The sequence below is a fragment of the Gorilla gorilla genome, chromosome 12 (genome assembly GCF_029281585.2).
Source record: "Gorilla gorilla gorilla isolate KB3781 chromosome 12, NHGRI_mGorGor1-v2.1_pri, whole genome shotgun sequence".
Classification (NCBI taxonomy): Eukaryota; Metazoa; Chordata; class Mammalia; order Primates; family Hominidae; genus Gorilla; species Gorilla gorilla.
Genome location: NC_073236.2, coordinates 66,579,776 through 66,830,018, shown reverse-complemented (window position 1 = coordinate 66,830,018; position 250,243 = coordinate 66,579,776). Strand labels below are relative to the sequence as shown.

Here is a 250,243-nt window from a genome sequence, read left to right as displayed (position 1 = left end):
TCTGCCTAGAGACTCTGGTGGCTTCTCCAGTTGAGGAGAAACCAGAGGAAAGGGGAGGATTGGGGTCTGGGGGAGGGAACACCATTCACAAAGGCTGACGGTTCCAGTCCGAAGTCGTGGGCCCACCAGGATGCTCACCTGTCCTTGGAGAACCGCTGGGCAGGTTGAGACTGCAGAGACAGGGCTTAAGGCTGAGCCTGCAACCAGTCCCCAGTGACTCAGGGCCTCCTCAGCCCAAGAAAGAGCAACGTGCCAGGGCCCGCTGAGCTCTTGTGTTCACCTGCCCTTCTGTTTGTCCCACTTGTCAGGATGAAGGTTTCCTGACAAGCAAATCTGCATTCCTAAGTCTTTCCCTTACGACATCCAGACCCCTTTCTTTCTTCTTCACCTCCCATGTGCTCATGAAACCTCTGCTCTTTGGCCTCCATGCCACCATTCTGCTGGTGCTAATGACAGTCACCAACCACAGTCACTGGCCACCCCCTTGTGGCCAAACTCAACCACTTCCTGTTGGGTTCACCTGCTCCCTGATCTGTTGGCCATGCCCTCCTGGATTCTCCCACCCTGCTCTGCCTTCATTTCGGTAGCTCTGACTCCTCCTCCAGCCTGAGTTCATTCAGTGTGATCCATGCCTTGTCACCTCTGGCCACCCCCAGGTCAGTCCTTGCTCTCCCTGACTCATCATTATGCCCTTTGCCTTGTGGGGATCACATCCACTTCCAGGACTTCTCTTTGGCTCCCTGGTCTGTGTCTTTAGCTGACCTCTGCTGAGCTGCAGACCCATCAAGCCAGCTGCCTGCTCCACCCCCTGCCCCTCAGCACCTCAAAGCCCATACATCCACAGCCGGACTCACCTACCCATCTGTGCTTCTCCAGGATCACCCACCTCGACAAACAGCATTCGACATGTACACAGTTTCCCAAGCTACAGGAAACCTGGGAATCTTCCTCAAGCTTCCTCTCCTCTTCCCCAGCCCCATCCATTCCCATCTAGTGGGTTGAGTCTAGACTGGCTTCCCAACCACACCTCCCTAGTGCAGCACCCCCTACCCCCCTGCCCAGCTCCCTCTGCCACCGGCCTGGCCTGGGCCCTGCTCCTCTAGGGAGGTTTCTGTGAATGTCAAGGATGAGGTCCACTTCAAAGGAGGCCCTCCATGTTGCAGCTAGGTTTCTCTTCCTTGCACCCAAACAGGGCAGACTCACCCCCTTCTGAGCCCCTTTGCCCCATCTTCTTGCCTTGCTCCCGGTACCCTTTGCTTCAGCATCCCCATCCCTGTCCCTGAGTGAGCCACAGGTTTTCCCTGCGCTGTGCCTTCACTCATGCTGTTCTTCCCACCTGGGATGTCGGGTGCTTGATCAATGTGGAACTCACTGGAAAGATGTCAGAGACCCAGCCTTGCTGTCTGGGCCACATGCAGGGATCCAAGCACACAAGGTCCTTCTGCTGGGAGCACAGACCCAGGTCCCACTCGCACTCTCAGCGTCTCTCCCCCGCCTCTGCCCACCTCACTTGTGTCCAGTCAGTGCTAGAAACCAAAGGGCTTTGTCCCATCCCAACACCCCCTCTCCCTCCATCAGTCAGGAATGCATTCTGCACATCTTGAAAGTCCTAACATGGATAAGTCCAGATTAACCCACATGGCGACCCTCACTGCCAAGCAGGTGGGATCACTTCTGGGAGCACACATGCCCAGGTGTGGAAGGAAGGTGGGAGGAAGAGTCATCCTTTTGGCCCCAGTGGGGGACAGAGAAAGGGGTGAGCTGTTCCTCTCAAGATCCTGCCTCACTTGGTAGGGGGAGGGGGTCCAGGAAGATCACAGCAGAGCACCCCCTGTCATCCGAATAAAGGGCTGGAAGGGACCCAAGGAAACCTGCCAATCTCCCGAGGCCAGGCCTGCGGGGGGCGGGGCGGGGAGTCCCTGCCGCACTCCCATCCACCCCCCATGTTGTGCCTCTCCCTGCAGACGGTAAATATTGGTGTTGTGACTTCATTAATAAAGGCTTCTGTGAGCCTGAAAAACATGGAATCAGGATGAACTATTTTCTGAGCTGCGGGCTTGCCAGGTTTGCTAATTTGGGAGTTTTTGGGCCCTCTCCAGGGAACAAACCAAAGTCTCTCTTGAAGAGACACAGATGCAGCCGAGAAGGGAAGAAGACGAGGACTGCTGCTCCCTTCCCTCCCCCAACGGCTCCTCCCACCTGGAGAGCGGGTGCCCTGCAGAGGGTGAGGACCAGCAGACACTGGCCTGCTGGTGCCCTCGGCGTGCAGGTGCTGCATGGCCAGCCCTTCTCTGAGGGAGCCTAGGTCAGCCATTCCCTTCAGCTGGGCTGGCCTCCCAGGGCCTGCAGATCGCGTGGGCTGAGGTATCATGAGCACCTGTAGGAGCTCCAAATTGTACGCAGCTGAAGTAGAGGGAGCTCAGGGGACCTGTTCTGAACCCTGGTGGCCTAATCCACACGCCTCACCTTCAGGGACTGATCTTTGCACATCCTCTTGTCCGTGGAACTTTCCAGGACTCATCCCCATGGCCTTCGCAGCAGTATGGCTCACGCTCCTAGCATCTCTGCACTTGGTTTGCACCAACTCCTCCTCACACGTGCTGGGACCGCTTCCCAGGAGACATCAAGGTGCTCTGGCTAAGTGAACCCGGCTCTGCCCAGAGGGAGCCGGCCAGGGCCCACAGGCCTCTGCTGTGGCCCCGCTCCAGGGCATCCCTGCAGGCAAGGGGAGAGGAGGGGAGGGGCGGCCAGCAGGCTGAGCGGTGCAGGCCCAGCCAGCTTTCCTGTCAGACGGGCGCTGCCAAGGCGGAGCCAGACATCGGAACAGGTTTAACCAATTACCCGAGCGCCCCATCTGCTGTCTGGGGTGTGTGTGAGGGTGAGTGCATGTGAGGGTGTTTGGAGTGTCTGGGAGGGCTGTGGGCGTGCGTGTGAGTGTGACTGTGTGGGTGCCTGTGGGCGTTCGGCTGTGCATGTGTGCGGCTGTGCACGTGTGCCGTCTGTGGCTGCATGGCCCGGTCATGCCCCCTGATTTGTTAAAAACTGGCTACGGCTTACAGTCTTCCTGTCCCCCAGACCTTGGGGTCTGCATGGACAACCCACCTGGCATCCCAGCCTCTCATTCCCTCATCTTCCCCTCACCACTCTCTCTCAGGGATGATCAGAGCCCAGAATGGGGCCTTCTCTCAAATCACACATTCAGGTGTCTTTTCCCGTCGAACCCTGAGCTCTTCCCATTTACTGGCTCACTCCTTTCCCTCTGCAGCAGTGCGGGACCTTGCGGGGGCCCCCAGGCCACAACCTCCTCTGCTCTCTTTCCGACACATCCTTGTCCTACTATTCCTTGGTTGCACCTGCCTGGCAGAATTGAAACCCTGCTTGAACCTGCTTTTCCATCTGCCCGTGCAGTTGAGTCCATGAGGACAGCAGGCAGGTGTGCGGGATGGCGCCCCTCGATGTTTCGGGTCCCAGCCTCAGCTGAGGCCTCGCCCTATTGAGAAGTCCTCTGCCACCCTCCCCCCAAGCCTCTCTTCCCCCTGACTCAGCAGAGGGCCTTACTCCCACCTTCAGAGACAGCCCTGGAAGGGGACACCTTTGCATCAGTCAGATGGTACCTTCAGATAGAGCACTTGGAAGACAGTTTACTACAGGAACAATTAAATTTTGGGGAGCCCACAGGGATGGTGCAGTACCCCAGAGCTGGTAACAATGGGGAGCCCATATGGCCCTGAGGCCTGAAGAGGAAGGAGGCAGGGGCAGCTACTGGAACCTGGAGGAGACAGCTGGCTGGAGAGGGCCCCCAGGTAGGAGCTGTAACCTTCAGTACAGAGAGGCCCAGAGATGGCAGGAGGGACCAGGAGGAAAAAATCCCCCAGCGTCACTCCTCCAATCCCCCAGTTTCCTGCTGGGACTCCTGGTGGTGGAAGCCAGCCAGCCAGCCTTTAGTCAGCTTCCAGGGACAGAGCAGGTGGACAGATGCAGAGTGGATCTGGAGGGGTGGGGGCTCCTCACCCTCAACCCCATGCTGCCTGCAGCCAGCCCTTCCTCCCCACCTGCCTCCTGTTACCACCCACCACTTTCTCTCCTTCTGGCCCAGGAGAACCCCACCCCTAACCCCCACCTCCAACCTGGGCTTCAGAGTCTCCCCGCTTGGAGCGGCTCACTGCTAGGCTGTTCTTCCTCTTTCTGCGACACAGTCTCTTCTGATTCTTGCCTGAGGGGTCCACCTTCTAAGCGCCCCTTCAACTCCATCTCACAATGCCCCACTTCTGCCCATCAGCCAAATTTCTTGAAGGAATTAGCTATGCCGGCTGTCCGTGGTAGTCCTACTGACTTCTCGACCCATGAAGATCTGTCTTTTGCCCTGACCACATCCCACTGAGGCTCTTCTCTCTGGGTCCTCCATGGGGCCCGCCTTGGTCCATGTCTCCCTTCACCTCTCAGCCTCAGTGAAGCACATGGAAGCCCCTTCTACCTGAAGCACTCCCATCGCTGTCCTCTGGAATGCCATGCCCTCCCTGCCTTCCTCGCCTCTTGCCTTGGTGTGCTGGGCCGCCACAACAAAGCACCTCAGACTGAGTGGCTTCGACAACCAAAATTTATTTCTTCCCAGCATTGGAGGCTGCCAGCCCGAGATCAGGGGTTAGCAGGGTGGGTTTCTTCTGAAGCCTCTCTCCTTGGCCTGTGGACAGTGCCTTTGTCTTCACAGGAGCTTCTTCCTCTAGCATGCCTGCAGCCCAATCTCCTCTTCTTAAAAGGACATCAGTCATTTTGGATTCTCCTTTGGATGAGAGTCCACCTTAATAACCACATTTTAACTTAATTCCCTCTGTAAAGACCCTGTCTCCAAAGACAGTCACATTCTGAGGCACAGGGCATTGGGACTTCAACAGATGAGTTCTGGGAGGACGTGGTTCAGCCCTCACACCTCCCTTAAGGCTGAGCTTCCTTGTCTCTGCCCAGGCCTCAGAGGTGGGGCTCCTCAGAGCTCCTTCCACCTGGGTGGCCATCTCTGCTCCTCCAGCTCCAGATGCTCCCTAGACGTGGATAACAGACACATCCACATTTCCCATCCCTACCTGTCTCCTGAGCTCCAGACTTCCTCGTCTCTTGGTGTCCACTTGGTTATCTCCCAGGAACCTCCGATGCCTTGGAAATCAGAATGCATCCCCTTTCCTGTGGGTTTGTTCTTCCTTCTCTGTGCCTTAGCTCAGAAATGGCCCCTTCTCTGCTGCCTAAGCCAGGAACCTAGGGTCATCCCTTACTTCTCTCTGCCACCCTCACGGAGAGCTGAGCAGTCCTGAATCTTCACTTCTCTCCTTCCCCATCCCCATCCCCACCACATGGCCCAGGCCCCATCTTCCTCACCATGACTGCCACAGGGGCCCCTCACCCAGTCTCCCCAGCAGCCTTGCTGTGACCACTCCACCCTCCACTCTGCAGCCAGGTCACTCCACTTCTCTACTTAAAGCCTCAAGGGGCTCTCCACTGGCCTTGGCCCAGCAGCACCTGGTCACACCACCGCTCCTGGGTCTCCTCTCTATTCTCTAATGACATGGAGCTGCTTCAGGGCTCTGCTGTACTGTCCCTCCCTCTGTCACGCTAACCTATGAAGAGGAGGAGAACCAGCATCCATTGGCCTGGGACGGAGGGTGGGCCCCTTCCCTCAGTTCCCCATGGGTTTACATGGGGTCTTCCAGGAGACGGTCTGGTGGTCTGGGGCCTGTCTGTCCATTTGTCCATCTTTTCTTTCCTTTGTTCTCTTCTCCACCCCTCCGTAAGGCCCAGGGAACTGGGGTGGGCCCCAGATTCTTACTGTGGCTGAGGAGGTGTCCTCGTGGGGAAGGGAAGACTGGCCCTGGCCTTAGGCAAGGCTGCCAGCATCTGCCTCGGTGTGCAGGGTGGAGAGTGAACACTTTTCAGCCACTGCTCGGAGAGACTCTTGGTTCTGCAGGGAAGGGTGGGCGTGCAGGGGTGAGGCCTTGTTGGAAGTGGCTGAGGCATTCCTGTTTTGGGAGCTAATTGGTGGCAGAGGGATGGCCGAGATGGCAGAAGCTGCAGCAGCTTTAGGGGACTGAGGGAGCTATGAAAATGAGGCTAGGCCCCTGGGGCATCAGGAAGGGTCACTCATCGTGGCCTCCATCCCCTCACATTCTGACTCTCCTTCTAACCGTGGCCTGAGTGAGAGAAGGGAGGTCCGATGGGCCAGGCGGGAGGGGATGGGGGCAGGGGAGGCCACATTCCTGGAGTGTTAATGATCTCTGGGCTGGGCAGGAGCTGAGCCCCCAAACCAGCTAAAAACAACAAACAGCTCCCAGGAGGGATTTGTGTCTGTCCTGAGAGTCAAGGATTTCCGCCCGGATGGAGGCTGTGGCCTGTGGAGCTCTTAGCAAAGAAATTCCCCAGAGACCAGAAGCCTCCTGGCCCAGAGGCATCACTTTGCAAACAGCTCCCTCCCCTGTCCCTTTCTCTCCCCTCTCTCTAGTGGGGAAGGTCCCAGCACCCAGGAGAGGAGGCAGGCCCTCCCCCACACACCTGGGAGCGGGGAGAGGAGTCTGGGTGCATTCCTCCTCCAGCTTTCCATCCTTAAAACAGTCCAGCCAAGTGATGCTGTTCTTGGCATTTTATAGATAAGGTCACCAAGGCTCAGTTAGAGTAGGTGTCAATAAATGTCTGACCAAATTCATGGGTGAATAGAGGAAGCATCTGGCTAGAAGCCCCAGTCATGCTGGGCCAAGCTGCGGCTGGAACTGGGGTCTGTCTGACCCCAACCAGGATGGCTTTCCACCTCCCTGCCCGCTTCTCTGCAGGGCTGGACTTGGGAACTCTGGGGGCTGCCTGGAAGAGGAGGAACCATTGCTATCAGGAGATGCCCAAGTCCTAGCCCCAAGGGATAGTGGAGGAGTTAAGAAGAGGCAGAGATCTCAGGGCTGGTACCATGCACACTGTAGCCATGAAGCACCTTTCCACTTGGCTCAAACCTTCCCTCCCTAGGCGGCCTCTCCTGGCCCCAGGTGGTCCAGAAATGACCCCCTCCGGCCTCCCAGCCTCATGGATATAAACAGTATGGGAATCTACCAAAAGTCTTACTCACGTTCCTTGAGGGCGGGCTCCTTAGTGAGCGCTCAATAACAGCTCTGTAAGGGGAGTCCTGCAGAATTTCACTGCCCTGTGTCCTCACATGATCTCCATCCTTTCCTCTCCCCTTCCCTCTGGGCCTCCCAGCTGGCCAATCCAGCCTGGAACCTAGATCTGCACCTTCCCTGGAGGTATTCCCACAAAATCCTCAGGCAGTCCTTCCCTTTTCCCACTGGGTTCCATACGCCACTCCCCTTCCCACCCACAATTCACAAAACCACACCCTGATGCTTTAAATCCCGTATTTATTGCCCAAAGCTCATTAGTATTATGCAAATCACATAGATTGAGAAATTTTCTGAGGTTAAAAAGACACTGCAAAGGCCCCTGGGAGTGGCTGAGGCTTGCGTGCGGGGGCCTCACTCTCACTGGGCCAGGCTTGAAGACCACCCTGGGTCTGTCCACCTCTAGGCTCCTGCCCTTCTCCCAGGCCAGAGGCCAGAACACGAAAGAAGTCGGCTCATAACCAGGTGAAAGGGGTCCGTCGGCCAGCTTGACTCCACGGCCAGCTTGACATCTTGGTCCCTGCACCCTCACACTGCGGTCTGGAAATGGAAGAAGGGCATCCCCAAGCCTGAGGGAATGTTTGAAGTGACCAGAGGAGGGCCAGGCAGGGACACCAGGGATGCAGAACCATTGCAGGCGTGGGTTGTGTTCTGGCACAGCTGGCCAGCCCCGCCCTGACTGTGTGTCCAGGCTTAGCCTCCACCCCAGGCATGAACCAATCTGCCCCTCAGGCCTCCCTTCCTCTGGCCTCAGCAGAGTGGGGCATGGGTGGTGGGTGAAGGTTCCCTCTCACAGGTCTTTCCAAAGCCAGACCAGGGCCTAGTGGCATAGCCCACTGTCCCTCTGTCACCCTCACCCTAGGCTGTCTGGATCCTTTGCCACTGCACCGCCACAGGAGCAGACCCCTTGGCTCACCTGAAGCTGCATTTGGAAGCATGATGGAAGTCATCCGGGAGACAAAGCAAATGAGTTATGAGATGCTGAGGCCACAGGCTGGGCCAGGGCACCAGGCCTCTGGCAGGGGGAGGGCGGGAGGGGGTGGGTAGGCAGTTTTGGTCCCAAGATAAAGTGCACAAGAATAAGACCCTATGATAGGTAGGAGCAGGGTGAGCTTGAAGTGAGCTTTTCAAAAGAGGACCCAGACATGCCAGCACCTAGTTCAGGCCTAGAGACCAGCACAGCGCAGCAGTCACTGGCATATTCACATTATGGTGGGATTGGCTCAAAAAGGCCTGCCCCTCCAACACCATGGCACCCCCACACTCCCGCTGTTTTGTCCTCCAGGCTTGTCTAACCCTTCTCCCCCTCCTCACGGGCAGCAGGTGGGCTGCTCCTCAGGAGAGTGGCAGGCCCCTCAGGGCAATGTGCTGCAGAGCCAGCTGGTGGGCACCAGCGGCTGGCAGAGAGGCAACGGCCATGCCCATGGAAGACCCACCTCAGCACACTTCCCCTGCCCTAAGATGCCACCCTGCAGCGGCCTCTTCCTACACATGAATGTTCACCTCTGGCCTAAGTCTCCCCTGAGGTGGAGACCCCGGGGGACGGAGGCCTGGGGCTGCAGGTGGAAGCTTCCATTCTAGGTGGGGTCAGGAGGGGGCTGCACTGAGGCTGGTGCTTCCCCCTGGTTTGGGCCTTTCAGATGAGGGGTCACCCTGCTCACACCCACCCCAGGCTCTGCTTCCCTTTGTACAGCTTGCTCTTCCTTCCTGGTCTGCAAATGGGAGGGAGATGGGAGCCAGCGGCAAGGGGCCTCTGAGGCTGCCAGAGTGAGAGGCAACACATGGGTATGGCCCCACCATCAGGCCCAGGCATCTATGTTACCTCCTCCTCCAGAACTGTAAAGTGTTTGGCAAAGGTCAACTGCTCCTGGGATATGGAGTCACATACAGAAGGCAAGGCCTTCTGCTGAGGCCAACTGCAGGTCCAAAGGGGCCTGCCCCCTTCCCAGTCCAGAGTCCACACTGCGGACATGCCCAGGATGACCAGCATCTGAGCAGGACAGGCAAAGACGAGGTCTTGCTGGAGGAACCAGTGGGAACCCCTTGATCCAGTCTTCTGGTTTCAGACAGGGAGTGGAGGCTGAGAGAAGGGAATGAATTTGTCCGACATCTCACTGCCATTTAGTGCCAGAGCCAGGGCCCACTGCTCCTAGGTTGATGCTGCTTCTCTGATAGGCGTCTAAGGAGCTGGCCTAAGCATTCTCAGGCATGAGACCTTCCTGCTTAGAAAGGGATGGGATGGGGCAGGCAGCCTTGGTGGCTGGAGAAGCTCCGCAGAAGGCAGCCAGCCCAGTCTTGCCCCACTCTCAGCCCCAGAACCCAGCATCCAGACTGGGGCCTGGAAGGAGGATCTTCTCGAAGAGGCCAAGTGCAGGTCCATGGTTCCTGCCAAGCACCATTCCTTCTCGGGGTTTCCTGCCTGGAGCTGGGGTCACTTCAGGGGCCCTGAATCAGTTAGAGCTCCACGAAGGGGGACCCTAGCTCCAGGGTCACTGGGCTTCACTCAGAGGGACTGGTTCTGCAGCTCTGGAATGGATGTGGGCTGGCTACATTCAGAGCCAGCTGCCCACAGAATCTTGCAGAGGCCTCCAGTGCTCCCTGATTCCCTGGGCCACTTCCTGAGGGCCCTAGTCATGGTTAGTTCATCCTGTGGGGTGCAGACCACCTTCTCTCCCCTCCCCATGCCAGCCCAGGGAGCCATCTGGGCTGGCCATTGTAATATCCTAAATTTACCAGCCTGGCCACCAAACCAGCCCAACTCCAGGCCTAATCTGGCTCGCCTCCACCTGTCCTCCTGCCACTTCTGGTCAGCTGAAACTAAGGCTCAGATTTGATTCTGATAAAAAATAAAAATAAAAAAGGAACCAAAGTATAAAAGGATTCTACTTCTACCCCATGGGCACTCTACAATTTTTCAGCTTCACACATAATTGTGCTGAGTGGAGTTTTGACAACCCCACATAAGGCCCAGAAATGCACTTGATTATTTTTTTGTACGAAATGTGTTAGAACTCCTCTTGCCTATGTTAAAATGTGAATGGGTCAGTCTCCCTCCACTGTAGGTTGAGCACTCTCCCAGGGGGCCCAGGACTGCTGGGGTTGGCGTGCTGCTCCCTGCAGGTGCAGCCGTGAGTCTACGGCCCTGCCCCTCAGCTCCCCGGCTGCACAGTGCTCCGTCCCCAGGCCGCTGACCACACTCACAGCCCCTTGTTGTACACCACTGTCCGGCTGCTCGTGGCCTGGGCTATCTCCGGCTCTAATTGGGTTGTTTCAATCTGTGGAGAGAGAACAGAGAGGAAAAGTGGGGGAGTGGGAAGGGGCAAATAGTGGGGCTGGGAGCTGCAGTGAGGACCACCCTGGGCCCCAGAGCTCTGCCCCCTGCACCCCCGTGTCCACCCCAGCCAGGGCTCACATGCCCTACCTAGTGACACATCTTCCTTCTCCACCGCCCTCCCGCCACGGGGCTCACAGCATCCCTTCCAGCCCAGACCGGGTCTCTTTCTTCTGATGGTGTGTCCACGTGGGTGGACATCCTACACACTGGCCTCTGAGTTCTGCATCTCCCTCACCCCCAAGAACCATGTCCACCGCACTGCAGACCCACCACAGCCCTGCCCAGGGCCATTCCCTGGACCTGATGACCACCCAGGGCTGCTCCACCTCAACTCCTTCCATCCAAACCCCACCCTCCTGGGCTCCTCAGTCGCCTGTCCTTCCAGCACCCCACTCACTCCTGCTTCTCTGTTTCCAGTCCCCTAGACCTAAGCGCCCACACTCCACACTCCCACCACTCAGTCTTTACATCTTCCCCTGCAGTCCGGACTCCAGGGGCCATCCCTTCAGCTACTCCCTAGCCCAAGGGTCCCTCCCACGCTGCTGGCAGAAGCCCTGCTTCGGAGAACCCCGCCATGCACCTCACTCCTACTTGAACCTGACCATGTAATGGAGACCCTCAAAATTCCCTGTCCTTGACTTTGGCTGGACCCCCAACCACTGCAGACAACCACCCCACCCCTGCCCCCATAGCCAGGTCAGCTCCCTCGCCCACTCTCCAGAGGCCACTGGACACCTGCTCTGCTCTCCTCTCCTTGGCCACCCCACCCCCTGCTCCCACGCATCCTGGGCAGGTGAGACTTCCTCTTATTTAGGGAAAAAGCTGAAGGTGTCAGAGGCGAACCCCTCAGCTTCCCATCATCAAACCCGCTGCCTTCCGTGTCCATGCACGGCTTTCCACCTGCCCTCCTCCCACCCCACAGCTGCCATCCCTCCCCTCGCAGGACAGGACCCCACCTGGCTCCACCTCCCCTGCCCACTCCGGGGCCCCCTCCTGGGTCATCCTCCCTCTCTCCCACCTTTGCCCGTTAGTGTTCCACACACAGGAACCTTCTCTGATGACACCTCCCCTTCATCCCAAGGCAGGCCCAGCTACTACCTGGTCTCTCTCCTCCCCAGCAGCCACGTTTCTTTAAAAAACTTGGTCTACACTGGCTGTGTCCACCTCCTTCCCTCCCACTGACTTTTCAACCCACAGTAAATCTGGCTTCTGTTCTCACCACACTCCAGAAAAATCTTTCTCTCCAAGGTCACTGCCACCCCCCACTTCACGACACCCACTGCATGCTCCTCGGGGTCCTTGGGGCTTGGTCTGGCTGGGCCCTCTTCTCTGCACATGCCCTGGGTTACCCCCACACAAGATTTCTGCAGCCTTGTTTCTCCCTGGAGCCTCAGGTTCACAGCCACCTGCCTGCCGAACTTTGCTGTGGATGTCTCACAGGCGCCTGAACTCAACCCACCTGAAATGGAACTGAACCTGCCCTCTCCCCTGGCCCCACTCAGCTCCCCATCTCGGGAATGACGCCGCCATCCAGTGGTGCTCTGCCCAAAGACTCTGGAGCCTCTTTGCGTCCTCTCCCCGTCCCTCCCCCACAAGGTCTCATCCAGCCCAGTCCGTCCCCAACCACAGCCAGTGCCGGCCTTCTAAACTGCAAGTCTTCCCATGCCTCTCTTCACTGTGAAATGGCTCCATGGCACCCTGATCCTCAGGGATCAAGTCAGACTCCCGCGCCACCCTGCTCCTTGGACTGGAGACACAGGGCACATGGACTGATTTTGGTTCCTCGCACACCCTGCACTCTGTCCCCACTCCAGTCTTTGCCTGAGTTGTCCAGAGACACCCCGTCCTACTTCCATTCCTGCCCCTACTCTGCTCTCCCGTCTTCAGCTCATCATCTTTCGTGTCTCAGCTTTAGACACCTTCCCTCCCCCACGCTGGGCGTGGCCACCTCTGTGGCCCCCATAGCTCCCTGAACTTCTCATACCCCACCTCTCCACATTAGATCACAAGCTCCCTGAGGCAGCGGACGCGCGGATCTGGCTCGCCCCTGTGTCCTCAAAGCCTAGCACAATGCTGGTCCACAGTAGGTGCTCCCTCAGTGTGGAATACATGGGCAGAAAGAAAACAGCACTGGAATAGAATAGGCACTGGAAGATGGGGTTCCCCTGGAGACACCACATCAGCCCCGATGTCAGGCTTTATCTCCAGGGACTGAGCCCGTGGGGATGCCTGAGCCCCTAGCTAGAGGGGGGCAGGTGAGAAAGACACTACTGCAGTGAGAAGGTACCCGCCGGACATTTGCCCTGGACAGAGTCAAGGAGGCACCAGGCCTCTTGCAACTTAGGTTGGTTGAACTTGGTTCTAGACACCCGCCATATGTCAAGATGTGGCAACCCTGGGAAGTGGGCAGAAGGTGGTACAGGCCAGCCTGGCCTTTGGAGAGCTCTGTCATGTCCGGGCTGTGCACATTGGAGTCCCCATAAGAGGGAGTGTAGTGAGGACTAGAGCTGGTGGGCACAGTGGGAGAAGAGAGGACCCTTCCTCTGTAGTCGCTGGTACCCCATTACCCAAGTCTGGTCACCCGAGAGGGCCAAACAGAGGAGAGCCAGGCTGAGGGCCCAGGCCTCTTCGCCACCCCCTCTTCTCAAACCACCTTCTCCCACCCCACCCCTGCCACCCCCAGTCCCCTCCACCCTGCCGGCTCCCCTCGTCCCCACGCTGCCACTGACACAATGCACAGCGCCCACGCTTAAAAATCTAAATGCTTTTGAAAATGTTTAACCTAGTTAGACAAATTAGCAAAAATTTGTGCAAAACAATTTAGGTATTTAAAATATTCAATGTTTTTAAAAAACTGGAAAACTGTTCTTAGCTTTCAGCTGCAAAAACCAACAAAATATAACATCCCAGCAATCTTACCATGAGGTGTAACATAACCCTTCGGGAAAGCTGTTAAACAGCTACTGAGGCATCCTGGGAAATAGCACTTCATTTATTCAAATGCACATATGTCAGGCTTTTGCACCATATGTCATTCCAAGCTATTTACAGTAATAATTAAATCTTAATCAACGTTTAACCTCTGTAAAATGTTTGAAGAATCCTAATCACCCTTCAGACTGCACTAATGAAGGAGAAATATATAAACATAAAAGGAAAATGATGCATAGATATCACGCTGGAAAGAACAGTAATTGCAAAATTGTATTTCTTTTAAATATAATCAGTAAATGATGTAAAGTAAGCCAAGGAGTATTTTAAGTTAAGACATCTTGGATGTCAGAGGTGTGAGCAGCTAATTTTGTTCTGCTACCCATAACAGATGTAGCATATTTTATTTTAGTGCCATTATTAGCAACTTCCCATGCCGGCTTTCACTGAAGCACTGAGGCCCACATTAAAATCAGAGAGGCTGCTCAGCACCACCATGCAGGACCACAGCCCAGGGCCACGGCCCACTGTGCCCACTCCCTAGAGCATGCTGGCCCGGGGGAGACCGAGGCCTCCTCCTCCTGGCACCCCGTCTCCCATGGGCTCCCCGCCACACAGAGGGCAGCAGGTAGGAGCAGGGGGAGATGCAGGCAGTGGGAAAGGCTCCTGGGGGAGGTGGCTGAGGGATCAGGAGCAGGGGCCCCAGGACAGAGCTGACATCCTAGGCTTCCTCTCTCAAGTCAATCCACCCTCCTGTCAGCAGATGTTGATGGTCACCAACTCCAGACACCCAGGCTGGGCACACAGAGGGGGACAAGACCAACTCATGCCCTCTAGAAGCTTAAAGTCTAGAGAGGAGTTGGCTGGTGAATGCAGATGGAGTCCAGAGAGACAAGCAGAGTGCCATGGCAACTGGGGAGGGGTTGGGAGTTCCAATGTATTGATAAGGGAACAAGGAATGAAGACTTCTCAGAGGTGGTGAGCCAGGAAGAGAATGGAGGATTTTGATCAGAAAGGGCAGGCCAAGCTTGCTGGGTGAAGAAAAAAGTATTAGCTGGCTAGCACGGCCTGTTTCCGGGAGGCGGGGCAATGTTGGACTTGGAAATGTGGCAGGAAATGGAGGTGTGGCTGGGACAGGCAGAATCTTGTAGGCTACATGAAGGTGTCAGCATTTTACCTGAGGGCAATAGGGAGCCACAGAAGGACTTTGAGCAGGAGTGGACCATAACCCAGACTCTGTTTTTATTTTTTTCTTGGGATAGGATCTCGCTCTGTCACCCAGGCTGGAGTGCAGTAGTGTGACTGCAGCTCACTGCAGCCTCAAACTCTTGCCTCAGCCTCCTGAGTAGCTAGGACTACAGGCACATGCCACCATGCCTGGCTAATTTTTAAATTATTTAAAAAATTTTTACAGAGACAGGGTCTCGCTATGTTGTCCAGGCTGATCTTGAACTCTTGGCCTCAAGTGATCCTCCACCTTCCAAAGTGTTGGGATTACAGGCATGAGCCACCGTGCCTGGCCTTAGACTGTCTTAGAAAGGTCTCTCTTGGGATGGTGGGTGTGGAGGATGGACTGGAGGGGTAAGGAGGGGGTGGGGAGGCCTCCTGGGGAGTATCTGTGGGAATCAGAGAAGTGCCAGGTCCTGCCCTATGATGCTGCCAGTGGGGGCAGACAGGAGGAGCCTTCCTGAAGATGAAATCCACAGGAGTTGATGACCAATTCCACGTGGGGGTGAGAGGGAGGTGTTGAAGATGACTGTGCGTTGGATGACTCCTAATTCTAGCTCAGGAGCTGGGGTGGCTGGTGACGCCATTCTCGGAGGGAATATGGCAGGGGATGGGCCAGGATTGGGGGTGGTAGGCTCAGGGTGGCCACATTGAGTCTGGGGTGCCAGTGGGTTCCCCAAGTGGACAGGCCTGGGAAGCAGATGGGTCCAGGGCTCTGGAGCTCTGGGCAGGAGAAAGCGCCCGGGATGTGTGAGCATAGCCAGATCCTTCAGAGTGGAGGAGCTCGCCCAGGGAAGCAGATGGAGGGGTGGGTGCCAAGGCCTGGGGAACAGGCACATTTGAAGGGCAAGTGGAGGGAACAAGCCTGTGATGGTGGCCTTGGGGGACCAGCCCGAGGAGCGGACGTAATGACAGAGGGTGCCACAAACACTGAGCAGCTATGAGCGTCAGAGAGAGTTTTCTGAGAGTTGTCCCAGTGAGGGCTGAGAGGCTTTGGTCTTGGCAACTGGATTTCAGTGACTGCCTGGGGTCCACACTGTCCGACCCCCACCTCATGCTGATCCTGGTTCATAGCCTCTCACTCTATCCCAGGCCAACTTAACTGGTCATTTGTTAGGACCCCTCCAGCTCTCTGGCCATGGCCAGGTGTTGGGTCAGTGGCCACCATCTCTAGGTCTCATGGGTATTGGGACCACTGGGGTCCTCCCTGCTGGGCTTGGCTAGGGGAGGCTGGGGCAGGAACCCCTGCGTTGCCTGCTCACCTATACGTGATGTTTCCTCCCCTGTCCACCAAAAACTAAGCATCTCCCTTGAAGACCACCTCTCTGAGGTAAGTGTGGGGCCAAGTTTTCTCCAAGGGAACCACATCCAGGGCCTTGCCTGGCAGTGGCCTCTGGACCCATGGATAAGTGAAAGTGACTCAGGTCTGAGCAAAGGCAATAGAGCATCTCTTCCTGCTGCCCGACCAATTCCACCCCGCAGAAGGCCAGAGCCCCAGGGCAGTGGGTCGAGGGGCAGGGACTTGGCTGTGACCACAAACTGGCTCTGAGGGCCTTCTCTGGGGATAAGGGGATGAAGAGAGAGGACAAGGAGTGGCCATAGGGAGAAGGGGTGGACCAGGCCCAGGCAGCCAGCTCGGGGCGGGCTGGAATCCATGGGCCTGTCATCTCTTCCATCTGGTAGGCTCCTCCCCGGGCACCCAGGAGCCAGTCAACAGGGGCTCCCGAGGGAGGGGGTGTCTGGGATGGAAAGCCAAAGCCCTGGAGGGCAGGGGCTGCAGGGACCATGGAGCACTGGCTGATGGTCGCCCCCGCCACAGAAGTGGGCTGCCAGGATCACCCTGCCCTGCCATGAAGGAAGCAGTGCTGCCCTGCTAGTGCTCCCTGACTCCTAGGCAGAACCTGCACACCAGCTCCCAGCCAGCCTCCTCAGGATGTGCCCCTCTCCGTATCAGAGTGCCACCCCATCCTCCCAACCCCACTCAGACCTTGCTGCCCCTCCAGGAGATATCCCCAGACATGGAGCATCCTATCCAGCATCTCCCCAGCCTCCCGGGCACCCTAAGGCCCAGCTAGAACAGCCAAGCACCTTCCCTTGTGGCGTGGGAAGGGTTAACCTTGAGCTATTTGTCTCTGTCTCCTGCCTCACTGTGGGTGGGGGGCTAGAGTCAGGAATGCATTTGGTGGGGCCACCTCTGCCTCTACAGCCTGGGAGCACACACACACCTGCAGCCAGGCCAGCAGATAGTTTACATATTTGAACCTGGAGCTAAGGTGCGGAGACATAAACAGGAAACTGGATCCCCTGCCTGTGCCCCATTCTTGGGGGCTTTTACCTACTACAAAGAACTTCCTCCTGCTGGCCTTTCTTCTGATGGCTTTTCTGCCTCCTTTTCAAAGGCATGGGGCTGGGGGGGGGGGGGTGTTCGGTGTGACCCTGTGACATAGCTCAAAGCCATCACCTGCTCCTGGGCAGAGGTCTGGGCTTCTGAGGGTCTGCAGAAGGTGGCGACATTGACGCAGGGCCCAAAGCCCAAGCAGGCACCTGGCTGACCCTGTGTGCCTGAGGCCTCTGCCAGGCCTGGGACCGCTTTGTCCACTGGGCACAACATCCCATCCTTTCTCACCAGGGCTGGGCAGCCTCGTGTCCTGTTCCAACACACACATATCCAGGCCCCACCTTTGGGAGAGCTATCTTGAGTGTCTTTGGAGAGCAGAGGCATTAGGCTGGGGCTGGGGAGCAGTTGAGGCCTAAGCCTAGACCCCTGGACCCCTGAGTTAGGCCTCTGGTGCTGGCTCTGGGCTCCCACTACCTTCTCAGTGAAAGAACCCTCAGCTGGACACTCCAGGCCTTCTGGGACTTTTTCCAGCTTCTTCACCCATCAACTGCTGTCCATTTTCTGTACATTCTAAGTATACGCTTTGAGTCCTAAGTCCAGGCTATATCCTGACCCTCTAAGGCTGCCTCCTCCAGGAAGCCTCCCTTGATATTCTTAGACCAAATCCATTGCTGCTGCCTCTGTGTCCCCAGCACATGCTTTTATCTCCATCCCATCCCCAGGCACAGGCTCATTTGCACTCTAAACAGGGGTGACTACAGTAGTCCCCTGCCCCACCCCACTGTGAGCTGCTCCAGGCAGCTTGGTATCCCTGTGCCTTGTGCACAGTAGGTCCTCAGTAACAGCTGAGTTAAGTGACACTGAAGTGCCTCGTGGGCAAGAATCCTGTCTTAGACTTTTCCAGCTCCCCTGTGCTATGTGTTCCCAGCAAGTGCTCAGACCACACCCCGCCCCCTACCATTTTGGAGCTTTGCACCATTCCTGGGTGCCCTCTGGTGGACCAATCTCAGAATCATTCTCTGTCCTCTATCTTCTAAGCTTTGAGGCCTCAGTTTCCCCACATGTATGCTGCGAAGATTTTCTAAGATCTCCTGGTGCCAGGATGAGGATTATATCACAAAATGGATAGGATGGCCCTTTGGAGGCTTAGAAAACCTGCGTGATGCTGTGTAAAGAGGACAGGACCCAGGGTCCCCACACTCAGCCCCAGCCCCGCTCACTCAGCTCACAGGGCTGAGCCTTGCTGCAGGCCAGGCATGTTCCACTTTGCATGTATTAATGCCTTTAATGGAAGCTCTGCACAACCAAGCCTTCTCCCTCCCTATCCTGGATTCAGCTAGGTGTCCTGGAAGGTCCTGGAAAGAAGAACTGTGGGGGAAAGGCTGTCAGGCAGCCCTGCCGAGGCCTGCCACCCGGGCATGTGTACATGTTCTTGCGTGCACGTGTATGTGTGTGAGCCTGTGTGCACGCGCAGGTTTGGGGTGGGGGTGTGGGGAACAGGCAAAATGACAGGTGGCGTTGGCGTTCCTGGGCTCTGAGCGTCTTTGCCATTCCCATCCATCCCTCCTGGGGGGTCCTGTGGGCAAACTCCAAGAAAGCAGCGGGCGGGGAGGCAGCAGATTTCTGACGGCAAAAATAGCCCACTTTAGAGTTCAGTAGGGACTGATTAAACCAGTAAACGAGAAAAACCCCAAACAAACATCTCCAAGCAAAGTTGGAGATGGATTTGAGACTGGAGGGAAGGAGGCCCCTGCTCTGGGAGACACTGAATGCTGCTGTAGACTCAGGAGGGATGCAATGTACCCTAGACATTGTCTCTGGCCTCGCATCAACCCTGGAAGAGTGGGAGAAGCAGGGACCAACAAAGTTAAGGTGAACCCAGATGAGCCACGCTCTGTACTAGGTGTTGATAAAGGGCACCAGTTCTCAGCCACAGGGACACCTTGTGTCATGGAAGGGAGAAAGGTCTACTGTCCTAAGGGGGAAGATGGAACACAGAAAACACACCACCAGAGCCTACACAGGTGAGGTGAGACAGATGTTAGTGGGGAAGATCAGGGAGGACTTCCTGGAGGAGGAGCCATTTCTAGACCAGCTTGAATGTGGACTCACATTCCAGCTTATTCCCAGCTCTTCTCCATTCTTGGTTGGGGGTCCAAATACTTTCTCAAAGAAAGATAAGCTGGGGGGACTTTGCTTCTGGTGGCTCACAGCCGTTTAGCCAGGCTGATTCATCAAAACCACCATTTTCATCAGGGCTGGTAAGAGGGTAGAGATAGTGGAGGTTCTGGTACCCACTGAGGGTACCCACATTTTTGCCCATACAGGGAGGGTATGCCTCTCTGTTTCTTAACCCTGAAAGCTGTAAGTGGGGAGGCAGGAAGGAGTATGGGGTGGCTGAGGTTGGCCTTCCTGCCTCATCCACCACACGGGTGTGGCCTGTAAGAGCCACCCTCTGAGGCCAGGACGAGACAAGGCTAATAACTGGGGCTGAGGACATGGGGGGAAGGCTTTAGACTTCCTCAGAACATGGCTTCTAATCCCCAGAACCCTCTAGAGCTGAGGTGAGTAGGGGCTCAGCTGAGAGGGAGGGACATGGGGAGTTCCCAGGGCTGACATGGGAGGCTCAGAGCAGGAAGCCCTGGCCCTGGGAGACTCTTAGGCTGTCTTTTCTTCTAGTTGAGGTGCTTGGCAAAAGCTAGAAGGGGCAGGAACAGGTGGTGGGGGTACCGGGGGAGGTCAGTTCTCTGCTGAGGCTTCAGGGAAGGCAGAGGGCAGATGCCAACAAACCAACAAGACAGCCAGGAGGGAACAGGCCCACAGGAAACAAGCCTCCTGGCCAGTGAACCTCACTCCTGCCCCCAGGGGCCCCTGCAACAGCTGAGGCAGGGAAGAGACACACGCTCATAGCCGCCATCCCCTACAAGGGCGCCCCAGGGCCCTCTCCCCTGCCCGCAGCCCCAGCCAGAAAGCACACTGCCCAATCTCTCATCCCCACCCCAGCCCCCACAGCTGCAGGGAGGACAAAGGAGCCAGTGAGGGTCTAGGGGCCATAAGACACGTTCCCAGGAAGGCTAAGGCCCTGCCCACTTGCCATGCCCAGACCCAGAGGGTGGCTCCCAGAGGGCACACCCTTGCTGCAGGCCGGGCACCTGAGGAGCAGCATGTAATAACTCAAGTGGACTCACTCAGTCCACTGTCTCGCACCAGGGCCCTGTCTTGAGTTTTCACTTCCCTAATCTTACTGGGAGAAACTTGGTTCTTACAGGAAGAAACTTAGTTCCAACACCTCATCTTCCAGCTGGGGAAACTGAGGTCTTTGAGGTTAAGACCCAAGGTCATATGGAGAGCTGAGGTAGAGGGATGCCAGCCAGAGGGGCAGAGGGCAGGCCTTGGGGCCACGGGACGGCCCCTCCACCCCAACATCACCTAGGGATGGGTTCGAGCTCCCGGCTGCCCCCTGCTCCCCGTACCTCACTCATCCACAGACAAGCCCCACCTTCTGTGGACACATTTCAACCTCACCAAATCAGCTAATTATTGACAGTTGGTGAAGAGGAGATTTCACTTTTTCCTCCTGTTAAACTGCTCCTAATTAGTTCCCTGTCACCACGGCTGGCTCGCCCGCCCGCCGCCCGCCCGTTCACGCAGTAATCCCGCTGCACAGTGCCTCATTAACCTTTTGCTCCTCTCCTGCCGCCTGCCAACAAGATGAAGACAAAAACAGATTGTTGAACAATGGCTCCGGCTTGTACGCGCAGCCCCGTTCCCCAGCCCCCGAGCTCCCAGGGGAAGAGTGAGGAAAAGAGAGGGGACTGGGGTGGGGGAGAGCCTGAGAGGAATCAAGGAAGGGAGAAAGAGGCACAAAGAAAGATTGAAGCAGAAACAGAGGCAGGGATGTGGGGAGGGGCCTTGGCCAAGGTACTGCTTCTTGCTCCAGAGAGACATGAGGTTCATTAAACAGGATTGGAAGTGCTCCCAGGTAGGGAACACCGGCTGTCAGAGTTAGAGGGACATTTGCCACCACCCAATACAGCCTCTTGTGGTAGCCAAGCCCGTGTTCCTGGACACTGGACCCTGCACATCTCCCTCAGGGAACCTGAGGCCCCAGTGTATGTCTGTGTTGCGGTGGGGAGGACACAGAGGACCCCATTTGCCTGGAATCCAGAGCCCAAATCACCAAAGGGGGCAAGGCCAGAAAGGCCACCACAATCTGGCCCTACCACAAGGGAGGCACCCAGCACCAGCCCCACCTATAGCGGCCCCGGCAAGCTGCCGCACAGCCTCTGCTTTAGGTCCATCATGACCTGTGCTGTCACCTGACAGTTCTTGTTTATTGAGTTTTGTCTCCACCACCAGCAGGGAGATTCACTGAGACCACAGGGGTCCTACGTGGCCATCCTGGTAACAAGAAAAATGGGAAAGTGCCCAGGCTCCATGGGGCAGAGAGCAGATTCTGGGTGTGATGGGCCCATCCATGTTTGGGGACAGGCTGGTGGGGCAGGCCTACAGCAGTAACTTCCAGATCCACCAGATCCGCCAGGGCAGACCCTGTACTCCCTGCATGGGCAAGAGGACTGGGGTCCAGAAGGGAGCCCAGGACCTGTTCCCCAGTTCTCACAACAGGAGGTTCCCTGCCCTACTTGTTGGCCCTTTAGCCTCCCTCTAGCCCCTCCACTGCCCAGCCCCTTCCTCAGCTCTGGGTTGGAAAAGACATAAACACTGATTCCAAAAGGTCCCTGTGAAAACACAGATTTCCTGTGGAGGGGAGGAGGGCTGGGTGAGGGCACTGGGATGTTCCTGCTGATAAATTAGTAGCAAGCAATTTGGAGCCCAGAAGTGGGCCTCCTCTTTCTATAGTGAGGTGTGGGTGGGCTGGAGAGGGTCACAGAATTCTTCTGCCTGGGTACAAAGCCTGCGCCATCGTCAACAACTTTGGATCTTGGACAACGTACTTAACCTTAATGTGCCTCAGTTTCCTCATTGGTAAACAAGGAATATTGGTACCTACCTTGGAGAATTCTCAGGATCCAGGCCCCCATTTCTCCACCACAGCCAGGTAGCCCCCTCTACTCACTGGACCCAGGGACTCCATAGAGGCCATGCCTTCCCGCCTTGGGCTCTGGGCATTCCTTCCCCATCACTGCCCTCTCTCCAAGCCCCCCAACCTCCATCTCACAGTTTCTTTGCTATTCTCCCACAGTTCCCCGTCTTTGAGCTCAATCATCTGAACAAAGAAGAAAGTGAATTACCATGTTGCCTCCTAGACTGCCATGTCTAGCTATGCCACCTAAGTCTCCTCACTCCTAGTCCTCTCTGCACTCACCCACTCTGGAGACAGCCCCTCCTCTTTGAATTGCCCAAGTCCTCAGCTTCCATGAAGTTACTCCATCTGGGTTCTCCCTGTGCCCTTGGCTGCTTCTTCCCCTTCTTGATGGTTTTTCTTCCTCCTATAGTGGACCACATCCCCTTTCTCAGCTTCAACTCCCCCTCATACACTGAAGGTTCCGTATCTCCAGCCAAACTCTCTCCCTAGAGCCATCTGACTGTCTAGGAATCATCTCTTGATGTTCAATGTTTTAGACTTAAGGGGCATTAGGAAGACTTAATACAGTAAGGTACGCTGAGCTCCCAGCATGCTGCCTGGTCCAATAGATATCTGGCAAATGGTAGCCATTATTATTATTTGCAGTTTGACCCTCAGTACCATTTTAATAAGCAGAACTACTAATTTGAAAAGAGCAGATAAAACTCTCCCCCAGGAACTGAAGGATTGAAGTCCTTGCCTCAATCTCTGGGGTTAGTGAGTTGGAAACTCCACAACAATCACTGCAGGCCAGCCATTCTAGGAACTAGTTCCTAAATTCTACTTCCGAGTCCCCTGATTAGTTAATTGGTGTTCCAGTGATTACTTCTGTTGACAACCTTGGTGGCTTTTGGCAAGGCTGGGTCAGCCCAAGCAAGTCCAGACTTATTGTGGCAAATCCCACTGGCTTCTGGGACGTGAGACATGATCCCTGTATGGCAGAAGAAGCACCTTGTTAGGGAGAATTAATTGGGAGAGTGAATGTGGAAACAAGGCCCTCTCGGCAAGTTGGCTGAAGGCTTTGGTGCCACGGGTCCCAAACAGGGCTCAAAACACCCCATAATGCCCAGGCTAGCCTGCATCTTGTTGGGATCCACACAGCTGAGGAGGGAGCTCTGAAAATCATGCCTGTACCCTCCCTTCCCAGAGGACAAAGACTTAACATGCAATGACTATCTTCTTCCCAATCTAGAGAAAGAGGCTTGGATTGCAATAAGAGGGACTTTGGTTAAATATGCAGAAGAACTAACTCCCATGTCTATTTGAAGTAGGCATGTGTGGAGAGGGGAGCCTGGGCTTTGACCTGCAGCATCTGTGAGACCAGGGTGGCTCACTTTCCATCACTGCTTTGCAGCCAGAGCTGGAGGCCTGGGTGGGTGAATGGTAGCCATCTCCCCATTATATGCCCCAGAGGAACACCTGCCAAAGACCTACAGCTCTTCTAGACCGTTTCCTACCACCCACCACAGTGCAGCCCCCAGCTCCCTCTTCTCTTCGCTGTCCCAAGGTAGGTAAGGTGGTTGACTAGGGAGAGAAACTCAGCCACAGGAAACGATCAGGTATAGCACTTACTAGGGGCCTGGACTTGGAGTGTGGACCTCTGGTGTTTCCTCTCCTATCAGCACCTGACTTCTGCAACCTTGGGCTGGTCCCATGGCTTTTCTGGGCCACCATTTCCCCAGCAAAGTCAGTAGCAAGGTAAACTGGATGACCTTGAAAATCCTTCTAACTGGGAGGGTCTCTGATTCTGCATCAGTATTTTCTTTGCCCTGGGTCCCTTCTCTGTGCAGGCAGGTGGAGTTATGACAGCTACTAGAAGCACAGAGGTACCTATAAACACATGGGTGACTCTGGCCCTGGCCTAGGACCCTGGGCTCAGGCTGATTGCACAGACAGATGCAATGGCTTCAGGGAGTGCTGGGCTGGGACAGGGATGTCAGAGACCACTGAGAAATACCCGCCCTTCCCTCTTCAGGGCTCCTAGGCAACCCAGAGCCCATGGCTCCATCTGGAGTCCCAGGCTGCAGCTTTCCCAGGGTGAGAGGTGGGGGAAGGAGCATCCCAGCACCCATGACAAGGCTGGCCGCTGTGGGCATGAGATGAGGTCCTGCTGGCTTTAATCTTGGTGCGCGTTGAATGGTGTCCCCCAAGACAGGAGCCCCACTCCCACAGAGTCTCCTCCTCAAACTCTGGGGCTCTGGAAGGAAGCCACCCCACTTCTCACCTTCCAAGGCCTAAGGCGGGTCACCCCCTCCTCCTGCTCTAAGAGCCTGGGTCTCCAGCCCTCACAGCCCCAACAGCCCCGGCCTCTTGTTTTCACTTCCCCGACTTGTCTCCAGGAGCCCTCACCTCTCCCCCACCTCTCTTGGGGCCCTGCCTGAAGCAGGTCCGTGGTGAAATCACAGATTCAGAAGCGCCGCTTTCTGGCCACAGCCCCTGCCTTCTTGTGAGCTCAATGCAGACACCTCCTGGGCCCTCTTGGGTCTGCTCCTTCCCCTCAGCTTAGCTCCCACCTTCACTCCAACCCAGTGTGGATCCCGTGGTCCTCTGCTCCTCCGTGCTGTCACCCATCTCTCAGCCCCCCTCACCCCCAACCTGACAAAACCCCAGAAGAAAGGATCTGTGGCCCTCCCTGTACTGGCCCATAGCACCTCCTGGTGAACAGGCCCGGCTGCACCCCCAGACCACGTGCTGCTCAGCCTCCTCACCTCTCATTCTCCCCTGGATGTCTCACCCCTTCTCTGTGTCCTCAGACCTCTGACTTCCTGCGCCTTCCCCACCCTACTCTCTCCTGTCTGCTCAGTCACAAGAACACAGGAGCCATTGGAACAACTTCTTCAATTTTCCTACCCCTGAACCCTACCCCCAGCAGCATTTTCCTCCCACCCCACTCCTCTTCCACCTACTGAAGTGGGGAGGGGTCTCCCCGTGCCAAGGCTGATCCCCTCGTCTGTGCTCTGGTCCCCCCTCCTTTTCATGGACTTTCCCAAAATCGTCCTCTCAGCATCCTCAACATCTTTCCTGGTGCCTTCTCTACTGCATTTACGCAAGCCCCTGTCTCTCCCATTTAAAACAACGACAAATACATAAATAAAAGCCCCTCCTGATCCCACATCTTGTTGCGGCTGTGGACCTGTCTTTCTCATTTTTTCCCCTCACCTGTCACCTGGATCCCTTCTCTGGGGACAGGGTTTGGCTACGTTGCCTGAGACACTAATGGATACTCTGTAATCTCATGGAGTGTGACCTCTCAGGAGGGTCTGACCCTGTGGATGCCCCCCCAACCCTGATCACACATGGCCCGGATCTGCCCACACCACCCTGGCTGCTTGTCTTTGGACCCCGTCAGGGTGGAGGCCTCACCCACCACCCTCGATTCCAGCACTGTTGTCATGCTGGTAGGCTCTGCTTCTATCCCTCCAGCCCGGGCGTCTCTCCTCATTCCAGACCCAGAGCCAACATCCCACAGGCTCCTCAACCCCGCGTGTCCATCCAGCTGACCCACTGCCCTCCCTCGAACCTGCCCCCGCCTGGCTCCATCTCATTAAGCACCTACATCTGCCTGGTTGTTCAAAACCAGAAAGCCAGCGCACATCCTCTGGCTCCCGTTCCCTCCCACCACATAGAGCTCTTCATCGAATCCCGAGGAAGCTGCCTCCTGACTCCCTCTTTAGGGACCCACTTCTCTCCATGCCCACTGCCAACAGCCTGGTCCAAGCCGCCATCACCGCTCGCTGGATGCCCGCCACAGGCTCCTGATGGTTCCTTCTCTGGAGCTCTAACCCAGCCCCACGTGGCAGCACAGAGGCCGCTCAGAATCAGGCATCTGTGGTCTGCCTTGCACAGCCCTTAGGAGGACATTCACCCTCTCTGTTCTGGCTTCCAAGTTCCCAACACCACCCAGCCCAGCCCCTCATTCCCAGGCCACATCACCTTGCTGCACTCCCTGGTTGCGCCGCAGACTTTGGTCAGCTCTTGGACATGGCGTGTGCTGCCTCACCTCTCAGAACCTTCACACCAGGTGTCCGCGGACCTCACATCTCCCCCCGCCACCCCTTTTCATCTGGCCAACTCCAGCCACGCTCCCAGTCCCAGTGAAATGTCACTTCCCTCTAGGCTCAGTTTGGTCTGCTGTCTCCTTCCACACCCAATGGAGCTTCTCCCACCCTAACACTCCTGGCTCCTCATCTGCTGGCCTCTGTTTAATCACCCTGTTGACTGCATGACCCTCACTCTGAGGGCCAGAGCCTGGGCCAGCCTTATTCACGGTTCCAGCCCCAGCGCCTAGCATGGCGCTAAGGAGTCGGCACGGTATGAGTATTTGTTCAGAAATCACCAAACAGCACCCCCTGCCCTGCCCTTGAGCCCCTCCCCACTGACCTCTGACATTTGCGGGAAGAGGCTGATGGCCAGCGGCAGGGCCAGGCCGAAGGCTGCCAGGCACACGAGGCTTTGCACAGGGAGGAGCAGCCGGGGGCGTGCCTGCAGGAGAGCCGTCCTGTGAGGGAGAGAGGAGGGAGCCCCATGAGACCCGAAGGTAGGGTGGGCTGGCTGCCAGCCACCATGCTGGGTCCCACTCTGTCTCTGGGCCAAGGAAGCGTGGTTCCGGGGCAGTGCCAGTGTGCAGCTAAACAGATATAGCAGAGTTCTGTCTTTGGGACCTTCTCCCGAGAGGTACCCCTATCCCAGCGGGTATAGACCCCTATCCCAACGTCTTGAAGGATGTTGCTGGCTGAAACCTCAATTACTCAGGTCACGAATGAGTACTTTCGGGGCACCCACCCGCCATGCGTCCAGCCCCGTGCCAAGAAGGCCCTACGTGGGAGAGCCACTCGAAGAGGCTGTCGGCCCCTGTTCCTGGGGAGACACATAGGAACGTAAGATCGCTCTCGAGGGCAGCACGTAATTAAACAGCAAAGAAACCAGAGTAGGTGCCAAGTTCAGGGGAGATGACAAAGCACATACATATGGGCACACGCCAGCCAGGAGGGGGTAATCCTCCTCTATGTGTGAGGACAGAAGACATCCCACTGGCCACCTTGTCAATTTCAACCCAAGGGCAACAGAGGGTGCAATGACTCGTCCAAGGCCAAGTCTGCAGGAGGCTGGCAGAGCTGCTGCCTAGACCCCTGACTCCCCGAGGGTGCTGTCACCCCAGCTGGTCCCCTGTGCCAGCTTCATCACCAACACAACACAGCTGGCACCTTCTTCCCATGGCTGGCTTCGGAGCTGGTTTCCTGGGCAGGGGAGGGGGCATGATAAACCTCCCTCTGGGGCCCAGGCTCCCCAGACAGCGTGGGGACATACCAGCTGGCCAATGTGCCTGCACTGTGTTCATCGGAGCTTCCTGTTTTGCTCAATACAGCAGGCCCTTCAGCGAGGACCACAGCATTCCACCTGGGGAGGCCTGGGATGACTAGACTATTTGCCAGGGGGTGTTGGGCAGGCACTAAATCTGACCTCAGTAACTGTTAGCCTCCAAGTGACAGGCTCCTGGTGTGAAGGGGAAATAATCCAGGCTCTTATCTGCTGCCCCCAGCAGGGCTGACCATGCCACAGGCAGGTAAGGGGCCCTCCTAGGGGCGGAGCCCCAATGTAGGGGGCAGTAAACCTCATATACTGTCACCTCTTGAGACAAGAATCCCAACAGCAACTGGCCCTGAGAAGACAGCAAAATTGGGAGTAGTTTTCAAAAGTTAAAGTGCATCAGCTGGACTGGGCAACTGGTTAAAAATGCAAATGCCCAAGGGTTGCTTACAACCATGAAAGCCTGATTCAGTGGGCACTGGACCTGGAAATGTGCATTTTAACCCTCCATGAGTCTAAAATTGTGATCCCAGACCACACTTCTGATAAACCCTGGCCCTGCATGTTCCTGCTCAGGTATTAATAAAGATCCCATTACTTGCAAATCCTATGCAAGTAAAAGGGTGAGCCCTGGCCTGGCACACAGTAAGTGCTCAGAAACTATGTGTCATTATTGCTGTTGTTATTGCTCATGTTACCTGCGGGAAGGTAGGATCCTGGTAGCCCACCTGTCTTCCAGCCCTTCCCACAGGCCCAGACTGCAAGGTTTGTCCAGCTGCTAAATTTGGCCTGAATTAAGCTATTGGAAAGGGGAGTTTCCACAGGATTGAGCAGTAGGACCAAGGTGCCTAAATCAAGCTCAAACCCCTCTGATCCTCCAATCCCCATCCAGCACCCCCACCCTCTCTCTCTACTCCATGCTAGCCCATGCCCGCCTGGGCTTCCTTAGGGGTCATGGAGGGGCTGGGAATAAGGCTGAGAGGGCCCTGAGATGAACTTCTCAAGCAAGATAAGGAGGAGCGGGGGATACAAGGCTCATTCTCCAAGCTTCATACAGAGTCTGGAGCCCCTGCTTGGAGGAGGCTGTGGAAGGACGGGGCTGCCCTCCTGTTCCAGTGGCAGTGACTAGAGGGTGTGGAGTCCCTGGAAGCACAGCCCCGAGGGTCCCTGCCCACAGCCCTGAGAGCAGTGAAGGGTGAGAAAAAGAAAGAGAGACGCTACCCCCGGCAGGTGAAGAGCAGGCCATGGGCTCAGTCCTTGGGACCTGCTGGTGGGGATACTAGACAGACCCCCTTTCTGTGGGACTGTGACCAAGGCTCCTCTCTCAGGGTGGCTGGCTGAAGTACTCAGTGGGAAAGAGGTCCAAGAAGTCCGAGGCCTGGGCTCCCAGCTCAGGAAGGAGTCAGACCTGAGGCTGAAACAGGAGCCTCGGAAGCCCCAGCCCAGAGCAGGCCTGAGAGCGAACACAGTAGGACAGGGGGAAGGGAAGGGGGAGGAAAATGGCAAGGAGGGATGGGAAAGGCAGCTGGGGGAGTTAAAATATGCAGATGGAGAGATGTGCGAATGCCTGGGAGAAAGGAAAGACCTGGAGCCCAGGGAGTAAAGGAAGCTGGGGGAGCGGACTCAGGGCTGTGGCCTGGGCCCGGAGCCAACTCAGACCCAGCCTGGTGCCTCTGCTGGCCCTTCATTCCAGTGCCAGGGAGGCTGGGCTGGGGCTGAGCCAGCTAGAGCCCTCCTGATCCAGCACAGGAACCTGTGATCCAACCCCTGGGCCTAGCTTCCTCCTCAGCATGGCTGGTGCTGCAGGGAGGGTGTCAAGTGTGAACCCCTGGAGCACTCAGGGGAGCTGGAGGGTGGTGGAGAGGGAAGGATGGCACCCAGTGGACTGCACCCCCCAGAGGCAGCCCAGTGCTCTGGACTGGGGATGGACGCTCCTCTGCTTCTGACTTGAGATTCTTTTCCTTTCCGTCTCAGAGTCAAGGCCAACTGAGCACGCTGAGCTCCCACCTTTCTCTTCCCAGTAGGAAGCCCAGGGACCTTGGCTCTGAAAGTATCAACCAAGGCCAGAGGCGAAGCAAGGCAGGTCCCAGCCATGGCCGCCACACAACAGCTTGTCCCCCTCATTGCTGTGCATTCCTTCAGCACTTGGAGCGCAGTTTTAGTTTGCACTCCATTAATTTGCACATAGGCTGCTTTGTAAGTGTTCTTTTGTCTTTTTTCCTTGGCTGTCCTGACTCCCTCACCCAACAGGGGCTCCCCAAGGGTGGGGGCTGCCTTCCTTGTCAGCCTCCTCAGCGGAAGCCCTGCACTAGTGCCCCTGCACCCAAAGGCTATGGGGTGCGTGGCACGGACCCTGCAAAGAGCAAAAGAGCTGCTGAATGGTGCAAAATGCAAAGCCCCAACAAACAAGGTGATGAAGGGGCAGTGTCCTCATTTTCCAGGTGGGAAACTGAGGCTGAGGGAGGCTCCACAACCACATCAGACTGGCAGAAAGAGGTGGAGCAGGAACCTAGATTTTGTTTTCCTACCAGAGCCTCAGCTCACTCTGCTACACTGCCCTGCCTCCCTACCACACAGTCCTGCACTTCCAGAGTACATGTGAGATTAGCAAGCCTTCAAGGCACAAACTGGGTCTTATTCATCTTCATCTTTCTGGGGGAACCTGGGCCGAACTTTTCTTTTCCCCAGGGACCCTCCAAAGAACTTCAGGGAAGGACCAATGAAACATGAGGCTGCCAGGAGCACCAAACTCTGACCTCTCATCACCTTATCAGAGGGGCTCCTTTGGAGCCTGAGATGTGAGAGTATGTGGCACCCAGACACTAGGCAGGCCCCAGGCTGGACAGGTTCAGTCCCAGAATAATCAACCCACTTGCCATGGATATGGAAGGGGGGAAGGGAAGGGCACAGTCTCTGGCTAGGGCTCCACCCCCAGGCCTGTGCCCACGGACCTAAGTGAGGACAGGCATTTTTGTTTTCCTGCCCAAATTTTGCATTTCCCAAGACCACCCTGGCCTGCCACACCCCCTGATCCTGGACCTAAAAATCCCTGAGACCCTAGCAGGCGAACACACAGGCAGCTGGACATCCAGAGGAGCCCATCAGTGGAGGAACACACAAGCGGCTGGACAGCAAGAGGACGCTGAGGGGAGCACGTTGGCGGAAGGGCATATTGACAGACGCCGGCAGGCCACCCACTGGCAGAATGATGCGGAGTTTGGCTGGGGCAGTCGGAGAAGAGCCTGGGCCACCAAGCAGCCCGACTCCGGGGGAAAACCAATCTCCCTTCTGGCTCCCCTATCTGCTGAGAGCTACTTCCACTCAATGAAACCTTGCACTCATTCTCCAAGCCCACGTGTGATCCGATTCTTCCAGTACACCAAGGCAAGAACCCCGGGATACAGAAAGCCCTCTGTCCTCGCGATAAGGCAGGGGTCTAACTGAGCTGACTAATACAAGCCACCTATGGATGGCTAAACTAAAAAAGTACCCTGTAACATATGCCCACTGGGGCATCAGCTATAAACATTCACCCCTAGACACTGCCGTGGGGTCGGAGCCCCACAGCCTGCCCATCTGTATGCTCCCCTAGAGGTTTGAGCGGCAGGGCCCGGAAGAAGCAAGCCACATCCCCATCGCACTCCCTTTGAGGGGGAAAACGAAACTTTTCCTGTTTCACCATGACTCCCAAAGCTAAGTTTAAGCCCCCAAGTTAATGGGACACTAACCATCATTCCACTTTCTGCAAACATCTCTGCCAACTGGGAAGGCATCGCAGAGCATGTTTTTCCCCAGCGAATTCTTGCAGGACAGGTCCCTGGATGAGCATGGCTGACCCAGCTTCACACCCCGCCCCCCGCCTTCTTGTAGTTCTCAGGATAGCTGTAGGATGTGTTGGGAATGCAACATCTTGAGATAAGGAGGGCCTGTCTGAGACAGCCTGGGCTCATGTTCCTACCTCTTCTGGAACAGGATGTCCTGCAACACTTTAGCACAGCAAGCTGATGTCCCCCAGGGTGGAAACCCCAGGGTGGAGCGCTCCTAGGCTCCCTCAGTTGCAGTGTGATGTGGTACGTGGGCGGACGAGACTCCATCCTCCCTGGGCAGCTTTCTCGAGCCGTGGGGCACCAGCTTGCCTTGAGTGGTAGGCGTCCATTGTCCCCGAGGCCTATCTGTGAGTAATAAAGTTGCTTCGCTTGACTTGTGCAAGTGTTCTACCTCACTGGACTTGTGGTGCAAGTAACAGAGTAAGCACTGCTCACTGAACCAGCTTCAGAATTCCAAGGTTCAAGACTCAGCAATCTCAAGGACAGAAGAACCACCTTCCTCGCCTGCCCCGCTTGCTCCCTGTGTGTACTTGCAGTCACTGGTATTCAGGGACAACCTCAGTTCACGAAGGGGCTACGTATACGAGAGTCAGGGGCACAAAAGAGCCTGCCCTGTTTATTTTTGTCTGTTGCAAACTTCCATACCATACGAATTTTCTTAATCCCAGTGTTCACCATGCCATGCCCATGCTCAGGTACCCCCAGAGCCTCCGCCCTCTTCTAGGGTGAGAGAGGGCTCACCTCAGCTGGGCACACAGGACCCCTCATCAGCTGGCCCCATGAGCACACTTCACTTTGGCCAGGCTGGACACCTCAGTGTCTACACCACAGGCCTGCACCCTGCCCAGAAAGCCCGCCTTTCCACAAAAATTCTATCCTGCTCTCTGAGTCGGCCGCAGCCCCTCTCTGGGGACCAGCCCTTCTTGCTGCCAGGCCCACAGTGCTTCCTCTTCTCAAGGTCACCTTGGCCAAGTTCACACACTGCCTGCTCTCACCTGCAGCTGACCTGGGTACGGGTCTTGCCCACCACCCTTATAAACACACAGGCTTCCTGAGATCAGACCCCAAATCTACTCTTCCCATTTCCACACAGGGCAGGACTCAAACACAGGCTGATTGAGGGTTATGACCTGAATATGCAAGACGCAGCCAGTGTAGCTTGAAGAGACTAAGCTTTGCAGCCTCACTCCTGAGCCACCGCTGGCTCTGCTATTTCCTAGTACATGACCGTAAGTGGATGACATAGCCTGTCTTTGCCTTCCTCTCCTCAGCTGTAGAATGAGGATATTATACTTACCTTATTATGCTGTCCTGAAGGTGAAATGAGAGAATGCATTCACTCACTCATTCATCCTTTCAACAAACACTTACTGAGCATCTATTGTGTGGCAGGAACTGTGCTAGATGCTGGGCAGGGCAGTGAACAAAAGGATGGACATGCCTCATGGAGATGACATTCTAGTAGAGCAGACAGAAAATACACAACTAGAGGAACAATCTCAGATATGGATAAGGGCCGTAAGAAAAATAAAGGACTTCAAGGGAGAGGAAATAATGAGAAATGGTGAATTCTGATGGGGTGGTCAGGGAGGGCCTCTTTAAGGAGGTGGCATTGGGGCAGAGGCCTGAGAGAGGACTGGGATATACAAGTGCTTAATAAATGTCACTTGTTATTATAATTCATACTGTGGGAATAAGAAAGTCCCCAAACAGGGAAGAATCCTTTGCCCCAGAACCCCAGATGGAGTACCCCCATCCCCGTCCTTATACCACACGCCCCCAATTCCAGCTGCTGTCTTGAGGTGTCCCCATAGGGTAGGGTCTCCTCACTGTCAACTGACAAGCCAGGGGTCTGTACCTCCAGGCCCCCTCCACCTAGGGGACCCTCCCCTGCCCCCTGCCTTCTCCCAGGGCCCGCCCTCTCTGCGCAGCCTTTCCTTCCAGCGGAGTTTCAGTCCGCCCCTTCAGTTTCGCACTCATTCATTAATAGAATCGCTCCACTACTGTTACTATGCTCCCTCATTTCTTCACAGTCATGACAGATATGAGTGCTTAGAACATCCCTCTGAGGGAGGCAGGAGGTTATTACTATTTGTATTTTACAAGCAGAGAAACTGAGGCTCAGTAAGGTGGTGATTTGCCCCACAGCAGATGCCTACCCAAATCTAGTCTTCCTACCTGAATCCTCAGACTCTGCCTTCACAAATGGTCCTGTACATACTATTCACTGAGAGCATGTAAGCACACATGAAAACACACACACACACACACACACACACACACACACACACACACACACATACATACACACACACACACACACACACACACACACACACACACACACCCCAGAACTGCCAGCTCCTCAGGGGAGGGCCAGCGCTGTTATCCTGGTATCCCTCGTGACACCTAGCCCAGGGTCCTGCATAGTAAAAGTCCAAGAATTCTCACAGAGTGATTCTGTGGCACCACCTGGAAAGTCCAAGATGGAGCAAGACACCTTCCACCCTCTACACAAACTGGGGCAGGCTTCCTGCCACCCCCTCATCTCTTGCCTGGGCCAGCCAGTTCCCCCTCCCTCTCCCCCTCCTCCCCTACGGTGGCCTCTCCATCCTGGCTTCCCCAACTCACTTCTCCAGCATGGACATGACGATCGGGGGTAGCACCAGGATGGGCATAGGCAGGACCACTCGCGTCAGCGCCGTCTCCAGCAGGGCCTGAGGGGCAGGCAGAGGCTGTGTGAGAGGGGCCTGACAGCTGGTGACAGGACAGCATACCACCCAGAGCCCTAGGTGTGTGCCACCACAACGCATGTGTGTCTGAATGGCCTTATTCATGGGATTGCTCAGGAAGCTGCATTCCAAACAACAAAAAAAGCCACTGGTCTCCTTTTTCCTTCCTTCCTCCTTCCCTCCCTCCCTCTTTCTTTCCTTCCTTTCTTTTTTCTTTCCTCTCTCTCTCTTTCCTTTTTTTTGAGACAGAGTCTTGCTCTGTCCCCCAGGCTGGAGTGCAGTGGTGTGATCTCAGCTCACTTCAACCTCCGCCTCCCAGGTTCAAGTGATTCTCCTGTCTCAGCCTCCCGAGTAGTTGGGATTACAGGTACGCACCACCATACCTGGCTAATTTTTGTATTTTTAGTAGGGATGGGATGGGGTTTCGCCATTTTGGCCAGGCTGGTCTCGAACTCCTGACCTCAGGTGATCCGCCCGCCTCAGCATCCCAAAGTACTGGGATTACAGGTGTGAACCACCGCGCCCGGCTTCCAGTGTTCTTCTTACCACACACATTTGAGAAGAGCAGATTCCCATCACCTGCCACACATGGGGAACACTCAGGCAGCCCCAGGAAGGGGCAGTGCTCAGGGAGGTGGCTGAGTACCTCGGGGGTGGTGGGCACAACCTCCCATACTCAGTGTGCACAGGGGCTGGGGAGCAGCTCTAAAAGCAAGGCCGGCATAGTCAGCTAGGGCCTGTTGAGCCAGTGGGGCTCATGGAGCCAAAGGAGGACCGAGCTTCTGGAATTTACTTTTTTTTGTTGTTGGTGTTTTTTTTGTTTGTTTGTTTGCTTTTTAGATGGAGGTCTTGCTCTGTTGCCCAGGCTGCAGTGCAGTGGCGTGATCTCAGCTCACTGCAACCTCCACCTCCTGGGTTCAAGCAATTCTCCAGCCTCAGCCTCCCGAGTAGCTGGGATTACAGGCGTGCCCCACCACACCCAGCTAATTTTTGCATTTTTTAGTACAGATGGGGTTTTGCCATGTTGGCCAGGCTGGTCTCAAACTCCTGACCTCAGGTGATCCACCCCCCTCAGCCTCCAAAATGCTGGGATTACAGGTATGAGACACCGTGCCCGGCCTACTTTTTTTTTATTTTTATTTTTTTAATATCTCTTAAAGACAAAGATTTGCAAGATCTTGTGTCTCTTGGCTCTGGATGAGTCTTTCTCAGTGACAAGAGGTTGGTTCTGTAAGGGAGGCATGCTTCAGCTGGGCGTCTGCAGGGTTTCCCTCAGGGTCTGCTTGGGGCCTTGCTCCAGGGCCTCCCAAGGGATTCCTGGGGTGGGAGTGTCCTTGGCCAGAACACAGCTCAGTGGCAATTCTGAGCTCCGACAGCCATTGTGGTAAGTTCCTTTAGCCCCACGAGCTTCAGCCCTCAGAGCAGGCTCCAGGAGCAGCTCACAGCCCACAGATGCCTGGAGTGCTTCCCCGGACAGCAAAGACCTAAGCAAGCCAGGCTGAAGGAAGCCAGGGGCCACTTGGGTTTCCTTGCTGTGTGATGACACTGAGAGGAGTTATCATGGCATGGCTGTCCTCCCTCAGGGGGGTTGGGGAAAAGAACAGGGCTGGAATGGGAGGTTGGGGACAGGTAGGAAACTGAGACTAAATCCCCTCTCATGATGGGCTCAGGGCTGAACATTTCTCCCAGGAACCTGGGCTCTTCATGGTCAGCCTCAGGAAGGCCTGGGAGAGGCCCCTCCAGTCTCCGGAACAGGTATGGGAATGACAGGAGGGTCCAGTGCCAGTGCAGGGAGCAGAGGATGCAGTGTCGGCATGACACCCCCAGCCACTTGCCCTAAAAACCTTGGAGGGGCACTGACTTGGAGAGAGCTCTTCCCAGACTAAAGTCTGATTGAGAAGACCTCATGACTGGGGTAAGGCTTGGGGGCCCTGGTGGGAGCTGATAAGGACAGTGGCTGGAGCAGGGATGCATGCTCCACTACTTCACGGCTCCCCCCCAGCACCCATCCTACCCCATGCCCAGCACAGAGGCCAGAGCCCAGGGGGCAGCAAGACGAGCCATTAACCACCATCAGGACAAAGGCTGGGAAAGCAGAGGGAGACGTACACATGGACTCATGGACTGCGTTTTTTTTTTTGAGACGGAGTTTCGCTGTTTCACCCAGGCTGGAGTGCAGTGATGTGATCTCAGCTCACTGCAACTTCTACCCACCGGGTTCAAGCAATTCTCCTGCCTATGCCTCCTGAGTAGCTGGGATTTTAGGTGCCCGCCACCACGCCTGGCTAATTTTTGCATTTTTAGTAGAGACGGGGTTTTGCCATGTTGGCCAGGCTGGTCTCGAACTCCTGACCTCAGGCGATCCACCCACCTTGGCCTCCCAAAGTGCTAGAATTACAGGCGTGAGCTACTGTGACCAGCCTGTGTTTTCATTTTTTAAACTGCAATTGCTAGAGTGGCTGAGCCTATGAAACCAGGGGCAAAAGAAGGTCTTATAACAAAATATTCTCCAAACCTCTGCAAGCCTCAAATCCCTTGACCTCACGGCACTCACTCCCTGGTGAGCTCTCACCTGCAGAAGTGCCTATTAACCTAGAACCACAAACCACTGGCCTCCCAGGCTTCCTCGGCTTACCCAAGAGGATGTGAAGGCCTGGGAGGCAGGGCCCTGGGCAGAGGGAAGGGGAAGAGAGCTCTGAGGAAGTCTCCTCTGCCCTCACCAATTAACACCTCCTCTGGGTGAGACAAGCAACAAGCTGGGTCCTGAGGGGCTGCGACAAGAGACAGGGACTTTTCACAGCAGTGAGGCCATGTCCAGGGGAAGAGGCGGGAGGCCAGAGGCCCAGACTCATGCAGATTGGATGTGGGGGTGGGGTGAGGAGGAGACATCAAGATGCCAAAATAAGGGTACCCCGGATAGAAGCCTGTGGAAGACACACGCTAAAGGAAAACCACTCCCCTCCCTGTTGCTGGCCTCCCCAACCCTGCGAACCCCCAGACCCACGTGTCGGGCTGCGATCTTGGAGGAGCCCACGAGGTTGCCATCGCTGTCCAGGACATCAATCCCTTCCTCCAGCTCCCCGTACCGCATCAGGACCACATTGCAGATATTGGCACTGGCTGCAGAGAGAGGGGATGCAGAGAGCAGGATGAGGAGGAAGATGGCATTCCACCTGGAGGGAGGTCACTACACTCCTTCCTACTCAAGCCTTGGGGTTCTGTGTTCAAATGCATGGGCAAAGGTTAGGGAAGGGGTGGTTCTATTGTCCATCTGCCTATCAGCCTGGTGAGGGATCTGGGGGCCCTTGGGAACCTGGTAAGCGAAAGTGGAAAAGAACAGGTATTAGGGAGGACACCCGTTCTGGCCTCAGAGAGCGGCCACTTACCGAGGGGCTGCTTTCCTCTCCTCCAGGGCAAGCCCACTAGGCAGGCAAAGTGGGTGTCCATCTGGGAGGGCTCTCTGACCTGAAGTCGCATCCCCCCTGACCCCGAGGCCTGATGTTCCACCATCACTGGGGCCCTTGCGCTGCCCTATCCTCTTAAACTGTCTGTCCCACATCTAGCCCCTCCTGTCTCTGAGCAAATCAAGTTCCCAGAAATTTGTCTCCCTGACAGCAGGTGCCAGAGAGGCAGAAACCTCAGTGTTCACCCAGCACCACCCCCTCATCATATGGATGGAAGACTGAGGCTCAGAGAAGAGGAGTGACTTATCTGAGGTCACACAGCAGAGTGGGACAGAGCAGAAAGGCTACAGTGCCTCTGCCTCTGAATACTCAGGGGGCAAGAGGGTTGGGGCAGTAGCAGCGGGCTGAGTTAAAGGCAGACCTTCTCCATTCTTGCTTCCTATGGTTGAGTGCCTGCCTTTGGCTAGGCCCCTCTGCCATCTGAGATCTTGGGAACCTGGGCTAAGGGGAGGGTTCCCGGCTCCTTAGTGAAGCACTGGTTGTTGAAGTCTGGGGCCACCCATTAGCTGGCAACTAGCTCAGGGATCCTCTTTCTGCTCCCCCATCCTGGGACTCACATGACTGGGCCAGGCCCCGTGGCCCAGTGCAGTGTGGGTGTTGACCCCGCCTGAACTCTCCCAGCCCTGCTGCAGGATGGAAGTGGGGGGACCTGGGAGGGGTGGGCAGGTGGGGAGTGGGGGGTGACAAATGCGGAGTCTGCCTGCTTCACTCCTCCCCCCAAAGCGCCTTGCTGTGTTTAAAGTTTTAATTTTTGCTAATTAATGTCAATTAATTTTGTATAATGAGTGTTTAATTTTGGGGAGTGTGTGAGCCTGGGAGCGACTGCAGTTCTGGGCTGTGAACGCTGATTAGCATCAACACCTGCTGCTTCCCCCTCCTTCCAGTGGGGGGGGCCACCAGGGTTTAGGGAGCTGGAGGGTGGCGGGGCCTAGTGGGCAGGCAGAGTGGGAGGGAGACCACAGATGCTCCTGGGGCCTGAGCCAACGAGTGGTCCAGGGTGCTCACAGCTGGGGCACAGGGTTCTGTGGGTGAGGTGTGGCTTGAGACCCCTGGGGCCTCAGTCGCCTGTTTCATTAAAATGGGGAGGTGGAATAAACAGGGGAAGACCGAGAGACTCTGCAGTCTTTGGAGAAGAAAAGCAGGAGGCCAAATACAGTTCTAAAATGTATTTAGAGCACACACGCCATCTTTGAGCATCTCTCCTGCTTCCACCGACGCTCAGTGCAGTGGAAACCATGGGCAGTCCCTCTGTGTCCCGGGCTCTCCTGCCCCACAACAGGCATGCTCACCTGCCCTAAACAGCCGCTCTCTGCCAGGGGCGGTTCTGTGGGGCATGTGGCCATGTTTGAGGGCATTTTCAGTGATTGTGATCTAGGGGTCAGGGGTTGCTGCAGGCATCTGGTGGATAGAGGCCAGAGGTGCTGCTAAACATCTCGCAAGGCACAGGACAGTCCCCCCACCAAAGGATCATCTGGCCCCCAAATATGTCAACATTGCTGACACTGAGAAACCCTTGTTTTCACCACAGTCAGTGACAGACAGAATTAGGAAGCTGAATCCAAGGTAAAGGAGATCCGGTTAGCAGGGCATGACCAGGAGGAGATGGGAGCCTGGGTTTGGGGCCATCGGGCTTGGGTTCCAATTCTGGCTCCATATCTCTCCTGCCTCAGCCCCAGGCACCCAGGGCTCAGGGCCCAGAAGGGTCCCCCAGGGTAGCCTTGGGAAGCAGCCACCTGGCCTCTGTGTTAGTGACATGCCCTCTAGTGGCCTTAGGGAGGCTATGCATCCCCCAGGCCCTTGGGGCTGCCAGGCTTTTGGTTCCCAGGAGACCTAAGAAAACCGTTGAGAGGATAGTGGGGTTTTCTGCCCTGAAAGGCATCAATCCTAGCCCTCCGATGATGCTGTCCACCATACCACCACCACCGCCACTCCCAGAAAGGCAAAGTTACAGGAATGTGGTCCAGGAGACGAGCATCCTGCTAAAGTCAGGAGCTACCAGCTCACTCTGGGGACTTGAGCCTTTGCCACCCCAACCCCACCTTGGCTTCTCCGGGCATAAAAGGAGGGGCAGAATGTAGGGTCTCCATGGGATTTCTGGGTGCTGGCTGAGCTCACACAAAATGTCAGCCTCTGCACCTGTGCCCATGCCAAGTCAGGGGAAACTGGGGACAGCTGAAATGTCCCCAGCCCCCATTTTGTGTGTGTATGCATAGGGGAGACAAAGAGAAGAGAGAGTGTGGATCTGGAGGTGGTAGTGGACCAGCCCTGACTCACGGTGGCATCTCACTCCCTCCCTGTAATCTCCAAACATTAAACATGGGGCGAGCAGGACAGCTTTGGTTCAAACACAAAACCACTGAGATGAAAGATGAAGCATGAAAGGAAGTGAAAACCCAGCCTCCTTCCCCTCATCCAGCCCCTCCAGGACAATTCTGAAGCTGCCTGAATGGAAAAAAAACAGAGAAAACCCTAAAAGTCATCTCAGAATGATGGTACCCGCCCCCGCCCCCAGGCTCCTCCCTTGAAACTGGCAATTCTTACAGCCTACACAGACGGCACATGACCTGCAATCTCTTCTGTTGACTGTGTACATTGGTTGGCCTTTATTGAGCACCTGCCGTATGCAGAGGCTACCAGCCATCCATGCCCTTGGGCAGTGGGAATGCCAGCCTGTTACAGTGATTTCATTTCCATGAGCTCATCCCAAACTTTCAATTCTGCCATATCCTTTTCAAACTGTCCCTGATCCTTCCCATCCCACTCCTGGCAAGTCCGGCTCCTGTGACAGGGACACTGAGAGCCTAAGCAAATGATACAGAGAGAGAGAGAAAAAAACAGAGACAGAGAGAACAGGAACATGCACAACCCTGGGGCACAGGTCTCCTCTCCAACACACCAGCAAGATCTATTATTGATGGTATCAGCAGGTTAATTAAGCAGCCTGTTAGTGATGATGTTAAGAAAGCTGGCACATTTTCAACTCAGATTGACACCATTCAAGACTCAGGCATAACTGATGTTTGAGCAGCAATGTGGGAGATGTCAAGGAATGAGAGAGAGAAAGAGAAGGAGAGAGAAAGACTTTGCTTCTTGATGATGGCAAGCTCAGTGTTAAGTCCTGAAGAGAATTTGCTCTTGCCTGCTGCAGATGTTCTCACATCCGACCCATTGCGATGCAAAATCATGCAGATTGTGAAAAGCTAATGAAGCACCCGGTGTAAAAGGGGCAGTGTGGGGAGGAAGAAAGAGCAGTAGACAGAAAGACAAATGTGCAAGAAAGTTCTCCAAAAGAAGATCATGGGGGAGCCTGCCCCCTGAACTAGGGCAGGAATAGACAAGCAGATCAATGCAGTACACTAGTCCTGCAACTCACCCATCTGTCAGGGAAATTAATTGGTAGTAAAGCAGTTCTATCAACTCACAGGGAAAGGACCATTTAAACATGGACATGCAGCAATGGGCTACTGATTTGGGGAAAATAAACTACCATAACTCTTCAATTCTACGATGCACCTTCCCATATTTTAATGTTTTAAAAATCATAATGTGCCTTACAATGAAAGTCGTCAGAGAAGGGAATCTTACCTGCTACTCAACACAATTGCCTGTACATGTGTGAATGCAGCCATGTGTACAGGTATCCGTTCATTCAAGTGTCACCTCAGCTGACCACAGCAATCCATACAGAATTTGAACTTAAACTTAGATTCCTAATTGTTGCCTAAAACATCTTTCTAAAACTTACACTATAATGGAGCACGGACATGAAAAGTTATTGTACATGCAGAAGATCGTCTGCCAGATACCAGGCAATGCAATTAAAGACAGTAGAAATTGCCAAACCATAGATAGCTACCCTAAAGAAATGCTTGCCCATATGCACAAAGAGACATTTACAAGGATGTTAATTATAGCACTGTTTGTAAGAGCAAATAATTAGAAACAACCTAAATGTCCACCATTAGGGAACTCACATGGGAAGATCTCCAAAACAAACTGTTATGTGGAAAAAGCTACTGAGTATTTACATGATGATTTACTGTATGTAAAACCCTGTAATTGGCATATGCACATATATGTGTGCATAAATCCACAGGTAATGTTTTAGAAGGTTCACAGCTCACAGAGTGGTCTGCTTGGGGAAAGGAATTCAATTTGAGAATTAGGGGTTGTTGAAAGACTTCCACTTTTTTACACCAGAATTTTCTATAATATTTAAATTTTTACAGTGAGAATATAATCATGTTTCATTTACCCAAAAAGTAAAAAAAAAACTGACAAACTTCTTGAAGAAGATCACACACATTTTAAAGCCAGCAGGGATTGACGTAACCTAGTCATGGGTCCCACACTTAGGTACCTACAACATGTTGGCTTCCTAAAGAAGCTGATTAATTTCAGGAATATTTTTTTTCTTCAAGTAAAGAACAAATATGAGACCTAAGTATAACCAAATCAGAAATGCAAACAAAAAATTCCCAATATTCTTTTATATGCTTTGAAATTATATCATTCATCTTAAACAGGCTAAAGGAGTCGAGATTAGAAGCAGGACTACAAAAAGCAGTGGTGGCCACGATGCTGTGTTTAACAACCAATGCCCAAAAAAGAACAAGAAAATGTGAAGGAGGCTTAGACTCCAACTCTGTGGTACTAAAGAAAGTGACTGGTATTGAATGTGTAAGTGAATACTTGCTTATTCCTTCCAATGGACACTAATTATAGTTCTCTTCTAAAAGGCTATTATGTTAATACCTCTTATAACTCAGGCATCTTAGAAACACAGCATTCAAGATCGATTTAGAAACCATACTATAAGAAATGGGGACCTGGAAAGTGAAATTTATTACATATGATAAACAAAGGGCTACTAATCTTAAGTTATGGAGGGTCATGGTGACTGACTCCTAAGAGCTATTCTACCCCCCCGAGATTAATCCAAACTAATAGTAATAATCCTCCCACGGGCAGTGACTGGTCTAGGAAGAGGCATGTGACCCGATTCCAGACAACCAGGAATGTCTGCTGGGGACTTCTGGGGAAGGTCTCCTCCCATCTAAGAAGGGTTGAGAGGCAGGCAGAGCCTCTTGTCCTCTGGACACTGGGTCCAGATGTGATGCTTGGAGCTGTTGCCGCCATCTTCCACAAGCCTGAGATGAAGCCCACCGGGAGGCCAGCAGATCAACACTGCGGGAAGCACCCTGGATGCCCCGCCTGACACTCGCCCTTTGTAAAGTAATAGACTCCCTTATTATTTAAACCCTCAACAGTTTGTGTTGAGGGTTTCTGCTAATTTCAGCCAAAAAATCCATACGACGTATAAGAGCTTTAACAATTATTAAGAAAAAGATATGGTGATCAAAATCATAGAAAAACATATGAGTAGGCAATTCATAAAAGGCTGAAAAACTAATAAACATGAACTCAATCTCACTAATAATCAGGGTTAGGTTTCTAGATCTGAGGGAAAAAAAAATCTGCAGGAGTTCTTTATAGGTTTTGGAGGCTAAACCTCATTGGTTAAAGGGTTTACAAACAGCTATTCCCAGCCTGTGACTTGTTTTTCTCACAACATGGTGCCTTCTGTCATATAGTTTAATATATAGTCAGATAAAGAATCCTTCCTGGTATATACATTTTGTGTTGTTAAGAAACTCTAGGCAGGGTGTGGTGCCTCACTCCTGTAATCCCAGCACTTTGGGAGGCCGATGTGAGTGGATCACTTGAGGTCAGGAGTTCGAGATCAACCTGCCCAACATGAAGAAACCCCATCTCTACTAAAATACAAAAATTAGTCGTGCATGGTGGCACACGCCTGTAGTCCTAGCTACTCAGGAGGCTGAGGCAAGAGAATCGCTTGAACCAGGAGGCGGAGACTGCAGTGAGCCAAGATTGCACCACTGCACTCCAGCCTGGGCAACAGAGAGAGACTCTGCCTCAAAAAAAAAAAAAAAAGAAAGAAAGAAAGAAAAAGAAAAAAAAAAAAAGAAACTCTAACCCTACTCCAGTGTTCATCTATATTTTCTTCCAAAGGTTTTAATTTTTTACTTATCACATTTAGGCCTTCAATCTATCTTGAATTTTTTTTTGTGGATGGTATGAAATAAGGATATCCTCTTGCTCTCTCTTCTGTTTGGAAACCCAAATGTCCAATAAAGTTAAGAAAAGGTTCCCAACTATACTGGGAATTGGAAAAATGCAAATTAAAATGAGAAACCAGTTCAGATGAACACATTTTTCTTTTTCTTTTTTTTTTTTTTTGAGATGGAGTCTCACTCTGACACCCAGGCTGGAGTGCAGTGGCACAATCTCGGCTCACTGCAACCTCTGCCTCCCGGGTTCAAGCGATTCTCCTGCCTCAGCCTCCCAAGTAGCTGCAATTACAGGCGCCCACCACCATGCCCAGCTAATTTTTGTATTTTTAGTAGAGATGGGTTTTCACCATGTTGGCTAAGCTGGTCTTGAACTCCTGACCTCAGCTGATCCACTCGCCTCAGCTTCTCAAAGTGCTGGGATTACAGGTGTGAGCCACCACACCCGGCCCAGATGAACAAAAATTTTAAGAGATTGATAATATCAAATATTGAAGAGGATGTAGGGAAACAAAAATTCATACCCTGCAGGTTGGGTAAACGCCCGTATGCCCACCTGGCAATATTTAATAAAGCTAGAAACGTGTGTACCCTCTAATGTGTCCATTCCATGTCTGGGTACACATGCTAGCCTGACGATTCCCAGCACAAGTGAAACCAAAGCTGAGGTAGGGCCCAGATCTGTTTTTTTTTAAATTCCCCAGGTGATTATAATACAGATGAAGGTTTGAAAACTTTTGCCCAGGAGAAACTCTTACTCATGTGCACATGAGCTGTTAAGAGCACAAGGTTGTTTAGAGCAGGACTGTATAATAATGAGAGACTGAAAACAACCTAAATGTCCCCAATTAATCACCTGTGGATAGCCACACAGTATGAATGCCTATGGCAGCTGAAATGAATGTATATGTATTAACATAAATAAATTTCAAAACCACAATGAAAGGCAAGTTTCAAAAGGATATGTACAGTATGGTACAGTTAATATAAATTTTGAAAAATTCATGAACAATACAATTGATGGCTTATGGTACATGCACATATGCTAAAATATAAAACCTAAATGGTAAGCATACACTAACTCCAGGTCGGTGCCTTCTGTGGGGAGAGAAAGAAACCAGAATCAAGAAGGCGGAGGGCTTTGAGTGTATCTAACGTTCTCTTTCTCTATTTCTTCAATTTTCTATGTTAATAGAAAAATTTCATAATTAAAAAAACAGGCCGAGTACAGTGGCTCATGCCTGTAATCCCAGCACTTTGAGAGGCCGAGGCGGGTGGATCACCTGAGGTCAGGAGTTCAAGACCAGCCTGGTCAACACGGCGAAACCCCGTCTCTACTAAAAACACAAAAATTAGCCAGGCGTGGTGGCATGCACCTGTAATCCCAGCTACTCGGGAGGCCAAGACAGAAGAATCGCTTGAACCCAGGAGGCGGAGGTTGCAGTGAGCCGAGATCATGCCCCTGCACTCCAGCCTGGGTGACAGAGCAAGACTCCGTCTATAAATAAATAAATAAATAAATAAATAAATAAATAAATCATTTAAAAATAGCCATGGAACAAACTACTGTGGCTATTAAGGAGAAGTTACAATTTTATGACTGCCATGGAAAGACATCTAAAATTGACTGTGAGGTTAAAAAGCAGTTTACAGAATAGTATATATATATATATATGAACCCATTTGTATTAAGTTACATTTATATAGACATATTTACACTACTTATAGATATAATAGGCAGAGATTCATATACTTTTAGATGTTAACTTGAATTTGGAGGAATATATACTAAATGACTCTGGAGAGAGAAGTAGGATTGCTTATTCTATTATGTATTATCAGAAAGAAATAGAGCCATTTTCATTAAAACGAACAAACAAGCACTCTAGTAGCAAGCATGAGACTTCAGCTGCTATTCTGGCTCAAGACTGATGTTAGACTAAGTACTTCCATATTCCACTTCCTCTTCTGCAAGAAGTGGGAGGTAATGCTGGCCTCCCCTCCCCTCTTCTCTCTTCTCTCCTCCCTCCCTCTCTTCCTTCCTTCCACCGTTGTGGGCAACACAGTCAATGATTCAAATGGTGTAAAAGGGGAAATAATAAAAAGTAAGTCTCCTTCCCAACCCTAAACTTTACCCCCTCCCCAGAGGCAACCACTATAGCCAGGTTCTCATGTCCCTGCCCGGGGAGGTCTATGTATATACATGTAGGCATATTACCACCTTTACACACTCACACATACTCTCTCTCTCACACTCGAATCACAGCAGAATACAACCCCTCTGCCTTTAAGACAGTGATGATTATCAAATAAGGATGCATGCCCTCATATTTGCTTGATTTCACAAAAATCCCCATTATTCCACCTGAGAGGCAGTGCTAAGTAAGCAGCACAAATTTTCTCTTAAGTAGCTTGAGAATTTGGGGAGAGTTTCACAACCCATATTGAAGTGTCACCGACTCAGGACCGGGAATTTCTGGATTGAAAAATCAGCCTGTAAGTCTAGGTGTAGGCTGACTCGGAAGTTTGGAATCTCTTAATATGATTCCTGCTAACACATCCATCTTTTTAAAAAGCCCTTTTTATCACAGCTGCCTCTTAGCTTGAGATTCTTCAATGGTTCCTCATCAACCAAAGATAAAGCTCAAACCCCAAGCTAACACTCAGCGCCAACATGCCCTCCTCTGTTCCCCAGCAGGCCAGCCCAGTCCAGCCAGGCCCCCTGCCCCCTCCTGCATTCCCCTCCTGCATAGCCCCTCCCTCCCTCTGCATTACACCTCCCCACTTTCTCTGCCTCTGGGCTTCTCTACCTTCTGGATTTCAGGAATTATAAAACCCCAGAACTGGAAGGCCATTTACGCAACAAGCACTTATGGAGCACCTACGGTATGCCAGATCCTGAGCAAGCTGCTTGGAAACAGGTGCCTTGGTCGCGTGCGAGTGCCCCTCACAGCTTCTGGGGCCTGTCTACTAATCAGACATTTCCCTCAAATCCAGGAGTCAGGCAGCTCATTCCAATAACAGGCTCTCATTTTTTTCAGAAGATCATGTCACTCTTGTGGCGTTACCACTTATCAGAGCTACTCTTGACGTGTACAGCCAGAATTAAACAGACTCCTTTGTTCTTGGTGTTCTATCTTTAGTAATGCAGCTGAAATCTGAGTGAGCATCATCAGAGGCACACACCACACCAGGGACCCATTCTGAGCACACGGCACACGAGACCCCCGGGTCTCTGTCTTGAGAACTTCAGCCAAGTCAGGTCTTGACACCCTCACACTTGTGCACCTACATTTTTTGAACAGCAAGGCTTACATCAAACCTTGTGAGATCTCATCGGCCCACCTCGATGGATCTTTTTAGATCCTGGTGCTCTTGCCCATGAATTCACAATCCCTGCCAGGTTGGTGTCCCTGTTTTTTGAATATGAGCCACAGGCCTCCTCCATCCAAGGCATCAAAATAACTGAAGGGAATGAAACTGAAGACAGAGCCCTGGGACACTAGACACTTTCCTCTGGCTGCCTTGGACCCACTGCCTGTGTCCTCTTGGGGCCTGACACACAGCAGGGGCCCATGCCAGTTCTGAGGCTGCCACCAATTCTGGCACCCAGCCCAGCCCAACCTTCCATGGCTCCTCAAAATCCACACCACCACGCCCACATATTCCTTTGATAACATGATCTAATTATCCCGGCCCTTTTCTCAACAAACACCATTTCCGTACATGATTCAGTTCACATTAGATTCCTAAAATCGTAGAGGTGATGGAAGGTGATTTAGAGAGATTATCGAATGGGTTTCATCCTCTATAAAACTTTATTGCCCTTATCACTGGAACTATTTTGTGTGTGTGTGTGTGTGTGTGCGTGCCATTTTGAACATCTAACCACCTCTTACCCCCAAAGAACAAGTTCCCTGATGGCAGGAATGTGCCACCCCTGATTGGGGCAGGAGGAACAGAGTGGAGCTGGAAGAGGATCAACATTTAGTAGGTGCTCATGCTACGCTGGGAAACTGACATGTTCAATCCCCATGAAAACTTTGCTTAGAGATACTAGTATCCCATTTTATAGACGGGGCCATCATGGCCTGGAAGGGTTGGATAATGTGCCCAGGATGATCTGGAAAGGGGTGGGCCCATTGGTCATCCACCCTAGGCCTGCTGACTAAGAGTGGACCACAGTGATGGTAAAAATGTATACAAGAAAACAGAGCACTCCAAAACAACTTTAAAAAGTGGAAAAGGTCCAGAATAAATGTCCAGGTAGCTACAGAATCTGGCCACCACTGTCATCAGGGTGAGGTTCTGCCACGAGTGCCTCATCTCAAACCTTTTGTGCCAAAGCACTCATTTGATCATTGAATAAACCCACATTGAGCACTGACTGTGTGCCAGGCACGGAGGGGGCTGAGTGTGGTGGTAGATGAGATCCAGTCCCTGCCTTGGGGCACTCAATGTCTAATGGGGGAGGGCAGGCTTGGAAACAACACGGGCAGTCCCCAGATAGACATCGGCACACACAGGTAGCTGCCATCTAACCCTGGCTGGGACTCCCAGCGAGGGCTTCCAAGAGGAGATGGTGTTTGAGCCGAGTCACAAAGGCCTGGTAGTCGAGGGAGGGCAGAGGGTGCTTGAGGTAGTGGGAAGAGCAGGTATCCAGACATCAGGGCCACATGCAAAGGCCTGGGGCCCAGCAAGAGGGAGGAGAGGAGGACGGCAGCATTCTCCAGGGCTGCAGTGGGGCACAGGAGAGGCAAGAGCAGGGCAGGTCAAAGAAGGGACTCATGGCATCCAGAAGTGCCTGAAGGGCATGGATGCCACGTGAAGCACCACTGACCTTGATGGATGGACCTTGATGTCACAGGGCCCAGGACAAGCTGCCACAGGTGCACACTGCTGCCTCCTGCTCACAGGGGATGAGGCCTGGGGAGCTGTGCTCTGACCTGGGGGTAGGCCCTCCAGACTTGGGCAGCACTGCCATGGCCACTCCTAGACGGAGGAAGCAGGGTGGACTGAGCACAAAGGGGGAGCAGTGGAGCAAAGAGGGGTTCAATGACATGAAGACCCGTGTGGCCTTGGGGAGAAGGAGGCATGGACGTCAGGGAACAGGTTTGCCACACCTGTGAATGAACAGAAGACCTTCTCCCAAACAGTGCCAGGACACCCTGGGCAACGGACTCATTGGTTAACACCGAGATCTTTTCATGGCAATAAAATAAATCCTGACATTTAACATAGGAGACTGCTGGGGACGGCACAGGAAGAAGTCATTTCTCAGCAAGGAGCCGCTGAGGCTGGCATTTCCGGTGCCTGCAGGAACCTTATTCTCCTTGGAAGGAGCAGCTGGCTGATGCCGAAGCTCAAGCCTCCCTCATGAGGAACTCAGGGCCTAGCTGGGGGTCTTGATGAGCACATGACACTCACTGCCTGTTCCCTGCTCTGAGTGGATGCAGCCAGGCAGCCTGGGGTGACCTTCAGGGCTTCCTGCCCTCCCCATGCACACACCTACCCGGAGTCTAGAGGGCCAGCTTTATAGATGTGCTTCCTGAGACAACATCTCTGTCTCCACCTCCCTAAGGCCCCTGCCCCACCCATTACTGTCAACGAGATGTCTATTCCCCTGGCCACTGCTGCCTCTGGGACCCAGGACTTGGCCCTCCTTCCTGCTGGTAACTGCTCCTGGTACCCCTCCTCCAAGGCCCCTTGAGAAGCCTGTGGGGCCGGCAACCCCTGGAACGGACTCTGCTCACAGAGACTGGTGGCTGGACCTGGGGGTGTGTATTTTTCCAATGCCTCCTCTACTGACCTTTAATTACACTGTTTGCCCAGCTTCCCAAACCATTAACTTCACCTCGCAGCAACCATACGTCAATTAACGGAGGGCCCGCTCCGAGCTTGAGCTCCTGAACACAATTAGGCGTGACAGTCCACAAATAAGAAAGAACTGGAGAATTAATTAAGGTCTAAGCAAATTAATTACCAGTCCCCAATCGATTCCGATGCCAGCACACATGCTCCTGGGCTCACTGTCTTTCCTAACATCTCCATGTATAAATAGAAACTGAGATCTCCCACACGATTGCTGTTCTCGACCAGGGACACAGCATGGCCCTGAAACCACCTCTCTCCAAGGGGAGAGAAATGGCTGCAGTGAGCATCCCAGGGCTTCCCACATACTCAGCACATGTGCCTGCACATGCATCAGTCATGTGACACAGGCGTGTGCACACACACACTCTGAAAAACTAGGGGGGAACTTGGAGGCAGAACAGGGAGGACACCGCGTAGCCTTGGCTGCCTCCAGGCCACACTGCTCAGTTTCTCAGCTATAGGGGTGAGGGGTTATCTCACAGGGCTTGAAATAGCCCTGGGCTGGGCCTGGGAGGCCTGGGCTCTGGCCAGCTCAGTATCACTTTTAGCAAGTCTGACTTTGTTCATTCTTCTGTAAGAGGGTGATGGCCTGCTCTGCCTTCGGACCCTCCCAGCACAGAATGAGGAGAACCGAGGGAGGAGAGAGGCTTGCTAGGGAATATGAGGGGAGCCATGCAGCCCCCAAGAGCTCTGCAAACCTCAAGGAGGTCTGCAGTCACAGAGGTCCTGGTGGGAAGGGGCTGAAGGAGGGTCTCGTCAGAGGCCTCGTTTCCAGATGAGGAGACAGCGGGTAGAATGGGGTGGGAATGGTGGAGTTTGGTGTGGTGTCCAGGTGCGTGTGTCTCAGGCCACTCTTAGGCAGCGTGTAGCCCACCTCCCAGGCTTCAGGCTGGAGCCTGCAGAGGAGCTGGCAGAGCCTTGGGAAGAAGAAACTGACTCTTGGGGCTTCCTTGTTCCCCAGAGCTTGAGTTCCCAACCTGCTCAGAAGTGTGAGAGCCTGGATGCGGCCTCTGACCACAGGGCACAAGCCTCTTCAGGACCCCCATCACCCTGAAGACCCCCTTCCACTCCACTCACATCCCCATAACAGGGCTTAAATATGATCACTGCCACTTTCCCCAACCTCCTTCCCATGTGCAGTCACTGCTCAGTGAGTCCTGTCTCTGCAAGCAGCCTAAAGGGACAGGGGACCCTCCACAAGGTCAAGCACAGCCTGAGCCAGCTTCTTGGTCACCTTTAACGGTGGCCCAGCCAGGTCTGGCCTAGCCTACCTCGGAGACCTGCAGTGAACCCCAGGCAGGACCTAGGCCCTGCCAGCACCTGGTGCAGCTTAGGGATACTCTGTCTGGCCAGGGGTACCTGGGGATAAGGTGAAGAGAGGCCAAGTACAGGGACTGGATGGTGGCCTGAGAGGACCAGGGGGCTTTTGAGTCCCTGGTGGGAAAGGGCCATACCTAATCATCTCAAAACTGTGTCAGCATGGACTAGGGCAGTCCGCAAGTGTCCACTTGCAGATGAGAGCGATGGACATAGGGACTAGAGAGATGGAAGCCTGTTGGGGCGGGGAGGGGAGACTGGGGCTGGGGCAGAAGGCAGGCAGGTACCCAGCCAGGACTCAGCAGCCAGGCCAGAGGAAGAAGCCACAAAGGGCCTGCCTCTCCCTGGATCCCGGTGAGCAAGGACTGTCGGGGCTTAAACCACATTATGCAACCCGTGAGGGATGTTCAGGATCTCAAGACAACAGTGGCTGCACCTGCGTGAGCAGCTGAAGCCTCATTCCCAAAAAGAAGAGGGGAGGGGAATTACACTGGAGTCTGAAGAGGGGCAGGCCAGAAAGTCTCAGACCCAAAGCAGGGACTCTCCTCCTGAAAGAGTCCCAGAGAGGTTAAGACCACCTCAAGGTGACACAGCAAGATGGCCAGTAGGGCTGGAATGGGCCCCCGGCAAAGTTCTTATCTAAAGCTTGGCTAAGGACAGATTACATCTTGGCCGAATCCCAGATCCAGCCCAGTGCAGCAGAGCGCTGCCCCTTCTCAGGCTGCATCTGACCCTGCAGCTGAATGGCCGGGAACACCAGTTGGGCAGCCGTGTTTGCTTTATTAGGCCCCTTAACGAAGTCAGATCTAAAGGGTTATTCCATTAATGGCCCACGACAGAAATAGCTGAAAGTTCATTAAAAGTGTGGAGTTGCTATAGCAATTATCTGGGCTGGCTGAGGCTGAGCCAGGTGGCTGGTTCTGGGAATTCATTAGTCTCTGGGTCATCCAGAGGTGGGGCTGCCCAGCAATGACCTCTCACCCTCTCACAGGGCTTTGCAGGTGCTTCAAAGCACCTTCCTCTCAGTGGAAACTGGTTTGTGGCCTCACTTGCTCCTCCCAGAGCTCTGGGCTGTAGGAAGGTGGGTACTGGTACCCACCTTTTACAGATGGAGAAGCAGGGCCCTGGAGATGACGATTAGGGTCAGGACCATGAGCCTGGGTCTGACTCCAGCTCTTCAGATGGTGCCTTGGTACCACAGAGGTCATGAGTCCTCATGCCCTCTGCTGGCCTGTCCCCACTGTTGTCCTTTGGCACAGATGGGGAGCTCTGCTGTTATGGTTCAAGGACTGGTTTATCCTTCTCTTTTGACAGCTATGCACTGCCTTACACTGCTCTCAATACTGTTTATTTCTTTTTAGTTTTAAAAACTCCTTCCACTATTTTGCCCTTCTCCCCAAACAAGGTGTAGGCTTCTTAAGGGCCAAGCAGTTTTGTGGCATCTCCAGGGCCCCAGCCTAGGGCATCTATGGTGAACTCATAGACTTCAAGTTCAGCAAAGACACAGCTGAAGGCAGGAGAAATCCCCTCCACATATACCTGTGCGCCGACAATCACCTGCGTAGAGCCAAGGCCTCTGAAACCTAGAGGCTCACAATACCCAAAGGCTTGAAACCTAGACTAGCAGAAGCTTCCAGGCTTCTTTTGTACCACGAACCACTCTGGCAGTCTAGTGAGGCCTATGGACCCCTCTCAGAATAATGTTTCTAAATGCATAAAACAAAACACATAGGATCACAAAGGGATCATCCTGAAAGAAATTACCAAAATATTGTGATATAGTAATAGACGTTTTTTGGGGATTTTTTTGTTTTGTTTTGTTTTTGAGACGGAGTCTCACTCTGTCACCAGGCTGGAGTGCAGTGGCGTGATCTTGGCTCACTGCAACCTCCAACTCCCTGGTTCAAGCCATTCTCCTGCCTCGGCCCGAGTAGCTGGGATTACAGGCACGCACCACCACACCCAGCTAATTTTTCTATGTTTAGTAGAGATGGGGTTTCACCATGTTGGCAAGGATGGTCTTGATCTCCTGACCTCATGATCCGCCTACCTTGGCCTCCCAAAGTGCTGGGATTACAGGCGTGAGCTACCACACCCAGCCTAGATGTGCTTTTTAACTAATGAATTAAAAACAAGATCTATCAGTTGATGTATTAAATATGAATTAGTGACTGGGCATGGTGGCTCACATCTGTAATCCCAGCACTTTGGGAGGGCGAGGCAGGTGGATCATGAGGTTAGGAGTTCGAGACCAGCCTGGCCAACATGGTGAAACCCCATCTCTACTAAAAATGCAAAATTAGATGGGCATGGTGGCACATGCCTGTAATCCCAGCTACTTGGGAGCCTGAGGCAGGAGAATTGCTTGAAGCTGGGAGGTGGAGGTTGCAGTGAGCCGAGATTGCACCACCATACTCCAGCCTGAGTGACAAGAGTGAAACTCTGACTCAAAAAAAAAAAGAAAAAGAAAAAAGAAAGAAAATATGAATTAGTGTTGAGCATAAATAATATTTTAAGACCTCTGTAACAACTGTAATGTGCCATGAAAACATCTGTGATTTCTACTGGTGACAAAATCACAGGTCCTGCTTCTGACTGTGGTTTGCTGCCTGCACTTGTAATGGAAGGAAATGTTAAAATGCAGTTAGAGGTTAATGTAAATCTTTTCCCTGACCAAGCTCACAGGATCCGCTGCATTCTGTCTACTGACCCCTTGGGGGTCTGGGACCGCAGCCTAAGAACCCCTATGCTGAAAGCAGAATCTCAGCACAGAGCTGGTCACTGGGACCCCATGGTCTTGTCTTTTAGCTAAACATATTGCATCAATTCTCCCAGCTGGGTGCCCCCTGGGCATCAGGAGAGGTGTGGAAGGGTCATCTGTCTCCCTGGGAGCCCAGCGGTCCCCCACACCCACCCACAGCACACATCTATGTGGTGTGCAGGTCTTACCTACAGCAGGGAACGGCACAAACCTCTGGATGAGAAGGCGGGTGGCTGGGGTGAACTTGTTGGCTTTCTGAACCAGGACATTAAGGCCCACCTTTGAAAGAAAAAAATAAAAACACAGAAAAAGTACATGATGCTGCAGTGGCTTGTGGGAGGTGGGGGCAGAACTGGAGGAACACCAGAGAGTGGGGGATGTCATCTTTCCCCACAACTGCACCTCACACCCCTAATCCTCAGCGTCACCTGAGGTTGCAGAGCTCCAGTGTCGCTGCTTAAAGTACCACTGCCCAGTCATCCCAGGTAACTGGCCCATGAGAAAGAGGGAGAGAGGTAAAGCATCAGACACACACACACACACACACATATTTACACACTCATACACACACACTGCAGAGGAGAAAAGGGATAGGATGCTGTGGCAGTTGCTGGTAGAATACATACTCCATGAATAAATGAAGTGTAGGAAGGCCTCATTCCCACCCCAGCCCTAAGCACAATCTTTCTGAAACCCCATGGTACACGCAGGTGTGGGCCCAGCCAGACCACAAGGGCTCAGGACGGGGAGACCCCCACACCTGCTCACAGGCTGCAGGACTAAGCAGCGTAGCTCAGGGCAGGATGGAGGGTGAGGCGGATGTCCTGGACTCACTGTCATCGCCTTCATACCTGTCACCTGGCCCAGGATGCCAGGCACCCCACCCCAGCCCCTGCCTGGGGTCTTTGTCACTCCAGTCCATCTCCTAGGCTCTTTCATCTTTCGAGAGCACAGGCTTTCTCATGTGTGCCACACCAGCATCTCTCTATGACCAATCTGTCTGAGAAAGTGTCATCTCCTTCCCACAGCAGCCTTGGCCTCCATAACCTCACTTCCCCACTCCCCCAACACCCCACGTTCAACCCCAAGAGTCCAGTTTGCTGCCCATCAGATCCTCCGTGAGCCTTCCAGCCATGGGGCCTTTGCAGTGCTGGTCCCTGTGCCTGGGATGCCTCCCTCCTCCGCTCAGTCCACACCTGTTCTTTCAGGCCCACCCATGAGTTCCGCCTCCAGTGTCACTTACTAGCAGTGGGACCTTAGGCATGTAAGTCATTTCATCGTTCTCTGCCTCAGTTTACCTATCTGTAAAAAGGGATAGTAATACCTACAACATCCCAGGGCTGGTATAAGAATGTATGTAAGTGGTGGGTGGGAGCTTAGCATATAAGAGACCTCAATAAATGAAGCTATATAATCATGATGTCACTGGACCGGATGGGGTGACTGCACCTTTTTCATCTTTGTATGTCCACCACTTAGGGCTACACTCACTGGCACATAGTACACGTTCAATAAACTGGTGACTGAGGAATAAATGCAGGAACCAACAAACATACGACGGCATGGAAAAGGCAAAGGCTGGGAGTGGGGCTTTGCGGAGGAGAGAAAGATGGGGTTGGGCTAGGCAGAGGAAAAGGACTTTCTGGTGGAGAAATGCATACAAGTGCAGGCCTGGAGAGAGAAAAGACAAGATGCATGAAACCAGAAAAGGAGTTGGGTTGCAGAGGCCTCTGCTTCCCCAGACAGAGGCCAAAGCCAGCCCCTGTGCTGTCTTTTCTGGGAAGCGTGGGAGGAGCCGTGGCAGGACTCCTGGCCTGACGGGCCGGGGCAGCCTGCTCTGAGGTCTGGCACGCCTGGCGGCTCAGCAGCCCACCCTGTGCCCTCAGGCCTGGCTCTGGCCTTAATGTTGTGGGTGGCTGGGGAGGACGCAGAGCCTTGGGAAGGCCTCCAGGGCTGCCAGGCGCCTGCCGCTGTTGGGGCAGGGTGCAGCAAGGCAGAAACAGCCCAGCCCAGGCTGCGACTGTGAGACCCAGGAAGACAAGGAAGTGCTGGTCCGCCAGCCCCGGGGCAGCGCAGCATTCCATGGAGCCAGAGTGCTTCCTGGCATGCCCACCCTGGGCTCTCGGGAACACAGCCTCCATCTTAAGTCTCAGGCTGATCCTCAGAGTCCAATCCTTGTCCTCCCAGCTCGCTCGAGGGAAGGCTGGGAGGCAGCCAGGGGCATCACGGCGTGGACACACTTCAGTGGTACAGTGGGCAGGGCTGGGGAGCTGCCGGCTCATACTGGGCCCTGCTGCCCCCGCCACATGAATAGAATTCATCAAGTCCAGGAGCGAGTGACTCAGAAATGGCCTCCCTCACCCCCAAAAAAGTGCATTGAGAGAAAGCGTGGGAGGAAGCTGGAGGACACGCAGACGGGCAGTAGCGATGAAGAGGAGGGGGGCTAGGGAGAACTCAGTGAGCACCTCCTACGTGAGGCCACTCAGCACATATTCACATGAAATATCTTAATGAGATCCCCACAACAAGGCTTTTAGATAGACCATGTTGGCCCTTTTTACAGATAGAGACAGGTCCAGAGAGGTTAAACAATTTTGCTCAAGGATAGACATCTATTATGAGGCAAGTAAAGCTAGCATTTGAACGCAAGGCCTGCTAATTCCAAAGCCTTGCTCCTAACCAGGGTGCTATGACTTTCCCTTTGTCTTCCACCTGAGGGAGGGATGCTTTAATATCTCCACGCCTTTGAACGGCACATCTGCATAGCAAGCACCTACCTCCCTGACAATGGCCACCTTGGGGCTGGGGTCCAAATGAGTGGAAAACAGAAGACAGCTCCTGCAGGGAAGATAGGGCCCTTGAACCATCTCTGCCCCCAGCAGCCAGAAGTCAGAAGATCTGGGTTCAAAATCCTGCTTGACAATTTAAGAAGATATAGGAAGTGCTGGAAGAGGCGGGGAACAGGAGCCATTCAAGGAAGTGAGCAGAGAGGCTGGGACCCTTCCCCATGACAGCCTCTTGGGGGTAGGCAGGGCTGGAGAGCAGCGGGAGGGAAAGGAGGAAAGGTGGCCATCACATTTCCCTCCCCCTCTCCAAAGCCTCCCCCTCCCTGGTCGGCCATTCTTCCCACTGGCTAGGCCTGGCACAGCCCAGAGTGTAGGGAGGAAGAACGAAGAGAGAAAACAATGTCCTCGTCCCAGGTTTCTTCTGGCCTCTCCTTCCCTGAAAGTCACCAGGGTCTCCCAGCATGGATGGGGTGACATATAGTGCGGTACACATATGTTTCTGAGAGCATGGCCAACGTGCCTGCGCCCAAGAAAGGGGCTGGGGACCAGCAAAGTAGGGAGGAGACCTGGGCATGTGTGTAGCTGTGAGCTCATGAGGAGTCAGTGAGGTCACAGTGCCCACTTGCCAGTGATGGGCCCAGTGGCAGGGAGGGCGTGGACACGGAAGAGGCAAATGGCCACTTACCCTCACCCCTTCCCAGGCCCCAGCCCAGGTCTTACCACCCCAGCACCTAGGACAGCCACAGCCTGAGAAGGAACCCAAGATGGCTGCAGACCAGGGGTTAGGAGCCCATCTGTTCTGGTTCCTCAGGGCCCTTTGGCCTTGAACATTTGGTAGAGCCCGTTAAAATTAAAAAGCCAAGAGGCTGGTGGCTCTGAATGCCAGCTCGTTTTTCCCTGGCACGGCGGGTCCTGTTTAAGGGAACCAGCTGGTATTAATGGCACACAGCTCATCACAAACAGCAGCTAGCGATCAGAAAAATCAGAGCTAATAATCGGGTTCAGGAAAGATAATGAGATGTGGAACAATTACTGCTGAGGGTCCTCCAGGATCTGTTTTAACAGCATCCAAATAAGCCACAAAATAGAAATTAACCAAACAGGAGCTCCATTTTGGTAGATGGGGAAAACAAACAGGGTGTGGATTTTGCACAAGAATTTCTTGTATGGCCAGCAGACAGGGCTTCTTGGAAAACCAGGGCTCAGGCCCCACAGGACATCAGCAACATCCTGAAGGAGGGAATAGGCCTTCTTGACCACCTATCTCCAAGGTCTGGCTACTGGGCCAGTGAATTTGCCATAAGCAGCTGACAGGAGACCAGGGGAAAAGGAGGGAAGGCCAGCTTCCTGATAGTCCCCACGGAGATGGGAACAGGGCTGACCAGCACCAGGAGCTGTGGGTGGGGTGGGAGCTTCATGACACCAAATCTTTAGTGTCATGAGCTACACAGCTGGTGGCTGTAGCCTTAAGTACCAAGGGCTTTCCGGGCCAACAACAGGCCAGCAAGGAGACACTGGATGAGGCTGGAAGGATGCCTGCATCCCTCTCCCCGCATCTGCGCCCCCACTGCAGCCTGAATATCCATTGCCTGCAGGATGCCTCTGTGTCCAAGGGCTCTAGGCACTCCAGCTTCTCGCACCCCAAATGAAGGTTGTCTCGCTCTTCCTCACCCACACCCCAGCCTCCTCGCCCATTTCCAGCTCTGCTTCTCATGCCAGAGACCTCACAGCGTTCTGGGCAGGAGCCTCCCGGGGCCCACGTATAACCATGGCTCCCTGGTGCATCTCCCAGATGTCATGAATGCAGCTGTTTGCTCTCCCTGCTCCCAACACTCAGCACGCAGCCTCTGTCCCTGGATGACGGTGCACCTCCTAACCAGGCCCCCTGCTTCCACTCTTGCCCCCATCCATCTGCTCTCTACAGCAGTCAGAGTGAAGTCTGAAAACACGGCGACTTGCTTAAAGCCTTCAGTGACACTGGAGGAGCCGCACGGCCCTGCGGGACCGCCTGGCTTGCTTGCAAGGCTCTGGCTACCTGTATGAGGAGGTGCCGTGAGGGAGTGGGCCCAAGGGTCATGAAGGCTCCTGAGGAAGGGGATGCCTGCCTGAGCCCTGAATAGGAGGCTAGGAAGGGAGCAGGGCTCAGCCGAGGATCAGAAGCATGAAATACCAGGTTGTCTGCGGGGTACTCAGACAACAGTCTACAAACTCTATTGCATCAGTCATTATGGGGGTCCAAATAGCCCTGAAGAACAATGGAGTAAGGGGCATGCCTAAAAGGAGGGCTCCTCTTGGGTGGTAGATAATAATGTAACCAAGGTTAGAGGTTTGTGAGGGCACTGGGGGCAAGGGTGGGGGAAGGTCAAGGAAATGCTGAAGTACCAAAAATATCCACCAGAGGGCACACTTAGTAGCACACATTGGTAGTCAAGTGGACCCAAGACCCTCCATGGAGGTCAATTGTTCCCCAACCCCAGCCAGCCTGCCGCTTGACAATGGGGTCAGCAGCAAAGTAGCCAAGTAGCTGGGACAGAGCTCTGCACAGGCTGAAACATCAGTTGCTCCAGCTGTGACCAAGTGGCTTGTTTGCTGGCAACAGTGACCAACCCTGACCCCTGAACCATGCCCCACAAGGGCCAGGGGGCTGCCTGCTGGGAAATCAATTACATCAGACCCCTTCTACATGGGAGGGGGCAACAACTTGTCCTACCTAGAAAAGACACAGAGCTGCTTTCTGTATCTGACTCACACTGCCAGCATCACCATCTGCAGGCTTCTGAACACTGCAGATTCTCTACAGGGTCCATGAGATGGACCCTCCAAACCCAAAGCCACCCCCTGAACACAGCAAGACAATAGTCTGGTCCAGGATTCCCAGGTGCTGTCGTCCCCCTACCTCTCTCCAGCCTGGAGAAGAACAGAAGGGCCTGAGGTACACCCTCCACCACAGAGCCAGCCAGGCCCTGTCTTATAGGCAGCAGGGCATGCTCTGGGCCAGGGACAAATATATGCCGCTGACTTGACTATAGCCATAAAACACAGGCCCAGGAACTAAGTATGAATGTGAGCAGAGGGTTGAACTCTGTTATACCTAAAGAACCTCTCAAAAAATGTCTTCCAGTCCCCACTGCTCTCAGGGTACCTGGGGAAGGACTTGTCTGCCAGGAGGCGGCACGGTAATAGCTCCTCCAACCTAGAAGCTGAGAACACCACTCGGCTTCTCCCACCTCCTTATGCCACAGGGGGTGCAGCAGGAAAAAGGAAAAAGGGGTCTCTGTGTGTGATTAAGCCTGGGTAGGCCCTGTCACTTACTTCACCTCCGTGCCTCAGTATCCTCGTCTGTAAAATGAGGATGAACACCTAAACAATGCCTGGCGTGCTGTAGGCACTCCAGAAGTGCTAGCCATTATTACTAATCTCATGACTACTTTCCAGTCTGACTACCCAGGGACACAGAGTTGTCAGTAAGCAATGGGAACTGGAAGGTGTACGGGTTCAGCACAAGGATCCCCTGGAACCCCTTCTTCTATGCCAGTGTCTGGTAGTGAAGGTTAACAGCCACTGCATCCTACACAGAAGGGACCCCCCAGGGCCCAGAACCTTTGAGAATGGAGCTCAGCATTGCCCCAACAGGGAAAGACCTCAGCCAGCTAAGAGGTCTGGGGCCAGCTAAGGGTGTGAGGAATGGGCGTGAAGTGCCTCTCATCATGTGGCTCCCCCAGGCAGCTCCTGACTGGTCCCACAGCACTTCATCCCTGAGTCTTCCTCTCCAGCCCCACGTCCACCCTCATCCAGGCCCCTTGTCCATGAGGGTGGCCCCACCCCTTCTCCTCCAGCCCACTTCCACCTGCACCATCTGTGACACCCAGGTTCCCGAGCCCAGGCAGGGCTCCAGGCATGGCCTCCTTCCTCCTGAGCAAGGCACTCACGGCACCTCTTGACTGGCCCTGATCCTCCTCCACTCACGATCACCATCACTCCCTACCCGGTGGCCGCCCTCCTGTTCTGAGCCCGGAGTTGGTCATGCTCTCCTGTGCACCTCTGCTTGTACGGTGCCCTCTCTCTGGAACACCCACCCTGCCTGCCCCTGGCTCTCTCCATTCTGTCCTACGAGTCAGCCCTGTGTGAAGTAGGGGCCCCTCCCCTGCTCCCACCACACCCTGGGGTCACCTTCATCATAATTCTGATTATACCACAGAGCCTTCTAGCTTCCCCTCTCAGTGCCCTGAAAGATATACCAGTCCCTGAAGCCCCCAGCACCTGCAAAGTACCCGCACATCACAGTACCCCGATGGGAGTCAATGGCTCTTACTTCCTCTCACCCTCGTGTAGCCGGGGCCCAGGGAGGGCCGCCCACAGAAGTGCTTAATGCAAACTCTTGAACTAAAAAACAGTGAGGATTGAAAGAGGCTTCCTTTGTTAAAAGACAGCAAACTGTTAGATTTCAAAAATAACTTAAGACGGGATTTCTTTTTTATTCTCAAGCAAGCAGCCAGACATTGCCAAATCTATTTAGAAGGTTCACCAAGAGGCTGCTAATCCCACCCTGGTGGTCCTGCAACCAGCAGGAGTCTTCACTTGGGGGCATGCAAACTGGGGATCCCTGATTCCAGGGTTGCTGGCCAAGGTCAGGGCTCCTCTGAGTGGGGCAGGGAGGGGGCCCCCAGAGGAGGCTGGCCTCCACTCCAGTTTGCCCTCTGTCCCAAAGACCTGCTTGCAGCCTGTCGGCCCCCATCCATGCCGCCTGCTTGTAGGGACTCGTTTTAATTAATGCCAGAGCTGGGCCAACCACTGGGGCCGTGACACTTGTTTGCAGGTCATCTCCTCCTAACAGGCTTGCCCTAGGAGGGGATTTGTCACTAATTGAAGCAGAGATCAGTTAATGAGGCTGCAGGACCTGGGGTTCCAGAGAACAAGGGAAAGGAAAATAAAATAAAGCCTCTTTCTTCAGAGGTTTTGTGACTTACACACACAAAAGAAAAGCAAGCAAGCTGCCGATTTTCCAAGTCAGAAACTCCACTCCATCTGCCGGAGTTAGACGCTCACTGTGTGAAGACGTCAGGCGGAGGGACGCCGCCACCACTAGGACTCGCAGATCGGAGGGGCCTCAAGGCCAGCGATCAATCAGTGGCCTAATTAGTAAGTATTTATGGGGCAGTGCCCTGTGCTCCTCTCCATGGGGAAGAAGCCATGGTGCCCGTCCCTGGTTAACTTGTAATCCAGTGGGGATGAGGCTCAGACTGCAGAACACTAAGGGGACAGGGACAGAGTGCGACTGGGTGTGAGTGGGGAGGACAGGAGTTTCCAGCACTTGTGAGGAGGGAGAGTGCTATGGGCTGGAATGGTTGGGGAAAGCCTTTCGAGGGGTGCTGGAGCTCACAGGGAGGAGAAAGGAGGGAGTCCCCAGCACAGGCACAGCCCTGCGTGAGGCCCCAGCCCCTGCCCAGCAAGAGCTCAGCTCTGGGAACCCCAGAGGGCTCCAAGTCCCCCAGTAACTCTGTCTTCAGAACCCATACCCCACAAATCTGTGCTAGGTTTGCCCTGGCAAGTGGTTGGGACGGAGCGGCTGATGGTCCCTCAGGTGGGGCAGTGAGGACTGGACACACAGAGGGCTCGGAGCTCTCAGAAAAAGCGGAGTTGTTTTTTTTTTTTTTTTTTTTTGAGACAGGGTTTTGCTCTGTCGCCCAGTCTGGAGTGCAGTGGCACAATCGTGGCTCACTGCAGCCTCGACCTTCCAGGCTCAAATGATTCTCCCACCTCAGCCTCCCAGGTAGCTGGGACTACAGGTGTGCACCACCACACCTAATTTTTTTGTATTTTTTGTAGAGATGGGGTTTTGCTATGTTACTCAGGCTGAGAAGCTGATTCTTGTTCTCTGAGCCCCAGGCCTGCAGGGGAAGTCCACCAGGACAATGATCCCCTTCACTCAGGCCTTTCCATTCAAGGCCACTCAGCATCCTTCCCTATGTAGCCTCCTCCTCTCACCTCGCCCCTGAGTCTCAAAGAAGGGAAGGGGATTTTTGAGCTGCTGAGCTAAGCAGACCATCAGCTCCTCTCATCACAAGGAACAAGGAGGAGCTGACAAGAGTCTTTCTCCCACTCAGGGGAGCCTTTGGCCTTCACCCACCAAGTCCCCAGTATCAGGGACCCCCAATTTGTCTGACTCCCAAATGAAGTCTCCTGCTGGGCTGCAGGACAAGCTGGGTGGCAGGTCAGCAGTCTCTTGGTGAGCCACCTGAATGTCTCACTTCTTGCTTTTGTGAAGACATAAGGATTTGGGAAGGAGATCTTGGGCATGAAATGGGACATCCCACTTCACAGCTATTTGGAGATGACTTGGTCTATGTGGGAGTGAAATAAATGAGGCCATTTCAGGACAACCCCAAATCCCTCCTTTAGAAGAATGGTGAATTAAATTGTGGTGTATGGTACAATGGGTAATTATACAGCCGTGAACAGTTATTATACAGTATTTACTTAATGGCACTGAAAAGATCAAGAAAGTGGGTTTTACCAAAAGGTTATTGTATGTGAATTCTTCATTATATGTGAATGTTTTCTTTTTCATTAGAGATAAGATCTTGCTATGCTGCCCAACATGGCCATAAGCAATCCTCCCAACTCAGCCTCCTGAGTAGTTGGGATTACAGGGGCACAACAGCTTGCCCAGCTGAATGGTTTTGGGGTTTTTTAATTTCTTAATTTTTTTATTATTTATTTATTTATTTTTTTTTTTCTGGAGATGGAGTCTCACTCTGTCGCCCAGGCTGGAGTGCAGTGGCGTGATCTCGGCTCACTGCAACTTCTGCCTCCCAGGTTCAAGCGATTCTCCTGCCTCAGCCTCCCAAGGAGCTAGGATTACAGGTGCCCATCACCATGCAGACTAATTTTTGTATTTTTTTTAGTAGAGACAGGGGTTTCACCATGTTGGCCAGGCTGGTCTTGAACTCCTGATCTCAGGTGATCTGCCCGCCTTGGCCTTCCAAAGTGTTGGGATTACAGGCGTGAGCCACTGCACCCGGCCTTTTGTTTTTTTAAATGGGGTCTTGCTATGTTGTCCAGGTTGGAGTGCAGTGGCTGTTCACAGGTGCAATTATAGCACACTACAGACTCCAACACCTGGGCTCAACGATCCTCCTACCTCAGCCTCCTGAGTAGCTGGGACTACAGGTGTGCCCCACTGTGCTCAGCTATGTGAATGTTGTTTGGTTTTCATTTTCTAATTATTTTTTTCTTACCAGTTACATTAATGTATTGTGTAATGGATGAAATGACAGAGTTGTGAAGGGGCCCTTCGCCCTCTGGAGTCGGCTATAGAAGGCCATCCTAGTGGGGATCCAGAGAGAGCCAGACGTAGGCACAGGGGCGGGCTCAGGGGTGGGACAAGCATGCAGAAGGTCCTGGCAGCTTGAGCGTCCACTCTGGCTCTGGCCCACGGCCCTGACTGTGTCACTTGCCCCTGGCCTCCTCTGGGAAGCAGGGAGCCACACCTGCCGTACCCTCACACTCAGTCTCTGAACCTCCCCTACTGAGTAGCTGCTCTGGCCTCAAAGTACCTTGGAGACTCAGAGTGAGCCTAACGCCCCTGGCTTCGGGCACTGACAGGTCTTCAGGAGGAGCTGGACGTGTGACACCAGTAAGGCCATAGAGAGGGAAAAGCAGTGCCCCAGCAGCTGAGCAAGAGCTCAGGGGAGCAGGCACATGGGCAGGCCCTGCAGAGTCATTCAGAGGCAACCCCCCACCCCGCTCGCTCCAGCCACGTTACCGAGCATGAGGAGCAGCTCTTCCGAGCAGAGTGCTGGGCAACCGCAGCCCCACTCAAGACAGATGTCCTGCCTCGGTGCCCCTGGGCACAACCTCACCTCCCCACCTGCTCTCCATTACAGGGAGCACCAGGTTGTGCTCTGTCTACTGGAGCCTCTTCTCGGCTTGGAAAGCCTGTCCTGACTCCTCCACCCACAGAAACCTGTCTCCCAAATCCTTGCCTGGCCTGGCCCTCAGACAAGCATCCACCTGCAATGCTGAGCGGGGTGGCCCCAGAGCAGCAGAGCCAAGAAGGAGCAGGGGAGGGAGTACTCACAGCAATGGAGACGGCGCTGATGACAGCTCCCAGGTAGCCCTGGATGAACTTGGATGCAGGTGAAGGCTGGAAAACAGAGGCAGAATTTCAGGCCTGCTGGCTGCCCAAAGCTCCCATACTTCCCCTTGTAAGCTGTCCCAGCCAGCAAGAAGCATCCTGCCCACCAGCCTGGAAAGTGGGTGGAAGGAAGAGGCCCCTCAGGACCCAAAGGGATCAGGCCACCCTCAGCTCAGTTCCTAATGTAGAAATATAAATCACCAGTATCCAGGGAGATACTGAAGGGCCCACTTCACTCCTGCCCTGTTCTAGAAAGGTCACTGGCAGACAGTGCTGGCTGGAGGTGGAGAACAGCAAGGCTAACATGGACCATTGAAGGCTGGGGCAAGCAGTCTTCAGTTTAGAGGCTAAATGTTTCAAGGGGGCCATTTGGCACCTGGAGCGCTTTCTAGGTGGAAATGCCAGTGTCAAGGCTCTCACAGGCCTTGCCAGCCCATGGAACAGCTGGGCTCCCATGTCAACAGATGATAGCTGCCCAATATCTCTAGAGAATAATATACCCCAAGTTCCAACACAGACAATTAAGAAAAAGCTAAGGAACTTGCCCTGTGCTACAACTGCAGGTCTAGAAGTGTCTGGTTTAAGATAAAGGGAGTCATCCAAGCAGAGATGGCCATATGTGAAGCCTATGAGAGAGACTTGGGGTGGCGGTTTAGATGTCAGGGGGCAGCCACAGCGTATCAGGCCTCTCAATTCCTACGACCCAGGCCAGCTCCTATTCCCCTCCTCTCCCCCAAGGTGAGCAAATGTTAGGACTCTCCTCTATCCCAAACTGACAGGCCCCCAAAGGGGACTTAGATGCATCCTGCCTTCTTTGCCTTTGAACTGAAGTTGGGGAGACGTGGCCTTGCCAGCAAAGCAGGGGCCCAGCAGCCCTTCCTGGACAACAGAAGGGTGACTGGGCCTCCACCACAAGCTCTCCAAGGAGTGCAGGAGCTCTGGGGGGGAGTTACCAGCCCTGGACCCTCCCCACTCAGGAGCAGCCCTTCAGCTTGTGGCCAGCAGTTGGGACCTGGGAGCACTAAGGCAGCTTCCAGAAATTTTGGAGGAAGCTTTAGGGGAATTTTGCCCCCAAGTAGCTGATACCATCATGATCCAAAACCCAAATGTAAGAGCTACCCAAGAAGAATCTGAAAGCCAGCCGAACTCATCCCTTGCACTGCTCCCATTTAATGGGCCTTCTTCACTTCATGTTAACAGCCCCTCCCCAGAGGGCTCCTGGCTCAGAAACTGCAGCTGACCTCAGCTGAGTAATGTCTGAGTCGGCCACCCACCTGAAGGGCTGGCATTTTAAATAAGATATCTAGAGGAGGGCCATGCTTAACCAAGAGGCAGCCACTAATGGTGGCATGTCACGCTGTAGGGAGGATGACCGGGCCTCCCTAGCCTGAACCCCACCACTGGGGAGAGGGCAGTGATGCTCACCTTGGTCGCATTGCGGTTTGCATAGTTGACACAGGCATTGTGGCTCTGGTTCAGCCACTGAAAGGCAATGATGAGAGAAGTCAGGGAAGGAGTGGTCACCTCCCTGGAAGCCAGGCCTGGACCCCAGGAGGCCACACATCCCCAGAAAGGCACAGCATGCAGTCTCCAGCTCACATGGTGCCGCCCATGCTGCCGGTTAGCATGATTGACCGTCCTGGTTTGCCCAGGGCTGTGCTGGTGTTAGCACTGGAAGCCCTGCCTCTCGGGAAGTCTCTCGGTTCCTGAATGGGGTCCTGCGCACCCCAGTAGTCCACCTGATCCTGAGACAGTCACCTCTCTTGGAATGATGGCATTCACTGCCCCTGCAGACCCCACTGCCTTTGTCACACCATCTTTATTATATTACCTGCTGGACAAAAGTTGGCCTAGAATGACTGACAGCCCTACAATTCTTTCAAAAATCTCCCAGTCCAGTATCCTGCACCTCCAGTTCCCAGACACAGAGGCCAGCAGGAGTTTAGTTCAGGGAAGACTGACATTTTCTCCTAGAAGACAGACAGGTTTTCCTTCCTACCCGTCTTTCTCTGCACACACAAACACAGAGATATCCTCAGTTTTCATGGCGTCACAACCCAGACTGTCTCCAAGAGCAGGGACCAGGGTCTGTGATGCACTTCACAACCTCAGGTTAGGGGTGGATTTAGCTTCCTCAGTAGATGTGGGGGAGGCTGATGTCAAAATGAGGCTATGGGCCTCAGGGTCACTGGTCCTGGGATGAGCAGCCAAGGGGCAGAGTGGGGGCCACCCCACTGACAAGCCAGCATGTTCCAGGCAGGGGCACGCAGCCCTCATCACCTCTGTCCAAAGGTTAGAGTGACACATGGTGGATTGAGACATGCTGGGCTGCTGGAGACCTGCTCAGCAGGGCCAAAGTCCTGGTTTTCCTTCAGTGGCTTCTGGGCTAGGGGTGGTGTTGGGGTGGACTGACCCTACACGGGGTCTGGACGGGGCAGGAGACACCACGGCAGGGAGTTCTTAACCAGCACCTGTGTGGGCCCTTCCTTCAGGAGTCCTGCTTGCTGCGAGACTGTTACCTGCCAGAAGACAGTGGATGCCAGTGTCTGGTTGGGCAAGAGAAGACCGACTACCTATGAGCAAGAGAGAAGAAATGCTGAAAAAGGCAAAAGAAACATCCTATGCTTTTGCAAAGAAAAAATACACTACCACAAATGAGTGAGCTGGATCTGTACAAACTGATGTGGTATGCCGTGTACATACAAACTGAGGTTCATTGAGGGAGAGGCTGTGTGATGGGAAAAAACCAAGTTGCAGAATTATATTACAGCATAATCTTATTTATTTAAAGAAAAATCATTTTATATATAACGATATACACAAACACATGCACACACACATTATCTTCAAGCATGAAAAAACCTGTAGTGTGGATGTCTCTGGAGGTTGGGTTGCAGATTACTTTTGCACAATCTTAAATATTTCTGTATTCTTTTAAACAACAGACATGTATTATTTCCACAATTAGGGGGGCAATAAAAACAAGCAAACAAAAGGAATACCTTCGTTTCCACTCAGGTTACCTGACTCCTCACCCTAGCCTTCCCGTAGGATTTTTGCGAGGATTAAACAAAAATCATTTCAAAGGCCTTAAGTGCTTTGTAAATACAAGTTGGGGGAATTTGTATCTGTTATCTGTGAATTTCCATGAAGCAAAAACCTATACCAGGTTTAAGCAACTGAATGAAACATAGATTTCTAATATTTGTTGAATGAGTGAAGAAAGGAATGAATGAAGAAATGAACAAATATACACATATACACATATGGCTAGGTATGGGAACATGTAGATCCATTATTCCCAAAGCCCAAATATCACCTAAGACCTAGACTTGCTGACCGTGTCTTTGGTTTAAGTCAAGATGAATGGTCTGATTTTGACACTGGCCAAGCCTTGGCCTTCAGGGATCCATGTGCATCTCTCCAGTTTACCTTCTGAGTGTTTGTGTGCAAAGTAACATCTACCAAGTCCCACTGCATATGGGAAAAATGTGCACAACCATCCACATATTGACTTATTTATTATTCCTGTAGATAAAATGACTCTTTGGCAAGAATTTCTGTAAGGAACAAGTATAAACACTCAATAATATGCAGTAAATCAAATTCTAGACATCCCCAGCAGCATTAGTAAATCATGTTTTAAACATTAAAATGTTTTAAAACAGCGAACACACACACACACAATCTATATTTATTGGCTCATATCAGTTTGAATAAAATTATATAATATAAAGCTATTCCATAGCTCCAACGAGGAATTATGAGATTTTTCCCCCAGAATGAGATCCCAACTTGATTTTTTTTTCTTTGCAGTGGCAGCTTAGGGAATTAGAGTGAGAATCAGGGGAACCTGGGTCTTAGATTCAGCTCCATCCCCATGTGATCTCTGGCAGAAAATGATCCCCTTTGGGGCACTAACTTTCTTAACCTATGAAAGTGAAGAGGCTGACCTCAGTTTAAAATTCTACTTCCAAATTCGGGTAGTAGGTGTCAAGTCAACAGAGACAGTCTTGTCTGTAATGGGATCCCATCTGCTAAGGAGTATCCCAGGAAACTGAGGACCTCCTCCTAGTTGGGGCCCCCAGTCAGAAGCCAGACCAGAGGGAGGGAGCTGAGCCTAGCGGGGGTGGGGATGGGACGGGGGGGTGGGTGAAGAGTACATGTGCTCCTATGTGTACACGTATGCATGCCTGACTGCCTTCTACCACCGGAGGAAGTTAATAAGGCTGTTCACTGTTTGGAGCCCAGCACGTCATCCCCTGATCTGGAGTCTACTGAACACGGTGTCTTATGGACTACACTGTCTTCTCCTCTGAATCCCCACTTACCCCTCAAACTGTACTTGGACCACCAGGAACATCTTAAGATACAGCCCAATGGCACTCACTGCATTTACCAGACAACTGCTGTCCAGGACACTGCCCGTGACACCACAGGGTTCCCTTTATAATCCTCTTGGGGGAAATATTTTCCAGTCTCAGGGTCAGGAACTGTGCCTCTGAATAACTGGTGTGCATGTGCCTTGCAGACACGGAGCCATTCAACTGAGTCTCTTTGCACCGTCAGAAGCTCAGGCCAGCTCTCCACAGCCACATCTGCCAAGTGTACAGACCCACACTGCATGGATTCTGTGCCCAAACCTCACTTCTGGCTTCATTTTATCTTCCCTTCCCTAACCTTCCCTTTGTCTCATTTTCATCTTCACTTGATTTATCTTTAGTGGCAAGCATTTTTAAAAGTGACATCAAGTCTTTTCCAGAACAAACCAAACTAGTATTTGGGCTATGTACCACACACATACACACTGCCCATGGCTCTGTGACCAGCGAGCTTTTTACTTTGTTAGCCAATCCCCACTTCCCATCCCAACCTCCTACCCTCACATGGGTCTGGAGTCCATGCTGGCACCTCTGACTTCTATAAGTCTCCTCATTCTTTCTTAAAGAGATGGATTGACTGATTGATTTTGCCACGCATTTCACTTATCATAATCCTCATACTAACCCTGGGGATCAAAGCAGAGATTACTTTTGATATTTTGCAAACAGGACAACTGAGGCTTAGAGAAATTCAGTAATCTGTCCATAGCTTCATAGCAAGCTAGAGAATCAGGTATCCTGGTTCCTGGCTTGGGGGCCCTGACTCTGATTTTAGGGTGCTCCTTCTCCAGCTCATCCCCTTGAGCGCAGAGAGAGGGGAGATCCAGTCAGCATTCTGCATCCATTTATGAGGAGCTGCTTCTACGTACCAAGTTCCTTGCTGCTCCCAATGGAGAAAGCTAGAGGAGAGGAATGAGTGCATGCGTGCGTGCGTGCGCACACACACACACACACAAACACACACTCCTTAACCACAATAAAAACAAAAACCAGACAAGAAAATGGAGGATAACATCCTTTATAACACTGAGGCTTGAAAATGACAAGATGGTTTAATGAGGTATTTGGGTACGTGTAAAGTTGATAAATTTTAACATCCAAACAGGAGTTCAGGAAGGGACGGGTGAGTGTGTCCCGGCTATCTAACGAAGGCGGAGGTAGGAGTGAGCCGAGGGGGCGCAGACACAGGAGCAGGGACAGCCGAGACAGCAGAGAGACTGGTCTGACTGCAGAGGAGGTCTGGGAGACCAGAGGGAGTGTGGAGAGGGTGAGGTTAGAAGACAGGAACACCGAGCTGCACCGGCCAAACGGAGCCTTAGGGGGCCATGTGAGGCTGAGGCAGGGAAGCAGGGATCCTGCCCTCCAGGTCCTTACAGTCAGGCGGGGACCAAAAGCACGAGGATGCCAGCCCAATTCCCTATTAGGCAAAACGCAGCACCATCTGCACAATCCCAGGAGCAAGAGCAGATATTTTATAACTTCCTTTTTTCTTTTTAAGTCTAAATTAAAAATAAATGTTCCCTTCAGCTCTCAGATGTATATCTCTGGTGCAACCTGCCCACATTCCCTCCCGCTGCCCTTTCCAGAACATGGCAGGGGAAAGGAAGAAAGAGATGGATAGAGAGAGGGAGCCAGTCCACCCAGCTTCAATGCCAGTGGATTGCACCTCTTCCAAGAGGGAAACGATTCAGGCGTGGCCACGCAGACGGGTGGAGAGCGCCCAGAATGTGGCTGGTACCAAGGAAAGTGGAAGGAGAGGGAAACAGGAGCCAACAGCTATGATTTCTAGCCCAGCCTCCACCCTATCGCGCTGCAGGACCTTGGCCAAATCACACATCCTATCTCTGCTCCCATTTATAGTTCATAACATGGCTGAAGTCCCCTCTGCCGCTCCAGCCCCCTGGCAGCTGTGCTCTCTGCACATCCGTCTGTACCTTTGCTGCTCCCCTTCCTTTTGGGTGTCCTACCAGGGACCTAGTGATTAACGCTCAGGCTCTGGTCGTCAAATGCTGGTGCCAGCATTTACCAGCCATGTGACCACAGGCAAGTCACTGGAGCTCTTTGTGCCTTTGTTTCTTCACCTGTTAAGTGAAGGACAATCCCAGTACCTCTCAGGATGGTTATGAGAGGAAGTAAGGTGTGGAGGAAATTCGGCTCAGCATGCAGCCTGCAGCAAGCGCTCCCTGGATGCCGGTTGCCAGTGCCATTCTTCTCCCATGTAGTTCTTTCCTGGCCTTTGCTGGTTTCTTTCTCTGAGCTCCATAGTCAGCATTACACCACTGAACATCGTCTCATCTCCATCTTGGGAACGCAAGTCTTATCCCTCAGAGAACAGAGCTCTGGAAGGCAAAATTGGGGCTTTTCCCTCTTCTTCTGATGCCTTCCCATGGCATTCAGCACAAAGCTGGGCCCACACCCCAGGGTGGAAGAACACTCCTAATCATTAGATAATTATTGGCCAGGGAAAGATCTCTGCTGGACTGGGACAATGCACTCCTGACTCCTTTTATTAAGTCCTAATTGCAGGGGGTGGAGGTGGGAGATTGAGTCTTTGGTCCAGATTATTTCCCACTCCCTGCACCCACACCCTTGCCACGGCCTCATCACAGGAGGAATTTATTTCCTCACTTTTTGGCTCTGCTTGGTCATCTAACTTGCTCTGACTGACAGCACGTGGGAGGACGTGGCAGCGTGTCAGTTCTGAGCCCTGGCTCAGAGGCCTCATGCCTTCCTGCTTGCCCTGCTGAGCATCTGAGGTTGCCACAAGAAGACATCCCTGACAAATCCCCGGTCCAAGGAGGAGGACAGACAGGAGAGACAGGAGGGTACAGTCCATCCCAGGTCAGGTCACCCACAGTTGACCACAGTGAGATGCAGAACTGCCTCAGTCAAGCTTTGTCTAGACCAGGCAAACCCCAGCCAACCGCAGATCCCTAAGAATGAATGCTTACAGGCACAGTGGCTCACGCCTGCAATCCCAGCACTTTGTGAAGCCAAGGCAGGCAGATCACATGAGGTCAGGAGTTTGAGACCAGCCTGGCCAACGTGGTGAAACCCCATCTCTAGTAAAAATGCAAAAACTAGCTGAGGGTAGTGGCAGGTGACTGTAATCCCAGCTACTTGGGAGGCTGAGGCACACGAACTGCTTAAACCCAGGAGAAGGAGGTTGCAGTGAGCTGAGATCGCACCACTGCACTCCAGCCTGGGCGACAGAGCCCAAAGAGTGAGATTATCTCAAAAAAAAGAAAAAAAAAAATGCTCACGTATGCCACTGAAGTGTTGTGGATGTTTTCTACACAACACTATGGTAGCAATAGCTAGCTAATATACAGCTTATTACATATGCGGAGTGACTATGCTGTTCTTTCTAGTCCAAAATTCTGTACCATTATGAATATGCCTTGAATTAAGTCTTCACCAGGGATGTTGGCTCCTAAGCAGCCCTGCTTATCAAACCCACCCAATCCAGGGGCCATCAGCCCATCTCTAGGGCTGCCCTGACAGGCCCAGGAAGAGGGGCAGTTTGTGCTTGAGCCTAGTCTCAAGACAGAGTAAGGAATGGGGCCAATGGCACCCATATGGTAACTTGCTACAAGAAAAATCACATCTTCACTTTGGGCCTCCTCCTTCAGAGTATTCTAACTGCTGCAGAGAGATGAGGTCTCAATCTGGGAGAGAGGCACCCCCAAATATCTCAGTCTGCTTGGCCAGAAGTGGGACATGAACAGCTGAAGATAAAGGCAGGAGGGGTAAGGCCACTGCCACAGTTCTGTGTACCATGATATCAGGACTCAGAACTGAGCAAGCCCCCACCCCCTTGGCCACCTTCCATACAAAACTGACTCAAACTACAGGAGAAAGGTTTTTTTAAAAGCGTGGGAAACCAGGAGAGGAAATGGGGTATGCGTCAAAACAATTGGGTGGTAAAACTGAAGCCAGGGGAAGACTACGGCGAACTGTCTTGTTTGCCAAGATAATGGAAATAATCATCCCTCTCACCCTTCACCCCATTTCTGCTTGGCTAATCCCTCCCTCCTCATCCTTCAGGTTTCAGTTTAGGCGTCACTTCCTCCAGGATGTCTCCTCTGACCCTCACAGTGAGGTTAGGTCTGTCACGCACTCCCCGGCACCCTGCATGCCTTCTCTGTACCATTCACCTCAGCAGCAAAAAGCTGTGGAAAGTTTGTCTTCCTCAAGAGCTTCTATAAGCTTCAGAGAAATGAGGCCCCTCCACGCTGCCTCCCCACATACCCGGGAGCCTCCCAGGTAGAGCAAGTGTCTTTACATCTCATCCCCTTCCACCACACTGACTCGCTCAACTCCAAAATGTTCCTCTTTGTCATCCACCATGGGCCCCAGTACCCCAACACCCAACAATTGTCTTGTTTTTTCCTTCTACTGTGTCTCCATCTTCTGATCTATGTGGCTAATGATCTGAAAGTTACACTTCAGTGTATAAGGGGTGTTGCTACTTAAAGGATGTCAGCCAGTTAAAGAAAACCTCTGTCAAATGAATGTTTACCCCAGACTGGTCAATTCTAGCTTCACTGGAGCGACACCTCCTGTGTGGTGAGCTAGGTCAACATGGCTGGGGTCTGGTAATGCTGGAGGAAGGCCAGGGAGAACATTGGGATTGGGATTTAAATGTGCAAAAAAGCAGAGGAGGGATGAGGAGGCTTGGGAGATGTCAGGAGGGCCCTGGGAAACACCCCTGGAGATGAAGTGGCCGACACCAGCATCTTCTGATACTTAGAGTCTCTAAGCCCATGTGATCACCTGTGTGTTAAAATGAAGGAGTGCAAAGTACAGAGTCCAAGTTCTTAATGTCTCAAGACAGAAATCGGATTTAGATTTAACCTAAGGCCACCAGACCCAATAACTAGGTGTTCATGGTCTGCCTTCCTTAGCACTCTGGGCTGGAAATGAGGCATTTGGTCCCTGAGTTTTGAGAGTTCGACATGACACAGAGAGGGGAGAAGGAGAGGGGAGGCAAGCAGTGCTGTGGGGAGCTCAGGGCTGAGAGAGGCACAAATGCTCTCTGGGAGAGCCCCAGGCCCATGAGGGAAACCCAGGCCCTGGCATCCGAGGCATTCTGCAGCATCCAAGGGAAGAGGGTGCAGGAGCAGAGGAGAAATGGAGAGGGCGGGCAGGACGAGGGCTGGACCACCAGGGCCAAGCCGGGCCCTGCCTCTCCCGGGCCACGTGCATGGAAGCGGCAGTGCTGTGCTTAGGGGAAACCTGGGAAGGGAGAGGCCGTGTATAAGAAGCGACCACGCTGGCGGGTTTTTTCTGGAAAGATACCTGAAGAAAGGGAGTGACGAACCGCAGAGCCTCAGGGACAGCCTCAGTGCACCAGCATAGCCGCGGTGCTTATGTATAAATTGGGATCTCTTTGCCACACACCGAAGGGGGAAAAAGTTCCCATCTTCAAATGTTAAGCTTAAAATAAGACACTACATGGTTGCCAGTGGATCTGTGAAATCTGCTGACTAAACTGGCACCAGCCTCTGGGAGAAAACCAGCTCGTTTCTCCTGAGCTCTGGGGGGCGAGCAGGGTAGGGCGAGGTGACTCCCGGGCAAGGTGGGAACAGCGTAGGGGTCAAGCCGGGGATGTGCACCTGGGCAGAAGGCAGCTTGACTGTGGTTTCCAGAAGCTTCTCAGTTGAGGCACCTGCCAGCCTTACTCGCCCCTTCCCTTCATCACTCAGGGACCCAGTTCCTAGCACATTCGCTGGCACCCTCGTTTCTATTTTGGTAAGCATTTTTAGTGGCTTCTGCATGCGTATATTTTCTTACCCACTCCATCAGACCAGGGGCTTTCCTAAGGTGTGGACTGGAACCTTCACTCCCCTCAGACCAGGCATTTGCTTAAATGTTCAGTGCTACCAGGCGACAGCAGGGCCTTGGAGAAGCTGATGGAGCTGCAGGAAGCGCTGGAGCAGCCAGCATGCTCTTTCCACACAAGACGAGGCAGTGGCCCAGGGGTGAGGAGGAGTGGGGACGGACCATGTTGCTTGTCCATGTGAAAGTGCCAAGGTGGGAGGCCCAGGTTCTTCAAATCCAGTGGTTCCTCTGGAGACTCAGCCTCTGGCTTGACTGTTCTGAACCTCAGGATACAGATATTTGGGGCTAGGAAGTGGGGATAGGTGAGCATTGTCATTTCAGTTCTGGCTGCCTCGTAGAGCTGCTGGGAGGTATCCCAGGCCATGCTCCCCATTTCGCCTCCATCAAGTATTCACACAGGATCTTGGGGGCCAGGGCATCCTCTTCTTACACCACATGCGTTTATTCACAGAAGGATGCTTGCTCCAGGCTGGGAAAGGATCGGTCCTGTTAGGACATTCACAGCATCTGCTTCAGCAATGAACCCCTGAATGGCAGGGGAGTGGATCAGCATCCAAGTCTCCCACCTGCCTACAGGGCCATAGTGACCCTGCAATGATGGATTTGTCTAGGGTAGGGTAAGGAGAGAGTGGAAACGTATGGGGTGAGCCTCAGTAACTCCTTGTGAATGGAAGACAGTGCTGGCATCTGCTGGGTTGGCCAGTTCTTCCCACTTGATGGCAGCTGATAATTGTGTAAGGGTCCATTTGGCTTCTCAGGGAAAAATGAGCCCCACATTCAACTTTTGCCATTTCAAATACCCAGTTTAACAAAGTGATGATACCACCAAATTGTATATCTTTTAAAGTGTTGATGGAATATTTATAAAAGTTATTATGGCATTCTTGTTTGCCTACCTATCACCATTCTTCCCTTCTTTCTTACTAATAGAATCCTTATATAATTGGGGATCAACTATATACCCAGCTAAATTCTAAATGAAATGTATATACCCAGCTAAATTCTGAATGAAATATATGCAGAACATGGAATATTGCATGGAAATTCCCAAAAGGCTCCTTAAAGAGAGGCTGTATCTTAAAGATAAATGTATTTCGGTTGGGAGGTATAGCCTACTATTCTTCTTTTCTTTCTCCTCTCTGGAATGTGAATGTGATGGCTGGAACTCCAGCAGCCATCTCGAGCTATGGGGTGACTTTTTACAATAGAAGCCAGTACTGAAAATGGTGGTGTAGAAAAATGGAAGTCTGGGTTCCTGATGATACTGTGGGGGTCCTCCCTATCTCCAAACTTCTTTGACATAAGACAGAAATAAACTATTTTGTTTAAGCCACTGTTATTTTGGACTTTGTTACATGCAGATGACCCTGATCCTAACTGACATATTCAGATACCATGCTACAAAGAAAACCACAATAAATCCCAAATGGCAAAATTGTAGAGGTCACTTTCTCTGAAAATAAGATAAGCTAGAACATAACAAAAGAACACATTTTTTAAAACCCAACCACTTAGAATTTAAAATGTGTTCTTCTAATTGACTAAAGAGGATTTGAAATTATAATTCCAAGCTTATTTAGAAAATAACAACATGAGATCACTATATATGAAAACATATCAGATATAGCCATGTTTTAGATATATTCAGAGGCAAATTCACAGCACTAAACACTTTCATTAGAAGGAAAATAAATAAACTAAGCATTCAAGGCAAAAAGTAAGAAAACCAACCACAAACAAAGAAAGGAGGGAAAAAAGGATATTATAAAAACAAAAGCATGAAAGAATAATTAGAATACAGAATTGATAAATACATCCAAGAGCTGATTCCACGACATTGCTTTCACAAATCTAGTTATTTTATCTTCATTTAATTTATGTATTTATTTTGAGACAGGGTCTCATTCCACCACCCCAGCTGAAGTGCAGTGGCACAATCAAAACTCACTGAAGCCTCAAACTCCTCAGCTCAAGTAATCCTCCCACCTCAGCCTCCTGAGTAACTGGGACCACAGGCGCACGCCACCATGCCTGGCTAATTTTTAAACTTTTTTTGTAGAGATGGGATCTCCCTATGTTGCCCAGACTGGTCTCAAACTCCTGGGCTCAAGCAATCCTCCCACCTTGGCCTCCCAAAGTACTGGGATTACACGTGTGAGCCACCACTCCTGGCCTCAGTTATTTTAATAAAGGAGATGGAGGTGTGGAGTGGAAAAAGACTCAAATCAATCAAAAGAGAGATCATTATATTTAAAGACATCAATATTTAAAACTTTTCTATAACAAAGACACCAGAGAATAAGGGAGAAACAGCTGGAGAAGAGGCTTGCCATATATATAATCCAAAGGATTGATGTCCAAAATACATAAAGAGCTCTTACAAATCAACTAGAAAAATATGGCCCATGGAAGAATGGACAAAGAGTGTGAACAGGTAATTCAGAGAAGGGGGAATACAAATCACCAATAAACAGATTTAAAAAGCACCAACATCTTTTTGGTGTTTATGGAAACAAAAATTAAAAGTATAATGAGAATCTACCCCTTCTCCCATCAGATTGGCAAAAACGTTAAAAAGATGAATGAATACTAGTGTTACAAAAGCATGGGGAAATATAGTCTTTTTGAAAGGAAATTCAGCCATATCTGTTAAAGATGTAAATGTGTGTAGCTTTTTATGCAGCAAATTCACTTTCTGGAAGTGCCCTTGACAAACCCTTATCCTTGTGCAAAAATGGCTTTACAAAGATTTTTCACAGCACAATCGTTTCTAATAGCAAATAATCGGACATAACCTCAACCCATCACACTGGAGGAGAGGGTGCCATTCAGCAGAGAAAACAAACAAATAAATAAATGAAGCCAATTGTTATGGAGGCAAACTGCTAAGTGTCATAAGCTAACCATAGATAAATAAGTATGTTATTATATTTTTAATGGAAAACTCCACAAAACAAAAAAAAAACACTTTAAATGACTTAAATGTATGCAGATATCTAGAAAAAGCCTAGAGGCACACACCAAACTTCTTACAGGGGTTACTCTGGGCAGAGATTCGGGGTTGAGGAGCATCACAAGGACCTCTACTTTTGTTTGTATTGTTTAAATTCTGAGCTGAGAGAACATTCATGTATTACTTGTATAACTTTTAAAATATTCTTTATAAAACATTCTTGGTGGTATTTTTGAATCCCAAAGAACATATTCATGTATTACTTGTATAATTTTATAAAATATACAGAGAAGATTTTTTTTTAAATCCTAGGAGATATTTCTGAACTGCAAAGATAAAGAGAAAAAATATCAAACGATTCCAGGGGAAGGGGGAAGTTTACCTAGAAAGGAAAAGAAAATCAGGCCAACTATTGTTCATGTATGAAAGAGAAAAAAAGATCTCCAGATATGCAAAGATTCAGAAAGGCATATTACTCCTATATTCTGAACATTGTTCAAAAGGGTATTCTAGCCAAACAACACACACACACACACACACACACACACACACACACACACACACACACACAGCCTAAATAATTGTGAAGTATAATACAGGTGTTAAGAAAGGCTTTATAAATCTGATGAAATTCCAGATGATTTCCAAAAACTTGGCAGGTGTGTGGAGGGAGGTAAAATGATCAAGTAGAGAGTAGAGTGAAATTACATGCTACAGGTCTCCTCCTATGTGGGTAGCGTTAGGTAAGTCATATTTATTATTTGACTCTTGATTATAAAGTATATATAATGCAACCTCTCTGTACTATAAAATATGACAGATGAATGGTAAGTAGAGAAAATTAGGATGCTCCCCTTCCAAACTAAAGAAACTAAAGGACTTATCCTCTAGTATAAATCAGGAAAAGAAGTGGAAACAATAACAAAGCTTGATAAAAAGCTAACAGCAACAAGAAAACCCATTTGACAGCTGGGATATGCAGTCATAACCATCAGTGGCAGAATAAATACGAATGGGTTCCATTTCTCATTAAAATTAAAGGCAGTGTTTCTCAAACTGGGTTAAATGTAAGTAGCCTTTTTATGCAGCAAAAGTAGAATTCAGCTATATTTTGTCCAAAAGAGATGTGTAATACAAAATGGCACAGAAATTAAATGACTCTGACATAAAGGTACAGGCAATGATATATAATGCAAGTCAATTAAGCAAAACAGGAATAAAAAAATTAAGAGAAAATTCAAGGCAAGAATAATCAATGAAACAGGGATATTTCGTGTGTGTGTGTGTGTGTGTTTGAGAGATAGAGATGATATCAAGAAGACAAAACTGTCTGAACACACCAAACACCATTGCATTGAAATCTATAAGACAACCACAAGAAATGCAAAGAAATGAAACACACACTTGCACATACACACAATTATGGTGGGAAATTTATAAACCTTTCTCAGAATATTTCAGAACAATGTAGTAGTTTCAGGGCAACGACATAAAAATAGAGATGTGAATAATACCTCTCTCGATATATTTATATATTTTTAAATATATGTATAAAATGAAATATTTCAAGGATACAGAAAAGTCTAGAGGATAACAAGCATCCATATATGTCCAATCTTATTTCGTCAATTTTTTTGTGAAGATGTTTTTAAAAGATGAAACACTATAAATACAAATGAAGCACCCCCTGTTCTCCTGCTAAATTTCATTGCTTTCTCTCCCCAGAGGTAAACAGTATCACGAAGCCGGTGCTTATTGTTCCCATGGATGTTTTTAAGGATGCATTAAAAATGTACTCATAAACTATATATAATATTGCTTTGCATATTTTTTAACATTATATAAATGACAGAGAGCATTACTACTCTGCTACTATTTTTTCATTCAACATTGTTTTTGAGATTTATCCATATTCATAAATGTCGCCCTTGCTCATTGTTTTCTTTCCTGTGTTAAGTATTCCACTGCGTGACTAAGCCATGACTGATTCATTTTCTTGTTGATGGAATTTCAGCGGTTTCCAATTTTTTGCTATCATAAACATTGCTGCAAATATTTTCTTTTCATATTTAAATGTCCTTTTGCGTATAAGGTGATGTAGAGATCTGACTTTCTTTCTTTTCCACATAGGTAGCCAGCTGTCCCAGCACCACATAATACTATTAGATGGTTTGTCCTTTTTCTCCACTGATTTGTAATGCCACCTTAGTCAAATCTTAAATTTCCACATGGGCATGTCTCCAGGTTCTCTGTTCTGTTCCACTGACATATTTGCTTATCACTGTACCAAAACCAAGTTGTCTTATAATATTTGGTAGGGTGAGTCCTCTCCCACCACCTTATTCTTGAAAATTGTCTTCACTATTCTTATCCCCTAGCTTGTATTCATGTAACTTTTCATAGCAACCTGTCAAGTTCCATAACAAATCCTGCTGAGATTATGACTGAAATTACATTGAATATAGATTTTAATTTGAAGAAAACAAAATGATACAGCTCTCCACTTATTTAGATCTCCAATGTCCTTCAAGAAAGTTGTATACGTTTCTCTATTAAGGTCTTGAATATTGTTTCTTGAATTTATTTTTATATCCCTTATTGTCTAAAATACTATTGTAAATGACATCTTTTACAAAAATCATATTCTAGATGTTTGTTTTAGGTTTACAGGCATACAAAATTTTTTTTTATACTTGTCTTACATCCAGAAATCTTTTAAAATAGTTCCAATAGTGTGTCTATTCTCATAAATGTTTTTCTTTCTTTCTTTCCAACTCTAATACCATTGTTTATTTTTTCATGTCTTACTGCACTTGCTAGTCTTCCAGGAAAATGTTAGATAGAAGCAACATTATCAGTCATTCTTACCCTGCCCAACACATTAAGAATTTACCTTTGTTTCATCTTTAAGACAGGTGCTTGCTACGGTTGGTTTAAATCATTTTTTATAGACACTATCAAGTAAAGTAAGTTCCTTCTAGACCTAATCTGTTGTTTTTATCATAATAATTATTACCATAAATTGAGTTATGTTTTATTTTATCAAATACTTTTTCTGTATTTACTGGGAAAATCATGTTTCTCCTTCAGTTTCTTAGTGTGATGAACTAATATTAATACATACTCTAATGTTATCATATTTGGTAAAAAGCATTTCGTTATGATGTACTTTGATGCATTGCTGGAATCAGATTGCTATTATTTTATTTCATAATTTTTACATGTAATTTCATAAGTGATATTGGCTTATACTTTTTCTTTCTTATACTTACTTTGGTATTGGTCTCAAAGTGCCTCATAAATGAACTGGGAAGATTTCCTTTTTTTCCTCTCTCTTTTTTGTTTTTTTTCAATAGAGACAAGGTCTTGCTATGTTGCCCAGGCTGGTCTCAAACTCCTTGGCTCAAGCGATTCCCCTGCCTTGGCCTCTCAAAGTGCTGGGATAAGAGGCATGAACCACTACGTCTGGCACTTTTTTTGCTTTTGAAAGCTTTATAAAATTGAGTTCAGCTCTTCCTTTGGGTACAGTCACCTGGAAGATCAGAGCCCAGTGATAATTTTTGGTTTGTTTGTTCTTTGGTGCAAATATTTTAAACTGCAAATTAAATTTCCTTTTATTTATAGGTCTATTCAGATTTTAAGGCCAGGTGTGATGGCTCATGCCTGTAATCCCAACACTTTGAGAGGCTGAGGCAGGAGGGATCACTTGATCCCAGGAATTTGAGGCTGCAGTGGGCCATGATCGCATCACTGCACTCCAGCCTGGGAGACAGAGTGATATCTTGTCTCCAAAAAAGAAAAAAAAAAAAAAAAGACTCTATATTTCGTCTTTCTAGGCAGTTTTGGTAAGCTGTATTTTCCCAGAAATGTATTCATTTCTTCTAAGTCTTTAAATGTATTGCCTTGAGTTGTTCAATGCATTCTGATCTTTTATTCTGCTACTGCATCTATAATTATTGTACTTCTTATTGCTAATGCTGTTTATTTGTATCTTCTCTCTTTTGTCTTGATCAATCTTTCTAGAAATGTCTATTTAATTAGTCCTTCTATAGAACCTAGGAATTTACCCTCAAGATATATTCCAACAATATCACAAGATTACCATTTTGGCATTATTCATGATGGCAAAGTATTACAAATAATCTAATGTAAGAAATTATCTAAATAAATCATGGTACTTCCACTTAGTAGAATACTATACAGCTGTAAAAAAGTAATAATGAGGAAGATCTCTATAAATCGATATACAGTGATTTTCAAGATATATCAAGTGGAAGAGCTGGGGCAGTGGCTCACGCCTGTAACCCCAACACTTTGGGAGGCTGAGGCGAGTGGATCACTTGAGGCCAGGAGTTCAAGACTAGCCTGGCCAACATGGCGAAACCCCATCTCTACTAAAAACACAAAAATTAGCCAGGTGTGGAGGTGCATGCCTGTAATCCCAGCTATTCAGAAGGCTGAGGCAGGAGAATCGCTTGAACCTGGCATCAGAGGCTGCAGTGAGCAGAGATCATGCCACTGCGCTCCAGCCTGGGAGACAGAGTGAGACTCTGTCTAAAACAAACAAACAAACAAACAATGAAACCACAAAAAACAGATATACTGAGCGAAAAAAACATTGTGCAAAAGGGTGTACGGATGCTTCTCAACTTATGATGTGGTTACGCCTGATAAACCCATCATAAATTGAACATATCATAAGTTGAAAATGGGCATTTTGTTGACATGATGGGATGCGGAACATAGAATGCAATATTCAAAAAAACACTGGCAACAGAGTACATTGTAGTATGGGTTGTTTACCCCCATGATCACATGGCTGACTGGGAGCTGCACTGCCCAGCATGGTGAAAGTATCATATCACATTTCTCTAGCCTAGGAAAGGATCAAAATTCAAAACTGCAAGTATTGTTTTCAGTGAATGTATACTGCTGTCACATATGATAAAGTCAAATAATTGTAAATTGAACCATCGTAAGTCAGACACATCGGTATATAGTATACTACACTTTATATAAGAAAAAAGGGGGAAAGCAGATATTTGTATCTGTTTATTCTTACAAAAAAAATAAGAAGGAGAAGTTGTTTACCTCAGAGGATGGGTGAGAAGGAGGTAGCAGGGATAGGAAGGGGAGTGGAACTTTTATGAGTGTATCTTTTTAAATAGCTTTGACTTTTAAACTATTCCTGTCTCCTAAATATCAAAAAAAGTGAATTAATAAGAATGGAGAAACAACTAAAATGGAATACCAACAGAAATCAGTTAAACCTAACTGTATCAAGTAGATAACATAAACACATAAGAAAAAAATTAATTCAATAAACTTTTGAACATGGTTCTCTGACGGTGTACTCTCAATAGGATACTTTCTAAGGACAAAAAGAACTTCAAAGAAATCCTGGGCTTTAGTTAATACGTATTTTGAGAGTGGTATTGATGTAGCAATTCTGAAAACTCTTATTTGTATGTATAAGATTTAGCAAGTGAGTACATATACTGTTGGAGTCTCATTCAGGGAGAAGGGACATTCAAATATGAAACGGGAGAACAAATGAACATTGAGATTTTTGATGGGAATTACATGTATCAGTATAAACTCATGAATTTTTACAAGTTGTATCTCCTAGCTCTGTCCCCCAAGAGTACCTAGAAGCAATGCCACTCCAGTAACCATGAGTACACCCAGCATCAAGATCTTGGTTTCTAAGTATCATTTCCCTCTAAAAGGAAATAGGGCTCCTTGGAGAAATCAATTATTCTAGGATGGGGGTGAAGAAAGTACTGTACAGACAAATCTACTGTAATCTCAGCACTTTAGGAGGCTGAGGTGGGAAGATTGCTTTCAGTTAGGAGTTCAAGACAAGCCTGGGCAACATAATGAGACTCTATCTCTATAAAAAAATTTTTGAGAAGTTAGCTGGGCATTGTGGCACATGTCTGTAGTCCTAGCTACTCGGGAGGCTGAGGCAAGAGGATCACTTGAGCCCAGGAGTTTGAGGCTCCAGTGAGCCATGATCCTGCCACTGCACTCCAGCCTGGGTGACAGTGAGACAAAATAAAAGAAAAAAGAAAGAAAAAGGAAGTAAGGAAGGAAAACAGAAAAGGAAGGAAAGGAAAGGAGAAAGGAAAAGAAAAAAAAAAGAGAAAGAGAAAAGATGAACCTAGAATATCCTGTTGTGTCAGAGAGTACTGAAGCTCTCAAAGACTAGCGGGGCATGTCAAATAGAGAAACTGCTTTAAGGCTGGGTCAAAAGTGGCCCCATTTGCATATCAAAATAAATAATGACAAGAGTACATTTTTACCCACTGAATAAAAAAAACCACAAAGACTGTATTAACAGTATCTAAATACTGATAGTTTTAAGAAAACATTAAAGGAAGAGGCAGAAGGGAAACTCGAGAGGTTGCCAACTAATTAACATAGAAGGAATAATATCTATGATATCCATAGGAAAATTTGAGACTATGCAAATATTCTGTTCTCAATTAGTTTTTTACCCAATAGTTTTAACATCTGTTGGTCATTCTTGTCTGCTTCCAGTTTTAGACTAATGTGAAAAATGCTACTATAAACATTCACATACAGATCTTTGTGTAAACAAACATATTCATTTATCTTGGATAAATACCTAAAAGTAGTGTTATGTGGTCATATAGTAAGTGCATCTTCAGCTTTATAAGAAACTGCAATACAGTTTACACACCACCTGCTGCAACCCAGGATCCATTCTCGGATCACACGTTGCATTTATTATAGTTGTTACCTGCTTTAATTTAGCTTCCTAGGTCTATACCCAAGAGGAATGAGGGCATATATCCACTAAAAGACTTGTACAAGTATGTTCAAAACAGCATTATTTGTTGTAAACCCAAAACTAGAAAAACCCAAATGTTCACCAACAGTAGTATGAATAAAGAAATTCTGATAATTTATGACAATGGAATATTATACAGCAAAGAGAAAAGAACAAACGAATGTTACAGATAACAATATGAACAAATCTCACAATGTGGAGTAAAAGAAGCCAGACACAAAAAAGCACATGTTGATGATTACATTTATATCAAGTTCAATAACAAGCAAAACTAAAATATAAAAGTCATAAAAGTGATTTTCTGTGGGGGTGGTGATTGGGAAGGACACATGTGAGGTTTCTGAGATGCTAATGATGCTCTGAATCTTTATCTAAGTGAGCTGGCCGAAGTAGCTCAGTTGGGAGGGTGTTAGACTGATTCCTTACCTAAGTGATGTTTACTGGATATGCTTGCTTTCCTTTTTTTTTTTTTCTTTTTTTTTTTTTTTGAGATGGAGTCTCGATCTGTCGCCCAGCCTGGAGTGCACTGGCGCGATCTCGGCTCACTGAAAGCTCCGCCTCCCGGGTTCACGTCATTCTCCTGCCTCAGCCTTCCAAGTAGCTGGGACTACAGATGCCCGCCACCACTCTCGGCTAATTTTTTGTATTTTTAGTAGAGACGGGGTTTCACTGTGTTAGCCAGGATGGTCTCGATCTTCTGACCTCATGATCTGCCTGCCTTGGCCTCCCAAAGTGCTGGGATTACAGGCGTGAGCCACCACGCCCAGCCCTGGATATGCTTGCTTTTTGAAAATTTACCAAGCTGTGCATTTATGATGAATGCACCTTTCTGTATGTTTTATTCCAATAAAAATAGAGTAAACATAATCCTGATTCTAAAACTGAACAAAAAGAATGCTGAAAATTCTTTCTGAATTAATTTTAAACTTTGATTTTTCAGAAGGCATGCTTCCACTCCTACTTCCCAAGTTCTTTGAGAAAACTTCCCTATGACTAGCAGGTGCTAATGACAACAGTGGGGACAGAAAACGTGCAGGGAAGAAGGCAATTTTCAACTCCACGCTGGATTTAAGTCATCAGGCTTTTTATGAGAAGAGGTTTGCCAATCAGCATCAAGAGATGTGGTAAGAAATACATATCATTTTATTTGGTAATTTCCCTCCAGGAATTGACTTATCCTAAATCAAAAACTCAGTCAAATACCCGTGAGCAATAACATAAAGTTAGACATTTAAAATAATTTTTTAGAAAAGGAAATCCTTTGAAGGTAACACTTACAATTGGCGTCCCAAAAGGAATATAACCTGTGAACGAGAAGAAAAGAGTCAGGCCTTATAATCCACTCACATCTCACCTGAGATACCCAGGAGCCTCCGGGTTAGGTCTTAGGCTGTCAGTCGCCCTGACGAAGGGGCTCAGGTCAGTTAGGCGGGAGGCATCTCCGATCTCATAGACCCTTTCCCAGTTCAGCCCTCACCGGGGCTGTGTCCCCAGCCTCCTCTTCTCTGCTCCCCTTTGGCCAGGCAGCTTTCACTCTCCCCTGGAACCCAGAGCCCTGTTCCTGCAGGCAGTGCTGCCTGTGACCTGGGGCACCACCACTCCACACTTGGTGATCCTCCTACGATTTCCTGCGAGGCACGACACACCCTGCCCACGCTCACTACATGAGGCTGAACATCCTCCAAGGACCCCAGAATGTCTTCCTTCTTGCCTCAGCTTGTCTTTCTAACACAGGCCCTTACTTCCCCGGCATCATGGCCATTTCTGGAAAGAAAATTCCCTCCCAAACTGAGCCATGCACCTCTAAGTGCCAGAGCTTCTTAAATCCGTGGCATCCCCAGTGGCGCAGTAGGGAGCTGGGGTGAAGCGCGGCCAGGCCGTGGGTACAGCCTCCTCGCTGCTCTCAGCCCCCAGGCGAGGCTCTCTCCACAGCCCCAACTGCTGTCAGTGGACAGCCTCCTGTCCCCAACCTCTAACCGTGGCAGCCAGTGAGCAGTGGCTGGACAGCGGGATCGGGCTTATCTGACTTGCATCTAAAGTGAAGCTTTGCTCCTGAGTGCACATAATCACACACACACGTGAGCCATGGTTCTCCTACCCACTTCTCTCTGGGGAGAGAACCAGAGTTTGATCAGGGCCTCAGAGGAATGCATGACTCAAAAAGGTCAAGAATTACAAGAGAAGCCAGGCTCAGGGTGAGAGCCTGCTGTGCCAGGTGCAGGGACTGGGAAGCATCTACAACCACAACTGTAAGATGCTCAGAGCCCTTCCCAGCACTTTGGGAGGCCAAAGCAGGTGGATCACTTGAGGTCAGGAGTTCAAGATCAGCCTGGCCAACATGATGAAACCCCATCTCTACTAAAAAATACAAAAATTAGCCAGGCGTGGTAGTGTGTGCCTGCAGTCCCAGCTACTCGGGAGGCTGAGGCAGGAGAATCGCTTGAATCTGGGAGGTGGTTGCAATGAGCAGAGATCATGCCACTGCACTCCAGCCTGGGCAAAAGAGGGAGACTCTGTCTCAAATAAAAAGAAAGAAAAATGCTCAGAGCCTTAAAGTTCTTCATGGCAAAGCAAGGGGGTCACAGGGCACTCACTGCCCCAGTTTACACAATGACATCACATGTCCATCAACTCCCTGGTTGTTTATTTTCTTGCCCCCAATGAGGCCAGGCTCTCTGGGGGTGGCGACCCTGAGGGACCCATTTGACTGAGACCGCCTTTCTCCAGCCACCCGAGGCCTTCCCAAGGCGGCAGCAGCAGTGCCCTCCCATTCCACCCTCATAATTCAAGGTGGGTGCGCCCCATTGCACTGAGAAATGGCAAGAAGGAGGCGTCAGCACACCCATGAGCGTGACTCTGCAGAGTCTCTCAGAACTGCTGGGGGGATAAGCATGCCAGCCTAGCTCGTGTACATGCCAGTGCTTTCTAAGCCCTAAAGCCCACATAGGCACAGCTGCCCCTTCAGTGACCAATGGGATTTCCTGGGGCAGGGATCTTGTATCACCCTCTGCCTCCTGGTCTCCACAGAACAGGAATCCCACCTTCTGTATGTGCACAGCAGTGCAATAACAGTGCATCCATTCTGAAGGGAGGGCTAATGGCAGGATCAGAGAACAGAGAATTAAGCTGGAGACTGACTGCCTAAAAGGGGCAGGGCAGGGAGCAGGACTTGGAAGGAAACAGCAGGTCACACACCGGTGAGAGGGGGAATGACTTGTAGAAGCCAGGGCTTGCTTACAGCAGGCATCATTGAGGCTGTCCTAGTGAGCGCTGAGTGATGTGGAGTGGGTGGTGGTGGGGGCTACCAGATTCACCTGTGGAAGCCCTGGTTCCACCCCAACTGCTCAGGCAGAAAAGGCAGGTAAGCTCCATAGAGTATTCTGAGGCCTGGCCAGCGCCTTGTACAGTTGAGCTGAGGTGAATGTAGAGGTGCAAATATGGCCATGATTGTAACAGGCTCTGTCCCCTCCTTAGGCCAGCACATCTGGATGCTCCTGGAACTGTGACTGGAGTAAGCACCCCAGGCTGACCAGAACCAGAAGGGCCCCAGGAGCTTACCTGACATTCTAAATGGCATGAAGATCTTCTCATTGGTGTCCGGATGTAGAATAGCCTGGCAAAAGCAGGAACAGAGAATGGGGTGGGGACGGGGGTGTAGGGAGGGGGAAGGGGAAAGGGGGAGGGAGGAGGGAGAAAAGCAGAGGCATTAGGGGAGGAAGAAGGGAAGAAGACAACTTCTCTGGGAAGATTCAGACACCAGTGGCTGTATGTTGCCTTGTGGCCAGTTAGGCCTTTCCACCACTCAAGGCAAAAGAATACCAAACCATGGGCCATAAACAGATAGCACCCCTCCTCCTGACTTACCCTAAAAGCTGAATGCAGTAGAGAGCAAAAGTCCATGGGGAATGGGATCGTGTCTACCTTGCAGGCCCTCTACCCCCATTCCTGGCACGTGGTAGGTACATAATAAGGATTTTGTGGACAGAGCCCTGTCTCTTCCGGGAGCTCAGAGAACCCAGGGAAAGGCCAGCCTGGCCTGAGCTCCAGACTTCAGAGACTCTGGCCCTTGAGTGTCAGGGCAGAAGGAAGGGGTGAGGGGGCCAAGGGCAAATGTGAGAGCCGAAGAGCCACCGGAGGGGGGCTTCCACTAGATCCCTGGGACAGGGCAGGGTGGAGTCCAGGACAACATGGAGAAGGAAATAGAGAATCCAAAACTGGATTACCTGCTTGATTTTCTGTGCACTCCAGAGCTGGAAGAGAGATAAAGGAAAAGAAAATAAAGAATAAAAATTAAAAGCATATATCGGTTTAAGGTTTCCAACCCATGTTTTCTAACCAAGGGATCCAGCTCCGAAAGCATAAGAAGCTCGGGCTATCCTTGCCAGCCCAGGCTGGGCAGCTGTCCTATCCTGGGAAGGGTGACATCAGAGAGTAAGGGCCAGAGAGGTCCCAGAATGGCAGAGCTAGGGGACCTTGCGCATCAATTAAGCCAGGAATTCTCGACTCTGTCTGCACTTTAGAATTCCTTGGAGAATTTTTTCAGCATTTTCCTAAAGCTCCCTAGTTGACTCTAAGTCATAAGCAGGTAGAAACCTCTAATTTAAATGAAGATACTTCAATTGTCTCCCAGAATCACTAGTGACAGCATAATATAATTTTTTCAGAGATAGCCTGGATTCCCTGCTGTGCCACTTCTACCTCTGAGCCTCAGTTTCCTCATCTGTGGAATGGGCATGATAGCCATGCCTCTAACACAGAGTCGTTTAAGGGGTGAATGGGAAGCTCTCAGAGCAGTGTCAGCACAATAGCATGTGCTTATAAGTGCTTACTGTTGCTGACATTATGCCTGTTGTTATTATAAGAAGGCTGTAGGGAGAAAAAGTTCCTTTCAAATGCTGATGAGGCTGTCTCTTTCCAGCACAGAGACAGGCTGGAGAAACGGAATAACTTGTCAATCCCTTCAAATGACCTAAATACTGTATTGCATTGAATCTAAGACACCACTAATCCTAAGATATACTATCATGTGCCGCATACGAAAGAAAACTATGACTGTAATACCAAGACCCCCATCAATTAAAAGACTCATTTCATTTTACAGATGTGATAAAGTAGGCCTTTTTTTTTTTCACTGCAACCTCTGTCTCCTGGGTTCAAGCGATTCTCCCGCCTCAGCCTCCTGAGTAGCTGGGATTACAGGCGCGCACCACCATGCCCAGCTAATTTTTGTATTTTTAGTAGAGACGGGGTTTCACCATGTTGGTAAGGCTGGTCTTGAACTCCTGACCTCGTGATCTGCCCACCTCGGCCTCCCAAGGTGCTGAGATTACAGGTGTGAGCCACCATGCCCAGCCCAGGCCTTTTCAAATCAAGGAAACATGGCAAATAAAAATTTACACTGTCGGGGGGCCAGGCACAGTGGCTCACGCCTGTAGTCCCAACACTTTAGGAGGCCAAAGCAGGAGGATTGCTGAGCCCAGGATCAGTCCACCCTGGGCAACAAAGGGAGACCCCATCTCTACAAAAAATCTTAAAAATTAGCAGGGCATGGTGGAATGTGCCTGCAGACCCAGCTATTCAGTAGGCTGAGGTGGGAGGAACACTTGTGCCCAGGAGGTAGAGGCTGCAGTGAACCATGATTGTGCCACAGCACTCCAGCCTGGATGACAGCGTGAGAATGTGTCTCCAAAAAAGAAAAAAAAAGTACACCATGGGCAAACCAAAGGCCAGTATATTTTTTTAATGGAGAAAGAAGGCTATGCAGCTAGAAGGAAGATACAGCCAGCAGCTGATGTTAAAGTTTTATAATAGAATGGCTGTTATGCTTCATGTATATGGCAATGTTGGTCATCTGGAACATAAATTAAGCTGCAGAAGTTAAGAAGGCTACTGGGTAGTAAAAATAGAAGTTATAAAATTGATACATTAAAGTTTATGCATTTTTCTCACAGCTGAGTCCCTCAAACCTTACTTCACAGCCTAATTAACTCTTATTTTAGACACATTTCCAACACACTTGATTGTCTGCTATTCCAGACCCAGGCAGATTAGAAGCAATGTTTAAAAAATAATAATTGGGGAACAGAGGGGACTGATGAGTGAAAAGCCAAAAGCAGAATCACTGCTAGCACAAAGGTTAAGTGAGGGCCTTAACAGCAAAGAGGTTATTTAAAAAAAAAACAAACAAAAAAAAACATAAAAGGCTGATCCTCCCCTCTTTGCTCAGTAAGCACCTTCCTGAAGTGCACCCTCAAGTCTGGGCTGTGTCCCTGGTGCGACCCCAGGCCCTGTACACAGACTCCTGACACCCCACACCCTCCACCCCAGTCGTAACCTTCTGCATCCTCCCCCCTCTGGATTCACAGTCAGGCCACTCACAGGCAGGAACTGGCTTTTCAGCACTATCTCCTAGCACATTCCATCCCCCCAGGGCCTGGAACACAGTAGGTGCTCAATACGTGCTTAATGAAGGAATATCGTCTTCTAAAACAGAAGTATACCTAGACTTAAGTTGACTTCTGGTAAGGCACGGTGAAGCCAATGCACAGTGTCATCTCCTTTTCTTCCCAAATCCTCGAGAAAAGAACAGCAAAGGAATAAACCAGCTGAAAACCCTCTCGGGGAGGAAGGGGACGTGACAGCAGGCAGAAGATGTCACACATCTTTGAAAGGTGGTGAGCTGACAAAGAGATGAGCGGTTGGCAATGCTGCAGAGGGTGGAAGGACACCCCACATGCTCAGTGGGAGTGAGTGGGCTCGGCCCAACTAGAGCTCCAGACACCAGGAAGGTGCAGGCGGCATGGCCAGAGAGCAGGGAGAGACGTTGAAAATGTCCCTGTGCATAAAGCAGGGAGGCCCAAAGTCCCCGTCCAGGTGATGGAGGTTTATTCTCCAGAGAAGCTAAATCACAACAGCCCAGACATGGTCACAGGCACAGGGGGACCAGGCAAGGGTCTGAGTACTGAGGCTCTAAAGGAGCCCGTCTGCATCCAGCTCTGAGGACACCACAGGCAGGAGGATGGAGACACCTTCTCCAGGGAAACAGAAAGCCTCCCAGAGAAATGACCCACAAGAGGGTTGGATTTGTGGACAGGCCATCAGTGCAATGCTGAGAAGGAGGTTCCATTCCAGTTGTCTAATGCTGTGTGGCTGCTTTTTTTTTTTTTTTTTTTTTTTTGAGACAGTCTTGCTCTGTCGCCCAGGCTGGAGTGCAGTGGTGTGATCTTGGCCCACTGCAAACTCCACCTCCCAGGTTCAAGTGATTCTTGTGCCTCAGCCTCCCCAGTAGCTGGGATTACAGGCATGCGCCACCACGCCTGGCTAATTTTTTTTTTTTTTTTTTTAGTAGAGGCGGGGTTTCGCCATGTTGGCCAGGCTGGTCTTGAACTCCTGGCCTCAAGTGATCCACTTGCCTCGGCCTCCCAAACTGCTGGGATTACACCTCACCCAACATGGTTGCTGCCTTGACTTTAATACAGGCATTGCCACCTAAGGACATTTTGGTCAATGACAAACCACATATACAATAGTGGTTCCATAAGATTACAAGAGAGGTGAAAAATTCCTATGGCCTAGTGACCTTGTGGCTGTCCTAAAGTAATAGTACAATGCATTACTCACATTTGTGGTAATACTGGTGTAAACCAACCTACTGCATTGCCATTCATATAAAAGCCTAGCACAACACCTGACAATAATAAACGTTACTCGTTTATATGTTTAGTATGCCGTACTTCTTATTATTTTATTTATTTATTATTACTATTTTTGAGATGGAGTTTCACTCTTGTTGCCCAGGCTGGAGTGCAATGGCATGGTCTTGGCTCACTGCAACCTCCACCTCCCAGGTTCAAGCGATTCTTCTGCCTCAGCCTCCCGAGTAGCTGGGATTACAGGCGCCCACCACCACGTCCAGCTAATTTTTGTATTTTTAGTAGAGATGGAGTTTCACCATGTTGGCCAGGCTGGTCTCAAACTCCTGATCTCAGGTGATCCGCCTGCCTCAGCCTCCCAAAATGCTGGGATTACAGGCGTGAGCCACCGTGCCCAGCCACTTCTTATTAGAGTGTATACCTTCTATTTATATTAAAAAAAAAAAAAAAGTTAACTGTAAAACAGCCTCAGGCAGGCCCTTCAGGGGGTATTCCAGAAAGAGGCATACTTATCATAGGAGATGACAGCCCCGGCGTGTTACTGTCCCTGAAGACTTTCCAGTGGGACAAGATGTAAAAGACAGTGATATTGATGATCCTGACTCCATGTAGGCCTAGAATGATATGGGTGTTTGTGTCTTACTTTTTAACAAAAACGTTTAGAAAGTTTTTTAAAAAAGTAAAAATGTCTAAAAATAGGAAAGAGCTTATAGACAAGATTTTTTTTGTACAGTTGTACAGTGTGTTTGTGTTTTAAGCTAAGTGTTATTACAAAATAGTCAAAAAGTTTTTAAAATGTACAAGTTTATGAAGTAGAGCTACAGTAAGCTAAGGTTAATTTATTTTGAAGAGAGAGCATTTTTTAAATAAATTTAGTGCAGCCTAAGGATATGTGTTTATAAAGCCTACAGTAGTGCACAGTCATGTCCTGGGCCTTCACATTCACTGACCACTCACTCACTCACTCAGAGCAACTTCCAGTCCTGCAAGCTCCATTCATGGTAAGTGTTCTATGAAGGTGTATCATTTTTTATCTTTTTTTAATCTTTTTTTAGACAGGGCTTGCTCTGTCGCCCAGGCTGGAGTGCAGTGGTATCATCACGGCTCACTACAGCCTCCACCTCTCCGGCTCAAGCAATCCTCCCACCTCAGCCTCCTGAGTAGCTGGGACTACAGGCGTGTGCCACCACACTTGGCTAATTTTTTGTGTGCTTTTGTAGAAACGTGGTCTCCCTATGTTGCCCAGGCTGGTCTCCAACTCCTGGGCTCAAGCAATCCTCCCACTTCCACCTCCCAAAGTGTCAGGGTTACAAGCATGAGCCACCGTGCCTGGCCCCATCTTTTTAATCTTTTATGCCATATTTTTACTGTACCTTGTCTATGTTTAGATACACAAATACCATGTGTTCCAATTGCCTACAGTATTCAGTAGAGTATCATGCTGTACAGGTTTGTAGCCTAGGAGCAATAGGCTACACCATACAGCCTAGGTGTGGAGTAGACTCTACCATCTAGGTTTGTGTAAGTGCACTCTATGATGTTCCCGTAATGACAAAATCACCTAATGTCGTATTTCTCGGACATATCCCTGATGTTAAGTGAGGCATGACTGTATCTTTATCTTTGAATTTGAGTTTTATAAGTTAAGCCCAATGGGAGAATGGAGCACATGCTGGCGGCCCGGACCCTCAGCTCACACGTGGTCCTGCCTCCCACTGCCTCAGCCACCGCCATGAAATGAGTTCTTGGCCACCCAGTGACTGCTGCAACCCTCCACTCCTGCCAGAGGCCTGGGCGCAGGGAGGGCCATGCAGTCCCCATGCATCAAGTTGTGAGGCAGGACTCCGGGTGCCTGTGAGGGTCTGCACTTGTCCCATGAGTGTCCCCTGTGGCTAAGGAAGAGAAACATTAAATAGCAAATAAAAAACATTTTTCCAGGACGAGAGAAGAATGAGGGGAGAGAGAAAACTCAGAAAGGAAGGAAAAGCTTCTTTCTGTTTTTTGAACAAGGGTCTTGCATTTCTATTTTGTATTGAGTCTCACAAATGATACGGTCAGCTCTGCCTAGAAATACTGATATTTGGAGGACCCCAATGAAACAGATCATTGCTCAGTGAGCCTACACATGCATACATAGGAAAGAAATTCTGAGGAAAGGAGACAATGCAGGAACTAAAGAACATTTTAAAAACACTCTAGCATCTTCAGAGCAGAAAGACATGAAAGAGGAACAGGATACAATGAAAAAGAGGGAGGGGACAAACCCTGGCTCTGTCGCTTACTCCATGTGTGGCCCCGGGGAAATCACTTTGCCTCTGTGCCTGGTTCTCCATCAGTAACATGAGTCGTTGTAAGGGAGGGTTCCCTGGCAGTCTGCATTTATGGGCACACAGCTAAGCCTATGATTCCCAGCCTCCCCCGCAGTCAAGTGGCCTCCTGGGACCGGGTGCTGGCTAATGGATTGTGGGTGGAAGTGACGTGCGCCAGTTCCAGGCCTGTCCCCGAGCCTCCCACGGAGGATCCAGTGGAGGATAGTGAGGCCCTAAAGACATGAGTGAAAGGAGGCATCTTGGCATCATCTTTGGCCTCTGCCAGGTCCCTGAGTTGCAATGGAGTCAGATATGAATGAGAAATACAACCTGACTGTGTTCAGCCTCCGAAACCTGGGCGTTATTTGTACTAACATTTGGCTCAATCTGACTAACACCAAGCGTTAAATGACATATGCATATATAAAATATTTGACTCATAGAACGTGCTCAATAGTTTTGCCTAAAATAGAGGGAAGCAATTCAAATGAGCAGTTTTTTTTTTTAAAGGATTTAATCATCTTTCAAAGTAACTTCATCTCTATTGTTTTATCCCCCAAATGCCTGGGAGGTAGACAGATGCTCTTTAGACTAGGTAAGGCATCTCAGAGAGACTAAGTGACTAAGCCAGGGCCCCAGGGGCTGGTGGCAAGATGGAGACAGGCACCCAGGCCTCCTCACCTAGGTCTCCCCCGCACTGGAGCATGTCAGTGTCTGAGGTTGGCCAGAATGACTTATTCACTTATTTAATTCCCTCAACAGCCCTAGGAGGTTGGGATTAATATATCTCCCATTTTTACAAATGTGGAAACTGAGGCTCAGAGAGATTAAGTGACTTGCCCAAAGTCCCACAGCAGGCTGGGTGTGGTGGCTCAGACCTGTGATCTCAGCACTCTGGGAGGCTGAGGCAGGCAAACTGCTTGAGCTCAGGAGTTTGAGAACAGCCTGGGCAACATGGTGAAATCCCATCTCTAGAAAAAATACAAAAATTAGCCAGGCGCAGTGGTGCACACCTGTAGTCCCAGCTACTTGGGAGGCTGAGGCAGGAGAATCGCCTGAGCCTAGGAAGCAGAGGCTGCAGTGAGCTGAGATCACGCCATTGCCCTCCACCTAGGCGACAGGAGTGAAACCCTGTTTCAAAATAAAACAAAACAAACAAAAAAACCCTAAAATCAAACAAACGAACAAAAAAAAACAAAAACAAAAACAAAAAAGTCTCACAGCACCGGGATGTGAACCCAAGCAGTCTGGCTCCAGAGTCCCTACCCTTAACTACCACTTGCGTCCATCTCTAAAGTCTAGCTCATCACTGCACTGTTCTGCCCCTTAGGCTTGTCATATATTTTGGAGATCTTTCCATATCAGTGCACAGAAAGCAGTCTTATTCTTCCAACCAAAACCCTTGAATGAATGAAAAATATATATGTATATATATACACATATATTTGTTGTTGTTGTTGTAGAAACAGGATCTTGCTATGTTGACCAGGCTGGTCATGAACTCCTGGCCTCAAGCAATCCTCCTACCTGGGCCTCCCAAAGGGCTGGGATTACAGGCATGAGCCACCGTGCCCAGCCTGAATATTTTATAAAATGTCTCCTATTGATAGACATTTAGCATTAAGTACATTCAAATCGTGGGCAGCCATCGCCATCATCCATCTCCAAAACACTGCCAGCTTCCCAACCTAAAACTCTCTACCCATTAAATGTGACCTCCCCATTCCTCCCTTCTCCAGCTCCTGGAAACCGCTGTCTGCTTTCTGTCTCCACGACATTCACTACACTAGGTATCTCATATAAGTGGAATCACATAGTATTTATTCTTTTATGACTGTCTTATCTTTCTGCTATTACAAATCATGTTCTGGTGAATTTCACTGGAGTTACTATATTGTAAGAATTTAAAGAAAAAGGATAAATTATACAGATATATCTGGCATAATACAGAGGAACCAACAATTAGGGAGGGAAAGTGGGCAACTGGGGGAGAGAAAAAGGGAGAGTTTTTTTAAAAATTCCTATTCTTTTTATACCTTTAGAATTCTGTATCTTGTTCATATATTACCTCCTCAAAAATATTTGTTTAAAAATTAAAGGTAACCACTAGAAAAAGATAATAGAAGATGCACAAATTCCAAGCCCTTTATTGACCCTTATGGCACAGACCACAAACTGTCCAATAAAATCCATGTCCTATTGTGTTGTCCATAGTCATAGAACAGAAGCTGGCAGGTGGCTGGCCTGCTACACATTTCCCAGCCTCCTCTGCAATGAGGCTTGTCCATGTAGCTGAGACCCACAGTGGCATCTGAGGGGAAGTGATGTGCCTTTTCCAGGCCAGTGGCTCCCCCTCCATGCTTTCTGTCCCCTTGTTGTGAGCCAGTGCAAGGATGTGGCTGCAGCCCAGCCTCAGCCATGAAGATAGCACGACGCCCAAAGAGATGGTAGAGAAACATGATGGAAGGAGCCTGGGTCCCTGAATAATCCTGTGGGGCAGAGCTAGCTGCCCACCTGGAACTTGAGCTGTTATACAGGACAGAAATAAACTGTCTCATTTAAGCTAGTACATTTGGGGATCGTTTTGTTACAGCAGCTAGTACCACTTTAACTAACATAACCCATTTGGGGTTATTGGAAACTGCTTCCAGTGATATCAGGGAAAGATTTCCAGGGAAGAAAGGAAGGAATGGAAGCTAAAGTGGTGCTTGAAGCTCTTCTTGAGGCATCTGAAAACACACCAGTCTCAGAGGTTTCGGGGTGAGGTGGGAGGAACATCTCCATTTTCCACAAAAATTCCTAGTCATGATCTGATCTTGTTTGGGCTGATCCCATCGCCAGGCTGCAGTGACAACAGTCAGGATCTTGGACTTTGGCCCTCTCTCAGTCACTAACTTACATAGCCTGCCTGTGCAAGTTACCTCACAGCTTAGACTTGTATTATTTTTAAAATTAGGCAGAAGCAGGGACAGGAGGTAGAAGCAAGTCTCTCCAGGGCCCCTTCCTGTCCTACAGTGTATGAGGCCACGCCCAGCTTAGAGGGAGAACAGGACAAGGACTCAGGTCTGACTCCTTGGGTCTAGGCTTTTCCCTAGGACCTGCTGGATTAAATGTTGACTTTAAGGGGTTAAATGTCAGATGCAAAAATGGCAGCAGGTAATGTACCACCCACAAGCCAAGAGCTGGTTGCTAGTTTGAAGTTTCACAAGCCAGTCCTGCAAACAGGTGATAGGGGAGGATCATCCTAGGGTGTCAAGAGTTCGACGGGACATCCTAGGATATCAAGAGTTCAACGTCTTCTCACTAGACCACTGAAGCATCTCCACTTTAAACTACAATTCCTGCTTAAGACCTCATCTTGTGTGGGCTCAGCCCATCTCCTCTGTGCCTTTGCTGAGCATAAAAATATGCAGCTTTGATCCCTTGGGACTTACTGGCTCCAACAACAAATCAGTGTGGATATGAGACTTTGAACCTTGCTCGATTTCTCAACTTGGTAAATAAGAACATGGAGCAGGTGTGGAGAAGCAATCCGGGTGAGAGGTGGCTGGAAGATCCCAGAAGTTGGCTAATTTCAAAAACAGCCAGCATCTCAGCTGAACTGCCATCTGAACCTACCTGAAGTTCGGTGTAGAGTCCAAGGGAGGGGCAGAGGACACTCACCAACTGGCCTTCTCGAGCAGAGCGGGGCACACCCCCAACACCCAGGGGGAGGAGGAACGGCCCAGCCCCACCCCCAATCTGGCTCGCTCCCCTTCCCCTCTGCCTCCTTCCAAGCTGCTTCTCCAAACCTCCCAAGGCAGCAAAGACAGAGCCTATTTAAAACAACCTCCAGAAGGTAATTAAACAGAGCCTGAAGGGGATCCTTCTGTAAGGCAAAGAATGCCTCCATAAAACAAACAAAAAAAACTTCCTAATTTATCAGTTGGGCCAATCGCATTATACCTCACCATTAATTTTGTTGCCATAGTTACTCCCAGGTAATATGTACCTATTGCAAGTCTATGTCAGGTGAGGGTACCCCCAATTCTACAGACTCACGAAAGAAGAGAGACTCTTCGCCTAGTTCTGCAGCATAGCACACAGCAGCAGTTGCAACTTCCCTATACACGCAGTTTGTTTCTATCCAGACCTAGGTTTAAATTCTAGATCTCCCGCTTGCTGGCTGTGTGATTTAGGGCAATACACTTAATCTTTCTGAGCCTCCTCTTCCTCATTTGTAATATGAGGATGTGAATATTTTTAAGGTTATTGTGAAAATTAATAATTAATTTATTTAACAAATTTACTTATTTAACAAATATTTATTGAGCATCTATGTGCTGAACACTGCTCTAGGTGCTAAGGACACATCAGTGACAAAAACAGGCCAAAATCTCTGCTTTTGTTTAGAGGGTTGCACAGACAGACAAACAATAAGCAACACAAACAATAAATAAGCACATTTTCTGATATGTTAGAAGGAAAAGTGCTTCAGGAAACTAGGGAAAATAGAACAGGGCAAGAGGATAGCAAGTGTGAGCAGGTGGCAGAGATGGAGATTACAGACATAAGTAAGATAGTCAGGGTGGGTCTCACTGAGGTGATATTGGAGGAAACACTTGAAGGAGAGAATGAGTCATGCAGCTATCTAGTGGGAGATTGCTCTGGTAGACAGAACAGCCAGTGCAAAGGCCCTGAGGCAGAAGTGAGCCTGTCTGGTATGTTTAAGAGACAGCAAGGAGACCAGTGTGACTGCAGTGGACCAAATAGGGGAGAGCAGCAGGAGACAAGATCAGAGAGGACTGGGGGCTTTGCAGGCCAGGTTAAGGACTATGGCTTTTACTCTAAGTGCAAAAGAGGAACACTATAGTTTCTATTAGAGCAGTCGTTCTCAACTAGGAGGTGGATTTTGCACCCAGGGGACATTTGGCAACATCAGAAAACATTTTTGATTGTCATGACTGGGGAGGGGAAGCTAATGGCATCTACTGGGTCACAGCCAGGCAGGTTACTAAACACCCTCAGTACACTGGACAGCCCTCGCAAAAAAGAATAATCTGGCTCCAAATGCCAATTGTGCCAAGTCTGAGAAACCCTGGAGCAGAGGAACAAACAATGTCCTGTATAATTTCACAGATCACTCTGTGTGCTGTATCAGCAATGGACAGAGGAGCCCAGGTAGTATAGGGAGATCATCCAGGAGGCCACTGCAGGGACCCAGCCCACAAATGTATCTACAGCACTCAGTACGACACCTAGCACATCATACAAATGACTCACCTCCTACTGATCACTTGCCTGTTCTGTGCTACCAGTTAGGGCCATGCTGGGCCTGGCCCAGAGGGGCAGGGTGCTGACCAGGATCCCCAGAGCTTGATGCTAGGAGTCAGGGTAAGACTAGTGGGTCAGCCAAGCCTTCCCTTCGGCATCTGACAAACCTGCCGACGCCCACAGAAGACTTGGGGCACAAGTATTTTTAAGCCTGCCTCTGGTGTTTGCTCTGTTATTTTCAGCAAAGCCCAAACACAGCTGACCCCATTTCCTTCCTGCCAGAGAAGACTTGCAGGATCTCTTGCATCCCAGCAGCTCTTTCTCCTAGGCAGGTCGCAGACAGAAATCCATCCTGCATGGGGGCTCTGAGCAATCCATACATTCATTACCCTGGGTGCAGGGTAGGAAAGGTTGGCTGGTTCCCAGCCTCTGGGGAATGTGGAATGATGGACAAGCCCAGCCACTCAGGAGCTACAGTGGTTCCCAGTAACCTGCTCACCACACTCCCCATCACTCCAGTTGCTTCCGAGCTGGTTTCCGTAATAGCACTTATTCCTCCCCAGTGCACTCTGGCACTGCCACTGACTGATCCTACCACAATACCACTGTCGTGCTACTCCCTTGCTCAATAGCTTTCAGTAGCTTCCTCTTACCCCACACAATGCATCCAGCATCTCTGCCTGGTTTTCAAAGACTTTCTCAATCTGGCCTGTAACCTCCAACTTCCTTCCCAGCTTTCTCTTTCTTGTCTCTTTTCTCTCTGTCTCTGTCACTTACAGAAGATGTCTCTCCCATTAGATCTAAGAGGCCCAGTGTCAGATCCCTGCCCCACCACATACTAGCTATGTGACCTTAGGAAACTAATGCAACCTCTCTGAGTCTCACTGGAAAATTGGGTTGATACAGGTACCTACTGCCAAGTTTATGTGAAGATTAGCTGAGATAATATGTGGAAAGCGCTAGTACTTATGGTACAATACCTGCCACTTCGTAAGCATGCAGCGAGCGGTGGCTCGCCATGGGGAGGGGTCTTCCATATTTAGCCCCACCCACCTCCTCCATCCACACCAAACCATTCTGGCAAAGCCCCAGCACATACAAGTGTACAGATCAGAGTCAACATTCAGAAACTTAATGGCTGTGTCTATGCTTACATTTTTGTATACTATGGTTTTGTTTTTTTAACTGATAGCTACAGTCCTTATTATGGTTACTAGCTCTTCAAATTTTCACCTGCTAAACCCAAAAGTTAAATTATACTCATTTTTATTTTGTCCTCGGAACCAGTGATTCATTGGTATCGCAATCTTTTTTTTTTTTTTTTTTTTTTTGAGACCGAGTCTCACTCTGTCACCCAGGCTGGAGTGCAGTGCTGTGATCTCGGCTCACTGCAACCTCCGCCTCCTGGGTTCAAGCGATTCTCCTGTCTCAGCCTCCTGAGTAGCTGGGACTACAGGTGCATGCCACCATGCCTGGCTAATTTTTGTATTTTTGGTAGAGATGGGGTTTCACCATATTGGTCAGGCTGGTCTCGAACTCCTGACTTTAGGTGATCCACCTGTCTCGGCCTCCCAAAGTGCTGGGATTACAGGTGTGAGACACCACGCTTGGCTGGTATAGCAACCTTTAAACAAGGTAACGGTCCCTGGAGGAGAGAGCAGCCACCCACAACAGAAGACCAAACCAAGGCCATCAGGAGCAAACAAACTATCAATACATTTGTGCGTACCCACTGGTGAGGTGTTGTACCTGGAAGTCAGGTTAGATGACAAACTGGGTAAAAAAAGAGAGTGTCATAAGTTAACCAGCACTGCCCACAACACCAGGACAGGCCTGCAGGCCTCAGGACCCAGTTGCAGGCTTCTGGCCCACACACCTGCAAAGGCATGAGAGCAGGCGCAGAGCCCAGGTGCAGGTGAGGCCACTGTCCAGACTGAGAACAAGAACCACCCGGGCCGCTTCAGATGAGCAGGGCCAGCCTGGGCCAGGAACAGTGGCTGTTAATTATGGATTGCCAAGCCCCACAAGCCCTGAGCTGCCATGTCACCACTTATCCCCTCTGCTCCTGTGTCTGCAGAGGTCAGAGGAAGGTGTAGATTGGCTGACTGAAGCCCAGGGAGGGAAGCATTTGTGAGAGCTGGTGCTGGGGGAGCCAGGAGGCTGGGGGAAGGGAGGGAGAGGGAGGATCTGCCTCTAGGGGGCCATAGTGGCAGGCTCACACCTACAGCACTGTGCTACCCAGCCACCAGATGGACACTGCAGGCATCACCAACATGAGCCAGAATCGGGAAGCACAGTTAGTGCCAAGCTGCCCCTCCACCCAGTTCCCCTCCTCCTCAGCTCCCTTGAGGCACATGGGGGCTTTCAGGACAGAAAACAAAGGAGGCCCGGGAAACAGGACAGGCAGCTTCAAGCTACTGAAGGGAGCAAAGAGGAGGAAATGTGGCTTCATTCCCCAAACTCTGGGAGCTGGAAGAGGTCCCAAGAGGCCAACCTCAGCAAGAAAGGGGCAGAGCGGAGCTTGGGCCAGGAGGAAACACATGGTCAGAAGGCCACAGAGGCAGGACCCAACTCTCACAGGTCTCAGAAGAACACGAAAGAGGCTGGGGACTGCTTCGGCCTGAGTAGGGTGGGGTACCAGGTCACACCATCCAGGCTCTTAGGTGCTCATGGCCAGAGAGAAGTCCCATTGCTCAGGGAAGAGGAGATCGCAGCCTGCCCTCCCGGCTGACGGCTGCCCATGACTCAGCACGCAGTGCACACGCCTTCAGATGGGCCCCATGTAAGCAGGCACTGCGGGTCTGTCACTCTCCTAGGGCCCTGCACAGGGGCATCTGGCCAAGGTGCTGCTTCCGCTCATGCATTTGCCCTCTATTCCCATCACCATGCTCCAGTCTAGCACATTCGCCCATTCCCTCCTTCTGTAGGGTCTTGCTCCCTCGATCTCCAGCACAGTGTGCACCTCCTTGCCTGGACCACCCCCACCTGCTCTTCACCAGCCCTGTCAGCCCTCATATGTCAGGGGAGAAATCTCTTCCAGATGCCCTCAGTCTGGGAGGGTCACCCCTTCCACGGCTCTCCCATGGTATCATGTGCTTCCACTGTCACTGCCTGGTTTCTGGTGGTGTAGACAGGAACCTCACCCAGCTTCCTACCTGCTCTATCCCCCAGGCCCTACCCTCGCTTCTGGCCCATAGAGATGGATAGAAGAGAAAAAAGGTGAGAAAACCTACGTGTCAGCCTACGATGGCTAATACTTGACTAACAGAAGTTCCAGAATGAGAAAAAGTGATGAAAGCAATTAAAAATTTTGCCAGAGCTGAAGACAGGAGTCTTCAGATTGAAAGGGGTAATGAAGAATCCAAAATGATAAATTTTAAAAGAAACAGCATTGTGGAATTTCAGAAACAAATTTCACAGATAAAGAGAAGATCCTAAATATTTCCAAAGAAAGAAAACAGACCGCAAAGAATCAGGAATGAAACGGCATCAGGTTTTTCAACAGCTATATTGGAACCCAGAAGAAAATAGCGCAATGGTCTTCAAAAATCTGAAGGAAAATGATTGTCAACCTAGAATTTTCTCCTCAGCCAAACTGTCAATTAAGGCTGAGTGCAGAATTATAATTTTTCAGACATAAAAAGACTCAAAACTTTCTTCTCATTTACCCTTTTTCAGGAAGCTACGAGAAGAGGTGTTCCACCAAAATGATGAAATATACCAAGAAAAAGGAAGACCTGGAACTCGGAGGTAGGCCCCAGAAAGGAAAATTTCAGGAAAACAAAAAGAAACTCAAAGACAGAAATCTTCAGATTGCAAGGAGCACTGAAAATACAGTCATGCGTCACTTAACAACAGGGATATGTTCTCAGAAATGCATCATTAGGTGATTTCATCATTGTGCAAACAGCATAGAGCATCCTTACACAAACCTAGATGGGCAAGCCTGCAACACACCTAGGCTACCTGGTAGGTAGAGCCTACTGCTCCCTGGCTACAAGCCTGGGTAGTATGTTACTGTACTGAATATATAGGCAACTATAACACAATGGTAGATATTTGTGTATGTAAACGGTTTGTGTATATTTGTGCATAGAAACGGTTCAGTAAAAATATGGCATAAAAGATAAACAATGGTCACCTGCATAGGGCACTTACCATGAATGGAGCTTGCAGGACTGGCAGTTGCTGTGGTGAGTCACTGAGTGTGTAGTGGGTGAATGTGAAGGCCTAGGTCATTACCATACAGTACTATAGACTTTATAAACACCACACATTTAAGCACACTAAATTTATTTTTAAAAAAAATTAGCCAGGTGTGGTGGTGTGTTACTCAGGAGGCTGAGGTGGGAGGAACGCTTAAGCCTGAGAGTTTCAGGTTATAGTGAGCTACATTGCCCCACTGCACTCCAGGCCTGGGTGACAGAGCAAGACCTTGCCTCTTAAAAAAAATTTCTTCAATAAAATGAACCTTAGCTTACTGTATATTTTTTACTTCATAAAATTTTAAATTTCAGATTTTTGACTCTTTTGTAATACTTAGCTTGAAACACAAACACATTGTACAAAATATTTTTCTTTATATCCTTATTCTATAAGTTTTCTATTTTAAAACTTTCAACTTTTTTTTTAACTATTTAAACTCTTAAAACTAACTAAAAACTAAGACACAAACAAACAGACTAGGCCTGCACAGGGTCAGGATCATCAAGACATCTCCAGGCAACAGGAATTTTTCAGTTCCATTATCATCTTTTTTTTTTGAGACACAGTCTCACTCTGTCGCCCAGGCTGGAGTGCAGTGGCGTGATCTCGACTCACTGCAACCTCCACCTCCTAGGTTCAAGTGATTCCCCCCTCCTCAGCCTCCCAAGTAGCTGGGATTGCAAACATGTACCACTATGCCCGGCTAATTTTTGTATTTTTAGTGGAGACAGGTTTCTTCAGGTTGGCCAGGATGGTCTCAAACTCCTGACCTCAAGTGATCCGCCCGCCTTGGCCTCCCAAAGTGCTGGGATTACAGGCATGAGCCACCACGCCTGGCCCCCATTATCATCTTATGGAACCACTGTCATATATGTGATCCCTTGTTGACCAAAATGTCTTTATGTGGTGCATGACTGTATTGAAAGGCCGCGGGAGGGTACAGTGAGAGTGAGAGATGGTACAAAGGAAAGTATGCCAATGAAAAATCTGAGGTGGTTATTAACTCCAGATAAAACAAATTTGAAAAAGAGACATAATCATGATACAACCAGTCTGACTATGCAGTAAATGTTATTTCTATAATTGTAACAACATGAAGACTGAATATGTATAGGCCCCAAAACCATGATAACTATTTCAAGAGTGAGTATGGATGGCGGAAAGAAGTGTGTTTAGAGGGGTGGATGATAAGAGAGCTCAATCCTCAACTACCATAATAGATAACCCAAAAGAACTAATTGAGAAATAGCAGTGTAGATAAGCATATTTGTCTGAAAGATAGAATATAAATTTCTATCTGCAGAACAGCAAAAAGTAGTTGCTCCTGGGGAACAGGCATGGGAACTGGGGAGGGATAGGGAACATATACTATTTTTGCTTACAAGCACTATTTTATTTTATTTTATTTTATTTTTATTAATTTTTGAGACAGAGTTTCGCTGTGTTGCCCAGGCTGGAGTGCAGTGGCGCAGTCTCGGCTCACTGCAACCTCCATTTCCCAGGTTCAAGCGATTCTCCTGCCTCAACCTCATGAGTAGCTGGGATTACAGGCTTCCACCACCATGCCCGGCTGATTTTTTGTCTTTCAGTAAAGACACGGTTTCACCATGTTGCCCAGGCTGGTCTTGAACTCCTGAGCTCAGGCAATCTGCCTGCCTCGGCCTCCCAAAGTGCTAGGATTACAGGGGCGAGCCACCGTGCCCAGCCCCTTACAAGCACTTTAGTACTATTTAACTTCTTGAATTATGCACACATGACTTTGAAAATGTTTAAATTAATGTTTGAAAAAGTTTCTGAAATAAAGTTTATGAACAAAAAGACAGACTTTGGCACATGAACCATCAGTCTCTGTAATCATTAACTACTACCTTCCCTTACCCCTCCCCAAAACAAAACACCACCTTCAACATTTCAGGTATCTCTAATTTGAGTTCCTACACGATATTAAAAAAGAATAAAACAACAGTATCCTAATCCTAATCCTCAACATCCTCCCCCATCCTTCCCACCCTTAACCTGAATTTTTGAACAGTGGCATGCTGGTAAACGTTTAATAACCTGTTCTCTGGAGAAAAAGTCCTGATTTGTAGCATTTGCCAACTTCTATGGTATAAATACTCCCATCATGGCTGATTTCCCACTGTGTTATCCCTGATCGTGGAATTGGAAAGAGATGCCCACAATCAGCTCTCGCAAGCCAGTGCGGGCCAGCTTCACCAAGCCTTTGGCCTTTGGGCCACCCTAGCCTTATCAGCCTCCATGCTTCCCACTGGACCTAGAGCACAGGAGAGATCTGAGCATCTCCAAAGAGCTTTTAGTCCACAGGGGTATGTACCAGCAGAAGTATATGCTGGACAAAAGAAGTGGTTCTGGCTGCAGGGAAGGGTTTGTGGATTTCTCACTTTCCTTCCCTTCCCCACTGGCCATGCTCCCACCTCCCACAGAGTTACCTGTTCATTGGTGACCCCCGGGCGCAGGGTCCCATGCTTATAGTCCTCCAGCAGCTGCACAGCCTCTCTGAGACGTCTCTGCAGAAGAAAGAAAAGAGACATTGAGGGGCACAGATCTAGGGCTCCTGCAAATTTTTCTTTTGTGGGATTACATCAGTATCAAATACTGCCAGCGCAAGGCTTTCGGCCTGCCCTCAGTTCATGGGACACACACAAAATCATATAGAAATACCACCTAAATGTTCTTACTCGGCAGTTTAAAAAATGAAGTAGAGCTACGTGTGCTTCCATGGTCATCTCCCCAAGACATTTTGTTGAGTGAAAAAGCAAATGGCCAAGCAATATGATGCTGTTTGTTGTACCAAATAAACAACACACACAAATCAAATAATATTTCCTATGTGAATATTTATATATGTCAAAGTATCAGAAAAGCCCTAGAAGGAGAACAACCAAACTGGTGGCTGGGGTTACCTCAGGATAGGAGGAAAGGGCCAAGACTTGGCAAGGGGTGTCACAAGGAACTTTAATCTTAATGTAATGTTGAAAGCTTTTAGGCCAGGCGCAGTGGGTCACACCTGTAATCCCAGCACTTTTGGAGGCTGAGGCGGGCAGATCATGAGGTCAGGAGTTTGAGACCAGCCTGACCAACATGGTGAAACCCTGTCTCTACTAAAAATACAAACATTAGCTGGGCATGGTGGTGCATGCCTGTAATCCCAGCTACTCAGGAGGCTGAGGCAGGAGAATCACCTGAACCCAGGAGGCAGGGGTTGCAGTGAGCCTGGGGGACAGTGCAAGACTCCATCTAAAAAAGAAAAAAATAGAAAGCCTTTATAAGGAGGATTTTTCCTTTCTCTTTTTCCTGAGACAACGTCTTATTTTGTCACCCAGGCTGGAGTGCAGTGGCACGATCTCAACACACTGCAGCCTCAACATCCCAGGCTCAAGTGATCCTCCCACCTCAGCTTCCCAAGTAGCTGGGATTATAGACACGCGCCACTGCATCTGGCTAATTTATTTTTTGTAGAGATGGGGTTTTGCATTGTTGCTCAGGCTGGTCTCAAACTCCTGGGCTCAAGCGATCTGCCTGCCTCAGCTTCCCAAAGTGCTGAGACTACAGGTGTGAGCCACGGTGCCCGGCCAGGAGAACATATTTAAGTAGCACTTATATATTTTCAACATTTTAAAAACACTGGCAGAGATTTACCTACTAAAGTACATAAGGCCACAGTAACTGATGGGGAGAAAGAGAAAAAAAGGATAAAACCGTATGATTTTTTAAGTCTAAAAGCTAAAGAGACAGCAACAGTAACAGAAGGTAGCCTTTGTCCCCACCAAAAGACTTGTATAAGAATGTTCATAGCAGCAGCATTTATATAGCCCCAAACTGCAAATAATTCACTGTAGAATGGATAAGTAAACAGCAATATATGCACACTATAACTATTATACAGTAATTAAAAAGTAAACTATGGGCCGGACACGATGGCTCATGCCTGTAATCCCAGCACTTTGGGAGGCCGAGGGTGGATCCCGAGGTCAGGAGTTCAAGACCAGCCTGACCAACATGATGAAACCCCGTCTCTACTAAAAATACAAAAATTAGCAGGGCATGGTGGTGCGCACCTGTAATCCCAGCTACTCAGGAGGCTGAGGCAGGAAAATCGCTTCATCCTGGGAGGTAGAGGTTGTAGTGAGCTGAGATCACGCCACTGCACTCCAGCCTGCAAGACAGAGCAAGACTCCATCTTAAAAAATAAAAAAATAAAAAATAAAAAAAATTAGCCAGGCATGGTGCCGAGTGCCTGTAGTCCCAGCTACTAAGGAGGCTGAGAAGGGAGGACTGATTGAGCCTGGGAGGTTGAGGCTACAGTGAGCCGTGTTTGCACCACCACACTCCAGCATGGGTGACAGAATGAGACCTTATCTCAAAAAACAACAGGCCAGGTACAGTGGCCCACACCTGTAATCCCAGGACTTTGGGAGGCCAAGCAGGTGGATCACTTGAAGCCAGGAGTTTGAGACAAAACCCCATCTCTACTAAAAATACAAAAAAATTAGCCAGGTGTGGTGGTGGGTGCCTGTAGTCCCAGCTACTCAGGAAGCTAAGACACGAGGGCCATTTGAACCTGGGGGGCAAAGGTTGCAGTGAGCTGAGATCGCACCACTGCACTCCAGCCTGGGCGACAGAGTGAGCCTGTCTCCAATAAATAAATAAATAAATAAATAAATAAACAAACAGCAGCAAAAAACAATAAACAGACAACAGTGATAGAAGGAAGCTCGTGTCAAGGTCCAGATGAGGGACCCAGACACCAAGGAAGCCCAGCATGGGGGAAGAAACCCAGTGAAGCTGCTGTGTTCCCCTTTTGATGGAGAGATAAGACTGGCTAGGCATGAGAGTGCAGAGACCTCAACATAAGCCCCTTAGTCTAAAAGAAGGATGTAGCCTCAGGAAAGGCCCTCAGTAGGGCACACAGGGTTTTCTGAGCTGGCTGCCAGAGTGGGAAGTGAACAGCCACCTCCTGTACTATGGCAGCAGGAATAACTGCCAACACAGGCAAACCAGAGAGGCCACCCTCGACCCCTCAGGCCTGCATGTGAAGCACCGTGGTGGCCAGCACTGGTCTAAGCCAGGCCTGGCCCGAGACAGAACCGTAGGCAGTCAGGGGGCCAGGAACACTTTTCTTACTTGGAATGGCCTGAAGGCTGAAAAGCACTGTCCCTCCCCTTCCAAATATGGAAGGGTCTAGCAGCTCCTAGATTCTAAAGAGCCCCTTCCCGGATACTGTTCATTTCCAAAGTGGAGATAGCTTTGTGGTTGTTTTTATTTTTTCCCCATTGTACAAGTTAATTCATGCTGTTTAAAGAAAATATCAGAACAAAAAATGGAAAAGTACAAAAAGTAATCTTAAATCTGTAAACATACCCCTAAGATAACAACTCCAAAAGTGAGGATGATTTTCCTTCTAGACATAATACGCTTATCTACAAAATTGGATTGTGTTATTTGTTTTAACTTGCTTAAGGTCACACAAATAAGTGGGTGATTTAGTATTTGAACCAAGTTTAGTCAGACCCTCACTCTGCACAACCCACCACACACCCCCTCAATGCCACCAAAGCCTCCTAGTGATGCAGCGAGGCCCCCTTAAGCCTGCCCCTCCGGACCTGGACAATGAATGCTCTACTTTCCAACGCTGAATGGTGAATGGCCCCATGTTCTCATTATTTTTCCCACTCCAGGGATTCTCCTGAGTTCCTATAACAACCTGGCCAGATTCCATCTCACTTGACACAGTCATCAAAGGGAGCCCTCCTACCAAAAGAATAAATTCCAAAGAGCCCTCATCTTGGCAAAGGGCATGGGTTGAGGGAGAACAAGATCCAAGGTTCCTGCAGACAAATCTGAGGGCCCAGGACTGAAGGAAGCTGGAACCTGCTTTTCTGCCTCTGAGAGCTACAGGCTGGCCTTGGACCTTACGAAACCTCTGTCAAAGGCCAAGGGGCTGAGGCTCCAGGCCTGTAGGACAGGCAAGGCCCCAGGCCAGCTGTCTGGACAGGGCCCTGAGGCCTGGCTGTTCTAGTGGCTGGTGTCCCCACTTCAGAGAAAGGGCCTATATCACAGACACTTGGGAAATGGGAGGAGAGTCTCCCTGTTTAAACTCTTCACACGCCCCTGGACTGTGAGGCTCAGCAGAAGGGCCCCGGTACTTGAGAGGTGGGGAAAGCTGGGAGGTTGGTGGCAGGGTGAACTCTGCAGGAAGTCTTTTCAACCAGAAACAAACAGGCACCAGCCCCTGAGCACAAAGGCTGTGAGGGGCCCGGCTGGGGTTAGTGGGAGGACACAGCCCAGGCTGCTGCTTACCAAACGCTACTCCATCGCCAGCCTGCCAGCAAGTGTCACCATGAGAGTCCCTCCATGTATTTGAGAGGGGCATGGTCTCCAGAAGATCCCTCTGGAAGGGCCTGCACCCAGGAGGTCTGCTCCAGCAGCACAGAATTTGAACAGAGGAGAATCCTGGCCCCACTGGTCCTGCCTCAAGGCCCCACCTGAGGGGAAAGGGTGGGAAGAGGGCAGGATACCCCGATAGAGGGGAATGGGGACAGAGGGACAAGGAAGAAAAAGAGGCACAAAAAGTAAAGCTGAGGAAGAGTCATCGGAAGCAAAACTCATCTCTTCTTGGAGAGACCAGGCCCTGTTCACAGGAGATATGGATAAGATTACCCCTCTGCATGTACACATACTAGAAACATGGGGGCCATCCCCTCTCTGAGAAAACTGGGGCCAAGAGGGAAAGGTACTTCCTTGCCCAAGGTCACAGAGGTGGTGAGTGACACCTAGAAATCCCAGGAAACCTCAACTCTAGTTCCAAGCCATTTCCATGAGACATCCACACAGAAGAACCTGCTGTACTCACGCCAGCAACCATCTCCCAAAGAAACCTCAGCAATGCCCAAAGCCCCCTCAGAACTGATGGCCTCTGAGGCAGGGCACCCCAAGTAAAAAAATAAACAGCCTCTTTTACTCTCAAAGCTGAGTCCAGCCTAACACAGAAAAAACGAACACACTTAGAGGAAGTAGGTACAGCTGAAACATGGGCCATTTCAGGCAAAGTAGAGAGTTTGGGAGCCCCAATGGTTATAGAACTAAAAGACTGTGGTGGGGGGTGGGGGTGGGGGGATGAACTGGCAGTGGGGCGTGCAGGATGGCAGGGAGGTTATGTTCCACCATGTCTTGATGGTTCAGTAGCTGACTGTTCTCACTGGGCCAATCTTGCACCACTGAGGGCAGGGCCGTGCATCCTTACCACAGCTTGACCATTACTAGAGTCGCCTCCAAGCAGTGGGTCTTGGAGGCCCAAGGTAATGGTTATGTGCAGGCAAAGTCCCAAGCCTTTCTCTTGTCTTCCCTCAGCCATCCCCAACTCCATGTTCCCACCCAGCAGTCCTGGAACCCCCAGGGTTCTACCTGTCTGTGCTGCGATGGGTCCTTGGCTCCCATCAGCCAGAAGCCCACCCTATGAGAGGCCCAAAGAAGGGGAACCAGGGACACGTCGCTTTCCCTGCCCTGACCTCTAGTTACCTTAGGAGGCCAAGTGAGGTAAACTGATGCAGTTCCAGCAGCATGACAGGCAGCCTATCCGTTCAGGAAAGAAACCGATCCACTTATCCCAAGAACTTTAAAAACAACCATGGCTTCCAGCCTGGCTACCCTACTCTTGGAATTTACTCTAAAAAGTAAACTTAGCAAAAACTAAAAGCGATATGTTGGCCGGGTGCAGCAGCTCACGCCTGTAATCCCAGCACTTCGGGAAGTTGAGGCAGGCAGATTACTTGAGGTCAGGAGTTCGAGACCAGCCTGGCCAACATGGTGAAACCCCATCTCTACTGAAAATACAAAACTTAGCCGGGCATGGTGGCACACACCTGTAGTCCCAGCTACTCGGGAGGCTCAGGCAGGAGAGTCACTTTAACCCGGAAAGTGAAGGCCACAGTGAACCGAGATCACGCCACTGCACTCCAGCCTGGGCAATAGAGTGAGACTCCATCTCAAAAAAAAAAAAAAAAAAGTAATATGTCTAAGGCTATTTTGTCCAGGAAAGCAAAAGATAGGAAACAACCTATCTGTTAGACCAAAAAGTCTAATGGGATGGTTATTTATGCCACAAAGCTTGATTTTTAAAAATAATAAAGACTTGGTGTAGTCCCAGCTACTTGTGAGGCTGAGGTGGGAGGATCTCGAGCCTGGGAGGCTAAGGCTGCAGTGAACCATGATCACTGCCACTGCACCCCAAAAACTATTTTTAAAGTTATAAAGACTTGGAAATGAATAGAATAAAAAAAAAGTGTATGTTCAGTGTCATAATTGCCAAAATGTATGCAGATGGACAAGAACTTGAAGTATCTAAGGGTACTGACAATGGGGATGTTTTAAATTTAAAAATTCCATCAAAGATTTTGAAGTTACACTATCCAGTGCTGTCTAAAATACATTTTTTTCTTTTTGGTTATTTTTTCCTTTTTTTTTTCCTACAATACATTTAAATGGACATCTCACTTGCTGCTATTGGGAATATAAATATAAAATCTTGGGCCAGGTGCGGTGGCTCACACCTGTAATCCCAGCACTTTGGGAGGCCAAGGCAGGTGGATCATGAGGTCAGGAGTTCAAGACCAGCCTGGACAACATGGTGAAACTCCATCTCTACTTAAAATACAAAAATTAGCTGGACGTGGTGGCAGGCACCTGTAATCCCAGCTACTCAGGAGGCTGAGGCAGAGAATTGCTTGAACTTGGGAGGCTGCAGTAAGCCAAGATCGCACCACTGCACTCCAGCCTGGGTGACAGAGTGAGAGTCCATCTCGTAAAAAAAAAATATATATATATATATATTATATATATATGTGTGTGTGTGTATGTATATATATGTGTGTATATATATGTGTATATATGTGTATATATGTATATATGTGTGTATATATGTGTGTATATATGTATATATATGTGTATATATATGTATATGTGTGTGTGTGTGTATATACATATAAAATCTTGGTACAGGTTGGTATAATTTGCAGGACAATGATATGGTTTGGCTGTGTCTCCACCAAAATCTCACCCTAAATTATAATAATCCCCCCATGTCAAGGGCAGGGCCAGGTGGAGATAATTGAATCATGGGGTAATTTCCCCCATACTGTTCTCATAGTAGTAAATAAGTCTCATTAGATCTGATGGTTTTATAAATCAGAGTTCCCCTGCACTAGCTCTCTTGCCTGCCGCCATGTAAGATGTGACTTTGCTCCTCATTCACCTTCTACCATGACTGTGAGGCCTCCACAGCCATGTGGAACTATGAGTCCATTAAACCTCTTTCCTTTATAATTACCCAGTCTTGAGTATGTCCTTATTAGCAGCGTGAGAACAGACTAATACAGTAAATGTGAAATATTTATCTAAAGTCTTTCATCTGGATATTCCTCTTCTAGAAATTTATCCAACGGAATTAAAGGAAAAACAGTGAGATTTCTTTAAGAGGATATTTATTGCAATATTATTTATGAAAAAGAAACCACCCAAATGGTCAACAAGAGTAAATAATTTATAGAATAACCATGTGATGAATTATTATGCAGTTAAACACATTTTAAAACATTTCATGACATGAAAAAATGCTCATATACTCATAGGTAAAAGTATATACTTCAGGTTATCATGCATACCATGGATATCCATTGCTATATAACCATGTATGACATCTATGTATCATGTATATACACATATCATGCATATGTGCATATGATTCCTTATATATATTTATATAGAGATATAGATACGTACATATTGTATCAGTCATCCCAGTTTTTTTTTGTTTGTTTTTGAGACAGAGTCTCTGTCACCCAGGCTGGAGTGCAGTGATGTGATCTCGGCTCACTGCAACCTCCACCTCCCGGGTTCAAAATTCTTGTGCCTCAGCCTCCCGAGTAGCTGGGATTACAGGCCTGTGCCACCACACCCAGCTAATTTTTGTATTTTTAGTAGAGACGAGGTTTCACCATGTTGCCCAAGCTGATCTCAAACTCCTGACCTCAGGTGATCCACCTGTCTCAGCCTTCCAAAGTACTGGGATTATAGGCATGACCCACTGCGCCCGGCCAGTCATCCCAATATTGCACACATACATGGACCAAAATGTTAATGGTGATTATTTCTAGCAGGTTAGATGATGAGCAGTTTTTATTTTCTTTAGACTTTTATATGTCTTCCAGTATTTAGGAACTACTACCAGTATCACACCACATCAGGAAGCACACAATGTCAGTTTCTTTTCAATTGTTACGGATGCTAAGTTTGGTCATCTGGCTAAAAGGTGTCCACTATTATAAGTAACATTGCAATTAATATCCTTGTATATAAATCTCACTGCACTTCTCTTAATTCCTTTGGATAAATTTCTGGAAGCGAGATTTCTGAATGAAAGACATTTTAAGGTTCTCCATTATAAAGGTACCCTTTCTTCTCCTTTGTAATTGCTAAGTAATCTGCAGGGTGATACTTTGAGAGCGAATGAGTATTCAGTTTCCCAAAAACGTTTTACTCTTTGGAAATAGTATTTATTAATGATCCTGGACAGAATCAGTTACTTCACTGAGAGTTACCAAAGGTAAAAAGAAGAGCTTCCCCATTCACATTTTTAGTATTACTATGTTATCTTACACTATTGTGCTGCTATAACAGAATGCCACAGACTAGATAATTTATAAAGAACAGAAATTTATTTCTCACAGTTCTGGAAGCTGGAAGTCCAAGATCAAGAACCAGCATTTGGTATCTGGTGAGGGCATCTTTCTGAGGGAAGGAAGGCTGTGTACTCAACAGAACAGAATGGCAAGAGGGCCAAACCCTGTGTGAAACCTCTTTTATTTTTTGAGATAGTGTCTTGCTCTGTCACCCAGACTGGAGTGCAGTGGCGTGATCACAGTTCACTGCAACCTCGACCTCCCAGGCTCAACCGATTCGAGTAGCTGGGACTATAGGTGCATGCCACGACACCCAGCTAATTTTTGAAAAATTTTTTTAAGAGTTGGGGTCTGGCCATGTTGCCCAGGCTGGTCTCAAACTCCTGGGCTCAAGTGATTCTTGAGCCTTAGCCTCCCAAAGTGCTGGGATTACAGCCGTGAGCCACCATACCCGGCCAGGCCTCTTTTACAAGGGCCTTAATTCCATTCATGAGGGAGGGACCCTCATGGCCTAATTGCCTCTTAAAGATCCCACCTCTTAATACTATCACATTTGCCATTAAGTTTCAACACCTGAATTTTGTATGGGACACATTTCAGCCATAGCATCTCACCCTGGCCCCCCAAAATTTATGTCCTTCTCACAAATATTCATTCCATCTCAGTAGCCCCAAAAGTCAGTCATTCCAGCAGCAACTCAAAAGTCTGAAGTCAGAGTCTCATCCAGAATCCTCTAAATTAGGTATGGATGAGACCCAAAGGTGTGATTCATCCTGAGGCAAATTTTCCTCCAGCTGTGAGCCTGTAAAATCAAACAAGGTACAATGGTGGGACAGGCACAAGACGAATATTTATCTTCCAAAAGGGAGAAATACGAAAAAAAAAAAAAAAAAAAAGGAGTACCAGGTCCTCAGTAAATCTAAAATCCAACAGGGCAAACAACATTCGATCTTGAGAATCATCTTTGATTCCATGTCCTGCCTTCCAGACACACTGGGGAAGGAGTTAGGCCCCCAAGGCCTTGGACAGCCCCACCCCCATGGCTTTGCCAGACAGCCATGCTTCAGCTCTCACACATTGAGGCTGCATTCCTGCGGCTTTCCCAGGCTGGTGCTGCATGCTGGTGGCTCTATTGTTCTGGGGTTGCAGAGACAGCCCTATCCCCACAATGCCACTAAGCATTCCCCTGGTGGAAACTGCAGTGGTTCCACCCCTGCAGCAACTCTCTTCCTGGGCCCCAAGGCTGTCTGCAACATTCTTTGAAATCTTGGTGGAGGTAGCGCCGCAGCCACAGCTCACACACACACACCTGCAGAGTTAGCACTACATGGATGCTGCCAAGGCTTACGCTTGTGCCCTCTGGAGCAGTGGCCCAAGCTGCACCTGGGTCTGCCTGAGCCACAGCTGGGGTGGCTGAGAAGCAATGTGCCAGAATACAGTGGGCAGAGACAAGGGGCAGTGAGCCCTGAAGTCCCATAGACACTCTACACGCCACCCTTAGAAACTTCTGCCCCTAAGGCCTTGGCACTCTGGGTCTGTGATGGATGTGGCAACCTCAAAGATCTGAAATGCCTTCAGGGGTCATTCTCGCATTGTCTTAATGAATAGCACCTGGCTTCCTTCTAGCCATACTAATCTCCTTATCAAATGGTCACTTGGCCACACTGCTGGTTTCTCCTAAACACAATTTTTAATTCTTTACATGGCCAGGCTAAGAATTTTCCAAATATGTATGCTCTGCTTCCCTTTTCATTATAAATTCTATTTTTGAATTGTTTCGCTCTTCTTACGTTTTACTATAAGCAGTTAAGAGAAGCCATGAAGCATCCTGAATGCTTTGCTGCTTAGAGATTTCTGCCACATACCCTAGTTCATTGCTGTCAAGCCCTGCGTTCCACGAAGTCCTAGGACACAGGCATAATTTGGCCAAGTTCTTTGTCACTGTAATAAGAATGGCCTTTCCCCCATTTCCAATACCTTGTTCCTCATTTCTGTTTCACACCTTATCAGAAGGGTCTTCACTGTCACTATCCCATAAGTTACTTCTAAAAGGAAGGAGGCTTTCCCACAGCTCTTCTCTTCTGAGCCCTCAATCTGAATTGCCTTTATTGCTCTGTTCATGGCAATGAGACTTTTTCCAGCACTTTTTTTTTTTTTTTTTTTTTTTGAGATGTAGTCTCACTCTGTCACCCAGGCTGGAGTGCAGTGGTGCAATCTCAGCTCACTGCAACCTCTGCTTCCCGGGTTCAAGCAATTCTCTGCCTCAGCCTCCCGAGTAGCTGGGATTAAAGGTGCCCATCACCATGCCTGGCTAATTTTTGTATTTTTAGTAGAGACGGGGTTTCACCATCTTGGCCAGGCTGGTCTTGAACTCCTGACCTTGTGATCCACCTGCCTCGGCCTCCCAAAGTGCTGGGATTACAGGCGTGAGCCACCGCCCCCAGCCTTCCAGCACTCATTTCAAAACCATTCCAACCTCTACCCTTTACTAAGCTCCAGAGCTGCTTCCACATTTTTAGGTATTTGTTATAGCAACACCCCACTTCTGTGGTATCAATTTCTGTTGTAGTCCGTCTGTGCTGCTATAACAGAATACCACAGGCGGGTAATTTACAAAGAACAGAAATTTATTTCTCACAGTTCTGGAGGCTGGAAGTCCAAGATCAAGGAAACAGCATTCAGTGTCTGGTGAGGTCTGCATCCTTCAGAGGGGAGAAATATTGTTTTCTCACAGGGAAGAAGGCAGAAAGGCAAGAGACCCTAGCAGCTGTGGGAAGCCTTTTTTATAAAGGTTTTAATCCCAGTCACAGCCTAACCATCTCGTAAAGGCCCCACCTCTTAATACTATCACATTCACCATTATGTATGGAGTGGACACATTCAAACCACAGCTTATGAACTCACGGATTTTTTTTTTAATTTAATGTGTTACAATCCATTGCTGTTTTTCTTAATGCTCAAATTGTCCCAATGCAGCCAGTGGACTTCCTTTCAAGCCAGTTCCTTTGTCTCCATCATTCTTTGAGCACTTCCTCGCTTTCTGTAGCAACACTTGCAGCCTCAGACCTGGAATCCACCATTTATCCAGGAAGCCCTCGTTCCTTTTTGTGGGTAGCAGTATTTAGAAACCAAGATCTGGGTGCTACGTGTGTTCATAGTTACTGTGGTGTCAAAAGTTCTAGGCCCTTTCAGAAAACAGAGCCAGAAAATTAGAAAATGTAAGAGAGAGAGAGAGAGTGTGTGTGTGTGTGTATGCGTGTGTGTGTGTGTGTGATGAGTGCATATTGGTACCTCCAATTCAAATACAACATCACATAGTTCTTTGTCTTTTCCCCTACTCTGTATTTGTATCTCTCATCTCCCACAGTGAAAATGCTGGTTCTCCACATCAGTATAATTATTTATTCTATCCTATAATATACCCCAAATAGTTTCAGATTGTGACACGAGTTCTAGTATTGAATTGTTGTTATTAATACTATTTCAGTTAGTTTTCTATGCCCTTCATGATGATAATCTGTCAGCCATTCATTTCCTTAAGTAATTACTGAATTCAGGATAGCAAATGCCTTCCATCTTCGGTCCATAATTAAGAGTAATTCAGATGTCGTACAGCCTTGTCTTTAGAGATCTAGACCTAATTCCCTGGCCTACAGAGAAGGCCAAAGATTTCTCCCTTTTGCTTCTGCAAGCTCCTGGTAGTTTCCTTCATTGAAAATAATTCTGCACACACTGCACCCTGGCAAGGAGACTCATAGCCCTTCAAGATTCCCCCACATGGCCAGACACAGTGGCTCATGCCTGTAATCCCAGCACTCTGGGAGGCCAAGGCGGGCAGATCACTTGAGGTCAGGAGTTCAAGACCAGCCTGGCCAACATGGCAAAACCCCATCTCTACAAAAATACAAAAATTATCCGAGCATGGTGGCATGCACTTGTAGTCCCAGCTACTCAGGAGGCTGAAGCACGAGAATTGCTTGAGCCCAGGAGGCAGAGGCTGCAGTGAGCCAAGATGCCACCGCACTCCAGCCTGGGCAACAGAGTAAGACTCTGCCTCGAAAAAAAAAAAAGAAAAAAAAAATCCCCCAAATAATCTCTTGCAGAGATTTCACAAACCAGGCATATTTTGCTGACAACTTCCCAGGAATTATGGTAGAAGGAATAACAGCGCAAATTCACAGCTCTCACAAACACAGTCAGCATCACTGATCTCAAAAGAGCCCCCAGCCACACCTCACTGTGGCATTTCTTTATTGGTCTTTCAGCTCATCTCAGTATCATGCTCTCCTTCCCGCTGTTTTTTTCCTCCTCTTCCTTCCCTCTCCTTTCTCCATTTAGGATCAAAATGCACCATTCTTCTCCTCTGTCAAGCAGGGCAACCTCCTCCTCTGAAGCTTTGTTCAAGGCATTCTTAGAACAAAGACAGCCTTCTTCCTAAGAAAAATTACAGTGAATAAAATTTCCTCTGCCTTATTACACATACAAGGGTTGGGATCTTTTTAAAGTGAGGTCATTTATAAACTACAAAGAAGTACCTGCAAAATTCCCTCAAGAGGAGTTTCTCCATTGGTTCAGCTAATGTCCCTCAGAACCAGGTCACCAGATGGCTCAAGCTGCCTAGGATCTTTCTACTTCTGGACCCCCCAGCTTCCAGAGCCACCTCCTCAAGTCCTCACGACCTCTACTGTTCTCTCTTCATCGCAGACAAATGAGCTCATCCAAATTTCCTCCAGCTAAGCAGCAACCACCCCGTGCTCCCTCCCATGACACCAGCCAAGGGCCTTGGGAGGAAAACAGTATTTATGAGCCATGGTCTGTGGACTGACTCCAGCATTGAGGGGGAGCCTGGCCCTCCCAGTGCCCCACAGCTCATCGGGAGGGACTCAGAGGACTCTAATTTCCCATTGCATTGATGGAGATGACCTTGCTAAATAACCTGCCTAGACGAGAGCCAATGAGGAGTATGGCCACTATCTTGCTAGCCCAGAGGTCCCATTCATGGCCCTTCCAGAGTTTGTGGAGCCTAGAAGATCTTCTGTTGGCAGAAGCTTTCAAAAAGGCCAGCAGGTAGCCCTGGAAACAATCCCCAACTGGGGTACAGTGGGGAGGAGAAGTGCAGATCTTTCTACAAAGTCTATCTGAATCTCTGATGACAGAAAGGAACACTGAAATTTGAAAAATACTCTAAAATTGGAGTTGCCTTCATTATTTTCTAGTCAGTAAATATTTAAGTTGCCTTGATATTTAAATTAATAGTTTTTTTTAAGTATGAAATTTAGAAAATTTACTCATAGGAGAAATGGGCCAAAAATGTACAAGAATGTTGGGGTCTTTCAAAATGCAAGAGTTGAAGAATAAAATTGTGGTACAAGGAGGAGAGTAGTGAAATGAAATGATCCGAGAATGGGAGGAGGAGGGACTGGGAAAAGGGAGGGGGGACCCTCCTGGCACAGGCAGCATGCTACCCTGTAGCTACTCATCCATCACCAAAGCCCCTGCCTGTTCATGGTAATCTGGCAAGCAATGAAATACCTCCCTGCTTCCCACGTCTCCCTCTACCATGTCTCAATATGCCTTGAAGTCCACCATTAGCACCTCTATCCTTTAAGTCTCAGCTGACTCCTCCATCAAATAGGTGGCACTTATGTTGGGATTTTAGGACTGCAAATGTGTCTAGTTTTGCAGTTCTGGAACTTTCTAGAATCACACATTAGGTGGGCTAGATAAGTAGTTTCTCTAGTTTTGTGCTCTTGCAACTTTTTATGTAATTGCATTGATTATTCCTTGATTACTTCTTAGGAGAATCCAGACAGAACCCAGGTAAGCTACTAAAATACCTATGCCCTTTGTCCTTCTGAGATGCAGTAGGAAACCACCTGTCAGGGTAATTCCCACATTTCATGTTACTGGGCTGCTCCCCTGGACATGAGGGGGGATGGTTCTAGGCCCAGGTGCCCAGCAAGCCTTGTGCTCCTTTCTATCATGGCTTTTCTCTCCCAGAGCTGGTCAACTCCAGGGCTTAAAGCAAGTAAGCCAATGTCAGCACAGAGAAGATGTGCAGTGAAGTGCTGCCCACGTGACGGCCAGGGCCAAAGCTCAGGCCTTCTGCCGTGTAATCTTGGGCAAGTTCCCTAAACTCAAGTTATTTGAACAGGAATGCAAATGGGGTGAGAATAAGGGTCTGGAGACAAGGGTCCCCGGGTTCATACCCTGGCTCCATCACTTGCCAGCACCATATGCATGAGGCTTAACTTCCAGTCTGTCCTTTTCTTTGTCTGTAAAATGGAACTTATAATAGCATCCACATCTTAGGGCTGCTTTGAGTTAATCTGATAAGTTAATGCATGTAAAATGCTTACAAATTGCCTTGTTCATAGTACTTAGTAAATATTTGACATTTTAGGCCGGGCACGGTGACTCCCGCCTATAATCCCAGCAATTTGGTAGGCTGAGAAGGGTGGATTTCTTTTTTTTCTTTTTTTTTTTTTTTTTTTTGAGACACAGTCTCGCTCTGTTGCCCAGGCTGGAGCACAGTGGCACGATCTCAGCACAGTGGCACGATCTCGCCTCACTGCAAGCTCCACCTCCCAAGTTCACGCCATTCTCCTGCCTCAGCTTCCCGAGTAGCTGGGACTACAGACACCCACTACCACGCCTGGCTAATTTTTTTCTATTTTCAGTAGAGACCGGGTTTCACCATGTTAGCCAGGATGGTCTCAATCTCCTGACCTCGTTATCTGCCCGCCTTGGCCTCCCAAAGTGCCGGGATTACAGGCGTCAGCCACCGGGCCAGTGAATGTCTTGAGGCCAGGAGTTTGAGACAAGCTGGCCAACATGGTGAAACCCAGTCTCTGCTAAAATACAAAAATTAGCCACGTGTGATGATGCATGCCTGTAATACCAGCTACTCGGGAGGCTGAGTCACGAGAATCACTTGAACCTGGGAAGTGGAGGCTGCAATGAGCTGAGAATATGCCACTGTACTCCAGCCTGGGCAACAGAGCAAGACCCTATCTCAAAAAATAAATAAATAAAAATAAATAATATTTGACATTTTATATGTACATATATTCCTACATACATTTGTAAATACATATAAAAAGTCCGTCAAATTAGCCTGTTGTGGTGGCAGGTGCCTGTAATCCCAGCGAATTTGGAGGCTGAGGCAGAAGAATCACTTGAACCTGGGAGGCGGAGGTTGCAGTGAGCTGAGATCGTGCCATTACACTCCAGCCTGGGGGACAAGAGCGAGACTCTGTCTCAAAAAAAAAAAGTATGTCAAGGCCAGGCGCAGTGGCTTATGCCTGTAACCCCAGCATTTTGGGAGGCTGAGGTGGGTGGATCACCTGAGGTTGAGAGTTCAAGACCAGCCTGACCAACATGGAGAAACCCCATCTCTACTAAAAATACAAAATTAGCCGGGCATGGTGGCGCACACCTGTGATCCCAGCTACTTCGAAGGCTGAGGCAGGAGAATCGCTTGAACCTGGGAGGCAGAGGTTGCGGTGAGCTGGGATCACACCATTGCACTCCCATCTGGGCAACAAGAGCAAAACTCCGTCTCAAAAAAAAACAAAAAACAAAAAACAAAAAGTCTGTCAAGACATACTTCTTAGAATGGCTGAAATAAAAAAAGATTTTTAAATTTGACAATAGCAAGTGTTGGTGAGGAAGTGGAGCAACTGGAACTCTCATACACTGCTGATGGAAATGTAAAATGTACAACCCTTTGAACAACAGTTTGGCAGTTTCTGATAAAGTTAAACATATATTTATCACACTTATCATAGGATCCAGCAATCCCATTCTTATTCCTTCAAGAGAAATGAAAGCATACATCCACACAAAGAATGTTCATATAGTTTTATTCATAATAGCCAAAAAACTGGAAAGAATCCAGGTGTTTATCAACAAGTGAATGGATAAACAAATTCTGGAACATCCTTTCAATGGGACACTACTGAGCAGTAAGAAGGGATTAACTACTAATACATGCAATGACACAAATGAATCCCAAAAGCATTTTTTTTTTTAAAAGATAGGGTCTCACTCTGTTACTCAGGCTGGAGTGCAGTGGTACAATCATGGTTCACTGCAGCCTCAACTTCTCAGGCTCAAGCGATCCTCCCACCTGAGTCTCTCGAGTAGCTGGGACTACAAGCATGCACCACCACACTCGGATAATTTTTTAAAATTTTGTAGAGACAGGTCTCACTGTGTTGCCCAGGCAGGTCTCACTATGTTGCCCAGGAGGATAACTCCTGCCTCGGCCTCCCAAAGTGATGAGATTACAGGTGTGAGCCATTGCACCCAGCCTCAAAAGCATTGTGTTAAGGTAAAGAAGCCAGATACAGAAGCCTGCATACTGTAGGATTCCATTTATATGACATTCTGGAAACAGCAAAACAACAGAAACAGAAAGCAGATGATTGGTTGACAGGGGGTGAAGACAGGGAGGAATTGATTATAAAGAGGTATGAGAGAACATGTAGGGTTATGAAAATGCTTCACATCTTGATTGCCCATATGGTTTGCTTCTGGGTCCCCACCCAAACCTCATCTCAAATTGTAAACCCCATAATCCCCACATGTTGAGAGAGGACATGGTGGGAGGTGATTGAATGATGGGGATGGTTCCCCCATGCTGTTCTCATGATAGTGAGTTCCCATGAGATCTGATGGTTTTATAAGTGCTCAGAAGCTCCTCCTCCATTCCTCTCTCTCCTGCCACCTTGTGAAGAAGGTGCCTGCTTCCCCTTCCACCATATCATTTCCTAAGGCCTCCCCAGCCATGAGGAACTGTGAGACAATTAAACCACTTTTTTTATTAATTACCCAGTCTCGGGAATTTCTTTATAGCAGTATGAGACCAGCCTAATACAACTGTGATGGTGGATACACGACTGAATATGGCTGTCAAAACTTAAAGAACTGCACACATAAGAAAGGTAAATTATACCTTAATAACCTGATGTTAAAAGCCATTAACAGCTATTACCTATAAGAGGAGGGAACTAAGTAGGGAGGACGATTAAAGGATACTTTTTTCTACTTAAACATATTTGTACTGTTTGAACTTTTCTAATGAGCAAATAACTTATGTACTTGATAATAATTTCTTGAAAGTTTTAAAGAATAACAATAGTATCTATCTTAAAGGGGTGTTGTGAGATCCAAATGATATAATGTAAAAAGCATACAGCACAATGTATGAACTCAGATACAGACAGACACACAGATACATAAACAGACAGCTACAGGTAGAGAGAATTTGTTACCTTCCTCTCACCTCTCACCTCCCCTACTCTCTTCACTCCCCCATCCTCACCCTCCCTTAATGACCCACATATTCTGAAATGACAAGGTACAAAGGCCCAAGGGCCACTGAGGTGACAGCCATGACTTACCTCAGTGACAAAGAGTGTGCGAGGGTCGATGATATCCAAGAAGTGCCTGAAGCGGCCATAGAAGGACGTCTGAAGAAGAGGATGAGAGAGAAGAGTGAATGGATCAGCTGCTGCACACCCTTCTCCAGACACTGGAGAGCCCCACCCTTTATGATTGGGGTCCCCCGGTCCCCAAGACTCCTCGCGTGGGTGATAAATGCCAATGAGGCCTCAGAAATCTAAGGACAGCTTTCCTGGGGCTGAGAGTTTTCCAAAGTCAACTCAGAGAGACCACTGAGATACTCAAGGACAGGCCCATCTGCTCTTCCAGGTGACTTCCATTTTCCCCTCTCTCTCCCAATGCCCCGAGATCTATTCTGAGCCTATTAAAAGCTCCCAAGCATCCCTAGACATGTAGGCTGAAGGTGAGGCCTGGTCCCCAGCCCTCTCCCAGCCTCCCTCCCTGCCTTGCTCAGGACCTTGAGTGACAGAGCATCCTGCCTACCCCCCACAGGGTCCCTCCCCAAGGTCCAGCTCTGCCTCCAGGGGGGATCCCCAAGGGCAGCTCAAGCCTAAAAGCACTGAGCTCACAATCCTCAGGCCCTCCTTCACCCAGAGCCCTGTAGCTGCTGAGGTGCAGGACAAGGGGCAGCTCCCCCAACCTTGCCCCAGAGCAGGGGCCGTGGAAAAGGAGGGCTTTATGCTAAGCGCAGCCACAGGCATTGGAGCACAATGAAAGGAAACCAAGCAACCCGGCTGCTGGGCCTTCTGCCCTGGGGACTAAGCCAGCTGGGCAAAGCTGAGCTCAAGGGGAAGACAGAGAGTGCCAAGCTCGGGGATGAAGGGGAAGCTGCAATCGCTGGGGTTCATGCCTCACTACACTCCGGGCTCTGCCCCAAATTCCTCCCTGGAGCCCCACAACTCTCCAAGCACCATCCTTTGCACAGTGGAGGAAACAGAAGCCTCCACATTCCCTCCCCTTATTTAGTAGGACACCAGACCCTGCAGCCAATTCCTGTTCCTTTCCCTTCCCAATAAAGACCCTGCAATAGGCTCCAGGTCACCTCAAAGTCCCCCCACACACCAGTTCTCATCCCACCTCCATTTCTCTCCCACCATGGCACCCCTGCATGAAGCAACCTCTAACCCCTAATGCCACCGCTACCCAGGTGCTGTCTCTCACAAACCAGATCAAGCTTCAGTCCATTCCTAACAGAAACAGCTGCCTCTCTAACCTCTTATAATCCACACAGCCCAGACCATTTCCCCATTAAAGACATACATAAGGGAGGCTCACAATGCTGTCCTGGCAAAATTTCACCTCTAAGAATGTAGTCTAAGGAAACAATCCAAGATGTTCAAAGATCTGGTCAGGTGCACATACCAAGGATATTCACTGCTGCATTATTTACAAAGGTGGATGGTTAAATAAATGATGGTCCATTCATATGACTGAATACTATGCAGCCTTTAAAACTATGTTTTCAAACATTTATGACATGGAATAATGCTTAAAATTTTATGAAATGCATATAAGCAGTGTGATTCCAACTCAATAAACAAGGGGATAAACAGAGCTAGACAGATACTAAGTGAAAAGCAAAAAGACCAAATGACATCCAGATCCTGGTCCACTAACAGAGACCAGGGTTCCTTAGGAAAGGAGCGGATTCAAAGGCTGGGGTAGGGAGGGTACAAGATGAAACTGGTACATTTTGTTGCACCAGAAAGTAATGAAGTCTTACCCCCCAAAAATGATGGGGACATGTTAAAAGGATCAACAAAGGGCAGGTGGGACACTGTGTTCTTCCAAATGTGATTCCCCGAGAAGTCCACAGCATCACTCACATAATATTCCAAAGGGACTAAATAAATCTAATCACAAGAAAACAAAACAAACCCACACTGACGGACATTCCATAAATTAATTGGTTTTGATCATCAAATATGCCAATGTCATAAAGACAAAGAAAGAGTGGGAATGAGACTGTTCCACATTAAAGAAACTAAAGAGACAACTAGATGCACTGTGTAACTCGGGATTGGATCCTGGCGTAGAGGGGGGAATGCTCTCAAGAGCATTACTGAGGCAAGTGACAAAAGTGGAATATGGACCATAGGTTAATAAAAGTGTTGTATCCATGTTAAGTCTCCTGAATATAATTACTACACTGCGGTTATATAAGAGAATGTCCTTGTTCTTCTTTTTTTTTTTTTTTTTTTAAGACAGGGTCTAACTCTGTTGCCCAGGCTGGAGTGCAGTGGCACGATCTCAGCTCACTGCAACCTCTGCCTCCCGAGTTAGCAATTCTCCTGCCTCAGCCTCCCGAGTAGCTGTGACTACAGGCCAGTGACACCACGCCCGGCTTATTTTTTTTGTATTTTTAGTTGAGACGGGGTTTCACCATGTTAGCCAGGATGGTCTCGATCTCCTGACCTCATGATCTGCCCACCTCGGGCTCCCAAAGTGCTGGGATTACAGGCATGAGCCACCGCGCCTGGCCAAGAATGTCCTTGTTCTTAAAAGATATATGCTGGACCGGGCGTGGTGGCTCATGCCTGTAATCCCAGCACTCTGGGAGACCAAGGCAGGCAGATCACCTGAGGTCAGGGGTTCAAGACCAGCCTGGCCAACATGGTGAAACCCCGTCCATACTAAAAATATAAAAATTAGCCAGGTGTGGTAGTGCAATCCCAGCTACTTGGGAGGCTGAAGAAGGAGAATCGCTTGAACCTAGGAGGTGGAGGTTGCAGCGAGCAGAGATCGCGCCACTGCACTGCAGCCTAGGCGACAGAGCAAGACTCTGACTCAAAAAAAAAAAAAAAAAAAGTCACATACTCTGATGTATTAGGAGATGAATGAATACAACCTATTCGTAAATAGTTGAAGAAAAATAACATGTGTAAAAATACAGGGCAGCCATAAAACCTGGAAATGTAGATACTATAACTGAATGCAGATTGAAGATGTCCTAATGATACCATGTATATTTGCTATCTTTTCAGACTTTATGATTACCTGTAGACAAAGAGAATAATAAAGGAAATGTGATAAGATGTTAAAAATTGGTAGATCTAGGCAAATAGGGAAGTTTTCCTTATTCTTGCAACCTTTCTGTAAGACTAAAAGTGTTTCAAAATAAAAAGGTAAAAATTATATTTTCAAAAAAGCTAGATGAAAATATACTAAAATGCTAATAGAGATTGCCTCTGGGTAATAGGCATATGTATGATTTATATTTCCAGATCTTTAAATTGCTTTTGAAATTAAAAAAATCAATATTATACCTAATATACAGAAATGATATTACATTTAAAAATACATATTTAGAGTAAAATGCAAGCCAGTCACAGTGGCTTGCTCCTATAATCCCAGCTACTTGGGAGGCTGAAGTGATAGGATCACTTGAGCCCAGGAGTTTGAGATCAGCCTGGGCAACACAGTGAAACCCCATCTCTAAAAAAAATTTTAAAAATTAGCCAGGCATGGTGGTATACACCTGTAGTCCCAGCTACTTAGGAGGCTGAGGTAGGAGAACCACTTCAGCCCAGGAGTTCGAGGCTGCAGTGAGCTATGATCATGCCACTGCACTCCAGCCTGGGTGACAGAGTGAGAGCCTGTCTCCAAAAATAAAATAAAGTAAAACATGAACTGATATTTTAAGTATTATACTTGATTAAGAGCTCCTGAAGGACATGGGCTATTGAATGTTCCTTCCTTATCCTCCCTGGCTCGAAGTCTCCTTACATATCTGGAAGGAAGGGTCTTCTGCCACAGGAATCCATGAGTTGGGCTGATGAGCAGCCAATGGCCTCAAGGCTTCTGGGTGGGGTAGAGCCGGGCTGGGCTTTGAAGGGAGGGCAGGATTAGGAAAGGGTAACAGTATGGCAGCTAGTGGTCCAAGGAGGAAAGAGGATGAGCAGGGGAAGAGGAGAGAACCTGGAAGTAGAATGGCCTGAGTGAAGCAACTTCTTGAAGATGGTCCAGCAGAAACTTCAGCCTTCGACTTGTCCTATGGTCCAGCACTGTCTTCATCCTGTCCCAGCCCTGCCAGCCTTCTTGTGTCACTTTCGACCACAGCTACTGGGGGAGACTCCCAGATAAGGCATTTTGCTCCACAGACACCTACAAACTCCTAATGAGCTAGGCTCAGGGGACAGACACCAAATGAACAAGCCCTCAAAGAGCTCACAGCCCATCAAGACAGGCTAATAACTATAAACAAGTAACTACAAAACACTGATCAGAGTTTAAATGAAGCATCGCAAAGTATACTGGGGACACACAGAGGTCTTCCTATGTCTTCCTAGTTTAAGTCAAGGAGGTGTCCCAGAGGAGCTGGGACCAAGGGATGGATGAGTTTACCTAGCAGAGGAGGGTATATGCAAGAGGATGAAAGCATAAAGCTTAGGATCAGAAGCTGCACCAGACTCCGGTGGTCTCTTCATTCATTCATCATTCAACCCACTACCGAGGATCTACTGTGTGCCCAGCACTGTGCTAGGTCCTGGAGGTAGCAAGGCTGACCGAATGTGGGGAAATGAGGAAGAGCAGCCACAGATGATGCCTCACTTTCTAGTGAGACATGAATGTTTGTTAACCAGAATAGGGACAGCAAGAAGCATACTGATTAAGTGGAAAGAAGAAAAAAAACTCTGTATTGGTCATATCAGTCTGAGATATTTAAAGGGCCTTCCAGATATAATTTTTCAGCAAACATTTGGACTGAGATTCAAGAAAGAGACTCTGAATTGGAAATGTCAGGTACAGATTGCCCTAAGACCCCCACCCCACCCACTATAGAGACAAACCTATAGTCTGACCAAGTCAGATTTACTGACTCACTCAACAAAGAAAAGCACCACAGCAGAGGAATTATGGGGTGCCTTGCCAAACAAAGAAAAATATTTAGTATATAATTTAAGGAAGATAGAGTAAAATGTAAATGAAGCAGTGCTTCAATAGGCTCCAAGCAAAGCAAGACTGTGTGAAAAGGAGTCATCATAGGTCTGGACCAACCACTCAGGGTCTTGTTTCCTTAAAAACTATAAAGTTAAGATTAATGAGAAATGTTGTGACCAGAAACCCCTTATCTGCAGCTATGGGTTGATTCTCCGAGGCAAAGTGACTTAGACCTGCCAATCAAGAGGTAGATGGTTCATTCCTAATGATATGACTTAAACAGCAAAGTTCCTGGCAGTCTAGGACCTTATAGAGTGAGACATGAGTATGAAAGAGGTGGTTACTGGAAGAAGGTTGTTCGATACTTTATAGATCCTGTGGGTCCTCGTGAGAAACATTGTTTCTTTGCAGCTGGCTCTGTGTCTGTCCTCCCTGTCTGATGAATGGCAAGGAAGGTTTTACTTTCTCAGTCTCAGTTCATTTTTATTTTCTCAATAGTTCAAAATGTATAGCCTCCCTCCCAAATTCAGTTCCCATCTTTTACCCCCTCCCTCCCAAATTCAGCTCCCATCTTTACCCAATCGCACAATCGGTGGATGTTTTTCCTCCCCTTTTTCTTTACTGGAAGAATGAGTCAGCCAAGTGATTCCTTCTCTTTCCCTTCACAAGAAAGGTGAGTCAGCTAATTCTCAGCAGGAGCCAGGGCCTACAGCAGCAGCTGCCTTCCCACCTCCACCAGCCAGCTCTCTCCCATCTGCAAGCCCCCCAGGGAAGAGCAGGCCTTGGGAGCAGCAGCAGAGGGCAAAGATCCCAGAAGAAGCTGACACCGCCCCGCAACTACACACACCAGACCTCCAAATCACTGCTCTTCGATTAGGAATAATATACTCGCTGAACCTACAGCCCAAAGCAGAAAGGCTGGGCCAGCCCAGTAGTCCTGAATCAGCTGCACCCTGAACCACCTGGGTACTTCAAAAACCAGGCCATACACCCAGGGATTCTGATTCTATTGCTCTGGGGGTGGCCTCCAGGCATCAGTGTCTATTTTAAAACCTGCCCAGTGTGACTCTTGGAAATTATGACCCCTCTCCAGTGCACAAACCAGCCCAGGAGCAGCACTAGAAAAAACTCACTGTCTCGCCTATAGGAAGTAAATGATTAAAATACATAACCACCTGCAAGGTACTGTGATTTTAGAACTTTATTTCAAGCAAACTATGAGACATTTCCCCCCTGCCTCCCAACTCTCAGCCCACACAAATCTCCCAACCTTGAAGTGAAGAAAGCATTTGTCTGCCCAGCAAGCTCTCCATACCCCAGAGGGAGCCCTGTGCAACCAGCCTGCTCTGCCCCACTAGGCCTTGGTCCCCAGCACACTCATACCCCCAGTCATCTCAGCAGATAAGTGAGACTTCCAAAGGAGCAAGGAATTTTTGTTTTATTTTTGACACAGAGTCTCACTTTGTCACCCAGGCTGGAGTGCAGTGGCACGATCATAGCTCACTACAACCTCCACTTCCTGGACTCGGGTGATTCTCCCACCTCACCCTCTAGAGTGGCTGGGACTACAAGTATGTGTCACCACCCCTGGATAATTTTTATATTTTTTGTAGAGACGGGGTTTCACCTTGTTGCCTGGACTGGTCTCAAACTTCTGGGATCAAGCAATCTGCCCACCTTGGCCTCTCAAAGTGCTGGCATTACAAGCATGAGCCACCACACCTCGCCAGAAGTTGTTAAAAAACTTCTTTCCTTCTTTCTTTTTTGAGACAGGGTCTCTGTTGCCCAGCTGGAGTGCAGTTGTGTGATCACAGCTCACTGCAGCCTCAGACTTCTGGACTCAAGGGATCCTCCTGCCCCAGCCTCCCAAGTAGGTGGGACTACAGGTGCATGCTACCACGCCAAGCTAGTTTTTCAATTTTTTGTAGACATGGGGTCTCACTATGTTGTCCAGGCTGGCCTCAAGCTCCTGGCCTCAAGCAATCCTCCTGCCTTGGCCTCTCGAAGTGCTGGGATTATAGGCATGAGCCAACTGCACCTGGACAACAATTTTTTTTTTTTTTTTTGAGATAGAGTTTCGTTCTTGTTGCCCAGGCTGGAGTGCAATGGTGCAATCTCGGCTCACTGCAACCTCTGCCTCCCGGGTTCAAGCAATTCTCCTGCTTCAGCCTCCTGAGTAGCTGGGATTATAGGCGCCTGCCACCATGCTCAGATAATTTTTGTATTTTGTAGAGACAGGGTTCTGCCATGTTGGCCAGGCTGGTCTTGAACTCCTGACCTCAAGTGATCTGCCCGCCTTGGCCTCCCAGAGTGCTGGGATTACAGGCATGAGTCACTGTGCCTGGCCACGTGGGGGAATCTTGAAGGGCTACTTTTTGTATTTTTTAGTAGAGACAGGTTTCACCATGTTGGCCAGGCTGATCTCGAACTCCTGTCATCAAGTGATCTGCCCGCCTTAGCCTCCCAAAGTGCTGGGATTACAAGCATGAGCCACCGCGCCTGGTCCTGGACAACAATTTATTTACAGATGGACTGAAACACAAATGGGAGAAAGTATGTGTGTTTGTTTCCTGTCCTGGGGCCCCAACATGGCAAACATGGTGTCTGGGCCGGAAGGAAAAACAGTGAGTTCAGGAGAGGAAATGACCGGAAAAGGAAGAGGAAAGGAAGCAAAGCAGGTCTCAGAGGTTCCCTGGGTGCTGTGCTGTCATCTCCTCCCTTTCACTAGGCAGCTGGAGTAGTGGTTAAATGCATAGACTTTAAGTTTACAGGAGAAACAAGGGATAAAGGAACATGCTAACCACTACCACAGAGATGCCATCAGCAACATTGAGAAGGTGGGGAATTCTACAGGGACGAACAACTGTTTCTTCAATAGGAAGGGAAAAGAGGAAGATAGAACTAACAGATTAAAAGATACAAAAGAGGCCGGGTGTGGTAGCTCACGCCTGTAACCCCAGCACTTTGGGAGGCCGAGGCGGGTGGATCACCTGAGGTCAGGAGTTTGAGACCAGCCTGGCCAACATGGTGAAACCCCATCTCTACTAAAAATACAAAAATTAGCAAGGCATGGTGGCATGCGCCTGTAATCCCAGCTACTCAGGAGGCTAAGGCAGGAGAATCACTTGAACCCGGGAGGCGGAGGTTGCAGTGAGCTGACATCATGCCACTGCACTCCAGCCTGGGCGACAGAGAGACACTCTGTCTCCAAAAAAAAAAAAAAAAAAGATACAAAAGAGAAATACCCAAAGGTAATAATATGTGGGACTTATGGTATCCTGATTCAAACAAATCAACTACAAATAAATTAAGTGATGGTCAGGGAAATATGAATAGCGACTGGTTACTTGATGATATTAAGAATTAATGGGCCAGGCATGGTGGCTCATGCCTGTAAATCCCAGTACTTTGGGAGGGCAAGGCAGAAGAATCATTAGAGGCCAGGGGTTTGATACCAGCCTCGGCAAAATAGCAAGACACCTGTCTCTACAAAAAAAAAAGAAAAGAAAAGAAAAGAAAACACAGAAAGAAAACAAACAAAAAATACATATAGCCACGCATGGTGGCACACCCCTGTAGTTCCAGCTACTCTGGAGGTAGAGGCCAGAGGATTGCTTGAGCCCAGGCGCTCAAGGCTGCAGTGAGCCATTAATTACTGTTCTACTGTACTCTATTGTGGGTGACAGACAGAAACCCTGTCTCTAAAAAAAAGAAAAAACAAATAATGATTTTAGGTGTGTTAAGGACATGGTTATGTTAAACAAATCAAAAAACCCTCCAATATCATGTGATAAAGAGAGCACTTCACCTCTGTGATATTCTTACCTCAAAACCCATAACTCTGGTATACCCAAAAGAAAGACATTAGGCAACCCAAGTTGAGGGACACTCTATAAAATATCTTCCAAAATTGTCAAGGTCATCAAAAACAAGCAAAGTCTGAGAAACTATCCCAGGTACTATGACTGCCACAGACCAGAGGAGGCTAAAGAGACATGATGACTAAATGTAACATGTTCCTGGATGGGATCCTGGGACAGAAGGGAGACATTAGTGTAAAAAAAGTAGTAAAATTCAATGAAGTCTGGAGTGTAGTTAACGATAATGTACCAATGTTAGTTTCTTAGTTTTGAAAAATGTACTGTGGCAATGCAAGACGATAACAGAGGACAATGGGTGAGGGCTAGTCAGGAATTGTTTGTTGTCTTTTGACTTCTCTAAAATTATTCCAAAATAAAAAAATTTTTAAAAAGCTAACCAAAGAGTCCTTATTTTTTAGAGATACCTACTAGTGGGTTCAATGAAATGATGGGATGTTTGGGCTTTGCTTCAGAGTAATTCATTGATTGGGTTGTGGGGGGTGGGTGCATAGATGAAACAAGGCCGGCTTTAAGTTGGCAACTGTTGAAGCTGGATGATGGGTGCATAGGGGTTTACTGACAACTGTCTCCAGATTAGTATGTTTGTAAACTTCCATAATAAAAAGTTGACAACAAACAAACAAACAAACATGAACTCTGGAGACAGACTGCCTGGGAAGTTACTTAATCTGTTTGTGTGCTGTAGTTTTCTTACCCATAAATTGGAGATCATTGCACCTGCCTCACAGGGTTGTTGTGAAAATTCAGTAAGTCAATACACAAAAAGGCTGGAATGATGCTTGGCTATCGTCACCATCTTACAGGGAGAAAGATGGTCACAGACCACCAACACTCATCACCCTTTCTTTACACTCTGACCCTCCACACCCTCCACCCTCTTTCTGCCCGTCCTCTTGCACAGGGAGACCCTTGAGGGAATAAAGAGGAGTTCTAGAGCGACTCCAGGGAATAAGAAAAGACCTTGGTAACAAATCCTGCAGAAAGCAGTGAGATTAATTGGGGAATAAGGGTCATGTCCCTGGCATGGGTGCTGGGAATGAACCCTGGATTATCAACCACCTTGAAGCAGGCTTCTGTCAGGCCAGCACAAGGTACTATGAGCATATATATTACACAACTATTACATGCCAGGGCAGGACACAGAGATGTGGGCTGGGCCCTAAAGGAGCTCATCAACCCACTACATACGTAGCCAACCTTTGTGTCTTTAGACTCACCTCCTTAGAGACACCCCAACTCTGGGATGTCTCAGCACTGATGAACCTTACACTGTCAAACATGCCACCACTTGCAATTTTGTAAGATCCCTAAGGGACAATTTGGAGAAAAGTTGGTCCACCTCCCCAGTCACAACCTTACAAGTCAATTTAATTCAAGTCCGCAAAGCCCTACTGAATTGTCTCCAGGATATTCATGTATATAACAAATCTTCATTAAGCACCTCTTAACTGCCAGGCACTGTGCTGAGCCTTGGAGAGTCAACAGGGAGTAAAGGCAGGCACAGCCCCCACTTCTGCAAAGTCCATAGTCGAAAGAGAGACACAGATGGCAAAGAAATACTCATCACAAATCAATGTATACACCGAGATAGGTACTTTGCAGTAAGCGAACACTCAAAAATCCAACCTGGGAGTGGCAGGAGGCTTCTCCAAGAAAGTGATGCTTCATGGATACACCAGGGATGAGGAAGAATAGGAACAAGAGTTGGGGGTAGAGGAAGAGGTGATGTTCCAAGCAGATGGCCCAGTGGTGGCAGGGAACATGGTGGGTTCAGAGGCTGAAAAGCAGCCAGTGTGATGTGAAGGAGGGTGCGAAGTGTGGGTGGGTGGGTGGTGGGATTCAAGGAAGAAGTAGTCAGTGGGGTGGGCCATGCATACTTTGGGGGCCCCTTCAGAAGTGAGGTCTTTATCTCAGAAGCAGGGGAAGCCATTGGAGGGTATTTAAATGTACAAGGGCGTGGGGAGTCCCTTGATCAGATCTGCACTGTTGGGACTCTGACTTGCAGAAAGAGGAAGGACTGGAAGAGGGCCAGAGTGGAAGCAGGGAGACCTGTTGTGAGGCTACTGCAGTGACCCAGGAAATAGACGATGGGGGTTTGGTCTAGGATTCTGGCAGTAGAGATGGGTGGACTTGAGAGCTGTGTAAGAGGTAAGATCACTGGGCCTCTGGTTGCATTTAAAGGGTGAGGGAGAAGAAGGAAAGAACACAGGCGGCTCCCAGGTTTCTGGCTGCATTGATTGGGTGGCAAGTTGGGCTGCTTGCAGAGCCAGGGAGCCATGCGGGAGGAGCAGGTATGGAGGAAAGAGAAGATCCTTAACATGGATGAATCACATGCAACGTGCTTTAATGCAGGCCACTATGCTGGAGGAGGGGAGCTTCAAAAGTGCATACAACAAACACTTTTACTGCCTTCAAGAGCAGTGCCAAAAAGAAGTACCGCTATGGCTGCAGGAACAGGGTAGCCTAAAATGTTTATCTATGGCTCTAGAGCAGTGCTCACAGCACAGGGCTCAGTCATATAAGCCACTAAGACGTATTTGATAAATGTCTGTTAGGTCACTGAATGTCCCAAGTGCCACATACAGATAACAGACACCAGGACAAAAAGAAAAAGAAAAAAAAAAAGGAAACACAAATCTTTTACTCGGCACATTACTATATGCCTAACCCGTCTCCATCAGGGTAAGACAGAGGCAGAGAAGGGCAAGTTCAGCCCCTTCTCGCAAAAGGCCTACAGGGGGTTTGAGGAAACCAAGTCGTCACACAGCAAACATTTAGAAGACCACAGGGCAGACTGTATGGAGAGCTATGAGGATCTGACTCAGGTGGCCAAAGAGGTGTGCAGGAGGAAGCCTGCGATCTGATGGGACCAGAGAAGGGAGCAAGTGTTTGCCAGAGAGGCAGGTCCGACTGAGCCTTTAAGAATGAGCAGAATGGAGGTGGGAGCGGGGACAGGCAATGTAATAAGGTCACTCAAGTCCAGGCAGGGACACCCCGACACTCTCGCCCTAGATGGCCTCCTACACTGGAAGGAAGATGCCAGTCTCGCCTCGGATACCTACATGCTGAGATGGCCTACTTTTAAAAGGAATTAAAGTCCTGTTAAGAAACACTGGGGACATTTTTTTCAGACGGCTCAGGAGCCAAGTTCCCTAATTATCAGCAAAGCTCGGGGCACCCCCTTGCTGGAACCAGTCCCCCTTCCACCACAACAACAAAAAAAGAAAAAAAAAGCCACCGCACCGACCTTAGCACAATTTCCTTTCTTCCTTCAAAGTTCTTTTCTGGCCGCCTCGGCTGCCGCCCACCCCTGGCAAGCCCCGGTTCACTTCAGCGGTCTCTCTGCCTGTTTCCTAATAAATTCCGTCTCCTTGGTGCGGGAGGCGCGGGAGCCCGAGGGTCTGCGGCGCGGGAGCGGCCCCTCCCCGGCTCCGGTCTCCGGGCCCAACCAGGCGCCCGGGCTCCGCGTTCCACCCCCGCCTCCGCAGTCTAGGGCCGAGTCGGCGACGCCCCAGAGGGGGTCCCGGAGGGAAAGGACCCCTGTCGCCGTGCCCCGAAGAGCCTGAGCGGGTGTGCCCAGAGCCAGTACCCGGCGGCGCGGGGGCCCGGGCGCGGGAGACCCTCCGCGGAGAACACAGCGAGGAAGAGGCTGGGGGGGTTCCCGGGCGGCAGCCCCTCGGAGGGACGACGGCCCCAGGGGATGACACAGCGTTTCCCCCGCACGCCCTGGCTGCGTCCCCTCAGGGCATCGGCCGGCTTGCTGCGTCAGCGAATCCTCAGCCCGAGATGGAGAGCAGGGACGGGGGACGCCGGACCGCCGCTCGCCTCGGCACTCGCCCCCTCAACCTGCTGCGCGCGCCGGGCCCGGCTTGAGGACCAGGGCCGGGCAGTGACCGCGGGGCGCGACGCTGCCCGGCGGCACCGCCAGCAGCTCAAAAGGAACGTCAGTCCCCACCGGGGGAAAAAGTTAGAAGGCATCCCGGCCACGCCAACTTCCCATCCAGGGCCAGACTAGAACTTTGCGCCCGGGGCGGGCAGCTGCACAACCTGGAGCGACCCTGAGCAGCCGCTCGAAGCCGGGCGCTCGGGACCTTGACCGCAGCCGGCGGTGGCCAATCACAGGGCGCCGCGGGCGGGAAAGGCTAGAGGGCGCGGGCAGTCGGGGAGTGACGGCGCCAAGGGCCAATAGGAAGCCAAGATGGGAGTCCGCGCCCGCCCCGCTGACCAATGGGAAAAGGGTGGCTGTGACCGAGGTTCCCCCCCCGGCGCTAGCTGCAGGCTCCGCTGGCCGCGGGTGGGAGACCCTTGGGCGGAAAGGGACTTTGGAGGGGAGTTTGCTCGTCCTCTCTCTGCCACCCGCCGGCCCGCAGACCACAGCCCGGTCCTCACCTGCTGGAAGCGGGGTTTGCCCAGTTGGAAAGGAGGTGCATCGCTCGAGGCGCTAGCGGCACTAGCCGCCGCCGCCGATGCTGTAGTCGCTGTATCCGCCATGGCCACTGACGCCCGCAATCTCCGGCCCTTTTAAAATGTCCCTCCTCGGCCCCCGCCACAGCTGCCTCTCCCGATTGGCCCTAATCAACCGCAGCGAGCGGGAGGCGCAAGGCGTTGTGGGGAGTGTAGTTTTTCGCGTCGCGGCGCTTACAACAGTAAACTGCAGAGAGTTACGGCCGTCCGGAGAGGTCTCGGTGCCCGCTGTCCGCGTTGCAAGGTGCAAGGTCGGCAGTCCAGGAAAGGTGTTCCTGTACGACGACCACGGGCCACCCCTCGCTGCTTAGTTGCCCCCAGAAGTTAGAGTTGCTGCCGTGGGCGTCGCTCCTGGGGCCAGGCAGCGCAGAAGGGTCCCATTCAAGGGGGAACCTGGGACCAGATGGGCAAAGACTCCAGGCGGAGTAGGGTTAACCTCGGAAGGCTTTCTCCAAAGAGTTGCACTGCGGACCTTCTCGTACTTTCCTCTGTCGCCACCCTGCCCACTCGTCCTGTGCTCTCCGGCTGCCCTGACACTCAGTTCCTGGAGCATGCTGGGGCCTGCCCGCCTCCTGACCCCTGAACATTCTGTACCCAGAAGACTAAATCTTCGCCTGATGCTGGCTCTCTTTCTGGCTTTAGCCTAAATATTGCATTTCCCAGTCCATCACTCTGCTTCCACAAAATCCCACAGAGGCTCCGTGGCACCCAGCACTTCTCTTTTGCACTCACAACTACTTACTGTTCTGGACAGTCTTTTTTACTGTAAAGTTCACAGGGCAGGGGCTATGACTTTTTGATTCACTTCAGTTTTCAGAGCCAGACATAAGAGGGCTCACAGTAGAGACTCAAATAAGTGTTGGCTGTGAGTTCATCAGTGGGGGATTAAGAGCCCTGGCAGCTTTCACCTTGTCTGGCCAACCAAGGAAGATCCCTCCTGGGCCTAATTCCTGGGCAGGAGGAGAACTTGGGACTAGGGTGGGTGGGGAGGGTGTTAGGTAAGGGGGAGTATTACAGATTGTGGAGTAAGCATCAGCATGGATAATAAACACATACAGTTGTAGAACGGATTAGCTGAAGATTCCCAGCTGAATTACCTGGTCAGTGAGCCAGACTTCGGGAGCTGCCTGTTTTGCCCAAGATGACAGTAGAAATATTTGGTCTTCTAGGGAACCCCACTTTGGGTCTCATTAGTCTCATGGTGGAGTGCAGGGTTGGCTCATGTCTGCCAGTGTTTCTGGACACTACATGAGCTGTAGCAGTCAAGTTTTTCATCCTCTAGTAGTTGAACCACAAGAAACACTTTTCATAAAGCTAGGGGGAGATTCTAGCTAGCCACGAAGAACAATTTGTATCTTGGATTTGTATCTTATCTTAGAGATTCTATCTAGCCATGAAGAACTATTTGTATCTTAGATTTGTATCTTATCTTCCCCTGCTAGACCATGCAACTTGAGAATAGGAATCCATTTCTTACCGTCTGTATTACCAATAAATGGGCCCATCTTAGGTGCGCAATAAATGTGGGTATCCTGGGAGTCACAAAAGACTAAGTTCAGGCTGCTGGGCAACACTGTGCTGCTGCCCCCTTAGGGCAGGGACAGTGTCATCCAAGAATCCCATCACCTTGATTTAAGGTGCTTTCTCCCACAGCAGCCTCCTGTAACTGTTCATTCCAAAACAGGAACACAACAGAGCCACCTGCAGTACATGAATGTTTTATTCTTCATAAAGTGCTTAAAACATGAAGAACAAGCTCTTTATAAAGAGCCTTAACTAGGAAGACAAACAGCAAAGCAGAACCATGCCTGCTCCCTGCCCAACCCACCTGCAGCTTTCCTCCAAGTGTGGCTAGGAGAAGAAACATCAACAAGGACCCTGGGCTTCGATTCAAAAACTCCTCTGAAGCCATCCATGCCCTGGGCATTAGGGAGGCCCACAAAGGTCAGGGCCAAGGCTGGGAGTGAATAAAGCCCAGAGGAATCCCCAGTAGGGGGGGTGACTCCCCCTCTCTCAGAAAAGATACTTACTTCTCTAATACCCAATGACCCCCAAAAGCATGACTGAAACCCTGGGGACCAGTGGATACTTTTCTCAGCTTTGATGAGTGGAGTTTAAGGTAGGTAACGTTACAGGGGCTTTCCTCCATGTGTGGCGCTCCTCTGCTCCATCCTGGCAGCAGACAGACATCACCCAGAGGGCACGTGTCTGCCTGAGGCCTTCCAAAAGCAAGCCCACAGGCCCTCTCTTGAAGAAGTGGTGGTCCCAGAGGAGCTCTTGCCTCCTCACTAAGCTGTTAAGTATCCTTCTTCAGCACCTCATCACCCCCCATTTTTGCTAATTCAGGGTGCCCCAAGCTGCCAAAGTTCCCTGCAGATGCCTTGGGAAAGCCTACCATGTTTTCTACAAGCAAACCAGGGGCTGGGCCAAAGGACAGATACTTCATTTCAAAGTGCACTGCAGCCAAGCCAGGCAAGCCCCTGGGGCAGAAGGGACAGGCTGAGATAGCAGCTTAGTGGATGGATGGGAGGACAACAAAGGCTTTTTCCTAAGTATAGTGTCTCCCAAAGGCATAGTGCGACCTCCCTCTTCCAGGCAAGCTGACTGCTCTAGTATGGCTAAGTCCTGAGGCCAGACAATGAGAGTGAGCAGGGCAGCCCCAGGCCTGCCTGCCCGCCTGCCCAGCAGTGTTTATCCTGGGATCCTCCTATTGGGGTTGAGGGAGGGGAAGACAGCAGGAAGGTTGAGGGAGCAGCAACTTGGCCAGACCAAGAGATTAACTCTAGGGGAGGGGAACAGCCCACAGCAGGGCTGCCCATTGCCATTCCCAGGGCCCTGAGAGAGCCATCCCTATGTATTCAACAGGTGGGAGGGGGACGCCACACAGCGGGAGAGGTCGACATCCAGGGGCTCTTGACCCCGCCCACAAAAGGCACATTTTAATTGGTTTCCAAAAGTTCAAACCCTGCAGCAACACAGAGTTTTGGCATCTGGACAGGCAACAAGAATAGACACGGAGGCTTGATCCCCAAATCATAAGCAGTCCCAAGCCCCAGCCTGGAGGGACCTACACATTGGAGGTGGTCAAAAGCTCGAAAAGCAAAAAGGTGCTCTCTCTGCACCCGCCCCTGCGCCCCACACATTGACATGTGACACTCGTGGAAAGGTCAGAGGGGGCAGGGAGCAGCCTGAAGCACACACATCATCCACCTCTGTCCACACGGCACTCGCCCCACAAACAGCTCCAGACTGAAGCAGACTCAGGACATGGCAGAGACTGGCCCAGATCACACAGGCTTCTTGCTCTCAGGGGAATGGGCGTGAGGCTGAAGAGGCTGGTTGCCGGTAACTCACAGACAAACAGGCAGCGTGGTTGTTGTCCCAGTAATACTAGAAGCCCCTCCAGGGACTGGAGGGAAATGAAGGGGATGGGGCTTTGGCTGTGGGAAGAAATGGCTGACCATCCTTGGGGGATAATAAAGTATGTGCTAGCAACCAGTCTTGTCCCAGATTACTGCATCAAGCTACAGTTCACCCCTGCTCTGTTTTGGGGGAAGAGTTCCAATTCCCTGGGGCCCCCAAAGCTGAGGGGTATGAAAACAGGCAGGTGGGAAAGACCCAGGGCTCCCAAAGACACACAAGTTGTGCACAGAACCTGATGCCTCCAAAGGGAATCCAGAGGGCCCCCTTCCAGCAGCCCCAGTTGAGGCAGGAGGGAGAGGAACAAGGAGTGACAAGGCAAGACAGACGATGCCCCACTGCAGATGAGAGAGTTCAGGAGGAGAGAGGGCAGGCAGCAGTAGGTCCATGCCAACCCTCCTGGGGGTAGGGTGAGGAAGGCTATTTGGGGGGGCCCGGGGGGATCTGCAGCAGCGTGGGTGAGGTCTCCATGATCCGCACCAGCAGCCGGTCGATGTAGCTCTCCAGCTCCTGCACATGCTCGTCCCGCTGGCTCAGCTCCCGCTCCCGCTGCAGGAGCAGGCTGATGAGCTCATCATGGGTCAGGTGGTAGTACTTGGCCGACTGGTCCAGCACAGCTGAGTCCTGAGGCCGGACCGAAGACAGTGAGCAGGGCAGCCCTAGGCCTGCCTGCATGCCTGCCTGCCTGCCTGCTTGCCCGCCTGCCCGCCTGCCCACCAACACCTAAGTTTTACCACCACAGGGCCCCAGGCTGCCTGTCTCCAAAGTCAGAGCCTAACTGGCTTCAGGACTCTGATATGGGGGACCTGGCCTGCTCCCTGCCCCACCCTCACCAGGACCAAGCCCTGAGACTCCACCACACATTCTGTCAGATGGCCCCCACACCCTGCTAGGCCTTACCTTCAGCCTTTTAGTATCCACCATCTGGCCAGCCTGGGGGGCCTGGGTCACAGGCTGAATGCTCCCAGATGTGACTGTTTTGAGCTTCTCCAGCCCACTGCTCAGGGCTATGCTCAGACTGGAGCGGGACTGCTTCCTGTCGGGGCTGCCCTCCACAGGGGCGGCACTGAGGGGCTTCACGGGGTGGGGACTGCAAAGACATACAAGAGATGGGTTACACAGAGAGAAGGGTGGCACGGGTCAAAGGTGGGGCTGCCTTCCCTGTGGAGCCTCCAGGTCTGCTGGACAGAAAGCCCAGCACTGGGTGGTAGCTGCCCCTACAGAGTCAAGGTTTCAGGGCAGCGGACTCCAGTACTCCTCAGCAACCCCCTGGGCTGGCCTCAATCCCCACCCCACCACCTGCTCCCTCCCCATTTCACTCCCTCATTCACCAGGTGAACTGACCCTTTCACAGGGACAGCAAAGGCCATGCTACAGACTCCTGTGCACCTGCACCCAGCCTCTGTCAGGGACACCCTCCTCCAGCCATCTTCCCTCCTTTCTCTTCTATACTGTAACCTTTCTCTAGTGCGGTGACCAACCCTCCTAAGTTCCCAGTTTTCCCAGGACTGTGAGGATTCCCAGGACATGAGACTTTGAGTGCTAAAACCTGGGCAAACTGGGACACTTGGTCAACCAGCTCTCTCTAGGGGTTGCTTCCCATCAGCATTTACATAGCCCTGAAAAACCCTCCCTTGACCTTATATTTGCTCCAGCTATCATTCCTAGTCACCTTCCCCTTTCTTCTCACCCAAGCCTCTCCGCAGCAGCATGGAGACTACATTTGTATAATTTCTTACCTTTCATTGACTCCTTAACCCATTAGAACAGGACGTCGGTCTCTACCGGCCCACCACAAGTGGACTTGTTGAGGTCACCAAGCCCTGCTGGTTCTCACCTCACTGACCTCTGTGGAGCCGACACTTGAAGCACTCCTTCCTTTGGGCTGCTTGCCTCCTTTTCCCTTCAAGACCTCCATTTCGTCTTCTGACCCCACAGCCCCTTCTCAGTCTTAACAACTGCTAGTCTGCCCTTGGGTTCTCTCCTCTCCTCCTCCCTGCATCCTACCACTCTCCTAATCTCCATCTCTAACCCAGAGCTCACTGCCTGGACTCTAGACCTGCAGAGTCAGGTGCAGGCTGGCTTGCTGCTCCCTGGGTTCCCCCTCAGGTGCATCCCACTCCCCGCCACACCTCCTCTGTGCTGCCCTAGCAGTGAGGAGCACCTCTGGCCCCCACTGGCTCAGGTCAGAAAGTCAGAAGCTTGGGAGGTCCTCTGGCTCATCCTCTTCAGCCTCGGCCTTAACAATCAAGCACTGCCACCTTCCTACCTTCTCAAGCCACCCCATTCCTCTCCAGGCCAATGCTTAAACCTTCCTTCTAGTCACAGCCACTAAATCAGCTCCTCCATCTCAGTCTTTCCCACCTCCAACCATGCTGCTGCAGGATAATGATCTCAGCATTCTCAAAGCTTGAGAATCCTTTAATGGCTTCTATCAAGGTAAGAAAATACAATCTCTAATGCAATCTGGTCCCTGCCCTTTCTTCATGGTCCACTACTCCCAAAGCCACATTCTTACCAAGCTCTTACAAAAGCTATTCTTCTGTCTGGAACAACATTGCCCCTTCCTCCCATTGGCTCACTAATTCCTACTCATGTTTCACAGTTGTGCAAAGCCACCTTCTCCAGGAAGCCTTCCTGATTCCTCCACGCTAAGATGACCCTTCTCTGGGATCCTCTAGCACCCTGTGACAGGTACATAAACTATAACATAAACTGCATCAGGCTCCCACATTAACTATCCTGCCCAGGGGGACCTCTTACAAATCTATGCTTACTTCACAGAGGATTTAGACCATTCAGGAGTAGAAAGCAAAATGGCTTAGTCCAAGGCCCTGAACTCCACTGAAGGAAGGGTCACCCAGACCCAGAGACTCTCAGGCTAGATCCACGCATTCATTCTCACAAATCGGGAAGAGTGGCAGAGCACCCATGCTCTGGGCAGACAGTATGGAGAAAGAATGCATCTCAGTCCTTTCCTGCCACCTAGGAGCCTGTGCTAGGGATGGGGTATAAAAGCAGCTCTAATGCCACCTGCGGGCTGTGCCAGGGAAGGGGAGGATGACCAGTGTAGTATAAAAGTGCCTTGAATGAGGGTCCAGGAGGCCTTGGCTTGTTTGCCCCCTTACATCAGAGGGATCTGGGATCCTAAACCCTGCAGCTCTCATGGGCTCTATTTCTTCCTTTGAGGAATGAGACAGCTCTATTTGGCCCATCCACTTCATAACAGAAGGAACAAGCCCAGTACAGACATGAAGCCATGAAGTTTTTATAAAACTTATAAAAAGTGGCAAGTATTATTAGAGGTCATGCTGGCAGACAGCAGCACCAGCCGAGGACACTGCAACCACCAGCTCCCCCATGTCCTCTCCCTCACCTCAAGGGAGGAGAGTCACCACCACCACCAGGGAGGGACACTGGGGGCAGCCTGGACTCCCTCCTACCCACTTCCCATATGTAGTTCTGGCCCCTTGGGGTTTCTTCCCTTCTTGGGTCCACTTTATCTTCCCCAGTGGATTGGACATTCCTTGGGAATAGAGTGGAGACAGTGTCTTTCACCTGTTCAGCATCTGACACATAGTAGGTGCTCAGTGAATGTGGATGACCAAACATGAATGCCTGGTCGGGAGACCAGTGCTGGAGCCTGCCCTGCTGTCCCCTCCCTTCACTCGGTCCTCCTAGAGCGCTATCGTCCCAGAGGGACTTGCTGCCTTCTAAGTCACACCCCATCACCTCCCAGTGCCCTGAGTCTCCAGGCCTCTGCCCACATCACCCCTGACCAGCCACCTGGTGAGGTCACAGCTTCATAATTCTTCCAAACCTCCCAATGCCACAGTGAGTACAGTCACACAGGCATCTGCTGTCCACTCAGCGGTCCTAAGTGCATCAGAACCACCCCTTAAAAGGCACCAAACGCAAACCAATGAAGCAACTGCTGCGCGTGGGGAACCTTTCTTCTGAGAGTTACATATGTGGGAAGTGTTTGAGTTTTCCTTTTTCTTCTGAAGGTGTCTGCAGCTTTCTCTCTGACCTAAGTGCTGGTCCCTCCTCTGGCTCTCTGCCTTCCCCAGCCTGCACCCTCACTCTAGCAGAACAGGAAACTGCTCAAGGCTCCACTGCCAGCCTGCTCTGCCACGGTCTGCCCCAAGAACTACCCCCTGCTTGACAAGTTCCACCGCCCCCCACCCACAGCTCCCCTGCAGCTGAGTGCACACGCTCCAGAAGGGCCTACAGCACAGCTCTCCTTCCCTGCCAGCCCACATCGGCTCTCCCCACTTCATTCCTTATACCCTGCACCTCATCAGTGCTGTTCTCCAAACCCCTGGCTTGTGGGGGGCTGCCTTGATTATCCCAAGTCCCAAGAAGGCAGCTTCAGAGGTGGTATCATAGAAAGCTCCTGTCTTCAAAGCCTGTACCGTCTTGCCTCTGGGGTAAAAGAGACCCTCACCTGCCCCACAAAGGATGAGACTGGAGTGTGAACCCCTCAGTCCCTTGGGCTGTTCTGCCCCCTGTCCACCCCCTTCCTCCTGGACAGTGTTCTGGGGGTGGATGCTCACCTGGCACTGGGCTGTGGCTCCTCAGCTGGTCGTGTCTCCAAGGGCAGAAGCACAAGCGGGGAGGCTGGGGTGGCTGCAGCGAGGTCCTCCCTAAGTAGGGCAGGGGAGCCCCCAGGTGGGGAGGGCTCAAGGGGGCCAGGGAGTAAGGCTGGCTCCCCTGGTGGTGCAGAGGAGGTAGTCAGGGGCCAGGCTTCAGACAGGGGAGAGCATGGAGGGCTGGGCCCCCCACGGTGGTGGCTGGTCCAAGGCGGGAGAGGGGGCGGTGGAAAGTCAGGCTCTGGGGGAGTGGGCAGCTCTTCTGGACCAGAATGAATAGAAGATTCCCTCGACCCTGGCGGGGATGCAGATGAGAGGCTGGGAGGATCTCGGCTCCCCTGAAACAAGAAGGGGTTCAAGGCATCTTCCTTGGAGACCCACACATCAGCCTGCTGGGAGGTGGCTGACAAGGACCCAAGCCCCTCTCCTACTGGATCCTGGCCCTGGGCCTCAGGAGCCTCAGGGCCTTCTCCAACCTCTGGAGTCCCCCAGATGTGCTGACTCTGAAGAGCCAAGCTCTTTGAGTGACAGGGTATGGGGGCAGGACCCTCAGGGCAGCTGGCGGGTGCAGACAGGCAGGGCCCAGACACAGGGGGGCTGGCATCCTCCACTAGCTCTTCCAGGCCAGGCTGGCCCAGCAGGGTTGCAGAGGAGCAGCTGTCAGACTCCTCCGACTCACGCTTCTCTCCCTCCTCCTCGGTCTCCGGGGGACCGACAACCAGTGCACTTGGGGAGGCATCTTCTCCCTCTGTCTCTGGCCCCCTGTTACTCAGCCCCACTGCGGCCTTCTCCTCCTCCTCCTCCTCCTCCTGGGATCTTGAGGGTGTGAAGAGGCGCGGTGGCTTGGGAGGTGGGGTGCTGGGCTGCAGCCCCTTGTCAGACACCCACTCGGGTTTAGGCTCGGGCTCTGGTGGGGGAAGCCTCTCGCTCCCCTTGGGGCTCACAGTTTCTGGCGATTCAGGCTGCACCTGGGGAGCAGGCTCATCAGACTCTCCCCGCAAGACTAGTGAGGCTGTCTCAGCTGCAGGAGAAATGGTGACCACATCCCAAGGCCAGGCATCATCAGCTGTCTCGACGTCAGGGCAAAGCTGATTTTCGCCTCGGGAGGACTCATCGTCCTGGCCCTCAGCAGCACTCTCTGGGCCTGGCAGCCTCTCCCACACACTGATCACTTCTGGGGAGCTAAATAGAGATGTCCCACTGTCTGCCAGACTCTGCCCTGCTTCCCCTTCCGGGGCTGGCAGTTCCCTGTCTGGTTCTGAGCCTGAGGCTCTCAGCTGTAGCTGGGCTGACGAGGAGGGCAGGCCGGCCCCTACCGACCCAAGGAGCCCCGGGTCAGCCGCACTCGCGCTCTGGTGGTCCGGTCCCAAGTCCAGAGGAACCCTGGGCTCCAGCCACACGCTGCTCCCACCTCTTCCTCCTCCTCCTCCTCCTCCCCCAGGCTCTCCCTGGGGATCAGCTGCCTTCGCAGTCATGGCCCCAGGGCCTGGGTCTTGCAGCCCTGCCGCCTCCAGCCCCACTCCTGCAGGGGCCAGGATCTCGCTCCTGGCCTCTGGACGCAGCCTGCTGGCAGCAAAGACGTTGAAGGTGTTGTCCCACTCAGGCAGGGCTTTCCCAGGGGAGGCCAGGGGGGTGGGGCTGGCCCTCGAGGCACTGGGGAGAGAGGGAGCAGGTGAAGGAGAGTTTAGTGCTATGTCGGCTATGAGCTCCTCGAAGAAGGGGTTGCTCTGCAAAGAGGTGAGGAACGGGTTGGTAAGACCCAATAATCCAGGTAGGGTGGCTTCAGGGGCGGCGGTGGTGGCGGCGGCGGCAGCAGTGGCAGCAGCGGGGGAGGCGGCTGCAAAAAGGTTAGTGCTTAGCATGGGAGCAGCAGTGGGAGCAGGAGTGGGAGGGGCCGGAGCCCAGGGGGAGCAGGGGAGGTGGTGAGGAAGAGCAGCTGGGTCAGATTCTACCTGAGGAGACACGTCCAGGCTGTGGAGGGAGACAAAACCGTGAGCCTCCTGGTTAATGCCAAGACTGGAAAGGCCCCTGAGTCCCACGCCCCACCCCCTGCTTCGGGACCAGGAGCCACAACACACACATAGGCTGGATTTACCTACTTAGGCCAGGGTACAGAGGGAAGACCCCAACATGTAACATTATCAAGTGCCTCCCAAGGAGAAATATGCCAGGCAAAGCTATTTTAATCCTCACTCCAACCCCAGAGAGAAATCATCTCATCTGATAGGCAGGATCCGATCCAAACCTAACCAAGTGTTCTTTCCTCTATCCCATGCTGAAGCTTCTAAGGTTCTACTCAACAAGGAATTTACATCTGGGAAAACTAATCTGAAAGCGCCTTACATCCCTTTTTTTTTTTTTTTTGAGATAGAGTCTCTCGCCCAGGCTGGAGTGCAGTGGCGCGATCTTGGCTCACTGCAACTTCTGCCTCCCGGGCTCAAGCCATTCTTGTGCCTCAGCGTGTGCCACCACACCTGAATAATTTTTGTAATTTTAGGAGAGATGAGGTTTCACCATGTTGGCCAGGCTGGTCTCGAACTCCTGGCCTCGTGATCTGCCCACCTGGCCTCCCAAAGTTCTGGGATTACAAACATGAGCCACCAAGCCTGGCCCCTTTTAGGACTAAAAGCAAAGAAAACACCAGCTAGCATGGGGGGATAAAGAGACCAGAGAAAGGCCAGGCCTAGGTATCTGGCTGGACAAAACCAGAACTTATAGGACCTAGCAGGGCACCTAGAATTCTGACACTTGAAACAGCCTGGGTTCTGTTGATCCCTTGCAGAAGCAGAAGTAATGATGGGCTGTCATTGGGTGTGACAAGGTGTCTTGTTTCTTTGAGCTGCAGCCTAACTGGCTAAGGAATATAAGCCACCTGTGGAGAACGTCAACCAACAGGTGCCCTGATGGTCCAGCCTTTGTCTCCCAAGGCTGGCAGTGTGACAGCAGCAGCAACTCTGGATGTCACCAGGGGCTTCTCAGGGACTCTGGGGATGGGGACAGGGCAGGTGCTCTTAGGACACTGGAGAACAGGTTCTGGCCTTCATCTGTCCAGGGCAGGGTCCTTTCTGGGGGGAACGCCCCCTGCACTGGTGCTTATCCACAGAGTGAGGCCGACTCCAGAGATGCGGGCAGGGGCGTGCTCTCAAACTAGAGCTTCTCACTTCCCTAGGACCCAGACAGAAGGCCAGAAAAAATGGCTGCCTTGCCACTGAGCCACCGTCAGAGGCAGACCTCGGTGGCCTCACCCTCTGCCTTCTAAGCAGTCTCCCTCCTCACGGCTGGTCTCCCAGCCCTGGCTCTAAGCTTCCGGGACCCCCGTTCCTTGGCCCCTGCCTGTCCAGGTGGAAATATCCTGGGGAAACCCCTACACATCCGACTTTTCAAGCCAACCAGCTTCTTGCACAGGAAATGTAGGCAGTGAGTCCTGAAGGGGCAGAAGCCAGGCTTTGGCCAGCCAGCCCATAAGGAGTGTGGCTTGGGGTAGGAAGGGCACCTGTGGAAAGAGCATGAGCTGTCTGGAGCTTGCCCGGATTCTCCCGGGAACCCAGGGCCCAAAGAGGGCAGACCCACACAGAGGTGGACTGAGGCAGGTCAGCTTGGCAGCTACCACCAGGAGCGGACCACAGGAAGGAGTCCAACTAAACAGAGGCACAGGTGGCTCCAAAGATGGTTCTGGGAGCAGGGAGGTCAGCCTCACAGGTCCCAAACCCATGGATTTCTCGTAAGAATCAGTTTCCAGAGAGTCTCCTGACCCTATTTTTCCCCTTACAATAACTCCCCATCCAAGGGTAAATTCTCAGTCTCATCCCCTCCACCTAAAGATGGAGGGAGAGGGAGGTAAAAATTCCCACCTGTTCCCACCCCACCTGGGCTTCCACTACTACCCTGCTTCTATGGACATGGCGAAGATACCAAAAGAGGAAGAATCGTGGGCCCAGAGCCTCAACCCCAGCAGATGCCCTTTCTCCCTTCATTCCAGACAAGCCCCAGGCCAAGGCACACATGCCTGCTGTGGGGACCAAGGGGAGTGAGAAGCAACATACACCACCACCAGGTCAAGAGCCTGACCTCAGCCTACTTGCCATTAGTGCATCCATACCACACCCAGCCCAACCCTGTCTACAGGACCCGGGCCCCCAGGAACAGGGCTAGAGCACTCTGAGCTGCTTCTCTCCCCAGCCCCCTTTATGACAATAGGCCACAGTGGTCTGAAGGAAGAGAGTCCCATCAACATTAAAAGCACTACGCATAACTCTGCCCCCTCAGCCCTAACCTGGCCTGCACTCACCCTTGCAGTCTTTCAGCAACCTGGCTGGCAGTCAGAACTGCAGGGACAAGAGCGGCAGGGGAGTAGACTGGGAGCCTCAGGTTAGGCTCGGCAACCTCCCTCTCCCGGCCAGCTCCCCAGAGGTACACACAAACCTGTTTGTATAGAATCAGCAAAGGGCTCTCCCTGGAGGAAGGGACTCCAAGCACCAGGCCTGGCAGGCTTTACAGAGCCAGCAGTACTTCTGAGGGCAACTGTCCATCCTCCTATCCGGTAACACATCCCTCCTTCGTGCCTTCCTCTCCCTTGCTCCACACCAAGTGCACATTCTGAAGGTTCTCACTTCAAAACATCTCCCTCCACTCCACCTGGCCCAGGTCAGGGACATATTCCCACGTGTGCTTGTCTTTGCAGGTCGTGCTCTGAGAACAAATAAACACCTCTGCATCCTAGAACCTACTGTGCCGGCCTGGCACACTCTCCCCACCCCCAAGCGGTGGGGGCAGCAATATATGCTGATTTGTCTTCTCTTTTAGGATCAAATGCTGGGAAGGAAGTCAGAAGTCCAGATGTCTCTGCCCCTTCAACCTGAGGGAGTAAAACTTTACTGCCTGCAGGAAGCTCTGAACAATTGGTTGAACCTGCCACTCAACACAGGAACCACCTGTTCACCCTGACAGCCCCTCTTCTTAAACACTACACCACAGGGCTACCTCTGTAGCTGAAGGCCAGGTGTCACTAGCAGACAACTCTTCCTTGGGCTGAAAAGAGCTCTGTGTCCTTGTTATTTCCACACACTGGTCCCAGAGATGGCAAGTGAATCTGCACAAGCTCTCTACCAGGCAATCCCCCAAAGGCCGAAGCCAGCCTTGGAGGCACGTTCATCTCCAGCAACACTGCCCTTCAGCCTTCCCTCCTGAGGCACGACCTCCTGACCCTCCTGAGATGCGCCCAATGTGCAGGAAACATGTCCAAGAGACGGGTACATCCTCTCCCATCACCTGGGCACAATGAGGTGACAGGGGCCTTGTAAGCTGTAAGTAGGGAGAACGTATCATTTATCTTCCAAACCAGAACACTGTTAATACAGTAACCATGACAAGAGCATGGTTGTGAGGAGCACATGAGGAGAGCAGGACGTGAGGCTGCACTAACTCCAAGCCACTGGGAGCACATTATAGTTACTCATTTACACCACCAAGAATGCAGCCAAGCTCATTCCGCTGCCACAGCATATTCCAGGCCCACAGGGAGGGACCTTGTTGCCTACCACACCTGGTGCAGGGAGGCACTGCAGAGACTGCCAGAGGCCACCATCATGATACACTCATCTCTATGTTGTACCACACTTATTCCCAACTTTAAAAGTTTTTGTAATCAACATTTGATCCCCTTCTGTGCATAGAGTCCTATGGTTAGTGTGGGGGGCGGGGAACAAGGGAACACAAGGATGACCTGGGATAGACACAAAGACAATACACTTTGGCCCTGGCGGGTTTAAAATGCGTGGTCTTGCCTGTCCTCAAACACACGTGAAGTAGCCTGTGCTGCAGCTCAGTGTGAATGGCTCATAACAGGGCAGGGGAATGAGGCTAAGTCCTGTGGCCAAGACAAGCTTGGTCTCAACTACCTACTCCCTGCTCCAGCACACACTGGTAGGGGCCCAGTGTGACTGCCATGGCCCCCAGCAGACAAAGGCCACATCAGAGGAACAGCAGGACCCTCTTCTCAGCCCTGTATAGCCTCATTTTTTCCTTCCCCATGGCAGCAGCCTTTCTCTGGATACTACACTCAACACGTTCAGCCCCGGGCCTCTCTGTGGGGCATCAGTGCCACATGGGAGCACTAGAGGGCGCCGCTGTTCTTCCTAGAGAGGAACATCCCGCAATCTGCAATGGTAGCCCCAAGGCAGAGGCCCCCATTCTCTGGACCTGGGGACAGGCTCCCCAGGCCCCAGCTGGAGATCCTGCAGCTACATTCAGTCACTCCAGTTCTGGGTCTAACCCACAGCTTCCTGCCATGAGGCAGCCCACCTCTCCTTCTCTCCCCAGAAGCCCTAAGCAAGCCCTCTGGGGAAGCGCCAACAGTCCTTTCTTCCAGGCCAGCCTTCCCCTCCCTGCAAGGCACACAAGGCCAGGATGCTGCTGATTGAGCTCAAAGGCCAGGTGTCACATCTGTCCAGGCCAGGCCATCTTACCCAAAGCACAGCCCCTCCCACCCCATCTGCATGCACGGCCACAGAGCCTGGCCCTGCAGCCGCCACCTGCAAATAGGCCCCATCTTGGGAGGGATGCTGAGTGCCCTCCATCCTGCTAAAGACAAGGCTCGGAATTCAAGTGACAGCAGGACAGAAACCTCAGCTTCCTTACGGCCATCAGTGACCCAAATCCTCCAGATTCCAAGAGGCCATTAGGAGATATGGGGAAGCAGGAGAAAGAGGATGGAGACTGTAAGTGCCCCAGGCCAGTGACAACCCCACAGACTCACAGCCTGTGGGAGTCCAAGCCCAAAGCCTGGGCAGGACTCACCTACAAATGGCCCCAGCATTCACCCTGCCCCAGAAAAGGCCCAGAGACACCATACGGACAACCAAACTGAGCCTGTGGTCTGCGCCCCTTTCAATCCAGGCCCTCAGCTCCTCCCAGCAAATGCCCTGTCCAGATCTCCTGCCACCTCCCTCTACCCTACCACCTCCAAATACCTCTGGCTGGCTGTCACAGGGACACCAGGCTCAGCCTGGCATCTGGGAAAGGCCTGTCCCCTTCTTCCCAATCTTCCCCTACGCCGCAGATGGCCAGCAGCTCACCTGAGCTCTGGTGAGTAGGGGCAGGGCAGTAGGGACAGGAGCTGCCATACCAAGCAAGGGAGGCAAGGGGTGGCGTGCCCCTGAAACTGATCCACCCCCCCATACCCCTATCTATGAGGGTCTAACAGGGATTGTCAGCTGACCATGGCCCAAACCTAGAAAGGCCTGCATGTCTCTCTCCACTCCTCTCAACAGACTCAGAGTGCCACAGGGAAATAAAAAGCCAGGACTACAAGATTCCTCTCCCCTCTGGGCAACAGGTTTAGGGTCCTTCCTCTGCCCTATCTTTTGCCCCCTTGTTACTGTGCTTGTCCTCTAAACCTGTCCAAGCAGCCATGGAGCGGGAAGGGCAGGCTTGTTGAGAGAAACAGTGGCTCTCACCACACTGGCCAGGGCTGCCACAGATGCTGCCCATGAGGGCTGGCCCCAGGCCCTTGGGAAGGTGCAACATACACTTCTGTGACCTGTACCTGGAGCCCCTCTCTGGACCCTGCTATATAATTCTGCAGCCTCTCCTGGCTCAGAATTAGGAGGAAGCAAATGGTAGGCATCAGGGTCTCTGCCCAGGGCCTGAAATCGGGGACTCAGTATATTCAAAACAAAACAGCTGCCACCAGCACTTCCCACGGTGCCATACCTCAAGACCAAGAGACATCAGAGAGGGCCAGAGCTCCCAGGGTCTCCAAGGACAGAGATGGGTTACAGATTTCATGGGAGCTGCCCACAGCCTCTTGCCTGGGGAAACAACTGGCAGGTGAATGGACGGGGGAAGGAGTGGTGGCCTCAGTTATTTGACTGCCGTCTCCCAGAGGGAAGTGATCACAGAGACAGCTGGGGAGAAGTCCTCTAGCTCCAGAGAGGGGAAAGGAAGTCTGAGGGTGCGGTCTCCAGTCCTCATCTCTCTACCGAGGCTTCCTTACCTTGAGGCCAGAGGGCAAGAGGTGGAGGTCAGGAAGCAAAGAATTCACACAAATGGACTTTCCTGCTTCCCTCCAGCTCAGGGGGTGGGCATGCCAACACATGCAGCAAGGCCTAGGGCTGAGAAGTCGGACCCCTCAATCCACAGGACTCTCAGAGCACTATGCCCTCGTAACTCACCTGTGTCCGTGAGCACAGAACGAACCTTGGCTTAGGGAGACACCCCACTAAACCATGCAAAGCCAGAGCCCCAGCAGCCTGCCTGAGGTCCATATCTACTCCTTCCTCCCTGCCCCAGGGTCCAGGCAGCACACACCCCAGCATCCTCCCCAAGGAGCAAAGTTGGTCTTGCCAACGACTTACCTGGGTTTCTGAGTTGGGTCCTTGGCTTCTCTCAAGCCAAACCAGCTACTCTTGGCCTTTTCCTCCCCACTGGATGAGTGATGTGGGGAGGCCCCCAGGATGGGACCCCCCTTTTCCCCCAGAGAGCTTCGGCGCCCCAACTCGCTCCGACTTAGGCCTTGGTGGTGGTGGAAGAGACCCATCCGGGGCTTGCGTTCCTCCTTCCGGGCTCCCTCCTTCTCTGCCACAGCCTCAGAGGAGGCCACTATGGGTGTGGCAACCTGGACCGGCTTGCCCTCTGGTAGCCGGGCCCCCTCCTCCTCTCCAGGGTGGCTGGCCCCAGGGGCCAGGACTTTAGCCTGAGCACTAAGCTCCTCCTGTCCAAGCACTGCCTCTGAGCTGCTGTTGCTACGACTGCCTCTGGGCCACGTGTCATCTGTGGAACGAGGCCCCTCCTCGGAGAACCGGGAAGAGACAGCTTGCAAGGAGCCAGAGGATGGAAGTGAGCCCGAGATGGAGCTGCGGTGCCGCACAGGGCCCTGGGGCTCCTCATTGTAAATGTGGCTCCCATTGACACAGAGCGAAGAGCGGGAGGCAGCATCCAGGTGGCCCTGAAGGTCCAGAAGGGCCCGAGGAGGAGCCACTCGTATCTGGTTGGCCTCATCGCTATAGGTCCTCTTATGGGTGAACAGCTTGGGGGACTGTGCAGAGTCCCTACCTGCAGGGGAAACACACGGAGTTAGCTCGCAGGAAGAGAGGCCCCATTTCCTGGCCCCAGGCCTTCACCACCACCCAAGGGGAGAGCCAGTGCCCCCCTCCCCAGGGCGGCGGCCCTGTGCTTGCTCACCCCCTTCAGTGGACAGCCAGCTGCTACGGCTTGGTGAGCGGGTGAGGAGCTCGGCGCCAGGTCCCTGGTAGGCCAAGCTCCCGCTGGCTGAGGACAGGGTGCTGTCCGAGCCCAGCGAGGTGTTGGACTGGGTCAGGGACGACTTGCGCAGCTTGTTGCGGAGGAAGAAGCCTTTGGCTTTGCCCATCTTGCCCAGGCTGCCCAGGTCAGGATCCTCTATGGCGCTGCTTGGGAGGATGGCAGAGGCAGATTCCAGATCATACTTCTTCTTGCCCTTCATCTTGTCCCTGATCTTGCTGAAGGGGGACCTTGGCTTGTCCTTCATGGACAGGTCAAACATACTGGCGCTCAGGTTGTTGCGCGTGAACTGGATGGTGACTTCAATCTCGCCGCGTTCCTTCTCCTTCTTGCCTGGCTTGGAGTGCAGCTTGTACCACCTGTGAGAAGAGGAGAGCAGGCAGAACTCAGTCACGGGCCCAGGGAGCCTGGCTCCCGCCCAGTACCAGGCACTGCCCAGACCCCTCCTTGCTCTGAGAGCCACTGATAGCCTCTCCCCAAAGGCTCCTGCTCTGACCCATCGGCCTGGGCTTCCAGGCTTCAGATGCAGCTGAGAAACTATCCAAAACATTTCCATGATGGAGAAAACCACATCCTGAGTGGGGAAGCTCCTCAGGTGCCACCAGGTAGGGTGGCGGTTACCACACCATGCCCCCTCCCACCCCAGGACCTTCTCCTGGTGCTCAGAGACCTCTCCTCTGCCCCATCTCCCCTACATCTGAAACTCTGAGGCCCAGAGGGGTGAGGCTGGGCCTGGGAGGGCCCTCCCATCTCCAGGCCCCAGCACAGACAGACCTACCCACATTTCTCCCTGTTGACATCATCTCCTCTGGCCAGTCCCAGCCAAAGCTCTGCTCCCAGCCACCGTGAGCCCAGGAAAGAACAGCTCACCCAGAGGCCCAGGGCCAGGAACACAGGAATGCTAGTGCATACACTCATGTATGTACACACACACACACACACACACCTCACTCACACACTGACTCACCCCAAGCCCTGTCAGGAATACCTCTACAAGATGCAGGAACAGACAAGAACGGCAGAAAGAGACCCAGGAAAGACGAAGAGCACTCATATCTGTTGAGCATCTATGGTGCGTTATGACCAGCGTGAGGGTTCTTACCTCACTCCCGCACATACCTCCCAAAAAGCATATGAGGTAAGAGGTACTACCCCATTGTACAGATTAGGAGGGTGAGGCTCAGTGGTAAAGGAACCCATCCGTAGAGACTCAGAGCCAGGCGTCCAGCCCTCCAAAGCTTAAGTTCTTCCCGGTGCACACCCACTGTGCCCAGAGAGACACAGAGACAGCCCCCAACACACATGGCCACCACACAGGGTGGCTGGGGCCCGCCCTACTGGGGAGAGATGTTCTTATGCAGGGGTTGGCAGCTTCTTAGAGAACTAAGCAAACTCCGACCACACAAGGAGCAATCACACTTCTTGGTACTTAGCCTACTGAGGTAAAAACTTATGTCCAAAGAAACACCCTGCACACAAATGTTTATAGCAGCTCTGTTCATGATTGCCAAAACTTGGAAGCTGCCAAGGTGTCCTCCAGTAGGTGAACAGATAAGCAAACTGTGGTACATCCAGACAATGGAATACTACTTAATGATAAAAATAAATAGGCTATCAAGCCATGAACAGACACGGATGGATCTTACATACGTAAGTGAAAGAAGACAATCTGAAAAGGCTTCATGCTTGCACGACAAAACTATTTGACATTCTGCAAAAGGCAAAACTATGGAGACAGTGAAAAGATCAGTGGTTGCTGGGGGTTTGAAGAGAGGACAGAGCGATGAATAGGCAGAGCACAGGGACTTTTCAGGAGAGAAAAACTATCCTGCATGCTACCGTAATGGTGGACATGCATTGTTATACACCCACAGAATGCACAAAACAACAAGTGAACCCTAACATAATGTATAGACTCTAGTTAACAATGACGTGTTGATATTGGCTCTCAAATACAACAAACATGCCACACTAATGCAAGATGTTAACAGAGGAAATGGCGGTGGGGGCGTGGGTGGAGTAGATGGGAACTCTCTATACTTTTCACTCGTTTTTCTGTAAACTTAAAACTGCTCTGAAAAATAGACTTTATTAACTAAAAAAAAGAGAGCAGAGAACACAAAAAGGAAGAAACTATGAAGGAAATCATACAAGAATGTTTTTCTGAACTGAAGAACATGAATGCTAGAACAGTCCTACAAGCATGCAGTGCAATGAACTAAGACAGACACATGCCAACAGGTATGACTATGAGGCTTAGAACACCAGGCATGAAAGGATTCGAACAGCACTGGAGTCTTCCTTAGCAACACTGGGCACCACATGAAGGAATGTCTTCACATTTCTGAGGGAAAAGCCTTCCACTAGCCTGGAATTCCAGACTCAGCCAATCGAGCATGAAGGTGGAATAAAGCCTGGTGGTAGTGGTCAGGCTGGTCACTAAAGGGCTCAAAGTCCCTTGGTGACTGCACAGCACACACACACACACACACACGCACACACACACACATGCACACACACAGAGCTACCCAAGCCGCAGTCAGTGATGCAGGAGCCACCTCCCACCTGAGCTCTGCCCCCAACAGTGCCAGCTCCCTGAGCTTCTGGTGGACACAGAGTGGGGCGTGGGGAGCCTTTGTATGAAAAGTCCCTATACATCCAAAGATCCAGAATTAAGTCACAGCAAAAGGCTTGGTGGTAGTGGTGGTAGTATTTTGATTATTTTTTAATTTTGAAGTTTTTTTAAAAAGGCTTCCTGGGGCACCTCTGACTCTTCTACATCCCTATAGAAGAGCCCATCATGACGAAATCCTGGTGGGCTATGGCCCGTCCCCTCCGTGGAGACCCACTCCACGGCCTGAGCGGCCTGAGCCTAGACTTTGGTTTTCCCTCCCAAACCTGAGAGACAATCCCCTGAGAAGGCCGGGTAGGAACAGATGGTGCCACGGGCAGGGCGGGCAGAGAAAATGCCCGAGCAGGTGCCTCTCTCATAAGGCACGGGCAGGAAGTGAGGGGAGGAGAGGCTAAGTGAGACAGACAGACTGGAGGATGTATGTGAGGGTGTCTGTGGGGCAGGAGAGGAAGTTTGACAGAAAGACCAGCCAGCAGCATCAACAGCCTCACACCTCTACGTTCTCAGCCCAGTGACCACCCTGGGCCTGACCCTTTACCTATTTAGAGGCCAAGCCCTAGTCACTTTCCCTAAATCTGGGCTAGGCCCTATCTAGCACAGGAAAGTCCTGGGAGGTAGGGCAAAAGAGAAGGGTATGGACTCCAGCCCCAAACCGCCAAGCCCTGAGTAACTAGGATCAGCAAGCACAGCCAGCCTTTGCTGGGGCAGACAGGTCAGGGGCCCTAAGCCCCAGCTACTCACACTGCACACACCACAGCGGTAATGCAATTGCCTGAGGGGACGGGGCCCTGTGGTGAGATTGCAGGGAACTAGCACTTCCTACATTGTCTATTTTTGTCCTATTTGAATGTTTTATAAGGAGCATATATTACTGTGGTAATAGGAAAAAGAGACAAGGGAAAGCTCTTGCTCCTATCTCATCTCAGCTTCCTGAGCCACAAAATGGGCCGCGCTCCTCTGCCTCCCAGCCCTCAGAGGAAGGCGGGAGGCCGAGTTTCAGGTCCTCTGCCACAAGGACCTTTTGGGCCTCCCTCCCCTATAAGGTCACTTCCCCTTCTCCTGTTCTGCCCAGCCCTCCCCCACAGGGAATTTGGGTTTCTCCCTGGACTTGTTTTTCAAGGAAGCACGGAAGGAAAAAGAAAAAGCTTCCCTGAATATTTTTTAGGCTCTCCCATCCAGAGCACAGTGAAATGGAGAATGGCCAGGACCTACCTCTGGACCCCAGCTGCCATCACTCGTCCACCTCCCTTCCAGCCCCACCTCCCTCTGCAACCCAGTCAAGGGCAGGACTGAATGGGATACTGCCTGGCACCTTGGCCACCCTGGGCACCCCAGGGACTCAACCAGAGCAGACCTTCTCCCAGAAGTATGGCCTAAAAGAGCTGAGAAGGCCACATCCTCCCCCTCCCTAGAGGTGCTGCTTCCCTGTGCCTGGACCAGACAGCCCCACAGACCTGTCAGGCACCATGGAGGTCCACTGGAGAATGGAAAACTATAAACACTGTCGAGGGGGGCTGAGGAATCCGCGATGAAAACAAATGGAGGCTTTCTTTTCAGAGCCCCACACGCAGCAGAGCAAATGGGCTCTGAGCACCTCATCCCTAGAGACTGAAGCCCCCACGGGGAATATGACAGCAGGGTCCTATGACCTAGTTCAAGTCCCACCTCCTCGGGGAAGCTCCCTCAGCTGCCACCATCCTGCTGGCCTGGCCCAGTCCCTCCTCTTTCTGACCAGGCATACACACTCTGAACCAAACTCACTCTACAGCCAGATCTGGCAGCACCGTGCCCCAAGACCCCCTGGTGTTGTCATGTCCTGGGCACCCAAGGTCTCCCTCGCTGGACTGTGTTTCTTGTGGATATTGACTGAGTATCCCCTGGGGCACACAGCTCCAAAGTAAAGAAATCATGCATGCACAGTCTGGAGCTGTTACAACCCTGCAGGGCCCTCTCTCAGCTCTCATCTGGATGCGCCTGACAGCAGGGCATGGTGGTGAGTGCTGGGTCCCCCACTGACCAGGTCACCTCCCTCAGCCTCCGCTTCCTTGGCCCTCAGGTGGGGACAACCATCCTCTTGGCTGTTGGGAGGCTAAGGCACGCCAAGCCTGGTTGGCAAAACCCGCTTATCCTCTCATTCTCTCCCACAACCGTGAGCTCTTAGGACTCCTGCTCTTGAATCCCTGACGCCGATCGCTCTGCCTAGCCTTCAAGGGAACGTGCCAGATCCTTTAATAAATATTCAACCTCGGACATGCATGGTGGCTCATGCCTGCAATCCCGGCACTTTGGGAGGCCAAGGCGGGCAGATCACTTGAGGCCAGGAGTTTGAGACCGGCCTGGCCAACATGGCGAAACCCCGTCTCTACTAAAAATACAATAATTAGCTGGGTGTGGTGGCACACATTTGTAATCTGAGCTGCTCAGGAAGCTGAGGCATGAGAATCACTTGAACCTGGGAAGCGGAAGTTGCAGTGAGCAAAGATTACACCACTGCACTCCAGCCTGGGCAACAGAGTGAGACTTTGTCTCAAAAAAAAAAAAAAAAAAAAAAAAAAAATCCAAACTCAACTTCCCAAGTCTGGCTGTGCAAGAGATAGGCCCTGGTCTCCAGTTTTGGAGCTTCTGCTACTGCTCCTTCCTCCCTACCTGATCAAGGTTTTTTCTCCCTCTCTGTGCCCTTCACCAGGCCTAGCTGACTGGGGCACTGGGCTTAGGAACTCCAAAGCCCAAGCTGAGGCCTGACCTGTCACTTTCATCCAGGGCAGAGACATGGCCAAAATCAATCAGGGTGTGACCAAGGCCCCAACATTCATCTAGACAATGGCTCACAAGACAGCTCTCATTTTCACAGCTCCACAGCTGTAGCACCCAAACCTGCTATGCATCGGTGCAGGATTTATATACAGATATAAATCCACCCAAGACGCCACCCAGACTTACTGAACTAGAAGGTCCCGGCCTGGTTATCTATATTTCTCAGTGGGTTTGGGGGTGGGGCCCCACAGGTGAGTGAATTCACCCAGACACCATGTGGGAACCACAAGGATGGTCCCTAACGCTTTACATCACTTTAAGGTCAGCGGCCACCCGGGCTCTCCACCTGGGCTTGTCCTTAAGGACACTGAATCGGTACCCAGGAGAAACCTGTGTCTTTCCCCTGCCCAGTAAGGCTTGCCTTCCCAAGTCCCGAGGACACGCTGCTTCTGAGAGGACTGACCCTAGAAATACTCATCCCTCCCCCAGGAGGGGGTAAGTTACCAAAGGAACACACTGGGGAGGAGCAGGCAGCATTAAGCACTTTCTAGAAATTAAGAGTGTTAAGATGAATTAGGCCTCCTAGTTCAGAAACCACTGGAGAAACAACACTCTCACCAAACCAGGAGGAAGGACAGTGATTCTGCCCTCATACAATTCACCTGACACCCACCTGGTGCTCAAAGTCCGGGCTGCCTGCAGCACATATATCACTAACCGGCACATCCTTCACTGCAGGAACTAAGCTGCTCCACCTGCAAAGCACCCACCTTGACTTCATCTCTCTGTCAGGGGCACCATCTGGGGCACTTGAACTCTCCAAGGCCCAGGCAGCACATGCTCAGGACACAAGGGTTTTGATGAAGATGGTGATTATCTGGGACTTGTCCCAGGTGCCTCTGCAGCCAGGACATGATGGACACAGTAAGAAAAGGCACAGTAAGAGAAAATTCCTTGCACCTGAAGAGGCACACGCAGCTACTGATGCTGCTCTTCAGAAGACACACATCAGTGCTTCTCAAACTGCAAAGTGCAAAAAAAATCACTGGATCTTGTTAAAATGTGTATTCTGATACCCAAAGTGTAGGTGGACCTGAGAAAACTCCCAGCTACCCATGCTGCTGCTGGCCCAGAGGCCACACCTGAGCAGAGGGCTGCACATGAGGGGGCTAGAGAATGGCCAGAGCTGACCCTGCTGAGGGCTCACTGTGTGCCTGGCTCTGCAGCTCTTTTACTATCCATGCAACCAGCCCAGGAGATGGGAGGCCCATTTTACAGATGAGGAAACTAAGTTGTGGAGATGGTTTATAAGTTGCCCAGGGCCACACAGCTAGTAAGTAATGGAGCTGGAACTTGAACATGAAAATGCCAGCCTCCAAGCCCATGTCCTTAACCTTTAAGGTTTAGCAACTTTCAGAAAAGCAGAATGCATATACTCCTGCCCTGAGTACCCTGAGAAGACAGAGGCCAGAAAAGGCCTGGCTACACATCACAGACCCTGAAGACCAGACCGCCTTTCAAAAGGTTGGCACAATCCCAGAGCACAGAGCCCTGAGATGCCACTGAGGGGACCTCAGGGTTTTGTCCTGTCCTTAGCCCCTCAAAACCTTGTCCGAGAACAGCCCAGCCTCCCCCAGAAGCCATCAGGGTCCAGAATTCCTGAGAGGCTGGGACCACAAGGAAGCTCTTACAGGGCCCCCTGCTAAGCTAGAACACCTCTCCCAAGCTCTCTCTGCCTGACAAAGTTCACCAGGCCCCGTGTGGACTTGGGACTTGGCCCTCAGCCTCCCCCCACCCACCACCAAAGCAGAGGACAAAGTGGACGGAAGGGGTGGAGAGGAGCAAGTCTGTTCACCTGTCACCAAGATTACAGCCCTAGTTACTCCTGCTGGTGGGGTCCCCAGGCCCTCATAACCAGCTCTCCACCTAGTTCTCAGAAAATGAAGCTGGGCTAACCAATGCCATCCAGCATAACTGGGGAGGTCCTGCACTCAGGGGAGAGCTGAACTGGGGCAGCTGTCACACATACCCATGCAAGTGCCAGGGAACTCCAGTCAGAGACAGACAGGGGTGTGGGGGCTATGGGTAGCTGCAGCAGCAGGCCTGGACACATCTAACTCACCCCCAATTCTTATAAGTCTAAAATTCAGACCCAAATAACAATGCCCCTTTCTGAGCCCCCACCCATCATTTATCCCAGACTCCAAACAACCTAGAAACCAGATTTGTCTCTTTTTTTCCCTCACTCCCTACATCTAAACTTCAAACTCTGTGAACTCTACCTGCAATTATCTCCAGAACTCACTCTCTCACCACTGTCACCCCATAGTCCCATCCACCACCACCTCCCTGATGGACATTAGAATTCCCTGCTTACCTGACGTCCACATTCCACCCAGCAAAGACGTGAATTGGGAGCTCAGCACGCCCCGCTCTCCCTCGCTCAGCACCTTTTGGGGCTTGGCTCCTCTGCATCTCTCATTCCACTCGGGCCACAGTGATTCTCCTGGTGTCCCTGAACCCATCAGGTGTGTTCCCACCTCAAGGCCACTATACGTGCTGCTCTCTCTGCCTGAGACGCAGGCCAGACCTTCTGGCCATGGTTCACTCACTCACTCGAGTTAGGGCTCTGTTCATCCAAGCCTCCTCAGTCTTTCCCGAGTACCCCAACTGCAACCACCCCTCACTCTCTTTATGTTTTCATTTTATTTTATTTTATTTTATTTTATTTTGAGATGGGGTTTCACTCTTGTTGCCCAGGCTGGAGCGCAATGGCTCGATCTCAGCTCACTGCAACCTCCGCCCCCAGGTCCAAGCCTCAGCCACCTGAGTAGCTGGGATTACAGGCATGTGCCACCCCGCCCGGCTAATTTTGTATTTTTAGTAGAGACGGGGTTTTTCCATGTTGGTCACACTGGTCTCGAATTCCCAACCTCAGGTGATCCACCTGCCTTGGCCTCCCAAAGTGCTGAGATTACAGGCGTGAGCCACCACGCCCGGCCCCCCTCACCCTCTTTCATCATCATACTGATCACAAGCTGGCACTGGTGTGTGCACACGCATGTGTCCCCATGTGCACATCAACATGACAAAATGCTGCACATGTTCAAGGCTTGTTAGCATCTGTCTTCCCTTGCTCAACAGTCAAGTGCATTATTCTGTTCATCTCTGTACCCCCAACACTTAACAGTGGACACTCAAATATTTGCTCAATGAGCCAACAAATTATTCTGTGACTAACGTGGGCCCCCTTCACAACTGCTCTATGGTTTTCTACTGCTACAAACCCATGGGTCTTACTTGTGAGAGCTGGAGCTCCCAAAGAGCAAAGAGGATCCCCACCCCACCTGCCAAACAGGAGCCTTTGGAGGGCAGGAGCCAGAGATGTCAGGCTTAAAGGGAGGTTTCCAAAATGAGACCTTCTTTAATTGTGAGATACTTCCTCAGCCCCCAACTGAACTAAGAATCTCACTAACTTCCCTGGGAGAAGATGCCCAACCAGATGTGGGAAGCATCCAGCTTTGTGAACAGAGGAGTCACTGTTGACCCAACTCCAGCCCATCTCTTGGCCCACAAAGGCCACTGATCTTATCCCCATTACCAACTACAATCACTCAGCACCTACTGTGTGCTGGCACAATATTAAGCACTGAACACATGGAATTACATCTTAATCCTCTCAACACCTGTGAGGTTGATATGGGAGGCAGACTCCGGAAGTGGCTAAGAGCATGGACTTCGGTGCCAGGCTGCCTGGTTAAGCCCCAGCCCACCACGTGCTGGCTGTGTGACCTCATATCTATGCCTGTTTCCTCACCTATCTATAAAATGGTGGTAGCAGCCTACCCTCTCCTCACAAAACAACAGGCTGAGTTACCCAACCCAAAAATCTGAAATCTGAAATGCTCCAAAACTTTCTGAGCACCAATATGATGCTCAAAAGAAATGGTCACTGGAGCATTTTGGATTTTTATATCAGGGATGCTCAACTGGCCAGATAATACAAATATTCCAAAATCCAAACTCCAAAACACTTCCGTCCCAAGCATTTGGAATAAGGGATCTTCAACTTGCATGAGGATTCAATGGCCTATGCGTGGAGCGCCCAGAACAGGGCCCGGCACAAGGGAAACGCACACGAGCATCAGCTCTCACATTCGTCAGGTGTGAGCACTGAGGTACGGAGACGTGCACTGGGTCCAGTCACACAGTAAGCAGGAGAGCCAGAACTGGAACTCAGGCTCCCTGCCTCCAGAGCCCCCGACCTTGACCACTATACTATGCTGCCTCCCTCTGCAAGTACAACACACACTCACCCCCGCATCCAGGAACCCCCATGTCTCTGCCCAACCAAGGAATCCAAAGTAAAGTCACCCCCTATTTCTCTAGAGCAGGGGGTATGTGTTAGATGGGAGGAAAAATCACATCTTTATTTCCCCTAATCTCTAACAAAATTTAGCATGTCTTCCCACTATGAATTTTTGCAACAGTAGTATAGAAGCAGTACCTATACGCTTGTCACCAAGAGAAATCGGATTATTTTCCTATCACATTTTAGTTGTTACGGATGTCACAAATATTTATACTCATCACCACTTTGAATTGTAAAGTCATTAGACCTCCTGTAGATCTCATTATTTAATACAGTAATAAAGCACTTATGTTTCTTTAGTAAATGCTTTTTTTTTTCTTTTTTTTCTTTTTTTTTTTTGAGACAGAGTTTTGCTCTTGTTGTCCAGGCTGGAGTGCAATGGCACAGTCTCGGCTCACTGAAACCTCTGCCTCCTGAGTTCAAGCAATTCTCCTGTCTCAGCCTCCCAAGTAGCTGGGCTTACAGGCCCCTGCCGCCACGCCCAGCAATTTTTTGTATTTTTAGTAGAGACGTGGTTTCACCATGTTGGTCAGGCTGGTCTCAAACTCCTGACCTCAGGTGATCTGCCCACCTCAGCCTCCCAAAGTGCTGGCTTTTATATTGAGAACTATACTTCAACACCATTGGTGTACTTTGCAATGCTGTATATTTAAAGACATTCTGAGGAGTCCATGGCACCAAAAGGGCTGAGAAAACCTGCTTTAGAGTGGGGTGGGAGCAAACTCAGCAGAAGGCCAGGTCCTCCCCTCCCTGCCCGCTGCATGGCATCCAGGCTGAGAGCTCCAAGCAGAGGATGGGTGTTGCTCCCATTTCCCACCCAGCTAAGGGAACAGGGGGCCTGGTGAAGGGCAAGAAGCTGGCCGAAGGCCCTCAGATTCCCAGCGTCACGCCACAGTGCTCAGGCTGACCCTCAAACCCTTGCATGCTGATGAAAGGTGACTCCAGAGAAACAAAAACAGCCACATGCACCTACTAGCTGGGAGCAGGCTACTCTGGAGCTTGTTTTGATCATGCCCCCAACATCACAGTCCCCAATTTCCCTGGGCTGGTCCCCACCTGAGCCTCACCTGCTATGGTTGCAACCCAGCAGGTCTGTAGCTTCTTCCTTCTGGCTGCAGCCACTGCCCCAACCTCTTCCAAAGACAGGCCTTACCTCAGCTGGTGAACAGCTACTACCACCCTGTGGACAAGGAGCCTGCAAAGCTGACTGTTGTAGGAATCAAGCCCCATCCCCAAGGCAAATGAAGTCAAGATTAACTTAGTCAAGACAATTGAGCTGCCCCAAAATCCTGGGTGGGAGAGTCTTCTAAAAGGGAAAGTAGGGCACCAATGTGAAGAGGAAGAAATACTGATCCAGGCCTCCTTTCCCAGCCTCACTCCCCTCACCTAGCTTCCCTTAGACCTAGTACAAACGGGAGACTCTGGGGCTCCAGAGGAACCCTCTAGACAGGCATGCCACTCAAAAAGCAGGTGATAGGGAGGAAAACAAAACACTGACCATAATACTCCCTGCCCCGGATTTCTACCGCAGGACAGTGATATGCCGTTTCAAATGACACTGTATAGGTGAAATCATGTGCCCACAAAAGGCCTGCAGCCTTCAATGAGTGGTATCATGGACAGCACCATGGGCAGGGCATATATTTAATGTGAAAGTCATCACCAAACTGAAAAATAACGGGTTTTTTTGGTTGTGGTTTTTTTTTTTTTTTTTTTTTTTTTTTTGCGATGGAGTCTTGCTCTGTCATCTAGGCTGGAGTGCAGTGGTACAATCTCAGCTCACTGCAATCTCCGCTTTCCAGGTTCAAGCAATTCTTATGCCTCAGCCTCCTGAGTAGCTGGGATTAAAGGCATGTGCTACCACACCCAGCCAATTTTTGTATTTCCAGTAGAGATGGGGTTTCACCATGTTGGACAGGCTGGTCTTGAACTCCTGACCTCAAGTGATCCGTCTGCCTCGGCTTCCCAAAGTGCTGGGATTACAGGTCTGAGCCACCATGCCTGGCCCCAGACTGAAAAATAATGGCCAAGAATTGTCACTCCTGCCATTCCCAACAGGTTTTTTTGGTTGTGTTTTTTTGGTTTTTTTGTTTTTTTTGTTTTGAGACGGAGTCTCGTCCTGTTGCCCAGGCTGGAGTGCAGAGGCGCACTCAGCTCGCTGCAACATGTGCCAGCCTGCAATTCCTGCCCCCGTGACCAAACAGTGAGAGAGAAAGCTCGTCCTTATGCTGGGCTTCCTGCTGGTATAGAAGAAATTCAGACCTGGAGAGATAATCATCAATGGATACTAAAACCTCTGGGAGAAAGGTTGGTGGGGGGGTGGGGGGGATTTGGAACGGCTGGGGGGCTAACCACCCATCAGGGCTTCGCTGAGGGTGGACTGCAGGCAGGTGGGCCTCCCCAGGTGAGGCAAGGCTTGGCCAGCCCCAGGGAAGGACTCTTGCCAGGGAACCTAGTGTCCAGGGGTGGAGAATCAGGGTGCAGGCCATCACGAGGAACCAACTGGCCAGGGCTACAATGTGTGACAGTCTTGAGGACAAATGGCTTGGTTCCTCACCAGCTGATAGCATGAAACGGAGGGGCGGGAACTTCCAAAGGGGAGACATGTCGTGAAGAGACATAACAGCCAGGTGCCTATTTGGATCCTGACTCAACAAATCACCTATGAAGAGGCATTTTAGATATCCGGACAACTTGAATGTGGGCTGGATATTAGATGATTATTAAGGAATTGTTGATTTTGTGTGAGGATGGCATTAAGGTTATGTTTTTTCTAAAGGCACCCAAATCTGTTGGAGTGGGCTGGAGAGGCATACTGAAGCATTTAGGGTGTACTGACACTCTCCTGCTCCCACCTGGGACTGATGGTGGATTGACATTAGACTCCTGCGGAGGTCAGAGCGTGTCTTGGGCCAGGACACAGGCTTTCCCTCCTTGTCCTAAGACTGAGCCCCACCCCTGCTCTCCTCCCTCAGCCCCTGTGCTTACCAACACCCCTGTGAACACCTGTGAACTCATCAGCCCACCCGCTCACCACCGCACAGGGGCTGACAGCCCCGCATGGGATCCTGACATCCTGACAACCAGCCTGACACCCACCACCCCTTAAAGGCACAGAGCATGAGTCGGCGAGATCCCACCCAACCAGAGGAGGCCTCAGCCAGGCCTCTGCTCCAATGTTCCCCAAGTATTTGCCAGGAGCAAGAACGGAGGTGTCTTTGAAGAGCTTATGCCTTGGTGGAGAAGACAGCCACATAGCTAACGGAAGATGGTGACTGACACCACAAAAATGCACAAATGAAGCACACGGGAAGGCTCAAGGGGAGGGGTTTGATTTCAGGATGAGGGTGCGGGATGTGTTTATATTGGGCTCTGAACAATGGGTGGGAAAGAGGAGAGGAGGGGGTAGGGAAACATTCCAGTTGCAAGGGACAGGATATGCAGACTGCAGAAGTGCAGGCAGGAGAAGGAGACTACCCCTAATGTCACACTAAGGAGCCATAATTGTATTCTGGGCCCTGAAATACACGACAGGGTACAACACAAGGACAGGACTGACACTATGCTGCAGGAAGAGGGAGGGACAGCAGAGAGGTGAGGCAGGGGACCAGCAAGGGGCAGTCAAAGCCCAGGGTAGTTCCCATGGCCAGGCTGACCTGAGCAACTCATAATGCCTTAGCAGTTATTTCTCACCATTAATTAATAAACTGCCACTCTGGTTTATAAAAAGGCAGCAGCAGCTAAGGTAACAGCCCAGAGCAGAGGTTAAAAAAATTTTTTTTAAGCCTGAACTAGGACAGGAACAATGGGGAAGGTAGGAGAGCCAGGGGGGCCCCTGGGAGCACCCCTTTTTCGCCCCCTGCAGCAGCACTATGGCAGAGCCACTCTACTCTGATCTCTCACTACTGTTGACAGCAGGGACAGTTATTTACCTCTTATCCCTCACCACCTGAGAAGGGACCCGAGATGCAGAACATCTTCTAACACCTGCCGGGTAAATGACATGGAATTGTCAGGGCTCGGCTTTTGTCTCAGAAACAAGTTGGAAAAACAATGATTTTAAGGGCCTTGTGTGAGAACCCCAGTGGACTGGAAGATGGGAGACCTAGGTTCTAGTCCTGGCTCTGCCTTACTAAGTGGCTTGAAGCAGCCATTTCACCTCTGTAAAATGAGGGTGATAAAATCATGCAGTTAAAGACAAGGTAAAGTGAAACTAGAACTATTATATTCAGAGTTTGGTGACACAGTTGGAAAACCCTTTTCCCTAGAGCCTCCTCCACCCTAATGCCTCCTCTCCTCTCCAAGTGCCCACCACAGCAGCCTGCCTCACACACTGGCACACGGGAGCTGTGTGGGCCTCAAGCCAACCCCTGCTGTCTCCCCGCATCCACCGCCTACCCCATCTTTTGATTTGGTATTTACAGTAAAACTGCAAGCCAGACATAATTGCAGGACAGGATACAGCCTCTTATCAGGCCAGAAGATGATTCTTATCACCTCCTCTGGCACCATGCCTGGCACCAGCAACCTTTGGAGGGAGCCCAGGTCCTCATTCAGGAGTTCCCCCTGCCTCTGTAGGGACAGCTCACTCAGCCCTCCTCAGACCCCAGCCAGGTCCAGCCTCCCTCCCTCCTGGGCACAAGCACTTCTAATCCTCATCCTAGTGCTGTAGGCTCCAAAGGTCTGTCACTGTCAGCTCACCCAGCACAAGGAAAAGCTGCAAAAATGGCTGGAGACAAGTCAAACCACAGAGAGCAACAGAAAAGATGTAGGGTTGATAGCACAGTGTAGGGAGAAAAGCATCAGGCTTAGACATCAGAAATCTGGCTGCCACTAAAGAGTTGTGTGACCTTGGACAGGTCAATCCACCTCCTGAGACCCCAGTCTCCACATTCACAAAAATGGTGGTCCCCCTGTCTGCCCTCAGGGAAGAAAGAAATGAGGTGATACTGGGAAGGCACCCTTAAAAGTAGGCCAAACCACACAGAAAGATGTGGGTTTATTGTCTGTCAAAGGCCTTTTACAGGCCATCATCAGCCCCATATAAGTGAGGTGGCCCAGGACCAAAAAGCAACAACCCTGCCCAGGAGGAAGGAGAGAACCCGCAAGATGACCTCTCTCAGGGGATCTCTGGCAGGTGGAAAAATAAAGAAATTCCACTTAACCCATCCCCCTCCCCAGTGTGCTCCTAACCCCATATTCACCCTGAGCAGAAGACTCAGGTTGAGGAAGACAAAACCAAGTGGCGATGGTCCCCTCTGCCAAGGTCTCAGTTCAGACCCCACAACAGGGGGAAACAAACAATAACTTCCCTGCCAGGCTCATGGGAAGTACAGAACTGTGTGGTGAGAACGTTGCATTTGGGAAAAAGGAGGGAGGGAAGAAAAAACACAACGCATTTGCCTTTAAATGCAGAAAATACCTTTGGAAGGTTACACAAGAACTGGTAATGTTGGATGTCTCTGAAGAGAGGAGCTAGGTGACTTAAGGTGGGGCAAGGGAAATTTTTTTCATTATGTGCCCTTCTGTACCTTTAGAATTTGGACCAGGTGAACTACTCAAAAGTAAATAGGGGCCAGGTGTGGTGGCTCACACCTGTAATCCCAGCACTTTGGGAGGCTGAGGCAGGCAGATCACTTGAGGTCAGGAGTTCGAGACCAGCCTGGCCAACATGGTCTCTAGTAAAAATACAAAAATTAGCTGGGCGTGGTGGCACGCACCTGTAGTCCCAGCTGCTCGGTAGGCTGAGGCAGGAGAATCACTTGAACCTGGGAGGCGGAGGCTGCAGTGAGCCAAGATCACACCATTGCACTCCAGCCTGGGCAACACAGCAAGACTCTGTCTCAAAAAAAAAAAAAAAAAAACTAAATAGGAAGTAAAGAAAGTCCGGCTGTTTTGCTGAGAGTGGCACACAGGGAACTAAGCTTGGCTCCCCTCACTCCCTCTCCTGGCCCAGTCCCACCACACTCACAGTTTCCCTGCCTCCAACTCACCCTGCCTCTAATCAGGTCTCACCTGTTATTCAAGGCCTCACCTCTCCCAAGAAGCCCACCCTAATCACTCCAACTGGTGAGCTCCCTCTTCTCCTGACCCCCTCATTCTCTCACACTTTTTGTATGCTGCTTTGTAGAGGAATTGTCCTTGCTGCGTTAGGCTTATCTCAAACATATTTTAGCCCTTCTGGAGAAAGGGCTATCCACTTTATTTCCCTGGTTTCCCCCACAGCACTGACCTAGGCACAGTGGTTACAATGGTTGTCCAGTAATTGCTTCCTGGATGTTGTGAAACAGAAGGGAAAAAATAGCAAATGACTGTATTGCTGCAGGAGGAAGAACAGGATGGCTTGGAGTGTTCTGTCACAGTAAAACCAGCATGTGACGTCTTGGGAAGGATTACGGAGTCTGGTATGTGCTGATGCCCCCAAGCCCTGCTTGAAAGGAGCAAATCTCCCCAGGGTGGAAAGTGCCCTGGTGGAAAGTGAGGCTGACCTTCTCAGGCCTCACTCCACTCCTTTTTTTATTTTTATTTTTTGAGACAGGATCTTGCTCTGTCACCCAGGCTGGAGTGCAGTGGGGCAATCATTGCTAATCGCAGCCTTGAACTCCCGGGTTCAAGTGATCCTCCCACCTCAGCCTCCTGAGTAGCTGGGACTACTGGTGTGCACCACCATGCCCAGCTAATTTTTTGTATTTTTGTAGAAATGGAGTCTTGCTATGTTGCCTAGGTTGCTCTTGAACTCTTGGCCTCCAGTGATCCTCCTGACTCGGCCTCCCAAAGTGCTGGGATTACAGGCATGAGCCACCACACCCAGCCCTCACTCCACTCCCGAGAGGTATCTGGTGGCAGTGACTACCTCCCAAAGTATGAGACAACATCCCCCAGCCTCTGGGACAGACATAAGGCTAGAGCTGCAGACCAAATGTGCTTATCCCAATAAACCAAGGACTCACCCAAGAGAAGCAGGTCATGCCTACAGAGCACTAGATTAACCCCCGAGATCCATGTCAAGGAGAAGAGAGGAAGCCTTGGCAGGCAGCAGCTGAGCACCTGGCCCTGTGCAGAGCAGGGTCATGGGAGACATGGGGGAAGACTGAGGTGGGCATTGTGGTGTGGTGGCCAAGAGCATAGACTGGGAAGCCAGACTGCCTGGGTTCACATCCTGACTTTGTGCCATGTGCTGTGGTCAAGTCCAGTGACTCGTGCCTATAATCTCAGCACTTTGGGAAGCTGAGGCAAGAGGATCACTTGAGAGTTCATGGCTGCAGTGAGCTATGATGGCACCACTGCACTCCAGCCTGAGTGATGGAGCCAGACCCTGACCCCACCCCCCCAAAAAAAGAAAGAAAAAGCAAAGTCACTTTACCTCTCCGTGCCAAGGTTTCCTCAGCTGTTAAACAGCGCCTACACCTCAAGGGCTTGCTGTGGACAAATGGAAGTCCAGACCTTAAGACAGTGCCAGCACCCAGATAGGCCTTCATCAGCAATGCACTAGACCAACGAGGCAATGAAAATAACACATCAAAACAGGTGCCACATGCTCCAGATGCGGGGATTCAGAGAAGGCTGGGGAGGCAGATGGGTTCCATGATGGCCGACAGGTCTCTGGTGTATGTCCCCTCCTCACAGAGGAGGAGACCACAGCCGGCGCCAGTGGCTCTGTCTGCTCCGAACATCTCCAGGGCTCCCTGTCTAGGCCCCAAAACACAGCACTTGGCTATAGGGCTTCCTCCAAATGTAGGGAGATATCCAGGCTTCCCCTCCTCTGGAATCTCTCCCCCACCAGTGGCCCACTCTTGGCCTTTCAGGCCTCTAGAACTGCCTTTGGATTGGACTACCCTTCCAGGTCAGCAGAGAAGCCCAATGTCCCCGTCTCACTAAAACCTGGCAGGCACTTCCACAGAAACTCCGGGGTGCACACAGGGCTCCAAATGCCACCTCTTCTTTACCCCAAATCCTACAGCTCTGTGGGCTGCCCGGGTCTAATGGAAACCACACAGAGCACACCCTCCACTAAGTGCTGGGTAGTGAGTGTGCAGCTCTCCCTCTGCAAACCTCGGTTTCCTTGTCTGAGCTCTCTTCCAGCTCCCATGCTGGAGTCCCATGAGTAAGGGCTGTGCTCCCTTCCCCACTACCAGGTGAACCAAAGGTCACAGTGGCCTGTGATACCCCCTCCCCACCCTGCAGCTTCTCGGAGGTGCTGGCTGCCCCTGGGAGCCCCGTTTTGGGAGGTCCCACTTACTGCTCCTGAGAGGCCAGGGCCCAGCTCCATACAGAGGCCTCATGTGGCCAGCCAAGCCCCTCTCCTCTCTGGCCACCATTGTTCCCAAGGTAGAAATAACCTCAGGCCAGCTCAGTAAGGGCACTGTGATCAGACTCTTCCCTGAAGGGACTGCCAGGTGCACAGCAGACTCACATGTGGACTCATTTTTATTACTTGGCTGTGGGGAAGAACAAAACTGCTTCATGGCTACACTATTTTGCAAAGGAAAGAAAAAGAGGACTGCTTCCCCTGGAGCAGAGCCACAACAGCTTCTGTTCTTGTATTCATCATCTGTCCCTGCGCAGGGTGAGAAGGGCAGGAGAACATCTGGACAAGGCCAGGCCAGTGGTTTAGACAAGAGCGTCACAGCACTGAGGTGGCAGCAGTGACAAGTGGGGCGGGCAGCTCCCAGCAGAGAAGGACAGCCCTCAAGGTCACCAGGATGTGGCTCTGCTGAGCTGTGCCTTGCAGCCAGCTGCCTACAAGGAGAGGCAGGTGGGGCAGAGATGGGGCTGACCACAGGCCCCTTGAAACTCCCTGGTCCCAGCCAGGGCTCAGGGCCAGGGGCAGATGGGGAGGGCAGGGGAAGCTGCCAGGCCAGAGAGGAGGAGCTGCCCAGCCTGACTGAGGAGTCACACTTCCTACCCCGCCCCACACCCCAAGACGCTGCTGCTCAAGCAACCCCAAATAAAAACCACCCCATAACTAAGGGCCGTGGAGCCTTGGCATACCAACGACTGGCTTCTGAGTGCAGCCACACCCTTCCTCTGCAGCCAGAGCAGACCTCCCCAGCAGTGCCACAGGACTCCCATGCCAGCTCTGGGGCCGAGCAGGAGCCAAGGCCAGGGGCTCAAGTGACCACGGCTGTTTCCCGAGGGGCAGAGTCACACCCAGAAGCCAACAGAGAGAAGGCTGTGGGGTCATGCACCATCTGCCCACCAACTGTCTGCCCAGGCTGTCTGTGGGCTATGGGATAGATGGAAGCCCTCAAAGACCATCCCAGCCTTAGGCCAATGGGATGCATGTCCCCTCAGGTGCCTCCCAGTGCCCCCAAACCCACCCACCTAAGGAGGTCTCAGAACACCATGACCAGCCAGGCAGAAGGCTCTCATCTCAGACCTACATCTTTCACAGCCTCAGCTGTCCGAGCTCCCTTGCCAAGTGGCACATAGACTGCTTAGACAGCAGGGGCTGAATGGAGCCTCTTGCAGGCCACAATTCATGGTCACAACAGTTTTAGTCTTTGTGATGAAAAAAGACAAACTGATCCCAACCCAAGCTGAACCCACAGCCTTTGCTTTCCCAAGAGGCCAGCTTCTAACCATTGATCCAACAGGCCCAGGATGATGATCCTGTCTGCCACACTCCAGGCCTTACCGCAGGGACCATTTCACCCTTATCAGGATGAGGGAGAAGGTGGACAGGGGCTCCATATAACACAGTTGTGCTCTCTCCTCCTCTCCTAAAACACACAAAGACCAGCATTCCAGGGGGCAAAGACCAGGTCTCCCCAACCAAAATGGCCTTGTGGCAGATGCCCTGTCTTCTTACTCCAAAACCTTTGCTGCTGCTTCCTTCCTTCCCTCTTCTGATATACCCAGGTCCATTCCCTGGGGGTGTGATCCACACCAATCACATAAAGGCCAAAAAGGTCCAAATGACCCATCTGACCCCACAGGGAACAAGGAAAACTAACTAACCACCACATCCCATCCCTGTCTTGGGAGTCAGGGAGGCAAACACAGGATACCCACTGGGGAGTGCTAAGAAGGACGTTGGGCCGGGCGTGGTGGCTCATGCCTGTAATCCCAGCACTTTGGGAGGCCAAGACAGGTGGATCACCTGAGGTCAGGAGTTTGAGACCAGCCTGGCCAACATGGCAAAACCCGGTCTCTACTAAAAATACAAAAATTAGCTGGGTGTGGTGGCACATGCCTGTAATCCCAGCTACTCCGGGGACTGAGGCAGGAGAATCGCTTGAACCTGGGAGGGAGAGATTGCAAGTTAGCCGAGATTCTGCCACTGCACTCCAACTTGGGCAACAGAGTGAGACGCTATCTCAAAAAAGAAAAAAAAAAAAAGGATGTTGAAGGTAAAAACCAGAAAATAAATCGCAGAGAAGCATCCAGGATTTCCAGACCAACAGGAACATGACGATCCATGGACAGTTCTACTGAGGGTGGGGAGATCATTAGTTTCCTTGTGTACTACCATTACATTTTGTTTTGAGAATATCCTCTTCAATTATTTGCAAGCCTCTGGTGAAATTCCTCATTTCAAAGACTGCCCCACTCACACAAGACCTTCGGAGGCTGCTGAAGCACCTACAACCCCAGCCACCACCATCACACAAAATGGGGCCCCAGAGTCACCACCACGCTAATATTTTGAGAGCTTCTATGTATCCAGAACTACATTAAGGCTTTTACAGATGGTGTCTTATCTAATCTGTACAACTCTATGATTATTATCATGACCTTTTTCAAAGTGAGGAAGTGGGATAAGTAACCTGTCTGCTGGTAAGTCACAGAACGGGGAGTGAAATCCCAGTCTCCAGGTTTTTAAGCCCTGGGCCATCCTTCCTTCCCAACAGGGCAGGGGCAGCTCCAGGCAGGGCTGCCAGGGAGGAGAGCTGCAGAGCTGCGGGCTTATCTGAGCCTGGTTTCAGGACTGCAGAGGCCTCTCAAGCCCAGCCCTAGTTCTTGGGCCTCTTGCAGCAAATAGAATACAGAGAGCTGCAAAGGGCCAGCTCATTTTGTTGGGAACTCTCGTACTCTTCTGTGTACTCCGTCACCCATGGTCCTAAGGCTTTCCTAGGCTCTAAGTTCTAGACTGTCTCCCCCATCCCATAAGAAGCTCTTCCAGACATTGTTACTAAAATCTCCCTTCACCATCAATGCTCTGCACTGACCACCTACCATGTACAGGGACTGTACTAGGTGCTTAAGTTGCATTTTCATTTCATCCCTCACATCAACCCTATGAAGGTATAAATTATCTCCATTTTATAGACGTGAAAACTGAGGCACCAAGAGTTTATATGACTTGCCACAGGTGGCAGTTTTGGGACTGGGATCTGTCCAGTGCCACTCTGTAGCCCCTTCCTAACCATAAGGGTACCTTCCCCAGTCAGGTCCTCTCTTGGCAAAGGGCCACTACCTGCCCTACCTGAGACCACCACAGCCAACTCCTGGAGTTAAAGAATGGATACTTTTCTTTTCCACCATTATCCAAAGCTGAGGAGGGTACACCCTGGTCTTCTCTGCCTTGCCCTCTCCCTACCAGGCAGCGTTCAGACTCAGTCTTGGTAGCCCACACCAGGGTGCTCCAGGAAATACCACCAGGAATGACCACTACAGCCAGAGGTGGGGACCACAGCGGGGGTGACAGCCCTCCCCCTCTGTCAGTGGGCATGCTGTTAGGTCCAGTAAACTAGAGCACCAGGCCAACTTCACAGACTTTCCTCTGCCCATCCTAAGTGACCCTCCCCACTCCTGTTCCCTCCCGGTTCTATAAATAAACCAGGTTGTTGCATCAGAGAAAACAGCCAGGTGGGTGTGGAAAGATCCTGGTGGAAAAGATGATTTCTATAAAGTAAATTAAGGTTCCCATTCAGATCAAGGGGTGGTAAGTCAAATTCTCCAAGACAGGCTGTTCTTGGCTGAAAATGGGTCCACCTGGACCTACAAGCTTGGCCAGCTCAGCTAAGGAAGATCCAGAGGCCAAGAGGAAAGCAAGGGCAGGAACTGGAAAAAACAATCAAAGAAGCTGCTCCCTGCAGGCCTGGAGCCTTTTTTTGGTCTGCCTCCTCCCGTTCCCCCAGCACCCCCTGAACAGATGTGTCATCTAACAGTCTGGTCAGAGTAGCTGATTGGTGGAGGGTGAAGAACTGGGGGAAGGGGTGGAATGATTTGGGGGATAGGCACCTCTTCTGAAAAAGAATGGGCTAAAAGATCCAGGAGAGAGCTTTTCGCCCCATATACCCACCCCCTTGGGCTCCAGGAACCAGAAGGAGGGAGAGGACAGAAAGGAGGAAAAAAACAAAACAAGGTCCAAGCTATATACCACATGATCCCACACCCTGCCACCAAACAGCAAGTCATGAAGGAAAGAGGGGAGCAGGCTAGGGGATGGGGAGATGGAGTCAGGTCACAGCCATGCCTGGAACCTGCCCTGCACTAACACCCTCCCCATCCCAGACCACAGAGAGCCAGCCAGGAAAGTCATTCCACACCCATGTTTCAGAAAACATTCAAGGTCAGATCCTTTTTACCTAAATCCTGCTTTCATTTGGGTTTGCACCAGGCTCATCCCCCTTCTCCAGCAAGCCTTCCTGGATTTATTCACTCAGTGGATGCCATTCCACTGGGGCAAACCTTTCCGGCACCTCTCCTGACCTAAGGCACAGTCCTGCCCCAATCCCCTTACCCTCCTACCCAGATCACTCCCAAGTTAACCACTTGAGTGATCCACAGCAGGCTGTCAGCCCCAGGGACTGGCTTCCAGCTCCTGCCCAAGCCCAAAACAGGAAATGGGGCTCCAAGGCTGAAGCCTTGATCTTAACACAGGCAAGGTTAAATGCTGCCAAAATAAATGATTTTAAAAAACCCTGGCCCACTGAGGTGGAAGTGACCGGGAGATAATCTGCTGTTCATTAACCATGCCGCTGCGTCTACCTCAGGCAGGGCAGGGCAGGCAGGCTGGCAGGCCACTGTAAGGCTAACTCAAGCGTTTCCTTCCTTAACTTAGGAGCTCCTCCTGTTCTCAGACCAGGGACACAGGACACAGAGGGACAGGATGGGGGTGGGAGGGTGACATCTCTAGATAGTGGAGGGCATCTTGAGAGCAAGAGGCAGATGCCCCCTGCAGCCAGCTTCTACGTTTAGCGGGGTAATCAACATTCAACCTCGCCCTGGAGGAAGACATCTGGCTTTCCTTCCCCCATAGGGCAAGGCTGCGCCTCTCCACTCCCCTGCCGGACAGGCGCCCGCAGTTCCCCTCCCCTTTGAGGAAAGGGAGGCAGGCCCGGAGGTTCTAAGAACGGCCCCAAGATTTTCCTTCTTGAGGTTTCCATAGCCCCAAAGCCTCTGAATCTCATTCCTAACTTTACTTGACAATCTACTCCTAACGTTCACCACCACTTAAACCTCCCCCAGGCCTCCCAGGGACCACCAGTGGCTGAGCCCCACACAGCGCACGTTTGGGAAGCTTGAAGGCTACCCCGAAATGCGAAGAACCAACGTTTCTGTCGGTTTACGCCCTTGAGCACGAGGCAAGGGCTCACTGGCCCGGCTGAAGTTCGGGGTCCTGATCCGCCACCAGCCCCGCCCGGTTAGGCCTTTAGCCGTTTCTGTGCCCCCGCGCCCCCTACTCACTGCGTGTGCTGGGCGCGGCCTACGCCGAAGACCTCGTCCAGCGCCACCGTGGCCTGGCCCAGGAACTTGTCGACGCCGATGAGCGAGCGGTGCATGGTGGTGAGCACCAGCTCGCAGGCGGCGGCGGAGCTCGCGGCCCAGGGCGCCGGGCCCGCGTCGGCCTCCTGCGCCCGCAGCAGGCCATCCAGGGCCCCCGGCGGCAGCTCGAAGGAACACTCCTCACGCCACTCGGGGCAGCCGTGCGTCTTCTCCACCACCGACGTACTGTACTTCTCGCGGCCCACCTGGATCACCGTGTACGCGTCGCTGGTGCTGCCCGCTCCCGAGCTCTTGCCCCGCAGCCCGCGGGCCCGCAGCACCGTCACCTGGACGTGCGTGGGCAGCCAGCGGGAAGGCCCCGCCGCCGGCTCCGCGCCCCGCACCAGGGCCATGGCAGGGAAGCGGGGGGCGAGGTCTGGCCGAGCCGGTGCAGACCCCAGGACCTGTTGACAAACCCGGCCGCGGCAGAAGGCGGTCAGGAACCGACTCTGAGCGCCGCCGCAGCTGCGGGCTGGGCTGGGCCGGGCCGACCGGCCGCCGCCTCCCCGCCTCACCGGGCCGCTGGCCGCGGGCCGCGCCGCGACGTCAGCGCCCCGCCCCCTGCCCCGCCCCGCGCCCGCCGCCCCGACCGGCGTGGCGGTGCGACAGGGATGCGGGCACGCAGCTCGCGCCCCGGCAGCCGCAAACCAGCCCGGAGCGGGAAGGGGCGGTGCGCGGCCTCTGCAGAGGGTGGGCGGAGTTCCCGCGGTGGCCCCGCCCCTGGCTGGGGGCACCCGAAGCAACCCGGCCTCGCTTGTGGGGAGCCCTACACCCGCGGCCAGGTACGAAAAACCCGCTCTGCGCCTCCAGGCCAATCCCACGTCTTCCTTCTAAAAGTCCCTGCTCCGGAAAGCCCTCGCCGTAAAAGGGTCCCGGCCCGCAGTTCCTGGGATGGCCAGCCTCTTGGCGCGGACTTGGGGTGATGGGGACCCCCGCCGCTCCCCTGACCCCGGGCCGCGCTCTCCCCTCCTCCAGTCCGCCCCTGCGGGGGAAAATGCCGGAGTGAAACTGGAGCGATTGCCGCCCCGCCACGTGATGGTCCCGCATCGGCAACCTGGAAGCGGGTGAGCTGCCGCCGCCTCCAATCTCTCCCGGCGCACGGGGCCGGGATGCGGCCAGGCGGCGGCGCGGGAGGCCCGAGAGCGGGGCTCACCCTCCTCAGACTCTGCGGCGGAGAGCCGAGTGATGAATAAATGAGTAACCACATCAATATTTAAGTGTTCACTCGGAGCCTTGGGGCCAGTGTGTCACGGGTTGGGGGAAATTACAGGCCCTGGTGGGGGGTTAAATAACTACTTCCACCCATTATTAAGTGCCTACTGTGTGCCAGGGCCTAAGTATTAACGTATACTTGGTTTATTATTGATAATAACGATGTTTAGTAATTATAGATGCTGAATTTCAGCCAACTCTGGTCAGTGCGCTTTTATATGCATTACCTCATTTTATCCTCAGAGCAACTCTGTGGGGCGAGTATGGCTTTTATCCCTATTTTCCAGAAGATAAAATGTCAGCTCAGATGGGGGAGGGTTGTGAATCCACTAGATGCCCCCAGAGCGTTTTTTTTTTAACTTTCACAGCCTGTACTTTTAAAATAATAATTTAAAAATAATACACACAGCTTTTTAAAAAAAATCAAATAGGACAGAATGGCTTGCAATGAAAAGCAAGAACTCCCTCTCCATCCTTCAATCCAGGGATGCTGCTTAAAGCCACTGGTGTTTTCAGGTCTGATGGTTACCTCCACATCACTACATTAAGATGCTCACATAGCTACATCTGCATTTATCAGGACTGGCCACTGTCTGTTGCCTTTCTCCTATGATAGATAATGATTTAGCTGGCTCACACCCACTTCCATCCCTCAATCTTGTGTAGTTATGCTATTATTTTTAGTTCCTCTATAGCAGGGGTCCCCAACCCTTGGGCCACAGACTGGTAACCCTCCATGTCCTGTTAGGAACTGGGCTGCACAGTAGGAGGTGAGCGGTGGTGGGGGCTAGCTGGTGAAACTTCATCTGTATTTACAGCCGCTTCCTATTGCATTACCGCCTGAGCTCCACCTCCTGTCAGATCAGCTGTGGCATTAAATTCTCCTAGGAGCACAAACCCTATTGTGAACTGTGCATGCGAGGGATCTAGGTTGCATACTCCTTATGAGAATCTAATGCCTGACGATCTGTCACTGTCTTCCATCCCCAGATGGGACCATCTGGTTGCAGGAAAACAAGCTCAGGGCTCCCACTGATTCTACATTATGGTGAGTCATATAATTGCTTCATTATATATTACAATGTAATGATAAGAGAAATAAAGTGCACAGTAAATGTAATGCACTTGAATCATCCTGAAACCATCCCTGCCACCCTCAGTCTGTGGAAACTTACATTTTGGTCCCTGGTGTCAAAAAGGTTGGGAACCAGTGCTCTGTAGGATACCCAACAGGAGAAACATGTATTTCTTCTTAGGGAGACTCCACAGTACCCCTCGACTGTCCACCTTCCAGGCCATGTCCTCTACTGGGAATATGAACCTAGGAAACCAGTAGAGTAGGCAGAGGAGACCCATGATAGCACACCCAGCACAGGCCCAGTCCTCGCAGCCTCCCACCTTAACTCTTCCATCAGAAGACTGGAGTGGGGAAGTCCTAGGCACCAGCCCCATGGTCCAGCATCCCTGACGATAGCACCTAGCTTTAGAGACAGCCAGATCTGCCTACAGATATTGGCCATCTGCCTCTTAGTAGCTATGAAACCTGAAGTTTAAGCCAACTCTCTAACCTCTCTCGGCCTTATTTCTCCATTTGGATAATGGGATAATGATTCTTACCTCAAGCCAGGCGGAGTGGCTCACACCTGTAATCCCAGCACTTTAGGAGGCCCAGGCTGGTGGATCACTTGAAGCCAGGAGTTCAAGACCAGCCTGGGCAACATGGTGAAACCCCACCTCTACTACAAAGACAAAAAATTACCCAGGCGTGGTGGTGGGCACCTGTAGTCCCAGCTACTTGGGAGGCTGAGGCACAAGGATCACTTGAACCTGGGAGGCAGAGGTTGCAGTGAGCCAAGATTGTGCTGCTACACTCCAGCCTGGGCGACAGAATGAGACTTTGTCTCAAAAAAATAAAAAATGGGGCCAGGCCTGGTGGCTCATGCCTGTAATCCCAGCACTTTGGGAGGCCGAGGCGGATGGATCACTTGAGGTCAGGAGTTCCAGACCAGCCTGACCAACATAGTGAAACCCCGTCTCTTCTGAAACTATGAAAATTAGCAGGGCATGGTGGGGCACACCTGTAATCCCAGCTACTCAGGAGGCTGAGGCACAAGAATCACTTGAACCTGGGAGGCAGAGGTTGCAGTTAGCCAAGATCGCACCACTGCACTCCAGCCTGTGCAACAGAGTGAGACTCTCTTTCAAAAAAAGAAAAAATGGAAATAAATCATAACCCAACCATCCATAAATAAACACTGTTAATAATTTGTTGTGTTTCTTTCTAGTCTTTATACTGTATGTGTTTTTTTATATACATTATGGTTTTTGAGACATCTAAAGTATAATTATTAAATCTGTGGGCTTTGGAGTCCTGGTTCTACCATTACTTTATATATATTGTCACTCTTGGCTATAAGTCTGTATACTAAAGAAAAAGTATATACATATAATACTTACACACACACACACACACACACACACATAGTCATGTTTAACCCTGAAGATAACCATTTAAAGCAAGCACTACCCTTGGTTTCACTGATGAGGAAACAGAAGCAGGAAGAGCTTGGGTGATTTTCCCCAAGTCTCCAACCGGAAAATTGTAGAGACTGAGTGGCTCTACTGCCTGTGGCACTCTGCTCTCACACCAGCTTGTTGGTCAGCCAAGCACTAGATCCATTTAAAGTCAATAAAGAAGGAAGTGTTCTCATACCCATTTTACAGATGAAGATTGAGGCAACCAAGGTTACAAGAGTCAGGATGAACCTCCCACTTTAAGAGTGAATTCTTCAAGGACTTTGCAAGTGACGATATCATCACTAAACTTCAACTAACATAAATGTGTCACTCCTTTAGCGGGTCTGTTTCATCTGTTTGCCTGTTCTCCAACGTGACTGCTCCTACCTCCTCCCTCCCTCCTCCTCCGCCAAGGAGGAGCAAAGCACCAGGAAAGGGGAAAAGGTGGGGAGCACTCAGATGGCTCCTCTGCCTCACCTGCCCTCTGGCTCTCTTTCCTCCTGCCTTGGCCCTCACAGATTGGCAAGCTCAAGCTTCCTGCTGGCTCTGGACTGTGGCTGGCTATAGGAGGGGAACGAAACCAGCCAGGGCTCCCACCCCACGTTGCCTGGCCCTAGAAGGAAAAGCCAGGTCTGCTAGCTGTCTGTGGTTGAGAAAAGAGCAGAAACACCAGATACTGAGGTCTTGGCCATCTAAAGGTGTGTTTCCTCCTCTATAAGATGAGATCCCCCCCACTCCCTGCAGCAGCCTGCATAAGAGTTAGACAAGAAGACCCCAAAAGCATCAGTTTCCTCTGCCTCCCCAGCGCTGGGTGTCCTCACTGCCTTCCTGGGCCTCTCTAGTCCATTGGAGACAGTTCTTGCTTGAAAAGCATCTGCCTATGTGTAGCTTCCACTCATTGCCCCCTCTTCAGTACCACTAAGCCCATTTGCTTTTCCATGTAGACACTTCACATGTATTTGTCCTGCTCTTCCAGCTACATTTCCCTCTGTTCTTCACCTCACCTTCCTGCAGCTATTTTCCAGGCCCTCTTTATAGCAGAACCACATGCCCAGGTCTAAGCCCTGGTGCCACCACTTACTAACTGTATAAGCATGGGCAAATTACTGAACCCTACTGAGTCTGTTTCCGCCTCTGTAAAATGGGCCTGCTAATAAGAAATTACCTCATAGGGTTAGTATGAGAGCTATCTCAATACACCCTAAGCAGTAATGAGCATGAATTATCATCTTAGAACTCTTTGCTGAAGGCAAAAGCTTCTGCCTCCTTGTTGTTTCATTTGCATTTCTTTGATTGCCAGTGAGATTGAACTTCTTTTCAGTTATTAGTCATTTGTATTTCCTCCTTTAATGAATTGTCTATTTTCTGAATTGCCTATTTTCTATGCTTGTTTTTCTTTGAAGCCTTAATTTCTTATTATTTATACAAATGCTTTATATGTTACGAATAGTAACATGGCCAGGCACAGTGACTCATGCCTGTAATCCCAGCACTTTGAGGGGCTGAGGAGGCAGGATTGCTTGAGTCCAGGAGTTTGAGATCAGCCTGGCCAACATGGTGAAACCCTATCTCTAAAAAAAAAAATACAAAAATTAGCTGGGTGTGGTGGCACATGCCTACTGAGGTGGGAGGATCATCTGAGCTTGGGAAGTCAAGGTTGCAATAAACTGTGATCACGTCACCACACCTCAGCCTGGGCATCAGAATGAGGCCCTGTCTCAAAATAAAAAGAAAAAGAAGGCCGGGCACGGTGGCTTATGCCTGTAATCCCAGCACATTGGGAGGCCGTAGGTGGGCGGATCACGAGGTCAGGAGATCGAGACCATCCTGGCTAATACAGTGAAACCCCGTCTCTACTAAAAATACGAAAAAATTAGCCGGGCGCAGTGGCGGGTGCCTGTAGTCCCAGCTACCCAGGAGGCTGAGGCAGGAGAATGGTGTGAACCCAGAAGGCGGAGCTTGCAGTGAGCCAAGATCGTGCCACTGCACTCCAGCCTGGGAGACAGCGAGACTCCATCTCAAAAAAAAAAAAAAAGAAAGAAAAAGAATAGTAACACTTTGTTGTTCATATTTACTGCAGGTTTTCTTTTTTTAATTTAATTTAATTTTTTTTTGAGACAGAGCCTTGCTCTGACACCCAGGCTGGAGTGCAGTGGCACAATCTCAGCTCACTGCAACCTTCACCTCCCGGGTTCAAGCGATTCTCCTGCCTCAACCTCCCCAGTAGCTAGGACTATAGTGTGCACCACCACATCCGGCTGATTTTTGTATTTTTAGTAGAAACGGGGTTTTGCCATGTTGGTTAGGCTGGTCTCAAACTCCTGACCTCAGGTGATCCACCCCCCTCAGACTACCAAAGTGTTGGGATTACAGGTTTTAGCCACTGCTCCCAGCCTAGATATGTTTTCGATATAAGACATTAGGTAGGCTGAGTGCAATGGCTTATGCCTGTAACCCTAGCACTTTGGGAGGCCGAGGCAAGAAGATTACTTGTGAGCCCAGGAGTTCTAGACCAGCCTGGACAACGTAGCAAGACCCTGTCTCTTTTTAAAAATTATTTTTAAATTAGCTAGGCGTGCTAATGCACGCCTGTGGTCCTGACCACTGGGGGGGTTGGAGTAGGTCTGAGGCAGGAGGATTGCTTAAGCCCGGGACGTCCTGGCTTCAGTGAGCCATTATCACACCACTACACTCCAGCCTGAGTGACAGAGCTCAGACCCTGTCTAAATAAATAAATAAAATTAGATAATCAAATCTTTGAATTCTTTCCATTGTTTTAAGCTTGAGTTCTTCCAAACTTACAGGTCCAACAATATTCATTTGGATTTTTTCAAGTTTTTAAGTTGTTTGGATTTTTGTTTGTTCTTTTATTCTCTTTAAATCCTGCTAGCAACCATTTTGGTGAATGATTTCAGGTAAATATCTAACCTGCTTTCCCCCAACAGCTATCCAAGTTTCCCAATATTTATTGCAAAGCCCTATCCCTTAGCCATTGGGTTTATCATATAAGTTTATATATATATTTGTAGTGAAGGGGTGGCCTGCCCCTCCACACCTGTGGGTATATCTCATCAGGTGGGACGAGAGACTGAGAAAAGAAATAAGACACAGAGACAAAGTATAGAGAAAGAAAAGCAGGCCCAGGGGACTGGCGCTCAGCATACCAAGGACCTGCACCGGCACCAGTCTCTGAGTTCCCTCAGTATTTATTGATTATTATTTTCATTATCTCAGCAAGAGGAATGTGGTAGGAGAACAGGGTGATAATAGAAAGAAGATCAGAAAAAAAACATGTGAGCTAAAGAATCTATGTCATAATTAAGTTCAAGGGGAGGTACTATGCCTGGATGTGCACGTAGGCCAGATTTATGTTTCTCTCCGCCCAAACATCTCAGTGGAGTAAAGAATAACAAAGCAGCATTGCTGCCAATATGTCTCGCCTCCCGCCATAGGGTGGTTTTTCTCCTATCTCAGAATTGAACAAATGTACAATCGGGCTTTACACCGAGACATTCAGTTCCCAGGGGCAGGCAGGAGACAGTGGCCTTCCTCTATCTCAACTGCAAGAGGCTTTCCTCTTTTACTAATCCACCTCAGCAGAGACCCTTTACGGGTGTCGGGCTGGGGGACGGTCAGGTCTTTCTCATCCCACGAGGCCATATTTCAGACTATCACATGGAGAGAAACCTTAGACAATACCCAGCTTTCCAGGGCAGAGGTCCCTGCGGCTTTCTGCAATGCATTGTGCCCGTGGTTTATCGAGACTAGAGAATGGCGATGACTTTTACCAAGCATACTGCTTGTAAACATTTTGTTAACAAGGCACATCCTGCAGAGCCCTAAATCCCTTAAACCTTGATTCCATACAAACCTGTTTTTGTGAGCTCAAGGTTGGGGCAAAGTGGCTGGGGCAAAGTTACAGATTAACAGCATCTCAGAGCAAAACAATTGTTCAGGGTACAAGTCAAAATGGGATTTCTTATATCTCTGCTAGGGCAATTTGGCAAGAAGAATAAATAAAATCATCTAGATTGGAAAGGAAAAGTAAAGCTATCTCTATTTGTAGACTACATGATCTTGTAAATAGAAAATCCTAAGGAGTCCACTAAAATCTGTTAGGGTGAATAAACGAGTTCAGCAAGGTTATTAGGGTACAGGATCAACACATTCAAATCAATTGTATTTCTATACACTAGCAATGAACAATTGAAAATAAAATTAAGGAAACAATTCCATTTATTTATTTATTTATTTTTATTTTTTTATTTTCTGAGACAGAGTCTTGCACTGTCATCCAGGCTGGAGTGCAGTGGCGCTATCTCAGCTCACTGCAAGCTCCGCCTCCCAGGTTCATGCCATTCTCCTGCCTCAGCCTCCCGAGTAGCTGGGACTGCAGGCGCCCGCCACCACGCCTGGCTAATTTTTTGTATTTTTAGTAGAGGCGGGGTTTCACCATGTTAGCCAGGATGGTCTTGATCTCCTGACCTCATGATCCGCCCACCTCAGCCTCCCAATAAGTGCTGGGATTATAGGCGTGAGCCACTGTGCCTGGCTGAAACAATTCCATTTATGATAACATCAAAAAATAAAATACTTAGAAATGAATTTAACAAAAGAAGTCTAGGCCAGGTGCAGTGGTTCCTGCCTGTAATCCTAGCACTTTGGGAGGCTGAGGCAGGCAGATCACCTGAGGTCAGGAGTTCGAGACCAGTCTGGCCAACATGGCAAAACCCTGTCTCTACAAAAAATACAAAAATAAGCTGGGCGTGGCAGTGTACACTTATAGTCCCAGCTGCTTGGGAGGCTGAGGCACGAGAATAGCTTGAACGTGGGAGGTGGAGGTTGATCGTGCCACTGTACTCCAGCCTGGGCAACAGAGTGAGACTCCGTCCTCCGTCTCAGGAAAAAAAAAGAAATCTAAGGAAACTACAAAACATTGTTGAAAGAAATTAGTAACCTAAATACATAGAAAGGTATTTCATGTTCATGGAACTGAAGACTTATTGTTAAGATGGCAATACTCACCAGATTCAACATACCCCCTCTCAAAAGTCCAACTGCTATTTTTGCAAAAATTGGAAAGCTGATCCTGAAAAGCACATGGAAACGCTCGAGACCCAAAATAGCCAAATCAGTCTTGAAAAAGAACAACAAAGGGCACTCACACTTTTTGATTTCAAAACTTACTACAAATAAAGACAGTGTGGTACTGGTATAAAGATAGACATATAGACCAGTGGAATAAAATAAAGTCCAGAGATAAATCCTTACATTTATGACCAATTGATTTTCAACAGAGGTACCTAGACCATTTAATGGGGAAGGTATTGTTTTTTCAACAAATGGCCTGGGACAGCTGATATTCACATGCAAAAGAATTAAGCAGGACCCCTTTCTTACACTGCACACAAAAATTAACTCAAAATACATTATAGACCCAAATGTAAGAGTTAAAACTATAAAGCTCCTAGAAGAAAACATAGGAATAAATCTTCATGACCTTGTATGAGGCAAAACCTTCTTAGATACACCAAAGTACAAGCAACTGAAAAAAAAAAAAAATAAAGGCTGGGTGCAGTGGCTCACACCTGTAATCCCAGCACTTTGGGAGGCTGAGGTGGGTGGATCACCTGAGGTCAGGAGTTCAAGACCAGCCTGGCCAACATGGTGAAACCCCATCTCTACTAAAAATACAAAAATTAGCTGAGTGTGGTGGTGTGCGCCTCTAGTCCCAGCTACTCGGGAGGCAGAGGCAGGAGAATTGCTTGAACCTGGGAGGCAACAGTTATAGTGAGCCAAGATCATGCCATTGCACTCCAGCGTGAGCAACAGAGTGAGACTCCATCTTAAAATAAATGAAATAAAATAAAATAAAATGGATTCCGTCTAAATTTAAAACTTTTAGGCTTCAGAGAACACTATCAAAAAAAGTGAAAAGACACTCCACAGGCTGAAAGTATTTACAAATCATATATCTCATAAGGAACTAGTATCTAGATGTATAAAGAACTTATAATTCAACAATAAAAAGACAGGCTGGGCACAGTGGCTCACACCTGTAGTCCCAATGCTTTGGGAGGCCAAGGCAAGAGGATTGCTTGAGACCAGGAATTTGAGACCAGCCTGGGCATAACAACACCTCATCTCTACAAAAAAAATTTTTTTCTTAACTAGCCAGGCATGGTGGCACTCACCTGTAGTCCTAGCTACTTGGGAGGCTGAGGCAGGAGGATCCCTTGAGCCCTAGGAATTTGAGGCTGCAGTAGGCTATGAACTTGCCACTGCACTCCAGCCTGGCCAACAGAGTGAGGCCTTTTCTCTACCAAAACAAAAGAAAAACAATAAAAAGACAACCCAATTTAAAAATGGGCGCGTGATTTGAACACATAATTCTCTACAAAGATATACAAATGGCCAACATGCACATGAAAAGACACCAAAACCACTAGCCATTAGAGAAATGTAAATCAAAATCACAATAAGATATCACTTCACACCAACTAGAATGGATACAATAAAAAGACAGATGACAAGTGTTTTCCAGATGTGGAGACACTAGAAACTAATACACTGCTGGTAGGAATGTAAAACAGTGCAGCCACTTTGGAAAACAGTTTGACAGATCCTCAATTGTTAAACATGGAGTAACCATATGACCCAGCAATTTCACACTCCTAGATGTGAATCCAAGAGAAATGAAAACGTGTGTCCACACAAAAAGTTGAACGTGAATATTCATCCCCAGTTTCCTACCCAAAATCTACAATCTCCAACTGCATTTTTTGCATCTCAGAGGAAGAGCTGTTCCTGAGTGCTTAACTTTCCTTCCTCTGCTTTGAGGCAGACCAGGGTTCTATCCTCCCCTTCATTTCTGTACCTCTCATCCACTGTTTCCTCCTCTCATCACATAAATATGCTCATGTCCTTCCCGATAAAGCCAGAAAACCACAACACCCTTTCAATATTGCCGGTACCACATCCTTCTTTCTGAGACGTTTCCTAAATTTGATTGACTTCTTCTGCCTTTATCCGCTCACTGCCCCATTCATACCCAATTCCACAGCATCCTGGCTCTCTAGCCTTCTACCCTGTTGTTCTTGCATTCGTAATTGCAAAATCCCAGGCCCTCCTTCAGTCCTTATCTTAACCTCCCTTTGCATGTGGTAGTTAACCATTTCCTTCCCCCAAACTCCCTCAAACCTATTCTCTGCCTCTGGGACCCCACTCTTTCATGCCTTTGCTCTGCCTCTCCCTTATACCTTCTGGGTCTCCTTCAGGGGGTTTCTCTTCCTTTCCCAAAATTTTTTCCCCCAAAGCAGGGGGTTACCCAGGTTGGAGTGCAGTGGCGCGATTATGGCTCACTGCAGTCTCAACCTCCAGGGCTCAAGCAATCCTGAGCCTCAGCCTCCTGAGTATCTGGGACCACAGGCGCATGCCACCACACCTGGGTAATTTTCATATCTTTTGTAGAGATGGGATTTTACCATGTTACCCAGGCTGGTCTTGAACTCCTCAGCTCAAGCTATCTGCCCACCTTGATCCCCCAAAGTGCTGGGATTATAGGCATGAGCCACCATGCCAAGCCTCCAAATTCTTAATGTTGGTTTATTTCTCGGCCCTCTTCTCTTTTTACTCCTTAGACTTTCCCTAAAGATTCCCTTTTACACATGTGGCTTTATTCATTCTGTAAATGTTCTCACCTCCCATATGTCTACTTCCAGCCCAGTCCTCTTTCCTGAACCTCAGATGAACACTTACAAATGCCATGAAATATCCCATACATACTTTTTTCCAATTTATTTATTTTTAAGTTGATGTATGAAATTGCATGTATTTATTGTATACTCACACATACTTTCAAATTCAACAAATTTTATTACTTTTCTAGGGCTGCCATAACAAAATATCACAGACTGGGTGACTAAACAACAGAAATGTATTTTTTCACAGTTCTGGAGGCTGGAAGTTCAAGATCAAGGTGTTGGCAGGTTTAGTTTCTTCTGAGGCCTCTCTCCTTGGCTTGCAGATGGCCACCTTCTTATGTGATCTCATATGGTTGTTTCTCAGTCTGTGTATTGATTATGTCCTACCTCCTGTTATCTTTTTAAAATTTATATATTTATTTTAAGAGGCAGGGTTTTGCTCTGTAGCCCAGGCTACAGTGCAGTGGCACAATCATAGCTCACTGCAGCCTTGAATTTCTGGGCTTAAGTGATCTTCGCTCCTCAGCCTTTCGAGTAGCTGGTACTACAGGTATGCACCACCACACCTGGCTAATTTTTTACCTTTGTAGAGACTGAAGTCTCACTATGCTGACTGGGTTGGTCTTGTACACATGGCTTCAAGTAATCCTCCAGCCTCAGCCTCCCAAAGTGCTGGGATTACCTCTCAGTCACCACTCTCAGCTCTAACCTCCTTTTCTTACAAAGACACCAGTCATATTGAATTAGGCCCCATTAATGTGACCTTATTTTACCCTAATCACCTCTTTAAAGACTATATGTTCAGGCCAGGCGCGGTGGCTCACACCTGTAATCCCAGCACTTTGGGAGGTCGAGGTGGGTGGACCACTTGAGGTCAGGAGTTTGAGACCAGCGTGGCCAACATGGTGAAAACCCATCTCTACTGAAAATACAAAAATTAGCCAGGTATAATGGTGCGTGCCTGTAATCCCAGCTACTCAGGAGGCTGAGGCAGGATAATCACTTGAACCCATGAGGTGGAGGTTGCAGTGAGCCAAGATCACGCCATTGCACTCCAGCCTGGGGAACAGAGTGAGACTCTGTCTCGAAAAAAGAAAATAAAAAAGACTCTATGTTCATTGCTTGAGCCCAAGAGTTCGAGGTTGCAGTGAGCCAAGATTGCGCCACTGTATTCCAGCGTGGAAGACTAAAACTCTGTCTCAAAAAAAAAAAAAGAGACCCTATCTCCAAGTACAGTCACATTCTGGGACACTTGAGGTTAGGATTTCAATATATGAATTTTGAGGGCACACAATTCAGCCCATAACAAAATTATAAGTTGAGGCCAGGCACGGTGGCTCAAGCCTCTAATCCAGCACTTTGGGAGGCCAAGGCAGGCTGATCATGAGGTCAGGAGATCAAGACCATCCTGGCTAACACAGTGAAACCCCGTTTCTACTAAAAAAAAAATACAAAAAATTAGCCGGGCATGGTGGCAGGTGCCTATGGTCCCAGCTACTCCGGAGGCTGAGGCAGGAGAATGGCGTGAACCCAGGAGGCGGAGCTTGCAGTGAGCTGAGATTGTGCCACTGCACTCCAGCCTGGGCAACAGAGCGAGACTCCGTCCTCGCCCCCCACAAAAAAAAAAAAAAAATGGAAGTTGAACTCATCATCTTCCCTATCCCCACCTGCTCCTTCTCCTTTATTCCCTCTCTTGGTGAATCTCTGAAGGCCCTAACCAGAAACTTAGTGGGGTTTTTTTGGTTGTTTTTTGTTTTTTTTCAAGGGGAAGAAGCACTGCCACCTACATGCTGCAGAGAGCATTGCCTCTTTCCTGCTTCCCAGATGCCATATTGAAGGAAAGCCACTAAAGACCACCAGGATTGCATCAAAAGGATTCCAGAGCCAACTCAAGACGCTTCTACTGGACAAAGGCACAACAAATTGAGCACCAATGAGAATAACAAGACAAAGATTTGAAATATAGAAGTGTTTCAGAAAATGAATGAAGAAGGAATGATTGAGTTGGAATAGCACCATTTCATAGCCCATAATGAACTAATGGATCTAAGCAGTGATTGTCAATGGCTGTTAACTAAAAGAGATAACTAGGAACTGTGTGCCTCCTGATGGAAGAATACACCACCATCTATGAGGTAGTCTTGCCCCACCCCCTAGTTTAACCAGAATCTGATCAAGCCTCTACATCCAACTATATATAAGTTTACAGGAAATATATGGGACAGAGAAAAACATTAAACCAATAATGTAGGGATGCAATCAGCAAAATTCAGACTGTGGGAAACTATAGGACAAACAATCCAGGTTTTTTCAACAAATTGCAAAAAAAAAAAAAAAGAAGAAGAAGAAGAGCTAGAAGATAGAAGAGGAACCTTAAAACTTGAAAAACACATTTTTTTAAATAGGTAAATACCCCAGCAGCAATGAGCACATCTAGCACTCAGATCATGGTTTCTAAATACTGTCCTCCAATACAAAGAACCAGGCTCCTTAGAGAAATGTCTGATTCTAGGACTAGGGCAGAGAAAACACAAGATTAGCCTGGATCATTTTGTAATGCCAAAAAATAAGGAAGCCATCAGGGAAGAAAAGGGGGTGAGGAAGGTGCACTATGTCAGCAGAATACAGGAGCCAACCAGAAACAAGCTGGAACAATTTGAGCCACAAAATAAATTACAATAGTATTGGATTATAACCATGAAATAAAATAAATATGTATCTATAGTGATATCAATAAATGATTGAATAAATAAGGTAAATGAGAGAAAAGAGAAAAATCTGCCTTACAGAATTCTAAGTACTATATATAGATACTGCCCCTGCCCCCATCCCCACCGGCCAAGAGGTGGAGTTTAATTCCCCTCTCCTTGAGTGTGGGCTGGACTCAGAGACTCACCTTCAAAAAAGAGTATGAAAACCAGCAATTTTACAATTTTACAATGGCAAAGCCTGGCAGGCCCCACCTTCATCAGGTGGTCCAGATTAACATCACCAGTGATAAGTCCCATGGACAGCATGTACCCCTGATATGCAGCCATGAGAAAGGTATGTCAGGCACAGTGGCTCACGCCTGTAATCCCAACACTTGGGAGTCCTAGGCGGGTGGATCACTTGAGATCGACACCAGCCTGGCCAACATGGCAAAACCCCATCTCTACTAAAAATACAAAAAAATTAGTTGGCCATGGTGGTGGGCACCTGTAATCCCAGCTACTCAGGAGGCTGAGATAGGAGAATCGCTTGAACCCAGGAGGCGGAGGTTGCAGGGAGTCAAGATCGCGCCACTGCACTCCAGCCTGGGTGACAGAGTGAGACTGTCTCAAAACACACACACACACACACACACACACACACACACACACATCACCTCTGTGCCTTTCCAAAAACCCATAGCTGCTTTCTAATCAAGAGAAAAACATCAGACAAATCCAAATTGAAGGACATCCTTCAAGATACCCAATCAGTACCCTTCAAAAGTGTCAAGATCATGAGACACAAGGAAAGACCAAGAAACCACCACGAACAAGAGGAAACTAAGAGGATATATCTGCCTTTGAGGGGACCTGGGCTGTGCATGTCGCTGTCTAACACATCTCCCAAGTGCAAGCCCTAAACACTATCTTTTGGTTTTATCTGTATTAAAAAAAAAAAAAAGACTAAATTACTTTTTATTCTAACTTTACAAAATATTACAAAATCATTGTTATATAAGACATGATCAAGGTGGGCACAGTGGCTCACACCTGTAATCCCAGCACTTTGGGAGGCTGAGGAAGGTGGATCACCTGAGGTCAGGAGTTCAAGGCCAGCCTGGCCAACATGGCGAAACCCCATCTCTACTAAAAATACAAAGATTAGCCAGTGTGGTGGTGGGCACCTGTAATCCCAGCTACTTAGGAGGCTGAGGCAAAAGTGAGCCGAGATTGCGCCACTGCATTCCAGCCTGGGCGACAAGAGCAAAACTCCATCTCAAAAAAAAAAAAGACGTGATTGAATGAAACCCAAAAAAGTAGGAAAAAAGTACTGCAGAAGTAGGTAAGGCAGTTAATTTTTTAAATTACATTATTTTCTTGATTTGGGTATGTTTTTGGTATTTGTCAGCTTAAATTTTTTTTTATTTTGGAATAATTTTAGATTTACAGAAAGTTACAAAGATAGTACAGAAAGTTCCCATATACCCTTCACTCAGCTTCCCTTCATGTTAACATTTTACTAGTATATAATACTTTTTCCCTACTTTTTTTTTTGGTCCAAACTAAGAAACCAACATTTGGTACAATACAATTAACTAGACGACAGACTTTATTCAGATCTAACCAGTTTTCCCATTAATTTTTTTTCTGTTCCAAGATCCAATCCAGGATCCCACACTGCATTTAGTCATCGTGTCTCCTTAGTTTCCTCCCATCTGTGATGTTTACTTTATAGTAATTCATTAAATGGTACATTTGCTTGATATGATTTTCTAAATTCATGTTATATTTAACAACACAAATAAAAACAAAAACAAAAACAAAATAATCGTAATGGTTTTTCACAGCTCTTAGAATCAGGGCAGCTGTCCCCAGCCTGACCTGCCAGGCCATGCGTGGCCTGGTGCTGGCCCACCTCTGCAGCCTCTCCCAGCCTCACAATGACCCAGGCAGACTGCTTCCTTTCAGTCCTTCACATTTGACTTGCTCCTTTCCACCACAAGGGCTTTGCACCTGCTGTTGCCTCCTCCCAGCACACTCTTCCCTCCTTTTTGCCAAGGTAACTCCTGCCCCACCACTGACATCACCCCAGCATCCCTCTAACAGTCTAGCCTTCCCTGGGCTCCCTGGCCAGACAGTGACAAAGATTCCTTGCTTGACTCAACTTTAGTCAGGCTCCTGAACCTTCTCCTCGGCCCACCTGTGCACTTCCTTGTAAAATCTAGTTTTAGCAAGGAGTCTTGCTAAGTCGGTTGAGCAAGAACACCTCCCTTGGACAGCTGATAACAATCACCCTTGATATCTGATTGGGTTTCTCATCCTCCGCTATCCCCCAGGTGATAGCTAATCACCTGGACTGACTTTAGCAAGAATCCTGTAAGGTTGGTTTAGCCAGAATGATCCCTCAATGTTCGTTCTTAGTCATTTACCATCCACTGATCCTACCCTGCTTCTTAGCGATAAATTCCCACTTGCCCAAGCTGTATTCAGAATTGAGCCCAGTCTCTTTCCCCCATTGCAGAATCCCACTGTAGTGGTCCCTATGCCTATTGTGATGGTCTTGAATAAAGTCTGCCTTGCCATGCTTTAACAAATATCATTGAATAACTGTCTTTAATAGTAAAATCTCCTTACCACAGGCTCTCATCACTATCCACAGGGGCAATGTTACACTCGTTTGTGTGATAATTTGTGTTTGTGTCTCTCCCCTTGCTAGACTGTAAGCTCCATGAGAGCAGGAACCACACCTGCCTGGCTGACCTCCACATCTTCAGCTTCCACCACTGTGCCCGGCACACAGCAGGTGCTCAAGAAATATTTGCTGACTTAAGAAAGGAACAAAAACAACAAAACATGCCCGAAAGGTGGAGCAGGGAAGAGAAAGAGGAGGCGGGAATTACCACAATGTTTTTAGCTGATTTATTTCCTTTTCATGGAAGTGGGAAAGGAAGGTCAATAGATATTGCTTACTAGTGTGTAAGTTGCCATTAAAATCTTCTTAGGGCTGGGCATGGTGGCTCATGCCTATAATCCCAGCAGTTTGGAAGGTTGAGGCAGGCAGATCACTTGAGGTCAGGAGTTCGTGACCAGCCTGGCCAGCATGGCAAAACCCCATCTCTACTAAAAATACAAAAAAATTAGCCCGGTGGCAGATGCCTGTAATCCCATCTACTTGGGAGGCAGAGGCAGGAGAATCGCTTGAACCCAGGAGGCAGAGGTTGCAGTGAGCGAAGATTGTGCCACTGCTCTGCAGCCTGGATGACAGAGCAAGAATCCGTCTCAAAACAATAAATAAATAAAAATAAAAATAAATAAAATCTGCTTAGGAAGGCAGATCCTGGTAAATCAGAAGATGACCCTTTTGTTTCTGCTGGGCACATGGATGGGTTCTCAATGAGGACAGTTGTTTTGGGAGCTGAGTTTGAGAGGAAATGTTGGAGAACTGAATTGCTGTGTAGAGTAAAAATTTCCAGTTTCCCAGAGCCATCCAGCAATCCAGGAGGGAGGAGCAGGTAAGAGAGATCAGGAGGGATAGCAGAGCCAGCAAATTATAAGAGTCATGTGCTTTTCAACCTTATTATTCACTTCTAATTTTAGTCTACATGATATTGATTCTGTGACATTTATTACAGTTCCTTTTAGGCCAATTTAGTGCTCTAGTGCTTAAAAAGCATGTGAATTCTCTGTTGGATGTGGAGTTCAATTATATCTAATAGAGCAAATTTATTAATTGTATTGTTTAGATCTTCAACATCCCTATTTATTTTCTCTCTGATTGCTCTCTTGGTCTCTAAAAGTAGTGACTTTTGGAATTGCACAGGCGTAAGCATATTTATTTAAAAGTTAAAAAATAGGCCAGCTACTGAGGAAACTCAGGTTGCTTGAGCCCAGGAGTTCCAGGCAACAGTGAGCTGTGATTGAGCTACTCCACTCTAGCCTGGGTGATTGACAGAGATCTTGTCTCTAGGGGCGGGGGTGGGGGGGGGGGGGCGGGGGGAAGAAAAAAGAAAAGAAAACCAAAAAAAAGTAAAATAATAGTTTTGAAAAAGTATACATTTTTTTCTTTCCAACTTTATTTTATGTTCAGTGGGTACATGTGCAGGTTTGGTACATGGGTAAATTTTGTATTGCACACGATTACATTTTTCAAATTGTTAGGAGTGGGGAAAAGCAACAAAGAAACCACAGGCCAGAAAGCAAATGACAGAAAACAAGAAAAACAATAAGGGAGTATTTAAAAAGCAATCTGAAATAACAAAAGATGACCAGACTAAATCTATCTGTAAAGCAATAATTGATTGATGGACGCTCACCAATTAAGTACTTTCAAATGAGATTTAAAAACACTAAATGCAAACATATGCTATCAACAAAAGATATGCTTAAAATACAATTGCAGCCTGGTGTGGTGGCACGTGCCTATAATCCCACCTACTTGGGAGGTGGAGGCAGGAGGATTACTTGAGCCCAGGAGTTTGAAACCAGCCTGGACGACACAGCAAGACCCCATCTGTGTGTGGTTTGTGGGTCAATTTAAAAAAAAATTTGTGGCCGAGTGCAGTGGTCACGCCTGTAATCCCAGCACTTTGGGAGGCCAAGGTGGGTGGATCACGAGGTCAGGAGATCAAGACCATCCTGGCTAACACAGTGAAACCCCGTCTCTACTATAAACACAAAAAATTAGCCGGGCGTGGTGGCAGGCGCCTGTAGTCTCAGCTGCTCGGGAGGCTGAGGCAGGAGAATGGCGTGAATCTGGGATGCGGGGCTTGCAGTGAGCTGAGATTGCACCACTGCACTCCAGCCTGGGCGACAGAGCAAGACTCGGTCTCAAAAAAAAAAAAAAATTGTATAAAGAATTCGAAAGTAAAAGAATTTAAAATCTCAATGGGTTTTTTAATAACTTGACAAATGGATTTCAAAGCATATTCAAAAGAGTAGATTCAGAGGGTAACAAATATTTGTTGAGTGCTTAATAGGTACCAGGCATGTATTATTGAGCTGTAATAATTAAAACAATGTGAGGTGGAGCCAGAAATCTACAAATAGAGTCAGCAGAAACAGAATAGAAAGTCTGGAAATAGTCTTACATGTGCATAAGATTTGATCTGTTATAAAGATGGTATTTCAAATATGTAGGAAAAAGACAATTTTGTTTTTATTTGTAAAAAATAATAGTAATAAATATTAAATGTAAAGGTAAGTCCCAGCTCATAAAAAAGATGTCAGATAGAATAAAGATCTAAACATGAAACCCCACTAAAGTAATAGAATAAACTATAGGAGTTTATCTTTTGTATTTGGGATTCTATCTCAACTGCTCAAAGAATTTGAATAAATAGTTCACAGGTGAAATATAAAAGGCAATTAAACACATGAAAAAATGCTTAACCTCACTACTGGTTTAAAATTGCAATTAATACAGCAGTGATGGGGAAGGATACCCTTGATGTGAACACAAACTGGCACAACCTTTCTGGAAATAAATTCAGTAATTACTATCAACAATTTTAAATAGTTGGTTCCTGTAATCTGGCAACTCCATTTCTAAGAGTTTACCCTATGGAAATCCTCACACAAGTGTTCAAAGAACATTGTATTAATATAAGTATGTAGATTTCTGCATGACTTAAAGTAGCAATGCTGGGCATGATGGCTCATCCCTGTAATCCCAACACTTTAGGAGGCCAAGGCAGGTGGATCTCGGGAGCCCAGGAGTTCCAGACCAGCCTAGGCAATAAGTGAGACCTTATCTCTACAGAAAAAAAAAAAAAAAGCTGCTAGTGGGGGCACACACCCGTAGTTCCAGTTACTCAGGAGGCAGAGGCAGGAGGATTGCTTGAGCCCAGGAGTTTGAGGCTGCAGTGAGCTATGATCATGCCATTGCACCCCAGCCTGGGTGGCAGAGCAAGGCCCTGTATCAAAAAAGAAAGAGAGAAAGAAAGAAAAAGAGAGACAGAGAAAGAAAGAGGAAGAAGAAGAAGGAGAAGGAGGAGAAGAACAACAACAAGAAGAAAAGGAGGGGCCAGCGCGGTGGCTCATGCATGTAATCCCAGCACTTTGGGAGGCCAAGGTGGGTGGATCACCTGAGGTCAGGAGTTCAAGACCAGCCAGACCAACATGGAGAAACCCTGTCTCTACTAAAAATACAAAATTAGCCACGCGTGGTGGCACATGCCTGTAATCCCAGCTACTCAGGAGGCTAAGGCAGGAGAATTGCTTGAACCCAGGAGGTGGAGGTTGCAGTAAGCTGAGATAGCACCATTGCACTCCAGCCTGGGCAACAAGAGCGAAACTCCCTCCCAATTAAAAAAAAAAAAAAAAAGGGAAGGGAGAGGGTGAGGGAGGGAAGGAGAGATGGTGGAGGGAGGGAAGAAGGGAAGGAGGGAAGGAGGGAAGGAAGGAAGGAAGGGAGGGAGGGAGGGAGGGAGGAATTAAGTAAGGAAAGAGGCTGGTGTGGCCTGAGCAGGAGGAAAGGCAGGCACAACGCTTCAGGGCCTCGTGGGCCACTTTAAGGATTTGGGATTTCCTCCTTAGGGCAATGCAAAACCATTTAAGGATTAGTAAAATGCCTCTTTTTAAAAAATATAATTCAGACGAGGCAGTCTCTGTAGCTGTGTTTTGGGCAAGGGTGTGGGTATATCCTGGTCAAGGCCATTACCCAGAGGAAAATGGGAGGAGAGCCAGGAAGGCAGCCAGAAAGACTCCAGGGGAACTCCTCTTCAGCATGAAGACTCCAGAGGGGCCTCGCTGGCAGTGCCAAAGCCCAGGCTGCTGATCCAGATTGCAGACTGGAGGATCGTGGTATTCTTGGGTGGGGATGGCGGTGCAGCCAGTGGGTCAGTTTTGGTAAGGCTGTCAGTCTTTTGGAAAGGGCCAGGTCAGAGTGTGGAAAGACCAGCCTCAGAATCCTGACCTGAGACAAGGGCTGCAAGAGACCAGGACTCATGGTGGAGGGAGTTGCTATGGGTATAATTTCCTGAGGGATAGGGAAGAGGGAGTGCCCAGGAGGGAACTTAAGTGGAGAAGCTTGGCCTCTGAGTGCTGGAGCATTCTAATGTATACTTTTAAGATTTCTTTTTGTGCATTGTAATTCACACCAAGATTTCAGATAAGTCTGTTAACCTTCCACCTGTGCTGAAGCAAATAATTAAACAGGTCTGTGTCACTGTCCCAGACAGAGAACAGCATTCCCAGTGCCCCCCTTCTGCACTGCTGAGGGTGCCAAGATGCTCTCATCTTTCAAGAGAGTGTGGTGGTCCTGGAGCTCCAGGAGGTAAGCATGAGTACTTGGCAAAGCGGAAAATACAAGCGAGGTATGGACAGGAGAGACTCCGTCACTCCCCAAATATTCTAGAAAGGTCAGAAGCTTGACAGAAAGAAAAAGTCCCTGCAATAACATGGGCAGAGGATTTTCAGCCAGAAGATGTGTAGGTGACACAGGCTGAAATAATCAGGTAGCTTGAGAAGTAGCCCCTCTTGTCCGCCTTTTGAACCTTTCAAAAAGCAGATAATTATAATTCATGCTAGTAAAAAAAAAAAAAAGTCACATTCATTCAAAGTGACTGAGTCACACCCTCAGATCCAAATGTGGCTGCAGGAAGCTCTGGTATTCATTCTAAAGTGGAAGTCACACATTCGTATGCCTGCAGGAGCCGGGCAGGCATCACAGGGAGGCAAGCAGGGCCCAGGGTCCTGGGGCATCATTGCTCAGCTCCAGGCAGTTAGTACTGCCATGCTGCTGGGGAAGATCTATGCTGTCTAATTTTCCAGTTAAATAACAACAACGGAACTATAAATCCAGATTTTAATGTAAAAGTTTAGAATTTTTCTATATTTACAACTAATTCAAAAATTATAAAATAGAAATCAAATATGTTGGAGGTTGGATATTATATTAATATTAGCTTCCTGTTGCCACTATAACAATTACCATGAACTTGGTAACTTAAAACAGCATAGATTTGGCCAGGCACGGTGACTTACACCTGTAATCCCAGCACTTTGGGAGGCCGAGGTGGGTGGATCACTTGAGGTCAGGAGTTTGAGATCAGCCTTGCTAATATGTTGAAACCCCGTCTCTACTAAAAATACGAAAATTAGCCAGGCTTGGTGGCACATATTTGTAATCCCAGCTGCTCAGGAGGCTGAGGCATGAGAATCTCTTGAACTCAGGAGGTGGAGGTTGCAGTGAGCCAAGATTGTGCCACTGCACTCCAGCCTGGGCGACAGAGACTCTGTCAAAAAGGAAGGAAGGAAGGAGGGAGGGAGGGAGGGAAGGGAGGGAGGGAGGGAAAAAGAGAGAGAAAGAAAAAGAAGGAAGGAAGGAGGGAGGGAGGGAAAGAGAGAGAAAGAGAAGGAAGGAAGAAAGGAAGGAAGAAAGAAAGAAAGAAAAAGAGAAAGAAAGAAAGGAAGAAAGAAAGAACAAGAAAGAAAGAAAAAGAAAGAAAGAAAGAACTGCTATAGGGTGTCTACAGGGCTGCGTTCCTTCTGGAGGCTCTGGGAAGAATCGTTTCCTTGCCTTTCCTAGCTTCTGGACTCTGTCTGCATTCCCTGGCTCGTGACCCCTTCCTTCAGCCTCTTGCTTCTATCTTCATATGTCTTACTTTTGATGTCAAATCTTCTGCTGCCTCTCTCTTATAAAAGCACTTGTGATTATATTTAGGGCCCACCCACCTGGATAATACAGAATAAACTCCCCATCTCAAAATCCTTAATTTAGTCACAACTGTAAAGTCCCTTTTGCCATAGGAGGATACACTCACAGTTTTCAGGGATTCAGATCTGAATATCTTTGGGGGCCATCATTCAGCCTACCACAAGTACAGAGTAGGATGCAGCCCTCAGATTTGAAGCTATGTAATGATCCTAGATGATGATGTGATAACCGGGATCTGCATGGACTCCCTGATACAGGCACAGATAGTCAAAACATCCATGAAAACATCATCTTTGCTACTAGGACCCTGTTAGAGGCAGAAACTAGCATGACAGATTTTCCCCCAAGTGGAATAGTAAAATATACCCAAAATATCCTAATACTCTGGGCCATGAACCTATGATCTTTTTTTTTTCCAACAGCTTGATTGAAGTTTAATGTATACACCATAAAACTCATCCATTGTGAGTATACAATTCGATTATTTTTAGTAAGTTTACAGTTATGCAATTATTACAACAACCCAGATTTAGAATATTTTCATCACCCCAAAAAGTTCCCTCATGGTTATCTGCAGTTGGTTCCTACTACCAGATCCACCCCAGGCAGCCACTGGTCTACTTTCTCTCTATAGATTTGTCTTTTCTGTACCCTTTATATAAATGGATCATACGATATGGCCGGGCGTGGTGGCTCACGACTATAATCCCAGCACTTTGGGAGGCTGAGGTGGGCGGATCACTTGAGGTCAGGAGTTTGAGACCAGCCTGGCCAACACGGCGAAGCCCCATCTCTACAAAAAATACAAAAATTAGCTGGGTGTGGTGGCGCATGCCTGTAATCCCAGCTACTCAGGAGGCTGAGGCAGGAGAATAGCTTGAATCTGGAATGCAGAGGTTGCACTGAGCCGAGATCACGCCACTGCACTCCAGCCTGGGCAACAGAGTGAGACTCTGTCTCAAAAAAAAAAAAATAATAAAATAAAATAAAATAAACAAAATAAACAAAATATATATATAAGTAAATGGGATCAACAATATGTAGTCTTTATGTCTGGCTTTCACTTAGTATAATATGTTTTTGAGGTTCTTCTGTGTCACAGTGTATATTAGTAGTTCCTTCTTTTTCATCTTTTTTAAATTATTATTATTGTAGAGATAGGGTCTCTCTATGTTGCCCAGGTTGGTCTTGAACTCCTGGGTTCAAGGGATCTTCCCACCCCAGCATCCCAAAGTGCCGGGATTATACGTATGAGCTTCCACGCCTGACCTTTTTCCTAAAAAGTAGTTCCTTTTTGGCCAAGCGCGGTGGCTCATGCCTGTAATCCCAGCACTTTGGCAGGCCGAGGCAGGCAGATCACGAGGTCAGGAGATCGAGACCATCCTGGCTAACATGGTGAAACCCCGTCTCTACTAAAAATACAAAAAATTAGCCCGGTGTGGCGGCGGGCGCCTGTAGCCCCAGCTACTCGGGAGGCTGAGGCAGGAGAATGACATGAACCCGGGAGGCGGAGCTTGCAGTGAGCCGAGGTCGCGCCACTACACTCCAGCCTGGGTGACAGCGAGACTCTGTCTCAAAAAAAAAAATAGCCGGGCGTGGTGGCGGGCGCCTGTAATCCCAGCCACTCAGGAGGCTGAGGCAGTAGAATTGCTTGAATCCGGGAGGCAGAGGTTGCAGTGAGCCAAGATCGCGCCACTGCACTCCAGCCTGGCAACAGTGCAAGACTCCATCTCAAAAAAAAAAAAAAAAAAGCAGTTCCTTTTCATTGCTGTGTTCTGTCGTGTGAATATACCACATTACCACATTTTGTTTATCCATTAACCTGTTTATGGATATTTGGACTGTTTCCTGTTTGGGGTTATTATGAATAGTGCTGCTCTGAATATTCATGTACAAGTCTTTGTGGACATATGTTTTCATTTCTTTTGGGTAGATACCTAGGAATGGTAAGTTTTTCGTTTTAACTTTTTAGGAAACTGCCAAACTGTTCTTCAAAGTGGCTGTAACATTTTACATTCTCTTTTTCTTTTCCTTTTTTCTTTTCTTTTCTTTTTTTTTTTTTGAGACAGGGTCTCCCTCTGTCGCCCAGGCTGAAGTGCAGTGACACAATCTCAGCTCACTGCAACCTCTACCACCTGGGCTCAACTGATTCTCCTGCCTCAACCTCCCCCGAATATCTGAGACTATCATGCGCCCCACACCCGGCTAATTTTTTTGTATTTTTAGTAGAGACATGGTTTCACCATGTGGGCCAGGCTGGTCTCAAACTCCTGACCTCAAGTGATCCACCCACCTCAGCCTCCCAAAGTGCTGGGATTACAAGCATGAGCCATGGTGCCTAGCCCATTTTACATTCTCATCAGAAATGTATGAGGTATCTAGTTTCTCCACATCCTTACCAACACTGTATTAAATATCTTTTCCCACTGAATTGCCTTGGCCAAAAATAAGTAGACCTTACATGTGGGTCTGAGCTCTCAATTCTAGTCCATTGGCCTGTACGTCTATCCTTATGCCAATACCACATTGTTTTGATTACTGTAGCTTTGTAGTAAGTTTTGAAATCAGAAAGTGTGAGTCCTCCAGTTTTGTTATTTTCCAAGATCATTTTCACTATTCCAGATCCTTTGCATTTCCATATTAATTTTAGAATAGGCTTGTCAATTTCAGCAAAAATGGCAACCAAGATTTTGATAGGTATTGAAAGGGGAAAACAAACAGGTTTTCTGTACTCAAAAACACTTCTGAAACCAAATGTCTGGGATTTTTTCCCCGCACATCAAGCAATTCTTCAGTTCTCTGCAAACATCAACTGGGTGTCCAATGACTCAATTCAATTCTGACAGTAGCTACCTGGAGTTAGTGTGAGACCCCAAAGCTTAAGGGCTCAGTCCCACAATACTGCCCCTGACTTCAAATGCCAATCTCAAGTAATGGGTCCCCAGGTTACCCACACTTCTGTGTGACTTAGCTACAAGTGAGGGTTTCCTATAACCACCTATTCAGATTCAATAATCTGCTGTAATGGCTCGCAGAACTCAGGGAAGCACTTACATGTACGGTTTATTATAAAGGATACAACTCAGGAACAGCCAAATGGAAGAGACAGGGTATGAGGAGGGAGGGGCACAGAGCTTCCATGGCCTTTCAGGCCTCGCACCCTCCCAGCACCTTAAAGTGTTCACCAACCTGGAAGATCTCCAAACCCTGTCATTTAGGGTTTTTATGGAAGTCCCATTATGTAGGCATGATTTATTAAATCATTGACCTTCTGTGATTGACATTAATCTTCAGCCCTTCTCCCCTCCCCAGAGGTCAAAGAGATGGGGCTGAAAATTCCAACCCTCTAATTACAAGGTTGGTTCCTCTGTCAACCAGCCCCCATCCTCCAAGAGTCACCTCATTAGCATAAACCCAGGTATGGTTGAAAGGGGCTTATTATGAATAACCAAAGGTTTTCCTCTCACCCCTATCACTCAGGGGAATCACAAGACTTTTAGCAGCTCTGTGCTAGGAACCCGGGGAAGAGACCAAATGTATATTTCTTGTTATGTCACAGGATTGCATTAAAGTTGCAGATCAATTTGGGCAATATTACAATATTGCTATCTTAACAATAATAGTTTATCTGTTTTGTTTTGTTTTTAGAGATGGGTCTTGCTATGTTACCCAGGCTGGCTCAAGCAATCCTCCTGCCTTGGCCTCTCTAAGTGCTGAGATTACAGGCGACAATAGTAGTTTGTTGTTGTTTCTATATACAGGATCACGTCATCTGTGGGAAAAAAAGACAGTTTTACTTCTTTTCCAATGTTGACGCCTTTATTCTTATTTTTTGGCCTTATCACACTGACTTGAATCTCCAGGACAATGTTGATTAAAAGTGGCAAGAGCTGACATTCTTGCCTTGTTCCTGATCTCAAGGAGAAACATTCAGTCTTGCATCATTATATGTAATGTTGATGGTAGGTTTCAGTTAGATATGCTTTATCAAGTTAAGAGAGCTCCCTTTTATTCCAAGTTCAAGGGTTTTTTTTTAATCATCAATGGATGTTGGATTTTGTCAAATGTTTTTTCTGCATCTGTTGAGATCATATGATTTTGTCCTTTATTTTATTAATACAGTGATTCATCTTAATTGGTTTTCAGATGTTAACTCAACCTTGCTTTCCTGGGATAAAGCCCACTTGGTCATGGTATATACTTCTATGTATGTGTTGCTGGGTTTTATTTGCTAATTTTGTGCTAAGGATGTTTGCATCTGTGTTCAAAAAGGATGTTGGTCTGTAGCTTTCTTTTCATATGATATCTTTGTCTTGAATCAGGGTAATACTGGCCTCACAGAATGAGTTCGGAAGTGTACTTTCTTCCCCTATTTTCTGAAATAATTTGTGAAAGATTAGTATTATGTGTTTTTAAATTATTTGATAGAATTCACTAGTAAAGTGTTCTGTGACTGGGTTTTTCTTTGTGGGGAGATTTTAAGTACTAATCCCATTATTTACTTGCTATAGGCCTATTCAGACTTTATTTCTTCTTGAGTCAGTTTTAATAATCTGTATCTTTCTGGGAATTTGTCCATTTCATCCAAATTGTTCAATTTGTAATATTTCCTTGTAATTATTTTTGTTTCTATGTGGTCAGTAGTGATTTTGTAATTTATGTTTTCTCTTTCTCTTGGTCAGTCTAGCTAAAAATTTCTCAATTTTGTTACCTTTTCAAAAAACGGACCTTTTGTTTTATTGATTTTTCTCTATCATTTTTCTGTTTTCTTTTTTTGTTTGTTTGTTTGTTTTTTTTTTGAGACAGAGTTTCACTCCTCTTGCCCAGGCTGGAGTGCAATGGTGCAATGGTGCAATCTCAGCTCACTGCAACCTCTGCCTCCCAGGTTCAAGCGATTCTCCTGCCTCAGCCTCCTGAGTGGCTGGGATTACAGGCATGTGCCACCATATCCGGCTAATTTTGTATTTTTAGTGGAGACTGGGTTTCTCCATGTTGGTCAGGCTGGTCTCGAACTCCCGAACTCAGGTGATCCACCCGCCTCGGCCCTCCAAAGTGCTGGGATTACAGGTGTGAGCCACTGCACCCGGACTTCTGTTTTCTATTTCTTATTTCCACTCTAATCTTTATTTTCTTTCTGCTGTTTGCTTCAGATTTAATTGTTCCTTCTTTTTCCAGTTGCTTAAAGTAGAAGCTTAGATTGTTGATATGAGACCATTCTTCTTTTCTAATCTAGGTATTTATAGCTATACAGTTCCCTTAAATGCTGCATTTGCCGCATCCCATACATTTTGATACGTTTTCTTTTTCATTTAGTTCAAAAGATATTTAATAATTTTCCTTGTGATTTCTTCTTTGATCCATGGATAATGTAAAAATATGCTAATTTCCAAATATTTGGGGATTTCCCAAATTTCTAGATACTCACAACCCACTATCAATGTCATATTGTCCAGAATTTTAATTTGGGATTCTTATGGGTATGCTTTCCCTTTGTCTTTGGTCTTAAGTCTGCTGCTGTTCCTGCTGTTGTTGTTTAGACAACAGAATATGTTACCAATGTATTTAATCACCTTTATTTAAATATTTCTTGCAAAGTCTCCTAGGTTTGTTTTTCTTCTTGAGTATTTCCTCCAAAATGTTTTTAACTTTTTTGAATTGTAAAATGTTTCTAGAAAAGCAGAAAAGATAGTACAATGAACATCAATACATCCCTCCACCTAGATATAACAATTGTCAACATCTTTAAAACAATTTGTTTTATATATTAGGTTAAACCATTTGAAATTACTCCATTGACCTTTGAATGCGGCCTTGTTTTCTGGCACTCCAGGGATGGTTTTCAGTGTGGTTCTTTGTAAGGCAAGCATTTTAAGGCCTTGTTGCCTGCAAATATTTATTTATTTATTTATTTATTTGAGATGAGATCTCACTCTGTCACCCAAGTTGGAGTGCAGTGGCACAATCATGGCTCACTGCAACCTCCACCTCCCAGGCTCAAGTGATCCTCCCACCTCAGCCTCTCGAGTAGCTGGGACTACAGGTGCACACCACCACACCCTGCTAATTTTTGTATTTTCTGTAGAGATGAGGTTTTTCCATGTTGCCCAGGCTGGTCTTGAACTACTGAGCTCAAGAAATCTACCTGCCTTGGTCTCCCAAAGTGCTGAGATTACAGGCATTAGCCACTGTGCACCCCCTGCCTGAAAATATTTTTATTTTTATCTTTTCACACTTGAATGAAAACTTGGCTGGATGTAAAATTGTAGGTTCAAACTTATTTTTCTTTTTTACTTAAGAAATATTACTCTATTATCTTCTCACATCCAAATGTTGTTGTTGAAAGGTCTGACGTCAGTCTAATTCTCTTAGAATTTCCTGTTTGGTATTCTTAAATTTCACCATACTATATCTCATGTGGGTTTTCCCTTCTCTCTCTTATTTTCTACGCAGTAGGCCCTTTCAATCTGAAGTCATTCATTCTTTCTAAATATGAAAAATGTATGTCTATTGTTTCTTCAAATATATTTTTCCATTCATTTTTATTGTTTTCTTCTGGATTCCCATTATATGAATGTGGGTATTCTGCTTCTAGTCTCCTTATTTCTTAGCCTTTTCTTCCTCCTCATTCTTCAGTGAGTTCTTCTTGCAGTTTCTCAATATGATATTCTAATTTATTTTTCAACTATTACTTACTAATTTATTTGTTCTTTCCATTATCTTTTTCATACCTAATATTTTCATTTGATTCTTTTAATTTTTTTCTTGATCTTGTTTTACACTGCTCATACCTTACTTCTCATATCTCTCGTGTATTTATAGAGCTGATTTGTTTTTGTTGTTGTTGCTGTTGTTGTTTTTGAGACGGAGTCTCACTCTGTCGCCCAGGCTGGAGTGTGGCGGCATGATCTCAGCTCACTGGAACCTCCACCTCCCAGGTTCAAGTGATTCTCTTGCCTCAGCCTCCCGAGTAGGTGGGATTACAGGTGCCTACCATCACACCTGGCTAATTTTGTATTTTTAGTGGAGATGGGGTTTCACCATGTTGGTCAGGCTGGTCTCGAACTTCTGAACTCAAGTGATCTGCCCGCCTTGGTTTCCCAAAGTGCTGGGATTATAGGCATGAGCCACTGTGCCTGGCCTATAGAGCTGATTTGAAATTGTTGGTCAATCGGTACTAATACTCCTGCCCAGTCCTGCTGCTTCTGGTGTCATATGTTGTGCATTCCTTTTTTCTTCTGGTTTAGTTTTGCCCTTCAAGTGTCTCATTATTGCCCTGTAATGCCCTTTGGGGAAGGCAGAAGGCCACTCCTTAGTATCTACCAGTCTGTTAAGTTCAAGGAGAGGATGAGGACTCGGATCTTGAGTGGAGCACCCCAGGCTCTGCACAACCACAGGTTTGTTCTCATCCTGCCCAGGGGCCTTGGTTTCACTTTCCACCCTGTGGCTGGAAGGAAGCTGTCTCCACTGATGGGATGGGCCAGGCTGGTGATTTGGAGGGGAAAGAGTAGAGGGATTGCTCAAAAATGGTTGTTCCCTAATTCAACTCCTTACCCTGGCAGGGATCTACACTGCCCTGAGTTCATCCCCATGGACATCCTGACCAGCGAGTGGTCTGAGCCTCTGCAGTTCTGCCGTGAGGGCAAGTGATGACTGGCCAATGCAAAGGTGCAGGAGAGGCAAGAGTAGAGAGTCAATCACTATTCTCTTCCTTCATCCTTACCACCATAGCCACCTCCCTCAGGCTGCAACCACCCCCCACTCCCACACGCAGGCACACACTCCCCAGTTCTAAACAGCCTGTCAGCTCCACAGGGGTTTCTTCTCTGTTGTTATTTCCTGGCTTTCATGTTTCCCTCTATAATTTCTCTTGTGTTTAACCTGGGTAGGGAGCCAACAGCCCAAGCAAAATCCCATCTTAGCAAAAACTGGAGCAGCCAAGAGAGGCCTATTAGTCAACTTAAAAAAGAGATAGATAAATAAATAAAGAGAGAGGCTGAGGCTAGAGATACCTATTTGAGAGTCATCAGGGCACAGGAGATTTTAAAGCCCTGAGCCTAGAGGAGATCTTTTGAAGGAGAAGTATGGATACAGGGGGCACCTTTTGAACAATATACTCCTAACTGTGAATAAAAATTTAGATCTGGTTTGCACATGAATCCCTTATCAAGCTGGCCAGTGTGAATCAGTCCTGGTGAGACTATTCACTTTGGAGACCCCACAAAATTCAAGTGTCTTGTTCAGCAAATCGAATGCACAGACCACAATCCATAGGGTCTCCTTGGTCAGGTGCCGTCCCCCGCCCCCACCACCAGACTCCCTCTGCTTAACTCCTTGGGATAATGCAAGAGGTAAATATGGTGCTTATGGAAAAGTTTTGGAAAGTTGACAGGCTCTGAACAACGATAAAATACCTAATCTTTCTATTCTAATGGTCCCTTTCTCTCTGAATGGGTAAATAGATACTCACATCCTCATAGGATGCTCAGAGCCTTACAGACAAAGCCCTGCATTGGCTGAAGATCTATAAGTCAGGTGAAAGCAAATCCTGAGGCAGAAGGGAGAACTCAGGCAGGGTGTTGTAATTGTTCGAGGCATACCTAGGAGCTTGGCCAGGCTTCAACTCATCTAGGAAGTTAACTAAAGGGTCAGTAAAGGCATGGGCAGAGGAGTACATATAATCAAAGACAAATGAACAGGGAGGCCAGAAATTAAACACTGGAAAAGCTGAGACAACCTGCAGTTGGGCACCCCCATTTTTAAGTTCTCCAGCACTCTAAAATCTCCACTGTCCTGTGATTGCCTGAAAGACCTTATCCTTCACCACACTCCATCAAGCCACAGCTGAACCAAAACCATCCCACCCCACTGTTGAAATCTTAACTTCTCGATATTCTGCTTTGCTTTGCTTTGCTTTTTTTTTTTTTTTTTTTTTTTTGAGACAAAGTCTCACTCAGTCACCCAGGCTGGAGTGGCTGGAGTGCAGTGGCGCAATCTCGGCTTGCTGCAACCTCCACCTCCTGGGTTCAAGCGATTCTCCTGCCTCAGCCTCCTGAGTAGCTAGGACTACAGGCATGTGCCACCATGCCTGGCTAATTTTTGTATTTTTAGTAGACATGGGGTTTCACCATTTGGCCAGGCTGGTCTTTGGAACTTCTGACCTCAGGTGATCCGCCTTCCTCGGCTTCCCAAAGTGATGGGATTACAGGTATGAGCCACCGTGCCTGGCCAGCCTATTACACCATTAGTCTCACAACACTTGCCTTGGCAACAGTCAGCAAGTATGTATCAAGCACCTACTATGCGCCAGGTATTATATTAGATGCTTTCCTTCCCAACTCCCTTTCTTATTCAACTGGACTCATAGGGACATCCTTAAAGCCATCTCCCATAGGACTCTCAACTTAGCCCCTCAAGCTTCTCCTGCACCTGCCCCAAACAAGGGTCCCCTACCCAACTTCAACAATCCTGCTCTGCAGGTCTCCTTTAATCTGGCACCAACACCCCTAGGCCCCACACCAGACATCACACACAAGCACACACACTCAGAAAAATGAGCCACTAATGTCCTTGAACAATGTTCACAGCCTTTTCCTGAACAAATCATCCTGACCCATCTGTGCTTCCCAACCTGTTCCTGATCCTTAGACTTCCAACTTCTGGTTTCTTGTTCCTCTGTTTAGAACCACATCTTGCCCCTCAAACACGGCTCAGGCTGCCCCCTGTGTTCTCAAACGCCATCCAATTGAAACTTCTAATTACCCTGCTTTATACTCCTATCTAGTGTCTTCCACCCTTCTCCCTCCTTTCACAGGCTACCTTCCCACTTCCATGCCCCTCTGGCTCTCTCCTCACCCCTACAGTCTGGTGTCCACCCCACTGGCAGCTCTTCCTGAAGTCACCAATATCCTCCAAGTTGCCAAAGTCAGTGGACTCTTGCAGTCCTTTCTTGGCCTCACTGAGGCAAGTGACATTGTAAACAACCTCCTTTTTAAAAGGGATTTACAAAATTAATATGTAAGTACATTCTGGTGATACCAAAAGAAAAAAGAAATCAAACCATACCAATATATATAAAGAGTAAAACTCAGCCTTAGCTGAGTGGCTAGAAGGAAGCCACCACCCCCTACTTCCACATCCTCCTGCCCCAGAGAGAACTATTATTAACAGATTGCTGTGGACTCTTCAAAGCCTTTTTCTGTTTATTTACCTCCATATATATTGACTTGGTTTTGCCAATAATAAGTTGGGTCATGCCACATAGAGTCCTAGCTTGCTTTTTCACTTGACAACATGTATGATATAGTTTGGATGTCTGTCCTCTCCAAATCTCATGTTGAGATGTCATCCCCAGTGTTGAAGGTGGGGCCTGGTAGGAGATGTTTGAGTAACAGGGCTAGATCCCTCATGGCTTGGTGCTGTTCTCTAAATAGTGAGTCAGTTCTCATGAGATCTGATTGGTTAAAGTGTATGGCACCTCCCCTCACTCTCTCTCTCTTGCTCCTGCTCTCGCCATGTGATGTGCCTGCTCCTGCTTCACCTTCCACCACGAGTAAAAGCTCCCTGAATCCTCCCTGGAAGCCAAACAGATGCTGCTGTCATGCTTGTACAGCTTGCAGAACTGTAAGCCAATTAAGCCCCTTTTCTTTACAAATTATCCAGCCTCAGGGATTTATAGCAATGCAAGAATGGCCTAACCCAGTGTATTAGAGATTTTCCATGTCATACACATATATCCATCTCTTCTTGATTTGAATTATTCCAGAGTGTTCCATTGTACTGATGCTCTATAATTCATGAAACTCTAGCCCTACTGATTGACCTTTAAGTTGTTTCCATATTTTAATTCTGTAAATTTTGCTGTAGGCTCCCATTCCCAGAAGTATGGCCTATTAGGTACTCATCCCAGCACTTTGGGAGGCCAAGGCAGGAGTATCACCTGAGCCCAAGAATTCGAGACCAGCCTAGACATTATGCGTTAAGCATAACATTTTTACTGGACTTACTGGAAACAAGAAAAATCCTAAAAGAGAAAAGAAAAAAATGCAAACAAGCAAAAACCTTGAGTTGAAACCAGAACAACATATGATGGAAACTTACTAGTCAAGGCTGCCCTGAAGCAAATGCCAAGAGCCCTTCAATCAATATGTGAGACTCAGCCCAGGTGGGGACCTGAACCTGAGACTCTTGCAGCAAGGTGGGGACCTGAACCTGAGACTCTTGCAGCAAGGTGGGGACTCTAGAAGGGAACAAAGGTGGTTCCAAGTCCTTAGTCCCATAGTTTTCCCTGGAAACAAAAGCTGGCCCTCTCTGGAGAGTGTCCCTATTCACCTAAACTCATGCTCTCAAAGAGAACCAAACAAACTCCATCAGGTGAGCGCCAGCAGAAACCCTACACAACAGATGTAGATTCCTGAGAGGGGAATCATCAGCTACATAATAAGCACTCTTACATCTGAAATGTCTACAGAAATACGACATGGAATCACAGAAGTAAGCAACAAAGAAGAGCCTATCTGAAAGGACAAAATAGAATTACAGAAGATTAGAATGTCTAGCAAAGAAAAAATAGAATTCCTAAAGTAAGTAAACGTAGTGGACTGAATATTAGGTAGGTGTGATGGCATGTACCTGTAGTCCCAGCTACTGGGGAGGTTGAGGTAGGAGGATCGCTTGAACCCAGGAGGTCGAGACTGCAGTGAGCCATGATTGTGCTACTGCACTCAAGCCTGGGTGACAGAGCAAGATCCTGTCTCAAAAAACAAACAAACAAACAAAACAACTTAGTGGACATGGAAAAAGTGGACACCATGTGTGTCTTGATGTGATGCAGTATAAACTACACAGCCCAGTGTATAAAGTGGGGTTGCCCAATAAGAACCCACATCTAAATGAGCCTTCACAGCTGAGTTCTGGTTTACAGCAACACAGGAGAGAGAAAAATGGGTTAAAGACACCATGAAGAAGGTGAGAGACAAAACCAGAAATTGGGACATTCCACAGAACAACTGATCCAGTTTCTTCAACATGTCACTGCCACAAAGAAAAAAAAAAAAGGTAGGGATCGCTCTAGATTAAGAGAAATTTAAGAGACATAATTACTAAATGCAATATAGGCCCCTAATGCAGACCAACTATAAAAAGACATCTTTGAGACAGTTTAGGAAATTTGAATATGACCTAGCATTATACTATAAAGAGCACCAAGGAATTCCAATCATTTGATATTGTAAGAATACCAAACAATTTAACAGAATTGTTCATTGTTAATCCGACAACAGCAAATACAACACACATATATAAGAGGAAAAGACGAAGCAAGTTTGACAACATTTTGGTGATTGTTGAGTCTCGGCAATAGGTATATGGGAATTCATTCAACTGTTCTTCCCATGTTTAGAGCATGCTTGATGTCTTCTATAATAAATTATTTTTAAATCTCTAGAGAAAGATATTATACTCTATCTTGTTAACATTTACAAAATCTCCCAAGCCTTACCCTTAGAGAATGCTATATAAATTTGGACTGAACAATTTTATATGTAGTTTTTCCTATTCATTTCTCATAGTCATAATTAATACTTGTAGAATATTAAGATTCTTAGTGTGATTACTTTGAGATCCTTGCAATAGCCTTGTGAAGTAGATATTACTACCATCTTGCAAAAAATGCATATTGTTGCCTTCTTATACATTAATACTAGGGAAACATTTCACCTAATTTTTTTTTGTTTTAACATTCCAATACAATGCTCAATCTTTTTGCTGTCAACTTTCCAACCTAGCTAGATTTTTTCCTGACTATAAAAATAATACATGCTCACTGTACAAAATTCTTTATGACATAAAAATATGGAAGAGAAAAAAATTACACTGAATCAACATGTCCAGACGTAACAACAAATGTCACATATACATATTACATATGAATATGTATCACATATGTGTATCACATCACATATTACATATAGATATGTAATATATTTCCTTCTACCCTTTTAAACATAGGATCTTATGAAATACTGAATAAATACAAAAGAATATTCATTACATATGTGTAAAATATAAGGAACAAAAATAAAGCAAACATCAGTGGATCCACCATTCAGTAAACCAGAACTTTTGAAATCCCTGCCACCCTGCCCAGATCTCAGCCCCCTTCATCCCAATGACATTAAAGTGTTTTTTTGTTTGAGACAGAGTCTTGCTCTGTCACCCGGGTTGCAGTGCAGTGGCGCGATCTCCACTCACTGCAACCTCCACCTCCCGAGTTCAAGAAATTCTCCTGCCTCAGACTCCCGAGTAACTGGGACTACATGTGAGCGCCACTACCCTCAGCTAATTTTTGTATTTTTAGTAGAGACGGGGTTTCACCATGTTGGCCAGGCTGTTCTCAAACTCCTGGCCTCAAATGATCCCCCTACCTCAGCCTTCCGAAGTGCTGGGATTACAGGCGTGAGCCACCGCGCCTGGCCTAAAGTGTTTTGAATTTTGTCTTTTCACTTCTTTACTTTTCTTTATAGTTTTACCACACATGTAATAGGTAGTTTCATATGATTCAAGTTGGTACTCATTCCTAAACAATACATTGTTTTGTTCAGTCTTTTTTTTTTTTTTTTTTTGAGACGGAGTCTCCCTCTGTCGCCCAGGCTGGAGTGCAATGGAGCGATCTCGGCTCACTGCAAGCTCCGCCTCCCGGGTTCAAGCGATTCTTCCGCCTCAGCCTCCCGAGTAGCTGGCATTATGGGCACCCGCCATCATGCCTGGCTAATTTTTTTTTTCTTGTATTTTTGTAGAGACAAGGTTTCACTATGTTGGCCAGGCTGGTCTTGAACTCCTGACCTCAGGTGATCCGCCCGCCTAGGCCTCCCACGCCTGCCTGGGCCTTCCAAAGTGCTGGGATTACAGGTGTGAGCCATCGCGCCAGGCCCAGTTTTTTTCAGATCTTTTTTTTGAGAGAGTATTGCTCTATCGCTCCGGCTGGAGTGCAGTGGTGCAATCATGGCTCACTGCAGCCTCGACCTCCCAGGATTCAAACAATCCTCCCACCTCAGCCTCCTGAGTAGCTGGAACCACAGGCACACACCACTACGCCCAGAGAATTTTTGTATCGTTTGTAGAGATGGGGTCTGTAGACCATCTTGGCTAACACGGTGAAACCCCGACTCTACTAAAAGTACACAAAAAATTAGCCGGGCATGGTGGCGGTGCCTGTAGTCCTAGCTACTCGGGAGGCTGAGGCAGGAGAATGGCGTGAATCTGGGAGGCGGAGCTTGCAGAGCCAAGATTGCGCCACTGCACTCCAACCTGGGCAACAGAGCGAGAGACAATGTCTCAAAAAAAAAAACAGATGGGGTCTGTAGAGATGGGGTCTCGCTATGTTGCCCAGGCTGGTCTCAAATCCTGGACTCAAGTGATCCTCCTATCTGGCCTCCCAAAGTGCTGAGATTACAGGTTTGAGCTACCACATCCAGCCTTTAATTTTTTTAAAAAAATTATTCTACCAGAGTCTTCTCAGCATATTTTGTTTAGTCTTGACTTTTCTTTAAATCCTACTGCATACTGTATTTTTCTGCAGTTTGCTTTTTCATAGTCATGAGAGTCATTCACTTTGATTTGTGCAGCCATATGGCATTTATTTTTCACTGCTCCACTGTGTCATGTGGACCACGGTCTTATCTATTTTTTTTTTATCTATTCACTTTCAATGTATCACACTTTTATTTTTGTGTATGATTTATATATAATTGAGATAAAAGTATATATAATTGATATCTTAATTTTTTCCACCTAAAATTATTTTAGATGATTTGTACATTTTATTTACTTATTTATTTATTTTTTAACACAGGGTCTCACTCTGTTGCCCAGGCTGGAGTGCAATGGCACAATCACAGCTCACTGCACCCTCGACCTCCCCGGCTCAAGCAATCCTTCCACTTAGCCTCCCAAGTAGCTTGAACCACAGACACATGCCACCACACCTGGGTAATTTTTTAAGTTTTTGCCCAGGCTGGTCTTGAATTCCTGGGCTCAAGTGATCCTCCTGCCTTGGCCTCCTAAAGTGCTAGGATTACATGAGCCATCCCACACCCAGCCAATTTTGTACATTTTTAAAACTTTGTGAAACACCATGAAAATGACTTCATATTATTCATCTATGGACATATAATAATTGTTTAAGCATTCACCTCATGATAGAATTTAATTTTCCTCTAGTTTTATATCAACAAACAATACCATAATGCAAAAGCATTTTATTTTGTACATTGGACCACAGATTAGACACAACTGAAAAGAGAAATAGTGAAGAAATTACTTAAAACGCAGCAAAGACAGACAGGGAGATGGAAAATGTGAAAGAAGATGTAATAGCTATGGAGTATAGAATGAAACGGCCTGTCATTTGTCTAACTGAAATACTAGAAAGACATTATGGAAAGAATGTCAGAAAATCAATAATATATAGAGAGATTAAGGAAGAGTATTCCAGAATTGATAAAATATATGAATCCAGACATACAGGATGCACAATATAATATCAAAAAGGATAAATAAAAAGAATTCCACTCATGGGATTCTTGTAAGGATATTGAAGAATACTAAAGACAAAGTTGTAAAAGCAGCCAGAGATTGAAAATAAAAGAAGTTCAAGGCTGGGTGCAGTGGCTCAAGCCTGTAATCCCAGCACTTTGGGAGGCCGAGGTGGGCGGATCACGAAGTCAAGAGATCGAGACTATCCTGGCCAACACTGTGAAACCCTGTCTCTACTAAAAATACAAAAATTAGCTGGACGTGGTGGTGGGCACCTGTAGTCCCAGCTACTCAGGAGGCTGAGGCAGGAGAATGGGGTGAACCCGGGAGGCGGAGCTTGCAGTGAGCCGAGATCGCGCCACTGCACTCCAGCCTGGGGGACAGAGCGAGACTCCGTCTCAAAAAAAAAAAAAAAAAAGTTCAGTTAAAGATCTTATCATCTGGCTGGGCACAGTGGCTCACGCCTGTAATTCCAGCACTTTGGGAGGCCGAGGCGGGCAGATCAGCTGAGGTCAGTAGTTTGAGACAAGCCTGGCCAACATGGAGAAACTCTGTCTCTACTAAAAATACAAAAATTAGCTAGGCGTGGTGGCAGACACCTGTAATCCTAGCTACTCGGGAGGCTGAGGCAGGAGAATTGCTTGAACCCAGGAGATGGGGGTCGCAGTGAGCCGAGATTGCATCATTGCCCTCCAGCTTGAGTGACAGAGCGAGACTCTCTCTCAAAAAAAAAAAAGAAAATCTTATCATCTTACAACTGAATTAGGAATATCAATATGGACTCATGCCTTACTTTTAATATGTATTTTCCAGCTCTGTCCTCTGAAGAAATGACAACCCAGTAGCAATAAGCACACTTAGTGGCCAATTTTGCTCACTAAAAGGAACAAGTGCTCCCTGGAGAAATGGCTGGTGCCAGTTCTAGGGCAAGAAATGGACAAGAGAAACCTGGGAGATCTCATTGAGCCATAAAGGAAGGAAGTTGTCAGCAATGACTAAGGTTGAGGACACAGGAGGTGGGGCGCAGTGGCTCACATCTGTAATCCAAGCACTTTGGGAGACCGAGGTGGGTGGATCACTTGAGGTCAGGAGTTTGAGACCAGCCTGGCCAACATGGCAAAACCCCATCTCCACTAAAAATACACACACAAAAAAAATTAGCCGGGCATGGTGGCACGCAACTGTAGTCCCAGCCACTCGAGAGGCTGAGGCAGGGGAATCACTTGAACCTGGGAGGCAGAGATTGTAGTGAGTTGACATCACGCCACTGCACTCCAGCCTGGGCAACAGAGTGAGACTCCATCTCAAAGTAATTAATTAATTAATTAATTAAAAGGACACAGGAGCCAACTTGAAGGGACATTTGCTAAAGACAAGATAATAATAGCATCATTATAATAAATAACTGCATTTTACAGAAAATTTTCATAATTACACATGCATACACGCTGCCACACCTCATCAATCACGGGATGTTAGTTACGTCTTGGTCAAGTTGTTAATAAAGGGAAGTTTCCAATGGGTGAATTCCAGTTAATAATTAGAGAAGAAATGATAGAATTCGAGGGAAACCACCGTTTAGAAACCCCTAATTAAGTAACAGATTAATTTAACATCAAAGCACAACAACCACACAAAATGTACTTCCTAGACTGACATAATAGAAAGTACACAGTGACACCTATGACATGTTTTTGCCAAAAAAAAAAAAACACCAAAAAACTACATTAAGGCTCTAGATATAGATATTTATGGGAAATACAGGGGCTGGAGGAACAAGTGAGATGACACCATGAGGAAGCAATCAGCCAAATTCTGATTGCGGGAAATTCTGCAGGACAAATGGCCTGTTTTAAATCAACAAATAAATAGCTTTAAAAAGGGCTGGAGTGGGACTGTTATAGATGAAAGGAGACTTAAAAGACAAAATGCACAGTGTAGACTTTGGATGCTGAGTCAAACAAACCAACTGTAAAAAGGGCTTTTTGGAACAATCAGGCTGGCAATGGGGATACTCATCCACTTTTAAACATGCATAAGGAATTAGATAATATTAAGAAATTAACAGAAAAATAAGGCGAAAGGTCCTTATCTCTAAGAAATACAACTTGATCCATGAATATATCTGAAATTCGCTTTAAATGCTCCAGTAAAACAAAGAATGCCTGTGAGGAGGGGAGGCAGAATGTAGAAACACTATTGGCAAAATGTTGTTAAACTGTCGAAGCTGGATGTTGGGAATGTAGAAGTTCATTATGCTGTTCTGTCTACTTTGAGGTAAATTTATAAAATTTTCCATAAGTTTTTTTTTTTTTAAAAAAAAGGTAATCAGGAAGAAAAGTTATATCATCTGGCCAGGCGCGGTGGCTCACTCCTGCAATCCCAGCACTTTGGGAGGCCGAGGTGGGTGGATCATGAGGTCAGGAGATAAGACCATCCCGGCTAACATGGTGAAACCCTGTCTCTACTAAAAATACAAGAAATTAGCCAGGCGTGGTGGTGGGCGCCTGTAGTCACAGCTACTTGGGAGGTTGAGGCAGGAGAATGGCGTGAACCCGGGAGGTGGAGCTTGCAGTGAGCCGAGATCGCGCCACTGCACTCCAGCCTGGGCGACAGAGCAAGACTCCATCTCAAAAAAAAAAAAAGAAAGAAAGAAAAGTTGTATCGTCTATAAAGAAACAACTATTGAACTGACTTTCTCAACAGCAAGCGCAGAAAACAGAAGATAATAGAATAGGGCAGGCATGGTGGCTCATGTCTGTAATCCCAGAACTTTGGGAGGCTGAGGCAGGCAAATCACCTGAGGTTGGGAGCTTGAGACTAACCTGGCCAACATGGTGAAACACCGTCTCTACTAAAAATACAAAAATTAACCCAGTGTGGTGGTGCATACCTGTAATCCCAGCCAAGATCACACCATCGTACTCCAGCCTGGGCAAGAGAGTGAGACTCTGTCTCAGGAGCAAAACAAAAACAAAACAAAAAACAAAAACAGAACACAACAGAATAATACAGGACTAAGAGAAAGGGCTAAGTCAAAGGACTAAGAGAAAATAACTGTCACACTAGAATCATATATTCAGCAAAACCAACTTTGAAGAATAAGGTGAATTAAGGACATATCCAGATAAACAGAAACTGATTTAGCACCAATAAACCTGTCCTAAAGAACTGCCAAGGAATATTCTTCAGGAAGAAGGAAAATGATCTTCCTTCAGGAAGAAGGAAAATGAAGGAATGTCAGAGATTCAAGAAGGAATGGTGAGCAAATCTACTGGTAACATGTAGGTAAACAAATGTTGCCTGTATTGAGTAATTATGGTATCTTTTGATCTTCGTGTTTTTTAATCACTTGTTACTGGTAAGTAGGAGAACTGTTGATTTTTATATGTTAATCTTGTATGTGGTCACTTAATTATCTTGTTAGTTATAATAGTTTTTCTGTTAACTCTCTTTTCTAGGTACATAATACAGTAACAGCATCTGCAAATAATGATATTTTTAGTTGCGTTTTGGTCAAGTAGTTAATAAAGGAAAGTTTCCAGTGGGTGAATTCCAGTTAATAATTCCAAATGTATACTTTTTTTTTTTTGAGATGGAGTCTCACTCTGTCATCCAGACTGGAGTGCAGTGGTGCGATCTCGGCTCACTGCAACCTCTGCCTCCTGGGTTCAAGCAATTCTCCTGACTCAGCCTCCCAAGTAGCTGGGATTACAGGTGCCTGCCACCATGCCCAGCTATTTTTTGTATTTTTAGTAGAGATGGGTTTTCGCCATGTTACCCAGGCTGGTTTTGAACTCCTGACCTCAGGTGATCCCCTGCTTTGGCCTCCCAAAATGCTGGGGGATTACAGGCATGAGCCACCGCGCCTGGCCCAGAAGGTATACTTTCTTTTGTCTTGTTGTCTTAGTAGGCCCTTCAGTATAATGTTGAATAATAGCAATCACAGTGGACATTTATGTGTCGGTCTTAGATTTTGTGAGAATGCTTTCACTATTTCACCATTAAGTATGCAATTGATTTCTGATTGTTTCCCTTTGTCATGTTAAGGTTTTTTTCTAATCCTAGCTTGCTAAAGTTTAATGAATTCTACTGAAAGCTGAAGTCCTATGTGGTTCAACATAGATACAGAGTCCTACTCAAATATGTGTTATTTGGCTTCCAAACAGAAATCAAAAAGAAATTCAACTTATACTCCACTAGAACACACTTTTCAAGACCCATTTGATTTCCCTCTCCCAGTTCTCTTTTACCCTAGAGCTCTTCTGGAAACCCTCATACTTAAGCCCCAATGCAGGGACCCCGCCCCACCCCACATGGACTTCCTTTCTCTAACTACCCCGTCAACACACCTGTTTATATTGTATAGATAAACTTCGTTTTTCTGGCTGAAGGCCCCACCTTCCCTCCAGCCTCTTAATTTTGTCTCTTTTCCCACTCTGGACCATACATGATAAAAGATCCTGGGACCAGATTGGCAAAGTTTCTTTAGAGGGTGGGCAAGTGGAGCACTCAGCCACTTTTTTTTTTTTTTTAAAGACGGTGTCTTGCTCTGTCACCCAGGCTGGAGTGCAGTGGTGCCATCTCGGCTCACTGCAACCTCTGCCTCCCAGGTTCAAGTGATACTCCTGCCTCAGCCTCCTGAGTAGCTGGGACTACAGGTGTCCACCACCACACCCAGCTAATTTTTGTATTTTTAGTAGAGACGGGGTTTTGCCATGTTTGCCAGGCTGGTCTCTAATTCCTGACCTCAAGTGATCCACCCACCTTGGCGTCCCAAAGTGCTGGGATTACAGGCGTGAGCCATCACGCCCGGCTTCATCCACTTTTAGACTCTTCTGCCCCTTGCATTCACCACACGCTCCCTTGGGTTCTCTCCCACCTCTCTGGTATGTACACCCCCAGTTCCTTCGATCCTGACGCTCCCCAGTGCTTCTGCCTTGGACCTGCCTTTATCCCGAAACCTGGGAACTCTCAGCCACTGCATAGCTTGCATGGTTGCACACAGAATGATGATCCCAAATCTGCATATTTAACCCCAACCTTTCCCCAGAGCTCCAGAGTTATTTATCAATTGCCAGTACACATCTCCTACAGGATGTCCTCAGGACCTCACGTTCCACAAAACCCTACTCACTTTCCCTGACCGCCACCACACGGCCCCTCTTCTGTATTCCTATCCGAGTTCTGGATGTCATCCAGGAGACAAAGGTGGAAGTCAGCTCCCCAGGCCCTCACACTTGCTCCCCACATGCAATGGCTTATCAGAACTTTCCCATCACATCCAAACTCCTATCCCGGCTCCATCCCCGCTGTCACGGTCTTTGTACAACACTGATTGCCTCCTACCAGGTCTCATGCTCCAGCCTCCTGACTGGTCTCCTGACTGGGGCTTGCAGTCTTCTGGCCCTACCCCTCTGTTCCGCTGCCACTGGAACGTGCGCCCCCAAGTCCCCACCAGGCACCTTCCGCAGGGCGCAGTGATGAACCGAGGGCGCCCTCTGCTGCTGTCCCAGAACTCCCACTCCAGTGAGCAGCTCGGCTCTCGGAGGCGCTGCCAGATCAAGGTTCTGACTTCCTTCTCTCCAAGAAATCAGGTCGCTTGGCTCCAGCCAGGAAGGCCGCCCCCATTGTGGGCTGCGAGCAGTGAGAAAGTCGGTCATCATTCCTTTCCCAGACCCGGGTCATCCTCACTGCCCCCACTGATCCACAAGACGCACGGCCCTCCCTCCCCTAGCTCACAGCCTGAGGGGTACCTCCCGAAAGCAGAAGACCCCCACGCCCCTGGGCTCAGTCAGACTGAGCCAGTGTGAGGGGGGTGCAGCCTGCCGGACCTGGACTCTGGGAGTGGACAGCTGTCCCCTGGCCTTCGGGTGCTTAGAAAGAGTTGCTCCTTCGGATGCAGCCCTGAGGACGTGCAACTCAAAAGGCGCCCTTCCTCCTGGATGGAAGGGGGAACGCCTGGGGGACAGCGTGAAGTCCCGCAGCGCGACGCCCTGAAAGCAGCCTGGATTTCATTCTCCCGTAGCATCTTATTTTATTTTATTTTGTTTTTTGATGGAGTCTTGCTCTGTCGCCCAGGCTGGAGTGCAGTTGGGCAATCTGGGCTCACTGCAACCTCCGCCTCCCGGGTTCACACCACTCTCCTGCCTCAGCCTCCCGAGTAGCTGGGACTACAGGCGCCCGCCACCGCGCCCGGCTAATTTTTTTGTAGCTTTAGTGGAGACGGGGTTTCACCGTGTTAGCCAGGATGGTCTCGATCTCCTGACCTCGGGATCCACCTACCTCGGCCTCCCAAAGTGCTGGGATTACAGGCGAGAGCCACCGCGCCCGGCCTCCCGTAGCATCTCATTAAGGTGTCCTGGGTTCACACCTCTGCCGCTTCTAAAATGGATCCCATAGCCGCATGGAGAGATAAACAAGTAACAAACGCGAAGATGGTGGAAGGAGGCCAACAGACTCCTTTTAGAACAGACTCCTTTTAGAAGATAAAGTCATCTGGATGTGGTGGTTGATTAAAGTCACTAAATAAATGTTAATATTTATTGACTGCTCCTGAGTGCCAGGCTCTGTGTGGAGTCTGAGGAAGAGGGGGGAGTCTCCCCCAAGCTTCTAGCCTGAGAAACTGATGGGAACAGGGAAGAACAGATTGAGTGAGGTTAGGGGTGTGCGATGATGGGTCCTGCGTGTGTGGGGTGTTTCCCAGCGAGGGGCTCATTAGGTGGCTGCTATTCAGGTTAGCACTAGGGGGGACAGCAGGGAGCTGATGGGATCTGTTGGGAGCCCTCGACAGACAGAGGTCACTGAAGCCATGGGGGTGAGCCAGCCCCCAGAGAGGGAGTGTAGAGTGAGGAGAGGACAACAGAGCCAAACCTGAAGGTCACTGGCTCTGAAGCACAGGAGCCCACAGGGGAGCAGTTAGACAGGTAGGGAGAGAGTGTGTGACCTGGAAACCCAGAGAGAGTGCTTCAGGAAGGAGCAATGGCATGGCGTCCTTGAGTAATAAGGGACCTGAGAAGTGTCTGTTACCTTAGCCACAAGGAGATCAGGAGAACACTTCTGCTCAATGGAGGAAGGCAAAAGGTTGACCAGTGTTCAAGAAAGGTGGAACCAGAGTTTAGGAGTGAGGAAGGGGCAAAGAGGGGTGTGGTTTGTTTTAATGGGAGAGACCCGAGGGGGTTTAATTGCAGATGGGAAGGAACCAAAACCTGTGAAGGGAGGTTGCAGAAGAAGGACAAAAGAAGGGTGATTGAGTAGCTAGTCTAACATGTGGGCAAAAGTCATGTGGTTTAAGATAAGATGGAATTACTTACATGTCCAATAAGGGATTGGTTAGGCTAAATAAATGCCTAACAAGATGAGATTTATTACAAAATGATGGCCTAACAATTAGTAACTAACTGGAAAAAACATATCTAATGATATAATCTTAAATATTTTATTTTTTATGTTTTATCATTTTTTTCTATCACGAAGTAATACATACTCATTTCAGCAAAAGTCAGAAAATACCTTACATAAAGAACAACCAGAATTCCAGGCCGGAGGCAGTGGCTCACGCCTGTATCACCACCACATCCACTATATTCTATTTGCTAATATAGAATATTCTATTCTAGAAGATTCTAGAATAGAATGTTTATGTGTGATTATTCTATTAGCAAGTCACTAAGTCCAACCCAAACTCACGGGGAGTGGAATTAAGTGCCATCTCCTGAAGGGAGGAGTATCAAATAAATGTGAGACATTTGAAAACTACCACAACATGAGGCAGGAGAATTGCTTGAACCTGGGAGGCGGAGGTTGCAGTGAGCCGAGATCATGCCACTGCACTCCAGCCTGGACGACAAGAGACTCCATCTCAAAAACCAAACCAAACCAAACCAAACCAAACCAAAACAAAACAAAACAAAATAAAACTACCACAACAAAATATCTCTGAGAAAATACATAAGATACTAATAAAATTTCGTTCCTGTGAGGAAAAGAACTGTGTGGCTGGGAGATGGGAAGAAAGGAGGATTTTACTTTGTACTCACTTTATCTTAAGGATTTCTGAGGCTGGGCAGGTGGCTCTTTTGGGAGGCTGATGAGGGCAGATAGCTTGAGCTCATAAGTTCAAGACCAGCCTGGGCAACATGGCAAAACTCCATCTCTACAAAAAATACAGAAATTAGCCAGGCATGGTGGTGCATGCCTGCAGTCCCAGTTACTCGGGAGGCTGAGGTGGGAGGATGGCTTGAGCCTAGGAGGCAGAGGTTGCAGTGAGCTGAGATCGTGCCACTGCACTCCAGTCTGGGCAATAGAGCCAGACCTTGTCTCAAAAAAATTTTTAAAAAGTGAATTTTTAACAATGTAAATCTATTAACTATCCAGAAATAAGTAAATAAATTTTAAATGACTGTGGAATATTTTCTTTTTAAAAAATAAAATTGGCCAGGTGCAGTGGCTCACTCATGCCTGTAATCCCAGCACTTTGGGAGGCCGAGGTGGGTGGATCATCTGAGGTCAGGAGTTCGAGACCAGCCTGGCCAACACGGTGAAACCCCATCTCTACTAAAAATACAAAAATTAGCTGGGCTTGATGGCGGGCACCTGTAACCCCAGCTACTCAGGAGGCTGAGGCAGGAGAATCGCTTGAACTCAGGAGGCGGAGTTTGCAGTGATGGAGATCGTACCACTGCACTCCAGCCTGGGACAGAATGAGACTCCGTCTCTAAATAAATAAATCAATAAAATTGTTATGCCATTCAGCTTGATTTTGGCCAAACTGGTTTCAGTCCAGCGTAGTTGCTAAAATGAGACCTCTGAGAGGGTAAGAATGGCTGGGGTGGGAGCACAGAGGATGGGATTCATGTTAAGAGAGAGGAAAGAAGTTTTGGGGTACAAATTGACAGTATTTCTTTTTTATGCCAACTATTTGTGAAGTGGAGGCTTTCTGGAGGAAGCAGCATTCATCTGAACCACAAAGGCTGGATTGGATTTGGCCTCGCCAAGATGAGGGGTGCCAAGGGGTGATGGCACTCCTCAGCATGAGCTGAGATGAAGATGCGAGAATGAGAGGGTCACACCAAGGACAGCTGGAGGGTGGGGTGCCCATGGGAGGTAGGACGGGCAGGTTGGGCCCCATGCATGGAGGGCCTTGAATGGCAAGTCTGGCATCGGGGCTTTCCTTGGAAGCAGTGAAGGTTTTTGATCAGAGTTGTGTAATTAAATCAGTGCTCTAGTCCAGCAGTCCCCAAACTTTTGGCACCAGGGACTAGTTTCATGGAAGACAATTTTTCCATGGATGGAAGGGTAGGGGGGATGGTTTCAGGATGATTCCAGCATGTTACATTTATTATGCATTTTATTTCTATTATTATTACATTGCAATATATAATGAAATAATTATACAACTCACCATAATGTAGAATCAGTGGGAGCCCTGAGCTTGTTTTCCTGCAACTAAAAGGTTCCATCTGGAGGTGATGGGAGACAGTGACAGATCATCATGCATTAGATTCTCATAAGGAACAAGCAACCTAGATCCCTCGCATGCACACTTCACAACAGGGCTCGCGCTCCTATGAGAATCCAATGCCTCTTATCTGACAGGAGGCAGAACTTAGGTGGTGATGCTCACTGGCCAACCACTCACCTCCTGCTGTGTGGCCTGGTTCCAAACAGGCCACCAGACCCATAACAGTCAGTGGCCTGGGGGTGGAGACCCCTGCTCTAGGAAGATCAATCTGTGAGCGGAGTGAAGGTTAGATTTGGTAAAGTCTAAAGGCCAGACAACCTGTTATAAGACAATCTCAATGAGTAAGAGGGTGCAAGGGCATTGCCACATACACAGGCTCTAGTCTGCTTGGGATCAAATCCTGAGTCCATCCTTAGCTGTGTTACCAAATCTTCACTATAAAGTGCTAATAGTACATTTCTTGTAAGTTTGTGTGAAATTTACAGCTGGTTGGCAATTCTTAACAGTGCCTGGCACACAGTAAATGGTCAGTAAAAGTTAGCCTGCATTGTTAAGAGCAGCCCAGCCCTAGGGTGGTTGATTATGGGAAAAACTTTGGGAAGGAGAACTTTTGATGACAAATTAGTGGTAGAAGAGAGGGACAACAGTACATTTATGAATATGGGATGAGGGACACAAAGTCTTTCAGGTTCCTAGCAGCATGGCAGCTCCAAAAACAAAGCTGGGGCAGGCAGGTGAGGAGCAGCTCTTGGGGGTAACAAGATGTTAAGTCAGCTTCGGGATGTTGGTCTCACAGCATGGGCAGGAAGTTGATCAGAGCTTCAAAAAGACGACATTCTTTCTTACTCTGTCTCTCACACACACACATTCAGACACATACACAGGCACACATACAATATCTTTAGAAAAATGCAAAGAAAAAAATAATGGAGAGCTAGAAGACTGGGAAATGGACTTGCTCTTTATTTTAAAATAACTGGGGCTGGGTGCTGTGGCTCATGCCTGTAATCCTAGCACTTGGGGAGGCCAAGGCAGGGGGATTACCTGAGGTCAGGAGTTCAAGCAACCTGGCCAACATGGTGAAACCCCGTCTCTACTAAAAATACAAAAAAATTAGTCGGGCATGGTGGTGCACACCTGTAATCTCAGCTACTCAGGAGGCTGAGGCAGGCAAATCTCTTGAACCCAAGAGGCAGAGATTGCAGTGAGCCGAGATCGCGCCACTGCACTCCAGCCTGGGTGACAGAGCAAGACTCTGTCTCAAAAATAAATACAATAAAATAAATAACCGGGATTTTAAAGTGCTAGGATTACAGGCATGAGCCACCATGCTTGTCCAAACATGTATATTTTTATAAAAACCTGTACACCAATGTACATATAGCAGCTTTATTTATAACAGCCCCCAACTGGAAACTACCCAATATTTGTCAACTGGTAATGAGTAAATCGACCATAGTACATACAGACAATGGAATGCTACTCAGCAATAAAAAGGAAAAAACTATTGATAAATGCAATAATATGAATGATTTGCAAATGCATTGAATCAATGCAGACTCAAAAGGCTTCATACTGTAGCATTCCACTTAGATAACATTTTTGAAAGAGGTGAAACTATAGGGAAGGAGAGCAGATGAGTGGTTGCCAGGGCTTAGGGGTGGAAGAGCAGTTGACTGAAATGAGACAGTAAAGGAAATTTGGGGGAAGGATGGAACTGTCTTATATCTTGATTTTGGTAGTGGCACAGGGCTCTACTCATTTATCTAAACTCATAACCCTGTATACCAGAAAGAGTGAATGTTACTGTGTTTAAATGTTAACGTTGCAGTTACTTCTCTGGTTCTTTGTTTCCCACCCTTGCATTATTTATGTCAAATTAGGCAATTTCAAAAGAAGAAAAGTGGCCCTTTCCAAAGTATACTTTTAATATTCTGGAAGCGTTTACAGGTTTCTAAATAGATAGCATCATGCCCTAATATTCAGAAGATGAGGAAATTGAAGGTGCTGGCCTTGGGGCTCAATGATGGTGGAGAGAGGCCTGGCTCTGGGTGTCAATGAAGAAGGGACCCGAGTTAGGGGAAGACTTTTGGGAAGGGGTGCGTTAAGGATGCTTTTCAGTGGGGCCAGAGAGGGAAGAAGGGAAATGGGAGGCTGCTGGGGAGAGGAGGCTGACCTGGGGATCCAGAGCCCTGCGGAGGAGGCAGCCTTGGCCATGGGCAGGAGCCGTGCACCTAGAGGAGGTGTGGAGGGAAGGAAGGGGAAGTTAGGGTGACACAGAGAGGGTGGAATGAGCCGTCCCTGGGTCTACAGGGCTCAGTTTGTCTCCTTCCCTGCCCCACGGGGTCAGGGGAAGGGTAGGCCTGGCTTTCGGGCCAGTGATGGCAGAGATAGGCCTGGCTCCCAAGGGGTGGGGGGGTTTGGGGAGTGTCGGGGTGGGGTGGAGAGGATAAGTCAAGGGGCAGCGGCCAGGCCACAGGCCCCAGGGCTCAGGGCTCGGTCACCAGGGAGTGGGAGTTGGGAGACGTGGCTTATCAGCTCCATCAGAGCCCGCTACACCCCACCTCTCCTCACCCCCACCACCTCTCACCCCATCGGCTCCAGCCTACTGCTCTCCTAGGGGAGGGGGTAGAAATGGGTTCTCCAGGGTTTCATTCATTTCTGCAGTTAATTGACCCCTAAAGCACTTCCCAATGCCATGCCACCTCCACAGAGAGTGGAATCAGAAGGGAAAGCAGTCTAATGACAGTTTGTTATTACTTACTACTGGCTCTAAGGCTCTGAGTGTGGGGCTCTGCATGTACTGGCTCACTTTGCCTTTACAACTCCTTGAGGGAAGGAGGTATTATTATCTATGTCCATTTTACAGATGAGGAAACAGACACAGAGAGGTTAAGGAACTTGCCCAAGGCCACACAGCCAGTAGTGAGGACTTGGGTTTTGGACCTGGGTAAGATTAGCTTCCATTCTTGACTGGGCTACACTAGTGGAGAAGGAGGTCTGGGCCTCTCATCCAAAGTTCTTTGGGTTCTTTTTTTCCTATTTGGGAGCCATCTGTAATGCTTTCCAGTTCAGGAGCGCCGTGGAGGTGGGGGTGGGAGGTAGGCAATGGTTCAATTCTGGTTTCTAAGTGGTTTAAAAGAAAAAGCCTCTGGGCTGGTGCCTGGATTGGTGGGAAATGCAGCCAGCACTGCCACCCAGTGGTCATGTCCTGAAGGACCACTCTCCCCATTCCTTCAGGGACTTGCTGAAAAGAGTTAAAGGATCCCCTCCTGACCCGTTGGGTCCCTGAGAACTTGGTGGTCAAACCTTTCCCAAGAGGGCCCAGAGCCCCATCAGTTGAGGCAGTTTCTTCAAACTGCTGTCTGGAACCCATTAATGCTCATGAACTCTATCCAATCCCATATTTTTAGGCCGGGCGCGGTGGCTCAAACCTGTAATCCCAGCACTTTAGGAGGCCGAGGCGGGCGGATCACTTGAGGCCAGGAGTTTGAGATCAGCCTGGCCAGCATGGTGAAACACCGTCTCTACTAAAAATACAAAAATTAGTTGGGCGTGGTGGCACATGCCTGTAATCCCAGCTACTTGGGAGGCTGAGGTGGGAGAATCGCTTGAACCTGGGAAGTGGAGGTTGCAGTGAGCTGAGATTGCACCACTGCACTCTAGCCTGGGTGGCAGAGTGAGACCTTGCCTCAAAAAATAAAATAAAATAAAATAAAATAAAATAAAATAAAATAAAATAAAATAAAATAAAATAAAGTCACAACCAGTATTTATTTATTTATTTTTTGAGTTGGAGTCTTGCTCTTGTGGCCAAGGCTGGAGTGCAATGGTGGCATGATCTCGGCTCACTGCAACCTCTGTATCCTGGGTTCACATGATTCTCCTGCCTCAGCCTCCTGAGTAGCTAGGATTATGGGCATCTGCCACCACACCTGGCTAATTTTGTTTTGTATTTTTAGTACAGATGTGGTTTCACCATGTTGGCCAGGCTGGTCTCAAACTCCTGACCTTAGGTGATCCGCCCACTTCTGCCTCCCAAAGTGCTGGGATTACAGGCATGAGCCACCGCACCTGGCCACAACCAGTATTTTTAAAGGGAAAATTAGAAAAGAATAGAAAATACCAGGGTACATGATGCATACTAAATGCGAGCATTATTTACTGGAAAGTCTGTTTCAAATACATAAATACAGGTATACATATGTATACTGGGATCTGATGAAAATCCATTTCTTACTGTGATTTGAGGCCAAAATGATAGGAAAATATTGATTCAAGAATCTAAAATCCCTAGGGTTAAGAATGTATTTTCTTCACTTTGTCCTATAACTCGCACATGCTTCCCTGTGCCATTTTTTAAGAGCATAGTTGTTTCTTTTTTTCCTTTCATATTCCTCATGGTATTGGTTTGTTTTTGTTTTGAGACGGCGTCTCACTCTGTCATCCAGGCTGGAGTGCAATGGCACGATCTCGGCTCACTGCAACCTCCGCCTCCCAGGTTTAAGTGATTCTTCTGCCTCAGCCTCCCAAGTAGCTGGGATTACAGGCACCTGCCATCGTGCCTGGCTAATTTTTGTATTTTTGTAGGGACGGGGTTTCACCATGTTGGCTAGGCTGGTCTTGAACTCCTGACCTCAGGTGATCCACCTGCCTCGGCCTCCCAAAGTGCTGGGATTACAAGCAATGAGCCACCACGCCCGGCCTCTATTGCTGTTTTAATTGTAGCAGTGATATAATAACACATTCTTGCAAGAATCAGGCATTTCAGGGGTGCAGAGAATAAAATGAGAGCACTAGCCTTTTCCCCACTCCATTTTAAGGCACAGAGGTCACCCCTTGGAATAGTTTGGTGTCCCTAGTTCCAGTCCTCCTTCCACAGGTAGACAAGTATATGCATACATGTGCACATTATTTTTACTTAAATTAAACTGCATGTACTGGTATCTGCATTTTTTCACTTTATAGTATCTTACAGATCTTTTCCTATCTATACAGGAAAATGTATCTTGTTCTTTTTAACGGCTGAGTGATATTCCACAGTATGAATGTATTTAGCCTCTCCCCTCGGGGTTCCTTATGTGACTGTCTGGTTAGTAGAGCAGCTCAGCTCTGTAAGTCCTCATAACTCAAGACCACCCATTAGGAAGAAGCCTGTGTCCCTTCCTTTCCCCTTCTTTGAAGGAACAAGGACCCTGCTGTGGCGTATGGGAAGAATCAGGGGAGAGGGAAACCTTCAAGGACTAAATATTCAATAGAAAGGCTCCAGAAGGTTCTAATGCCACTTCCTGTGAGTCTCAGCCTCCCCTCAGCCTCCTGTCTGAACAGCCCTCCTTACCTTCCCTCTCAGGTGCATTTATCTCCCTCATCCTGTACAGAAGCATCAGGGGCACTGTCCCCCACTCCTGGCTCCTCCCACTAGGCTCCTTGTCTCAGCAGCAGCCGCGGCCTGGCATGAGGACGCCTCCAGGACTGGAAGGCAAGAGGCGAGGATGCTTAGCAACACTTGGAGTTAATTATTTAATTGGGTGAAATATCCATTAGGGAGGATTCTCACTTCCCAGACAGCCTGTGAGTAAACATGTCGAGAAGAGAAGAGTGAGGTGTTGGCGAAAGCTGCTGTTCACCCTGGCTCCTCCCCTGCGCCCCCCCACTCCTCAGCTGGGGAAAGGGACCCCGAAGGATTTTGCCCAGATGTTTCTTCAGGCTGGGCCAGGACAAAATGGCCAGGGAGGCCGCAGGGGAGACAGACTGTGTCCACAAGGAGGGAGGACGTGGCTCAAGGCCCCGAACCCCACTTGTAGCCACACTGTCAGGAAAACCCAGCTCACCAGGTAGCTCACTAGAGAGGCGATTTCATTTGAGAACCCAGTTACGACAGTGTTGGAAAAGCCGAAAACGGGGGAGGGTGAGGCAACTCGAAGATTAGCAATTTCAGGAAGCTGCTACTACCCATAGATCTAGACAGTCAGAGCAGGGAGATAGTATTTACATGACTCCAGGAGCTGGGGTGCCAGGGCAGAGCTTTAACTGTGGAGGGGCCAATGGCTGGGAGCTGGGAGGCCGTGGTGCAGGTGTTGCCTGGCAGAAGCTGGCTCCACAAAATAGATGCCACTGGAAGCAGAGAGAGGACAGGAAATACTCTGGCCTTCCCCGTCTCTCACCCTCCAGTTTCTCACCAGTGCTTTGCATTGGTTGAACCCAACAAGAAACCAGTGGACAAGGCACTGTGCATGTGGACAAGGGAAATGTAATTTGCAGGAGTCAGCTTCCTGCTTACAGGACAGAGCAGGGCAACGGCAGGAAATGAACGATGCACAAAGAGGCAAATGTCCAGCATGTGCTCGGGCAGCTCAGAGGCCAGCCATGGTGCCGGGTCAGCTGGTATGGGGCATGCAGCTTTCTTAGGAAGAGGGAGACCTACCCTAGGTGCTGTGCTGTGGGGGTGCAGGAGAAAGAGATGGCTTAGTTTATTCCTGTGCCTGTCAGGATTTAATGTAGAAAGCCCCTCTGGGCATTTTTAACCAAAGAGAGATTTTTTTTTTTTTTTTTTGAGACAGGCTAGAGTGCAGTGGCATGATCACAGCTCACTGCAGCCTCAATCTCCTGCGCTCAAGCCATCCTCCCACCTCAGCCTCCCAAGAAGCTGGGACTACAGGCACACACCACCAAACCCAGCTAATTTTTTTTTTTTTTTTTTTTGAGACAGGCTAGAGTGCAGTGGCACAATCATAGCTCACTGCAGCCTCAATCTCCTGGGCTCAAGCCATCCTCCCACCTCAGCCTCCCAAGAAGCTGAGACTACAGGCACACACCACCACACCCAGCTAATTTTTTTTTTTTTTTTTTTTTTTTGAGACAGAGTCTCGATCTGTCACCAGGCTGGAATACAATGGCGCGATTTTGGCTCACTGCAACCTCCGCCTCCAGGGCTCAAGTGATTCTCCTGCCTCGGCCTCCCGAGTAGCTGGGACTACAGGCAGGTGCCACCATACCCAGCTAATTTTTGTATTTTTAGTAGAGACGGGGTTTCACCATGTTGGCCAAGATGGTCTCAATCTCTTGACCTGGCAATCTGCCCACCTCGGCCTCCCAAAGTGCTGGGATTACAGGCGTGAGCCACCATGCCTGGCCCCAGCTAATTTTTTAAACTTATTTTTTGTTGAAATGGGAGGTCTTCCTATATTGCCCAGGCTGGTCTCAAACTTCTGGGCTCAAGTGATCCTCCTACCTCAGCCTCCCAAAATGCTGGGATTCCAGGCATGATCCACTGCACTGACCCACCAAAGAGAGACTTAATAGAGAATTAGATACTTTTGAAATTTTTGGAAAAGCCAGAATGGTAGGTTCTAACCTGAACATCCAGGAAGGAATTCCAGAATTCTGAACTAACTCCCAGTGGCACTACAACCTCTGAGACCACCCCTTGAATTGAGTTTGAAACCACTGTAGCTGCAATACAGAGATCAAGAAACCCAGAATCAGCTGGACACAGTGGCTTATACTAGTAATCTGAAGCGGAAGGCTGAGACCCCGTCTCTACAAAAAATGTAAAAATTAGCTGGGCGTGGTGGCACCTATAGTCCCAGCTACTTGGGAAGCTGAGGTGGGAGGATCGCTTGAATCCAGGAGGTTGAGGCTGCAGTGAGTCATGATTGCACCACTGCACTCCAACCTGGGCAACAGAGCGAGACTCTATCTTGAAAGAAAAAAGAAAAGAAGAAAGGAAAAGGAAAAGGAAGGAAGGAAGGAAAAGGAAGGAAGGAAGGAAGGCAGGAAGGAAGGAAGGGGAAGGGAGGGGAGGGAAGAAAAGGGAAGGGAAGGAAGGGACAGGAAGGAAAGGAAGGAAAGAAGGAAGGAAGGGGAAAGAAAGAGAAAGAGGGAGAGAGAGAGAAAGAAAGGAAAGGAAGAAAGAAAGAGAAAGAAAGGGAGGGAGAGAGGGAGGAAAGAAGGAAGGAAGGAAGGAAAGAAGGAAGGAAGGAAGGGTAGGAAGGACCAGAATCAAGCCATTACTGAAACCAAAACAACAGCTTTTGACTCTTGACACCCAGAAGCTAGAGGATGGACAATGGGAATCTGGTGCAGAAAAAGGTAATTGTGTTTCTACTATCTTGATAGCCATTAGAAACCCAGGGCAGGAAAGAGTCTCATGTCCACCTTCTGAGTTTCAGGAGTCTAACTGATCAGTATCACCCAATTCACTTCCAGAAGCCTAGCTGCAAGGGAATCTGGGAGATGCAGCTCTTAATTTTCCAGCCTTTCCAGACAAAAGGAGGGTGGCACGGGAGGCTGAGGGAGCACGTCCTAAGTGCTCACCACACTACTCTTGGGAAACTTCTATCAGGTGGAGGAAACAGTGTAAGAATGCAGGCTACACTGCATGACCAGGATTCCAAAGGCTACAGAAGTTCTAGGAGGGCAGCTGTTCCAACTGGCTGTAGCATTCTGAAGCTTCCGGAGGCTCCCCAGAGTGCAAGCTAACAGGTATGCACATTCAGGTGGGCCAGCCCGGGGTCGGGGCTTTACTTACACCAGCTTGGTTGGTCTTCTCACTCACCTCACGAGACAGGCCCCACTACAATCCCATTTACCCACAGGGAAGCTAAAGCTCAAGGAGGTGAAATCACCCACTCAAGAGCACATCCGGTAAAAGGCAGAGCTGCCTTCTTTGGCTGGGTGTGAAGAAATGGGTGGAAAGAGAGGAGATAGGAGGCGGGAGGGGGCTGAAGACCCCCCAGGTGAGGGCCCAGCATGAGCAGAGGCAGCGGGAAGATGAGAGTGATGGACAGGGCACTCAACAAGCAGGAGGTCTGGTGGGGAGAGGGCAAGCTGAGGAGCAGAGCAGACAAGGTGGGAGGCCATGCTTAGGCGGGGACTTCCTGCTACACACACTGAAAGGGGTGATAAGGGGGCCCCAAGGAAGGGCAACTGCAGGGGCTGGACCCAGGCAGGAGCTCATGGGGACAGGGCAGGGACTGGGAGGCCAGACTGGTGAGGGAAAAAGCAGGGCCAGGACCCAAGGAGGAGGTTGAGGCCAGGTGAGCACCGTAACAGCGGGGAGCCTCGCCCAAGTGGGAGCTGTTCTTTCCACCACCAAGTAAACATCATCTCTAGGCTGAAGGATGGATACCTCCAAGGGGAAACCACCATGCTGACAGCTGTTCAGGCATTGGGGCTCCTGCCTATGGCACCCCGCAACCCCAGGGGCTAGCCCCAGTCAGCTGGGACCCTCCCCAGCATCTCAGAAACCTCTCTCTTCACTTGAGAAGGGCTTCAACCCTCCTTCAGAAGGCCTCATTATGTTACCTCCCACTGGCCTGAGGCTGCCCCTTAGCTGCTGGAGGCAAGCCAGCTGCATGGGTGTGTGGCGTGCGCAGTTGCCTAGGCCCCGAGCTCAGAAGTTCCCCTGCTTGGTGTCATAATGTTCTGCCATGACTATCTTGAAATTCTCGATGATTTTTGGGCAAGTTCCCCTGCATTTCATTTTGCACTGGGTCCTGCAAATTATGCAGTGAGTCTTGCCTGGGACAAAGGAGAATTTAAGAAAGTTTTCCATGACTCCTGGGGACAGGGGGTGCTCCAGATGGACCTTTCATGGAGGGTGGATTGAAGAACATGAAAGGCAATGTCCTTCCACCCCCACTTCCCTGAGCCCCACATGTACCTGGCATGTTCCTTTATAAACCTGCCATTCTCCACCTCCTGCACCCAGGGCTGTTCTAAGCCCTGAGAAGCAGGGTGTGTGTCATCTGTTTAGTGCACATTGACCCCCAAATCCCTGCAACTCTACAAAGGACCATGCACACAGTAGGGGCTCCATGGGGCGTGCTGACCCCAACCCGAAGGCCAGGCTGGGTGGAAAGACTGACGGCCCCTGCAATGGTCCCCTTCTGCAGCCTGGGCAGGAATGGAGGAGAGAAGGGAGGGAGACTGTGTGTGTGTGTGTGTGTGTGTGTGTGTGTGTGTGACAGAGGAAGGGAGGGGGCGCATAAAACAGAAACAAATAAAGAGTTCAAATGTGAAACGATTAAAAAAATAAATCGAAGGGAGTGAGATAAGGCAGTGGAGCCTCTGCTCCCTAGTTAACATTCATTGGATTGAATAATCAGGCTTCATTATCTCAAATTGTCTGCATATTTGCCCTCAAAATGCTAATTTACAGTTGGCTGGGAGCAGTCTTGGCCTATTTTGACTAAAATATTATTTCATTTTATTGAGCATTGTTCTTAGCTGTCGGGCATCTTGGTTTGCAGGGGGAAGGAGGGGAAGAAATAGAGGGAGAGAGGAAAACATTTTCTATCAAAGCTCTGCCCCGCTCAAGTCTGATTATGGGCTCCCTGTTTTGCGTAGAAATGGCATTTCTAAGCCTCCAAGTAAAATTAGAGTCTTTATCATTTTCTTTTAGGGGATAGACAGTTTATCATTAATCTCAGAGAAGGAAATAGGAGAAATAATTTTTTTTGTTTTACTGAAAGGGTGAAAAATCTTGCTCATCATTTCCCCCTCCCTCCTGGGTGTGGAGGCATCAGCTACCTTCTCCTCCTCCACTTTCTCTGTGACCTGTAAAGGCTTGAATTCTCTGCCTCTTGCTCTTGTCTGTCCTCCAGGCCCCAGTGATGAAAAAAAAGGTCCTTTGCTACTTGCATCAGCTCTGGAGTTTGGCTGAGTTTCCCAGAATCTCAGCCCTGGGAATCTGAAGATGTGGGCTCCTATTTTTTTTTTAAGAGATGGGGTCTCGCTGTGTTGCCCAGGCTGGTCTTGAACTCCTGATTTCAAGTGATCCTCTTGTCTCAGCCTCCCAAAGTGCTGGATTACAGGTGTGAGTCACCATGCTCAGCCAGGCTCCTAATTTGATTCTTCCATTGAGTTAAGAAAGACACAGCCCTCCTTGGAACTAAAAGTCCACAGTAACCAAGCATCTTTGTTCACACCTGAGCATGGTATTTCAGACAGTAATGTGTGGGCCCCTAGCTGGGTTTTTGGTCTGAGGATGGACCACACTGAGTCGTCCACACCCTCTACCCCCCACCCAGCCTCCCTTGGAAATGGGGACAGGAGCTGGTGAAAGGCCAGCCTGGGTCAGTCCTAGTCAAAGGTAAAAGAGACTTAAATTCATTTTATTCCAACCCTCTTAGTCAGGTGACAAAACTGAGGCCAGAAAGTAGTAGTTGGAGGTTACAAATCTAGCTGGTAGGTTGCTGCTACTACTCAGGAGTGTCTCTCCTCTCCTCTTTCAAGCTTCTTTCTGAACACTCTTTCTGGTCTACCTACCCTCTTCTGTTTTGTCTTCTCTTCTTGGTCATCGTTATAGTCCTGCTGTAACTGATGAGTGGCCGTTCTAGCGCTCTGTCGAGCAGGACGGTTGTGGCTTGCTGGTGCTATCTGCCCTGACTTTGCTGCCAAGACCGACCCAGGACCCAGGACCCAGGAGACAGGATGCCCAGCCAATAGGCCTCCAGCTATCCTGCTGCACAGCCAGTCCCTTCTGGTCAAGCCTTCTCTCTCCTCCAAATCGTGGGACCATGTCTCCTTCTCAGCCCCCGAGTCCTCTGCCAGCCCCAGATGTAGTAGAAGATCACAGGTTTCCAGGCCAACATCCAGGGTCACCATGTACAGTTGGGCCCCTGTAAGAGGGCACCCAGCCAGGGGGCCAATGGGACTGAGGTCTAGCTCCTGTTCTCCTCACCAAGTCCTGTGCCCTGGCATGGAGCCGCCTCTGCCCAGCAGGGTGCCATATGGAGTAGCCTGGCCCTCCAGAGCCAGCTCACTTCTTTCCCCCAACTGCCCCAACCATCTGAGCTCAGCCTTCTCCCAGGGCTCCTCTCCTTCTGAACTGTCCTGAGCCTGAATATGTTGTCTGGATTGAGACCCAGACTTGACATGTCCATCCTTATCCCCTGCCTGGGATCTGTATTGTGCATGCAGCCTTGCCATCTGTATTCAATAGGATTCGAGACTTCCAGGCACTGGCCTTTGTCTACTTATTGTAGCCAGCACCTGTCCCTGCCTGGGTCTCCATGCCCCTGGGCACAGCAATTACTGTGGTCCCTCAGCTTCCTGAGACAGGGGACTTCCCAGACCTTCCCTCCTTGCCTCTAAGGGGCAGCCTCTGTCCAGCACCGTCACTGGTAGGGGGATTTCACCAGGCATTTTATGGCATTATGATGCAGCCTGCAGGCACCCCAGCCCCATACATGCACACAGAGCAGACGTTGCATGCATACATCGCAGCCAACACCACACACACTCTGCAGACATGCCCCATAGATACCACTTACCCTCACCCTTAGCAAACACTACAAAAACACAGACACAGCCCCAGAGAAAATACATGCACACCCACACTCAGCAGACACACACACCCGCCGACACCTCCACAAACCTACACTCATATCCAACAGAATCCACACACACCACTCACACGCACACAACTCCCCAGGCGCACACATATTCGAATATAGCAGACACCACACACGCACACACACACACACACCCCAACAGATAGGCACACTCCCGCCCACTCACATGTGCAGTGTCACATTCATTAGAGTTGGGGCCATGAGAAGGGCTGAGAAACCTCCACCAGCCCATACCTACATAATAGTGAGTCAGAGAGTATTGAGTCTTACAATTTTTTTTTTTTTTTTGACAGACTCTTGCTCTGTCTCCCAGGCTGGAGCACAGCGGTACGACCTCGGCCCACTGCAACCTCTGTTTCCTGGGTTCAGGTGATTCTCCTGCCTCAGCCTCCTGAGTAGCTGGGATTACAGGCACCCACCACCACAACCAGCCAATTTTTGTATTTTTAGTAGAGATGAGGTTTCGCCATGTTGGCCAGGCTGGTCCCAAACGCCTGACCTCAGGTGATCTGCCTGCCTCGGCCTCCCAAAGTGCTGAGATTACAAGCGTGAGCCACCGCACCTGGCCTAATTCTTGTATTTTTGGTGGAGACAAGGTTTCACCATATTGGCCAGGCTGGTCACGAACTCCTGACCTCAAGTGATCTGCCCGCCTCAGCCTCCCAAAGTGCTGGGATTACAGGTGTGAGCTACCGCGCCCGGCCGAATCTTCATAATTTGCCTGATGCGATTACTGAGTATGACGAGATCTCATAGTCCATGCACAAAGAGAGGCTTCTAGGACCCAGAACCTTGGCTTCCACCCATCTCTGTCAATGTAGAAACACATGACCTGGATCACCCTCTCCTCAACCAGAAATAGGTATTAGGAGGACTTGTCTGACCCGTCTTCAGAGGTGGGTGAGAGGGCCTTGGGGTTCATCACACAGGGCAGATAAGGAGTTCCAGGACAGGCTTGGTCCCTGCCCTCAGGGAGCTCAGCATTTGGCTGGAAAGAGAAACAGGACATAGAACTAGAAGATGTGAGAGCAAGCACGCACCAATTGTGCAAACTCACGCTCAGGCAGCGGGGCCTGAGTATTAAAAGGGGCTTGAGGTAAAGCGAGCAACCTAGAAGTGCCCACTGCAGCCAGCCGTGTCTAGGGGAAAGTATTCAGGCAGGCCTCAGGGAGAAGAGGGCGGCAGACACATGGTATTTACTCACTCGTCAGGTATTATTCAGCACTCCATGTCTGAATAGAGCCTAGCTTTGTGTCTGAATAACACAGGTACTGCTCTTGGCAGTGACTGCAAAGCATGAGGTCCCTGCCTCGCGCTGTTCCACCTAAGATATAGTCAGTACCAACCGAGTGAGTAGTGAGGATGACGGTGAGGTGATGGGGGGGGCTCTGAGGCAAATCAACAGGTTATGGGAGTGACTGGAGCTATCTGAGGCCAGGGGACAGCTCTCTTAGGCAAGATGAGGGCAGGCCAAGGATGAGAGTGAGGGGAGGACGCACTCCCTCAGGTGCTAGCCCTGCATTTACAGGGCCTCGAGAGGGAGTGCCTCCTTAAGATGGGTGCCTCAGTGGAACGTCACTTGCCTCACCCTAGTGCAGCCCTGTTCAAGGGTATACAAGGGGGGGTCACTGAGGCATGAGGGTCTAGTTTGCTATGGTTTCCTCTTAGCCAGAAGCCTGATTTCTCTCCTGTGTCTGCTGTTGTGTTCTACATTGGCCCAGCCTCTGCCCCCAACCCCAGTGTTTGCTCCCAGGTTTCAGGGTGTCAGAGGAGGCCCCTGCTCACCAGACCCCAGAGGGCCCCGCAGCAAGCCTTGCCCCTGCACAGAGAAGTCAGGCTTTGAACTGTGGGCCTAGACTCAGGGAGGTCGACTCAGTAGGCAAATGCTCAGTTTTCCTGGCCTGGGGTGGCTATTCTGGGAGGGGGAAGGAGTGTAAGTTCAGGCTCAGATAGGAAGCTGAAAGGTGGGAGGGAAGAAACAAAACTCACCCCAGATGGCAACTGGGTCTTGTCCCTGTGAAGCTATCACCCAGTCATCAGTGGGTTTGCCCCGAAAGGCTCCATAGAACCCTATTTCTCTCCTCATCTGCACTGAGCTCTATTTTGTAGAATGGACCATGTCAATTTCCCAGCTTGAAGCACTTGTCATTCCTCCCCTGTGAGGCCCAGGTTCCTCTGGGCAGACCACAGGAAGCAGGCTCAGGCCACCGCATAAGTACGGGGTCTTGAGGGTGATTTGTGTTTGGGTGGTTGGGGATCTCCTAACCCGGGCTCCACAGTGAGCTCTCAGGGGTGTCAAGCCCAGTCGCGCTCAAGGGCCCTCTGCACTGTCTCCTTCACCGGGACAGCAGGGTCTGAGGTCCCGCCTTTCTCGGCCTGGGGCGTGCATGGCCTGGGCTCCATTGCAAGTTTTTGGACGTCCCCTTTCTCCCCCACCCCATCTTTTCCCCGGCGATCTCGCTGCCCTTTCCAGGAGCACGCTCCCGCTCTGAGTCCGGAAGGACCCCGCGGGGGTCCTGACAGCCTCCCGGGCCCAGGGTGGGGATTGTGATGGCCCCTCGGGAGCTGGGTTGAGCCGGCGGCTCCTGAGCTAATCAATGGGCCGCAGCCGGCGGGAGGGGCCCGGCGGGGGGATTAGGAGCCGAGAAGGGCAATTACCCGGGTGGGCCGCTCCCCCGCTCGCCTTCGCCGCGCTGCTCAAATGCCGCATTTCGGATGCAGCGCCGCGCTCGGCCTGTTTGCTTGCAGAGCCGGGGCCCCGGGGCAGGAAGCCAACTCGCAAGTGTATCGGAGATTAGGGCCCGCGGCGGCGGGGGCGGGCGCTGGGCAAACACGCGGCGGCCGCCTCAATCCCCAGTGCTCGATTCTGCCCGCGGCGGCGCCTGCCCGGCAGTGACTCGGTGGTGGGGGAAGGGGGCGGCCCCGGCTCCCAGCGCTCGGGTGCCCTCGGCGCCCACCCGGCAGTGACTCGGTGGTGGGGGAAGGGGGCGGCCCCGGCTCCCAGCGCCCGGGTGCCCTCGGCGCCCACCCCGGGGGATACTCGGGGAGGCAGGCACCGGATGGGGAGCGTCGGGTTTTTCCTTCGGGAGAGGCCACCCGGGCACGGTCTCCTTTCGCCCCATCCTCAGGCACACCTCGCCGCGCCGTCTTGAGGCCTGGTTCTAACCCTCCCGTCTCCCGCACCCCTAGTTCCCCGTCTGCCTAGTGGGTCGAGGGGAAGGGGAACCGGTTGGGGAAGGGAAGGAAAAAGACCCAAAGGCGGAGGTGTGAAGACTGGAGAGTGGCGGGGCCCCGCCCGGTGCGTACTTGGGGGTCAGTGCCCGCGACCGCAGGGCGGGGCGGCGGGCACGACACCCAGTGATGTCCAGGGAACTCGCGGACCTCAGCCGCAGGGCTGAGTCCTCAGCTGCTCCGGGAAGCGAGACTTCGGCAGGCATCCAGCAGCCCCAGGGTACAAGTCCGAGTCTTAAACCAGATCTCAGGGCCCCCAGAGGTCGGAAGGACAGCCTAGAACTCCAGAACCAGCTCCTCTCCTGGAGGCCGCACCCCCAGCTGGAGTTCCTCTGGCCCTGCCCCTGCCCTCCCGCCCCGCAAATTCCAACTGTTTCCCGTTTCCCAGGCAGACTGCTCATTCCTACAAACAAGCCTTTGCCCTGGCTTCTCCAAATTCTGCCCACCTATCAAGGCACAGCTAGCTCCCAGCCTCTTCCTCCAGGAAGTTCTCCAGTTCTCCAGCTCAGAGGGCTGTGCGCAAATTTAGCATCTGATTCCATCTCAGGATCCCTCTGCGAAGGTCTTTAGCCTCCCCCCACCACTTTTCTTTCAAAGAAAGGCTACTATGTTCAGTATGGGCTGGCAGGTTTGGTCTAGGATAGGATCCCTCATCCCTTAGAAAGACGTAGGGGCTTGAAAGCGCAGTAGGCTGGTCCCTGGGGCACCTGTGCCCAAGCGGGCCTCCTTCTCTCTGGAGTGACGCAGGGACTCCCCACTCATGCCTCACTCTGGCTCCTGGGACACCCCCAACCCAGCCCCTGGGAGGCGAAGACGCTTTGTAACCAGCCCTCTTCTTGGAAGGTTATGAAGTCCTATGCTATTGGTGCTTCTGAACTGACCAAGCCACTTCCCCGCTCTACGCCTTCTCTTCTTCACCCTCCCCTAAGTTCCGTAGTGAGCTGCTGGGACTTCCAGAAGTGACCGGCTCTTCCTCCTGGGAGGAGGGGCGGGGAATGTTTGTTTCTTCCCCACAGTTAGGAAGCAGTGACTCCACCAGCCCGAGCGCAGCGGTAGTCAGCGCTCGACAGTGTCCCCGTTCCCCGCCCCCCCCACCCATCCTTTACCGCCCCCGGGGCACAGCGCCCTTCCCCTTCTCCCCCGTTCCAGCTTCATTTCCCGTAGCTTCGAAGCTCCTAAGGAGTTAGGATCATCTTGGCGTACAGATCCCTTCGAAGCACTGATCCCTCCGCTCCTTCCCGGCACAGCCCCTTCCCGGCACAGCCCTTTCCCGCGCGATCTCCCGCTCTAGAGACCAGCGGGATGCGTCCCCGCCCGCTGCCGGGAGGTGGGGCGCCAGCATTGTACAGTCTGCGCGCGCCCCCTGCTGCTCGCCGCGAGAAATGACGGCATACGTCCGACGGGCCCTTCAGCTCCTCGGTTCCGGGCGCCCCCCACCGTTCACATCCCCGCGCGTTCTCGCGTCCTCGCTGGGACTGCGCCCAGGACGCGCAGGCACTTACAAAACAAATTGCTGCCTCCATCAGTGGGCTCAGTACCACCTGACACTATCACCCCACTTTTCAGGGGACCTCAGTGACGTTCCTGCATCAAGCAGCAGGACTGGAGCCCAGGTTTCCCGAAAGGAAGTCCAGACTTTTACAAACCATTAATGAAGGGCTTAAATTCTCCAGGGCACTGTACCCCTCGTACAGCTCTGTGGAGACTGAGAAAATGGGGTTCTGGCACCCAGGAACCTGGACCCCCCAAAACAGGCACAGGCCTAGCTCTGTGCTGGGCAGTGCTGTGAGTCACCTGTTCTGCCCCTGGGTGGAGTATACCCAGGCAGTAGGCACTGACAGGTTCCATCCCAGCACCAAACCCAGGAATGTCCCGGTCAACTGCGGAGCACCAACCCCAGAAGTTCCAGAAGCATCCCTTCCTCCAGGGCTGCGGCTGTAGGAGGGGAGCTGAGGCAGTGCGTTCGCTGGGGAAGGAGGGACAATGCAAGGTCAGGGCCAGAGGAGCCTGGAGGGATGAGAGGGTGCCCCCGCTCCTTCTGCCACTTACTAGCTGCGTGACCTGGACTAGTTGTGTTACCCCTGTTTCTGAGCCTTGTGTTCCTTATAAAGATTGGTGATTTTTCGGCGGGGTCGGTGGCTCCTGCCCGTAATCGTAGCACGTTGGAAGGCCGAGGAGGGCTGACTGCTTGAGCCCAGGAGTTTGAGAACAGCCTGGGCAACATGGCGAAACCCTGTCTCTCCAAAAAAAAAAAAAAAAAAAAAAAACAATTAGCCCGGCATGGTGATGTGTCTTGTAGTCCCAGGTACTCGGGAGGCTGAGGTGGGAGAATCGCTTGGGAGGCTGAGGGAGTATGGCTTGACTAGGAGGTCAAGGCTGCAGTGAGCCATGTGATCACACCACTGCACTCCAGCCTGGGTTGACAGTGAGACTCTGTCTCAAAAAAAAAAAAAAAAGGGGGGGGGTTGTGATTTTCATAGGTTGTGGAGAGGATTAAGGGCTACAATTTTGCAATATCTAGCATATAGCAGATGCTCCATTAGCGGTCTCTGAAGCAGCCCTTAGCTCCTTCAGGGATCTCCAATCAACTCCCAGAACTGCCTGAGTGTGGCAGTCAGCCCAGAGCAGCAGGTGCTATCCTTTGTAGCACTGTTAACCAAAAACTGGACACAACCAAATATCCACTAACAGTATAACTAGATAAACAAAGTGTAATATATTCATCTTTGGAATATTCTATAGCAATGAAAATTAATAAACTAGGGTTATATACATAAAACTTGCAAACAGTCTGAGTGAAAGAGGCAAGCTAAAGCATTAGTACAGTATGATACTACATATATGAAGTTTTTTCTTTTTTAAATTTATGTTTATAATTTTAATAAAAACATTTTTGGAGACAGGGTCTCACTATGTTCTCCAGGCTGGTCTCAAACTCCTGGGCTCAAGCAATCCTCCTGCTTTGGCCTCCCAAAGTGCTGGCATTACAGGCATAAGCCACCGTGCCTGGCCCCATATGTGAAGTTTAAAAGCATACAAAATACTTCTATAAGCTACTTATGGGTTAATAAATATGGAGGAATTGTATGAGTCCGTGAGTGTAAATAATACCAAACTAGATTTGGAGGTGACTCCAGCAAATAGGACTGGAGAGAGGTACAAAAGGCCCCGTATGTGTCTGCAATGTGCTTTTACTTAAAAAAAAAAAAACCTCATGTAAAAGTGGCAAAACCTACAGTCGAGAATGATGAATGGTGAGTTCTTGAGTACTTACATTTTTATCTATAACTTTCTTGGTGTTTGAAATATTTTATTATGGTTTTAAAAAAAGAAGAAAGGGGAGGAAAACCGTCGGTCACTGATAATAATAGATCCTCTGCTTTTGGCAACTTAGCCCACTCATCTCCCTGCTTGACCAATTCTCCTCCATCTCTGAGTTTATCCATTCATTTTTCTTTTCAAACTAGAACCCACATGCAGATGATTCCCAAATCTATATCCAGTCCAGACAACTTCTGTTATCTAACTTCTGGTAAGGTATCTCCACTAGGATGTTTCTCAGACACCTCAGACTCAACACAAGCAAAACTCAATTGATAACTACCCCCTCCAACTGCCTGTTGCCTACAGCTGGAAAGGCATGTGGAGAGAAGATACACACCCAATCATCTTCCTGAAACTTTTGAATACTGATGATAAAGAAAAAAACCTTCCAAACTTTTTAACAACAGAAAGATTTTCTGCAAATAGTCAACCTGACAGCTGACTTTTCATCTGCAACATGAAATACTAGAAAACAGCTATTAGAAGCAATGAAACTTCCATGCATACAGCACCAAAAAGAGACTTTAAAAATAGTTTTAAAAAAGAAAAAAAGAGATTTATACACAATACCATTTATGTAAATTAAAAACAAATACAGAACAGCCCTGCACATTTTACATGTATCCATAAATAATAGCAAATACACAAGAGAAGGGCTTACTAGGAGAGGAGGAGGAAATAGGGGGAAAGAGAAAAAGCCAGAATGAAGAGTGGGGTCTAGTGTGGACCTCTGATGGCAATGCCCACAAAAGAGCAGGAGACAATATCTCAGCCCTCTGCTTCTGAGATCCAAAATTTAAAAAAAAAAAAATCATTTAAAAATAGGGGATGGGCACGGTGGTTCATGCCTGTAATCCCAGCACTTTGGGAGGCTGAGGTGGGCGGATCACTTGAGACCAGCCTAGCCAACATGGTGAAACTCTGTCTCTAATAAAAATACAAAAATTAGCTGGGTGTGGTGGTTGTAATCCCAGCTACTTGGGAGGCTGAGGCAGGAGAATCGCTTGAACCCAGGAGGCAGAGGTTGCAGTGAGCCAAGATCGTGCCACTGCACTCCAGCCTTGGCGACAGAGCGAGAATCTATCTCAAAAAAAAAAAGGTGTTCCTAAATGCAGAAAAAGGTTGAGCATCACTGAAGTAAATGATGAACTAAATATAAGATTTGGAGGTAGGCAGGTAGGTAGAGGAGCTTGCCAGAGTGCAGGTATTTATGTTTGCTTAGAAAAGCTACAAGTTTTGCACTTCACAGTTCATATGGAAACAAAAAAGAGCCCGCATTGCCAAGATAATCCTAAGCCAAAAGAACAAAGCTGGAGGCATCATGCTACCTGACTTCAAACTATACTACAAGGCTACAGTAACCAAAAAAGCATGGTGCTGGTACCAAAACAGAGATATAGACCAATGGAACAGAACAGAGCCCTCAGAAATAATACCACACATCTACAACCATCTGATCTTTGACAAACCTGACAAAAACAAGAAATGGGGAAAGGATTCCCTATTTAATAAACGATGCTGGGAAAACTGCCTAGCCATATGTAGAAAGCTAAAACTGGATCCCTTCCTTACACCTTATACAAAAATTAATTCAAGATGGATTAAAGACTTAAATGTTAGACCTAAAACCATAAAAACCCTAGAAGAAAACCTAGGCAATACCATTCAGGACATAGGCATGGGCAAGGACTTCATGTCTAAAACACCAAAAGCAATGGCAACAAAAGACAAAATTGACAAATGGGATCTCATTAAACTAAAGAGCTTCTGCACAGCAAAAGAAACTACCATCAGAGTGAACAGGCAATCTACAGAATGGGAGAAAATTTTTGCAATCTACCCATCTGACAAAGGGCTAATATCTAGAATCTACAAAGAACTTAAACAAATTTACAAGAAAAAATCAAACAACCCCATCAAAAAGTGGGCGAAGGATATGAACAGATACTTCTCAAAAGAAGACATTATGCAGCCAACAGACACATGAAACAATGCTCATCATCACTGGCCATCAGAGAAATGCAAATCAAAACCACAATGAGATACCATCTCACACCAGTTAGAATGGCGATCATTAAAAAGTCAGGAAACAACGGGTGCTGGAGAGGATGTGGAGAAACAGGAACACTTTTACACTGTTGGTAGGACTGTAAACTAGTTCAACCGTTGTGGAAGACAGTGTGGTGATTCCTCAAGGATCTAGAACTAGAAATACCATTTGACCCAGCCATCCCATTACTGGGTATATACCCAAAGGATTATAAATCATGCTGCTATAAAGACACATGCACACGTATGTTTATTGCGGCACTGTTCACAATAGCAAAGACTTGGAACCAACCCAAATGTCCATCAGTGATAGACTGGATTAAGAAAATGTGGCACATATACACCATGGAATACCATGCAGCCATAAAAAAGGATGAGTTCATGTCCTTTGTAGGACATGGATGAAGCTGGAAACCATCATTCTCAGCAAACTGTCACAAGGACAGAAAACCAAACACCACATGTTCTCACTCATAGGTGGGAATTGAACAATGAGAACACTTGGACACAGGAAGGGGAACATCACACACTGGGGCCTGTCGTGGGGTGGGAGGAGCGGGGAGGGATAGCATTAGGAGATATATCTAATGTAAATGACGAGTTAATGGGTGCAGCACACCAACATGGCACATGTATATATATGTAACACACCTGCACGTTGTGCACATGTACCCTAGAACTTAAAGTATACATATAAAAAAAGTCTAGCACATACAATTATTTAAAAAAAAAAGGTACAAGTTTTGGCCAGGTGCGGTAGCTCAAGTTCATGCCTGTAGCCTCAGAACTTTGGGAGGCTAAGATGGGCAGATCACTTAAGCCCAAGAGTTTGAGACCAGCCTGGGCAACATGGCAAAACCCTGTCTCTACTAAAAATACAAGAATTAGCTGAGCGGGCGGCACCTTCCTGTAATCCCAACTACTTGGGAGGCTGAGGCAGGAGAATTGACTGAACCTGGGAGGTGGAAGTTGCAGTGAGCAGAGATCGCACCACTGCACTCCAGCCTGGATGACAAAGTGAGACGCTATCTCAGAAACAAACAAACAAAAACCAAAAATTAGCTGGGCATTGTGGAACGCACCTGTAGTCCCAGCTACTCGAGAGGCTAAGGCAGGAGAATCACTTGAACCTGGGAGGCAGAGGATGCAGTGAGCTGAGATTGTGCTGCTGCACTCCAGCCTGGGTGACAGAGTGCAGAGTGAGACTCCATCCAAAAAGAGAAAGAAAGGAAGAAAAGAAAAGAAAGAAAGAAAGAGAGAGAGAGAAAGAAAGGGAAAGAAAGAGAAAGAAAGAAAGAAAAGAGAAAGAAAGAAAAAGAAAGAGAAAGAAAGAGAAAGAAAGAAAGAAAGAAAGAAAAGAAAGAAAAAGAAAGAAAGGAAGAAAAACAAATATATTTGGCTGGGAGTGGTGGCTCACGACAGTAATCACAGCACTTTGGAAGGCCGAGGTGGGTGGATCACCTGAGGTCAGGAGTTTGAGACAGCCTGGCCAACATGGTGAAACCCTGTCTCTAATAAAAATACAAAAATTAGCCGGGTGTGGTGGTGCATGCCGGTAATCCCAGCTACGTGGGAGGCTGAGGCAGGAAAATCGCTTGAACCCAGAAGGTAGAGGTTGCAGTGAGCCAAAATCATGCCATTGCACTCCAGCCTGGGCAGCAAGAGCAGAAGTCTGTCTCGAAAAAAAAAAGAAACAAAGAAAGAAAGAAAGAAAGAAAGAAAGAAAGAGAAAGGAAGGAAGGAAGGAAGGGGAAGGGAAAGGAAAGGAAGGAAGGAAGGAAGGGAAAGAAGGAAGGAAAGAAAAAGAAAAGAAAAAGAAAGGCTACAAGTTTCAAGTGATATGACAATATATTTGGGCCAAATCAATCCCCACCCAGAATTCCCTAGATGAAGGCTGAAGCCCTGTTAATCCTAGACCAGAATCCCAGGCTGGTGATAGCTAACCTGGCTCCTTGAAAGGAACATCTGGCCAAAGATGCAGACCCTAAACTGATGAGCTGCTTGCTGCCCAGCTCACGTCCCCTCCCTGATTCCCACACGTATGTGTACGTGAGCCCTTGCTCCACAACTTTGTCTTTATTACCTCCTTTAGACTCCACTCAATCCAATGAAGTGGGCTGTATCAGGTGAAGCTAATATCAGCTAGGTTCATTCATTGGTTATTTATTTAACAAATATCTGTGGGGTTCCTAGGCTCAGTTCTAGGCACCAAGGGAAAAAAAGCAGTAAAGAAAGCAGAGCAAATTCTCTATCCTGGCCAGGCATGATGGTGCACACCTGTAGTTCCAGCTTCTCTGGAGGCTGAGGCAGGAGGATCCCCTAAGCCCAGGAGTTCAAGTACAGCCTGGGCAACATGGATACCCTGTCTCTATTAGAAACAAAACAAAACAAAACAAACTCTGCCCTTAAGCAGCACACATTCTTGTTGAAAAAAGGTAATAAAAATAAATATCTGTTTGTTGGATGGTGATACGGAGAAAAATTAAGCAATAGAGGAAAATAAGGAATGTAGGCCAAAATCTCCATTTTGGTCAGGTCAAGAGAGACCTTATTTATTTATTTATTTATTTATTTATTTATTTATTTATTTTCATTTTTGAGATGGAATATCGCTCTTGTTGCCCAGGCTGGAGTGCAATGGAGCGATCTCAGCTCACTGCAACCTCTGCCTCCCAGGTTCAAGCGATTCTCCTGTCTCAGCCTCCCAAATAGGTGGGATTACAGGCACGTGCCACTACACCCGGCTAATTTTTTGTATTTTTTAGTAGAGACGGCGGCGCGGGGCTGGGGGTGGGGTGTGCGGCATAGAGACGGGGGTTTCACCATGTTGGCCAGGCTGGTCTCGAACTCCTGACCTCAGGTGATTCAGCCACCTCAGCCTCCCAAAGTGCTGAGATTACAGGCTTGAGCCACTGCACCCAGCCAGACCTCATTTAAAAGGTGACATTTCATCAAAGACTCAAAGAAGGTAAGAGAATGAGCCGAGCAGATATCTGGAGGACAAATACTCCAGGCATCAGGGGCAGCAAATGCAAGGGTCCTGAGGCAGGAGCATGCACGGTCAGGGGAAAGCCAGAGAGCCATTGTCGGGGGAGCAGAGCAAGAGAATGGGATCACAGTGGGTGAGGTTAGAGAGAAAGAGGGTAGGACCTTGTCAGCTCTCATGTGGGCTGACTTGGGGAGTCACTGGAGGGTTTTAAGCCTCTGCTCAGAGTGACATGATCTGACTCTCTTTACCAGAGCCACTCTGGCTGCTGCTGCGCTGAAGGCTGCTGAGAGAGAAGGGGAAGACAAGGGAGCAGATAGCTACTGCACTGATCCCAGCTAGAGACAGGAGGCTTGGGCCACAGAAGTGTCAGTGGCAGGTGATGGAGGAAGTCAGATTCTGAATGTATTTTGTTTTTGTTTTTGTTTCTTTTGAGACAAAGTCTTGCTCTGTCACCCAGGCTGAAGTGAAGCAGTGCGATCTTGGCTTACTGCAACCTCTGCCTCTTCGGCTTAAGCTAATTTTTGTATTTTTTGTAGAGATGGGGTTTTCACCATGTTGCCCAGGCTGGTCTAAAACTCCTGGGCCCAAGCAGTCTGCCTGCCTTGACCTCTCAAAGCGTTGGGATTACAGGTGTGAGTCACTGCACCCAGCTTCTGAATGTATTTTGAAGGTA

The 250,243-nt window shown here is 49.3% G+C and overlaps 2 protein-coding genes across 14 annotated transcripts; both read right to left on the bottom strand.

Moving 5' to 3' along the window:
* Window positions 1-7,365: 7,365 nt before the first annotated feature.
* SFXN5 (sideroflexin 5) lies at window positions 7,366-137,665 on the bottom strand. 10 transcript variants are annotated; one of them, XM_004029416.5, is made up of 14 exons: window positions 137,028-137,665; window positions 123,876-123,944; window positions 106,222-106,299; window positions 88,575-88,601; window positions 87,910-87,964; window positions 85,630-85,655; window positions 66,875-66,928; window positions 65,781-65,837; window positions 64,299-64,364; window positions 53,621-53,711; window positions 36,929-37,044; window positions 33,824-33,909; window positions 26,439-26,556; window positions 7,366-10,417 (listed from the first exon to the last, which is right to left on the bottom strand). In XM_004029416.5, the coding sequence occupies exons 1-14, from the start codon at window positions 137,127-137,129 to the stop codon at window positions 10,340-10,342; spliced, it is 1,023 nt and encodes a 340-aa protein (XP_004029465.1). In that variant the 5' UTR covers window positions 137,130-137,665; the 3' UTR covers window positions 7,366-10,339. The 10 variants fall into 10 exon arrangements, with proteins under 10 accessions (XP_004029465.1, XP_018876467.1, XP_018876472.1 ...); XM_019020922.4 differs by having other exon boundaries at window positions 66,827-66,928; window positions 137,028-137,274; XM_019020927.4 differs by lacking the exon at window positions 137,028-137,665 and adding an exon at window positions 124,446-124,537.
* A 1,139-nt stretch (window positions 137,666-138,804) lies between these two features.
* Window positions 138,805-178,398, bottom strand: RAB11FIP5 (RAB11 family interacting protein 5). 4 transcript variants are annotated; one of them, XM_063695808.1, is made up of 7 exons: window positions 177,766-178,398; window positions 154,295-154,731; window positions 153,469-154,165; window positions 147,067-147,085; window positions 145,079-146,841; window positions 141,423-141,612; window positions 138,805-141,146 (listed from the first exon to the last, which is right to left on the bottom strand). In XM_063695808.1, the coding sequence occupies exons 1-7, from the start codon at window positions 178,194-178,196 to the stop codon at window positions 140,943-140,945; spliced, it is 3,741 nt and encodes a 1,246-aa protein (XP_063551878.1). In that variant the 5' UTR covers window positions 178,197-178,398; the 3' UTR covers window positions 138,805-140,942. The 4 variants fall into 4 exon arrangements, with proteins under 4 accessions (XP_063551878.1, XP_004029467.5, XP_018876464.4 ...); XM_004029418.5 differs by having other exon boundaries at window positions 145,079-147,085; XM_019020919.4 differs by lacking the exon at window positions 147,067-147,085 and having other exon boundaries at window positions 145,079-146,767; window positions 177,766-178,396.
* Window positions 178,399-250,243: the final 71,845 nt, after the last annotated feature.

What these genes read in the sequence shown, in the direction of transcription:
- SFXN5 (XM_019020933.4), bottom strand. Translation starts at nt 137,129, where the DNA reads ATGGCGGATACAGCGACTACAGCATCGGCGGCGGCGGCTAGTGCCGCT. An exon ending in TCAGCGCCGTCTCCATTGCT is followed by an intron (nt 53,712 to 64,298) that starts GTGAGTACTCCC and finishes TTTCTTTCAAAG; the next exon opens with GTGGGCCTTAATGTCCTGGT. An exon ending in TGTGCCGTTCCCTGCTGTAG is followed by an intron (nt 37,045 to 53,620) that starts GTAAGACCTGCA and finishes CTCTCTCTGCAG; the next exon opens with CCAGTGCCAATATCTGCAAT.
- RAB11FIP5 (XM_004029418.5), bottom strand. Translation starts at nt 178,196, where the DNA reads ATGGCCCTGGTGCGGGGCGCGGAGCCGGCGGCGGGGCCTTCCCGCTGG. An exon ending in CTGGCTGTCCACTGAAGGGG is followed by an intron (nt 154,166 to 154,294) that starts GTGAGCAAGCAC and finishes TTTCCCCTGCAG; the next exon opens with GTAGGGACTCTGCACAGTCC. An exon ending in GACCCAACTCAGAAACCCAG is followed by an intron (nt 147,086 to 153,468) that starts GTAAGTCGTTGG and finishes CTCCCTCCACAG; the next exon opens with CCTGGACGTGTCTCCTCAGG.